We start from the raw sequence: 248778 nt of genomic DNA, 5'->3' as shown, positions 1-248778 counted from the left end.
CAGAAAAAAAATGGAAATGTTTGGAGCTGTCCATGGTAGCTTTATTCTTAAAAGTTGTTATAAAATACAGATCTATACACTCTGTGTAATTGGATTTAACACCGTTTTTTTTTTTTAAGTCGGGATTGAGTTCTTATTTGATAAATTAACCTGGAAGGTGCAACAGTTATTTTTAGGTAGTGTAACAATTTCACTTTTACAACTGAAAATCCAACAAAAGTTTGAACTTTCATAATGTTAGTCAGTGTCTTGATTACAGATTTAAACTATCAGTAAATAAAAATCATGATTATCGAATATGTATGTCTTTAGGCTGATATTAGCCTGTAAGCATAGTGCAAACATTCTCTATGGTTGTAGAGCAATGTGAACAAACATATAAAAAATGTAACTTGCATGACTTTATTGCTCTTGAAATTAATTCTTGTCCTTATGTGACCTCCATGTCTGCTATAGAAATCCAAAAGATCATAATTGTTTGATATGAAATGTAAAAAGAATAGTTAAATTGAAAGTTTAACATCATGAAATTCAAAATCCCAAGCGGTATATAAACATTAAAAGAAACTTTGGACTGCTAATCCTAGGAAATGAGTTTTATGGATTGAATTCAACAAGGCTTCAGAAATGGTTCCATCTGCTGCCTAGCAGCTGGTGAAAGGATAAATTTAATTCATTAATTCATTTGGAAAAAAATGATCCAAGTAGTAAAGACTTCATTGCTCATAATGCACATAGGTGAAAACACAAACTAAAATCTGGCCCTATTGATCATCTTAGATAATGAGCTATATTGTATTCCCCCTTTTTTTGGTAAAGATCTTAGTGATTGAGTCAATATGGTGTTGATTTTCATGACAATATCCAATCCTTTTCAATCATTTCAATGATCAAAACCAGGAAATTTTAAAGTTTCAGATTTGAATCTAAGGAATTACAGTCATTAGTAATTATGCATCTTCTTTATATAAATATGGGCTTCTATCTATGTCACCATGCGTATCTATACTTATAATGTATACATATGCACACAGATGAATTTACTATGTATTTATTATTCATATATTTACTATAAACATTACATGTCTGTACTAGGCAGGCATTCTCTCCCATTTTTGAAATATTCAAAATTACTAGTATATAACATTTATTCAAGTAAGTCATATCATAGTTTCAAAATACAGATACACTCAAGAGTTGTAATGTTAAATAACATTGCTTTTTGTTTTCTTCTCTTCATATTTTTTACCTAATGTCTGTTTTGGGCCACATCCCAGAGTGTCTGGAAAGATGAAAAAGTTGTACCTGGAGTAGTCTTTTCTAACTCCTCAAGCATGTTAATGATTTTGGCAAGAGCAGATAAAATCCATAAGACATGGGAAAGGATTTAATTGGCTAAACTGTACAGGATTTTAAGTATCTTCATATAAGTATAATGGAGGTTTGATGCCAAGATTCTTATATCACTTACATTCAATCAATGTGATGAGGTACTGGAAAATTGATGTTGTTGTGTTCCCTTTGATTTGTAATTATGTTGGTGGATTTTTTTAACTGCTAGCATTTTCATGATAGTGAGGTTTTCCTTAGAAACTGTAACTCACCTTTTCTGGCAAAGTAAATGTTTCCTGGTTGCTAGTTAATTGATCTGTGATGGAGATAAGCATATCCCTGAGAGCAAGAGCAAGCCTGCTTCACTAGTCAGTGTACATTTTATCCCTTTTTGGATGGTGAATTCATGAATGGTGTTTGACTTCTTTCTCTGTGGCCCACAGCTCACTGTGGTGGGTGTGTTGGATTCACTATAAAGGTTCTGTGTGCGCCCTATGGGGTTGGGTTAGGAATCTGGGTTTATGAATTTACTTGTACAGTTGCATTGTTTACACAGCTTTGGTTTAGTTTTGATCTTCTTTTTTTCCTTTTTTTTTTTTTTTTTTTTTTGCCTTTGAGGCTCTTCCACAGTGTCAGCTGCTGACTGATAGTAGAAAAACGGCCTCGTGGTGTGAATGAAAGGGACCTAGCGGTTGGTAAACAGAGATAAGGAATAAATAGAGCACAGGCAAAAGGAGATAGTTCTGTGGGGGCCCAGATTGCTGCCAGTCTGTTCAGGGGAGATGCAGAGCCTGTCCTTTTCCCAGATTAAATTAGTGTGCGAAATCTCCAGTGACCTCCTCCCCTTCTCCCTACACTCTTCAGCCAAACCGAACAGCCTCTGCTGTAAAGTATTCATTTTATCCAGGGACAGGCTGGACAATAGAACTCTCCCTCATACTTATGGACAGCTGTCGTCATTCAGAGAGCTCTCAACATTTCATTTTTCATAGGAGTTAAAAGGTTTTCTTTTGTTGTTGTTTTTTTTAACCTAGGAATTAAAAAGGGGGTTAGAATCGCAACTTTGCCAGTTCTGAGACTGCTTGGGCTAGGGGGTAGGACTGAGGTGGGGGTGGGAAGGGAGCAAGGAGAAACTGCTCCGGAAAGCGCTTCTTTTTTTTGTGCTTAATATGATTAAACTAAGACAGAAATTAAATTTCAAGCCCTTGGTCCTTGTGAAGAGATAATATCTTTGATTCTGAAAGTTTCCTAAAATTAAGGTCACTGGTGCAAAGTAAATGATTCATCTCCACCTGCTCAACCCTTATTTGGGCTAAATATGCATGCATTTTATTACCTGCGAATAACCATGAGTAAATATTAAGCCTGTAAGATACCTCGGCAGTCCCATATTTTTTTTTAGTGATTTACTGCAAATATATTCAGCATTTGACTGATTAAATAGACCTTCGGCAACCTTGAGGGTCACTGTGTGGAGTATGTACATAGAAAATGCATCAGCCCATTGTACCCTGGCAGCTAATGAGATTGGTCGTTAAGTAAATGACACAAAGCCTACAAAAAAAGCTTACAGCTCACTAGAGTATCACAGAGTGTCCCTGCACACCACACAACGACACAACACTGGACTAACCTAGCCCACCCTGCTTTATTCTACATCACTGCTTCCCTGATGTCAGCGTTCCAGGCAGAACAAAGGCTAGGAGGCATCGGTAAGTCAGTCTGGCAATTAAGCCCCAGGGAGAAAGTGGAACAAATTTTAGCCTAACCGTGGGGCTGAAAGTCCGTTTCTCGACAAGTAGGTCACATTGAAGGGATTTTGCTATCACTTCTGGAAATATTGCCTCAGTGATCAATTCTCTGTTTCTGTTGTTGTTGCTGTGTTGTTTTACCATTTCACAAAAGTTTGTAAATTTCAAGTCAAGTGTACCCCAGAAGGCAAGTGAACATGAATTTGAGCAGTTAGCTTTTTACTAGAGAAAGGATGCTTTCATAAATAGCTCCTGTTCAGGTGTGTATTCAGGTTTAAAAACTTTCATGCATGGGACAACTAACTTTAATTTTAGTTTGTCCTACTGCTTGTAAAACATAATGGAAATCTGGGATGTGATTTGCACAGTGCATTTCATTCTTGACTACATAAAATTGTTCCAGCCCCTAGTATATATTTAGGGTAAACATTTCCTTGATCAGTAGCTGAAAAATCAATTAAACAGCAAAATTAGAAAATGAAAGTCCTCTTCCTTGTGTATTTCAGTTTTCTCAAATCTGGAAATAAAATCATTGCTGTGAATATGTACTATTGAATAGGATTAGTGGTTATTTGCTTGCTGTATTTGGGGGGAAATCAAAGCGATCTGACACTGAAGCAGCTTTGGCTTGCTGTTTCCCTTGGAAAGAATGCATTTGCAGTATTGAAGTGTAACATCGCAGGATCCTTTAGAGAAATATGGCAGCAGGAAGTTGACAGAAAGTCTTATTTGCCTTGCTGAAATGTCTGTCTGCCTTAAATGTATGTATTCAGAGGATGTTTAGTTCAAGAGAGGATGATTTTGTTACAAGACATTCAGGTAAATTAAATACTTTATTCTAAGAACTGTCAGCTTAAGCATGTTGCCTTAAGAGTTCAGAAACTCTTAGTACTCTCATTGAAATGCTTAAAAAGTATTAATTTACATAAGTATGGTGTTTTAAAGTAGATGTATCTATAATACCACTGTGAAGATTTAATTTTTCACTATCACTTAATATTAGAATGTAATGTAATAGTCAATTGGTCATTAATTAAAACTATATTGTATAGAAATCTGTTTGGTACCTTGCATTCTGTATACTTTTTATTTATATAAAGACAGAAATACTTTGGTACAGAGTAGCTTATTAATATTCATGAGAGGTTCATATTGTAGGTTCATAATATAGTCTGGGTTATCAGAGGTTACATGCTTTATCATTTTTGTCTTGAAGTACTTTTCCTCTTTCAAATGTGTGTCCATCATTTATTTTATTTATATAGTTTGTTAGAATATATGTATATTTGAGTAGTATTGAGTATATATTATATGCTTAAAACTTTGAAGTATTATTTTCATACTAGCTAGAATTTACAAGGAAATGTATTTTGTGAAGAAGACAGTTTAGAGCTGTCTTACTGATTTCAAGGTAAATATAAGCAGAGAGGATACATTTGTGTTTGACTAAGTTGATTTTTCTAATATGTCATCTCATCATCATGCCTTTCATGTAGTGGGAATCATGGCAAAGCAAGCTATCTGAAAATGGCCACAGTTGCTCCTTAGCAATTTTAGTTCAAGGCAGAGTTATGCAACTAGTTCACTCTCTTGAGTATTAGAAGCGCACTGAGTTATCTTCTTATTCTGAACATGTTTTCATTTGAATCATATGTGTTTTGGTTTGGTTTTCCATAGTTGCTAATGTTCATACAGGAGTGAATGCTTCAGAAGATATAGTCTTTTTGGATAACTATTTCACTCCCATTCTTACTGGTATAGCAAACGGTGGTCAAGTTAACTGAAGTCCATAATTGCATCTCTATGAGTGCTACTGAGTGGACTTTATGGAAATGTAAGTGCCATTCTTCAAAACAGAATAGGGTGGTGTTATAATTAAGATTATAAGTCACAGGTTCATTACTTTTGTTTTATGCAAACTTGAAAGATTTTTTTAACTTAAGAAAATGCTGTTGCCTGTTGTATAATATCCTTCTTTAAAGAAATTTGAAGACCTTGGTTTCTGGAGATGGAAGGAAACTTTATATTACTAAACTTTTATCCCATATCACTTATTTAACAAATACGTATTTAAACGGATTTTAAGGAATTTTATTAGGTGCTGTGGGCTGATCAGTGACTATTCCTCCTTCCAAGTTTCTTCCACTTAAGAAGAGCAATGAAACATTTCTGGGGAATGAAGTAGTTGTAAATGCTGTATGTGTGTGAGAGAGTCTCAGGAGGACTTCCAGCAGTCCCTTTTCAACTTCACACACATGAAACCTCACTCTTCTATTTCAGTTGTGGTCTTGGATAAGTTCTTGTACTTTTGGGGACCTTGGTTTCCCTGTCTCATAGGGGCTAAGAGTGGTAGCCGGAAATAAATTGTATTTTGTAAATTGTGTGAAAATGAAGTAAGATAGACAACATCCCTGACTATACACGTTTGGAGTTTTAAACTTGTACTTGCAGTTGGAGAAAATAAGTGGCTCTGACAGTATTGGACTACATACTTCATTTATGTCCCTTCCACCAGTACAGATATTTTTCCTGTTTCACTTGCAGAGACCCAAATTCTGTGAGATTCTGTGAAGGACTGTGTCAGTTCCATCTTATGTAGCTGTGTGCCCATATCAAATCTCAGGTAATGTGTTAAAACATATATAACATGTATACATACATACCTAAGTGTATAAAACGTATGGCTAAATTGACCTTTATACATAGTTTTTAAATTTACTGTGAAAAAAACATATTAGTATTATCTTGTATTTCAACTTCAATTTTCTATAAAAAAAAAGGAATGTTTATAGTGTTATTTAACTAAAAAGTGAGACTTCTATAATTTAAGTAATTATAGCAAAGTTCTCTACTGAGATTATGAGGTTTGTTACTAATCTTTCATTTTTATTTTTTTTCCCTCTTATTTAATAAGGTTTTAGATTTGGGGCTTAGAGAACTTCTTTTTATTGGAATTTTAAATTAAGTATAAAATTTCCCTCTTGAACAACGATATTATAGAAAATATTGTTGATTCAAATTTATAAGCTTTCAGGCAAGAATTTATTTGTTTTGGTTAACTTTTTGGATTTAGAGTTAAGAATAATTTTCTAATAGACTTTCACCTACACATTTTTAGGTTCTGACTTTTGGAGGACGTTATTGCTAAGAAAAAATTCTGATCTTAACATATTTTGTGTCTACAGGAAAATTTTATTGACTCATACAAAAAATTCCAATGTATTCAAAGTTTTCTTAGTAACTACACTATTATGTGGAGTTTATTGGTATAATAGCTTTTCAGGTTACATCATTTTAATTTATTTGATTTATATAACATAAATTCAAAGTTGCTAGAGATAGCTGCCCTAAATACATATTCTATAACTACTCAATTTTGTTTTCTGGAGTCAGATATATATTAACTGTAGAGTTATACTTGATAATTTTATGAAAAATTATTTATAGTACTATTTCACAGGAAAAAACCCAACTATATGAAATTTTGTGTGTGTGTTACATTTTCTCCACTAATTCCAAAATTTGAAAGTTATGTAGCTTCACTTAATGTCCTAAGTGTTGAACTTTTTTTCTTCATGCAGGAAGCATGGCTGAAGGCTAGTATGTTAAAACTTCCCCTCTTCCTTCTTTTCAAATGTCATATATGTGTCCAGTTTCTGTGTGAGTGAATTCACGCCTGGCCTGAATGAAACTTAGCTCCTATTGCTCATAATGTAATGCACAACCAGACCAAAATGAAATGGTTAATTGTTTAAATAGAATAAACAGTATTTTCATTCCTGGAATGTAAATTAAAGAGAATATGAAAACAAAGAAAGAAAGAAAAATTTTACTATTGAAACTGAATTTGTAAAAGAATGCCATCAGCTAGGAAGATGAAGCTACTTTTGTTTGTATGGTATATTTGGTGTGAATTAAAGTGGTGGTATTTACCTCTTTAAAATTTTCCTCTTTCAAATATCAAACAATGGTAGCGAATTAGTCTTAACATTTCTATTCTGAAGGGTGAAAGTGAGGTGAGGGTGAAATATGCTCATGAAAAAAATGAAATCAGGAAAAGCTTGAGGCTGATAATATGACTATTCTAGAAAGGGCAAAAATTAGAGTACACAACCTATTATACACAGAGCCCTTGATCTATTTTTGTGTGTGTGAAAGATACCAGTGTCTACCAAAAGGGTTAAAGAAAATGCATTCTGTTGCATCTGCTTACTAAATCCCTTACTTTAGTAGAAATTCAAATTTTGTAAAGATTATTCGTTTTATTGATGCATATAATTATAATCACAAGCCATCTGCTGATTTGGCAGGCATGGTTAAAATTCTCTAACTCTCATAACCTTTCAAGTACAGTGCCCTTGGGACTCTATTTCACTTTTATATTTTGGAAAACATGTAGGGACAAATAAGGGCGGTCATCTGCAGAATGTCAGACCTGGGGAAATGAAAGAAGGGGGATCAGAGTTGTGATATTTTCAATGGTAGAAAAAGTTCTTTTTCTTTTCTTTTCTTTCTTTCTTTCTTTTTTTTTTTTTTTTTTTTGCTTCTGACTTCATAATGAGTATTATCCTAGTTTCTATGATGTATTTGGAGATTTCCCCCTAGGAATTAAAGCTTGTCACCGTACTCCCAAATCTAACCAAAATGAGCACGTACACAAGTAGTTCCTGATATTGTTTATGCTGACTTTGTAAGTGAACTCAAAATATTTCACATCAACTCTCTAAACTAATGTAATATTCTACAAGTTTTGTTTTTCTAAAATATATTCAGTTAAATAATCTAGCATTCAATCTCAGTTTGTAAAAGAGTTTGTGTGTTTTGACACAGACTTTTTGGTTTAAAAATCAATTTTCTAAGTATTATTGTGTGTGTGTGTGTGTGTGTGTGTGTGTGTGTGTGTGTGTGTGTGTGAAATTGTGCATTTAACCAGAATTACCACAGCAGGTATCATCATATCGCCCTTCTTGCTACCATAAATATTTGAAGTCTGGTAAAGTTCCATGCCTGAGTCACTTACTTCTTTGACAATGTTTCTTCAACAATCATACTTTATCAGCAACAGTACTTCAAGGGGTCAGGCTTTGCAGAAGACTAAAGTTAATTCATACAACATGTAATAGCCAAGTGCAAATCATCTTAAGGGAAATGGGAGAAGTCATAAGTCATAGGATCATAGAACTTGGTCATATAATGAAACAACACATACACACACACACACTTTCTCTCTCTGTTTCTTAAACACACATATATACATACCACACACACACACACACACACACATACACACACATAAAATATACATATACACCTGTGAACAATCATCAACCAATGAATTATTTCCTGCAGTTTGGCAAATAAAAAAGAACTTCTGTTACCCATGAATAACTACAAATATTTGTCTTTATTTGTAGTAATAGTCATAATCTTTAACATTTACCTAGTGCTTACTCTATGTCCAACTCTGTATTGTCATTTAATACTTATAATCATTGTTTTTTCACCTTTACAGCAAAACAAAAACCCTAGGATGTATCTGTTACGAATCATAGCAGGATGGAAACTTGAGCCTAAGTTTGACTGTACCCCAAATCCATGTTTTTAATCTCTTACTGTGTACATAGTGTTTGGAAGCAAATATACGTTAAAAAAAAAAGCCAGTGCCAGCTGTGTAGTTATCAAATGATGCTAAGTCCCAGGTACATTGAGGTTCGACTGTACTAAAATATCATTAACAAGTGAATGAGCTTGCTGAAGTGAATTGACAAGTTGCCTTATTCTTCTTATCTGTTAAATTAAGAGTGACCCTTCGAACCTTTACATCCCAAAATTCTGTAATTATGAAGTTTCTATATTGAAAACATCATATGAATTTGAAAAGTAACTCAAAAACAGCCTAATTACTCATTATATATTTTCAAGACACATGTATTTAGTATACCAATTAACCTTTATATCAGAAGTAACCTGTTCTGTGAAACACAGGAGCTATAGCTCAGATGCTAAATATCAGATCAAGAGTTAAACATTTGGTCAAATAGCCAGAAATCTTAGCTTCTGAGTGTAAACATAGATGGAAGCATCTGATAATTGAATTCTTCCTCTGAGTATTTCAGTGTCAAGTAGAATACACTTTTTCCTATACTAGTAATAACAATATAACACTAACATAGAGACAACCACATTCCTAAGGGTTTATATCTATAAGATTCCTCTAATCTTTATAAATACCACCATGACATCAACAGCCTATAGCAAAGTTTGCCTTTATCCTCTGCTTAAGATAGCTGTGATATGGAGACTCATGCACTTGCTATGCCTCTTCAGGACTCTACAGCTGAGGAACAGAGCCCCAGGTCCTAGGGTCCCAGGAGAGGAGGTGTAACTACCACACATTTTACTCCCTTGCTTTTTCTCTATGGGCTTGTCATTAAGACTTCACTTGAAAGAAGGCTCTGTTGCTTTAAACAAATGTTTGAAATCATAGATTACAGGTTACAACATGTTTAGACACACTGTAGTATTTGTTTTTGTGCTTTAAATCTTAATTAGGCAGTTACTGTTATAATACTCATATAGTTTCCTTAAATTATCATAGAAGATTAACCTGAAGGCAGTTTGTAATCTTTTGCAAAATCCATGTTGAAAGTATAGTAGGTAAAAAGGAGTCAATTTAAGGAGATTTGACAAAAATCCTTTGCAAGGGAAAGACTGTTTAAAATCAATTTATTTTTTCTCAGTACATAGTTGAGAAATTTTGAGCATAATTGAGAATATTTTGTTTCTTAATAAATAAAAGAATTTAATAATTAAGAGTGCCAAACACATTATTATACGTCCTCCTTGGTGGGTCCACATTGAGTTCACAAGAGGATAAATATTTTATTCCAGATGAATATGATTTAAAATATTCCTATTTTGTATACTACAAAACAAGGGGGAGTAAAGAAAAAAATATAAATATCATAAGCAGAACATTTCAAACGGATCAGTTAGATTTCATAAGGTCAATTGTATTAAGAAATATTTATGTTCCTAGGAGGTTTCCAAAGGGTAAAGGATTACCTAAGCCACAGCAACTTTCCTCAGGGACTTTATGAGTCAATGTAGGCTGAGATCCCACTTTTGTTTGAGTCACTGTTTTCACTGCAGAAGGTTCATACAAAAGTGTCCTGGTGAAGTTTAAGTAGGCTGTGGCCACTTGCAGTTTGACTTTGCTTCTCAGCATTGACAGGTGAGCCCCGAGCATCTCCCCAGGCATACCAACATAATTTTTCCTCAAAAAGGTGAAGCTATGGTCTAAAAAGTAGAATAGTTTTGAGCAGAAATCTCTACCTCTGTTTGGAGTTAATATCAGGGATGATTTTACAGATTTCTGGGCACTTACAGAGTCTTGAATCATTCATTTGACAAAGTCCCTGAGTATCTATAGTGTCCTTTCCGGTGTGTCAAGCTGAAGATAGGACATCAGTACTCAAGGAGCAAGCAGTAGTCATGATAGAGGGGACCTATGCTATTCAAGAGGCAACTACATTCCTAGCCCCCAGCAAAGGGAGCTAGTTCAGTGGTAAAAAGTATGCCTAACTTATATTAGAGTTAAGTCCTCAAAACTCTGTGAATGATAGACATCTGGCTTGAATAACCCATGTGAATGGTTGACCAAGATAGGAGATTCAGAAGAAAGAGTTGGTTAAGAGGTAACAATGTTAGGCCCTTTTACCTATGTTAAGTATTAGACAACTTGGTGGTGATGTTGAATACAGAAAATTCAAAAGCTCCAGAATGGAGAGATGAACATTGGATGTGCTTCCCGAGGAAAATATATGCAGTGATCATAGTTGGACACAGTGCCATGTGACGGTTATCCCAAGTTACATGGGAAGCTGAGATGGGGAGGATCACAGTCCCATATCTGCCCTTGGCAGAAAAGTTCCTAGATTCTCCCTCCATGGAAGGAAAGCTAGATGTGGTAGCATTCACCTTTGACCCTAGCAACAATGGAAAAACCTGTGTAGTAGATAGATGGTCGCTCAGGTGTGTGACCATTCTGGAACTGTGACCTTATCTTAAAAGTTACCCATGAAAATCAGGGGTGGAGGTGTAGTGGTGTCTAGCATGTGCAGTCTTGACTTAAATTTCCAAGTACTAGCAAAATCAAATCCAAAGAGTCAAGAATTGGAAATCAGATTCCCATTAGTTGTTTAAGGAGAGAAAAGTGATTTAACAAAAAGGTCTTTGGGAATTTTAAGAACATTGAGGAACAGAGAAAAGATTTGCATATGTTGAGAAGAAGTAGCAAGACAAGATGAGATTTTGAAAAATTCGAGCAAGATGCTGGAGGGGATGTGGACAGAAAGGAACCTTACTGCATTGTTGGTGGGAGTGTAAACTTGTTCATCCACTTTGGAAAGTAGTATGGAGGTTCCTCAAAAGACTCCACATAGAGCTCCCCTATGACCCAGCAATCCCACTTTTGAGCATTTACCTGAATGATCACAAATAAGACCATACCAAAGGTCCAGCACAACTATGTTTATTGCAGCATTATTTATCATAACTAAGATATGGAACCAACCCAGATGCCCCTCAGTAGATGAATAGATCAAGAAAATGTGGTATATGTACACAATGCTTGATAAGAAATGTACTCATTATCTTGCCCATGTAATTGTAGCCCCCTGTATGATATTTTTTACAATAAAAAAAGAAAAGAAAAGAAAAATTCAAGCATATGGAAAAAAAGAAAAGTAGAGGAAGCAGGAAGCAAATCTAGTGAGAGCATTGTGGAGAACCTACATGTAGAAATAAGGAGGCCTCTTCCACACCAGAGAAACAGAGAAGTGAAAATTTAGAGAGCTGTGTTTATAAGTGTAAGAATGAACTCTTAAGACCAGAGATGGCCTCAAAATATTCTGCAAAAGTAAGTAGTAAAATCCCATATTGACTTGGTATGCAATGGTTTTAAACTGCAATTCTCTTTAACATGTTTTATTATTACATTTAATTATTATATTTACATTATGCTATTAAAAAAGTAAATTTCTATATTACTTCCACATTTCATTTACAATTGGTATTGGCACAGAAAAATCAAAGGACTGCACAGGTGACCAAGAAAGTGTAAATTTTTTTTCTGGATGTGAGCTATATTAAAAGATGCAAGCAGGCCAATGGTGGTGACTCATTCCTATAATCACAGGTATGTGGGAGGTGGAGATAAGAGGATCACAGTTGAAGGTTAGCCCAAGCCCCCCCCAACCCCCAGCCAAAAAAAAAAAAACAATTTAACCAGATCCTGTCACAGAGTAAGCCAGATATATGGCATGTTCTTGTAACTCTAGCTACATAGAAGGCCTAAGTTCAGAAGCCACAGTCCCAGACTAGATCGAAGCAGAAAATTTGAAACCCTGTTTGAAAAATAAAAGAAGCGAAAAGGACTTGGGTGGAGGGCATGACTCAAGTGGAAGAGCATCTGCCTAGCAAGTAAGGTCCTGAGTTCAAACCATAGTGTAGCTTCCCTCTTCCCCACCCTTCCTACCCACTCCCCCCTCAAAACACACACATAAGGAAAACAGACTCAGGCAAGGAGGGTTAAAGTGGAAATGGAGTCTCTTCTTCCCTCATCAAGAAGGAAGAGATTTTTGGGTTTTTCTCCACAGAGGACTAATATCAGAGTAGGGAGTAATTAATTTGAATCCTTGGTGTTGAAGGTAGAACTTTATCTGCTAGCTTTGTCTTCTTTCCCACCTGCAGCCCCGTCTAGGTCCATCTTGTCATGCTCTTGTTTTGTTTTGTGAGTTTTGTTTTTGTCAGTTGTGGGGCTTGAACTCAGGGTTTGGGCACTGTTCCTGAGCTTTATCACTCAAGATTAAGCACTCTATACTACTTTGAGCCACAGATCCACTGCTGGCTCTTTTGGTAACTTATTGGAGATAAGAGTCTCACAAACTTTGGGGGCAAGGGGGTGGCTCAGTGGTAGAGCGCTTGCCTTGCATGCCTGAGGCCCTGGGTTCGATTCGTCAGCACCACATAAGCAGAAAAAAAAGCTGGAAGTGGCATTATGGCTCAAGTGGTAGAGCCCTAGCCTTGAGCTGAAGAGCTGAGGGACAGCGCCCAGGCCCAGAGTTCAGGCTCATGACCGGACCAAAAAAAAAAGAGTCTCACAAACTTTCCTGGCCAGGCTGACTGCAAACTATGATCCTCAGATCTCAGCCTCCTGAGTAGCTAGGATTATAGGTGTGAGCCACCAGCACCTTGCTTGTCATGCTTTTTTGCCTTCTAGAGAAGGGTTTCCATATTTCACACTTCTGTTTAGAACTTTCCAAGGGCTTTCTGCCACAATTCAAATTAAAGCTGTTTACTATGGTCTGTATAGCTCCCACTATTGTTTAAGCAGCCTTATTGAGACATAATTCACATGCTATACAATTTACTTATTTAAAGTTTAGTGATCATTGGTGCATATACAGAATTGTCCTTTCATCAACAATAGTTTATAGCATTTCCCCCTTCCCTTCAAATCCCTCCAGACCTCTTATTCATCATTCTCCCAAACTTCTTTTTCCCAGCTCTAGGTGGCCACTACTTTATGACTGTGCACATACCTATATTCTAAAGTTTCATATCATTGAAATCACCCAGTATGTTGTCTTTTCTGACAGTCTCTTTCATTTCATATGCTTTCAAGGCTTTTATGAGTTTTAATAAGTATCAGTACTTCATTTCTGTTGATGAATAGTATTCCACGGAAGAGATACTGTATCTTTTACATTCATTTGTGGATATTTGCCTTGTTTCTACTTTTTAGTTGTGGACAATGCTGCTATCATCTCTTTATAATTTGTTGTGTAGACTATTCTTTTAGTTTTTCCTAGCTCTGCACTTAGTAGCCAAATAGCTTTATTAGGTTGTAACTCTGTGTTATCATTTGAGAAATGCTGACTGCTTTCTTTTTTAAAAAGTCTTTTTAAAATTTAAATTTTATTGTAAAGGCTATGTACAGAGGGGTTCTAGTTACATAAGTTAGGTATTGAATACAGTTCTTTTTGAACATTGTTTCCCCTCCCTCATTTTCTCCACTTTTTCCCTTCCTGACCCCTCTTCCCACCAAGTTGTAAAGACAAATAACTACACTTGGGCATGATTAATTAAACATCACTCTAAGCATTTGCACAGTGAGAACAAAGGAGGATATTCTTAGGAGAGTATCACAATGGCTTAATAGCTATGTGCATATGATCATATAAAATGATGCTTATCAAAATGAACTCCTAGAAATAGAAACAAGAGGGTTTTTATTTTATGGTTTGCAGTTATTTCTTTTTCTCCTTTTGTTTATTCCCTTTTGTCACTGTTTTTTTTTATTCCTATACTCTTTGTCTTGTATATAAGGTCACTTGATTTGGGGAGGAAGGGAAATCACAGAAAAGGTGGGACAAGGGTGAACCAATTCAGCAGTGATACTCACTAAACATTATATTGGAAATGAGTTGAATGATCTCTGATATGGCTGAACTATTATATTACTACCAACAATGTATGAAAATCTGAATTCTTCATATCCATGTCAATACTTGTTAGGATGTGGAATTGATTATTTCCATCCTAATGTGTATGGATGCTATCTGATTGTGGCTTTCATTTGCATTTCCTTAGTGACCTATATGTTTATTCCTGGACATTTGTATACCTTCTATGGAGAAATATTTTCAAGCTCTTTGTCAGTTTTAAGTAAATTTCTGAATGTATTTAATTTATTTTGAAGTTATAACTCATAACTCATTAATTGTACAAACAAATGGGTTCCACTGCAACCTTTCCATACATGTATATATTATAATTTGGTCATATCCACTCTCGCTTCTACCTTCTCTTGCCCTCATTTTCCTATTTCTAATTGGGTTGGTTTTGTTACTAGGTTACAATCATTTACTGTTTGTTTTAGATTATGGGCTTAAGTGTTATTCCCTGTACATTGTTCTTAGACTCTCTCTCAAATCAACAGAAGTTGTTTGTTCCACAGTCAGCTTCCCTCTTTTAGTGTACATTTGTTTATTGATTCTTTAAACTGCACTGTATACTTATTGACTCATTGGCTTTTGGTTTAGTTCCCAAGAGGAACATACTTTCTGTATTTCTAGAACTCCATCATCCTTCTTGTGATGATAACTGACTGCTTCAATGGAATACATGAGCCTTGGAGCTGGAATCCCATACTCAGGCTCTGTGGGACCTTGTCTAAGAACCTGAGTACTCTTGCATATCAAACTTCTCATGTTAGAAGGAGAAATAAGAAACAGAAATAATAAACTCAATATATATATAATCTCAATATGCATAACTATATTAATCAGGGACTGTTTATTATTTCTTTTTTTTTTTTTTTTGTCAGTCGTGGGGCTTGAACTCTGGGCCTGGGCGCTGTCCCTCAGCTCTTCAGCTCAAGGCGAGCGCTCTACCACTTGAGCTACAGTGCCACTTCCGGTTTTCTGGTGGTTTATTGGAGATAGGAGTCTCGCGGTCTTTCCTGCCCGGGCTGGCTTTGAACCGCGATCCTCAGATCTCAGCCTCCTGAGTAGCTAGGATTACAGGCCTGAGCCACCAGCTCCCGGCTTGTTTATTATTTCTATGTATATATATATATATATCAGAACAAGCTTTAGAAAAAAATAATAAATAAAAACAGTCAGTAAGTACTTCTAGTGAGTATCAGATAATTTCCCTATTACTCTTCATGTTCTCCTCATGAGCAGCTTCAAGAATTTAAGCACCCTTCTCAACACACTCTGTGGAACACATATTACGGGCTTGTATAAGAACTGATCTTTGTTTTAATTGAAGAATTTTACTGAGCATCTACTATTCATGTGTGCCTTGTATTTTATGTACTACATTTCCCATGAATCCTTATGACTCCTGAGAATAGTTCTCTTATTGTCCCTTTTACTAGCTGAGGAGTCTATGGATTGGAGATATTAAATGCAGTTCTGAGATCACCAAGCAATAAATGCCAGAGTTAGGTTTCAAACTTAGGCTTGTGTTAGACACAGAAAGTATACCTCTTCTGACTTTGCCACTTGAAGCCATGGCTTAATGGTCTCCAGTCAACCACAAAGCATTCCTCAGATCATTTATCACTGCCTTCCCCAACATACTACTTCCTAGTGGTTTCCAGTGTCCTATTCAGTCTACATCTAGTCACCGTGCAGCACAGAAGTTCGACTTCCCTGAGTTGTGGGTTTTTCTGTGACTGGCTCAAAGAGACATGTAGAGGTCTTGCTCCTCAGGGTCCTTGCAGCCAGAGCTACACAACAGGACAAGCACTAGCACTAGACATGTTTGGATGTAAACTCTTACTAACAGTGTGACTTGAGTCCCATCACCTAAAACTGGAAATAATAATGTAATCTACTTAGATTACTCTGAGATTTGAGTACATTACCATAACCATAAGATACTTAGCCTGGTACCTGAGTCATTATCAGTGGAAAGTTACTACATGTTTCTGTGTCTGATTTGGAATTATTTCCCTCAGCACATTCATTTATGGTTATGTAAATACCACTATATTTCCTACTTTTTTATTTTATTTTCTATTGTTCTGCAGAAATGTCTAAGTTAGGTATTTTTAGACAGTAGTAATAGGCCGCTCCAAACCGAGACAGTCCTTGAACATGAGTATTGCCTCCAGCAGGGGTCATGTACGTTAAAGATACAGTAGGATTATGTACATTTTTATTCATTTGCTTTTTTTTGATTTGTAAAATGAATCTCATTTCTATAAGTGTTCACAATATTCATTTCTACTTCACTGGTTTTCAGATAAAACACCAATAATTCAATATCATCTACTTTAAGCATTGTATTTATTAGTCTTAATACCAAATCTAAACTTTATTTTAAGTGCATTCATTTGTGCTATGTGCTATATTTACATTTTATCTCAAAACATCACTTTTCTAAAATGTGTGTCATTGAGGGCAGGGCCTTGTTCTGGCTCCTAATTTGCTTAATATAGAATGGTTGGTCCTCATTCAGATGGCAGCACTTGGTCTGGTGCCTGTTTAGGGAAGGAAGCTGAGAGGATGTTCGTGTGTGTAGGAGCTTTTGGTCCTCAGGGATGCTGAACAGGGAAAGAATATCCTCAGGCTGAGATAGGGCAGGCAAGATTTCTCATGAGAACACAGGGACTAGACCAAGCCAGAAGGAGTTAGCAGATGAAAGCAAGGCCACCCACCTTATTCTGGAGCAAGGTTTTCTTTTCATGACTGTTCTTGACATTCACTTTGGAAAATATATAGTGTAAATTAGGTCTTTTAAGGTAGGGATTTCTTAGTTCTTTTGAAACATTCTATTCTTGTATTTTTTAGTAATATGTCACCTAGTTTAAAATCTGTAATCTAACAAGAAGCTTAGAACACAGAGAAACAGAGAGCACAGTGGTGGTTACTGGAATTGGGAAAGGGGTATGGGTAAAAGTTTGCCAAAGTTTCAGTTAGACAAGAGGGATAAATGCTGTGTTTATAGATGATATATTAGATAGCATGATTCAATAAATCCACACTGTATTTATCATGAACCTTTTAGTTTAATGTAATTTAAGGTTTTCTTTAAAAAAAAAAAAACAAGATCAGATTAAAAATAAACTAATCTACTAGTGCTGAGACACTATATGGTAAGGGACCAATTTCATTGGCTGATGAAAGCCAGTGAAAATAATAGACTGCAATTGGATAAACAGAAGCCAAAACCTGAAATGAACTATACTGATGGCTGATTGGTCACTCAAGCAAACAATCTAGATGATCAAATAGCTAGATTTACTATAACTCTCAAAAATCATCCAAGCTGGATATTGGTAGCTCATACCTATAATCCTAGCTACTACCTATAATTCCTAGCTGAAATCTGAGAATCCCAATTCAAAGCCAGTCAGTCCAAGCCAGAAAATCCATGAGACTCATTTTTAAAGAAATTATTTTTATTGAAAAGGTGACGACCAGAGGGTTTACAGTTACATAAGTGAGACAATAAGTACATTTTTAAAATCATTGTTACCCCATCCCTCATTATCTCCCACTTACTCCTCTCTTTTCCCTCCCTGCCAAGTTGTAAAGTTCATATCCAACATAGTGTCAAGTGAGTATCAATGTTTCTTTGGTTCATCTGTTATCTCTAATTAACCACCAAAAGTCTGGAACAGGAGCTGTGGATTAAATAGTGAGCATGAGCCTTGAGTAAAAAAGCTAACGGACAGTACCCAGGCCCTGAGTTCATGTTGCAGATACACACACACACACACACACACACACACACACACACACACACACTCACACTCACACACTCACACTCACACACACACACACACACACCTGACAAAATTATCCCAAAACAGGGATTAGGTAGGGGCCTAACATTCACTTTCAGAAACAGCCCAAGGCATGAGGTATCTTATTCTAAATTTGCAAGGTTGCCCATTCTTTATAAAACTATTCACTCTGATTGTTGTACTGACAGGACTACCACCAGATTATTCTAAATCATCAAGAAGCCCAGTGCTCATATTTCTTTAGGAATTTTGGTTTATTGCATCCTTTTTTGCCAACCTTGAGCTTGAACCTTGAACTCAGGGCCTGGGTGCTTGTTCCTAAGCTTCTTTTTCTCAAGACTATCCCTGTACCACTAGAGCTAAAACTCCACTTCTAGCATTTTTAGTGGTTTATTGGAAATAAGAGTCTCACAGACTTTACTGCCTGGGCTATCTTTGAACCACAGTCCTCAGATCTTAGCCTCCTGAGTAGCTAAGATTACAGGTATAAACTACTAGCAGCTAGATCTTATAATGTCTTTTTATTAAATATTTTTACATAGAAATATGTTTTTCTATTAAGAGTAGCATACCTCTCTACACTTATTGAATACAACTAGTTTGCAGAGTGTCTCTTATTCCCCAGGGGAATAAGTGCTAAATGAAATTCTAATACTTAACGTTCATGAATTAACTAAATATATGCCAAAATGTTGGTTATTCTGATACTGATATTAACTGAAATGTTTTTGTGATATTATTTTTCTCATGTATTTAAATGAGAATGATATTTTAAAAATATCCTTGCAGATCAGCTAAACCTAGTCAATCGGCGAAAGGATTGATTCTCTCTCTCTCTCTCTCTCCCTCTCTCTCTCCCCCTCTCTCTTTCCTCTCTCTTTCTACATATATATATATATTATTGTAAAGATATTGTACAGAGTGGTTACAGTTACATGAGTAAGATAATGAGTACTTTTCTTATCAAGCATTGTTAGCCTCTCCTTTGTTTTTCCCCTACCATCCCTTTCTTCCCCACCTCCCCAACTCCTCCCTTCTCCCCACAAGTTGTAAAGTTCATTTTCAACATAGTGTCTTGTAGGGATTGATTCTTTTAAAATCTTTCTTATATGCTTACTTAGATTGTGAGCATGTAGTCCTATTTTTCCAGCTTTACTGGAATCCAAGTAAATTAGTTAGTGTTAGTATTTCCGGACACAGAATAGTCTTTCCTGGCCTGAGCACATAATTTCTGCAAAGAGAGTAACTTGCTACTTGACAATCAATCTCCACTTCTTTACTAAACCAAACTCAGCAAATGTTGCTTGCTGTAATTCCTCTTATGAGGCATCTTTTTCTAAAATACATTTTCCAGCTATGGAACAATATTGTAAAATGCCTATGAGAATACTGAAATTATTTCTATGAATAGCAAGGTAAATATATTTTTAGTATTAAAGGGTTTTTCATCCTGCAGCAATGTTTAAAACAATGTGTTCTTAAAAATAACAGCAATCAATACAGAAAACTTCGTGTATGAATGTGTACAAGAAACACGTTGCACCATTTGAAAAATAAGTCAGACTTGACTGGGTTTTGTAAACATTGAGTATCTCAAGAAAATTTCTATCATTGTTTGACATTTAAATTTTGTTTTATGATTCAATTTGTAATTAATTTAGTCTCGTATTTTATTTGCTTTTTGCAAGTTTAAATATTGCACAGGATTTAGATTCATAATTTGTGAGCTTATGTTTGATAACGACACCTGTAATGAAGTACATAATTGCTGTTTCTTTCTTGACATGAATGGCTTCATCTGAAGGGAAGATCAAGTTCAATAAGCTATAAAGTGGTTCTCAGAATCTACTTCAGTGATGAGCCAGAACGCTCACATTTTAGCTGTTCCTTTCTATCGTCAAGTATTAAGGCCAGAGCAAATAAATGACTCTAGAATAAAGTGGAAGTACTTCTGTTCCATGTGCTTCTATAGCAGTCACCTTTGGGGTTTTGGTATTCTTCGATATATTTAGTACTGAATTGTTAAACCATTGGTTCTCAATGATCCCCAAACCATTAGTTCTAGTATCATCTGTGCTTGTTAAAAATACAGATTCTCAGACTTACTCCAGAATTATAAAATCGGGCTCATGTGCTATGACAAACCCTCCAGACAGTTCTAAGGCAAGCTAATGCTTGAGACCCCAATCTCTCACTTTGCTTTTTTTTTTTTTTTGGTCGGTTGTGGGATTTGAACTTGAGCTTTTCAGCTCAAGACTAGCGCTTTACCACTTGAGCCACAGAGCCACTTCCTGTTTTCTAGTGGTTTATTGGAGATGAGAGTTTGACGGACTTTCCTGCCAGGTCTGGCTTTGTACCATGATCCTCAGATCTCAGCCTCCTGAGTAGCTAGGATTATAGGCATGAGTGACCAGTGCCTAGCTAATATGTTTTTGGTTTTTTGTTTTAGTTTGTTTGTTTTTTTTGTTTGGTCTTGGGGCTTGAACTCTAGGCCTGGGCACTGTCCCTGAGCTCTTTAGCTCAAGGCTAGTGCTGTGCCACTTGAGCCACAGTGCCACTTCTGGCCTTTTCTGTTTATGTGGTGCTAAGGAATCAAACCCAGGGCCTCATGCATGCGAGGCAAGCACTCTACCATACCACTGAGCCACCTTCCCAGCCCCTCACTTTGCTATTTTCAGTAGGCCCATGGACCAACCTTCTGGACCCTAAGAGAAATACATGATATTGAGCCAGATCTGCCCATTAATATAACATTCAAATGATTCCCATGGGTATTAAAATTTGTCCCCACTATGCGATGGAATGGGCACTATTGTCTGAGTAAAAATAGCTAATCTTTAAGTAATAAATTATCTATATGCATAAGAGTACTTACCATACATATGTAAGGTTATTTATTTATACATATATATTGCTGAGAGCAAATATTATATATATATATATATATATATTCTACATAATCAAGAAATGTCTTAGATTAGGTAACGACATACTTTTTAAGTCAATTTTCATGTATATACTGCTACTTGAGCTTGAATTTAAGGAGCCTTACATTCTTGCTGGGCTTTTCTTGCTCATGGCTGGCATTCTACCAGTTGAACCACACCTTCACCTCCAATCTGGCAATTTGCTGATTAACTGGAGATGGAGTCTCATAAACTTTTTTGCCCAGACTAGCTTTAAGCCAAGATGTTCCAGGTCTTAGCCTCGTGAGTAGCTAGGATTCCAGATGCCATTGGTACCCAGCATGTGATTTTGTTTGTTTGTTTTTTTAACTCCATGTTCAAATTTACTTTTCATGTACCAACAGAGCTCATATTTTGGAGGTCTTTTACTCTTTGGTTGTTTCCTGCCTTTGAGTCTAATTTTCTGTCCTATGAATACTTTGAAGAAGTCTTTTTATCATTGAAGGAAGCTGCAAAGTTCTGAGATTATCTGTCTTTCGTCCCCATGGGGTGGCTGTCACTCACAAAGCTGAGGATCAGGAGACAAAGCCTCCTGTGGAGGTGATGAAGATCACCTCTTTCCAAAGCTTCAGCATTGTTTTACATCTCTTAATGCTGAACCCTGTGGCCCTGCAGAAAAACAGTAGTTGACTAAGTAAAAGTTCTTTTGCCAAAAATATTTTTAGCACAAGCATTACAGGATTTTAAAAAGATCCGCTTGAAATCATTGCCTCCTCCCCGTATGTAAATAGGACTGTCACTCTTGTGTTTGTCCACAGCTAGAGCTCCAGATGAACCAGTGTAGTGTGTGGTGACAGGAACAGCTGACTCATTAGTAGAGAGCAGTGAAAGGTAATTAACCCTGGGAAAAGTACAGCTGCCGTGCGGGCTGTTCCTTTCTGTAGGATCTGATTAGAAATTAGTGTTAAACCACTGATTCTTTTTTTTTTTAAGACCATCATTGATAATTCACTTTCAGGTGTGTCCCTAGAAAAGGTTCTCAAATGTATTTCTATACAAAAGGGCTCAAATCTAAAAAGCATTTTTGATAATAGTAGACACTTGCTTTTCTTGTTGAACAAGAGTTCTTTCAAATATTAATTTGTTTGACTACTGAAGATGCTAGTACCCCAACCCATAGTCTGATAGTTGGCAAATTACTTAAAAGAATTGTTTTATATAATTAATAAGCTGTAGATAATTGCCATTTAATGAAGTTTTCTTTTTTTTCATTCTATGTTTTCTCTGATGATCCCTCCCTTCTGAAGCAATGGAAACTCTCCAGTTCAAATTCAGTTGCTGATAGGGAAGGTAAGTGAAGCCTGTTTAAATTCAGCTCTCCCTCAAGGAAATATTATTCTTAGCTTTGTTTTCTCTCTTTTTAAAGCCCTGACTTTTCAGTGCTCCTCAAAATTCCAAAATTTTGAGGAACTTAATTTTAGAGAACTAGTAAAGATGTTTTAATTTGATATTGATATCTTCATGGTACTTTGGGCCATATTCATCTATTTATTTCTTTATTACCCTATTCATTTTGGTTCATGACTTCCCATGTCTGATACAAAGAGCAGTGATACTTAAAATCATTCAGAATTCTCTTAGGCAATTAAAGAATGTGGTGGATAGAATAATGTCCCTCCTAAGATATGCAGGCTGTGGACTTTGACATCTGTGAGGATGGTGTGCAGCTATATTAAGAACTTTGAGGTAGAAAAAAATATCCTGAATTATCCAGATGAGGACCAGACTAAATCTTGTTGTCTTAAAGAAAGATAGAAGAATGAGTCAGGAAGATGTCATATGTTAAGAATTCAATTCAGTCCAATATTGCCAGCTTTGAAGATGGGGGAACAGGCCATACCCAAGAGTGCATCTAAAATTTGAAATGGCTCTCAGTTTCCAGCCAGCAAAAGAATGGGAGTTCAGTCCTAAATCATCAAGTAACTGGATTCTATTAACCCAATGAGTAATGAAACTAATTCTCCCTTGGAACATCCAGAAAGAAATGCAGCCTGACTTGGTTTTACCCTAGAGATTGGTTTTATCCCAGATCAGGAGGTCTTCAGAATTGTACAGTAACATGTTTGGCTGTTTTAAGTGACTAAATTTTGAAAATGTACTTCAGTAGCAATAGAAAAGAAACAAAATAAGTCAATAAATGAAGTATCTACAAATGACAATATAAATTCTATGAAAAATCTTTTCTTTTTCTTTTTAAGTATTTGTGCAAAGGGGTTTCAGTTCAACATATTAATCTATGAGTGCAATGCCTCTTGATCAGTAGCACTCCTATCATTCTCCCAATCTCAGTCCTCCCCTCAAGTTACCTAGTTCCATTTTTACATATTCACATTGACTATTAAGACTATATTTGCCCACATTTTCTCCCTCCATTTGTGTGCCTCCTCTCCTCCCCCTCTTCCTGACACACATGCTTTAGCTTCCTGGCATTAGCTTCTTGAAAGGCCAATGTTGATAATCTGTAGAAACTGAAATTTGTAAAATCTATTTTGTGAATTGGAATAGTAATAATCACTCGTCAGAGATTTCTATCTTCTACTTTGACACCTTTTACCACTAGAAATTCTTCACAGATTTGTGTAAGCCCAGTACCAATTTCATCACAGGTAAAAATGAGTGTGTTTTGCTGAACCTTGCAGTCTGTGTGTGACTGAGCAAGGATGACTGCAATGGAATATCAAAGATCAAGGGTTAGAAAGAATCCAGGTCTCTGCTGCAAAGATGGAGCTCGGTTCTTGAAAGCACACAGCTGCCCTGTGAATCACAGTTTCCCTTCTTTCGACCTCTCTGACACAGGATAAGGTAGTGATATCACTTAGCTGCTGCTGCTTTCTTCTTCTTTCTTCTTCTTCTTCTTCTTCTTCTTCTTCTTCTTCTTCTTCTTCTTCTTCTTCTTCTTCTTCTTCTTCTTCTTCTTCTTCTTCTCCTTCTTCTCCTTCTTCTCCTTCTTCTCCTTCTTCTCCTTCTTCTCCTTCTTCTCCTTCTTCTCCTTCTTCTCCTTCTTCTCCTTCTTCTTCTTCTTCTTCTTCTTCTTCTTCTTCTTCTTCTTCTTCTTCTTCTTTCTTCTTCCTCTTCCTCCTCTTCCTCTTCCTCTTTTTCCTCCTCCTCCTCCTCCTCTTCCTCCTCCTCCTCTCCCCTACTTCCTCTACTTTCTCTTCCTCCTCCTCTGTTTTCTTCCTTTCCTCCCTCCCCCTCCTCCTCCTCTTCATCTCCTCATTCTCCTTTTCTTTTTCTTCCTCTCCTCCTCCTCTTTTCTTCCTACTCCTTCTGTCCTCCTTTCTTTTTCTTTTTAGTTCATCCTGGGGATTGGGTTAAGGGCCTCACATTTCTACCACTTGGGCCATGCCCCTATTCTCCTTTTCCATAGCCCTATGCTCCTTTGCTTGTAGTTTTTCCAATAGGGCTTAAGCTTTTACCCAGGCTGATGTAAGACCTTGATTGCCTAGCTTGATCACTATGGTGGGAATTCAGTAAAGAAAAGCAAACTTATTTATACATATTCTATTGCTTCATGGTTAATAAAAAAAATAAAATGGTGGTTTTGTGTTGTATTTCCTTATGGCTAGCACCACTTTTCTCTTCAAACTAAAGTCGTCAGTTTGGAGTATATGGCTATAGGCTGTAGGAGGTATAACAACGATGGATAAAATACAGTTCAAATGAATCAGGTGTCTTCCCTTTCAAATCTGGAAAAATATAATTAACAGCATTTCTATTAACATTTGGCCTTTGATCCCACAAAAGAACTAATTTAAGTTGCTGTCTTTTTTTTTTTAAGAAAAAATACAAGAAAAATCTGACCTAAACTCTATTACAACTTCTACTCTGCTTTCCTTTTCATTTTGGAAATGGATATTTTCATCATAGAGAAAGAAAAGCTTGCTGTGTGTGGTGGTACATGCCTGTAATTCCAGCAGTCAGGATGCTGAGGCATCTGAGTTTTAAATCAGCCTAGGCTATATAGTAAGACCTTGTCTCACAAACAAACAAAAGGAAAATCAATAAACAAAAAAAGAGAAAAAATTGTAACTTCTCCATGGCTGGTATTGTAACCAAAACCTATAGATCTTGTCTGAGATGTTTTATATTAAAATCCAATTAGTAGGTATTGGAGGTGTGGCTAAGTGGTAGAGCACTAATGAGCAAAAAAGACAAGCAAGATCACAAGGTCCTGAGTTCAAGTCCCAGTACTGGTTGAAAAAAATCCAACTCGTAAATATAATCTCAAGCATCTGAAATGGATTGTTTCTTGTTTCTTTTGAATCACTTAAACAATAGTAGATAAGCACTTAACCATGATCATGAAATTATATCGCATCTAAATGTCTACATAACAGTGCCTCACTTCCATGGGCCGTACCAATCCAGCAAAATAGAACTGACCTGACTGAGTAGATTTTCATACAGAACCCAGTGACCAAGAAGGACATACCATCCACATGCTGCTGGAATACAGGATGCTGGAAGATCCACAACGGGAATAAGAACTCATATTTCAACAAGCCGTTTATGCCTTCTGATCCATGGGAAGTTACAAATGGACTTTGAAAAATTGAAAGAACTTAATTTTAGCTGCTTAATTTGGTCATCTAGTGTCTTTGACCTTCGTGTAATAGAAAAAACATGGTTTTAATGCATTGTTTAACAAGCCCAGTGGACTACTAGTATCCTTTCAATTGGTCTATAGGGACATTTATTTGTTTTAGTCAAAGTTCTCTGAATGTCTCTAGGGATGAATTTTTCAGAAGTCATCATCTTCTAGAAGCTTTTCTAGGCTGGTCTTAAGTCTGCTCCTATTTCTCTTTTGCCTTCTTTTGTTTCAATACCTTCATACCACAGTCTTCATCTTGCTACTTTGTATGTTTGAGGGCAAGAGTTGTGATAGATACAGATACAGATATAGATACATATATGTACACACACATATATACACATATATACATACATGCATACATGCATACATACACACACATACATACATACATATCTTTATATCCTTTGACTAAACATGAGGCAATATAGATTGCTGCTCAATGTACTTGTACTAAATATTCTGATCTATAGCAAGGATAAAACCCAAAAATTATTCTGCCAAAATCCGATATCCTACTGGCCTAAACAATTGAAAAGCATGCCATTTTCTTTGTTATCCTCAGTAAATTCTCTCTTCCGTATTTCATAGTCACATACTGAAGGTAAACGACTATATTCTTTCACCTTAATTCATTTTATATATTACAATGATGTTAATAAAAAACTAAACAGGTTTTGTTAAGCAAAGCAATAGACTTGAAAACATTCTAAAGAACCTCTTAAAAATAGATAAGGAAAATGGACAGTGTCCAAGGATATCAATGATATTGTCTGACATTCTATATAATAAAATAGCTTAAAGAGAGAAAATTCCCTTTACATAATGAAAAGTGTTGTTTTTGAATCAACAAGTGCTGTTTGAACTCTGTTAAAAGTGTTTTGACATTTTAAGGTTGTTTAGTATAGATTTACTCAAAATAGCACATTTAGTTGCAACACAAGCCTTGAAGTTAAGTGGTTAGTTTAATAAAACAGAGTTTCCATAGTTACGGCAAGAGAAAAGAGAATAACTTTCCCTTCTTTGGAAGCTAGGAAGAGGCTTTAAAGAAAAGATTAAGTAAACAGACCCAGGCAGGTTCATTATAGGTGGCTTCATACCTGATTGGCTTTTTTAAAAGAGAAAAGTCTCAATATTACAGGAAATTAAAGTGTTTCCATTAAAATCTACAGTAGCACATTAAGCAGTCTGAATATTCACATTTGGAATCAGATGAAAAACTAATTTAGCAAGACAGCTCTGTAAGGGACAGGTGTGTGTGTGTGTGTGTGTGTGTGTGTGTGTGTGTGTGTGTGTGTGCGCGCGCGTGTGTGTGTGTGTGTGTTTTGCCCACTGTGGTGTTGTGTTAATAAACCATGCCATAAACAAGTGGTTATAGATACCACATTAAAGAAGGCAACACACAATGCTCTAAATGGGAGCTTTGGTTAACTTCATCATTCATGATCAACACTTTGTTGAAATGCTTGGTGGAAGGAAAACTGAAATTCATGCTAGTGGAGATGTCTTCCTGAGCCAGCTCCATTGTTTTTTCAGTTTAGCATTGAGATGTGCTCCCTCTGAGAGTTAATGGAGGTCACTGTCTCACTGTCCTCTCTTGCATTGAACCCAAGGAGTTCTTTACAGTTGCCTGTTGGGAAACAAAATGATGTGATTTCTACAATCTCACCTTCAGCTCACTAGCCTTTAAAGCAGCAGTGATTAACAGGACTTTTGCAAAGTTTCTATGTAGTTACAAGGACAGTTTCAATCTTCTGTCATTTTTTTGCATTAGCTATGATTATGCTTTTACCACAAAAATGCATTTGTTTTAAAGGTAACAATACAGACTGGGAGAATAGCTTATGTTTCATCTATATTTATCAGCACTCACTGTACATTTGTGTCTTCATTACCAGGAAATATTAAGGGACATTGTGCCATCTATTCCTGTTTACAGTTTATTATGCAGAGATAGGAAACACTTAGCATGTAAAATGAATGTAGAAATTATTCCTGGATAGAAACACGGACATTTCCCACTCGTTGGCTCTTTCTCCTCCATCACCGGATCAGAGTGTAATTGTCAGTAATCAGGCCTGCTTGCTGCTGATAAAACCACTCTGAATGCTAGCAGCCTTCTTTGTGTGATGACTCAATTATTCCAGAAGTGCCTCATCAAATCTGCCCCATCAGCTGGGCTAATAAATAAGGAGAAGAAACTGGCCCCCCAAAGCAAATTATAAATCCATTTGCATTAACCATTTCGCTGGTCCATGATCTAGGCAGAAATAAGCATGGCAGATTGTGTTAAGCTTATTTGAATATGTTTATAATGTTTACAGCATGCAACTTTTTTCCCACAAGGTGTTGGAATTATCAGTCATGAATGGCATCTAAATGCAGTTATGTTAATTACAGCAAGGCTTTAAGTATCTTTGAGGGCTATTTTGTGACTTAAATCAGGTGAAAGTTAAATCATCTTGCAAGGAGAAATATAGGTCTTGCATAAGTTATTGGAATGGCTTCAGAGTTTAAGGAGAAGAGATCTGTGTTTTATTTCCGCAGCAACCGGAAGGATAAATATAAATATAATAATGTTTACTAGTGAAAAACATTTTTTCATTTGTTTTATGTCTGTCACAGTAGAAACCAGAGTTATTTGGATGTTCTGTTTGACTTCGGCATTTTGCAAAACAAAGATTCCCATTTTGGAAGAGGTCAGAGATTCTATAGCACTCCTTTTACTTAAAATTCTTTTAAAGATTCTATAAAGCAGAGATTAGAAAGAGCTGGGCAAACCAATAAAAAATCAAATTCATCAATGGAAATTTGGTACATTGCTTAACAAATTCTACTTTATTCTTTTTTAAAAGTGACCAATTGTTCAGAATCACAAGAAGTTTTGTTTATATTGTAACTTCAGCAATCACTAAGGGAATCAGAAAATTGTTACAAGTGGGTGATGAAAAGCAATTTGAATGTTAATATCAGAGAAGTTGCCTTATTAAATATGTAATGATTTAAAGTCTGCAGCATCCTTCTTGGTATGAAGTAATCTCACTGACCCACTTTGCAATGGTAGCTGGTTTTCCTGCATAGATAGTATTGTCAGTTATGCAGAAGTGTGCTCTCTCTCTCTCTCTCTTTCTCATTCTCTCTCTCCTGTGATCAACAAACAGTATTTTCCTTTGCCTAAAACATCTTAAATGGAACTGAATACTTACCTACATTTGTTCCAGCCAACAAAGCATATCTCTAAAATCAACTAAGAGTGCTAAGCAGAAGAAAGTCATTTCCCAAAACATAAATATTATGTGGAAATTAGCCCACAAGGATTTAATGCATCAAACTTCTAAAAATAGAATCTCCTGTTTTTGTGGTAAACTCAACTCTAACTTATTAAAAAACTTCTTACTAAGACATTTTAATTGTCCATAGAAATTTTGAGGAGCATGATGACAAATGGAAAACTGAAGAATTCCATTGTGTTCCATCAAGATTCAGTCATTAGTATAATGTGCTGAGTGTTGATGGCTTACTTCTGTAATCCTAGCTACTCAAGATGCTAAGATCTGAACTGAAATCCTCAGATTTTAGAGACTCTTATCTCTAATTAACCAGCAAAAAGCTGGAAGTAGAAATGTAGCTCAAGTAGTAGAGAGTCAGCCTTGAGTGGAAAAACTAAGGAACAGTGCTCAGGCCCTGAGTTCAAACCCCAGTCCTCACACACACACACACACACACACACACACACACACACACACACACACACACACACACACACACACACACACACACACACAAGATGATAAATGCACATATTAGGATACATGTAAAATGTAATAGTATAGAATATAGTATATTACATATGTAACAGTGTGTGTTGATAATAATAAAGCATGGTATATGTAATAGTGTATTATTACAAGAAAAATTTGGCTACAACTTAAATGATCATACTGATGAATATAAAATTATATTAAGTGAAGTAAGCCAGACCCAGAGAAACCTGGTTTCCCTCATTTATAATAACTACTATATGTGTAGGATAGTCCTAGAAGAGGATCACAATAACTCAATAGCTATGTACATATGACCATATAAGATGATGTTGAGTGCAAAGAACTCCAAGATACGGAAACAAGAGGTTTCTCTTTATTGTTGTTGTTTTCATTATACTATGTAAAGTTATTTCTTTTTTCTTTTGTTGTTTCTTCCCCCCCACCCCCACGGTTTATCCCTTTTTACTGTATTTGATTTTCGTGCCCTGGGTATTTGTGTGTGTGTGTGTGTGTGTGTGTGTGTGTGTGTGTGTGTGTGTGTGTATTTATCTCATTTAGAGAAGGTAAGGGAAACAACAAAATGGTGAAACAAAGGACAAAGGGTAAGCCAATGCAACAGTGATACAAAACAATATGATGGAAATGAACTTTACAACTTGAGGGGGGGCTTTGGGGAGTGGGAAAGTGGGAGAAAAATGAGTAAGGGGGTAACAATGTTTGACAAGAAATGTATTCACTACCTTACATATGTAACTGTAACCTCTGTACATCACCTTGACAATAAATTTAAATTGAAAAAGATTAAAAGTAAATAGAAATAAATCTGGAAATTTAGAACTATTAAAAATTTGCCTCATCATTTAAAAAAAGTAGACAAGAATAATCTTTTTCATCATTGTAGCCAATGAACAATTGGTGGTGATACTGAAGTTAAAATCATGATTACAAGATTATACCTCTTGAAAGTTGTAGACAGACACAAGGGACAAAGAATCTATCATAAGTATATTGACATTCTTACTTCTACTTGCTAAGGGACCGAATCTAAGGGTAGTCTTTGGAGACGATATTAACATTCCAAGCTTCGGAGTGGCTCTTCCTGAATGAAATATGATGGTCTAGTTTCGTTGGCAGCCAAACCCCAAAAGGACAGTGGTGTTGCTAACATCTCAGGGATTATACTATAAGTTCTAAGTGCTTTGTATATTTCACAATAAATTTATTTGCCCTTTCACTAAATTTTTCACTTTGAGTTTAGTTTGGAAACTAAGTAAATCCATGCTTCTCTGTTTTAGGGATACAACTTAAATATTTATCATATCAGTTTAGGTTATCAATCTCACACAATAAATTTCAGGTTTTTAAAATAGTACAGCATGCCAGGCTCTGGCGGCTCATGCCTATAATCTTACTATTCAGGAGGCTGAGATATGAAATCTGGTTTGGAGTCATCCTTGAAAGACAGATCCTAGACTCTTGCCTCCAGTTAACTAGCAAAAAGCCTGAAGTGCAAGTGTGGCTCAAGTAGTAGAGTGCCATCTGTGAGACAAAAAGCTAAATGAGAGCATGAGGCTCTGAATTCAAGCCCCAGTACTGGGGACAGAGGGAGGATAAATAAAATGGCACAACAGATTTATTACATTGTACCATAGGCTTGGGGAACTGTCTTTTTCAGAGGCAGGTGCTCATCCATGAGCATCTATAAATTATAATCCCTGTTATCCCTAATTACTGCCAGACAGGAAGGCAGGCGAATGGAGTACGTGGTAATGACATCATAGAGACAGCAAGGCCAAGTCATAACTAAGAACTGTTGTAACCTGTTAGGTTACTGACATCTTGGTTGCCATATGGTTTCGTGTTTTAAGATGACTGTTCCAGAAAAGTATAGGTTCCAGTGCAAACATGCACATCCCAGCAGGTGGAAATAAAACTAACTCAGTTGCAGGTTCTGGGAGCTTGGTCAAGTTCTCAAGTCTTAACAACATATATTTCCCATGAATATTTTATTGAGCTCTTAAGTTTTAAGTGGTGTTTAAAGTTATCTCCTTGATATAAAAAAGGGAATGGATTTTAGTGGAAGATTCCTTTTGGTATCTGCCAAGGGTGGGCTTCTGAAGAGCAGGTGGGTGGGGTCATTGGTGAGGGGCACATGGAATGAGCATGCCTGAAGGGTTCCAGTGCCTATTTGTACTTTGGTGAGCCTCCACACCGTATGCCCCTGTGTGTCAAATTATATTCCTAAACTTAGTTTTCCTCAGTGCTCTCTGCACATTTCTCCAAGCCGATCTCAGCTGCGCTGCCTCTACTCTGTCCCCAGGGAGGGGGGCCACAGCAGATGGGGTTAGGGCAGAGGGCTGATGTATCTGACAGCAAACGGCCGGGCTGTTGAGTGGAAGCTGTGAGCGTCAGGAAGCTTCTTTTCCCAGGAGACCCAACTAACCACTGAAGAAAGTTGAAAATGAGCCCTTTGAGAAACGCTATTAAAAGTAGTAAAAAATTGCAATTGTGCAGATGATGTGCTGCTGTGTGTTATTCGGATGCTAATGAGTCTGACATTAGGGAACTCAGAGGCTTTACAGCTACTCCCTTATGTGATTCAGTTCTTTATTGGCAATCTTTGAGAAAATAAATGGAAAATGTATTGCTAATAAATACATAACACGATAGGGTATTAGACAAAAAGCCATTACTTTCAGGATTTAGAAAGAGCTTTGTTCACCAGTGTGACTGCTTTCCAGGATCTTTTGTTTTAGGTTTGTGCGTGGCTAACAAAGAGGAATAGGCAGGTGGAAAGCTCCACAACTCTTTCTAAACCAAGGGTGCAACAGAATGGGCCAAAAACATTTGTAGAAAGAGCCTTTTACTTTCTTTCTTTCTAAGTTGCAATCAAACACAAACTCAGAATTCCCCAGCCTCTGCGCTGCCTTTCACTTCTTCCACCCTGGATAGCAATCTGCTGTGAGTGAGAGTTTCCCCCTGTTTCTCCCCAGGAACTACAGTTGCTGACTGGAGTTGAGGAAGCATCTGCTTCATGTTTGGTCAAAACCCCCAAGTAACGCAGACATCTGTGGCTCAGAGGCCCATGTTTCAATATACTGCAGAGGGTGAAAGGCAGGCAACAGAAATCTGCGAGGAAGGTTGGTGGCTTGTGGTCAGAAATGCCAGAACTGCCAGCTATTAACGTTTTATGTGTGCAATATCTGTATGTCTGGCATTGGAATAAATTGGCCCTCTCTGGTTTGTTGGGTGCACTACACTGAATTTCCAAGTTTCCTCATGAAAACAGATTCTGGTTCCATTCATTGGGCCAAAGAGAGGGACTGTTGTTTTTGTATTGTGACATGACCAAAAAAAAACAAGGGTAGGAGGAAACTTGTTTCTTTGAAAACAAGTTAAAATACTGGCTGAGGGATTAGTAATCTTTTTGAACTCAGGCTTCCAGACACTGTACCATTAAAGCAACATCCCCTCCCCCTTTTTCCTTAGTTATTTTTCAGTTAGATTTTTCACAGTTTTGCTGAGGTCGGGCCCTGAACTTTGATCATTTTCTCTACCTTTGGAGTAGCTGAGATTACAACATGCACTGCTATGCCTGGTTCTAATAGTATTTATGATGGTCTTGTTAGAAAGAACTCCAAGTAACAAGAAATCTTTTACTACCTTACTTATGGAACTGTAACCCCTCTGTACATCACCTTGACAATAAAATTAAAATTGAAAAAAAGAAATCTTTCAATTTTATATATACATTGCAAACCTTGTCTCAACTTTTTCTTTTTGATGGCTGAATGTAAACACAATGATAATAATAGGCTGAGGACTTGGTTCCATTCCCCCACACTATAAAAACTAGAAATAATATTAATAGATATGGGGGTAAAGTTCAGCAGTAGAGCCTTGCTTAGCATGCACAAAACAGAATCCTGGGTCCATCACCACACACATACACACACACACACATACACACACACACACACACACACTTCCATATACACATTAAAAATAGTAATAATAATTGAGTCCTTCATTCACATTTTTCAATGAAATGGAAGACATACTATATATTTTATATATATATATATAGCTTCTTTCTTTCTGTACATACCTATAGAACATACTACATAGTATATATGCTATATATAATGTATCTATATACTGTACATATAGTGTGTATATAGTATAAATACCATATGTAGTATATGTATAATATGCTTTAGTATGCATGATAGTATATAGTATATATATTATAGCATATATACTATATATTATATATATACAGCAAAGATATATAATATATAGTATATATAAATATACTATATGTACTATATACTATATACATATAGTTTGCTAAGAAGGACAAAAATTTGGCTTACTCTTACTATGTAAAATTGTTTTGTCAATTATACATAGTATCAGGGTTTTAAAAAAAATTTTGTGTATAGTATATTCTGTGTGCAGCATATTTTTGTTCATGCCAGCAGTGTTTATTATTCCTCCTCTGTTTATTGTCCAGCCTAATATGCTTTCCATCTTTTATTTTTCTCTCAACAGAATGACTTTCAGGCCTTCTCACTAAATTGGACAAAGGCATTTAGTCGCTCTAACGGAGCAAGCAATCTGAGTTGGCATACAAGTCACCTGGAGAAAGAGAGTGGTATGGCTACATTTTTATTTATTTACATATTTATTAAAAAGTAGACTATATTGACAGGAAATGGAACCTTTTATAAAGGCTCTTCTCAGCAACAGTGCTCCATCTCTGTGGATTTGCTTTGAAATTATTAATGTTAAATTTAGAATTATAATTTGTCTCAGAAGCACAGTCAATATTTTCAACTACTAAACAGGTGAAGCACACTGAAACTACAAACTTTTGCATATTAATTGGTATGTGGCATTTGGTCACATATGTTTGCCCTTAAAGAAAACTTAATTGTTAAAATAGTTTCAAAAATCTAATTTGGATTCATTTGTGTTGGAAATTAGCTTGAGGATTAAGAACAGATAAATAAAATAAAAATGAGTGATTTAAAAGCATCCAAGATGATTCTAGAATTAAGGAATTGGCTTGTCTTTGAGAAAAAATCTGTTTTAAATAATATATGTCTATATGAAGGAGCTTGTTTTCCAATATTTTCATGTTTTGCAACAGATATATCTCAAAATACCAGGAAGGAAAAAATGAAGGTTTAATATCCTAAGTTATCTTTAAGTAGGGAATATTAAAAAATACACACAGAAAGATCCCCTAAAACATAAAGCCTGCAATTGCCCCCTAATGTCACAAAGCTGTGACTCTGAGGCCATGGTACGGCAACTAATAGAAATCCTTGGCACACATTGTCTACCTCAGGGAATAATAGAACTATTTGCTGGAGTCGTTTGGCAAAAGGACACAAACATATGGCTTTGGTTTATATTCAGCATTGCCAATTGTACAAAGTTACAGAATGAAGTCTACAACAGCAGTGACAACTCAGAAATCAAAAGGGGGAATCATAAGAAATCATCCTCATTATGATACTACCCAAGCTTGTCTCAAGGCTGATATCTTCTGTGCTATGCACTTACCAGTGACTTCGGCAAATCCTATAACATGAGAATGATGTACATGAAAGTGGCCCTGGAATAGAGTTATTGCCCAGAGAAATGTGCTTAATCATATAGCAGACTGAATTCTTCCTCCAGGTTTGGTGTTTATGGGAAGGAAGTAAGAGAGGTGAAGGAGATGTGAAAAAAAAAAAAAAAGCATCTTCAGCTTTCTATAAACAAAGACAGTACCATAACAGATATACAGGAACAAAGAGTTAAAATCAAGAATTGTGTTCTCTAAATGAAGAGTGAAAAATCTATTAAGCATACATTTTTTAAAATCTTCCTTTTTAAAATATTCCTATGTTTCCTGAGTAATCAATAAAGGTCAAAAAAGAAAACTAGAAAAGTGTAAGGAGGGTAAGAACAGAAAATACATAATTAAATATCCTCATTTCTCCCCATAAATCAACATTCTCCTTTATTCATTATTGCAGTTCACTTCCTTAGAATTTTCTTTGTGTAACAGGTAAACATCTTGGCTGTCATTTGGACTGATCCAAAGCTATATTTAGAACAATTTGAGTCCAACGTCACCAAAAGAAAGAGTACTTAATGTGAGGTTCTTAGTTCCTCAATCTATACAAATTTCATTCCAGTGCTCTGGCATCAGTCATCTAGTCGTTTCATTTTCTTGGCTTAGCCTTATCCAACTTCCTAGATTTCTGTTTGTTACCTACAAAATTCATTTCTAGAAAGAAAGTGTCCACTGAGGATAAAGAGCTCCCAGTGGAGCGGATCCCACACCTTTCCTTACCAGCCACAGAATATCCTTCTACCGTCTCTGAGAATTCCTCAGTATTAAAAGGATAGTCACAACATAGAGAGAACCCCACTGCCAGTTCAGATGTCAGGAGAGTAGCCTGGTGAAACCTAGTTAAGGAGGGAAATTATTGCAAGCTGGTATGTGAAGGAGTTCTCAAATTAGAACTCCCTGAGTGAAATATTTAAGTAGGCCTTGCTAAGATTCATTGGACAATGTACTCAAAACATAGTCATTAGCAACACTTCACTGATAGTGAGAGACCCTAACTTTTGATAATGTAAGCCTACATTGAGGGTGTTGTGTAACACTCTGTTGGAAAGGAGAAACAAAATTTCAGTAACACCAAGAGATTGGTTTTATCTAATGTTTAAGAAGTGATTACATATTTGTCAGGAGAGTTGGATTTAATTGTCAGCCTATTTATTTATTGCAATTAGGTTAAAATAGGATTTTAAGTTAAAAATTTTCAAAAGGAGCTACATTTCCCTACATACCAGTAAGTGACTTGAGTAAATTCAAATCATGTTGAATTTATGAGATCTCTACATTACTCCTTGTATCACGGAGAAGCAGTACTGGGATTCCCTCGTCAGCTCCAAACAGGCACCAGATCTATATTCTTAGGAGACATTTATGAGGTTTGCTTTTTGCCACTTACATAAACTCCAGGGAGAAGATGGTCAAATACAATTAGCTAGAAAGACACTTTATACCCTATGTAGATTTGTTGGTATATAACCTCTTAAACAAGAGCTTTCAAAACTTAGAAAGTTACATTTGTTTGGTGTCACTTTTTCTGCATTGTATATGAGTTTAGTTCCATTTCTGATTCTTGCCTGTCCTTCCTCCAAATGTTGCTGTTACATCCTTGTTTCAAAGTAACAGTCCCACTTACTGTTTGTCCTCATGTTTACTCCTTTCCCACAGAGAACTAGACATTCACTCTCTTAAAGGTTTCCTTCACAGCTTAACGGTTTCCTTCCTTCCTTATGAATTAGATACTGAGCAAAACCTTCTTTTGTCTCCTGTCAGTATAAATATTATACATAATATCTCCTTGCTTATAGGTTAAACCAGTCTCATCTTGAAGTAGTTTCAGACGAATACCTTTAATACTCTTATCCCTGTGAAAGGTAGATTGTCAAAGCCAGGAAGAATCCACTATCAGAATTTCAGAAAATGTTTTCTGTTATTTTCATCAATGAACTGCAGAATTAGTTACATAAAATCCCTGTGAAATCTGGGGGACAAGTTTGGAAAAAAATAAACAAAAAATTTACAAAGTTAGCTACAGACTCTTCAGTAGAGATAATCAAACATTCTTTTCTAATGGGGGGAAAATTAAATTTCTAACAAAAAGTAAAAGTTTCAAGATTGCATTATATGTTATTTGGTCATTTTCCTCAATTAGAGGATAATCTTGTGTTTCTTCTATCATTCTGGAAGAATTAGGGAGGATGATTCCAATGACTCCCCAGTCCAGGTCTCAGGATAGGCATAGACCTCAGCAAGGTACCCATTTCAATGTGATTTTATGAAAACTGAGTCTATCCATTGGCAATTTATTAAGATCCATGGGAATAATCTAAGTAAAGAATACTTAGAAATTTCTATTCCCATGCACAATGCTCTTGAGAACAAAGACTTGTTATTTGTTTGCTTTGCTGGGAGATGGAACTCCTGCTGGGCAAATGCTCTACCCCTGAATTACATCCCCAGTCCCTAAAGACCTACATTTGAATTGAAGTAGAAGAGAGAAAACTATCTTATGAATGTTAAATTCTCCACTCTTAAAAAGAAAAATGTGTGCTTTACACTTCCAGTGATTTTTATTCCCCAAGAAACCACAAGCCATAACCAGATACTGAACTTAGTAACCATTGTTCTTCCAGGTAAAAGAGAGAAGGAAGGTGAAATACACTGCTTATAAATTGTGGCCTTTGTGCATTTCACTCTCACACGTTGGTCCACAAGGTAAATTTGAAAAGTTAATATAACAAAGAAGTTACCAGTTTATAAAATGTTTGTATAGGATGTATAGAACAATAGCTCAATAAAATGCAATTATGAGACTAGCATTCCAACCACAGTGTAGGGGAAGTCTATGAATATTTATGCATTCCTTCCAATGACTTACTGGTGAGATGGCTGCATGGGGTGGCCACAAGACCCACGCCCTGGGATAACTGAATTGCAAAATAGAATTCAGCTGCAAGCTGAATTTAAGTCTGTATTTAAGTATGTTCCTGAAACTTTTATGTGTGCCTGCTGTCACTCTTGGCAATGTGTATTTCAGTTTTGGTAAAGAAACTCGTGTGTTCAATTTTCCCTTGCCTTTTAGGGTGGGGAGAGTTGATAGCACCCGTGTGGCAGGATAATAGACTTGAGTTGTGTGGATGCCCTCTCCTGGGAATAGTTTCCTTAGAAATATCTGATGGGTTTCATCATTTTAACCCTCACATGCTACTGATCTCTCTTAATCTAGTTATTTGTGTAGCACATGGAGGGCGTTTGTATGAGTTGAGCCACTTTATATGCAACAGGGATACTCCCTGAGGAGGGGGATTTCACAAGGCAGTGCGCACCATCCTGAGTAAACCAAGCCATTTTAATCTTAGGCGGTGTCACATCTGTCATAAAAACTCATGTGCTTTTTAAGGAAGGAAAAATGACAGGAAAAAATCATCTCTGTTTTATTGTTGTTTTCTCTTATTGTGTAGTTTTTAAATATTCATAACAATGAACCATTTTGTTTAGACTAAAGCAACTGCCGTTCAGCCAAAGTAGTGAACACTTTTTGTTTGCTAATTTAAAAAGCAGCTCAATGATTGGTATGGCGTTTATTGTGAAGCCATGACAAAAGAGTTCTGGTGGTTTTAATAGTTTGAGCTTACGAGAGCTGTCGTTAATTTCATCTGTAGTGTTGCAGGTGAAAAAATGCACAATGGATAAATAGTCTATATTGGTTTAACTGAACATAATATATAGTGTGTTCTGGAGTTGTTTGTCTCAATAGACTATAGTAATCAAAAGTAATGAACCTATTATGTGCAGGACCTTGGAGAGCGTCAAATGGCAGTAAAAGTGTGGCACATAAAAGGTTTATTAAAGGAAATTAAAGTCCATCATTGCCACACCTGCTCCCCTATTATAAGTCTATGGCAGGTCAGTGCCTTCAATCACATCCTAGCCTCTGAGAGCAGAGACGTGGTTCCCATTACCATGGCAGTCACACTGCTTCTGTTCTTGTCAGAATTTAAGGATGGGAGCCACGGAGCGCACCTTCTGCCTGCCTCTGATTTTCAGCAAGTGAAACAACTTATTTATATTTAAGAATTCCTCCTGACAATGTGTAGAAGTGAATTAAACAAAGAGATGATTAGTAGATTCTAGAGAAACGAATGGATGTTGTCAAGTTATAGTCTATGAAAACAAAGGCTTGAAAGTCCTTCCACAGCCCTCTGAAAATTATTTGATTACACTTAAAATATTCAATAATGTAGGCAATTTGATACTGGCATTCAGATATCATCTTCTTTATACATTTAGATGATCATAACCAGTAGTTTTTCTGGAATTCTGGGAGTAAATATAAGTCATTGTTGACACTCAAAATTTTCAATATTATTTTCTGGGGGCATTATAAGGGTTTGTCTACATATTGCTATTTTACATGGGTAATTATCTTTCCTAACTTAGGATGTACAAGTAGTAAGGAATTTTAATTAATCATCCAAAAATCTTTTGGTTCAGCATTTGAGATTTTATCCTTTCCACTGCTACTGTTGACAGAAGCTTTGGACTCACCAGCAATACTTGTGGTCAAAGCCATCTGCACTCTTGCTATCTCTCTGAAGTATCTCTAAAACTAGTGGTATGCGAGGACAGTCACAGTTAGATCCCTGTCTTGTTAGAATGTGATTCAAATGTGAAAGGCCTCAGGCACCAGTGGCTCATGTCTGTAATCCTAGCTACTTAGAAAGCTGAAATCTGAGGATCTGGGTTCAAACCTAGAAAAAGTCCACAAGGTTCTTATCTCCAATTAACCACCAAAAAAGCCAGAAGTGGAGTTGTGGCTCAAATGGTAAAGTGCAAGTCTTGTGCACAAAAACTCAAGGACAGTACCTATGCCCTGTACTGGTGTACATGCACATGGGGGCGTGCACACGCACACACACAGACACACATATACACACAAAAGTGTGGGAGGCAAATACTGTTTTTCATAATGGCCTTCATAACTTCAGAACTTTTTACATTTGATCAAAGTCAAAGAATGACTTCAGGACTTTGTGTTCACATTGCAGATGGATGCAGAGCCTGAAGATAAAACACTACATACTCACTGTAAAGGAGCTCAGGGTGAGTTAGCAAGAAGGTTCCCATACACAGTGTCCACTGTACAGTGAAAGATGGCAGTGCCAGTGCCCCTCCCTAGTGGAGCTCAGACTATTAACAACTTGCTCAGAGTTGCTTTGATTCAAATGAGGCCAGGACACTGATTCTTGGCACTGAGGAGTAAAATGTCATAAATCGGGAATTAAAGGACTCAAAAAAGTCCAAATGATGAGTGATACTTTTACAAAATCAATCATGAGTAGATTTGAACATCATTTGAAATATTGTAAGTTTCAGCAAGGGAGGTATGCATCAAAGAGACCTTCTAATTATGGCTGTGACCTGTAGTGACCAAGGGAGAAGACTGGATTGTCAGTTTATTGCCAAAGCTGATTTTGATTTTGATGGTACCCAGTTTAGTGGCTCCCAGTCTATACTTAGTTGGAGTAAAATGATGATGTTGTTTTTTGACTCTCCCTGCTGGGAGTTTCCAGCAGCTCTGCAAAGTAATGTTTGGAAGGTTTAACTTGCCTGTTATTCCTCTCCTTTTGTAACCAACAGATGGTAATGTAATATTGAAATATAAACAGACCCTTGATGATCTAAACAGCTGGAAAACAGGATTGGCTGGCAATAATACCCCTTAAGGAAAATAACTTTTATTATAATTAGCTATATTTCCATGACCCTTAATTCAGTAGAAAAACCATAGGTTTTCTACTGAAAAGGCACTGGGTAGCTATTTCCTCCTAACACCCCTCTCAGTGTCTTCCTTACTCAGGAAGAGCCAGACTGGCTGCCTCCTGCACTTATCTGGAAGATTTTGAAATTCACAGTTGAAAGCAGCTAATCAAGTGAAACCTTTTTTGCTAGTTATATGCTAATGTATATGTTCAAGGTGGTTCATTACTCTTTAAGCAAAATCCAGAATCCTCAAATTTTAACATTGTCAAGAATGCTTTTTCCCCCCCTGAGATTTCATATATGGCCTGACTTTCTTTGAAATTGCAATCCTGCCTTTACCTTCTTCTTTAGTGCTGGGATTACAGGTGAGTGCCACCTTGCCAGGCTCAGGATAATTTTTTCAAGTAAAATTCAATCCAATGTTATTATTAGCCACAGAATCCAAACTATAGAGCAATGCTTTACAGGATATGGGACTTCTCTCTTCCAAAACAAAATTTTTCCCTGTATTATTTTCTAGTTTTAGTTTAAATTGCCTATAAAGAAACTATATTTTACATCTTTATATTTGTAATGTAGTGTTTTAGAGTTTAAAATTTTGTATATAACAGCCTCTCAATAGGATACAAAAAAATTTTTTTTGGTCGGTCGTGGGGCCTGATCCCTGGGTCTGGGTGCTTCCCTCAGCTCCTCAGCTCAAGGCTAGCACTCTACCACTTGAGCCACAGCGCCACTTCTGGCCTTTTCTGCTTATGTGGTGCTGAGGAATCAAACCCAGGGCCTCATGAATGCAAACCAAGCACTCTACCACTGAGCCACCTTCCCAGCCCCAGGATACAAAATTTTAAGAAGAGTTTGTTTCATTATTTAGGATTGATTCACACCTGCTATAAATATCAAGTTTTTAGAGATATTTGGATTGTTTCTTTTATTTTGATGTCTCAAAGCATAATACTGAATTATAGTTTTGAAATGTGTGCCTTTTAATTTGCAATTCTTTTTGGATGTCAAATTCTCTTGGCACACATATATACACCCTTAAATAGAGCCAAACTGTTCTTCTAGAAGTGAAATGACTGTTTCTTGTGAAGCATGAGTAATTTTTAAAACCACCTGTTGTCTTCATCCATATGCTATATATCCATTATGTGGGTAGGTATTTATAAACATGAACTCCTTCCGTTCTCAGCACTCCACTCAGAAAAATCGAAGCTGTTTTGGATTTTTTTTTTACTATATTTTTTGAAAGGTTGTTGATATTAGCTTATCTGACGCTATCTATCTCTCCCTACCTACATATAGGAATTGTATAGAATAAAATTGAAACACATTCATTTAGTAAAGCTTTACCAGATTCATTTGAATGCTTTTTTGTGTATATATGCTTGTCCTGGGGCTTGAACTTAGGGCCTGGTCACTATCCCTGAGCTTTTTGCTCCAAGCCAGTACAGGCCATTTGAACTACATCTCTACTTCTGGCTGCTTGCTGCTTAATTCAAGGTTAAGAGTCCTGTGGACTTTCTGTGTTGGCTAGCTTTTACTGTGATCCTCAGATATCAGCTTCCTGAGTAGCTAGGATTATAGGCATGAGCCACTAGCTCCCATGTTTGAATATTTGTTTTAATGTTTTAATGTGCTGAAATATGTCTCCTTGAGGATGAGGATATAGCACAGTCCTAAAGCACTTGCCTGGAATGAAGAAGGCCCTGTGTTCAATCTGTAGTATCTCTCACACACACACACACACACACACACACACACACACACACACACACACACACACACACACACACACACACACACACACACACACACACACACACACACAAAGAAAAAAAGAAAAAGAAAATAGAAAGCCTTGAAATTATTTTAAATAATTTTATTAAAAATAAATCTTATTGTAAAGATAATTCCAGTCTATCTTGTTCCTGTAATTTTTCAATGACCCTCTAAAGTCAGGTACTTGGAAAGTCTAATGCATAACTACAAGGCCTTGGACTACCCAAGGCCCTCAGCCCCAAGTAAGACTGTTCTGGGTCATGTTCATCGGTTTTTTAGCTAAAGGACCAGACAAAAATAATAATAATAATAATAATAATTCCAAGCAGTTAGAAGCAAAAATGGGGCCTGTACTAACAGCTTATTGGTTATTATCTCTAGGTCAGTGAAAAATTCAGCTGACTTAGTTTTTTTTCTTTTTTCTGATTTTGTGAACAGTGCCAATGGATTCTCTAATCCAGGAGCTCAGGTAAGATGTGTCCTGCATTACTTTCTCATATTGACTGGCCTTGAATTTTAGAATGGTTTGTCTTTTTTAAGTCTCATAATCCATACACCCAGGAAATAACAAGGAGAGCACTGTACTGATAATGAATCCAAAACAACTTGAATTAACAAAACACAATAATATTTTTAATAAGTTTTTATTGTGAAATACTGTACAGAGGGGTTACAGTTACATGAGCAAGGAGCAAGGTAATGAGTACATTTCTTATCAAGCATTGTTGCTTCCTCCTTTGTTTTTCCCCTACCATCCCTTCCCTCCACCTCTATGACTACACTCGCCCCCTCCCCCCTGTTTTAATTGTAAAGTTCGTTTTTCAATATAGAGTATTGTACATCTCATTGTTGCAATGGGCCAACCTGTATCCCTATTTAAACATTTTGTTTTTTCCCTTCCCCTCCCCAAATTATACCGACATCAAATACAGTCACAACAGGGGTTATACTGTGGGGGAGGGACATACAAAGCAACAAAAAAAAAATCACATGTTATGTTAGAAACAATAGCAAGCAAGAAAAAAAAAACCACTTAGATTTGCTGTCTTGGACAGTGACTGTCTCTTTCCATATACCATGCATGTTAAATTTTACACTGAAGGTCAGTGAGCTGAACTATCTATCATCTGTGAACCTGATTAATGAATCACCCTGATTTTAAGTTATTCACATTTTAAGTAATTAGATAAATCCATCAGGTAGTCATATTGTATGTTATAGCTTACACATCAGAAAATAATGTATCTAAAAAGTTTGTGAGTAGGTTTGCATCTTAGGTACTCTTAACACCTCTGACAATACTTTGAAAATCTCACCTTATTAGGTTTTGCATGATAAATTCTAACTAGATTTTCTTTTCATGGAGTTTTTGACAAGGTATAATTTAAAAAAAAAAAAAAAGAAAAGAACAGGGGCTGGGATGTAGCTCAGTGGCAAAGCTCTTGCCTAGCAAGTGCAACATCCTGGGTTCGATCCCTAGTACCAAAAAAGAAAAGCCAAAAAAATACAGTTAAAAAAAAGAAAAGAACATACTTGTTTTTTTAAAAAAAAGATATGGTGATGAAACATTTTCTGTCAGGAACATGATGTTCCCCTGGCCCATTTTGTCTACCTAGAGTCCCATATCCACTACATGTGTTCTTAGGGTAATACTTACAAAATGGAATGTGTGTAACAGTATCTGCATATTAGGAGGCATGAGTAACACTTTACATCATTCTTTTCCTAAGCACCTGACCTTGGATTTCCCTAGCACGGATTATTTTGGTTGTTTATTTCTGTTGCATATGATTCATCCTGTACCACATTAGTCTACCTGTTTAGTGAGCACCTACCTATTTGAATTCATCAGGCTGATGCTCTTGCCTGCTAGGGAATCTGTGGTTCTACCTGCGTTATCAGTACCTTTGTTAAGAATTGTAATTTGTAAACTACTTTGATGAAAGCAGGGCATATAGTACACTTATGCATTTGAATAGCACTAAAGTATTGAACTGCTAGTCTCATTTAAGTTCTTTTTTTTTATTGTGAAAATGCCATACAGAGAAGTTACAATTACATGGGCAAGGCAATGAATGCATTTCTTATCCAGCATTGTTGCCTCCTCCTTTGTTTCCCCTTCCCATCCCTTCCCATCTTCCCCCACCACCCTCCTGTGCCAAAGTTGTAAAGTTCATTTTCGACATAACATCTTGTACATCTCATTGTTGCAATGGGTCCACCTGTATCCCTATTTAAACAATTTGTTTTTTCCCTTCCCCTCCACATATTATACCAACATCAAATACAGTGAAAACAGGGGTTATACCGTGGGGGAGGGACATACAAAGCAGCAAAGAAATATCTTATAAATATGTTAGAAACAATAGCAAGAAAGAAAAAACATTTGAGTCCTTATCTTGGAGTTCATTTCACCTAACATCAACTTATCTCACCATTTCTGCTTGTCTCAGACATAAACTAGTTATTGCAAATAAGGGAAATCATGGGACCTATATTTCTTTGGGCCTGGCTTATTTTACTTAATATAATTTTTTCCAAGTATTTCCATTTCCTAACAAATGGGACAATATCATTCTTTCACATGGAGGCATAGAATTCCATTGTGTATATATACCACATTTTCTTGATCCATTCATCTACTGAGGGGCATCTGGGTTAGTTCCATATCTTAGCTATGGTAAATAATGCTGCAATAAACATGGCTGTGCTGGTAGCTTTAGTATGGTCTTGTTTGTGATCATTCAGGTAAATGCCCAAAAGTGGAATTGCTGGGTCATAGGGGAGCTCTATGTGGAGTCTTTGGAAGAATCTCCATACTGCTTTCCAAAGTGTTTGAACAAGTTTACACTCCCACCAACAATGTAGCAAGGTTCCCTTCTGCCACATCCTCTCCAGCATCTGTTGTTATTAGAGTTCTTGATTCTAGCCATTCTAACTGGGGTGAGGTGGTATCTCAGTGTTGTTTTGATTTGCATTTCTTTTATGGCTAGGGAGGTTGAGCATTTCTCTTTCCTCTTCAGAGAAGTTTCTCTTTATATCTTTAGCCCACTTATTTATTGGGCAGTTGTTTTTTTCAGGATTTACTGTTGGGGGATTTAATTTTTTGAGTTCCAGGTATATTTTAGATATGAGACCCTTGTCTGTTGTATGGCTAGTGAAGATCTTCTCCCCGTCCATGGGCTTTGTATTGATCTTGCTATGTATGTCCTTTGCCATGCAGAAGCTCTGCAATTTCATGCAATCCCATTTGTCCAACCTTTGTTTGATTTGTTGTGTTTCTGAGTCTTTTTTAAGAAAATTTCGGCCTGTGCCAAGGAGACCTAGGGTTTCTCCTATTCTGTCCTGTAATGTTTTCAGAGTGTCTGCTTTGAACTGAGGTCTTTGATCCATTTGGAATTGATTCTGGTGCAGGGTGATATATGAGGATCTATCTTTAGTTTTCTACAAGTAGTTAACCAATTTTGCCAGCACCATTTACTGAAGAAGGCTGTCTTTCTTCCATTCTGGTTTTTTTTTTTAGCTTCCTTATCGAAGATTAGATGGCTATAGGTCTGTGGGTTCATTTCTGGGTTTTCTATTCTATTCCATTGGTCCTGAGGTCTGTTCTTGTGCCAGTACCAAGCTGTTTTGATTACTATGTCTTTGTAGTAGAGTTTGAAATTTGGTATTAATATTCCTCCAGCACTGTTCTTTCTGTTAAGAATTGTTTTTGCTATTCGAGGTCTTTTATTGTTCCATACTCATTTAAATTCTTGCCTTTTAAATGTGCTCTCATTTAAAATTTCTGGAAACTTTTCTTCCTTCTAGAAAGATTGAGAGAAGCTTGAAATTGAATGTCTGAAGTTTGTAAGTGACTTGCAGAACCATGGGTAGGCTTCTAGTGGTTTATTCCAAGAACTATGCTCATGACCATAGAGCTAGCTCCTCTGAGGAGCAAATACGAGTTTGTACAAGAGTCCGGAAACTCCAAAGGGAAAAAGAAACCTTTTTAGTGATGGGTCTTGAAGAATAACTTGAGGGAAAAAAGACAGAATTTTTAATGAATTTATGTGTATTTATTAACCTAAGAAGAAAAATAAAGCTCAAAGCAAAGAAGGAAGTATTTAACAGAAAGAAGCAAATTTATGGGGGGGAATGTTTTCTATTGCCTTTATGGAGAAATATAAATTACTGTTTAGCATATTATTAATAGTAAATCATGACAAAACTAATATTCGTTGAGGTCTTCTGTATCCGATACTATTATACTTATATCTTCATATCATCCAATTACTTCACTTAATACTTCTATTCTTATAAAATAGGAACCTTTAGGACTTCAGTTTTCAGAGAAGTACAGTTAAAACAGTTTATATATGTTGCCCAAGGGTATTCCATTGGCAGGTAACGTCCAGGCCAGCTTCTCCATTGCCCAGCTATGCTTTCTCTCACCCACAATACTGTGTGAAATGTAAACCAGAAAGAAACTAATCATTGTCTATGCCTTCAAGCAGCTGCATTTTCAAAGCACCACATTTTAACCTCTCTATTTTGTTTTCAACAGCCTAGTTTTCTAAAATGTGGGCAAAGGATACATTGTACTTATTAATGATGTTTCTTACTCTTCTACTTCTCTAAAATTCATTTTTGTATCAAGTATTACATTTTACCTAATTCATTAAAGTAATTCAGAAAAGTGGTGACAATTACTAGGATAAATCTTCTATTTTCCTTTAAGATAGGTTTTTAAAAATTACCAACTAATCATCATAAATTTTGCAATTACTTATGTTCAACAGGAGGAGCATGCTTAGGGTGAATAGGTACCAAGCTGTTTCTTAAGTTAACCCAGACATAGATCCTAGTTATGATTTCTCATACACCTTGGGAGAAAAGTAATGAGTTATGTGAAAATTCATATTTTAGCATCTTTTTTACTTTTGTGCCATTTTTATACAGCTTTATCTAAATCCCTACAACTGCTTTTCCAATTTAATCCACAGATTTGTGATCCTGAATCATGACATGTGCCTGAATTCAGAATATCCCTAGGAAATGTGGCTTGTTTTCCTAGCATAAAACTTAGGGCTATTTTGTTGAGAACATTGACAACTTTATTTAGTCTTCCTTTTTAGAATGCATTGGACTATGTTATTGCTTCCAGAGATGCCCTACAAAAATACTAATACAAATGAAGCTAATTTAAATATATTGTATATTGTTCATGGCACTAATAAAAATTGATACTGACATTCTCATCTTCTTATTATACTCTATGTCAGCTACTATCATCGCCATTAAAAAACCAATTTATAACCACAGGCCTACCTTTAATCATATTCCTTATTAGCATTTCCAGTTTTTCTTCTCACACATTCAGGTTACAGGTGGTGTGGAGAAAGCTTTCTTACATCTCTCTAAATCATGACCATTGCATTATCTCTGCCTCTTTCTTTTATTACTATTATCCTTAATCTGAACCTCATGCTATTGCATCTACTAATATTGGTAATTGTCTCATGCATTGGTAAAGTGTTTTACAACAGTCCAGCCCCCTTCCTCTAATTAGGAAAATATATTCTTGCCTCTTTGCTATGTGAATCCTTAAAAACACAAATGAACTCAAGGCTTTTAAGAATATTAGAGTCAAATCCCAGTGTCTTTTTTGTGGCTTATTGTTACTTACAAATTTGTTCGCTTAAGTTTTGTCATGAAAATTTTAATGTTTATATATCTTCTCACTTTATTTTATTTTTGCCTTCCTTTAAAAGCTCACCATTTGGCTTTTCTTATAAGTTTTAAACTGAGAAATACTTATGATCTCTCATCAATAAGTTATAGATTTAATAATAATATTTTATTAGTATGTGAAAATTGTGTAATTGACAAGTTTTGATGACTCCCTTTTCACTTCCATCATATTTCATTCTCCAATTTTTATATCAGTTATTTTATTTTAATCTATTTGACAGTGCTAAGGTTTAATTCAGTGCTTTGTGGTTGCTGTTATTATCCAGGTGCTCTACCACTGAGCTACACTTCTAGCCCTTAATTCTCTGTCTGACTTTCTCTTTTTTCTTTCTTTCTTTCCTTTGTTTCCTTCCTTCTTTTCTTCCTTCCTCCTTCCCTCCCTCCTTCCCTTCCTTCCTTTCTTCCTTGCTTCCTTTCTTTGTCCCTATCTTCCTTCCTTCCTTCCTTTCCCTTTCTCTCTCTTTCCCTCTCCTTCCCTTTTTCCTTTCCTCCTTTTCTTCCCTCCTCTTTTGTGGAGAATACAATTTCCTTTAGAAATCATGCTTCTATTGAAACTTAATGCATTCTTATTTTTGGAAATAACAACTAAAAGAAAAGATAAACTTATTTCCAATAATGAGTAAAATGGATCCAGGTTTATTAAGTCAATAGTTTTAATCACAACTTAGGCTTTTAGAAACACTTTTCTTTTCCCACTCTCATTTCTAGATGCAGTGGGTCATAGCATATTTTAGGTATTTACTCCTACATCTAGTAGTTTAATGTTAGCAATATATCTTTGTAACTATTATGGGCAAGCCTATAAATGAGAATACAGGAAACTGTCACTTACAGAAAACCCATATTCTCTATAAGCCACTGACAACCAAAGTATAGTTGTAGTTTAAAGAATACCAGTGGAAGACCTCTCCTCCATGCCCTGAGTAATATGAGGCTCAGTGTTAACATGGCACTTGAGGTATTGACTCCAACGCAAGCATTCCAGGGATATGAATTTGTTTGCTGATCTGTACTTACTATGGTAGAAAAGCATTGTAAAGTATGTCAGTAAAGCTTTCTGCAGGAATGTAAACAAAAAGAAGCTTGTTATTTAACAAATGAACTTATAGTTCATTGTATCTTTATAACCTCTTGTGACATTTAGCATGGAACATGCTATTGAGTAGACTGTCAATAGGTGCACAATCAAGGAGTTGTTGAAACAATATGCACAATGTCTAATTGGAGCTACACAATGTACTTGTGAGGAGGCAGGACAAATGATACTGTCTCCATTTGGCTCATGAGCTGAGTCTAATCTGAGAGTCAAGGGAGATGAGAAAAGGACTAAGGCTCTGGCTGTGAATCCTGTGTGTTCCACCTCTTCCTCACCTCCCATAGCCATACTATGCTATCTACCACTGTTGCACATATTGAGTGGCATATTAATTTTAATGTTACCAATAAATTATTAAGCCAAATTGAAACATACCCTGATCTGCAAGAAAACTCTGCTACATTTTTTTTTGTGGGAAGAGGGACTCAAAATTGAATTAAGGGTTCTTTTGGATGGTAGACAGGTACTGTACAACTTGAGCCACAAGCCCAGCCCTTTTGTTTGTATTTTGTGCTTTTTTAGATAGGATATCACCAATGTAGTCTGGGCTACCCTTAGATTTGCAGTCCTCAGGCTTTGGATTAGCTAGAATAACAAACAAGTGCCAGCAAAACTGGCTCACATTGTTCCCAGCACTGCCAGATTCAGAGAGGCCACCATCTTTTCCTTCTAACTTACTTTCCACAAACTATGTGATTGGAAGTTTCGATGAAAAGATCTAGAAATGAAGCAAATGCTTTTCGCCTTTATTTATTTAAATCCTCACAAGGTGCTCCTCCTTGGTGACAAACCATCAAGGACTTTCTACTTCTGACTTAGCAGCAAGGATGGTTGAATCCTTGGAAATGTGCTGTCTGTCTAATCCTTGGCCTTCCAGCACTTTGAACTCATAAGACTAAGTGGGCTTGTGTTTCCTAATTTGTATGATATACATATACAGTCGGCCCTCAGTACCCATGGTTATACATTCTCTATTCAACCAACCATGGGTGGGAAATACCATTTTTTAGAAGCTCATGTCTGAACTGAACATATCAGACTTTATTCGTCATGCTTACTAATTAAATCAACTGTTACATAATACTTACATTGACTTACATTCTAGTAGGTGTTCCAAGTAATGTACAGATCATTTAAACTGTACAAGAGGTTATATAGGTTACTTGCAAATACATGTCATTTTTTATAAGGACTTGAACATCAGCAGATTTGAGGGGGCCTAGAAACAATCTCCCAAGTATTCTCTCTTTCTCTTTCTTTCTCTCTGCATATGTATGTATAGAGCAATTACTTGTGAATGCATAGTAATTACAACATTCTCCAGCTTAATTTTATATTTCTATTTTAAATTGTAACATCTTGTTCAAAGAAATACTCTCAGACTAATAAACAGATGCCCATACAGTAAAGAGATTCTCAAATAAAATAAGAACAAGGAAATATACTTTTGTTCTTCATACATTATGATAACTGTGATTACATAATTATGTTAATCTATAATTATATGTTAATATATACAATTATTTGTTCATATATAATTATATAATTATAACTATGTAACTATAAATCTATATAAATATGAATATATGATTATAATATGTAATATATACTTGTAAATTATAAAATAAATGGTATAATTTTTCTACAATTAATAATTATATGTAAGAAATATAATTATAATCCCTTTCTGAGCTGGTTCATATTCTTTCTCTTGTACTAAGAACATGGCTTGAACTCAGGGCTTTGCATTCTCACTTGATTTGCTTATTCATGGGTGGCTTTCTACTACTTGAGCCATGCCTCCAATCTCACACTTTGCTGGTTAATCTGCCAATGGTTTCACAGTCATTTGTATTCTAGCCAGGTTTGAGCCTAGATCCTCTGAGTTTAGCTTCCTGAGAAACTAGGATACAGGCATGAGCCACTGGCACCCAATTTGAGCCAGTTATTTTTCAGATAAGGTCTTGCCCAGGTATGCACCTCGATCAAGATCTGTTTATTTTAGGTTTCCCATTCTAGTTGATATGACAAACATGTGACACCATGCCAGATATCTTTCCATTGAGAATCTGGCAGAGCTGTTGCTGTGTGATCTGGCCTGAAACTGTGATCCTCCCAATTTTAGTCTCTCATATAGCTTAGAATAGCAAGCAGATATCACTGTACTCAGCTATAGTTTAGAAAGGGTCTCATAAACTTTCTTGCTTGAACTGGCTTCCAATTATGGTCTTCCTTTTTTAGCCTCCTAAGTAGGTAGTATTATGGACATGAGCCACTGGTGCCTAGCCTTGCTGCCTTTATACTTGGTTTTTTGTTTTTGTTTTTGTTTTTGTTTTTTTGTGTTCGGTCATGGGGTCTGAACTCTTGGCCTGGGCACTGTCCCTCAGCTCTTCAGCTCAAGGCTAGCGCTCTACCACTTGAGCCACAGCGCCACTTCTGGCTTTTTTTTTCTGCATATGTGGTGCTGAGTAATCGAACCCAGGGCCTCATGCATGCAAGGCAAGTGCTCTTCCACTGAGCCACCTTCCCAGCCCTATACTTGGGTTTTTCCTTGTATAATTTTCTCCTAATTAATTTTCTCCTTGCTATAAGAGGAAATACTTTTTTATATTCCCTTCCCCTAGTTTTTTGTCTTCCAGTCTCATGCTCCCATATTTTCTTTTATTGTGGGAGCAGTACTTGGTTTTGAACTAAGCCTACTTTTAAATTTTCACATTTTAAAATGCTCTTTCCATTTCAACTCTGGTACAGGCTATACCTAACAAAATCCTCTTGTCACTCCACTACTTCAATCAGCCACTTTATGGAGCTTTCCTTCTTAATCAGTTTTTCAGGGACCAGCTCAGTTCCCTAGATTCTTCTTGCCATTAGATTTAAAGAGACTGATTTAGTGCTCAAGCAAAAGGGCCTCCACCAACTTGACATACATAGGCTCATCATAGTTGGCTGCAAGCACACGGAGATGGGCTTTGTGCTTGTCTAACTCTTTAGCAGCTTTATGAATTCCATAGGCTAGGCCATTGTAGATGAGGGCAGTTTCAGCACTTCTTATTATTGTCTGTTACACATCCAGCAGCAATGCTTATCTCAGCATGTAGGGTGAGACTGAGTCTTGGGTGTGCCCAGGCCTTTTCCTCTATGTCATCTGGCAGGTTCTTTCATTCCAGATTCTTAGATTCTTCCTGTCCTGTCATGTCCTTCACTTTTTAAAGAAAATTTTATTATATTGCGATAAAAACAACTAGGAAGAGATCTACCATCTCTTGATCCAAGCTGTCCTTTTAAAGCCAAGACTATTTAGCCAGCAAAGTTTTCACTGGCCCTTTAAGTACAAGTCAGTCTGCTCTACTTTATTTCTAATACATTTTTTGGCTCATCAATGAGAATCTGGTTCTACTGAGATAATTTCTTATCGAGTGTAAAAGTAAGATGCTCTTAATTCTGTTAACTTCTCCTTGGTCTCCTTTGGTCATTTTCAGTCATGCAGAGGAAACAAAACTAGAACAGAAACACATAGTATTTATTGCTGTTTGCTGTGTGAAGGGATCACTGGGTAAATCTGTGGGCAGGAGTGGTCTCAGGCCACAAGGGCACAAAGGGAAATACTCTACTAGGACTTGTGAACATAAAGAAGAGATGGAAGGCTGCGTGGACTAGGTGCAAATGGTACAGGTAAAAAGAATATCATTTGAACATGGTTTTAGGGTTGACACAGGAGCACACCATCATTAGGGGGAAAATCGCGTGGGATGATTCTCAAAGATGAGGTGGAGTTGGTATCTCCAGGGGCTCGTTGGAAAGTCAAGGGCAGGAGCTACCCCTGGGAAACTGTTCTCTGATACCCCATGAGGAAAATACAGGGTAGACTTTTCTTCCAGGTAACTCCTGTGAGAGCAGAATGAACATGGACTTCAGATTCCTCTAAGTGCTCAGGGTAATAGCTGCAGAGCCCTCAAGGTTCCTGAGTTCTTGTGTGTGGAGGCCAAAATGAAGCTGAGGTCTGTCCTTAAGGATCACTAAGCTTAGAGGAAGGGCTTGAAGGCTCTCTCTCCATGACCATTCTCAAGGAAATGTTCTCCCAACACTACAGCCTCCCTGATTTTCTCCTCTCAACTTGTATCTTCTCCTCCCAGCTTGTGGTATCTTCTCAGCTCTGTTTTCCTCAGTCACCCAATCTCTAAAATACAGGACTTCCAAGGTACCTCTTCAATTGTCTTTGCCGATGATAAGTAATCTCATTCAGACTTTCAGCATACTTATATGTAAGTACATCTACATCTTCAGTTCTCTCTTCCCTGAACTTTAGGCTATGTAGTCACTCCAAATTAGTCCCCTAGGAGTATCTCACACTTTGTACATTTGAACTTGAAATAAAACTGTTCTACCATCAATTGGATATCGCACACAGCCTTCTTCTTGTCAGTAAATGGGAAGTACAAAAGACCTAGAGCCTTCCTGACTCCTCTCTTCATACACATCCAAGGTGATGCATAATGCCTCAAATTTCTAGATAAATCTTCAATCTTCTGTCTTTCTTTCTTTCTTTTCTTTTTTTCTTTTTCTTTCTTTCTTTCTTTTTTCTTTTTTGTCAGTCATGGGGCTTAAACTTTGGGCCTGGGCACTGTCCCTCAGCTCTTCAGCTCAAGGCTAGCTCTCTACCACTTGAGCCACAGTGTCACTTCTGGTTTTCTGAGTGGTTTATTGGAGATAAGAGTCTCACAGACTTTCCTGCCCAGGCTGGCTTTGAACCGTGATCCTCAGATCTCAGCCTCCTAAGTAGCTAGGATTGCAGGCGTGAGCCACCAGGGCCTAGCTTGTTACCTGTTTCTTTTCTGTCTGCTTTCCCAATGTATGTTTTGTGGAATTATTGACCTTTATTTCATTGATAATATACACAACATCTAGAATGATACCTGGCACATATTATGTGCCAGTGGAAGAAAATGTACAAATAGGTTCAGAGTACTCTAAAAGGTACTCACTCTGTGAGACACAGGAACTGACAGGTAACAGCTTAACAGTTGTAAGAATACGTTGTGATTTTTTTCCCTATAAAACTTACTTCCATAAGGAACCATGGGATGAGCACTGGAGATTGGACCCAAGATTTTAGGGTCCAATATATCTTACCAGGGTTCATAGTTGCAGACAGGTGCTCTTCAGAGCTGGGTTAGCGTAGACTGAGTGGCAAGACCAAGCAGCCTCATTCTCCAGTTGTCATGGGTTTGCGCTGAAGGAGAGAGGTCAAAAGAGGAGGGACAGATAAAAGAAAGTGTCCCTTTCATCCATCGAAACACAATTCTATCACTTTGACCATAGTTCTACTTACTTATCTTTAACAAAGTACCCCATTTTTTTAGAGCAGCATATGCTCTGAGAGCCAAATTCCTTCAGTTTTTATAATTTCATGCTTTTATGATTTCAGTTTGATGGTCATCTTACTTCCATATCTAAAATATACGTAGAACATTTAAATTTTTCTTATTTGTCTTGGTGTTTGTTTAACCTTGGGCCTGTGCATGGTAGGCAAATATTGCACAATTTGAGTTACTCCTCCAACCCTGAGCAGTTTCTTCATAACATAGTTGATCAAGCCTGCAAACAAGTTTTAATATTATGGTTCTTATTCACCATGAGAACATCCTTTTAATGAGGACTTTCTGAACAGCTTTCACAGTTCTCTCCAACCAGTGTATAGTGACTTGCTATGAGTGTCCTCATCCCTTACCTGTCTCCCAGTGCTGCTGGTCTCAGGAAATGTGCAAACACCTCTGTGTACCCTCTCTCACTGGGTCCTGAGCACCATGAAGCAGGAGCTGTTGCTCACACTGCCTAAACAAGTCTGCATCACTTGCTACTGTGCCACCTATTCCATGCTCTGCAACTATACCTGAATACAACAGAGAGTATAAGTTATTTTTTAAAAAAAGAAGAGTCAAAAACAAGAAGCAAAATAACATAAAACCTCTTATTTCCATTTTTTTGTTTTTGTTTTATACCTTTGTGGCTATTTTGGATTTCTGTACCTTTTGTCTTATATGTAAGGTTATCTGTTTGGGGGAAGGTAACAGGGAGCAAAGAAATGGTGGGACAAAGAGGGAATAATGTAGCAGTGATACTCACTAGACACTATGTTGAAAATGAACTATATAACTTGTGTGGGTCTGGAGGGAAACTCCTGGGAGAAAACAAGGAAAGAGGTGACAGTGTTCATAAAGAAATGTACTCATTGCCTGATTTATTTAACTGCAGCCCCTTATATTACCTTTACAATAAAAACTTTAAAAAATAGAAGAGTATCTGGCTCACAGTTTCAGAGGCTGGGAAGTTCAGGAGATACCAGGGGAGTCCGCTCAGGTTGTGCCATACTACACAGAAGGATCACATGACAACAAAGGGAGAGAGGAAAAGGGGCCAAACTCCTGGGATCTTAACTTAATGAGGGCAGAGCTCCTGTGGCCTAATGACCTTTTAAAGGCCCTGCTTCTCAACACTTCACAATGTCAATTAAATATTAGCATGAGTCAAAATACAGCAGGGAAGAATGGTTGTATAATAACTAAGAAGAAAATCTGTTTTTTAGAAAAGATTATGTGATGCAATATTAAATGAAGTTGTCGATATGTGAAAAATGAATCTACCCATATTGGTGGATACAAATATTGGGTACCCTGTGAGTACCAGCCTGCCTGGGTAGAAAAGTGGCTGACAGTGTTGGGGCACCTACATGCCCCAGAGGAGGAAGGAGGTGACAAGGGAGGGGCCACCGAAGCAGTCTGGTGCAGGATGTGAAGGAAGGCACAAATACGTTTAGAGGAGTTAGGGTTCTAGTAAGTAATATGTGGAATGTACAGGCTTCACTTTTAGTTGTGCCTCTAAAACAGAGAGCCTTTACCAAGCATGTTATTTCAGACTCAGTGGGACATTTGGCTGCTCAACACAGATTTGCATGTGTGCATATGCATGCATATACACACAAACATAGAGATATAGTACACACATTTATATATGACATTATAAAAAGCATCCAAATAGATACCATATTCAGTACTTTCCAACATATGGTTCTCCTTTTAAATATGGCTGTAGTATGTTAAAGAGTTCTATCAAATGACTTGTAATATGTTTTGTTCACACCGCGGTATATGGGAGCATTCCAGCTATATGAGGGTTCTTTCTTGTATTTAGCAAAGACCTGGCACATGCTGATAAAGTTCTAGTTCAGGAACTCAGAAAAGAGCCTAGATTTATGGACCAAATCAGTATACTCAAGTAAATATGAAATCGATATTTGCAGTACTAGTTTCCAACAGTCATATGGCCTTTAAAGAGTCTTTTCCTTAGTTACTTAAAAAGACAGAAAAGAAATTGGTAACAGGGTTTTAAAAGAAATGTACTAATTATCTTACTTATGTAACTGTATTCACTCTGTTCATCACCTTTACAATACACTGTTTTAAAAAAAGAAAGAGGAAAAAAGAAAAAAGTAGTACAAAAATTGAAAAACAAATTTAAAAAATTAAGTTCTCTGGTATTGTGTGTCTATATTTTGTTTTATTTTCCTACAGTGGATCTTTTCTTCACATGTGTATATCCAGATTTCCTAGTCTTTTCTCTGTATCTATCTTTTTGCCAATCTTTAACACATACACACACACACACACACACACACACACACACACACACACACACACACACACACACACACACACACACACACACACACACGTGCTTTATTATCATCCCTCTTTCAGGTCTCCCTATCTTCATTTCTTTCATTTCTTCATTGTGTGTGTGTGTGTGTGTGTGTGTGTGTGTGTGTGTGTGTGTGTGTGTGTGTGCTGTTTGTTGGACTTAAAGTCAGGGTTGATGTCCCTTTCCTAGTTCTGTTCAAGTCTGGCGCTCTACTACTTGAATCACAGCTCTACTTCCAGCTTTTTGGTGGTTAACTGCAGATATGAATGTCACTATCTTTCATGACTGCACTGGCTTTGAACTGCAATCCTCAGATCTCAGCCTCCTTAGTAGATAGGATTACAAACTTGTCTGAGCCACATCACTTAGCATATCATACTCTATTTTACATTTCCTTCTATTTTCTTGTTCCTTCTTCACATTTCTGGTCTTAAGTATTTATTCTAGAGAACAAAAGAACTCTGTTCCTGATGTGTTTCAGTGTTAATTAGACCATTATGCTTGCTCTTCTTCACTAGTCACTCTCCTACCTCTTTACTTCTGTGGTCCTGGTTTCAGAGTTTCTGGTGGTAATTGACCCAAAGAAAACAAAGAGGTTTCTACCTGTCATTAGTTAATGATTTATATTTTGTGAAGAAAGGAGATAATTTTCATTAGGAACAATATGATTGCCTCCCAAACATTAATAGAAACTTTGTCCTTCATTGTATTATGTAGTTTTAAAAATTTTTTTCCACAATATCCTTTCTCCTACCCCGAATTGTCTGGCTATTTCACATGAACCTGACTTTAGATACATGCATGTAACCTTAATTACTTTTGTTTTTGTTCAAGAATAATTTAAGAGAAGGCTTTTTAAAAGTGAATTTTACAGTTACAGTCATTTATACCATTCTGACATGCCCATTGAAAAACATGAGTCGATGGCCAGGTTGAGGTAACTCAACCTGTATTCCTAGCTCCTTGGGAGGTTGAGATTGCATGGATAATGATTCAAGGTCATGCAAGGCAAAAATAATGTCTATTAGACTTCTTCTTAATGAAAAGTTGATACAGTGGCCCATGCCTGTTGTCTTAGCTACAGGAAAGCTCAGGTAGTAGTATGATCCGGGTGTGTGTTCAGACTGGAAACAAGTTTCTGTCTCAAAAAATAGAGCAGAAATACAAATAAAAGTTTGAAATGGAGGATTGCCAGTGCCTGGATATTAAGTCTGCAAAATGTGAAGTTCTTATTTTTTTTGTTTTTGCTTTTGTTACATATAAATTAGCTGTAATTTACCTACAATTATGCATGTTGAAGTCCAACATGTGTAACATAGTTCTTTATTGTCTTTTTTTTTAAAGAAATGTGATACAAGGGTTCTGTTTTTTTTTCTAAATTGCAATGTGTTGACAGAATGTCTAAAGATACATAACTGATGGTTTATGGCCTCTGAGAAGTTTCCAGCACTGTGACAAGGGTTAAGAACAGGGAAAAGATACCTAGATGTAGTCCTCACAAGATTAAGGTAGACATCTGTCAAATACAATAGAATAAAATAAAATGAAATGAAACAAAATAAAACAAGATGGTGATTAACTGGCAGGCAGTAAGAATGAAGCCTTCTACATTATTCAAGGGAGTCATTTGGACTCTTCAACTAATGAAGAATCACATCCTAGTAACCCATCATACGTTAGAAATCTTATATATTGAAAACGTGTTTAAGTCAGTGCATCTTCCAGACCTGCTAGCTTAGCTTGACTGGAGAGTATGGTGGGTCCACCTATGATGTTACTTGGGTGACTGGAGCTACAGCTACCATCCAGCATAGTGAGAGGAGACCATGGTGCATGATGCCAGCCCAGGAAAAGATATAAAATCAAAATTCAAAGTATAGTTCCTACTGAATGAATATGTGTGTGTGTTTGTGTGTGTGTGTGTATGTGTGTGTGTATATCACTTGTACACCATCATAAAGTAAAAAAAGAAAGAAAATTAAGTTGAACCATCATTAGCCTAAAGCTACCAATAACATGAAGATCCTTGTATTTAAGAATTTCTTTCATGGTTGATGTTTAGGGCTTATAGCATGCTCCCTTAAGGAAAATACTGAGCTCACACGGTTGATTCCTACATTGGAAACTGCAGTCTTCTAAACCAAACCAAGCAGATGAGAACCAAGTACACATCTCAGCCCTCCCTCATTCCACCCTCTCCCCAACCTCTGTACTTAAGTATATCCCACTAATTTCTGCTGGTATCATGATTGGTATTTGAAATAAAATAAAATGATATGCAAGAAAGGAATACTTTATTCTAAACCTAATAATTTTGTGAATGTTCAAAAAAGTATGAGTTGTCATGTAGACAAATAAAATATGATAGTTTTAGCCTTATTGTAGAATTTCATAGCTTCTGTTTTATTTTGTGTATTATGAAGAATTCAAACATGAAATGGAAAGAGAATTTAGGATTATTGACCTTATAGTCATCCACAACCTAGGAAAGTGTCACTTTGAACTAAACTCTATGAATTCATTTTATTTTAATTGTTACACTGTTGTTCAGGCATATTAACTCTTGAGCACAAACAATCTGTAATAAAATACTTACAGAAAAATAAATAAATAAAATAAAATACAGAGAAAAACTAAGGTGATTGAATAATCTTAATGTTTTATTTTATGTTTTTTGTCGGTTGTGGGGCTTGAACTCTGGGCCTGGGCGCTGTCCCTCAGCTCTTCAGCTCAAGGCGAGCGCTCTACCACTTGAGCTACAGCACCACTTCCTAATGTTTTATTTTAAAGCATAGTTATTTTAAATCTTTTCCTTAAATACAGTAATTTTAAGTCAGACATTATTAACTGTGAAAATTTCATTTTTATTATTACTCCATGATAAGATTATTTCTTTTAAAAATATTTACTCATTTTTCTGTAGTACTAAGGATTGAACCCAATGTCTTGCACATGCTAGGCAAGTATTCACAGTTCTTTTTTCTGTGTATTTTTATACTTTTAGTTTGTATTGCTGTTGGACAAAATATAAGATAATATATTTCATTATTTTATATATGTAAATAAAAATTAATAAAATAAAAAATTAATAAAATATAGGCTAGGCACTTGTGGCTCACACCTGTAATAATAGCAACATAGGAGGCTGAGATCTGAGGATCACAATTCAAAGCCAGCCAGGGCAGAAAAGTCTGAGTCTAGTATCTCCAGTTAACCATCAAAGAAAAGACAAAAGTACAACTGTGTATTAAGTTGTAGAGCACTAGTCTTGAGCAAAAAGAGCTCAGGAACAGCACTGAAGCCCTACGTTCAAGCCCCAGAACCAGCACCCATCATCATTATTATTATTACTATCATTATTTTATCATTATTATTATTATTGGATTGTACTTTTAAGAGTGTGGATGTACAATCCAATAATAATATTTACTATTACTATTAAATATAAATTATAATTTGATTTTATAGTTATTATAAAAACAAAAATAAACAGTATGAATTTACCAAAGCCAATTTTATCAGTAAACAACATCAATCTCTATTTCTACTCTAATTCTTTATGAATTATTTCTCTATCTTGATCCCATAATCTTTATGATGGGCATACTGTTATTATCTAACTTTACTGTAAAATATTTAACTGCTGTGTCATTATCTTTAAGTAGTTATACAAATGGCTTTTAATTCAGCATGTCAGTTTATGAGGACAGTGAATCTTGATCAGTATCACTCCTTGTCATCCATGATACTATGCTTGTGTAGAAGCCAGAGGATTACTTATATTTTGTATAGCTAAGCTGTAGCTGAGCATTACTGAATGGTTCACTCAATTTGTAGGCAATTAATAAGAATTTGGTAATATCCTTTTATTTGAGCACAATAATTATTTACCTTTGGGTATCCACTGAAGAAATTTATATTTCATATTAGATTGTTTTCCACATTTTGGTATATAAATTGGTGTTTTGGTCAATGACTAAATTCTGTTTCCTTAAAAAAGGAAAACTGTTCATATGAGGACTTACTTATCTTTAAATTTTTATGATAGATCTGCATTCTCAAAACTAGATTTCAAAAGCAATAAGTTCATAATGGCATGATCATTTGACTAACTTTTCTGAAGCTCAAATAGGATTTCTTCACTCATAGGCTACTGCTAACTTACCTTTGTCTCATTCTTGGCTACCTTACAATAACATAACTCAGTAGCAAAGGAAACTGGGCTTAGAAACTCTTATAGATCAGTGAACTCTTGTTTCAGGAGAAGTGGGCTAGTTCCACATGTGCACATTAACCAAATGTTTTTTCATGGGTCTCCTGGAAAAAGTCAATAACCTAGATTCATGCTTTCCCTAAAGTCCATTTCTATATGCTTTGCTCTGAATGAGGCTCAACATCAATGAACATTTACTGTGGTTACTAAAGCATAGGCTTTATCTACAGGAAATGTAAAACTAGGCAAGAAACATTCTTTGATCTTCTGTACACATTTCCAAGTTTCTGAGGAATACAATTTTATTTATAATATATTTAAGTTAATTTACTTGATAATTAAAGCTTTTATCAAGCTTTTATTAAATGCTATGTTGGCATTAGTATGATGCATTGTGACAGCATGGCTAGAATGATATCACAGAAAAAGACACCTCACAATCCAAAGTTTCCTGTTATTCCAATTCTTATTTTTGTTATTGTATGGTTCTTAATGGCTTGCCTATTTCTTATTTTTGTTATTGTGTGGTTATTAATGTCTTGCCAATTTTAATTAAAACTCTGTGGGTGTTATGTAACTAATTTTAAAGCATAAAACTTAATGTCAATTAAATAACAAAAAATCAGCTATTAGCTTTGGCTTTATGAAAAAAATAACTTCCCTCTTACAAACCTGATATTATCAAATAACCTTGCCAATTGAAACAGTGTTCCATAATAACAAACCAACCATTAATAGATAGCAACAACTTATCAGATATTGAATTTGTGACTTGAGTAATAGGAGAAGCTGAAAACACAGGTTTACTGTAGGACACACTATAGCATGACTGAGTATGATCACATACTAAGAAAAAAAACTAGAGTCAGTTCAGGAATTTCAGGGATTATCCTGGCAGCATGAACAATAGTTCTGGGCTGGAAAGGTGGCTCAGTGTTAGAGCGCTTGCCTTGCATGCATGAGGCCCTGGGTTGGATTCCTCAGCACCACATAAGCAGAAAAAGCCAGAAGTGGTGCTATGGCTCAAGTGGTAGAGTGCTAGCCTTGAGCTGAAGAGCTGAGGGACAGGGCCCAGGCCCAGAGTTCAGGTCCCTGGACTGAAGAAAAAAAAAGAAAGAAAGAAGAAGAAACAACAGTTCTATAATCTTTGCTGCATAAAAGCAAATTTGCCATTTCTGGTGGCCCATTAACTCTCAGGGATTGAGAGAGATATTTCAAATGTATGTACGGGACTTTTACTTTTTTCAGGGTCCTATCTACTAGTTTCTTAAAAATACAATCCAAGTAGAAGCGTGCAGATTGTTGTTGTGTACCTTAGCATAGTGTGCCTGGGCAGAGGTTTTAGTATGTGACCTTCTCTTCACATTAAGAAAAGTAATACTGGCCTGGCACCGGTGGCTCACACCCATAATCCTAGCTACTCAGGAGGCTGGTGAGATATTAGGATTGTGGTTCAAAGCCAGCTGTGCAGGAACATCCATGAGACTCTTATCTCCAATAAACCACCAGAAAACTGGAAGTGGCACTGTGGCTCAAGTGGTAGAATGCTTGCCTTGAGCTGAAGAGCTCAGGGCAGCACCCAGGCCCAGATTTCAAGCCCCACGACTGGCAAGAAAGAAAGAAAGGGAAACCATGGGACCTATGTTTCTTTGGGCCTGGCTTACTTCACTTAATATAATTTTTTCCAAACCTTTCCATTTCCTAACAAATGGGGAAATGTCATTCTTTCTGATATATCTAGTATAGGTATGAGTCAAGTGGAAAAGGTCAGATAATGTGATGTTAGGAAAATGAACCCTTAAATATGTATTTTAATGTCTTCGTTTCTTTCATGCATGTGTTTCTAACGCATTTATAAGATTATTTCTTTGTTGCTTTGTATGTCCCTCCCCCACAGTGTAACCCCCGCTTTCACTATATTTGATGTCAGTATAACATGTGGAGGAGATGGGGACAAACAAGTCGTTTAAGGATTCAGGTGGACCTGTTGCAACAATGAGAAGTACAAAATGTCATGTCAAAACCAGCTTTACAATGTCGGTGTGGGGGGGGAGGGGGGTATGACTGGGTGGAGGGGAAGGGGGAGGCTGGGAAGGGAGGTGAAGGGTAAACAAAGGAGGAGGCTGCAATGCTTGGTAAGAAATGTATGCATTGTCCTGCCCATGTAATTGTAACCCCTCTGTACAGTATGTTCTCAAATAAAATAAAATAAAATTTAAAAAAGAAATAAAGAAAGAAAGAAAGAAAGAGAGAAAGAGAGAAAGAGAGAGAGAAAGAGAGGGAGGGAGAGAGGGAGGGAGGGAGGGAGGAAGGGAGGGAGGGAGGAAGGAAGGGAGGGAAAGGAAAGAAGGAAGGAGGGAGGGAGGGAGGGAGGGAGGGAGGGAGGGAAGAAGAAAGAGAAGAGAGAGGGAAAGAGGAAAAAAGAAAGAAGAAAAAAAAGAAAAGTAGTACCAAACATGACATCATATCTGTAGGAAATAACTGTCTAAATATGGCTTGAATTTTTAGTAGAAATGATTTAGCCATTTGGAATAATCTGTCCATCCTATGAGACATATAGTGGGAAAATACTGAAAACTCAACTTCCTAAGGCATATTAAGATTATATTTTATTTTAATAAATGAGGTTCATAGATTTCTGTGCATGACATCTAAGATGAGTGTAGGAAGCTTGCTTATTTGTTAGAACAGAGAGAAAAGTGCCCAGCCTGTTTGCCTCCTCTCCCAGCTCCTATGTTACTTATTGCTTATATCAAGCTTAATTGTGTATTTTCTTCTCAATTACTGTTATTTTGTGTTAAGATGTGACAAATAGAGAGTATCTAATTCTTACATCTTTTTATTACGCTGATCTATTAACAAGTTACTGAATTCTGTCTTTTTAGATTTGAACATTTTTTTATATAATATTAGAGATCCACTACAAATGTATACCCTGGTGGAACAACATGACAACCATATGTCAGTGCCTATGTTGTCATCTGGGCTAACATGTCTTACACCTTGAAGCTCCAATATCTGTTGACTTTCTAAGTGGATTATCATGAAGTCAGAAGAAAATGCTTTCAGTCAAGGCCATGTATGTATCCTGTAGGCTTTACTCCATTCTCATTTAGAGAGAACCACATGTTCAGAACAAAGTCAGAGAAGTATACTTATGCTTCCCAACATTTCCTGGCCTTTACCAATGGATAGAAAGAGCAAGTTCCACACGCAACAGTATATCTGGCTTTTAGCCCACTAGGGCTCATCTCATCATGCTCCTGCCCAGAAGCCTCTGGAGACAAGAATTTGTATACACAATTTATTTTAAAACTGTACTTGTTAAAAGGTGTAAGGGAAACATGACAGCATAAGGAGAAGTTGAACTATACTGCAACTGCAAGAGAAAGCAAAGCCCGTCCTGTGGAAAAATCTGCTTTTAGACTGTTCTTCAGAGCTTTGCCCTAAAGCAAAGGAGAATGTGGGATTTCCTATGGGATGTGCTTTCGAGTTTATTAAATGGCTCTCCACTAAAGACAATTGCCACAAATGGAGTAAGCCAAGGTCTATCAGCTTCCAGTACTCATAGCAGATGGAAGAAGTACTCTAGTTCTGAAGGAGAGGGGAGTAGTAATGTCAGTCTGTGTTTCATAACTCAAATTGATTTACTTTGTGCATTAAGTTCATTGTCTTCTTGCTCTTCCACACATTTCTTCATCCTTGCCAAAGGACCTCTGCTCATCGTGATAGATTACTGGGTGGCATGACTTAGACATTTACCTTTAAGGCAGCAAGTCTCTGAGCGCCAGAGGCTCAGCCACCAACCTTCTGAGTCTCTGTTTGATAACTTATAAGTTTGCTTCAGAATTTGAGACAAACACAGCAAGGAAATTCCTCAGTGAATACTTGGCTGCCAACTATATTCTCCTAATCTTCCATATCTAATAACAGAAGTGCTATCTTGACTGATCAGCTCCTGATAGCATGGCAATTTTTCCTTGCCTGCTCAGCATTAGGAGCCAAGTGAGAAGTAGTTAGAGCTTAGATTTGGAAATGAATTTTATTGTTCTACTTGTTAGAAATCCTCTCCCTTTTGGGAAACAGGATCTGTAGACTCAGAACCTGAATTTGGAGGTGGGAAAAGTAAAGAGCCTTAAGTGAGTCACTGAGATTTATAGTAAACTAAGCCATTTCTTTCTTTTTTTATTTTACTGTAAAGATGCTGTGCAGAGGGGTTACAGTTACATGAGTAAGGCAATGAGTACATTACTTGTCCATTTCTAATCTGACTTTTGGATTCTTGGAGATATGTGTTCAAATAACTGAGGCCATAGCATAATGTAATGATTCTTGAGTACATAGTGCCATTGCCTCCCAAAAAGCCCCTAAACATGAGTATGTGTGTGTGCACATGCACACATACATCTATCTATGATTTTGGCAGTTGAATTCAGGGCTTTCTGGTTGCTAAATAGTCACTCTACCACTGAGCTAAGCCTCCAGGTTTTTTTATTCTGGTTGCTTTTGTGATAGGGTCTCTCTTTCTTCCTGGGCATGTGCTCTGGGATTCAACCTGCCTGTTTTAGGCTTCCTGTCACAGATAACAGGTATATGATATTGCACGCAGATATGAGTTGAGATAGTATGTTGGGAACTTTTCTTCCCTGACTGACTTTGAGCTTCCACCTTCCCAATCTCAGCCTCTCAATTAGCTAGAATTATAGGTGTTAACCAGTGGCACCTGCCTTAACGTATTTGACCTTAACAGCATATTATTTCCAAGTTAGCACCTTAGCCATGCTTTTAAAAGACTGCTTCATCAAAAGACAACAAAAGCTTGCAATTTCCAGACTGTGTTGTATGTGATAGGATCAGTGAACCCCATGATTATGTTCCTACATTATATTCTTTTGTGTAATGAATCATGTGATGACTTCTTTTTAGAGAAAACATTCTGTATGTCTTCCCACAGTGGTACTGATTAAGGTGTTGAAGACAGCAGAAGTAAATGTATGCCTGAGATTTTGTTAGTTACAGTCAACCAGAATTACTGTCCTGGTAATGAGCCCAGAGGCTGGTTGATTTCTTCAATAAATGGTGCCATATTGTGGGACTAAGCATTGGCTTCCTTTTGGTGGCAGATTGAACATTGGTTGTGTGAGTGGGTATATGAGTTTCAGGTGGAGCTTATGGCTTTGGGTCTATCTAGTACCTAAATCCCTGCCACTAACATTTCTCCATTAATAACTATTTACAAACCTTGGGCAGAGGGAAGGCAGAGGCTAGATGATTTCACCTAACTAGGCCACTCTGGTAGGTGGTTTTAATGCCTTTTCAATGGGATATGCTCTGTGCCTGGTGCTACTATGTAGAATTAAGGCCTTTACACTTTATATGAATTCTCATAATTCATTCTCATGCATTTTCCTCAGGCCTCCTTATCTCTGACTTTTTAGCTACATCATTCACCTCTAGCTTAGCTTGGCTAGTCACTTTGCCCATGAGTTCATGTCTTTTCTAACCTTGGTCACTCTTTTCTCCATATGAAGTGAAGAACAAGACATACCCTTCCTGACCTATAGCTCTTCCCATTGGAAAGATTTCTTCTCTTGACTCCTTTCAGAGCTACTCCTAAGCATGGGTCCTTTGCAGACTGCAATCAGATGCTGAAGCAGACTGTTTATGAACTAAACTTTACTAAACTAAACTTTACTTCTTTCTTTGTAGTTGTTAGGCACAAGCCCACATGTGTCTCACTTGTGACAGATTAGGATGTGGTATTACCACCACAATCGTAGATATCATGAAGGACTGGGTAATTTACTAGCTACCTCTCAGCAAATGATAGATTGTCGAGTTAGATTGTGTGGGCTACCCATACTACAACCTTCACTCCCTTTGCAGCCACTCAAAGCTGGCTTCTATGGTCATTGTTTCTCTGTGCTTGTAACTACAGCATTCCTAAGGATAGAAACTGCTGTCCTCAGAATGTTTAAAAATAAAAATAAACACTATGTGGCTGGACGCTGGTGGCTTACACCTATAAGCCTAGCTACTCAAGGGACTGAGATATGAAGATCACAGCTCAAATTCATCTTAGGCAGGAAAGTCTGTGAGACTCTTATCTCCAATTGACCACCAAAAATAAGGCTGAGGTGGAGCTGTGGCTCAAGTGGTAGGGCGCTAGCTTTGAGCATGCACACATGTACACACACACACACACACACACACACACACACACACACACACACACACACACACACACACTACAGTTTGGCCTTGTGTTTTCTTGTCAGTAGTAGGAAATGTGAGATGCAATAATTTGTCCTTTATGGGCACATGTTAGAAGCCCCATAACACCGAACCCCTAAGCATTTCACTGGTACAGTATACCCTATTTGTTAGATTTCTGTTGTCTCTCAGAACAAATGTCTTGCCACCATCTCTGAAATATTTTTCACTTATGGTGTATGTATTCTTATTGGAATGATGTCATCAACATAAGTGACTAACATAATGATTTATGGGAGGTCTGGATTATACAGGTTCCACAAACGATACCTCAACAAAGGACAGCAGAGTTAACACCGCTCCTAGTAAGATAATAAATTTACACACTTTCCCTTGTTGTTGGAATATCTACCATTGTGTTATTAGGTAGATCCCTCAGCCCCTTTGGCATATGGACTCTTTTTGTCCTTGGCAAGCTACATGATTTTGTGTGTTGACCTTGATTTTTATTCAGATATCCATTCCTACACCAGGTTCTGTTTCTGAGAGGAATGGAAAAGGACACATTTGTCATGTCAAGGACTTCAAAATATGCACAAGTTTACTATCTCTTATTCAAATGTTTGAGACCAAAAGAGTTCAGATTGGAGAGTGGGTCATTTTTGTGGGGGAGGGGAAGGTCTTTGAATATGTGCATGTACATAATACAGTATCTTGGGGATAAAACCTATGTTGAAATATAAAACTCATTTCTTTTATATATACCTTATACCTGAAGGTAACTTTATACAAAATTTTAGCACATCTACATTTTGATGGTGATCTGTAACAGGAGATCACATGGAATTTTCCACTTGTAACATTATATTCAAACCCAAAATGTTTCTGAGTTTAGAAACATTTAAGGCTTCAGGTTTTCAGATTTGGTAATCTACTAATGTAAATGCCCTGTATTTGGCATAGTAGTTTGGGTTTGTGATAGTCCACTTTCTACCTCCTGAATCAGTCTTACAGGGTCCACTTTAGTGAACTAAATGGAAAATTATAGGGGCCACTAACCATGAATTCTCTAAATTTTCAGAGTGACACAAATCTTTTCCATTCCCTACACAGTGTCATACTACTTTGATGATGAGAAGGGAGATACTTTAGGGGCCACCACTTATGTTTCTGCTTCATAATTTCTTAGCCCACTAGCCACAAAACCTACATATATGTTCTAAATACATACAGAGACTTAAGTATGCAACTGAGAGGTAGGTTCATGGAGCAAGACACCTTCTGGGACTGGGCTCCACTTAAGACCTGTAACTCACTCTAAAAAGGGAAACAATGCAGTTCAGTCCTGAATATCAGCTGAGACACTGTCCAGCAACCCCTGAAATACTTATGCAGTCTTGTCTCCCAAGCATTATTGTTCTCTACATCCAAGGATGTGGCCACAGATCCTTTTGGGGAAGGACCAGGGTAGGAGAGACCATAGCTATATAGACTTGTAAAGACCTTCCTCAAGGATAAATGTTCTCTCAGACATTGGGATTTGAGTCAGAGAACTGCCTTAGCTCCAAAATCTGGCAAAAAATTATGACTTTTGATCAGAGTGAGTTTCCTGACCTATTTAAGAAACCCATATCTCTGCCCACTTCCTTCTGTATCTTTTGCAGTAGATTTTCTGCAGTTTCTAAATAAAAGTAAACCATTATATTTGAGACTTTTGAGAGCCAATCTAGCAGCATGCAAGTACTATCTCCTAGGGTCCTTGACAGGGTTTTAAATCCTGTAACATGAAAGATGGCTTCCATACCAACTTCCCCTTCTCCATTGATGTTCTATGCCTGTGATCCAGCACCCCTGGGATCTGGCCCATATGTACTTCTCTAGCTCCTGCCATGACTATTAGCTAGATCCTGCAGCTCCCTTGGCATATGGACTCTTTCCACCACTAACAAGCCAGATGATGTTGTATGTTGACCTTGGTTTTTATTCAGGAGACAGTGAAGGGAGTTGAAAGCATGTAAGCCTCTTCATAGTTGTCATTGTAGTGTAAGGAAAAAGGGACTCCTTCTGGGACTCCAAGGGCACAGGAGACTTTTAAGACTCAGTGTTTGTAAATTGCGTCAAACAAAATATCCCATCCTGATTCTGTATGGAGCAGGCATGTCAAAGTATGTCCATGTGAACTCCTCATCTCTAGCCCTCCCAAATCTTGTCTCTTTGAGTTTTTCCATCTCAGCAATAGTAATGACTTAGTTTCAGTTCATAAACCAAATACCTTGACTCTCTCTTTCTCCTATATTCCACATCTATTCACTCCATAACTTTATTAACACTTCTTCCAAATTCAATCAGAAAATGGTTACTTCCCACCTAACTGCCTCAAGATACCCCCATAATCCACATCACCCATTCTCTAAGCACTCCGCTTGTTTCTAATCTTGTAACCCACTGCCTATTCTCAACACAAAAACCAGGATAATCCTCCTAATATGAAAATCAGTACAAGCCTCTATGTTAGAATGCTGTGAACTCTTCACAAGTTCCTTAAACTGTCTGTGATTTTTAGCAAATCAGGATTCATTATTTTGATGGCCTAATTCCTTATTCTCCTATCCCATTCATTATGGTCTCAGGACCTTGGCACTTGAAATTCTTAATGCCTAATATTCTGTTTCTCATCTTTCTGCATGTGTTTCCCTTATTCCTTCATTTAAATACTGGAATTAAGTTTTACCTATGGATCTTTACTTGTCCATACTATCTGCTGCAGTTTGCGTCTGGAATTTTCACCAAAGGGCCATGTGGTCCATGTATAAAAGGTTTGGTGATTAGCTTGGTGCTGTTGGGAGGTGCTGAAACTTTTAGGAAGGATAGCCTAATGGCAGGTCTTAGGCTATTGGAAGCATGCCTTTGAAGGGATTGTGAGAATTCAATCTCTCTGCCGCCACCAACCACCCTCCACCCGCCCTCTCATCCCAGCCATGAATTAAACACTGTGCCATATATTTTGAGCCCAAAGCAATAAGGCCAGTCAAGGACTGAATACTCTAAAATACCAGCCAAAGTAACCCTTTCTTCTTTTTAATTTTATTATCTCAGGAATTTGTTGTAGTAACATGAAGTTGACTAATACATTATCTGAAACTCTTTTCCTTGGCTTCCATGCATTCTCTATTCTCCTTTACTTCTTATTGTTATATCTATCTTCAAACATGCAATTTGAAAATTTTCTGTCTCCTTTTTCTATAATAAAAACTTTCCGAAGAGATACTTTTTTCAGCTTTAATCAGTTCTATGTCTTAAGACTAAATATATATTAAATTAATATTTCCACAGGGATATAAACTAAAAGTATATGCATGGATTGTGCTGAATAATTGCTGAGATTTCTTTCACTGGAAAAGTATGCAAAAAGCAATAAAAAGTCAATTGGACTAATTAATAATCATTATTCCAAGTACAGATTGCCTTTGCTTTTGAATAGGAGTATGGAATACAAATTAACTCAGGCATGACTCCTTAAGATAATTTACATGTTGGATAATTAAGTTCAATGTATACTTGAATATCACTTGAAGACATTTGTAACAAACTCAGTCAAAACAGTCACTTTTGTTTAATCATACTTTGTTCTGTACTTAGTGTATAGAAGATGTTCCTTTACCTAGGTTAAAGAAAATGTTCTCCACCAGTGTCTCAACTACCTTTTAAGGAAAAGTTGTGGGTTGTAATTCTAAACAAGGTATACATCTATTGGCTGCATTCATGGCTTTCGTGAAGTAAGAATGATCTTTTGAAAAGCTTTTAGTCTTCCATGGTTGTCTGTGTTCCTTCACTGGTTTATAGGCTATCTGTTTGTTAAATCATTTTAATAGTGGGATGGAATTAGTGTGAAGGACAGTATTAAGTAATAATTAGTAAGCTAGAATTTAGGTCCAGACTAGCTGAGCCTAAATCTAATCCCTTCCATTAATGGTATTTCCTAAATGACAACAATCTCTCTGAGCTTTAGAGATAGTCCCAAATCTTGGAGTATTAGTATGAGAATTCAGTGAGTTGACACATTCAAATAACTTACAATATACCCGGAGCATTTTAAATTTTGCATGTCTTCTGTAACTGAAGGTTTCATATTTAAGAATTCAACCAATTAAAGATTAAAACTACTTTGAAAACAATTGTAGCTGACCTCTGCAGACTATATTTTCTTTTAATTATTTAATAAGCAATCTACTATATCCACTAGCTACATTGTATAGTATAATTAAAGTAGAAATGATTTCCAATGTTCAAGATGGTGTGTTTAGGTTATATGCAAGTATTACACCACTTCATGTAATAGATTTAAATGCTATGAAGTGTCTATACTCAATAAATCTTAACCTTATCAGAAGCTTTTCTGGGTTACATATCTACATTTGAGGTCCAGACTTTCGTATTTTTTTTATTTTTAATACTTCTTCCAATCAAAGAAATTTGCAGTTCAAATTAGCAAAATATTACACCATGTAACAAATTAATGTATTTTAAGTACTTTGTTGAAGTATAACCCACACACAGAAAATAATGTACAGGTAATATATGCATAGCCTTGTCAAATATTACTAGATAACTACATCTATGAAACTCCTACTCAAAACAAAGAAGCCAAGTGTTTACAGCATCTACAGAGGCCTCCTTCATGGTTCCTCAACTCACAACCTCAGGTTCCCAGATTCCCCTATATAAATTAGCTGTGCTGTTTTTGGACTTCATATATCTATTATTTTGTTGTCTGGTTTCTATCATTCAACAATATGGTTGTGGAATTCACTGGTATTATTTACAGCAATCATTGCCTCCTTGTTACTGGAGAGTCTAAATATTTCACCACATCTTACTCACTGTGAAGTCAGAGGACTGTGTGATGTTTCTGGTTTTGGTTAGTGTGCTGTTGTGGACTTGTGAAACTTTTGGTACATGTGATGACTTGTTTCTCTCAGGAGTATGAATAGGACTAGAATTTCTTGGTCTCTAGTAGGATATATGTTTAGCTTTAGTAGATATCACCAGGTACTTTCCAAAGTAACCACAGCAGCTCAGCTACTTTAGTGATATACGAATGAGCATTTGGTTACTCCAGGTTCTCCGGGACATTTGATGGTGGTTTCATTTTAGTCCCTGTGGTGGGTATGAAATATACCTACCTGTGGGTTCTTATAAGTTCCTAAAGATGAAAGAGATGGTGCTACACTCTACACTATTGGTGTATATTTCATGAAAGCAACTTGTTTGTGTTTGACTATTACTAAAATTTATAGTCTATCTTATTTATTGGTAAGATTTCATTAGTTACTTTCTAGCATCTACTATCTTTTTAGATGTAAGTATTGCAAATATATTCTCCTGCTCTGTGGCTCACTTTTTCAATATAGCAGTTGTTCAGAAGCTTTTTGAAGAGTACAATATGCCAATAGATTAGTGTGAGTATTGAAAGAGCAGAGTTCAGTGAACCTTTTGACATGAGAATGCTTGTAAAATCTGATCAAGAATCAGGGTAATCACAGGAAGCTCCCTTACTAGTTGATACCCTTGGATATATGAAAGTAATTTTAGTGTGTTCTAACTTATTAGTCATTTACTTTAAATTAGTGTTTTCTATAAGCTCCATGGCTAAACTTTGCCTACTTTAAAGCCACAGCTTTGTTGCTGTTGCATTTTTTACAGTATAAATTCTAAATTCTGGAATTGTTTGATACAATACAATACAATAATACAAGAGAGTATTCCAAGACTCTGAGGTATACCTGCAACCTTGGAGAGCATTGAACCCCATACCTGCTATTCTTTTTTCTTACCTGAAGAAAACATTTCATAGCTTTTCTTTGACATAACTTTTTGTGGTTGGGTCATTATTAACTATAATCAAAGTGACTTGAATATCAACACTGTAATAGTTCCATAGTCAGTCTGATAACCTCCCTGTCTGGCCAGTGTCTAATGGCTTAGGTAGTATAGACACCCTAGATAAAGAGATGACTCGCATCCTAGCAGGATGGAGCTAGGGCAGTACCAGATTTCACCCTGCTACTCAGAATGATATACAATTGAGAACTTATTAAGCTATTTTTGTAAATTTTCATTCTATAGTTTTGGATTATAGTTGGTTATAGGCAAAGAAATGGGAAAATAAAACCAAGAATAAGGAAAGATAATTGTGTAAAGGCAAGGTATAAGTTAAGACTTTTTTTTCAGACTTATTAGCACCATTCACTGAAGCGGTAACCTTTTTTCCCATGACACCTTTGTCACAAATTGACCACTCATGTATGATTCTATTTCTGGAGTCAGTAAGAATAAAATCTACTCCATCCAGTCCTTCTATTTATTGCTTACACAATGACACCCCCTCTTAAGTATTGTAGTTTTAGGATAAGCTTTTATAGACAAATTGTCAATTTTCCAACTCTGTTTTTATTCTTCTTCAAGATGGCCTTTACTGTTCTTGATTCTTTTCATTTCTATAGAAACTATAGGGTTAACTTGAAAGTTTCTTTTAAAAAAATTCAAAGTTTGGTAGGATTTTTATTGAATCTATTAGATAACCTTGAAGAGAATTAAAATTTTGAATAATGATTCTTTCACTTCCCATTTTCATCTCTCCATTTATTTATGTCTTCTTTAATATTCTCAATATGTTCTTTGGTTTGAATAAGTTTTGTACCTAAGTTTGTTACACTTATCCCTAGGTATTCTATAGTTGTATACCATTGTAAATGGTATAATTTTTAATTTTTATTTCCTAATTGCTTATTACTGGTTTATGAAAGTACAAGTAATCTTCTGAAAAGCAACCTCACTAGATATTCTTCCTTATTGTAAGATTTTACTGTTGAATATTTTGGGTTATCCTCAAATATGATGTCTCTGCAATTTTTTTTCCTTTTTAATTATCCTACCTTTGATTTTTTTCCCCTCTGTCCATCTTCTTAGTCCTATTTCAGATTCATACTTCTTAGATCCTTTCAGCAAGTCTTTTTTTGATCAGCCTAATAAGAATTCTTGCTACAAATTTTATATGAAAATGTTGAGCATGTAAATGGTTTGCTTGGGTCAAGTGTTTTATAATCTCCATTTGTTTGTGTATTCTCTGTTTTGGGGGGAACAGAAGATATCAATTTCTGGGGATCTATATATTTAAAATAGCCTTTGTATCATCTGGTAACTTGCACTGAGAATTTATTATGCTGACCAGTGTACTTAAAGGACAGATTTAGGGAATACAGGGCTTTTTAATTTGTTTTGTCTTTTCTGAAAGCCCATTGAGTTTGACCTATAATTTTACTTTTTTTTTTAAATTTTATTTTATTTTATTTGAGAACATACCGTACAGAGGGGCTACAATTACATGGTATAATTTTACTTTTAACATGGCATGTTTAACATGATTGTTACCTAATTGTAGTTTGCCACAATTATTTTTTAAAATTCAGTTTTAAGTTGCATAAAAGAGAATAGTATTTCAGATTAAAATTCAGATTTCTAAATGGAAATTGAAAAGTTTCTTTTAGGTTAACACATATCCTTTGAAGGTATTTAAATAAAATAAAAGTCTGAAAATTTATTTTAGAAGTGTTCGGTGTGTTGATAAAAATCCCTGGGGGTCTCTGGATGTTTAAAGCAACAGTTTGATTGAATAGAATAATAAATGCAGAGCTGAGTGTCTTTTTTCCCTCTCTCTTTCTTTCTCATCTACTAGAAAAATATAGATAATAGAGCTCATTTATTTCCTTAACATTTCAGAGCTCCACAGATGGGAAAACACAACCCAGTGGAAATGATTTCTGGCAACCTTGAGAAGATATGTTAGCATTTTGTGGCATTTCTCTCAGTGACATGTAAAGCATGGCTTTCCCTCATTGCGGTGTCACAGTGAAGTGTCACAATAAAGCCAAAATAGTGTGCCCTCGGGGAAAACTAGGTAAAGGGACCATTTTCCATGCACACACAAAGGGTAATATTTATTATAAAGCCTTTCATTTTAGCTCCATATGCTGCCTGGGCTGTGGCTACTTTACAATGGAAAAATGCACAGAATGTGAGATTTGAAGCAAATGCTATATGTCAATGTAATGTAATTCATGTAAACATAAGTAATAAGAAAAAGTGGAATGCACTATGATCATTAGTGCATGCCTACTCTGCACAGGGCACAAGTAAGAGCACAAGGAGCACTGGGTGAGCAGTGAGCAGGTCTGTCTTCGCCTCTTTTTGTCATTGTCAGCATAGATACTACCTACCACTTTCATCTTCAAACTATGTGCTATAGAAATGATCATTTCTGTTTGCTAGATAAGAAATCCAATGCTTCAAAAGACTCAACAGTACATTTCAGATTATGAAGCTAGACTTATTAAAGCTATTTTATATACTCTTACTTTTAAATAGAATGCTTTGTTTTACGCTAAATTTACACTTTGGATAAAACTTTGTGTATTTTCTTTATCCTCCACTTACAACAGATATTTAGACAGAGGTATTTAGTTTGATTTTTATCAACATTAAAAATCATCTCATAGAGATCATTCTTCTGCTCCAGTTGGATGGGTCTTAATGAAGTTTCCCAAGATGTTTTTTTTGTCATGTTCTGTGCCAGTACTGGGGCTTGAACTCAGGGCTTGGGCTTTGTCTCTTAGCTTTTTTGCTGAAGGCTGGTGCACTACCACTTGAGGCACAGCTCCACTTCCAGTGTTTTGCTGACTAACTGGATATAAGAGGCTCATGGGCTTTCCTATCTGGTCTGGCTTCAAACTGAAATTCTCAGGTCTCAGACTCCTGACTAGCTAGGAAGTAGGATTACTACTTCCTAGCTACTTCCACCACCATACCCAGAGTATGTTTTTCATTTTCAGTACCATCTTCATATACAGGATGATTGTCTTATATAACCACCCCCACAGGCAAGGCCTTATGGCAAGCATCTTCCTTGAAGCTATTTTAGCCAGGTCCTATTTCAACAAATTGTTCAGTACAAACAGATTTTACTGTTGCTTTAATTTGGCAGCTTGGGAAAGAGAGCATGACTTTGAGGACCAGTAGATTTAAGTTCAAACATCAGCCTCATCTGTTTATTAGTTACTCAGTTTTGACAATATTTTGTCTTTATAAGTAACCTGGGATGACAGTATTAAGGAGATAAAGTTTATAAGGACCAGGAAGTATTGTGTAATTATCAAAGCAAGAAATGACATTTTCTGATTCATCAATACTTGTTGACCTCATTGATGGATGCTTCCCTGTTAACAAAAATGTTCTCCCTTTCCTTTTCCTCCTTCTCTTGTTGTTTTTTTTTTTGTTATATTTTTTTGAGGGGGGGGGGTCTGGTCATGGAGCTTGAACTCTGGGCCTGGGCGCTGCCCTCAGCTCTTCAGCTCAAGGCTAGCACTCTACCACTCGAGCCACAGAGCCACTTCCAGCTTGTTTTTTTTCTGCTTATGTGGTGCTGAGGAATCGAACCCAGGGCCTCATGCATACAAGGCAAGGGCTCTACCACTGAGCCACCTTCCCAGCCCTCTTGTTAAGTTTTATTAAGGATATTTGACGTGAAATCTATCCTCCTAGCACATTTTAAGTGTATAATATATTATTGTTGACCTTAGCTACAATATACTGAAATCTCTAGATTTCATGTATTTTTTGACTGAAATTTTTTGCCTGTTGGTTACTCACTTCCCTCTTCCTCCTCTTTATCTCCTAGCAACCACTATATCAATGAATTTGAATATCTTATAGTTTTCACATGAGTGGATTCATAGATACTTTTCCTTCTTTTTCTGGCTTATTTCATTTAGTATGTCTTCAAGCTTCCTCTAAGCTGTTGCAGGATTTCCTTCTTTTATAAAAGTTGGGTGGTGTTACACATGTATACCCAATGTATATATATGTTCTCTTTATTTGTTCATCTTTTCATGGGTACAGAGATTGTTTCCCTATCTTGACCAATGTAGAAACATCAATGAAGGCTTTTGTTTTTTATAATTTTTTAAAATTCCGGACTACCTTTGATTCAGCAATCTTACTTATATGTATTTATACAAAAGAATCATCTGATAAAATTATCCTAGCCTTGTAGAATTCCTAGAATTCCATTTTATATATATATATACACACACATATATGTGTGTGTGTGTATATATATATATATATATATATATATATATATATCACATTTTCTTGACCCATTCATCTACTGAGGGACATCTGGGTTGGTTCCATATTTTAATCTTAACTATGGTAAATAATGTTGCGATAAAGTTGTGCTGGTAGCTTTAGTGTGGCCTTGTTTGGGTAAATGTCCAAAAGTGGGATTGCTGGGTCCTAGGGAAGCTCTATGTGGAGCCTTTTCAGGAACCTTCATACTGCTTTCCAAAGTGGTTGAACAAGTTTACCACTCCCACCAACAATGCAGTAGAGTTCCTTTCTGGCCTCATCCCCTCTAGCATCTATTGTTATTAGAATTCTTGATTATAGCCGTTCTAACTGGGTGAGGTAGAATCTCAATGTTATTTTGATTTGCATTGCTTTTATAGCCAGAGAAGTTGAGCATTTCTTCCTGTGTCTATTGGCCATGCTTATTTCTTCTTCAAAGAAGTCTCTCTTTAAGTCAAAAGCTACATACATATGACTCTATAAGATGATGCTAGGTGAAATGAACCCCAAGATATGGACACAAGATATTTTTCTTTGTTTTTTTAATGTACTATGTGATTTTTTTGTTTCTTTGTTATGTTCTTCCCCTTATGGTATATCTCCTGTTGTCACTGTACTTGATTTTGGTACCCTTGCATTTTGTGTATACATTTATCTAATTTGAGGAGAAGCAGAATAACAAAATGCTGAAACAAGCACACAGGATGACCCATTGCAACAATGGACCCACAAGACTTTACAATTTGAGGGTGGAGGGAGGAGTGAGGGAGGTGGGGGAGGGAAGGGATGGGGGAGAACAACAAAGCAGAGGGTAACAATGCTCGACAAGAAATGTACTCATTACCTTACTCGTGCAACTGTAACCCCTCTGTACAGCATCTTTACAATAAAATAAAAATTAAAAAAATGAATCAAATTAAGATATGGGAAAGCCTCCATTCTAATATACTTTTTTAGATTCTTTCCCAGTACCAATGTCAGGAGTAATCACTATGGTTCTTAAAAGCCACTCTCTGTCCCTGCATTTAACATCTGAATGACCTGGGCGCTTCTCCTATTTTCTACAAATCTTGTTTATGATAATAGCTTTGGATTTTAATTGTATATTCTGTGAGAATTTTCTTTATGGAAAGTTATTTGATTTTGAAGATTAAGTAATTTCTCGAACTCTCTTTACATACATAGGAACCTTATCTCTAAGTAAAAATAGACCCTTTTACCACTCCTACTCAGAAGCGAGTCTGTCCTGGAGGGCAATTAAGGGGGAGTTCCCTGGCTATGCTCACTCTCATTGTATCAGAGCTACATGATTGAGCCCTGTGCTCACCTTCTCAAACCAGCAGACTTCCTCCACACAGGTCTCCACTGGTCTGTACAGTTTTCTCATAAAGGCATTTTTTGGCTTTCATTTTCATCTGGTTATAATACTCCATCTTCTAAAGATGCTCAGTTTGAACTTGGATTCATCACAGAAATTTTATGAATGCCTTTCTGATTTTGTTTTCTTTCTTTTGTTCTCCTTTCCCTATGTTTTTTGTATTAGCATCAATTCATTGTATAAGGAGTTTTATTTTGACATGTCCATATATGCATACAGAATATCTTGAAAAGACTTAATCCCTTCATCAATCTCTCAGTTTTCTTAGTAACTTCACTTAGCACAATTTTCCCATCAGTATAATTTTTAATTTTCAGAGTTTTCTAATGCATGAATTTCTGTCTCCCTCAAAAATCTTTTTTATCTTCTAGAAGAAATGAGATTTTTTTCCTCCTTTGGAAGGCTTTTCATCTATTCTATATTCAATAATTTGTGTATGCTTATAAAACCAAATTGTTTTCATGAGCAGACCACCATCTTTGCATTGATGTGTTTGAGAGCAGTTTAAGGACTTTGTCTGGTCAGTAATATTGAATTACTATGAATTTTCAATCATCTCTTAAAGATGGAGCTAATCATATCTTGTTACTTTGAGTCCAAGATCCTCTCTTCTAGAGTTTTTCATCTAAATCTCCCTCATTTCTCTTCAAAGAGCATTCAGTAAATATCTCTTACGGACTCACTGATGGTGAAATCCTCAGGCCTTCATGGATCGTGCCAGGAGAATGTTTGTGTTAACTTCACACATAAAGTGAGCTGTGCTAATTCTGAGTAAGGTGCATTTGGAAAAGCTGTGTTGAAAGGGTCTCCCCAGGAGCATTTCCAAATAAAACCATGTGATAACAGGAATAGGGATAAATGGTTATTTTTTTGAAATTCAATCTTATTTTTCTCCTTTTATTTGTTTGTTCTGTGTGCCAAATGAATGAGAATCAAAAGGCAGAATGCCATGTAGCATCTTCACAGTGATTTTTTATGTGTGTCTAGAGAAGGGTTGATTGAATGTCTCTACTCAATGGCCCTTTCATTCAAGTCAAAGTCCAAGACATGTGGCATCTCAATTTTGAGGTACAACTATAGCAGCAGTAAAAAGTTTCAGTGGCAAACAACTACTTGAAAAATCTTGTGATTTACCTATACTGGTGTATATTGTGTATCTGGTGATATAGTTTTCACATTAGCTGTTTCCTAGGATTAGCAAACCAGTGCAAATCTCATTTCATCCCTCCCTGGGTGTTTAGTATAGTGCCAAGCAAAGCACAGATTAACATATGCTTGCTCAAGATTAAGGATGATTTTTTAAAAAAAACTCTTCTGATATACAATAAAATAGACTGTGTCCAGTTTGCATATTCCATGGATGGTCTGTTTTTTGTTAGTGCCAGTGGCTAACCATAAACCTCCAGTCCCAGATTTCCAAAGGCTCTGGGTTATACTTAGATATGAAAATAAAATGCCATACACCAGTGCATACTGTCTTACAGTGTCCCGAATCTGTCCTGCTCATGCAGTGTTGCCTATAACTGCTCCATGATGAAGAAGAGGAGAGCAGAAGAACAGGCTCTGAGTGTACCAGTCAACAAGAGGAAATCCCTGCTGATGAAGCCTCGGCACTACAGCCCAGACACAGACTGCAAAGGAGACAGAGATGACAGGACTGAGAATGACAGCCTCTTGGAAACAGGGGATCACTCTTCCTCAGGTACAAGGAGGAGTGACCCAAGCTTTATCTTTTCTGGCACTGTAGAATAGATAGAAACGGTCTTAACTTATGAAGAGCCTATGGTTGGTGTGGTTGTGCAAGTATATTTATTTCATTCAGAATTTATTTATGGAGGACCCCCTTTTTATCAAGTTATAGGTCATATTTTAAATGATTACATTCTATATAATTATTAATGATTATGGTATACGTATGTGTATATGCGTGTGTGTCTATTTCTATATATACCTAAAACATTTATATTTTCATTAGTTGGTCAACATATATAATATCATTTTGCCCCAAGTGAAATATAATAATAACATAAACCAGTGCAAATGATTTTGACCTTAATATTTTCCATATTTTTTATAAATATCTATAGCAATGAGCTATAGAGGTGGCCTGAAGTTATTATCTTAGAGGTTTCTTCAGTAGGAAAATGACATGGAAAATCTATCACTGTGCCTATTATTTCTAAAATAAAGGATTTAAAGTACCTTAAGATAAATATTACAATTTGTTAATTCAGTTCTTCACTTGCTCATCAAACTGCCTTTATATACTAACAGAAATGTATTTATTATTTTTAAACTTTAGAATTTGTTCCTTTCTAGTTTGTAGTTACTGCCATTTATTCCTGTGAGTGACCAACCTCTAGGAGTTGGAATATCACTTGTTGCTTTGTTCATGAGGCTAAAGTTGAGGAATAATCAAAAAACTCAAAAAATGCCAAAAAAGTATTTCATGCTTGACTCACTAGAAAATTAAATTAGGTGGAAATGTGTTCTATTAAATATAGACACCATTTTTTTTCTGAATATGACTTTTTAGGAATCAAAATGCCCTTTATGATTTGATATTTGAAAAGAAGGTATCACAAACAAAAGGTACCAATATTGTTAAGTCTAAGTACTTCTTATAAATAGGATTATAGGAATAACCAGGAAATTAATTTAAAATATATAAAAGCATATTGACTCTGCAAACCCAAGTCTCAAATTAGACTCATTGTATCTCAAATAATTTTGGCTTAAATATAGTTAGAGGTTCTGTGATTAAAACAATGTAGTATGCTGATTGGTTCATGTTTAAGTAATGTCTCAAGCATTTCTGTATTTAGCATGTGGCTTAAACATCACAGCTTATCTGTTAATTTTTATCATCTTTGACATGTTTTAGTTTCTTGAGCTGGTCAATTTTACTTTGATCATGGAAATCATGGGTTAAATCTAGTCTTAAAGAAAGTTATTGAGGGGCTGGGAAGGTGGCTCAGTGGTAGAGCGCTTGCCTTGCATGCCTGAGGCCCTGGGTTTGATTCCTCAGCACCACATAAGCAAAAAGCCAGAAGTGGTGCTGTGGCTCAAGTGGTAGAGCACTAGCCTTGAGCTGAAGAGCTGAGGGACAGTGCCCAGGCCCAGAGTTCAGGCCCCATGACTGGACCCAAAAAAAAACAAAAAAAAAGAAAGTTATTGAATCATTGTGGATAGTTATGTATAATTTATCTTGCTATGTTACTTAGTCAAATATTTAAGAAAATGGGCATGTATTTGCCAATACCTTTAGAAAGTCCTTAGGTCAAATACTATATGTGGCTTTCAGACTTTGCACCTTCTATTATACAATCATAAATAGTATTAGCTACAAAAATATATGTTTAGGGGCTGGGAAGGTGGCTCAGTGGTAGAGTGCTTGCCTTGCATGCCTGAGGCCCTGGGTTTGATTCCTCAGCACCACATAAGCAAAAAGAAAAAAGCCGGAAGTGGCACTGTGGCTCAAGTGGTAGAGCGCTAGCCTTGAGCTGAAGAGCTGAGGGACAATGCCCAGACCCAGAGTTCAGGCCCCACGACCGGACCCAAAAAAAAAAAAAAAAGAATATATGTTTAAAGTTATTAAGTTATGCATTCAACATTTATGGAGATTTAGCTGAATGTTTACAGTGGTTATTTTATCTTTAATATTACCACTGATGATAAGGAATATACTGAATTAACAGTGATTATGGTTATTTTCAGCACTTTGTATATTTCAGAAAGATGAATAATATCATTTAGCACTGGAATCATGGCTCAGTGGTAGAGCATGTCCCTAGCAAGAACAAGGTCCCAAGTTCAAACCCCAGTACCACCACATGTATATATGTGTATGCATATACATATATATAATTCAATATAAATCTATTAGAATTATATATTGTAATATTTTATCATAGTATGTATATACATATACACATAAATATTAGTCCAAACTACAGTGCTAAAAGATATGTCTCATTGGTCTTAGTTTTATAGATAGGATTATTGAGGACCAAAGTGATACAATGCTGAATGTAACAGAGCTTGTAGGTATTGAGAGGAAGATGATTAGGAAATAGAAAGGAAAATTAGTTATTATGTCCAAACTAACTGTGCTCTATCTATACTTTATATTTCTCCTGCAAGTCTATCTTATAAAGTACAGCTGGGGCTGGGTTTTGACAAAGTCAATTTCCAGAAATGACCAAAGCACAGATACTTCTCTCAAATGATCAACAGAGGAAAGATTGTAAGTTATCTTGAATCCTCTGAAGAGTTTTACCTCTAACCTCTAAAGTAAACATTGTTGAGCTAGTGCCCAACCCAGCAAAAATACATTTTATCAAGCCATTAATTTACACCAGGGACCTCACAGGACTTTACCTTGTCTGGTTGAGACTAATTGTGTCTCTAAGTGGGGAGTTCAAATGACGGCACAAACTGCACCCAATACCTTCCTCTGACTACTTTTCAAAGAGATGCAGATAGACACCAAGGAGTATAGAAGAGAACAGGACAAACCACACAAAAATTAATTCTCTCACTGCGAAGACAAGCTGGCAAAGCACTACCAGTACACAAGACACACACAGGCTGTCCCTGTGCAAATGGAAACATGCGAATGTCCCCACAAGGTGGACTCACCCAAATCAGTGCGCCCAGTCCTCAGCAGCACAGCCATGTGCTCAGGATTCAGGGAAATCACCAGTCATAGGGTGTGGCTAGCTTGTGACAGGCTAGGATGTTGAAATGTAGAATTGAAGCCAAATGGGTTGGGATCAGCCCTTACCTGTGTATCTGTGTGGTTTTGAGCAAGCCCTTAACTCCTTGGATAACAGTGTTCCTTCTAGAAAGTAGACTAGAAAGGATCTTTTTGTACTGTTGTGAGATAAAAGGATGTAACACCAAGGACTGTAGTTTATTGTCTTAGGAAGAACAGTAGCACATCCAGTCATTGGGTCTCTAGATCTTCCTCATTTTGAAGATGAAGTCCAAGACTCAGAACACTAAGGGCCTGACCAAGGTTATACAGGCCGACAGTTCTGGGCCCACAGCATGTCCTAGTGTCTGGACCTCAGACTGTGGAGACCTGTACACTGAGCAGTTCTCAAAGACAGTTGCTGACTAAGGCCGTAGGAGGCACAGATGTACAGATTGGATTGCTAGAACTTTTCTCCAATGAATCTGGTTCTTCTAAGTGAAATATGGGATGGCCTTATTTATGTTAACAATCCCTCGCTATTATTTTATTTAAAAATAATACCTGGAGAGAGGAAAGGAGAGAGCCATCAATTACTGACTTCCTTTTGTGTTTCTCTGCAGGCATGCTCTCAGGGCAATAGTGTTGTCCTGCAGTACATAGGTTGGATAGGTATAAATAACAGTGCTAGCATCAGAACTCAAGTCTAGATCCCTCTGACTCTTCAGGCCTTAGCTATTTCAGGGGTAAAGGCATAAAGCTTATCCTCATGGTACCAAGAAAAATAAAAACAGGCGGCCCCTTGCAGAGATTGGAGAAATCAGAACATCATCACAGATCTGTCAGGTTCAAAAGCTAGAATTTTTCCTTCTCCCCATGGTAAGGGCCAGAGAGGGGTTTGGGAACACAACAAAGTCGATCTGTAGTTTGCAGAACATCCCTAGAAACTGGCACGTGTGACACACGTAGGCACCTCTGTCTGCAGGGCTCCTCTTTTTCTGAAGAATAATTAATAAATATTTTCTTTTAGCATATAACAAACAGTTGAACCAAACAATTATGTAAACTGGAAGTGACCCAAAATGCAAGCAGTTGGCAGCCACACAGTGAAGTGCATTGTCGTGCACGTGTGCGAGTTTGTCACTCCCGCCTCTCTGGTGATCTGCACTTAATAGGAATATTTTAAACTATGTAGCTAAGCAACAGAGGTAATTGTTGCTTTCTAGAGCTTTTGTTAGCACTCTAACACAGCCCAAATATGCATAATTAGGTATAATGTCTATAAATCATTATTGTACACATGTGGGTAGTTAAGTGGAGTGAGAGAATAGTTCAATGAATTGAGCATATTCACTGAAAATGCTTTTTATTTGTTTTCTGTAGTTCATAATACTTTAAAATTATCATAACCCTTTACACTTTCTCTTAATAGCTAACCGTGATATTGAGAAAAACTTCATTTGCATTTTAGACTATGTTTAATATATTATTTAAACCTGCAGTTCCTCTGATATGAATTCAGAAGAGGATAGGCCCATCCTATCAAATATTGTGTGCTTGTTTATCCAGCCTCTTTTCTAGGAACTGAAATGTTAAATTTTTCAGTTTACGTTGAATAGATCCCAACAAAAGACTGCACCCTATAATCAGCATTATTTACAGGGGCTGGTGTTGTGACTGAATTCTTCCCTGCGTCCAAAAATGCTTTTAGTTACTATGGCAATATTTACTTGATCCTGGCAGTCCAGTGTTGATTTAGGGAGATAATTACCAGAAAGGAAGATGATGGAGATGTATTTTTGAGTGTCCTTGTCAGAGACAATGTTTATAAAAAATTAAATGAGACAAAAAAAGGCACATTGTCTTCAGCATAGACACCCTCTCCTGCAACCTCGAACTGAAGGCTGTGCTTTTCTTCCTTCTAAAGGTGTTTATTAACACAGAATGTACTTCACTTAGTGTCTTTAACTATCTTCAAAGGGGTTTATTATTTTGTGTTTCCCATCCCCCACCTGCCTTTGAGACACAAAAATGGTCCTTCTTTTTGTTTGGGTTTTGTTTGTTTGGGTTTGGTTTGGTTTGAATCAGTCCTAGTGGATGTTGAAGGAGCATTGTTGGGACATTGGGTACCTTTCATAGCCTGGTGTGTGCTAGGCAATACTTCATATGCCTGGGCTACAGCTGATGTCAACAAGGAATCCACACCCTTAGTTGATAGGTTTTGTTGCCAGACTTGGACAAGCTTACTCTATGTGTGTATATACAACCTGTCACTGTGAAGTAAAAAAGTGACACAGTAAGCTGCCCCGAGATGACTACCATCTCACAGTCTTTCCTGTGTAGACTGGTACTTGGAACCTCCTCTCAGTCATTGGGTACCTTGTTCAGGACCCAAGAGAGCCCTATATTTAACTTATAACCAAGTCATATTCAATATCTTCCAACCATCACCACCTCCTGTCTTCTTCCCTTTTTATGTAAACGCTCACAAATAGCAAACCAGAAAGTATGTTACTACTTAAGATTCTCTCTGATCATGCTAACTATTCCATTTATATATCCTCTCAATATGGAATTGTAGTATGACAATTGCAAAAGTAAACAAGAAGTCTTGAGAGCTTCAGAATTCCTTTAGTTATCACCTCTATGTGGACATATTTAGTATCTTAGCATTTCATAAAATCTAAGAATATGTCTGGGAAACTCCAGAGTAGAGAACATAAACCAAATAAGCTATAAAAATATATTGTCATGCTAACAGAAAGCTAATGAATGTTTTTTGTACAATGAATAATTCTGTGTATTCAGCTGCCTGCTGGCTGGCTGAGCTGGGGAAATGTAAGAAGTCCAGTAGCAATTGTGCCACATTCGGAGCTCTGTCATTGTTAAGTATGGACCTCAACCTAGCTCTTCATATGATGAAAATTATAGTAACTAATTTCCACGTGCTTGCTTTTTGTTTGTTTGTTTGCCTTACTTGAAGATTGAACTCAGAGTCTCACAATTGTTGGGAAAGCACTCTACCACTTGAGCTGTACCTTCATTCTCTTTTTAATTTTGTTTTTCAGATAGTCTTATGCTAACTTTCCCTCTGCTACAGTCTTCCTGATTTCTACATCCCAAACAGCCAGGATTATACCTGTGCACCACCATGTCTGGCATACTAGCTCATTTATTTAAAGATAGTTTTGAGACTACTAAGTTCTCTCATTCTATTTTAAGAGCCTATACATTTTCCACTTGTGCTTATAAAATTTAATATAGCTCATACATTATATATTATGTATACATATGTGTGTATATCTGTGCTTATTATACATATAAGTGTACATATATGTGTGTGCGCATATGGTATAATTTCCTTGAATATTGAGGCTTGGGGATTGTTTTTCTTTTGGAAGGAAGGAGATTTGTTTGGTATTGAGACAGGCTCTTGCTAAGCAATGTAATGGGCTCAGAGCTTGCTATATAGTCCAGGCTGACCTCAGGATCCTCCTGCCTCTGCCTCCTAAATTCTGGGATTACAGGCATGGACCTGAAAATACTTTTAATCCTTCCTTTTCAATATCGGTTTTGTTTTCCTATAGAAGGAATCCTAATAAAACCTGCGGATGAGAACCTTAATTCTACTGCTCCAGAAAATGCCCCCCTGAAGGAAGATCCATATGTTTGTTATCAAGAGCTCATGGTCAAGTCTTTAATGCACTTGGGGAAAATTGAAAAGAATGTGTCTGTACAGACTATAAGTGAAAACTTAAATGACAGTGGCATCCAATCTTTAAAAGCAGAGAATGATGAAGCAGATGAGTGCTTTATGATTCATTCAGATGATGGAAGAGATAAACTCAACTGTTCCCAGAGACCATTCTGTTCCTCCGATGACAGTGAAAGTAACTCTGAAAGTGCAGAGAATGGATGGGACAGCGGCTCTAGCCTGTCAGAAGAGGCCAGACCTCACAGCGGCCCAAAATACATGTTAGTGGATAATAAAAAAGACCTACTGGAAGTTCCTGAAATAAAAACTGAAGGTGACGAATTTATCCCTTGTGAGAATAGGTGTGATTCTGACGCAGACAAGAGAGACCTACAGAATGCTCATGTGGAGCCCTTGGACAGCAAAGCCCACTCGTCCTTCCCTGAGATTGAGGAAGAAGATGGTGAGAGCCTAGTCACCACAACTGAAGAACCTCATGACCTGGAAAAGGCCAAGGGGAACCTAAGTTTGCTGGAACAGGCAATTGCTCTGCAAGCCGAGCAAGGCTGTGTTTTCCATAACACCTACAAAGAGCTGGACAAGTTTCTCCTGGACCACCTAGCAGGAGAAAGGAGGCAAACCAAAGTTATTGACATGGGTGGAAGACAAACCTTTAACAACAAACGTAAGATACATTTTTAAATTCATTTAAAAAATAAAATTACATTAGGGCTTGGGGGGGAGTTAGATTTAATTATTCCTTCCAGGGAGCTTTTTGACAAACTAATGTAATTTAAGAATTAATTTATAGGGGCTGGGAAGTTGGCTCAGTGGTAGAGCGCTTGCCTTGCAATGCATGAGGCCCTGGGTTCGATTCCTCAGCACCACATAAGCAAAAAGAAAAAAGCCTGAGGTGGCACGTTGGCTCAAGTGGTAGAGTGCTAGCCTTGAGCTGAAGAGCTGAGGGACAGCGCCCAGGCCCAGAGTTCAGGCCCCACGTCCGGACCCCCCCCCCCAAAAAAAAAAGAAGAATTAATTTATAAGTGGACACCAATGGCTCAGACCTCATAATCCCAGCTGTTCAGGAGACTGAAATCAGAGGATTGCAGTTTGAAATCAGCCCAGTCAGGAAAGTCCTTTAGACTTTTGTCTCTAATCACCAAAATAGCTGGAAGTGGAACTCTGGCTGCAATGGTAGAACACCAACCTTGAGCAAAAATCTAATGGACAGTGTCCAGGCCCTGAGTTCAAGTCCCAGTACCATACAAAAAAAGAGGGAAAAAGAATAAGTTCATAATTATGAAATAAGTCATTTTGATTTCCCCCTACTCTGTGTTATTATCAGGTCCAGCTGGGTCAGCTTTGCAGGGTCTTCCCACATAAGGAAAATATTCATTGGATCTATTTCCTTTAATTGAACTGCTTTGTAAAAGTACATTACACCTTTAAAAGCCACTTTACCAGATATTATTAGAAGTGTGATAGTACTTACTGGGCTTCAAATCATTTTATTAACCAAGTTTATTCTAGAAATGTAAATTCTCTTTCCACTCTTGTTCTAGAACCATATAGCTGCTTTTGAGTTTCAAAATGTGCCAAACCACTTATGAGCCAGGCAGGATTCTCTGATCCTTGTTGGGATAAAACTGTCTTTATAACCATATTCTTTTTTTGTCTCTTGTGTATATGCTGTGTGTGTGTGTGTGTGTGTGTGTGTGTGTGTGTGTGCGTGTGTGTGTGTGCGTGTGTGTGTGTCTGTACGTGCACACGCACGCAAGCACCAGTCCTGAAGCTTGATCTCAAAGCCTGGGCATTGTCCTTTAGCTCTTATGTTCAAGGCTCAAGGTTCGTGCTCTACCACTTAAGCCATAGCTCTATTTCCAGCTTTTTTGCTGGTTAATTGGAGATAAGAGTCTCATGGAGTTTTCAGGCATCAAACTGTGATCCTCGGATCTCAGCCTTGAGAGTAGCTAGGATTATAGGCCACTAACTCCCAGATCACCAGTGGGATTTAAAATTTCACTTTATGCAAGCCTGAAGATAAGCCCCCAGTGTTGCAGTAAGTTGGTAACACTATTGGTACTAAGCATGTCCAGATTTGGAGTATGAGTATAGATAGTGTCATCTTGTAATTTGTTGCCTAGTCTATGACATTTGTCCAGTCAGAAATGTGAACAATGACACAGTTTATCAGGTATGAATGAGGACAGTCACAGGCAAGCTCAGATGTATCGTCACAGTGTTTAAGGTCAGCCTTATTGTGTATACCTCTACAAAGAGAAGAAAAGAAGAGCCAGGCTTGAGAGTTACCTCCAGCCTCTCTCTGGCTTCTTATCATGCCAACAGGTTCTGCCCTCCAGAGCATTTCATCTGAATCTTTGTTTTGCCCAGCTCAGGAGAGACTCACAAACAAAAGTGCATGGTGGACTGTCAGTGGGCTGCACCTGGTCAGGTGCCAGGTTGCGTTATCTCCAACACCCTCTCTTCTTCCCACAGATACACTGTGGCAAGGAGGAGAAATGCTCCACGCCAAACCTTTTCAATGTGTTTTAGAAATGTGGTCTCACCTGGACAAGCTCCAGGAGAAGAAGGGCATCAAAACCCTTGCTCCTCACTTCCCTATGAACAGCATTGCACTGTGTGGTGGAGTCGGCCCCTTAGTTCACTTCAGATTTGAAGGATTTTGACCAAGAGTCTACAGATTTTTACATGCCTAAAGCAACTTAAAATTTGTCACTGTATTTGATTAAACAAAACAGACATACACAAAACCACAGAACACCATACATACTTAATATGCCTTTTTCTGTCGTGCAAAATAGAGTTATCTCAACATCAGTTATCTTACTTAAGTCCTGTCTTAGTTCATACAAACTGCTCACTGTTTATTTGGGTCTCCCTGTTCGGTATCCTGGCCCTTTCCTGGACTGCTACTGCTGACTGTCAATTGAACAGTCTTGGCTCCTCCCCCTTATGCTGAAACCATGCCCCATATAATTGCATTACACACAGCCGGCTGTGTCCCATCTGCCCTGGACTGTATGTAATCCAACACCTGGGGTGACATGGTGTCATAAAGGCATGTCTACTCTCACAGCATAGTGCCCCCAGAGATGTCCATCATATTCCACAACAGAGGCCTGGCCTTGGGTGATTGCTTGGAGCAGAAGATCATGTAGCACAACATCCTGGCAGCAGGAAGGACCCTGTACCCTGACCAAACAGGGCAAGTAGTTTTGTGGGCAAGATTGCATAGATTATTTATGTTTATTCTCTGCCTCAGAGATGCTCAATATTCCTGTTGCTTTGAATTCTGAGTCCCACAGCCTGGCTGAGTCCACCGTGTTCTCCGAGGGCTCACATGTTCCTTCTATTGTCCTGCTAAAATCTGTGAATGCTGAGGGACACAATTCTCCTTCACTAGTTTCATCCCTACATGAGACAGGGACAGTTTGTAGTATAATGCAGCCTTTCTGTTTGATCTAACATCTCAATCACTAATATACACATTTTAACTAAGGCCCAATTTAGTTTGGGCCTAACTTCATTAATGTTCTGTTTTGTACTCATTTATTTATGTTAGATATTTATATAAATAACCCTTTATTGTCTAGGTGCTGGTGGCTCATATCTGTACTCCTAGCTACTTAAGAGGATGGGATCTGAGGATCCTAGTTCTAAGCCAGCACAGGCAGAAAAGTCTCTGTGAGACTCTTATCTCCAATAAACCACTCAAAAACCAGAAGTGGTGCTCAAGTGGTAGAGTGCTAACATTGAGCAAAAAGAGGCTCGGGAGCAGCACCCAGACCCTAAGTTCAAGCCCTACTGACAAAAATAAATAAAGACAACCCTTTATCTAACTCTCAGTACTGTGCATGTCAGAAATTAAAACTCCCCCAGTTGTCATTCGCCCTTCCCTCTCCAGGCTGCTTTGTCCTGTGAGTCTCACTTCCTCCAGGTTTCAGGCTCTCCAGAAGGTTGGGAAGACAGCTGCAACTGCTCTACAGTTCCATCTTCTATCAGTTCCCCATAAAGAACGTTTCCTTTTCAAGACTACTTCCCTTTGCCTCAATTTCTGCAGTCAGTCACATCAACAGTGTCATCACTGTAATCACTGCGCAGTGATACTGACAGCCCATTAGGCTTTCAAGAACTTGGAACTTAGCAGGCGTTGGTTAGGCAGGCTAAAGCCATCCTGACTTCTGTCAGCTGCTCTGCAAGAAACAAGCTCTGCTAGACCATCCCCACTCCCAGGCCACCTGCTGCGAGGGACCAGCCTGCAGGACAAAGTCAAGGAGGCCTTTCTCAGATGAATTCTTTGTTTTGTCATCTTCAATCTGGCCTTCTCTAGACTCTTTGAATAGTAGGAGGTGATTTGAGTTTACACAAATTCATTTTTCTTTCTCACTTTTTTTCTTCTTTCATTCTTTTTTTTTCTTTGCCAGAGTCTGTTTAACCTCTAGTCCAGGGCGATTTTTCATAATGAGGCTTTAACTACACAATACATGACATAGCAACTTAAAACCACCTCTATTTTAACAGACCCTTGCCTTGTGTCAGCCTTTGCTTAACAAACTGAGAAAATTAAAAACATGTTTAATGCTTCCTCAGGTGTTAGTTGAGGGTCTTTTTCAAGGCAATGTGAGAAGAATGTTGATGATGGCAAAAATGAATAAAGTGAAAATGTCATTCTGCAAGGCCACTCTACTGAATGGACAGGATGGAAAAATAACCAAATGAATTTCACAATTTTTCTATAGATTCACCGAGGCCTGAAAAGAGAGAGACCAAGTGCCCCATCCCTGGGTGCGATGGCACAGGGCATGTGACGGGGCTCTACCCCCACCACCGCAGCCTTTCAGGGTGCCCCCATAAAGTGCGAGTTCCCCTGGAAAGTAAGTACTACTTATCCCCCAGAGACAGAGGTGACTTTTTACATGAACCGCAGTATCACAACATTATCTGCATCCTTAGAATTTCAATTTGAAATTAAGAATGGAAACAAGAGTTTTCCCTCTGTACACTGAGCAATTTACACTTAGTTATGCATTTTAAAACAACAGTTTATAATCAAGTGCCAGCGGCTCATGCTTATTCTCGTAGGTACTCAGGAGGCTGAGATCTGAGGATCACAGTTCCAAACTAACTGGCAGGAAAGTCTGGGAGACTCATCTCCAATTAACCACCAAAACACTGGAAGTACAACTGTGGCTCAAGTAGTAGATCAAAAATGTAGACCAAGTAGTCAAGTAGTGAGCAAAAATGCTTAGAGACAATACCCAGGCCCTGAGTTCAAGCCCCAGGACCAGCACACACACACACACACACACACACACACACACACACACACACACACACACACACACACACACACACACACACACACACACACACACACACACACACACACACACACACACACACAGTAGTGTATTAAGAGAAAATCTGAAGGACAGTAAAGTTGGTAGGAGGCAATTGCCATTGAAAACTAAGCTTATTTTCCATTGTTCCTTGAGGAGGGATCTTGTCATACTCGAGTGGTCTCATGAAGAATCCTCAAAGTCAGTTAGGATCAGGTGAAGGAGGAACTGTGAGCAAAAGCCTTAAGTGTGGCTTCTGTGTAGAGTACATGTGAGGCAAGCTGGAGCAGTCTGGTTTAGGGAGCTCTAGTTACCAGATACCTGGCCCTGGATGATTAGGGCAGGAACCAAATCAGGCAGTCGGGGTGTGGGCTCCAGAGTGGTTGACTAATACTTTAAGAATGTGTACAGGGGGAAAATTATGTGATTTGGCAAACTCTGAAAAGGGCTGATCCCCCGACTCCAAGGTCAGCAAAATCCCAGATACCAAAGCTTCAGAGTAGATAATAAGATACTGTTATACTCTGTGTGTCAGTATAGTCTTTTCCCAGCCCGAAGCATGGCTGTCCTAAAGCTCAGAGTTAGTCACAGCTGCAGTGTACTACAGAGAAGGCACTATTATACTCCTGGTTGCCCTCGCTGTGGCAACACATGCTTCCTGGTGCTGTCTCAGTACATCCAGTCACATCTGAGGGCCCCAAGCAAAAGCAACCCACTCCCAAATCCCAGCCTTAGCGTGAGCTGGGCCTAAGAGGTAAAGGGAGGTTCTCCCACCTTCTAAGCTGCAAAGGACTGATAGGCTTCAGCCTTTTTGCATCTATTTATTGAGATACTCTTGGGCCATTCAATCTGGCAGAGATGGGAGAATTACAGCAACACCTTTCTCAGTGTCAAAACTGGCTAGAGACCTAGAGTCCCCAGCTCAGCCCTACCCTGCATGCCGACTTAGCATTTCTTCCCACTGTGTTTCTGATGATACCCAGCTAAAATCTTGCCAGTGGCTGCTTGGCAGCAGAGGGTGGATAAACACACAAGATGAAAATAAATTACAGAAAATTTAAAAAAAAAAACACTACAGGCAGAACCTAGATAGCAGGGAAAGGATGACACGACCTATATGACAAATAGTTTTCTCCATCCATTCTTCCCCCAAGGAAAAGCCTAGATGTGACAGGAAGGATGAGGAACTTTCCAGTTTAAGTAAGACAGCTAGGGTTAGGACCTCAATAAAAATCAGGAAGGTTCCTACATTGAATATAGGCAGAATTATCCCAAGTTTAGGGTTCTATATAACATGACAGTCAGAGCAATTAAAATATATGCAAGCCCAATAAATTTAGTTTCTGAAGTTCTCTGATGAATTTGTTTTTCAGTTTGAATATTATTGGAGAGAGTCTGGTGGGTTATTGAACTAAAGTTACTTGAATGTGGAACTGAGAAATGAATGTTGGTATGTAATATCTTGATGGGAAATTATTCTCCCCTTTAATGTGATTTTTGTGCTTAGTTCTTGCCATGCATGAAAACGTGCTCAAGTGTCCCACCCCAGGATGCACAGGAAGGGGGCATGTGAACAGTAACCGCAACACGCATAGGAGGTAATTCTGACAATTTACTGATCATTTTACATTTTAAAATGTGAGAAAGACTTTCTACCATGGGCTATTTGTTATGAAAGTTACTGTCTATTATTCCCACTTCAAATAAATTAGAAATATTCTAAACCAGTTCACATTTTTCATAGAAAATCACCCATGATTTTCTGTCGTGTCTTAGAAATATTTATATTAGCAGTCAGTTACAATAATGAATCAATTATCTTTGAAGATGCTAGCATTCTGTGTTCATATGGTCAGAGAAAATAGGGTATGTTCTCTTCTGTTCTGGGATCTTACCAGTGCAGTTTGACATTGGAAGGAATTGCTTATGGATTATCTTGGATCACTTTCAGTAGGCATTAAAAAGGTATTGAAAGGCTTTCAGTATTTAGTTGATTTGACTGAAAATCAGACAGAGGAACATGAGGTATGGCTCCAGTGGTGAAACACACCAACCTTGAAAAAAACTGCGAAGAAAGAGCAGAAGACCCTGAGCTCAAGCCTCAGTACCAGCACCAAGAAAAACTCCAAAACAGCTAGATAAGAGGTAGACATCATTTTACTGAAAACTCAACCAGAATAAGGAATAGATGCGTACAGAGGTATATGTGTGTGTATAAATATACATATATATACATATATATATTCTACTGTTTTTTAGTGAACATGCTGATTTTAAGTGTATTTTGTGTGTAGATTATATGATTATGAGGTGCAATTTGTTATAAAAATAACTTTAAATTCCATACTTTCAAGTTAAAACTAAGATATAAAATTGAGTCCCTAAAAGCTTGCTAAAAATTCTCAGGTAAAACTGGGAGCTACCATGATACCTTTTGTAATTGAACACACTGTATTCAGAATGAACGTATTTTACTTTGAATATTAAGAATTTCAGAATCCTTTTGTTAGGTCTCTCGTATATAATATTTTGATTTTTTTTTAAATGAGCCTCTGAGATGAGGCTGCGGAACAAGTATTGATGTTGTAGTCTGCAAAAACCTTTGAGGGTGTGACTGAACTACTAATATGACTTAAAATGTGCTGAGTTGGCTAGGAGGCCTGTGCCAGAGCAAATCACATGATCATTCAATTTCACATTCTCCTATTTTTCTTCTTTGAAACAGTCTTTCTGGCTGTCCAATTGCGGCAGCTGAAAAACTGGCAATGTCCCAGGATAAAAGTCATCTTGATTCTTCCCAAACTGGGCAGTGTCCTGACCAGGTGGCCCACAGGTATGAACTCCCAGAAAAATCTTAATGCTCTGTCCCTACCAGAATCCCATCCAACATGACCTCTGATCCCTTGGGTAGCACTTTACTATGGTCCTACTGTCATTTTTGAAAAAACGAGTGTAGAGAATGATGCCATGACTCCAATGAGCTATGAAACCTAGGCGTTTCACTTGAAGTTTATTCTTTGTAAAAGTAATAGGATACAGATGAACCTAAAAGGAATAAAGTGTACGATAAGGTACATTAATCAAACTTCAGAGACACAAGTACATTCCACAGTCAGGTGAGCTTCCCTATATTAGTGATTTCACCTTTCCTACCTGGAGAAAATAGCATCATACAAAAAAAAATACCATCATGAGCCACCCACCTATTCAGTCCCATGATGAACAGCTAGTAGCCAAATGTCTTCCATTCATATATAAGCTCCCAAGCTGTTTAGTAGTTTGGAGGGTCTTCTGCCTAAATAACATGATTTGCATGTTGTTTAATGTGATGGTATATGTTTACAACAGTCATATTTGTAGGAAAAGTGATTTTCAGGATTAAGAAAGGTGATTGGATAACTTGTTAAAGAGTCACTGAAAAGTAAAACAGCTTTAGGCATGACAGTACTTCCCCAATATGCCTTCCCTTATTGTCAAGTGAAGCTCATGAATTATTGGATAAGTGCCTATAAGAAATGTTAGAATGGGAGAGTTTTTCCCTTAGTGGATTATTTGCAAGTACAAAAATAGCATTGTTTCATTTTGCTCACTTCTTATGAGATAAATGTTGTTTTAGGTTAGAACATTTTTACAACTTTTTTTTTTTTTTTTCCCGTCGTGGGGCCTGAACTCTGGGCCTGGGCGCTGTCCCTCAGCTCTTCAGCTCAAGGCTAGCACTCTACCACTTGAGCCACAGTGCCACTTCTGGCTTTTTTCTTTTTGCTTATGTGGTGCTGAGGAATCAAACCCAGGGCCTCATGCATGCAAGGCAAGCGCTCTACCACTGAGCCACCTTCCCAGCCCTATTTTTACAACTTTAAGACTATAAAATTTTAGATAAACAGATAGATAAATAAATAGATAGATAATGACAGATAATGATCCAGTAGTCTAAAATGGTTTTACCTATTCCCAAAGACTTCATTGGTATTTGGACATTCTGATGGGCACCATCTGTTGGAAAATAATTGGAAGAATTCTTTGATAATTGTTCAATTCTAAAAGGTATACTTGTTTATATTCTCTTATCATTGGACCAGAGGTGGGGGCAAACACATTTCCCCCCTTTGATTAAAACTGGTGATTCACAATTATGGTACCCTGTTTGATGCAATTACAATAGTTCTACAGGAATATTTAATGCACAGTAAATTAACATTGGAATGACTACATTGAGAAATATCACTGATGTTAGAATATAGTGACTTGAATCAGATTTAGATGGTTACAGTTTAATAGATAAAATATTGAAAGGCTAGTTAAAACTTACTCAGCAAAAAAACATTTAGACTGAGAATGAGGGGAAAAAAAGGCAGAAAAGTCTAAGAAGAAAATCCTAATTCAGTAGTGAGTATTCTGGTACCTGTACTACCTCTACTAGGCATCAGACAGGATGGTGACTAGTCATGGCTAATCTGATTAACTTCCAAAAATCAGAATGTGCACATCTTGTCAGTGTCTTAACTGATATTGATAGTTATGTGGCACTTTTCTCTGTGGAGCTCAAAATGCAAACAAATGTCAAATTTTTCTCCTTCTTGACCACTGCATGAGGTAAAGATTAGATTGCCTCTTTCTACCTTATTTTGATAAGGGACAGGGACACAGTATGCAGCAGCTCCATGATAGTATGGTAACCCTAAGCAGAGCCAAAGCATCTCTTCATCTCTCCCAGCTCAGGAGCATCTCTACTTGTGCTGTGATCACACCTTTGATATTGTATAGTAACTGAGGGTATCTACAGGCATAGCACTTCTAACTACTGTAAATTCAGACACTAATACATGTGTCAACAGTTTAATTGCATTTCTTTTAACTCTTTCCTGTCTCTCTCCAGGACAAACTTGATGAAGCAAATTGAACTCAATTTCCGATCCCAAGCCATCACCTCTCCCAGAGCTACCATGTCAAAAGAACAAGAGAAATTTGGAAAAGTTCCATTTGATTATGCCAGCTTTGATGCCCAAGTTTTTGGTAAACGTCCTCTCATCCAAACTGGACAAGGACGAAAAACACCACCATATCCTGAATGTAAGCTATGAATTCTAATTTTAATTTTTACTTCCTTCTAAAATGCTTCTTATATATGTTGAGGAGCAGGGAAGAAATGGACTGAAATGCTTAATAAACTACCTACAGTTCACAGAAGAGAACACATATTGTGCAGTGAAAGCAAATAAGCTGATCAAGGTTATTGATTTTTAACCTGAAGCTACACAGGATATGGTCAATAGTTAAGGGATTAATTGTTCTACACAAACAATATCATTGTTGAATCTAGGTGCAGTACAGTAATTCTAAAGAAATGTTCAGTTTGCATTTATCTAGGATTTGCATTTAGCTAATATTAATATATTGGAAACTATTATTTTATTATTGTTAAACATTACTTTTTATTCATGTTGAAATGATGAAAAACTAATAAATGTAAAAAAAGGTTTAAATTGAAAAATCTTCTTCAGGCTGTAGGTGGGGAAACAAAGGTACACATTTCAGATGAAACTCAATTCAGGAATAAAGATTTTACTTTTTCGGGGGATGGAGGAAGTCCGGTCGTGGGGCCTGAATTCTGGGCCTGGGCACTGTCCCTCAGTTCTTCAGCTCAAGGCTAGTGCTCTACCACTTGAGCCACAGCGCCACTTCTGGCTTTTTGTCTTTTTGCTTATGTGGTGCTGAGGAATCAAACCCAGGGCTTCATGCACGCAAGGCAAGCGCTCTACCACTGAGCCACCTTCCCAGCCCCAATTTTACTTTTTTTAAAAGTGGTTTTGGCCACATTTACCACAAATGTAAGAAATAATATAGTATCATTTACAATGACTAATACTCCTTAGTTCTAACACATCCATAAAAAAGACTATAACTGAAAGAAGGTATAACATGTCATACCGTTTTTGCTGATACATTTCTTTAAGAATCCCAGTTCTCAAGTATTGCAATGTAAAAGCAAGCAGGGGCAAACACAGGAAGTGAATCCTACACTAGGATGACTTGCCTTCCTTAAGAAACAAGCTAAAATTATGCACTTGGAGTCCTCCATGGACCAGCCTCACAGACTAGTAGCCTTCCTTACACCTTGTACTGGTTGGAGATTAAGTATTTAGTTGGAGTACTATTTGCCTCCATTGTGTTAATTGGTCTATACATGCAGAAAACTTGAAGATTACATAAACTCAACAGTAAATCTGGGCTGTAGCTCAGGTTTAGAGACTTGCTTAACTATAAGGCCCTTAATTCCACCCGGTACCAAAAAAATCCAACCAGATCTAAAAGGAGTTTACACATAAGTGATAAGTAAGTTATACTACAGAAGAAATCTACCCTTTTTGTGCCTAAAATAGGTCTTAACCAAGTAACAACTGTTAGATTCAGGAAACACACAAAGTTTTTTAAATCTATCTTATTTTGTATAGATGCATAATTTTATTATATGTAGACATCGTATACATACATATATTCATATATGTTTAATTCAGTTGAAACTAGTAAGATCATTATATTCATATGGTAAATATACTGATTGTAAAACTGCAAAGCATTTGACAACAGTTTATGTTGAGATTGTGGAAATAATATCTGATAGTACTTTAAATTTTGTTTTATGAAAAATAATCAAGTAATTAAAATAAGCAATACTTAATGCAAAATAAATAGCTAAACACTAGATTTTGAACATTTCTTCCCGTGACCTGGAGTGATGTTTACCAGCATTCTACTGAGGAGAACTATGGATCTCTATCCCTCAGTGAAGCCTGTATCCATGACAAATGTGAAGTGGAAAGTCAGCCTTTCAGTTCACCTTGAGCACATTTCCTTCCTGTCCATTGCTTATCTCTCTCTCCTTGGTATGCAAAATGCATCTCATTAAAGACTCCTCCATCTACTTAGTTCTATTTGGATGAAAAACAAATTCTAATGGCTTCAGTGTAGAACCAACCTATATATCAAATGATAAAAATATAATTTTTTGTCTTCACAACAACTGCTATTGTGAAAACAACTATTGTGTTATTTCTGTTCTGTTATTGCAAACACACAGTTTGCCCTACACTTACACACATACCCTAAACCCTCTATAGTCCCTGGTGGGTTTTGACCATGTGTTTTTTAATCCACAATTTTTATACTAACACTGCCAGTGCACCTGTCCCTGTAACATTAGTTCTGGGAGTTTTGTCATAAGAAGGGTAAATGCAAAAAAAAATATTAAGAGAATAGGCATTCTTTCTCAGCAATCATAGCATTTGATCTGTGAGCCTCTGTGAAAACCCATCTGAATAACCTTCATTTAACATAGCAATGATAATGGCTGGAGCTTTAATTTATTCTTCACATATTTTAATGCAAGAAGTTATATCTTTAAAAAAGAAATCTATTTAATGACTAAAACCATATACATAAAATTGCTAATCAAATCTCTCTTCAACAGCAAAGCATTTTTCAAATCCAGTGAAATTTTCTAATCGACTGCCTAGTGCAGGCGCCCACACACAGAGCCCAAGCCGTGCCAGCTCTTATAGCTACGGTCAATGCAGTGAAGACACCCACATAGCAGCAGCTGCTGCCATCCTGAACCTTTCCACCCGCTGCAGGGAAGCCGCAGACATCCTCTCCAACAAACCACAGAGCCTGCATGCCAAGGTAGGCCTGTCCAAGAGCCCAGAGGGTGGGCCAGCGACTGAACCACAGAATAAACTGCCTTTCATGTACCTACCCACATTCACTACCTTTCAGTCCCCCAACCCTGAAGCCAGCTTGTCCCCGTCTCAGGGACAGAGGAACCCAGGCAAGGAAGAGCTTGGTGGGCTGACAGAAAGCAGCCATGCCTGCCTTGGTCCTTGGTGCTCCTTGAAGGACTGCTGAAATTTAGGGTAAGACTGAGCTATAGAAACTGGTTGAGGTGCATTTACAGGTTTCTAAGGTATTTCTTGTCATGGGGAAGTTGGTGAACAGAAAAGGAGAATTGCTGTTAAAATGTATCACTGTGGAAGTTTTCAGTATCTAAAAATCAAAAATAAGCCGGGCACTGATGGCTCATGTCTATAATCCTAGCAGCTTAGGAGGCTGAGATCTGAGGATCGTGGTTCGAAGACAGCCCAGGCAGGAAAGTCCATGAGACTCTTATGTCCAGTTAACCCCCATAAAACCGGAAGTGACACTGTGGATCAAAGTGGTAGAGTACTAGCCTTGAATGATAAAACTCAGGGACAGCACCCAGGCCCTAAGTTCAAGCCCCATGACTGACAACATAATACTAATCAATTAGTAAATATAAAAGATGACAAGAAATATTGATTAGCTAGCACTGGTGGTTCGTGCCTGTAATCCTACTCATGTGGCTGAGATTTGAAGATCACAGTTCAAAGCTAGCCTTGAGTGAAAAAGCTAAGGGACAGCACCCAAGCTCTGAGTTCAAGCCTTAGTACAGTACACACACACACATACACACACACACACACACACACACACACACACACACATACACACACACACACATGCATGCACACATGCACACGTACACACACACAAGAGCGGGAAAAGAGGGTGGAGGAGAAGGGGGAAGGAGGAAAGAAAGGAAAGGAAGGGAAGAGAAAGAAAGGGAAAGGGAAAGGAAAGGAGGCAAATTAAATGGTGCTGGTAAAAATCTGCAAAACTGACACAAGAACATTTGCTACTGCTCATGCTGTTGTCATGTGCCATGATAATCTAGTACTCTGTGTTCTCAGAGGACACAAAGTGAAACTGATACAGTAAATCAACACATGGTTCAGGGGGTATGAGGATAATGAGCATAAACCTCTGTGACCTCTACAAACATACATTTTTCAATATTTTGATGGCCTCTCCTTTCCAATATGAAAAGTGCACATTGACATGGTTGTGACTTAATGAATACACCCACACATTCCAAGGTCTTGCCTTTCACCAGTGAGAGATTAAGTTTGTCTTGCTGGAGACCAAATTGTCCACACTGGACTGAACTCTGAATGAGGTCAACCATTTCCTCCAGCAGGAGTCTGACATTATTTACTTAACTTAAAGGCTTCACTTAAACCATTCCCCTACTTAAATGGTTGAAGCAGTGAAAATAATGTGCCCAGACACATTTGGTCCCTGATTTTACCTTTACTTTAAGGGCAGCATTGCCCGAGTCAAACTGGAACCCTAAAATCCACATGATTAAAGCCCATACGTTTTCCCCTTTAAGAGCTGCCTGTTCTACTGTGGTCAACTGCTCACCTGTTTCGTGCCAGGCCTTTAGGAGAGCAGGTAACATTGTGCCATTGGGCATTAGACAGAAGAATCGGAATTAGCTTCTGGATGAAGCTGAGCCAAGTATACCCCAGGAAGAGTTGGTGGCCAAAAAACACTCAAAAAACAATTTTTCAACAAATGAGGTTCTTCTACAAAGAAAAACATCTCTACAAATATTTATTTTAAAAGTCATAAAGCTATCTGACTCCAAATTAATGACAGGTGAATGATTGGCAGACTTTTTAAATGTAACCTCATTTTTAAATTGATATTTAAAAACCAGAATGAATTTCTTTTTTTAAAAGGAATAATTCTCATAGCCAGCAGGCTACAGCAGGCTGTAGAAACACTAAAATAGCTTTATTTTTGGTTTTGTAGGCTGTCCTGTGAGAAAAAAAAACCACAATTTTGTAATTATTAGTGTGACTTAAAGTACTGTAGTAACAGTCAAAGGAGGAATGGTTCTAACCTGTATTTATAAATTCACCTTAAAATTCTCCATCTTGATTTTTTTTCTTTTCTCTTCTTCCTTCCCTTCTGTCTCTGCATGTCTCCATCTCTTGTGGGCCCGCAGTTTGATCTCCCCCAATAAATTATTTTTCTGCCTGAAAAAAAAAAGACTCTCCACCTTCCATTTAATTGCTGATGTCAAGCAAAGTAATAAAGTTGACTAAAATCTGAAAGTTTTGCCCCCCTTATCAATATATGTTACTTTTCAAAAACGTATTGCTGGCTAGAAACATGGCTAATTGATCAACATGTTTTAAAAATTCAAGTAATTAGTTTCTCTCTTTTCAATGTCCATGCTCTATTGTACATTCCCAGAGACAGGAAGTCCTCTGCAGGTCTGCCTCCAGCTGCCAGCTAAGCCTGACTTGCAGAAGCCAAAGCTCCAATGGCATGAGGAGAGTGGAAGAGATAGAGAGGCACAGATTGACTTCTGAAAGAAGCTGCTCCAACAGGAGATGAAAACCAGTTTCCTGTGAAAATCATCTCCTTAGATATAGTAGCTAGTAAGATAGGATAAAATGGCCCCTACCTGGATCTGTGCAGAAGCCCTCGCCAGCATGCATGCAAACACACATTTACACACCACTCTGTTTGTTAGGATTCTTTCCTTGTTGGGTCTTAAAAGGCATGTTTTGTTGGGGGTTTTGTTCTTGCTTTTATGGTAGTGCTGGGGATAGAACTTGGGGCCTCCCATTTCTTAGATATGCCCTCTACCATTAAGCTGTACCACAACCCCTAGATCTCAAAATTCCTAAAACTTCAAAAACCATTTCTTTTAACAAAAATGGGGAAAAGCTAAGGTAATTAACCCTAAAATCTGGTCTCAGAGAGAACAGTGCCCTGTGCGATCAGTGTACAGATTTCTGTACCTTTCTTCCACACTGAAAGCCAGCCTGGTTCTCTGTGTACTAGATTGGATTTTCCTTTCTTGGTAGGCTGTTAGTAAGTCTGTTTCTGATAGCCCAAATCTATAGGCTTCTTGAGTTTCTTACTTAGCAATACTCAGCTTTTCTTAATTCCATGATTCTGTGGCTGAGCATTAGGTGTATTAGACATCTTCACAGATGTCTTTCAAATATACCAAGTAAAAAGTCTCTAAGTGCTGAACTGCTCTAGTCACAGGCAAGATTCAGCACCAGAGCCTGCTTCAAGGAGCTCATAAACCTATAATCCTAGCTACTCAAGAGGCTGAGATGGAGGAAAACTGGTTCAAAGCCAGCCGAAGCAAGAAGTTCAAGAGGCTCCCTCTCAACCAATAAAAAAGCTGGGCAGGGTGACACGTGCCTGTCATCCCATCTGTTTATAAGAAGCATAAATAGGAAGATCACAGTCCACACCCACATGGACAGAGGATAAGACTATTTAAATGACTAAAGCACAAGGGCTCAAGTGGTGGAGCACCTGCTCAGTAAGCAACACATTCCCAAGTTCAGTTCCCAATATCACCATCAACAACAATGAGAGATACTCAAGGATAAGCCAGATAAAGGAACAGTGTTCCTCTTGGAGCTGCACTTCTCTGCATTGTTTTAGGTGGAGGGCTGAATTCGGAGAGGTCAGGTTGAGGATGGTTATAGCAAGGGTGGCTTTCAAGTAAGTTTTGTTAGATCTTGGGAGATAGCTGATTCCTCCCTTTTCCTTCGCCCCATTGTATCCTTTATACAAGGAGTTTCTCCTCAGTTGCCTAAAGCACCCACTGGAGAATGAAGTAGAAATCATTGTTATCCATGGGCAGAACCATTTTAAAACCAGTCAATAGCACTTAGACTTGGGATTGCCTTCACAACTACTTTGAGTTCATAAGGACATGTTTATGCTATATGCAAGCACACTGCTGACCCCAAGTTTATTGGAACATCTAAATTAGTGATTTTCAAAGTCGGTGCTTTTAAGGAAGTTCAGAGAACAGAGGTTGTGTTCAGTAGGGCAATCTGATTTCCTACACAGTCTAAAAAAGCTCTTTCTCTTCTCTCTCTCTCTCTAATGCACAAGCGCACACGTATGCACACGCGTGCGCGCGCACACACGCACACACACACACACACACACACACACTCCTTAGCTCTTTCCCTCAAGGCTAGTTAGTTGGTCTTATGGACTTTTATGCTTGGGCTAACTTCCAACCACCATCCTTAGAACTGTCAGCCTCCTGAGTATTTAGAATTACAGGTATGGGCCATCACTGTCCTCAGTGCCTAACAAGCTGCCTTATTTTTGTTGTTGTTGTTGATCATGGGGCTTGAACTCTGGGCCTGGACGCTGTCCCTCAGTTCTTCAGCTCAAGGCTAATGCTCTACCACTTGAGACACAGCTCCATGTCTGGTTTTCTGGTGTTTTATTGGAGATAAGAGTGTCACGGAGTTTCCTGCCTGGGCTGGCTTTGAACCACGATCCTCAGATCTCAGCCTCCTGAGTAGCTAGGATTACAGGCGTGAGCACCACAGATTCACGGCACAAACTATCTTTTGAATCTAGTGGTTTCCTCCATTCTAAGATGTGTGTCATAGCCTCTATTTTAATTTGAAATCAATCTGAGCTGTAAAACATAAACAGGTCCCAGCTCCATGTACCTCAGTGCTTTCGTCCAGCCACTGTAGGTCCTGACCAGAGCCCAGCCCAGGCAAGGAGTAAGCACTAGGGTTTTCTTGAGCGATTTTCTTCAGTGGCTCTTGAGAGCTATGTCAGTCCGACTCAAATCCTCTCTGGTATTTCTTCTTTCCTCCCATCTTGATCCACAGAGGTAGGAACATGCTTCACAGTCTATCTTTATCCTCATCCCTGCTGCTTGCCAAGCACTCTGTTGTTTGTTTTGGTGTTTTCCCCACCTGTTCAGACAAAATGACATATGCACAGTGTGCCTTAAAAGAAAACAAAAAAATTGACACTTGCTTGAAATGTTTAAAGTTCAAAGTCTGTTTAGTGCTTGAACAAGGCCTAGAAACAGCATGATGTCCCAGTGACATTATTGCTACCTGCTATCAGGAATAGCCTGGTGACCCTGGGATAGATAGGACTCAAAAGCAGTCTTTTCCAGCTACTAGAACATCAGCAAAGATTGTACCAGCTACTGAAAGTGAGGCATCATGAGGGTATTGTGTCAAGGATCATGAAGAATTGAGTGTATATGTATTCTAAAATTAGATTAATTAATAATTCTGAGCCAGAATCAATAACACACACTTGTAATCTCAGATGTCAAGATGTTGAACAGGAGAATTTCACATTTGAGGCCAGTTTAGGCTACATACCAAGATCCTGTTTGTAGACAGACCAACAAAAAGACAAAGAGAGATACAACCCTAGGTACATAGCTACATTATTATAATCATTGGCTATTATGTATGAAATACCTCCTATGGGCCAGTCATTGCTCATTACTACTTTGCCCACATGAATCCTTCTAATCCTCCTAGAAAGTCTGTAAAGTTGGTGTTGCCCCTTTCTTAGAGGTGGGAGCAGTTTTACAGAGATAGTAAATGACTTTTTCTGACTGGCACCACTCTTAACTGTGGGAATTGAGACTTGAATTCACACATACCTGGCTCCTTAAGGACATGTCAAACATAGACTGTCAGCCTTCCAGCCACTTCATGGATTATGATTTAAGTCTCAAAGATCCAGGGGAAAGGATCTGAAATTTAATTTGAATTGTATACCTTACATTAGTCATCTCTTCTCTGTACTCAACATTCTGATTTAATAACCATTTTAGACAAGTTTATCACCTTAACACCTAAGTACTGTTGAGTAAGAATAAAATACTTCAATTTCATTTGTTTGTTAATGCTCTGTATACTTTGAAAACATATTTAAGTCAGCATTCAGGACAGAAAAGACAGTTCCCAAGCACAAACCCTCAAGGCACAATGAAGGACTAGAGCTGTGAGAGGAAGCCCAGGCAAAGTGCAGCAAAAATCCTGACGCCTGATTTGTACTGCCTATCAGCCACATCAAGAAGAAAGGCTGACAGTGACTATCCTGAACTAGTAGGAAACGTTCCCAACAAGGAAAGAGACAGTGATGTCTTGTTAATATTGTGAACACTAGCCATTTCATAATCATACAGTTATAATCATATAATCCTAAGTATATAATCTTATTACAATTATATATTTATAATAGAACAGTTTACAAATATTTTAAAATTCTGAATATGTATTTATGGAATCACCATCTTTAAATGTACAATTTTTAATTTTTAAAACAAACTAATATTATCATTTGCCTGTAAAATAATGGAAAGAAACAACTTAAGCCTCTAAGTACAAAATTTTATGTGCTTTCCCTTTTGGTCTTCCAAAAACAATTCTACCTCTTTCTCTGATTGTGAACACAGCAAGAATGCCAACCTGTTTCCTGTCTTCAGTTTTGTAAGCATTTTCCATCATGCCTAACGCTCAGTTCTCATAATCACCATTTCACCGACCAGTGGAATTCTATTGAATACATGTGCCATCACTTTGTAAGTCATTTCTCTGGTTTTGGACATCTAATTATATAGTACAGATAAAGATTATAACCAATACTAATGTCAGCTTTCAATTTAACATTCATTTCTATTAATTAAATTATCTAAGCAGATATATACGCACAAAATAAATTCCTTGAAAGCAGGAAAAATCTATTTAATGTGTGTGTGTGTGTGTGTGTGCGCGCGCGCGCGCGCGCATGTATGTGTATGTATGGGGGCTTGAACTCAGGGCCTTGTATTCACTTCTTGCTTATAGCTGACTTTTACCACTTGATCCATGTTTTCAGACAAAGGAACAATCCATTTTTCAATTTCTGTTTTCCCAAAATACATTGTCACAAACATAATAAGTACATTCTCAATAAAGTACAGAACACAGCATGCTGCTACCTACTATTAATAACTAGAAAGCTGCTCAAGTAGATGGTCTGCAGGAAACACACAAAGTAAGAAAGCACACAATACTATTTATCCTACCAGTGCCCAAGAAAACTTAAATTTTAAGTGTAAATAATTTAAATAGATAAAATACATCCCAGTATACTGAGAAGTCAGTATATGAATGGAGATTGGAGGGGGACTAGGCTGGGACAAGTCAGCTGTGCATTGGACAGGTGCCTCCAATGGCCTCTCTGACTGCTTGTATTTTTGCTGCCCTTTGTAGTTAGAGGCACAGAATCTAGATGCCTATTGCTACTGCTCTGAATAAACACGAATACTGTAAATGCACGGTCCCCATCTACAGCAGAAAGGCCCTTCTCTGTTACTGAGTGTCATTGTTGAATGCATCTGTGCGCTTACTTAAAGCCCATCTGCACCCCAGATCTACACATGTACCACGTTCCCTCTCCACAAAGTCAGGTGCTCAGGGAAGCCGGCTGGGGTACAGGAGAGAAAAGCATCTTTTTTAAACATTGGAAGTAATGTTTTTTGTTTTTCAATCAAGCCTTTGTTGCCCAAGATGGATAACCATAACTTCAAGAATCTTTCATTTTTTTATTTACTGTTTGGAATTTTCCTGTAAAAATGAAAATATATGTGAATACAGTCTTGGAATAGTTGGTATCTTTCATAGAGCTCGAATCTGTGCTATTTATGGGTTTTGCTATAAAACTCTGCAGCCCAGTCACATGGCTTCTTTTTCCTAAGCCATCTGTCATAGAGGTCTGGAATTTTATGTGACTATTGGTTGTGCAGTCTTAACCCAAGTTTTTTTAATGGAAAAAAATGTCAGCAACTACAATATTTAGCATTTTACTTTACGTTGGCCATTAAACTTGATTACTATAGCTCTGTTTCATTGCTATAGTTACATATCAGCTATAAAGCCAAAAATTGCCTTGAAGCATGACTGGCAGAACAAATTGTGAGATCATGCAGAGAGACAGCCTGTGGCACCAATAGGGTTAATATTTGGAATTTTTGTAACTAAGGTTTATTAATGCTGGTATAAAAACGTATTTGATATTATACAGATGGCATAAGATGTTGTGGTTACTATGTTATTATCCTGGATAAGCTGTACTGTCAAATTCAGGGCTTAAAACTATCACAGGAGATTAAACTATTTACTAAAAAGGGACAGAAAGATATGACCAAAGCATCTTAGTACAACATATTAGAAGTGTATTTACCTCCCACAAATGTAATGCAGCATATCTAGCTGGTTGACTGGGAGACTGAAAATAGAACTGTGCAGGTACAACAAGCAAATAGAAGTGATACTTTTATTTTTCAATCGGGCACAGGCAGCAAGTTCAGCTAGTGCTGGCCAGAACTCACAGGTGATTGCTGGGAAGAGAGGCATATGGAAGGGGAATTAAGATTCATCACCCAGAAAGTAACTAGTTACCACAGGAGTTATGCAAACATATTTTTAAAAAGACTTCTGCTTTGCTAACCAAAAGGAAAAGAGAAAAGAAATTGTCAAGAAGTGAACAGTGAATTGATGGGTGATATGAAAGATATCAGAAAGGTGTTATTTGACCCAGTTGGAAAAATGGCAGGCATGTTCTTCCAGTTTTAGGGTTTTATAGAGTGGCAGTGTTCAGTGCAGGACTCTGTACAAGCACCCCACAGGGTTAGTCTTGAAGAAGATCCAGGCCACACGATCAATTTATTAGGACTTGAGCCAAACACAGAACGATTAACTGTTCCTTCAAAAACAGTAAATCTGAGTGTTGATGGTACATGTCTGTTATCCCAATACCAGAACAATGCAGGAGGATCACAGGTTTAAGGCCAACCTGGGTCACGTAGTTAGACATTACCAAGAGAGATAGATGGTGGGTGGGGGCGGGGGAGGGGGAGAGAGGAATCATTTGAAAATATTGGCAAAAGGTATCTCAAGGAAGAACATTGTAAGTTAACATTAATCTTAAGCCTTATACTAAACATCTGGAAAATCAACACATTTCTTCTGAAGTTCTTAATCTAAAAGCTGTATCCCAAATATGCAGCTGTCAGCTGCTGTCTTAGGCCCTAGGGTGAAATATGGTTTGTACTGTTTGCCTCTCTCTCCTCTGCCCTCCATAATTGAACAAAGCCTTTCCAGTTCACATAACCTAGGGTGAAATGTTGGTTTTGTATTAATCTAATATTCCAATAAAAATTATCTTCCAGCTGGTTGTGTTTGCATATTTCTCATGTTAGATTAATATTGTGATTTGGGGGTTGGGAAGTTATATGTGCCTTTTGAGAAGCACAAATGTTAATGCTTTAAATGATGAATTTGCAGTGATAATTCTGTAAAGTAGAAAAGAAGATTTAAAGCTAAACTTTAAAAATATATACACATATAAAACAATTTTAGGCAATACATTTAGTATTTGGAACATCTTATTTGTATTAAGCTTACTTTGTTTAAACCCAGAAACACCAAGCTCACTAATGGGGCTGTTCTTAAAAGTGTACCTAAGAATTGAACATTACTCAGTACAAATCAGAAACCTAGCTTTAAAAGCAGATATACTGCCATAAAAGCTTACATTTAAAATGATCCTTTAAAAGCCCCACGTGTCTAGGCTATAATTGCAAACTGCTTAAATGTTTTTCTGTTTCCTGTTATATACCAGGGAGCCGAGATAGAAGTGGATGAAAATGGCACATTGGACTTAAGCATGAAAAAATCTCGAATCCTGGACAAGTCTGCACCTCTAACTTCCTCTAACCCTACCATTCCAACACCTTCCTCTTCCCCATTCAAGACAAGCAGCATTCTGGTCAATGCAGCATTCTATCAGGCTCTCTGTGACCAAGAGGGCTGGGACACTCCTATCAACTATAGCAAAACCCATGGGAAGACAGAGGAGGAAAAAGAGGTATTGTTTAACTATGTGATCAATAAGCTGAAGACAGAGAGCATGATTGCGGCTTGGTCCTTCTGTATCTCACAGTTTTGTTTCCCTAGTACATGAGTCCATATCTTGTCTTAGATTTTTGATAAAGTGATGATTTTAAATTGCAGATAAAATTTATCAGTGAACCCAACTTTTCTTGTCACTCTCCTAAAAGAATATATAATTGTAGCAAATTTTACCCCCCACACAATAATGGGGGGGGGCAATTGTCTGTACTGCACAAGAAATTACAGCAGACTGTAATGGGAAAGGCATTGGTTAGCACTGCATGCCAACTCACTGAGTCAGAAAGTTGAAGGTGAAATCTAATCAGTGATAAGTAAAAATCTTGAAATTCTGTCCAATTGGATTTTTTGTTTTGTTTTGTTTTTACTTTCATGAAGGAGCTCTATTGGCATCCCTAGGTGGCTGTGTGGCTCCATTCACACTCCTACTGGATGGTATGGACATGGACAGTGGAGACACAGAGGTGGTCTCAGATCCAAGGGATGAGGTTTCTTTTGGGTTTTCTTTTTTGACCACCCGACACAGCGTCTGCCAATCCACTGTCCCCACTTTGGGTGTCTGATTCTTTCTTCCCTCCCTCTCTTTTCTTCTCTCCTTTCCTCCCTCCTTTCCTTTCTTTCTTTTTCCTTCCTTGTTTAGATAGGGATGTTCATGAATGCCGGATACCTAAAATTTTCTGATGGCAAAGTCAATGGGACATATTTGTGCATTTGGCTTCCTTAGAGGAGGTTGTGACTATAAAGGAGCCCATCTAGCCTTCATCTTCATAGGCTACAGCCACTTGTCCCGCTGGCTTAGTCCTATACTCCTCAGTGGCAATTAGAAGACATGACCATGGTTCATATGTAATTACAGTTGTGACTCTAATGGTGATAGTGAGTTATCTTGTTTTATTCTTTGTCAGAAAAGTTAATAGGTTTAGCAGTTGATGGGTAAGCGGCTGCTCTCTTCTAAGAGCATTTTCAACTTTTTGAAGTTCAGATACTTGAGGGAGAATTGAATCTGCGTTTTGCTTTAAAATCTCAGAGTATGTTGACTTACATTGTAGTGACCTCCTCCTCCTTCCACACACCTTCCCTGGTATCTCTGAATCCATGAAGTGAGATTAGAAGTCTCTGGAGATGCAGTGACAAACAGGCCATGCTTCCACCATGCAGGTGCACCCTAGCATCGCATGAGCTCAGAGTCTGGCAGGGAGCCTGATCAAAAAATCTGATAAAGAAAGAATAGCCTGTGTGGGCATGGTGTTTCACACCTATAATCCCAGAATTTAGGAGGCTGAGGCAAGATAATTGTGAGTTGAAGACCAACCTGAGATACATAGTGAGACCCTATCTCTCTCTCTCTCTCTCTCTCTCTCTCTCTCTCTCTCTCTCTCTCTCTCTCTCTCTCTCTCTCTCTCTCTCTCTCTCTCTCTCTCTCTCTCTCTCAAGTTTTTAGGGGACTAGTTTTTCTCAGAGTGGCTTATTTATTCAAGTCTGATAGCACAGTCTTTTTCTCTGTGTGTATGAAAATACCGTACAGAGGGGTTACAATTACATGGGCAAAGCCGGGCACCGGCAGCTCACGCCTGTAATCCTAGCTTCTAAGGAGACTGAGATCTGAGAATCACGGTTGGGAGCCAGCCCAAGCAGGAAAGTTCGTGAGACTCTTACCTCCAATAAACCACTAGAAAACGGAAGTGGTGCTGTGGTTCAAGCGGTAGAGCGCTTGCCTTGAGCTGAAGAGCACAGGGACACAGCGCCCAAGCCCAGAGTTCAAGCCCCATGACAAAAACAAACAAACAAACAAAACAATTACATGGGCAAGATAATGAATACATTTCTTATCAAGAATTGTTGCCTCCTCCTTTGTTTCCCCTTCCCATCTCCCCCCCCACATCCCTCCCACCCGCCAAAGGTGTAAAGTTCATCATCCGTCATAACAACTTGTACATCTCATTGTTGCAATGGGTCCACCTGAGATAGCACAGTCTTACTGCTGTGGTTTTTAACTTGAGTAATCAGAGAAACAGAATTTAGAAGCCATGTTGGAACTTAGTACCAGTAAAAAAGACAATGAGGACTTTAGAGATCCTAAATACGTTCTTAGATCAGCATACTTGCTGTAGATTTGAATTAAGGAAATACTTATTGTCACAGCAGTCTGCATAGGGTGACTTAGGGCTTGAAAGAGTTGTAGTTGGTAGGGATACACACAGTACTTCTGAATCATTGCAACTCCCAGTACAGCTTCATAGACTTGATATTTGTTCCTCATCTGTGCCAAGATTACCTATGAACAGAGTATCTTTTACATTCTTTTCTGGATCTTGAAATTGACAAAATGTTTTTTTGCTAGGTATTCGTTTGAAAAACTAAATTATATACAGTGTCCTTGTTGGAAGGTATCAGACAAATATCAATACAGTAAGAATAATGATGACAGAGAATCTTTCTTTCTTCCTTGTCAATTGTGGGGCTTGAATTAGGGTGTGGGCACATCCCTGACCTTTTTCACTCAAGGCTAAAGCTCTACCACTTTGAACCACAGGGACACTCCCAGTTTTCTGATGGTTAACAGGAGGGAGCTAAGAGTCTCAGAGACTTTCTTGCTCAGGCTGGCATTGACTGCAATTCTCAGATTGTATCCTCCTGAGTAGCTAGGATTACAAGCATGAGCCACCAGCACCAGACTGACAAGGAATCTTTGAATTGTCTTACCTCCACAGCCCAGTACAGCAGGACTATTTCCATATTTTAGAGTAGAAAATTGAAAACTCAGATAGATTGAGTTGGTCCCTGACACAAAGAAATTACATCATGGCCCTAGAATACCCTGAAACAAAGACAAAAGGGAAAGGGGGAGAAGTGGAGAAAAGGAAAAGAAAAATATTCAATAAAAACTAGAGACAACATATAGAATATTAGGAAAAGTTAAAAAGGAAAAGAAAGAAGAATAAAGCAATGACATGGGGGAAGATGTAATGGAAGCTGCCATTGTCTCAGGTGTTTCCAAGGATGGAGGCCCAGAGTCCTCTGATACAGACGGGTATCTGTAATGTATCTCATAAAAAAGATACAGAAGTGGCTTGTTCTTGTCACTTTCTAGTGAGCTGTCCTAGAACCTGAGCCCTATAACATGGTAACTGTCAGAATACCCAGATGTGGTGTGTTCTGCTCCCACAACTGCCCTACCTCCTGCCCCTACCATATACAACACTCACATCACCAGAAATCCAGCGATTATTTCTAATTCATTGTTATCTAGCTCATATGCACAACAGTTGCTTAATTTTGGTGGTAATTTTCAGAAAATATTGTCTGTCTCTCTCAGCAAAATAGCCTGTCCAGATGCCCTCTTAAAAAAAAAAAGTCCTGAATCTGGAAAAAACTCAAATTATCTCGAAAGGAAAGTACTTAGAAATAACTAGGGCTGTCAGCTTCATTCAACTGTCAGTTCTCCAAAGATTTCAGGGCTTAAAATGTTAAAAGTGCCAGATGCTATTATCTGTTATTCATGTTACCATTATGTTCTGGTCTTTACTGAAATCAGTATAAAGTTCCATCTGTACATTAAAGACTTGCACTCACACACAGATTCCCTACACACACTTGTATGCCAGTTCTCTACTACATGTCTTACACAGGAGAAAATTGTTATTTTCAAAATGATGCTTTAAGTTTGGGGAAAAGAATACAAATGCTATTGAGTTATTGTACACTGCATATTGTTTAGGAAGTCATCCAATAAGAAATGCTTTTTTTTTCATTGTACTTATCCAGAATCTCTGTTAGTGATGGCCACCTGTATTTTAACACATGTCCCTTTCCCCACAGGATTCCAGAGGTAAAACGGGGGAGATTGGTTTATAAAACAATTGAATACACAGGAGTCTATAATTTTGAAATTTTGTTAAATGTTTCAAAGGTCATCACTCATAAAATTATGCTGTTAAAACATTACTATGTGTTATTATGCCAAATACCATATATCCTGCCAGCAGTATTTTGTATACATTAAGCCAAATAATAATTTAAATGTTTATAACTGATCATTTTTTTCCAAATCCACTATTCTCTTGCCTTCCATAATATGTAGATGCAGCTATCAAATAGCAGCTGGAAATTTTTAATGCTCTCCTGTAAATAAATGTACATGCCTTTTGAGACTTTGTTCTTAACTTTATCATAATGAAAATAGTGAACTGATTCTTTATGTCATACCATTTGTGTGAAAAATTCAGCTTCCAAAAGGATATACAATAGTTGTTCTACACAGAGACAATGCTGGGTTTACCCCTTGTATCTACTCCCAGAAAACTAAGACATTTGTAAATGAAAGTAGAAATTACTATCCCAATTAAATTAATATTACCTCAAATGGAGTGAATGATGAAATGGTCACATTTAGGATTATCTTTAGCCATTTATACACTTTAAAAAATAAGTTAGCCATCTTCCCTGATGAAGTAACATTGAAATAGTTCTTTTTCCACCTAAGGATGTGAGTTTTATGAAGCACATTTCTCTTCACTTTCAGATGAAATTTTATCAGTTATTGTTGTATTTGTCAGAAAAACAATATAAAATATTTAGAATCAAACACAATATGATTCAAAAATATTATCGCTTGAGATATTTTACCAGTGTAATTACAATGGCGTACTCATGTGTAATAATTGATTTAACAAGTGAAAAAATTACATTTGCATTGTTAACAAGATGAATGCTTAAAACTTTTTTCATTGGAGAAATCTTGGGAATTTTTCTCTTTTAAATGGAGGCTCAGAAATGTAAAAATTACATTTGTGCTATAATTACTAAGTATATAATTTCTGTGTTTACTTAACTTAAATGAGATTTACTTTAGATAATTCCAGTTTACTTACTCTAAGCAGATCAGTAATTTAATATTTAGGATGCAGCTTTCTATATTAAATACAGAAAGTATTATACTTATTGGATAAAGGCTTAATGATGAAAGTAAAATAATTATGCAATTTAGGAAAACTATCATTAGTTATCTGTGAGATAATATATCACTTGGCAAACAAATGATTTGCAAAAATTATGTCACTTTTGTGAGTTCAAAATCAGTACCAAGCTTAAAAGAAGGCCATGAAAGTTACAAGAATTCAATAAGAAATTCTGTCTTAGAAATAACTGCATTACAAGAAAACAACTTAGCAAAACAGAAAGCAAAATCAGGAAGTAACAGGAAAATTAGAACAATTATTCAGGAAGTAGAGGTGTGGCTGAAGCAGTAGAGCACCAGCCTTCAGTAGAGAATTGTACTTATAAACTGATATGTTGAATAATAACTCCTTCATACAACTACTTAAACATAATAAAAATATTTAAAAAATGAGCACGAGGCTCTAAGTTCAAGTCCCAGTACTGACATTCACACACAAAAAAAGAGAGAATACTTATCCAAAAAAATGAAATTGAAAAAAAATGAAATTGAATGCCTAATTACAGCAGTCTTTATCACATATTTAAACAAATAATTTAGATGTTAATTACTCATACATTGGAATGAGCCTTCTGTTAACCAACATTTACTTCCTCTTCTGTTTAAAACTGTATGATTCATTTTTGCAATATTCCTTTTATTTTACTGCTGTGACTGCTGGCTGGCACAGAACTATTTCTCTGTTGTCTAGAAAGTATTTATTGTATGATAGAACTTGAAATATGCTGATATACTAACTTAATTACATAGTTTGAGAAATATCTCAGCTAGGCACTCACACCTGTAATCCTAGCTACTCAGGAGACTGAGATCTGAGGACTGCAACTCAAAGCCAGGCTAGGTAGGAAAGCCCATGAGACTTATCGGCAATAAATCACGCAGAAAAGCCAGAGGTGGCTCAAGTAGTAGAGGGCTAGTCTTGAGGAAAAGAAGCTTAAGGACACTGCCCAGGCCCAGATTTCAAGCCCCAAAGACCAGAAAAAAAATTTTTTTTTTAGAATTCAGTTTACTAAGATATAAACTCTTTAGAAATATTCCCCCTTTAATTTCAATTTCTCATTCTTGCCATAGGATAAAGGTGCATAACAGTTAGAATGAAGAGCATGACAGAGGGGGAAAAAAGCCTTTTTAGTGTCTTATTTCTTTTTTCAAATCTTTTATGGTATTTCAGCTAAATCTTTACGTTAAGACCCAAACCTATCTCCAGTGACTTAAAAATGCAGTGGTCTATTCAGGACTCCCTAATGGCTTCTGTTTTTCTCTCTCCTGCTTTTTTTATTTTGCCTTGTTTGTATTTATTTTTGGTTGATATGATTCTGGTTTTCATTTGGATTATTTTGCTTTGTTTTCTGTTTTGTATTTTATCAGAAAGACCCAGTGAACTCTCTAGAAAATTTAGAGGAAAAAAAATTTCCTGGAGAGGCCTCTATACCAAGCCCTAAACCCAAGCTTCATGCAAGAGATCTCAAAAAAGAACTCATCACGTAAGTAGTGTCCAGTGCATGTTCTATAAGATTCTGGAAGTGAGAGTACCAAGTTCACAATTTGGGGTTGTACTTTCCTGGCTTATAAAAATGACTATGGCCATTTTAGCATTTTATTAACTATCAGTAGTTAAATGCAGGAAGCAAGACCCTATCTTAAAAATAACAAGCAGCTGGCTGCTGGTGGCTCACACCAGTAATCCTGGCTACTCAGGAGGCTGAGATCTGAGGATTGCGGTTCATAGCCAGCTGGGGCAGGAAAATCTGTGAGACTCATCTCCAATAAACCACCAGAAAACCAGAAGTGGCGCTGTGGCTCAGGTGGTAGAGCACTAGGCTTGAGCTGAAGAGCTGAGGGACAATGCCCAGGCCCAGAGTTCAAGCCCCATGATAGACAAAATAAAAAAATTAAAAAATTAAAATAACAAGCAAAAATCAGGGCCAAAGGCACTTTCAGCAATAAAAGTACCTGTTTAGCAATCACGAATACAAAGTTCAAACCAGAGTACCTCTGAAAGCACTTTTGTAGCCTGCCATGTTGATGCTTACCTATAATCCCTGCTACACTATAGGCAAGAGGAAGGATTATCACCAGTTTGAGTCCAGCCCTGGAGGAAAGCTGGTTGAGCATGGTATAAGTAATAGAGCACACACCTAAAAAGTGAGGCATCACACTCAATTGCAAGTACTACAAAAAAATTAAAAAACCTCTTCTAAATAACTTCCCTATAGACTAACTCTACTTTTTCTCATAGTTAAACTCAAGGAAGTTGTTGATAGTGTGTGACCTGGATGCTATCAAACACCAGAATACACATTTTCCCAATGTTTATTTCTAAGAAGCCACTTTGGTGAGCCAGGCCCTTATTTCCATGTGGACCCGCTATTCAAACTTGCTACTCAGACTTGTTTATTTACAGACTTCCTTTCCATATGATAGTTTGTAACATCTTAAAAATTGCCGATTTCTATTAGAACTTGCCCAAAGCTAGTGCAACTAAATTGGTTAACTATATTTTGTGTGTGTTGGGGGCAGGCGGAGGTGGGGGGGGGGGGGTCCTTGAGCTTGATCTCAAGAGTGCCTCAGTGCTGTCCCTGAGCTTTTTGCTTAAGGCTAGTGTTCTGTCAGTTGAGCCACAGTTCCACACTTTCAGGGTTTTATTAGGTAGTTACTTGTAAATAAGAGTCTCAAGGACTTCCTGTCCAGGTCTGGCTTCAAACCATAGTTCACAAATCTCAGCCTCTTAAGTAGCTTGGATTGTAAGTATAAGCCACCAGCTCCTGGCTTGGTCAACTGTGTTTAATCAGAAAAGTCAAGTATGATTGCTTGGTTAAGGAGACTACTCTTGAGTACAAACGTAAACAAAAATCAAAAGCTTTCAAAGACCTTGAACATTCTTAGTGTATTTGTTTCATAAAGTCTTACTGTAGTCTTTGTTATATTTCATTTATTGTTTCTGACACATGATTGTACCTTAATTGCTTACCAAAAGTTGGTCAGGATAGAATGTATTCTTTTTGTCTGCTGTTCCCCCATGTGCATAGGATTTGAGTACCCTTTACTGAGAGAATTTACTACTTTCCCTTGCAAACCTTGCCAATATAACCATTGGTATTGACACATAGTGGTCTGTAAGGGGTTTTTTTTCATTGTAGTTTTGAAAATAAAACTGGCTCTCAGAAACCTAAACAGAAGCTCTTTTCACTACAGAGTTGCCAATAAATCTTCCTTTCTTTGCTTCTGACCCTTTCATACCACTAATTTAAAAAAATTATCAACTGAATTATTTGCTATTTTATTTCATTTACGATTTATAGATAAGTGGCTTTAAAAGCATTGTAATTTCTTTTCATCTTTGGGGAAGGTTAACTGGAGTCATTAAAAATAGAAGTAAAATAAAATAAATGCAGTGCTTTGGGGAACAGCAGGTGGCGATGTGTTTCCGGAGTGGGAATTCCCAACCGGTCAACGTTCAGGATAATTCAGCTCAGATATAATCACTGTTACTTTTTCTTTACTTTTAAAAAACATGTTTTAGCGTCTATACTTCCTTTTCTAGTATTTTACCCAGGAATTTTTAAAGGGAAGACTAGATGACCCAGTTTAGATCAAGCCCTGAAAAACAAATATCCCTTATGGACTCTAACTTACAGTTTCTTTAAGTTGCCTGAAAATGAACGCAAAGTGACTTACTAGTGGGAAAAAAAACTTAGAAAATTGCAATTCAGAAAGTATTGGAATATTTTATCCTAAATGTCTCTTGAAAAGGTTAAAATCTGTTCTCTACACATACAGATGACCCTTACCATGGGCAAGATATCTGAGGCAATCAGAGGAGGAAATGATACAACTGATTCTCCCTTTTTCTTGACAGCACCACAAACAGTGCTGAGTATGCCGAAGTCAATGTGCTTACTCAAAATAAGCAACTTGCCACTAGTTTCAAAAAATTAAATGACTAAAACACTAGGGCACCTCTGATTGTGAAAGGAAAATTAATGCCTACCTTCTTAAATTGTTTGTATGACACTGTGTGTGTGTGTGTGTGTGTGTGTGTGTGTGTGTGTGTGTGTGTGTGTGTGTGTGTGTGTGTGTGTGTGTGTGTGTGTGTGTGTGTGTGTGTGTGTGTGCTGGTTCTGGGGTGAGTTCAGGTCCTGGATGGTGTCTCTGAGCTTTGTTGCTCTACTAGATTTTTGTTAATTGGAGATAACAGTCCCACAGACTTTCCTGCCATGGCTGGCTTTGAACCACATACCTCCTATCTCAACCTACTAAGTAGGTAGGATTACAGGCATGAGATACCAGTGCCTGGGGTCTTGTTGTGGATTTTGTTTTTTGTTTTTTGTTTTTTGTTTTTTTTGTCAGTTGTGGGTCCTGAACTCTGGGCCTGGGTGCTGTCCCTCAGCAATTTAGCTCAAGGCTAGCACTTTACCACTTAAGCCACAGCACCACTTCTGGAATTTTTTTTTCTACTTTACATGGTGCTGAAGAATCGAACCCAGGGCCTCATGCATGCAAGGCAAGTACTCTACCACTGAGCCACCTTCCCAGCCCTTGTATTTTTTTTAATGCATGGGAAGCCCAGGACATATGAGAAATTCATAAAGTAAAATGGAGTATAGACAAAGAAGTGGTATGGGAGTCTGTTCCTAGATGGATTGAGTTAGGGATGGCCTTTGTTAGTTTGCAGCTTGGGTGAGACTGCCCCTGAGCTTTACCAACTAAATACACTTCTAACAACTTCTGCACTGCCAGCTATTTTTCCACCTAAAAATATGTTTATATTTCAGTAATATGTACTCTCTCTCTCTCTCTCTCTCTCTCTCTCTCTCTCTCTCTCTCTCTCTCTCTCTCTCTCTCTCTCTCTCTCTCTCTCTCTCTCTCTCTCTCTCTCTCTCTCTCTCTCTCCCCCCCCCCCCTCTGGTTGTGGGACTTGAACTCTGGGTCTGGGCGCTATCCCTCAGCTCTTCAGCTCAAGGCAAGTGCTCTGCCACTTCAGCCACAGCACTGCTTCTGATTTTCTGGTGGTTTATTGGAAATAAGAATCTCAGGGACTTTCCTGCCCGGGCTGGCTTTGAACCTTGATCCTCATATCTCAGTCTCCTCAGTAGCTCGGATTACAGATGTGAGCCACCAGCGCCAGGCTATTCTTCTCTTTTTGTCAGTGATTTTTGAAATATTCATTAAGTTACTAGGTTGCCTTGGTCTTAAGACAAATATTTCTTTCTAGAATATATAATTGGTAGCAATATTTTTAAGATTTACTGTCACAATAAAGTATGAATTTATAATTTTTTAATAAATTGCTTTCAAAAGATAGAATGTCACTAATTGCTGAGTTATAACACTAGGACATACATAGTTGGATCACTTTCCTGTTTCTAATCATTTGTACTAGAGAATTGTTGACTTTGGAAAGAAATAACTGAGGAAAGGAACTCAGCATGCTTTTTATTCTCTTGTACTAGTATACTGGTTCTTTGGCTTTTGCCAAAGTAAAAGTTGAATGCCCTGGTGTCTGCATGCCCCATACAGTGTTAACTTATCTGGAAAGGAGAAACTACTTTATAAGCTACTAGGCAGAACAAATACATCTGCAAAATGCACTTGGCCCTAATGGTTTATACTTCTGTTGTCCTAGTTGTCCAACACCAGGGTGCGATGGAAGTGGCCATGTCACAGGGAACTATGCATCTCACCGAAGGTATTTAACCACCTGTTCGCTCTGTCGTATACATTTATTTTCTAGACTATTTATTAATAAATAAATTTAAAGTGAAGTAAGCCAAGCCCAAAGAAACATAGGTCCCATGGTTTCCCTTATTTGCAATATCTAGTATATGTATGAGTCAAACAGAAAAGGTCAGATAAGGTGATGTTAGGAAAATGAACCCTAAGATATGTATTCAAATGTTTGTTTTTCTTTCATGCATTTGTTTCTAATGCATTTATAAGATAATTTCTTTGTTGCTTTGTATGTCCCTCCCCCACAGTATAACCCCTGCTTTCACTGTATTTGATGTTGGTATAATTTGTGGAGGGGAAGGGGAAAAAACAAGTCATTTAAATAAGGATACAGGTGGACCCGTAGCAACAATGAGAAGTACAAGTTGTCATGTCGAAAACGAACTTTACAACTTTGGGGCGGGGAGCGGGGGAGGATTGGGGGGGCGGGGGGGGGGGAGGCTGGGAAGGGATGGGAAGGGGAAACAAAGGAGGAGGCTACAATGCTTGATAAGAAATGTACTCATTATCTTGCCCATCTAATTGTAACCCCTCTGCACAGTATTTTCACAATAAAAAAAATAAATAAAAATTTAAATAAATAAATAAATAAATTTATTCTAGAACCAGAAAAAACAGTGAAATGGTTAGGTTTGGAAGTTATTCTGTATTTTAGCCATAAAATTATATTAGGCTTTGGTCCTGCCTAGCTTTAACTGAAGATGATAATGTAACTAGAGTAGACCAGTTATCCAGAAGCAGTGGCACCTGTGTTCCTGGGAAAATAACAGGTCAAGTTATAGAGAGATGAAACAGTGCAAAAGTCCATGTTGGATCTCTCAGGTGACCTTCCTGTTGGTATGATTTGCTTTCTCTTTGGACACTAGTTTAAGCCTTTAAACCATCATCACCGGTAATGAACTCTAAGGGTAATCATCATATCATTGAATTCTGGAACTAGAGAGTCTCCTTGGATTAAAGTTTTTCACTAGATAAATAGCACATCTGAGTTTACAAGAAAGAATTAGAGTGCCTATGAGCTCATTCTTGTTAGTAGCAAAACAACATTCAAACTCAGCCATTTTTTTTATAATTCCCAATCACCAGTAGTTTAATATATGTCACAGACTTAGGGTGCTCTCAGAGTTAAATTTGTCCACATTAATATATCTGTTTTTCTTTCTCTTCCCTCGTTAGTGTCTCTGGATGTCCTTTAGCAGATAAGACGCTTAAGTCCCTAATGGCTGCCAATTCTCAGGAGCTAAAGTAAGTGTTGAAGGCATACCTCTCTCCTTACCATTCATCCAGCCTGGTATGGCCCTCCTCCACCAAGAAAAAGTAATTGTACCTATCAAATTGTACCAAGACACTCTTTTTTCACAGCTGAAACTAAGCCACTATAGCTTTCTTGCCTGTGAACTTTGTATTTTATAATATTTTTAAAGAAATGATGAAATTATGAAACAAATCTTTCTTCTGTTAATTTCAGCATTTATTTACTAAATCGGACTTAGGAAGTGTGACAAAGCATTTCCATCATGAATTTTAAGAAACATGGGTTATATTTTACCCTGCAGCATTTAAAATCTTACTTGCTTTTCAGTTTTGGATGTTAAACATAGATTTGGCTCATTCTTACCTTGTTTACAAGATCTCAAAATCATATGTATATTGACATCTACTTCTTGATTTTATTTTCCTTACTCTTGTCTTCTTTAATTCCAGTTTTCTCATTTGCTTGTTTTCATCTTTTTATATTACATACACAGTAAAAATGTTATATTATATACACAAATAAAAATTGATTATCCATCTTATACCCTTCAACGTGTACCAATATAAAAAATTTGGAGTCTTAGTACCAGAAACAATAAAGAGAACTAGGAGTAGGCACTATACAAAGTGTCATGTACAACTTCTAGAAACATTATTCACAGTTATCTTTTGATTGTTGCTTTTCTCCAGCAGAATTCTTGTTTGGGTGGAACTATATGTAAAATAATGAGTGAAGATAAAGCACTTCACATGAAGGCCATCTTGGAGATGGCCTCTCTGTGTTCACCTGTATTGGGTATTTTTTTATGGCAACAAAGAAATTGAAATCTATATAAATTTAGATATCCCAGTATATTTTGAACTTTATTCTTAAATAGCATTCTAAGTAGAAATGGCTTTCTCTTCCTCTTCCGCTGCTTTTACCCCAAGTTTAATGATTGTCAATAATATAATTCTGAGGCATGACTGAGTACACATTAGTTAAGTTCTCTGGTATTAGAATTAATTAATGCCCTTAAGTCTCTGAAGTAGACCTATCTAAAATTAATGGATTATCATGTCTGGACACAGCATAACAAGGAAAAATAATTATTCATAAAAATAATCTGGAAAAATTTTCCTTTTTACACTAAAGGTAAAAACTTTGCGTGACATAGACAGAAGCCAAGCAATAGGTTGGGGACTGTCCAGTTCCTTTCAATGTAAGATTAAAACTAACGAAAAATGAGTAGATAATAAATTATCTACCAATTACCATTCAATATTTTAAAAATGATTCCTAACCAAAAGTTAGGCATATTTAAGGGAAGGGTCCTGTCCAAAGTTTCCACTGTGTTTCACTGTTTGATCATGGCATGATGGTCCTCTCTCCCCTGACCTTGCCCACACGCTGTCCTCTTGTTTTCCAGATGTCCAACCCCAGGTTGTGATGGTTCTGGACATGTGACTGGAAACTATGCTTCCCACAGAAGGTAGGATTGATCCCACTTTTGAAATGGGAGCCAAGAAGTCTGCAGCAGAACCAATAAGATCACATGGTTTTGTGTTGTTTATTGTTGATTATACATTTTAGCTTGTCTGGCTGCCCACGAGCAAGGAAAGGCGGCGTCAAAATGACTCCTACCAAGGAAGAAAAAGAGGACCCAGAGCTTAAGTAAGTGCAACAGTTGAAGCACTAAGGTGAGCTTTATCTTATTAGACAAATGAGAGGAGCCTTGGTTGGGATACAGTAAAGCCTCCAGAGTCAGGAGAGGGTAAACCAGTGAACACTGGCACTCCTGACAGTCCTAAAGCAATGGCAGACTGATTACCTGGGGATGTGATCCAACCCTGCCCGCAAGCTGTAGGCCCTGAATTAAAATCCTGGAAAGAGACAGAGACAGACACAAGCTGACAGAATTCCCAGTCATAGCTGCGTTTCTGCATTTCTTTGATGATGAAAAAATAAAAAGGGGTTGTTGTGAGAGTTCTCCTTTTCCTAATTGTTTTAAAGGAAAGTAGTACTATAAAAGTGACATTTTTCTCTGAGATGTTAAATGTTGCACAAAGTTAAGCTATCTATACTGAATTTCCTCCTCTAAGAAATGGCTGTGGAGTCCTAGATGATAGGTACAGTATACATACAGAAATATAGTTTTTTCTATACCATTTCTAAATACAGTACCTAAACTTTGCAAACTAAAATTCTAGTACCCTGTCCCATGTGCTGTGTAGTATTGATTGAGGCAGTTAACATTGTATACCCTTGGACTTTCTCCAGAAATGATATGATTTAGTGATTAAGTATAGCTGAAAAGTGTAACCATGAACATGGTTTTCTTTGCTTTTTTATTAAATATATTTTTATTGTAAAGATACTATACAGAGGGGTTACAGTTACATGAGCAAGGTCCATTCCCCATCACTCCTTTGTTCCTTTGCTTCTTATAAAATGAGTGTGCTTAAAATATGAGTAGGTAAGTCAGCTCAGTTCTTATTAGAAGCCTCATTTTTACCACTTACATAATTGGATAATAGCATTCTCTATTCAGTAGGTTTGCAGTGCTATCTTACAAAGTAATAGCCAGGCAGTGGTGGTTTATACTTACAATCCTAGCTACTCAGGAGGCTGAGATCTGAGGATTATATGGTTCAAAGCCAACTGGTATAGGAAAGTCTGTGAGACTCTTTATCTCCAGTTAACCATCAAAAAGCCAGAAGTGAAACATGGCTCAAATGGAAGAGCTCCAGCCTTGAGCAAAAAAAGCTGAGAACAGCACCCAGGCCTTGAGTTCAAGGCCTATTAGTAGCATACACACGAACACACACACACACCAACAAACAAAAAAAAACGTAAATACTGCTCAGCTCAAAGCCTGTGAACCATTATTACTACAAATACAATACCATTTTGCTTGTTGTGGTAGCATCTTTTAAAACTCTATAGTTTCATGGTTTGCCCTGGGTAGCACAGGACTGTTACTGCTTCTCTTCATCTGGTAATGTTTCTGCTGTGTCTCTGTAGATGCCCTGTAGTAGGATGTGATGGCCAAGGTCACATATCAGGTAAATACACGTCACATCGAACAGCTTCCGGCTGTCCTCTGGCTGCCAAGAGACAGAAAGAGAATCCTCTCAATGGGACCCCTCTGTCCTGGAAACTGAACAAACAAGAATTACCCCATTGTCCCTTGCCTGGCTGCAATGGGCTAGGACATGTAAATAATGTTTTTGTCACCCACAGAAGGTAATGTTTGTTTTCCATCTTCTTGTCTTGTTGATGTGATTGTCACTGGAGTTGATTTGGGGAGGGGGTAAACCCTCCTAAATGTCATTAATTATATCACTTTGGTCTCATAACACTGAGTTTGCTAAATAGATATTTAACTACTCTGAAGAACAGAAATGTTATTTTCTCTAGTTCTGAAAACTCACTGCACAATTTTCAAGTGCTCTAGAAACTGTGTATTTGCTTTTTGTATTCTAAAATACTGCTTATGCTGCTATTTTTAAATGGTTCAGTCTTTTAATGGTTCACTTCAGTTCCAAGTGGTGATATCTACTCTATTATGTTACATAATTGTAAAGTTTCACTTTACATATTTATATCATTCCCTCCCTCTCATGCCTTGGCTCAGCTTCCGGCCAAAATTGTAGCTATTTTGCTGCTGGGAAGCTGTGACTCGCCCACAGCAGCCAGAAAGAAAGAAGATGGCATAGAACTGTGAGGTGCGGAGGATGAAGGGAGGTTTAGAAAACCCTTTTACAGCTTCACACTGACTTAATTCTTTTATCACTGAGTGTCATGGATTTCAACCAAATCCTTCACTGGGCAAGAGTGATCTCAGTCCAGCTTTCTGGTTCATATTCTACCTGAAAGGAAAAAGCTATAAGATTCATGATGAGTCCACTTCTTGTCCTGTCAGTGATGGGAATGATGCTGATTCAAAACCCAGTGCAGTTTTAAGGAACCTCTGATGATTGTGTACAGATTGAGCAAAGTTGGAACATCTTGATGCTTTGTTGAGTACTAAGGATGCAGATCAACCGTTTCAGAAAATGAAGTGTTCCAGGAATTGCTTGTTTCCAGGTTACCAGTGAGGTCTGCTTATGGAGAAAATGCGAATGTTGCAGGTGGCTTATGTTCTGATGGCTTTCAAACTCAGGTCCATGTCCACCACAGGCACCTTTGTTTGATTCCTATTCCCCCAAAACAGTCACAAATCAAGTGTGCCATGAATTATAAACTGTGTTACCTGCAGTTTGTCTTTAAGAAGGCAAATAAAAATAAAATTTAACATTGCCTTGATATGTGTTTATTAAGTTTCATATCAACAACATGCTTGGTTCTACATTATGTAATTGTGGAACACAATTTATAACTATAAAAATAAATTTATTTGTATTCAAGTAATTATACAAAAGGGTTTCTATTCAAAATGTCAGTTTACATCATAATTCTTGTACACATAAGTTGGCATATTAAATAACTTTTTTGTGGTACTGGGGTTTGAGCTCAGAGTAAGTAGGTAACTCAAATTAAGCAGGTATTCTACTATGTGAGCTGTATCACTAGTCCATTTTTGCTTTATTTCCTCCCTTCCTTCCTTCCTTCCTTCTTTCCTTCCTTTCTTCCTTCCTTCCTTCCTTCTTCTAATAAGCTCTCTTGTTTTGCCCAAGGCCAGCCTTAGAGTGTGATCCTCCTACTTGATCTTCCATGTAGCAGGGATCACACGTGTATGTCACCACACTTAGTTTGTTGGTTGAAGTTTCACTTTTGTCCTGGCTAGATGTGAACCACAATCTTTCTGATCTCTACCTCCTGCATAGTTGTGATTATAGGCATGAGCTACCATACTTAGCCATCATCAACTTGGAAAATTACAAGTTTCTAAACAAATAGATCCTTAGAAAGGTCAGAAAGGCTCTAATGGAATGTTACAAACAGACATATTCCAGAGTCATTGTAAAATCCAGTTTACCAACTAAATATTTATCCCATTCATCACCACTGTCTGGGAGCCCATGTGACCATAAGTCTAGATACAGCTGTGCAGAATCCTCAGGAAGAGAACCAAACCAATCACAGTGAGGCTCATCCTGTCCATGAAGGATAGTGAAAAGCTTCCAAACTACAGGCTCAAGTGTGAGCTTAGTGTACACAGCCTCCTTGTTTTCTTTTCTCTTCAAAACTTCTCATCAAATTTGACCACACAGCTTTATCTTTTCATAGTATTACCAATTATTATCCATTACTATTATGTTTATACTATTTCCATATTTCATAGAATTTTAGCATTGAACAATTTGCTATTCTTTAAGAGAAATGTAATAACTCATATTTATTTATTAAGGTCTTTCCTCCAGAAATACTTTCTTCCACTTTTCACAGTACCACAAACCTCAGGTTGAAAGGATTGTTTTGTAGATGAATTAGAACCGCATTTCTGTGGAGAAAAATATTTTAAGTGGCTGGTTATGATCATTTTTATTATGATCTAAAAATGTTTGTACAAAGATACAACAAAACTGCATGAGAATTAATAGCTGCTTGGAAGAACAGAATTATCTGCACACAAACAATGGAAACTCAATTTTGATCAGTGTTGGAATTATCATATTGGTGTAATTTAAATAAAGCAGGTGACCTTAGGGGAAGGAAGGCTGCTGAAGAGGGTGGCTATTCAATGGGCAGAGTTCCCAACACTGCCAGAACAATGGGCCCTTGCCATGGCCACTTCTCAATACACTCACAGCGGCTCCTTTTATTCTCCTGTTCAAGGGAGAGAGTTGTAAAATGAAGAAGTAACATTTTCACATTCAAATTAAAAAACAGAAACTTCTCCATAACCAGACTGAGTATTATTTAGGGAAAGTGGGAGTTGTTCTTGACTTTTGTTAATCACTTGACTTATTCTGTAAATCTCAGACCATGCTTAGTTAAAAACAGGAAAAACTAGATTCTGTTTCATTTTTCATGGAATTTTGACCAGTTAGAAACAGGTTTCATTCATAATATGCATGGATAATTTCATGTTGATAGAAAAAAAAATAGTTCCAGGCATCAGTAGCTCACACCTGTAATCCTAGCTATACAAGAAGCTGAGATCTGAGGATCAAGGTTAGAAACCAATTATCTTATCTCCAATTAACTACCCAAAATCCAGAAATGGGTTAGAAGCAGAGTTATAACTTGAATGGTAGAGTACCAGCCCCAGTTCTAGTACAGGGTAGAAAGACTAAATGGAAAAATAAATCAAACACAACAAAGGAAGCGAGCAGTGGATCCACAGAACACAAAACATTTTCAACCACCTGAAGACCTTACAGTCTTGATTTAATAAATAATTTTGGTTGCTTTCTACAAAGAGATGATAAAATGTGCAAATTAGTGGACAGGCAAAAACATCAATAGTAGTGAATTTTCTTTAATTTTTATAAGAAACAAGCATATTTCACACATTAGTATAAAATTGTTTTCACAGCTTATCTGGATGTCCTCTCAATGCACAAGCTATCAAAAAGGGCAAAGTCTCTGAGGAACTCATGACGATCAAGCTCAAAGCCGCCGGCGGTAAGTGACCGTCTCCACCGAGACCAGATGGCCCCTAGGGTTCTGTCTATGCTGTGTGCCCCATGTGATTTTAATATTGTGGAAGAAAGGTTTTCTCAGATTTGAGCTAATACTATACCTTTACCTGAGAAACAATCTCTTGATATCTCCCATCTTTGTAATAAAGATTTTAGCACAGACAAGCAGGAAATGTTGTATGTTTCTGGTATTACAATGAGTGTGTGTGTGTGTGTGTGTGTGTGTGTGTGTGTGTGTGTGTGTGTGTGTGTGTGTGTGTGTGTGTGTGTGTGTGTTCCCAGTATGAATCCTGCATCAAATTGTAGGAAGCACAACTATATTTAAATCTTTAAATATTGTCCTATACTCTGTGTTCTCCGGTGACCCCAGGTCACCAACTTTTACAGCTACATTTTCATTTCCCTACACATTTTCCTAGTGTCAAAGGGAGATACAGCATTCTGAGTTCTATTTTGGCACCCTCTCCTTGGCTCTGTCTGTGGTTCTTCGGTGCTTTTCTAAATTTATGGTGGCAATATCTCAGGCCTGTATTGTGTCTTATATGAGATCTCTCTGAGGCATCTGAGAAATGGTGGCAAAGCAACTATCATGCCTGGGAGAGTTTATTGGATGGTTAGGGCTGAGCCATAGTCTTTTCTTTCCTTGTGTCGTAGGCATATGTTCTGCCACTGGGCTTCCCCAGCCCAGACTGAGGACTTTTCCTTGCTGTCACTTTACCTCTCTGAAAGTCTAGCTCATACCTTTTAATGTGACCAAGTTGAGAAAGAGGAAAGAAGAGAGCCCACAGGAGCTTCTCACTGATCCCCGCCCCCCAGGTGACCCCCACCTACTTTTCCTTTAACTACCTCAGGGAGTGCCCCCCTCTGGGTGTCAAAGGCTAAGAACTGCAGGAGGGCATCCATCACTGGAGGAGAAATGAGTTCCCTGGATTTTAATCAGGGACAGGCCTGGGACCTCCTCTCTCAACACCCCAGCTCTGTGAAGGAGCTTTCTCAGGTTGTTGACTGTTGCTCAGACACATTCCTCATTCCTCAAACACCTCAGGACCTCTTAAATGAAATTGGGATGATTTAATGTGCACTTATTTGTATATCACTTTAATTCCAACAGTATGTAATAGGCATTGAGTACAAAGCTGTATAAAAGAAGGGAAAACCAAAGATTAGAAATCAAGAGAGAGCAAGCCTGAGAAAGCAAGACAAATGCCCCCAGGCTGTTTCACACACCACAATAGCTCACATCTAACCCTGCTTTTAGAAGCCACAGCAAAGGAGAATGTAATTACTTGGAGACTCACAGTGTAGTGAGTACATTAGATCACATAGCTGTGAACTGAGCTCATGAAGAAAATACTTTTCTGTGCATTCCCAGTATAGAACACAAGCAACACCTATTACCAAAATATGATGCACAGAGATGCTCATAGTACAGATAAAAGCAAAATACAAGCTAGGACATTCCACCAGATTATGATGGAGCTATAAAAACAGAAAAATAATAATGTGAACTTGTAAACAGATTCTAAGTGCATATGACTTTAACGTTAGTCCACAATGTTAAATTAAGTTAGATGTGAATCAGTCCCACAGCTATCTGAGTTCATGTTTGGAATTAATATTACTTACCAACCAGTCCACACTGATAAGTCTATACCTAAAAATGTTTACATTTATTATACAAGAATTGATCTTCAAGCTGGACGCTGGTGGCTCACACCTATAATCCTAGCTACTCAGGAGACTGAGATCTGAGAATCGTGGTTCAAAGCCAGCCCAGGCAGGAAAAGTCCGTGAGACCAATAAACCACTCAGAAAATGGGAAGTAGTACTGTGGCTCAAGTGGTAGAGCACTAGCCTTGAGCTGAAAAGCGCCCAGACCCAGAGTTCAAGCCCCATGACCGACAAAAATAAAAAAGAAGAATTGATCTTCAGTTCTCCAACTTTGTCATAATTAAATTGCCACACTGATTTCCTTAAAAACTACTATTAGTACTTGGTAATGAAAGTGGTCCAATTTACATTAATTCATTATCCCTTAAACAAAAAGGTAAAATATAAGCCAAATATAAATACTCACCCAGGGAATATAGTTAGGCTTATAAATATAAGTACTTGAGAGGCAGAAATTAGGAAGAATGAGTAGAGACCATCCCAGACAAAAACTTCTCAAGGCTCTATCTCAGATAATGACTGGCATGGTAACTCATGCCTGACATCCCAGCCACTCAGAAGAGTGCAAATAGGATAAGGATCACTGTCTCAAAAATAACCAGTACAAAAGAGGGCTGGGTCAGTCAGTAAAGCACTTGCCTAGCAAGCACAAGGCAAAATAAGTAAACAAAGGAATTTGATTGAAATAACATAGAATTCTTTACTTAGGAAAAGCACTTGTAAAAAGCACTTGTAAGTTGAATATACTCATTATATATCGGTATTTTGATAGTTGTATGGAATGCCAGGAATATGGAATATCAAGAAAATATAAATGACATAATCACTAATTATACAAAGCAGGCACAGATTCATACTAAGTAAAATTAGAATTGTTAAATGAAACAAAAGTAAAGCTTTTTGAATACACAGATTTATAGAAAACAAAGCCAGGATTGAAAGTTAATTGAGTAATGAAGTGGAAGCCTGCACGACTTCCTTGATCAGCAGTGGTGCACAACTAGCAAACAGTCTACCCCAGGTATGTCTACAGCACAACATTGCCCAGTTTCCAAAACACAGTGTTTCCAAAACACATCAAGTATGGGAGTAAAAGTTACCTTACAGTCACCTCCTTCAACTCTTAAGACCCCAGGGGTTGCCTTAAAAGTTGTAGGTAGCACTGAGTTCTATGTATACCATATTCCCTATAAACACCACCTGTGATAAAGACTAATGTATCAATTAGGCAAAGGAGGAGAATAACCACAACAAAACAGTTGTTTTTGTAAACAAGGTGCTTCAATAAATGAATGTTACTTGAAACATATAAAGTTTCCACTTAATTGTTCAGGCTGTAGTTCAGTTAACCGCAGGAAACTGAAATCTACCAAAGCAAAACCATGACTGAGTGAGGAAACACTGTGTAATGGTTAAAGAAGCATAATTGTGAATAACCAGCTCTACTGCTTTCCTTATACCTTGATTGTGCCATCAGGATTTTACCTCATGGATCCAGTAAGTTACTATTTGGAAACAGAGTGAAATAAAAAATCAGAGCCTCCCCTTATCCACTTCCAGTCTTAAAAGGCTCCACTAGGAGCAATTTAGACTGTGTGTATGTGGAAATAGATAAGGTGATGTATTAGCTAGAGTGCTGGGTTCAATTCCTCAGCACCACATAAACAGAAAAAGCCGGAAGTGGCGCTGTGGCTCAAATAGTAGAGTGCTAGCCTTGAGCAAAAGATGCTTATATATATACATATATATATATAAATATACATATATATATATGTACTCACATATATGAAGAGAGTAACTAAACTTGATCCTATACCCAAAATATCCCCTAAATGTCCATAAAACATTGGTCCCCTTGTTGATGGATTTCATGAAAGTTTATGTAAGCCTGTAATGTAATAGCCTATAATGGAGTTTCTTTTGATCCTGTCCTTTGATTGCTACTTCAAGGCACCTTTTGGTAATATACCCCTTCCAAATGGCACTATTTTACGTGGGCATGGTTAGTCAGATTTCCATTGCTATATATAACAAAATGCCTAAGATAATCAATTCATGAAGAGTAAAGATGGGTTTTTTTGGCTTATAGATTTGGACTATATGGCATGGACAGTTCCATCTATGATGTTGCTCCCACAAAGAAAGTCCTAACTATGCAACTCGTGGGTGGAGATGAAAGGGAGGGATTGGGAGAAAATGAAGGAAGAGAAAATATTGTACGAAAGGAAATGTACATATTACCTGACTCATATAAGTACAATCCCTCTGTACATCACCCCTGTAATAATAAGTTAATAAAATTAAAAAGTCCTAAAAAACCACCTGCTCCAGCAAAACATAGTTTCCCTTCCTTTTCTCTTCCCCTACTCCAGGCCTCCACAAGCCTTGCAGATTCTTTCTACAGATTTTATTTTGAGTTCACCTTTTTCTCTTAACCCTAAACTCCCTTGCCCATGGAAAAGGGTTATAAGACACAGTCACAATTTCAGACTGACCTTGTAGCTTCTACTCTCTCTCCTCAATCCCCTCTCTACTAAAGTCAAAACCTACTTAGATTTTTGAAAGTCAGCCAGATCACACCAACTGCCCTTCTTAAAATCTGTACATACTACCTATGGTAAAGTTCCATTTGTAAGTTAAGTTCTCCATAATAAATAAAGCCCACTGGTAGCTTCCCTGTGTCCTGCCCACCTCTGTTCTCCTACCAATACCTGTGTTTTTCCTACTTTCCTCACCTGGGACATTCATCTTGCCTCTCCTCATTCTCCCAGCTCCTTTTTAGCTTTAGTGTCTCAGAGTGGGCATCTTCTGCAGTGAAGGTCCTCACAGCACCCTGCCTGTTTCCTCCAGAGAGCTTCATAGTTACAGGAGCTTTTTTATTTGCCTCACCAGATATTATATAGGAAATACCATCCTGAGGTGGAGTTTTAATCACAGAAGGAAAAAAAAGCAATGTCAAAGAAATACAATAGAAATTCTCATTTGTTCAGATCAGAATAAAAGGCAAATGCAGTAGCACTCCAAATACCCATTTCATTGAGATCCAAATATTTCAAACATCAAAGGAGGAGGCTGCAATGCTTGGTAAGAAATGTATGCATTATCCTGCCCATGTAATTGTAGCCCCTCTGTACAGTATGTTCTCAAATAAAATAAAATACAATTAAAAAAAAAAAACATTTGTTCCCTTGTCTGAGACAAGATCGCTCTCGCAGAAACATCAGCTAGTAGTACTCAGTGCTCAGGAATCCTCTAGATTTCTCTAGCTACATCTGGCCATTGAGAAGAAAAGCAGTCCCATGTCTGGTATACTACAGTTCCCTTACCCATTAGTGTGGTTCTGTATATCTATTTGCTCTTCTTGGCTGGTCAAACCATTGTCTCACATTCAGATTGGTCTATCTTGGTTTTTAGCTGTTGGCTTGTGTTCCTTTTATAATGACTCCCAGAACCCAGAGTGAGATTACTCTTGTGATATCTTCTCTTCATTGGTCCATGCATGGCCCACTATTATTTAGGCAGTTACTCTGTGTGTGTGTGTGTGTGTGTGTGTGTGTGTGTGTGTGTGTGTGTTTGTGTGTGTGTGTGTGTGTGTGTGTGTGTGTGTGTGTGTGTGTGTGTGTGTGCTGCTTCTGAGTTTGAACTCAGGGCCTGGCACTGTTCCTGAGTTTCTGTTGCTCAATGCTAGCACTCTACCAATTGAGCCACAGCTCCACTTCTGGCTTTTCAGCAATTTAATGCAAATAAGAGTCTCAGACTTTCCTGTCCAGGCTGTATTAGAACTGTAATCCTCAGGTCTCAGCTTCCTGAGTAGCTAGGATTTGCTTCCTGAGTATCTAGAATTATAGACAGGAGCCACCAGTGCCTGGCTTAAGCAGTTACCTTTTTTTTTTTTTTTTTTTTTTGCTGGTCATGGGGTAATGAACTCTGGGCCTGGGCACTGTCCCTCAGCTCTTCAGCTCAAGGCAAGTGCTCTACCACTTGAGCCACAGTGCCATTTCTGGTTTTCTGGTGGTTAATTAAAGATAAATCTCATGGACTTTCCTGCCTGATCGCTTAGGACTGCCATCCTCAGATTTTAGCCTCCTGAGTAGCTAGGATTACAGGTATGAGCCACCAGCGCCCAGCTTAGGCAGTTACATCTTAGAAAAACAGTCATTGGGCTGGGAAGTTGGAGCAGTGGTAGAGTGCTTGGCTCGCATGCATGAGACCCTGGGTTCGATTCCCCAACACCACATAAGCAGAAAAAAGCCAGAAGTGGCTCTGTGGCTCGAGTGGTAAGGCACTAGCCTTGAGCTGAAGAACTGAGGGACAGCACTCAGCCCCAGAATTTAGTCCCCACAACTCCCCCCCAAAATCCAGTAAGTACCTACAGAATAGCCATGTTGTAAGTGAACCTTGAGGACATAAATTTTTCCTTCTTTATATATATTTTCTTAAGAGTCACCTATGTTGTTTGGAGGGGCAGATGTGGCTTGTTTCCAGTTTGGTCCTTTGTGAATAGTGTCTCTGTGTATGTCTTGTGCATGAATCCTATTGTATGTATCCACCTATCTGTCTTATGTGTGTATTTAGGAATGAACTTCTGGGTCATAGAGAATGTGAGCATTCATTTACCCTCAGTAGTTGTCTTGCTCCATTTTCTGTTAGTATTACAAAATCCTGGAAACTTGGTATTTTATGAGGAATAGAAGCAGATTTGTCTCATAGTCCTGAGATTTGGAAGTCCAAGAATTTGTCACTGGTAATCTGCTTATTACCTTGAGGAGGAAACATGGCACCTGCTCAGTAATGTCGTGGAATGCATCTCATGGTTAGACAGAGCAGGAGTACAGGCTCATCTCTCATAAAACTGCAAATACAATCTGGGGGCCTCCACCTTCATCACCCCATCTAATGCAATGTCATCAAGGAGGATCTTGTTTAGTCCAAATTATGTTCCAAAAGTCACACCTCTAAATACCATGAAATATGACTTTGAAACTTTAGTATCCAACACATTTGAATTGTAATGCCAGGATGTGGACTCTTTTCCAAGGTAGACATCCCCAGAAAGTATAAAAAATAGACTTTGTTCAAAATAATTGTCAAGCCAAATCTCCCTCAATCTTAGTCTCCTGAAATTGATCTTATTATAACGCACATACTGAAATGTCCAGTGGGGTTTTTTTCCCCTCTTTGGCTAGCTTAGACTCATTCTTCTGTACTGTTCTGTTTCTCACATTGTGAATACCTTTTCCAGCTTCTTCAAGTGTTGAAAATGTCTTCATACACTCTTTACAAAAAAAAATCTTTGAGATCCTACCATGGGTTCCATACTCTGCCCTTCAACTGCATTCACTGCCACAGAACAGGTATAGTCTCCTGTTCAGGAGAGAACACTGAAGCCTTGAAGAATCTTGATAAGGTGCCCAAATTCAAGAGCACTGTCAAGGCTATGTTCTTTCTTATAACTTCCATGTGCTTCTCACCCAAATCCACTTAGAGAGCCCTATTGTGTGTCTCTGCCCGCGGTGTGCCTGCAGCCCCGTCTCTTGGCACAGTGTTAAGATACCTACTTGCTGTGTGTCCGTCATGTCTTCACTGTTCCTATAGGAGGTATATAAGAGAACACACAGGCTTTGCAGTTTGCATCCAGCTTGCTTTCTAACTTGGAACTTAAACAGGTTATTTAACCTGCATCATCCACCTGTCTCAGCCCAGTGTCCTTACATGTGAAGCAGTGTACTGAGATTTGCCCAATGGGTGCAGGGCTGTAAGTGTGCCTAGCAGATTCATGTTAATGTAGCTGAGCCACTTCAAACACTGGTGCTTTCCTACTCCCTCTTTTCTTATAAAGAATTAAATCTGGTAACTCTTTTAACTTACTTTTTCTGAATTCTGCATATGTGTGGTTTGGGTAAAAAAAAAAAATACTTCGAACTGAAGTCTCACAAGTTAAATATAAAACGAGTCACAGTTGTCCCTGTCTCATGTATTCAGTATCAACTAAGACTGTCGACTCTCCACAGGTATAGAAGGTGATGAAGAAATCAGGCATTTGGATGAAGAAATAAAGGAATTAAATGAATCCAACCTTAAAATCGAAGCAGATATGATGAAACTTCAAACTCAGGTAAATACACACAAAGTTCATTTTTAAATAATCAGTTTTTAGTAGAAACAAAACACTAAACTTTCTAAGCCTTGCATATGAAAGCATCCTGATGTCTTGAAACACACCAGCATTTCTCTGTTATACTATGTGTGTACACCTTGAGTTGGAGCGTCACCATCCGGGGCATCACTGGGTGGGCAGCTCTAGGAAGAGCTGATCTCATTTCTGCCCTGCATGCATGGAAGCCTTCCTAAACAAATAAAGCAGATTGGCCTACAGAGCATGTAGAAAGAATGCCATTAAGAAAATTAACAGTGCTTAGTCTTTGTTTGTTTGTTTGTTTGGTTTTTTTTGTGGATCGTGGGGCTTGAACTCTGGGCCTGGGCACTGTCTTTGCACTCTTCAGCTCAAGGTGAGCACTCTACCTCTTGAGCCACTGTGCCACTTCCAGTTTTCTGAGTGGCTCATTGGAGATAAGAGTCTCATGGACTTTCCTGCCTGAGCTGGCTTTGAACTGCGATGCTCAGATCTCAGCCTCCTGAGTAGCTAGATTACAGGCGTGAGCCACCAGCGCTCAGCTCAGTGCTTAGTCTTATTCAAAACTTAAATAAATCACTTTTTAATTTCTCTAGAACACTTCTTCCTGTGTCCATATGTAACAGTAACAAATCTTACTGAACAATTTCTTATATAAGATTTTTTGGTATGTGTACTGGAGCTTAAACTCTGGGCCTAGATCTCTTGCTTAGCTTTTTTGCTCAAGGCTGATGTTCTTCCACTTTATCCACACCTCCACGTTTTTCTTGTAGAAATTGTTATCCAAATAAAAATTAAGCAATTTCCCAATGCAACATTATCCAGAATGCCTTTACCATCCCTAACTAAATCAGGTTCAGGCCAGGCCAGGGATACGGCTCAGGGGTTATACACCTGCAAGTGTGAGACCCTGAGTTTGTACTCCAGTGTTGCCATAATTTAAAAATGAAATAAAATTGCTCCACAATTTTGAAAATACTAATAAAAACTATTGCAACAAACCAGAAGGAAAAGAAAAAGAGAAAGCAAAACATGGAGGGCCCTTTCCTTCCTACTCTCCTATCCCTCCCTCTCCCCTCTCCCTGTTCTCCCCTCTTCTAAATAATAAGGCTTTAGCCCATCGCTGTCTTAGCAGTCTTGGTTCCTGCAAATGAGGGAGCTGGGCCAGGGGCATGCCACAGGGGAAGGGGACCAGAGGTGTCCAGGATCATTCACACATGGGACCTCTTACCCCATGTTAATGACCACGACCTTGGATTTAATTGTCAAAAAGTACAGAATCATGGTGTGGATTTGAGTTCAGGAATTACACCAGATTTCCTCACATTTGAAGAGATTCTTTCAGTCAGCCACGCTGAGGGAAGACAGCCAAGACCTAGGGGGCAAAGGTAGCACTACCCCCTGCAGGAAGGAGGTACAGCAGGTGGTTCCATCATGCAAAATTTAAAGGAGGTTTCTAGTGGATTTGAAGTGTGAGAGCAAAGAGAGGCAGGGCAACCTTGAAGTCTTAAGCATTATTCAGGCTCTATAGTTGTGAAGGAGCTGCTGTGGTGGAGAGGATTGTAGGAATTAACAAATTCCCTGTTTGGCACCATGATCCAGGATAGCCAAATACAGATAGCCTTTGGTCCTGCAATTCACAGAGAAGTCTGGGCAAAGATACAAACCCAAATGGGACACCAAGACACAGTATGATACTCAGGGTTGCAAACTGGGGCAGATAAATGTCGGTGTCTGCATCCGTTGTTTATATTCATGCATTTTCCTCAGAGATCTTTTGTGTGCCTCAACCTCTACTTACAGTCCCAAGTTATTTCCTCTTCAGATCACCTCTATGGAGAGCAACTTGAAGACGATTGAAGAGGAGAACAAACTCATCGAGCAGAACAATGAAAGTTTGCTGAAGGAGCTGGCGGGGCTGAGCCAGGCTCTCATTTCAAGTCTCGCTGACATCCAGCTGCCACAGATGGTAAGTCAGGGCCCAAAACTTTGCTGCCAACATCAAAAGTGTATCATCATCATGCCATTACCCAGAGGGCTGCAAGGTAGCAGGACATGCCTGTAAGACCCACCAAGAGCCACAACCACCCAGCTTCAGCCCATTCTCACCTAAAGTGACTCCTTAGCTGGGAACATGGTAGATACATGCATTTAAATTCTATGAAAGCCAAGAATAGTCAGGCTAGCATGCATGCAGGCAGGCAGACAGACAGACAGACAGACAGACTGACTGACAGGCAGACAGACAGACAGACAGACAGACAGATAATAAGCAGTACTGGGGTTTGAACTTAGGACACTCTACCACTTGGGACTTAAGCCACACCCTCAGCTTTTTTCGTCTTCAGTTATTTTCAGATAGGGCCTCAAGATTTTTTCTTAAGCCAGCCTCCATTAGGAAGACTTGATCTTCCTACCTATGCCTCCCACATAGCTGAGATTACAAGTGTGCTACCATACCACTGTGCTTGGTTTATGTGTTGAGATTGGGGTCTTGCTAATAACATTTTTCCCAAGTAACCTGCACATCACCATATTCTGGATCTCTACCTTCTAAGTAGCTGGGATGATAGGCAGGAGAAAGCACACCTGGCCTTAGGCAGGTAGAATCTTAAAAACTGGAGTCATTAAAATTCAAGGTTTATTTGAAGCTGGTTTTACATGAAGGGTGACTGTATTACAAAATTCTCACTGGAAATGTATTTCTAAGTACAGGATTTTATGGCTTCTAAACATGAGAGTTGGTCATCTACCCAACTCAAGATCTATTCTTTTAATTCCCAGTAAATTCTCTATAATATTGTTTATCTCATCTAGAATAAGAAGCACAAAAGCGTGCAGAGCATCTTTATTTCCAAAACCTTAACATGTCATTTAGGTTTGCAGCTTTTTAGAAGGTTTAAAACTTGTTTCTTTTGCATTTTCATGAGTGTGGATAACTCTTTAGAGAAGGGGTTACACCAACAAGTACTACTTCTCCTCCGGACTTCTTCATTTGTACAGCCAAGCTGCCAGGTGTGTGGGGAAAATGCCTTCATGAAGCAGAATTAAATCAATAAATATAAATTAAAATAACATCTGGGAGTGTGCTTGTTATCCACGCTGTGTGAGTAGTGTGAATAGGAAGACCGAAGTCCACGATGGCCTGGGCCTAAGTGTTAGAGTCTGGTTTGCAAGGTGCTGGTGGCTCACACCCTTAATCCTAGATAGCCAGAAGGCTGAGATCTGAGCATTGCAGTTTGAAGGCAGAAACATCTGTAACTTTCTAATCTCCAGTTAACCAACAAAAACTAGAAGTGGAACTTAATGATAGAGCTCAAATGATAGAGCGTCAGCTCGAGGCAGGGGGCTCTAATTCCCGCACCAAACAAAGAAAAACAAGAAGGAAAGGAAAAGCAGCAGCAGCATAAACAAATGCTGCTAACTTTGCTTTGAACAATGAGTTCCCCAACTTCCTAGCACAAAGCCTTATTTTACTTCTTCCAAATGTGTTTTTTGACAAAAAAATCAATAATATAAAAATGACACAAAAGAAAATTAATGCTTGCTTTATAGCTTGAATTAAGGTAACTTGATTAGGATTGTAATATTTCTATCAACATTTGTCTAAGTCTACTTCAAATGTGCATTCCTTACTGTTTTTTTTCCTCACTGGGGTACAAAGCGATAGAGACGTGGACAGTTACGGTTTGAGGCCCTCTCATGGTAACTTTCAAGGCACATAGCAAAAACTGTTCTCTGAGCACCAGAGATGAGCAGCAACATCCTGTTCTCCAATAGGGGAACCCAGGGCTTAGTCCCCTCACTGGATCTCCATTCCAGAGCTAGTACAGTCAGGCAAACCCTGACTGTGGCCTTTACCCACTCTGCCACCCAGAACCCTGTCCAGTTACATGAGTGTCCAAGAACTAGATGGCACAGTAAAGGCAAAAACTAAAAACAAAGGGAAAATCATAATGCTATTAATCTTAAGACTTGGAAACGTTGTTTTTTAAGTAGCAACAATGATAACTATATCCTGTGTACCTGATGTAGTTAGATTGCTTTTAAAGTCCTTTCATCCCAACACTTTGTAAGAGAAGTAAGGATATGTTATAGGTTTTCCAGGAGGTGGTAAATAGAGACACCAGCAGTGACTGGTTACATGTGCTTTGTGTCAAGCATTGCCTATAACACATGCCCACATGTTTTTTTTGTATATATCTGGGGTTATTCTCTTTAAAGTATCACTTTAGGCAGAGGAAGCTCCTAAATGGCAAATATGTGAGCAAATCTTGACCTTGTAAAGCTCATATTCTATCTGAAGAGATGTAAAATTAAAACCAACACTGCAAGCTCTGTGCTGGTAGCTCACAGCTATGATCCTAGCTGCTCAGGAGGCTGAGATTTGAGGATTGAAGTTTGAAGCCAGCCTGGGTAGGAAAGTGTGTGAGACCCTTATTTCCAAATAACCACAAAAAAAGCTAGAAGTGAAGGTAAGGCTCAAGTGCTAGAGTGCTTTCCTTGAGTGGCAAAAGCTAACAGACAGCACCCTGCCCCTGAGTTCAAGCCCCAGTTCCATCATAAATAAATAAATAAATACATGCATTCATACACTGCAGTAATGTTACGGAAGAAAAAGGGACAGTAAATGTCTGAGGAGATAGCAGAATAACCCTGCAGTACAATGGTTTAGTGAGCAATTTGCCCACATCTTAAGTTCTTTCAGTCCCAACCCCATACTGTTAAAGGAACCTCTTAGCAGGGCAAAGTTTCCTCCCAAGGCCACAACACTGATCATCTCCAGGCAGACCTTCTTTTGAGCCCAGCATGTGTAACGGAGGCCCAAGACTCCCCCTAAGAGAACATACAGTTGGGTGAGGTCTACTCAACCTGGTATGTCTCCAGATTGGCCCTGGGACTGCACAATCAAGTGTGATTCATCCTGTGAATTAATAGTGGCCAGATGAATTCCAGCACACTCAAATTTCATTCTTCATCTCTCCAAACTCCTGCAGCAGTGTGAACCCAAGCCTTCCCTCCCACACTCCTGTCACAGTCATGCCTTTCCTTGTCACCTGATTCTTGAACAGTTGCGATTGCTTTTAATGTTTTTTGTCTCCATTTAGGGACCTATCAGTGAGCAGAATTTTGAAGCATATGTAAATACGCTCACAGACATGTACAGCAATCTGGAACGGGACTATTCCCCGGAATGCAAAGCCCTTCTGGAAAGTATCAAGCAGGCAGTGAAGGGTATCCATGTGTAGGACCACCACACTGTGGGCAAGCGAGATTCTAACCGCAGTGAACTCCACGTGGTGTGCAAGGGGCTCACTACTGCCAAGCATGGAGTTGTCCTCCTGCATTTCCAGCTGCAACATTGCACTAATTTCCCCCCAGCTGACATAAAAAGGAAAGAAAAACTATGATAAACTCTTTGGATTAAAAGCAATGCAGTCAATTATTAGATCTTATTTATTTTCATATGTTTTTCTTTTATTTCTTCATTGCACTCTTTCTTTTGTAAAGTATATGTAAAAATAAATGTGACATTTTTATATTTTATTTATTACTAATCAAAGAGTTTTTTATCTTTTAACTGCATTTTGAGGTCTGCCATATTTTTACAAGTGTGTTAATTTATTTTCTAATAGGACCTAAATAGAAATGCTATTGTCAAATCTCCTATATTGCTGGGTTTAAATGAGAAACAAGTGTGTGAAGGAAATCCTGTGTAAGGACTGCACTATGGTCGTTTCGTTTTTATTGCACACTTCTTTTCCCCTTCCCTTGGTTTTGTATTTACAAATGAATTTGTGGTCAGGTGAGCTGCGGAAGGACGTGAAGACAATTAGCGCCCTCTAGTGGGGACATCGCACTCACAAGAGCGCAAGACCTAGAAAACAGCCTGCTCAGAATTTGTTAGCAATAATTAAACCTAGCAACCAGCGAAGTATTCAACTTGGCTGTACAGTTTTAGTTAACATGAAATATTTATCTGAAGTGTTTTAAAGAAACATAAGCTTTTTGTGATGCAGATTTGTTGGTTTGTTTTTCAAGTCATATCAGATAGTTGGAAACTCTCATCCCAAGATGAGAAAGAAGTTGATGTGACAAGCCAGGCTTTCCTGCCATATGTTGGTACAATATACAAGTGACAATATTGGTGTAGATTTGTACTTAGAAAATACAAACATCCAAATGTAAATTTTTTTGATACCATATCCCCTGAAATAGCATTTATCTTACTGGGTTAACTGGAAAGAAATGGAAAATAGAGTGACAAATGAGAAAACTCTATTCCAATCTAAGTAAATGTGTTCAACACGGGTAACACTGGTGGCTTTCTCCTTGGGAATACAACACCACTCAATTTGATTTTTTCAAAAAAGCTTGCCATTGAACTACAAGGGGTACACAAAGTCCACATATATGAATGAATACACATCCAGTTGAACCTTCAATTTGAATTTCTGAATGGATCTGAGCTTAGTTGTTGCTGTAGTCAAGGCAATGACTATTTCAGGGATTGTAAAGTAGTGAAGCATTGTTTGAAAAGTTTTTTTATATTTATTTTTATTAAGGAAAAGGTATAGACAACCAGCTAAACTGCCTTTGTGGTGAGCACACACATTTCCATGTGCAGACGTGCCTCAGTGTAAATGTACACATGAACCTGGTATAGGCTTAGTGTTCTGTGCTATAACAAAGTGTTTATTTTTGATTAGCCTCATGGATATTTGATTGAATGTGATGGCACTCCCAGGCTTGAAGTATTCCGCTGTTCTCACTGCTAACTGCACAAGCACCCACAGAGTACTTCCCACAGTGATCCCTCCCGTGAACCCGTGCCACTGTTAGGCATTATATGAGGCTTATCCTTGGTTTGGGGTTCATTTGAACTCTTAACTCTTAGTTTAGTGAAAATGAGATGTCTGTTCTTAGGTAGGAACGGTGTTTATTTAAAAATCAATTTAAAAGAAAAGGCTACCATATGTGCTGTCTACTATTAGTGGGACACCAAACAAAATTTTCTATTAAAGTTATGTACTTGCGAACATTTTTGCTATACAGTACATCATAGATGCATACAAATGAGTTCACCTATTGCAAAGATGGAAGTTTAATTTGATAAATATTTTAACAAGTTTGTTATATATTTTATTTAATTTTAAAAGAAATCTCTTACCCACCTATGTATTTATTACATTATTTACAATGACTTCAGGTTAATTTATTTGTGTTGGCATAGTTTGAGTGAAATGTTGTGTGAACTATGTTTGTATTTATTTGCTTTGTATTTGATGTGTTTTGTAATGTGCACTGAAGGTTATTTTTTCTTTTCAACTATGTTAATGATTGATACTGTAAATTGGGTCTTTTGTAAACAAAAAACAATGATGTATGCATTTTTTTAATTTGAAGTAGTTTGTTTGTATACTGTTTCTCCAAACAATTAATATTTCTTACATCAAAGCAACAAAATTGTGATCAGTGCTGTACATTTGGTGTATGGTAGGAAATAAACATTGATAATGAGTTTTGCTGTGATCTTTCTGAAGCTATGACTTAGGAGGCTGGGCTCACCATCCCATAGAACCCACAGTTCTGGAAGTGGCCCTGACAAGGTGGAGCACCCTTAAGCCTCTTGTAGTTCTGGTGCATTTTTGTTTCCATAGTTAGATTATTTTCTCATCTTAAGTGGAGAAGGTAGAGTTGGCTTTGGGCCAATTAATGACTTGTCATACCTTGGTATAGTGTCCACCTTCCACACAAGGAATGTCACCCAGCAATACTGAGCATCAGAGGAAACCCCACCTCCATTCCCAGTTAGGCCCTGAGTAGGTCTCAGTCTGTACAGCTGTCTGTACAGCTACTTGAATGCTTGAAAGAATAATCAGGGGGACTTCTAGGCATGTAAACTTGTTCATCTACTCTGGAAAATAGTATGGAGGTTCTTTAAAAGACTAAACTTAGAGCTTCCCTATAACCAAATTATTCCATTCTTGGGCATTTGCCCAATGAACCACAAACCAAGCCACACTAAAGCCACCAGCACAACCATGTTTATTGCAGCATTGTTTACCATAGCCAAAGTATATGTGTATATATATATATATATGCATATATATATATATATGCATTCTACTCATCCATCAGAAAGAATGATATTGTAGCATATTTAAGGAGAGACTTGGAAAAAATTATATTAAGTAAAGTAAGCCAGAGTCAAAAGAAACATGGACTGCATGGTGTCCCTCCTTTGTGGTAACTAGAATGAGCTTACAAATCTTCAAATAAACACACTGAATGACTAAAATAAATAACACTGGGACATGATAAATTATATAGGAATCTACTCATTAACATATAGAGGCCAAAGGAGGCTATGCATAGGAGTGGAGGACAAAGGCCCAATAGCTATGTACAAATGATGATATAAAATATTCTATGAAATGCACTCCAAGAAAAGGAAACAAGATACTCTTTTGTTGCCATTGTTGTTTTGTCTTTTTGTCTTGTATTGTTTGTTACTTTGTATTTTGGAGGGCACATAAAAGGTGGAACAAGGATGAACAAACACAGCAGTGATACTAGATACTATTTGGAAAATGAACTGGATATCCTTTTCTTATTGTAAAGATACTGTACAGAGGGGTTAGAGTTACATGAGTAAAGCAATGAGTACATTTCTTGTCGAACATTGTTACCCACTCCTTTGTTGTTCTCCTACCACCCCTTCCCTCTCTCACTCCTTCCCCAGACCTTCCCCACTTCCCCCCCCCCCCCATCCCCCAGACATGGAAACAACATGTCTTTTTTTTTTTTTTGGTTTTGACCTTGTTGTGGCCAATGTACTGTATCTAGTTCTTTCTTCTTATTTTATGTCATTTTTCTTTTTCCATTGGTTTATCCCTAGCAATCACTGTCTTTGATCCTGATACCCTCTGCTTTGTATATGCATTTATATGATTCGGGGGAAGGAAGAGGGATAACAAAATATCAAAAGAAGGACAAAGAATGACCCATTGCAACAACAATACTCACAAGACACTATGTTGGAAATGAACTGGCTATCTTATAGGTGGGGACAGGAGGAAAAGACTAGGAGACAGCAATGGAAGGGGAGACATGATTCAAAAGAACTGTACTCTATACCCATTTCCTGATTCGTATAACCGTAACCCACTGAATATCAACTCTACAGTAAAAATTTTAAAACCTTTTGCAAAAAAAAAAAGTAATCAGGACCAGCAGATTCTTCCCAATGATGATTATGCTGGGGGTTTTCTTTGCTAATGTCAAATTGCTTGTTTTTTATTTTTTTCCAGTTTCTACTCAGACTTACCCATTTCTTATATATAATATGGTAAAAATCCATGTAATCTATGTAGTGAAGTCAAATTGTCTGGGTCCCCAGAGGGAAGCCAGGGTTGAACAGGTTGTCTAATTGGGGTTCATTTGCAACAGTTAATGCACAATATGCCTTCTAATAGCCTTTGAGTTATTTGCACATGTGGGCATAATACAGGCTAGAAAGATGAGGATGAGATGCCCCGTGGCTCAGCCAGGTCCCTAGTTTTTCCTTCACTGAGTGTTTTACAGCTTACGTGCACTGGAATTGAGTGTCAGTGACAGTGCAATTGTGTCACCAATTTGTCCTGAGAGTACCAGTCCTACTGGAAATAAAGGAAAGGGACTCTTCTTTGGGGCCCCTCTCTTCTGAGAGTCTCACTACATTCTTTCACGGCTTCCTTTTCACTCTCAAATAAACTTGATTTTAAAAAGAGAGGAAAGATTAGGAAGAAACATCCAGCCACACAAGCAACATCATGGAATCAGAGCATGGTGAGGCTCAGCTCTCTGCCTGACTCCACACATGTTCAGGGGGCAGGTGGCTTAAGTGACAGGCAGTGCCCTGGATCTTCCTGGGTCCCTGTGGAAGTGTTACCTGATGAGCTTCAATTTCCTGGGAAATGTAGGGGATCCAGACTAGTTGGGACAGTTTGAGAAAAAAGCACTGCAGGAAGTGACAACGACGTGTGCAGAGGCACATGGGTGAGACAAATCATCAAAGCAGCAGCCGAATGTGTTTTAGACAGCAAAGGCTTGGTGAGAAAAACCAGGCGCCGGTGGCTCACGCCTGTAATCCTAGCTACTCAGGAGGCTGAGATCTGAGGATCGCGGTTCAAAGCCAGCCCGGGCAGGAAAGTCTGTGAGACTCTTATCTCCAATAAACCACTTGAAAACCAGAAGTGGCACTGTGGCTCAAGCAGTAGAGTGCTCTTCTTGAGCTGAGGAATGTAGGGACAGCGCCCAGGCCCAGAGTGCAAGCCCCACGACCGACCAAAAAAAAAAAAAAGATTGGTGAGAAGTGAGAAAACAGAAGAATCAGAAGCCCAGAGGAGGCCAGGAGGCAGGAGAGAAGGCCATAGAAGAAACTGCCATGCTTCATAGTTCTCATTTATACAAAGCCCCCTCAGTATGCCAACAAAAGACTTCAGGCCAGAGCTGGAGCCTTACCCAGCTCATGGTAGGGCACTTATATCACGTAAGGCCTTGGTTTCAATCCCCAGATTGCATACTCCAAAAACTTAAGAGAATGACACAATCTGATTTCCATTGGAAATTTGTTCCAACAATGTAAACAGTAGTATTTCTTATATCAAGATAACAAAATGAAAAAAAGGTAACAAAATGTGTTCATTGCTGTACATCTGAGACAGGATAAAATCAGTGACAACATTCATCACATGAAAAGTCCTAGAATCTTTAGACACCAGTCTAAAGTTCTATATCAACTGAAGTCTTAAATAAAATGGAAGAGGTAGATGGCTCTCTGACTTTCCTCATTAGAAAGTTTTGAAAGTTAACTTTTTCTGATACATAAATATGAATATTCATTAAACAGTAATGTTTTCTACGTCTCTTTCCACACATCACATCCATTTTATTATGATCTGGGAGCTATACCCTACTATTTCCCCTCATTATTCAGCAGATAATTATGAAGTATGCACATTTAATTGGCTAATAACTATCTATATTATCAGATTCAATAAAAGGTTTTATGTACTTCATTTCACAAAATCCTCACATTTATGGAGTCAGTAACAGTGGACCTAGTGAAACTGGTAAAGCAACCAGCTCAGATAAAACTGGTAACTTAACCAAATTCAAAAAACTAGAGAAAAGTGAAGCCAAGGTTTGACCACAGATGCATTAGATTGAAAAGCAAACCATACATCTTTCCAATGCTTTTAAGAAAACACTATTAACCAGGAGCCAGTGGCTCAAGCCTGTAATCCTAGCAACTAAGTATGCTGAGATCTGTGAACTATGGTTCAAAGCCACCCCAGGTAGGAAAGTCTATGAGACTCTTTTCTCCACTTAGCCACCAAGAAACCAGAAGTGGAGTTGTCTCTCAAGTGGAGGAGCACTAGCCTTGAGCAAAAGAAGCTCAGGGATAGCACCCAGGCCCTGAGTTCAAGCTCCAGGACTGGCACACAAAAAAAAGAAAATTTGAAAAGGAGGGAGGGAGGGAAGGAGGAAGGAAGGAGAAAGGAAGGAAGGAAAGAAGGAAGGAAGGAAGAAAGGAAGGAAGGAACCAAGGAAGGAAGGAAGCAAGGAAGGAAGGAAGGAGATTGAGATCCAGAGAATCACTGCTTAGAGTTAACCAGGACAGAGAAGCCTATGAATTACCATCTCAAAAATATCTTGCTAAAAGCCTGGCTGGAAGCCTGGCTTCATTGGTAGACTGTCAATGGAGCAAGCAAGCCAAGCAAGCAAGCATGAAGTCCCGAGTTCAAACCTAGTACCATGGGTCAAATAAATTACATTATTATATGGAGTTTTATGACTACAGGATTCACTGGCCTGCAGTTGTAGAAATAAGCAAGTCTAGAGTAGACTTCTAGTCAGTGTTCAGAGTTAGCCTCAGACATCCCATCTCAAGGTGAGAAAACAAGAATTAGGCGAGGAAACAATACATGCTAGGACTCTGCTAGAGCCAAGGTGACAAAGCTTACCAACCTTTACTAAGTACTTCCCTGATTCTCTCAAAAAGCTTCAATGACAGACCACAATAGGGCTATTGTGATCGTCTTTGTACTGGTTCTTATTAGAAAGAATAGAAGTATACTGATGCTGAAGAGATGAGTCCTTGTCAGGCTTCAGCCAGCTCTGACCCATACCCTGTCCCTGTCCTTCAAACCATCAGTCTTACCTTCCACTGACCATCTCTACCTGGCCAGCATTCTAATCCACCTGGGTTCACGCAGTCATTGGGCAAGGAGCTATCGGAATGCCAGTTCAGGAAATACTGTCCAAAGAAACATTTTCACATTTAGAGCAACTATTAGTGGGCATTTTTCTCATAGTGGCATTGTCATAAAAATGTTATCCTTTAATAATTTCCTTCATGAATTGAGATTGAAATTCTGAATATGGGCTGGGTAACATCCACGGAATAAGGAAAATGTAAATAATGATTTTTTTCTCATTCTAGAGCAAAACAACATAATTATTTTGTTTTGTCATTCGCTGCTTTGTGTGTGTTTGACAGTTTGAGATTGCCCCTTGGCAAATTAAAGGACATTTCCTACTGACCTTTATCAGCTTGTAAATGTTTGAAAACATGAAGAGAATATAAAGTTCCCTGCTATTAAGAAATAACTGCTATTTTACTAGAATTTTTTGCTCATATATATATTATCCTATATATGGCAGTCATTTTCCTGCTCTCACTGATGCCTTGTTCAGCAGTCAGTGAAATGAGTTGGATTTACGGAGTAGCTATTTTAAACTATAAATGGCATTTGAGGATGTGCTACTCTAATAATGCCTGTAAAGAATCAAACTTAATTCTCAGAAATGTTTGTAAACATTGATCCCCAAAATTGACATACTTTGAATTTCAAAAATATAAGCGAGAACTTTTCAGGTATGTACCTCATCAAAAACCCAAGAGCCAGAAATTCACATCTACGCTGCTGCTGTAGGCATAGCCCATCCCCATGGGTCATCTCCATTAACATGAACTCCCTGTCCATTAACATGAGCTCCCTGGTCCAGGAAATTCTGGCCCAAGAGGAAAAATGGAAAATATCTTTATTATTTTTTCCAGGAACTATTTTTAAAAATTCATTTATTTGAACTAGGTAAAACTAGAAGTAAGCTAGCATAGTCTCCAATAAATAGCTCTTGGTAAAACAACAGAGCCTAGGTTGATTGTTTGTTCTTGGAGCCACAGCTCTCTGGATTCACTGTTGTCTCTCTTCTAAATCATTAGGTTATGAACTTTCTCAATTCTAATTATGTACTCTTGTTTAAAGGCCTCCCTGAAGCAAACACCTTCAAGCCACAGAAATACCCTGGGTTGCTCCTTACCTGATATGCTTCTAAGACTCTGTCAAGGTAAATTCTGTTTTATCAAGCCACTATTTTGTTTGTATTCTGTGGGAGTTACCATGTGACAAATTCAAGGAATGTATAGACTCATCAGCAAATCTATCCCCAATCTATATATTAGTTTTGGATACACAGGTTACTTAGATGTTGAATTTTTTCCTATCAAAATCCTCAAAAACAGAATTGTGAACTGGGTACAAATAACTCACACTTATAATCCTACCTAATGCAGGAAGCTGAGATCTGAAGATCACAGATGGAAGCCAGCCCAGACAGAAAAGTCCATGTACCTCTTATTTCCAATTAACCATCAAAAAACGAGAAGTAGAACTCTGGCTCAAGTGATAGAATGCTAGCCTGAACTAAAAAGCTAAAGTACAGCACACAGGCCCGTAGGTCAAGCCCTGTATTAACACACACACACACACACACACACACACACACACACACACACACACACACACACACACACACACACATACACACCATATTTGTGAATGTTTTCAACAATGGTCTTGGATACTTCTAACAGAAAAAAAAATGGGATGGGTTTACTTTCTCACATATGTTCCTTTTGATCTCCAGAGAATCAGTTAGATCTCAGTAAAACTCTAAACAAACAACAAAAGGAAGAAAAAAAGGCAGGAGAGAAGAAAAAGAACAACAGAAAACTTATCAGTCTTGGTAATATAAGGTTGTTGTTTGGTTTTGTTGTGGTGGTGGTGGTTTTTAAACTAAATCAAAGAAAATACAAAATCCTGGGAAACAACAGCAGAAGCAAATTAATGGTTTGGAAATGGCAAAGCACAAAGTCTCAACAGGTACTGCAAAGGACTCCAGGATTTGTTTAAATAATGTTTTGTGTGTGTGTGTGTGTGTGTGTGTGTGTGTGTGTGTGTGTGTACATGCATGTGTGCATGTTTATCATGCAGATTATACTGGGCATTTTGCAAGTGCATTTCACATTAATCCTTGCAACAATTTTATAGTTGATGAATTATGATAATCATGACACATATGTTTTAAAAGGGCTTTCAAGAAGTCAGTGACGAGTACAACTAAGAATGTAGACACTGGCTCCTCTTCTCTACTCTGCACAGAGGTCCCTCCTTATAGAAACAAGCCTCTTGATCCATCCCCTCCCCAAACTCTTCCTGACACTTTGCCTCTTCCTCCCTAGTCTTCACCACATGGTTGCTAGCAGTTATGGGACACCTAATGATGTCTTGTGCCTCACATTGAAATACAACATATCAAATGCATTGGATTGAACATACTGTCATTTTTTTGTTCATTTGTTTTTGGTTTTGTTGGTTGTGGGTCTTGAACTCTGGGCCTAGGCACTGTCTCTGAGCTCTTCAGCTCAAGGCGAGCACCACTTCTGGTTTTCTAGTGGTTAATTGTAGATAAGAGAATCACTGACCTTTCTGCCGGGGTTGGCTTTGAACCGTGATCCTCATATCTCAGCCTCCTCAGTAGCTAGGATTATAGGCGTGAATCGCCGGTGCCCTGCTACACACTTGTAATTTTAACTACTCAAGAGGCTGAGTTATAAGGATCACAGTTTGAAACTAGCTAGGGCAGGAAAGTTAGTGAGACTCTTACCTCTAATTAACCACCAGTGTGGGGGGAAAAGTGGAGCTGAGGCTCAAGTGGTAGAGTGTCACCTTTGAGTGAAAAAGCTAAAGGCCAGTTCCCTGGCCCTGAATTCAAGCCCTAATACCAGCACAAGATGGGGGGGGACAGATGGGGGGAGGGACCGAGGGAGGGAGGAAGTGAGGGACAGAAGGAGAGGGAGAGAGAGAGAGAGAGAGAGTCTACATTTTTCCCTTTTCTAAAGCTCAGAAATCACAATGCTTTTTTCCTGTTTGGCTTTTAAAAAAAAAAATCCAAAATAGTTTTTTTTTCCTTTTTCTTTCTCACTTTTTTGTTTACAAGTATTTATCTATAAAACCCAATTCTGTCTGTTTTCTTTATTTTAGCTGTATGCAATGCTGAGTTATAAGTTTAGAAAACCTGTTCAAAATTAGAAAACCAGGCTGAGTGTGGTGGCACATATCTATAATCCCAGCATTTGGGAGGGGCATGCAGGAGGACTGAGAGTAAGAGGCTAGCCTGGACTACATCATGAGACTCTGTCTAAAAAAGAAAAAGGAGGGGTAGGGAAGGAGTATGATAGCATAATCAAACAAATACCAGGAGATTATTTTCCTTTATGTAAAAGTGATCTTTCATGACAAGAAAGCTGAGTTTATTGCTGCCTCATAAAGAACACACAACCTTGACAGTTTTGGAAGCTCCTAGAAGAGAAAGAGAATTATGGCTTCTTTGTAGTTGGGTCTCTAGTTTCAGACAAGCATTTCCATGACAAGCTTAGGTAATGGTCCACAACTGGTTGTCACAGGTTCAGAGGTACATTTTAAAGTCAGTCTTAGAAAATATACAAATGTTAGATTTTCTCTATCAACAGCTAACTGGTCAGGTATTCATGTCAGTAGATTTTCTTGAAGCTCCTAAAATGAGCAATAAAGTCACTTTCCTGAGCAGAGTTTGCTAGGATAGTAGAGCCTTAGTGAAGTCATCAGAAGTTGTGCAGTGAGCTGGGTAGAGTAGGCTGTTTCTGGGCTCTGGAGTAAATGGGCAGAGTCTGTGAACCAACATAGATGATCTTGGAAAATGTGTGGGGACTAAGAAAGCTAGGGGCCAGCAGGAGGGAGTTCGTGGACCTGAGGCACGGCATGGCAAGAGCAAGCCCACTATCTATTAATGACAACCTGGACACCTTGGTCCAGCACCTGTTTACTGCCAATCTCTGGAAAGGTAACTAGAAAACACACATTATCTTGTCTCTAAGAAGATGAGACTGTGCGCCTTGAGTGGATGTAGTAAGATCAAAGAACAAAGGATTGTGGGAGAGACAAAGGAAAAATGGCTCATGTAATCCAAACTTGGTCAAACACAACACACCTGGGACTTCAAAAAGTCTCCCCAGGAGGCAAATGTTTATAGTTTCCTTCTGGACTACTTGAGATCCAAACACTGTCCGTAACTTTTCTACCTTGGAAAATGGAAGAATGAGAATTCAAACTCAGATCTGTGTGGCTCTGAGATCATAGCTCCCATGACATTAGGTGGAACCTGATCCTTGGTGCAAGAAACAGCAGTTCACAGTTGGAATTGTCCCAATACCCAGAGCTTTTGAGCACTGATCAGACACTCAGTGGAAATGCCACATGATTAAACTTAGTTTCATAAAGAAACTTAGTTTCATGCATGAAATCATTAAAAATGGCATAAACATATTGTGGGTTATGTGTATAAGGTGTACATGAATCAAAAATGAGTTTGTGTTTAGAGTTGAGTATTATTCCCAAGATATTGTGTATATGTAAATATACACGAATATTCCAAAACCCCAAAGCTCCCCAAACCCAAACACTGCTGGTCCCAGCTCCTTGGATAAAGAAGGCTGAGACTTCACCCAGTGTGAAAATGAGGTAGGTGGTAGAGAGGGGTTTGGGAAGATTGTCAGGAAGAGTGTCAGCTACAAAAGCTGAAAATGGAAGACCTGACAAAAAAAGAGTGCACTGAAAAGGAGGAAAGGACAAATGCAAGGAAATATTTCCAAAAGTGTAATATTTATATTTTTTCATCAGCTAAATAAACTGACCTTAATGTTACACCTGTACATTTATTACCCAGGAATTTTTGTCTTTTTGGTTAGGTGGGGAAAAAGATACTAAAACTTAGCTCATTTTCTAATGCTGGGACTTCCAAAGTAAGGAAAGGCCCAGACACCCAGGGGTAGCAGTGTTTGCTTAAGAGGGATAAAATAGGTATATTTGACAAAATGGAAATGGAACTAAGTTACTATTCTCACAGAAATCCCATTTATCATGTGCTGGAGAAAATTGGCTCCCACAGAAAGTACATCCCAACACATCACGCCATTCATAGGAAGTTTACTTCTATGTCATCTATGTCATCTTTGTTTCATTTTGTTATATATGCTGCATTTGCATAAAAATGGGAAAGCAGTGGTATCCATTTCAACATAGATATTTCAGCTTAGAAAAGCACACTCCCATGAGGCACATAGTAACATTCTCCCTAATGAGAGACAGGGAAATGGAGGCACTGTCTGGAGTCCATTCAGAGGCTGCTGACACAAACTACCACAGACTAAGTGACTTGTCAGTGACAGAAATGTATTCTCACCAACTGAAGGCTGGGAATGGCAGGATGATAGCACAGCAGGACCAGCATGGCGGGGGGGTGTGTGTGGGCGTCCATTTCTTACTACCTGTTTGCTTTGTTTTCAAATGGCCCCTGAGGATGAGGCATTCCTCTGGGCTTCTTTCACAAGAACACTAATCCCATTTTTGAGGGTCCCCTCCACATCACCTAATAGACTTGTTAAGATCTCTCCTTCTAATACCATCATTACCTTGGGGATTAAGACAATAGATGAATTTGAAGGATCATTAACAACCTATAGCTGGCACATTGAGATTTCTCTGTGTTTGAACATGGTACATGTCACCTTGATAGTATGGAGCAAGATATACCCATTATTTCCCAATCCAGATTCAAATATCCAGGGCTTTCTGCCAGATCTGTGGAAGAGTTGCTATCATCTTAATGATATGTAATTATCGTAGGCTCTCCTAATTTAATAGAAATAAAAGTAGTGTGCTTAATTGTATTAGATAAATTTTGCTAATCTGAGCATAGCAGAAAAGCTCCACAAGATAGTTACCTTTCCCCCTCTTTTCCCTATCACATAGTTGGATATTAGACAATCCAATGTAAATCTAGTTTCATCTGTCATTCTAATGCATCATCTTGTCACAAGATTGTATCTGTGAAGTTATCATGTCTTCCAATATGGCTGCTAAATCTCCACCCTTTTCATCTGTATCCAATACTATGAGAAGGAGAAAGGCTAAAGAGCAAGACTAAAGAGCAAATAGGGATCTGTGGATCTTGGCCAAGTCCTTGTCATCAGACACCACCTATAACACTTGTTGTCCTTTTCCATTGGCTAGAATTAGTCACATGGCTTTACCAACATGGCTGGGACTTTTTCTGAGGGTAATAATATGCACAGATAAGAACTCAGTGTGGAGTTCTTTTCTTCAGAAGGAGGCAGGCACTGCTCAGTGTCTTCACCTGAGCTGAGTTGAGGTAGAGCAAGAACCTGTGGGCTATCATCCTGGGTAGAACGCAGGACAAAAGATGGTATTGCTTTCACAACAATTTTTAAAAATCATTAATTTTTAAATTAAAATTTAAAAGAGGTCACCTCATTCTTGCTGAATGTGGGTGGACACAGCTGAGCAGCTGAGCACATGCTGAGGTGGACTGATGGGGAGGGGCAGTCTGAGATGCACCTAACTAGAGGGCTGTGTCTGTCATCAGACCAATCCGGTTCAAGTTCTTTTTTTTCCCCGGGTTAAAGAATCAAAGGGTAGGGCTGGGAATGTGGCTTAGTGGTAGAATGGTTGCCTAGCATGCATGAAACCCTGGTTCAATTCCTTAGTACCACATACACAGAAAAGACTGGAAGTGGTGCTATGGCTCAAGTGGTAGAGTGCTAGCCTTGAGCAAAAGAAGTTCAGGGACATTGTCCAGGTCCTGAGTTCAAGCCCCTGGACTGGCAAAATAATAATAATGATAATAATAATAATAATAATAATAATAGGGCAAAAAAGTTTTTAAAGCCAAAATAAATTTATTTAAAGCAAAATAAATAGCCAGAAGGACTCTTTGTGCAAGGAGGGGGTCTTGGAACCAATGGTCCACAGTTATCACTCTCATAAGGGAGCATCTTGATCTCTCCCTCTTAAGTGCTTGTCCTGGTCCATTTGATAAAAGGGTGGACATAAGGTGCGAGGAGTCTCATGATTGCCCCACCCCCAATCTCAAGTTAGCACCAGAAGTTTCCCTATGATTGGAGCCACCATCTCTGATCAGTGTAAGGGTTTAGGTTAGGAAAGAACACACAGGAGGAGGTATAGGTGAAGAAAGAAAAGTTTATTGGGGTATGCTCCTGGGCGAACTCCCTAGTCGGGATCAGAGAGGTCACCAGAGTCTGGTTGTAGCAGGTTTATATGACCGAGGTCAGCAGGAACGTTTAGCTAGTAACTTGTTTTGCAAGTTTGAGTGGTTTCAGGCTAATGCCCCTAAAAAATGACTGGGACAGGTGGTATAAGGAAGTAGCTTTTCTCGGCTGCCTCTGTCCTCCAGTGGCCTGACAGTCAGAAGTACAGAAGAAGGAACGCGTGGGCCCTGGTGGCTCACGCCTGTAATCCTAGCTACTCAGGAGGCTGAGATCTGAGGATCGCAGTTCAAAGCCAGCCCGGGCAGGAGAGACCGTGAGACTCCTATCTCCAATAAACCACCAGAAAACCAGAAGTGGCGCTGTAGCTCAAGTGGTAGAGCATTCGCCTTGAGCTGAAGAGCTGAGGGACAGCGCCCAGGCCCAGAGTTCAAGCCCCACGACCGACAAAAAAAAAAAAAAAAAAAGAAGGAACACGTACTTGGCCATGGTCTCCAAGGGCACATGCATTTGGGACCCCAAGCACACGAGGTATTTCTTGCTGCATTATCCCCTCCCCCATCTTGGAGCCGGTCCAGCCACAGTCTTCTTTTAATCCTGTAGTCTTCTTTCCCTGACTAACTAATGGGAACCTAATTTCCTCTCTAGCCACAGGAGGAAATCAGTGTATGCCTTCGTTGGCTGAAGAACGTGCTACTGGCTGCTACATCTGCACCGGCCTAAGCCCCAAATACCAAGTGGCCAAAACATTTCAATCACTACGTGCATGAAGCAGCCCTGAGCGAATAGCATCCCAAATGTCTCCCAAGAGGCTGAAAATGGAGCTTGCAAGAAGAATGGTCCAGGCCCTGGATTCCTCGCCAGCAGGGAAACACAAACTTCTAGCAAATGTGGCGACCAAGGCCTATAGGAAGAGAATTGCAAAAAGCTTGTATTTGAGCCCCATGTCTTCACTCATTGGTGATTCACAGCTGGTTGCACTATGGTCACACAGGACCGGGGCCTCTTCTGATAGACTGCTCCAGCCAGGAAACCTGAAACCACATTCCACCCCCAGCCTCTCCAGGCCAAACCCCACCTCTTCAGCAAAATGCACATCCCTACCCAAGTCCCACCGATTTCCTAAGTCCCGTTCTTTCCCAAGCCACGCCCCTCTCCAAGGCCCCTCCCCTATCCAAAGCCCCACCTCTTCCTCAAGATCCCTCTTCCCCAAGCCCCGCCCAGCTCTCAAGTGAGACTCTTCCCAGGCCTGAGGCCCTGCCATCTACTCCCACAGGTGCCCCTTCCCAGCCCACCCCGTCCTGTCTGCTCTACTACTAGATAACATAACTTGAGCTCAGATGCTCAATGTGACACATAGTTGCCAGACACTTTGAAATGCCTAGTCCTTCCTTTCTATGTACAGGTAGTGATTGAGGCCAGCTTGTTTTGTAGTTGTTTGCTTATTTCCAGATCTTTCTAAATCTACCTGGGTGGTCAGGAAAGGAAGTCTGATAGGATGGAGGCTCAGGTGACAGACAGCATCAAGGATCAGAGAAGTGAGAGGCCCCGAGGGCTGCAGTGGGTTCTGGAGAGCCTGTGGCTCGGGCTTGACAGGAAGGAAGCACAGGGAGCCTGGGTCCTGGCTATGGGACACTTCAAGAGTTCTTTGCACACACCTGTTGCCTCAGGGCCATTCTAGAAAATAAATGGAAGATCACACCTGAAAACTAAAGCAAAAAGGACCAAGGTTGGAGTTCAAGTGGTGGGGCACCTGCTGCATAGGGCCCTGAATTAAAAACCCCAATATGGCCACAAAATAATAAGAACTGTACATCCTTTTTGGAGTGGTTTTTCAGCTCTCAACATACCTCTGGCCAAGGTAACGGGTTTTCTGTCAGGTGGTGCAGCCATCTTGGACTGTTGCAAACATGCTGTCTGGCCTTGCCCTACCTAGGCGGCCCTCTGTGGAACTAACCCAAATTGCCCTCCGTAGGTTTTCCCTTTATCCTCCTTTCCCAATTTGAACTTCTGCATGCCTCTATCAGCCTTCTTATACCCTGGGAACACTTCCTACTATCATATTCACAGGAATCCTGATCACATGGAATTTTGGAGACACAGTGAATAATTGTCGGGGTCAAGGGGTGCAGCAGAGAAAGTAGAGAGGGGCTATGGCCAAACATTGCTGCAGATGAATCTACTTCCTGGCAACCTCTGAATTTATGTGGCCAGAGAGAACAGGTATGCACAGGCCATCCAATAGCAGGCTCATTAACACTCCACAAAACCTTACAAATCACTGGGTGGGCTTCCTCACCCAAAACTTGGGTAAAACAATGATTCACATTAGCAAGAGCTATAACACAGTTCAGTAAAATATTTGGTGTCTCATAGCAAAGGAACATCTGTATAAATATATGTTTTACTTTTCAGCTAAAGGATTTTGGCACAAAGTAGGCCGAGTCTGAAAAAAATATTACAGCCTGACTCATGATAGCTAACTGTTATATAGATTTAGAAAAACAAATTGGCCAAGACACAATTTTTCAAAAATTGCAATGCAATAATCTAATGCTAATTTCTCTGCTGCAATCACATTTAGATCTGGCACTAAACAATGAGTAAATCAACTTTACAATAGCCTTTTTTAGCCTATTCCTATGACTGAATTAAGCACATTTCCCAGGATGCTCTTAATATCCAGACTCATTTCCTACCAGAGTGGATATCATTTTTCTAAATGTCTCTCCATAGTTGAGGTATTTTTTTCTGTGTTTGATTCCTTAAATGCCTGATTTTGTTAGGAGACATGGGATGGAGAAGACTTGTGTCAACACAACCCTTGATTTACCCTTTAGTGATCAGAACTTATTTAAATGGGGAGGGGAGCTACATGGCAATTTCATTTGTCTACACTCTTGCTCCAACAATTCTCTAGTCCAGCCTACAGAATACAGTTAGTTTTTGTTTTTAAGTTTAATATAGTATTTTTAAACTTTCTTCTCTTTCCTCTCTCTTTCTTCTTTCTCTTTCTTTCTTTCTTTCTTTCTTTCTTTCTTTCTTTCTTTCTTTCTTTCTTTCTTTTCATTCTTTCATGTTGGTCCTGGAGCTTGAACTCAAGGCCTATGTTCCTTAGCTTAGATTTTACTCAAAGCTGATGCTCTACCACTTAATTCACAGCTCCACTTCCAGCTTTGTGTAGTTAATTGGAGGTAAGAGTCTCCAAAGACTTTCCTGCTCTGGCTGACTTCAAACTGCAGTCCTCAGATCTCAGCCTTGCAAGTAGATAAGATGAGAGATAGAGAGCCACCAATGGCACTGGGCACAATATAATTTTCTAGTTTTACTTATTCTCTTTTTTTTTTTTAAAGCAGGTTCACTATGTAGTTCATGTTGGCTTCAAACTCAAAATTCTTCTTCCTCAGTAAGAGCTGAGATTACACCTGTGTACAATCACACCTAGCTGTATTTTGCTTTTGTTACCTGAGCTTATTGTATCTAAGAAATCATTGCCCAGACCAAGGGAATAAATCAGTTCACCTCAGTTTTCTTCTGGTGGCTTAAGCCTTTTATCCATTTTAAACTAGTTTTTGTATATAAGTGAAATAAGTGCCCAATTACCTTCTTGTCCATGTGATAGACTGTGTTCCGAACACTGTTTACTAAAGAGCATAGCTCTTTGATACAGTATAGCTTTATAATACACAGAGAGAGAGAGAGAGAGAGAGAGAGAGAGAGAGAGAGAGAGAGAGAGACAGACAGACAGACAGACAGACAGAGAGAGAGAGAGAAAGAGAGAGAGAGAACTGGATGTTAATGAGCTTTAACAATCTTTCTATAGTGTATACATCAATCAAGACTTCACAATGACCCCACAAATATACACAATTATTATTTGTCAATAAAAACTAAAATTTAAAAATTACTTTTTATAATGATTTAATTGGCCCCTTAGGAGCTACATAACAAGTACTCCTGCAATGAATATTAGTTATTACTTTCTTTTTTGTTGTTGGTGGTGGTCATGGAGCTGGAACTCTTGGCCTGGATGCTGCCCCTCAGCTCTTCAGCTCAAGGCTAGCACTCTATCACTTGAGCCACAGCATCATTTCCAGCTTTTTCTGCTTATGTGGTGCTGAGGAATCGAACACAGGGCCTCATGAATGCAAGGCAAGCACTCTACCACTGAGCCACCTTCCCAGCCCTAGTTATTACTTTCTCATGTGACCTTAGAGGACTATGCAAACTCAGTGTCCCCAGTATATAAGGTGCAGGATTAACTGAACTCAGTAGTGGCTGCATTTCCATCGTGAACAGACTCAATCTTTAAGCATCTCAAATCTACTGCATCGAGTGCCTTTCCATTAAAAAAGCCAGACTTGTGTTGTTAAATCCAATTTTCACAGAGCCAAATGTCAATTCTTTTTATTTTATTTTATTGAAGTAGTTGTACAAAAAGGTTTTAATTCAACATGTCAGTTTATGAGTATAATGAATCTTATTCAGTCATCCCTTTTATCATTCTCCATCTCTCCCAACCCCACCCATGCCCTCAATTTTCCTAGTTCCATTTTTACATATATACATTGAATATTATGATTGCATCTGCCACTCTACCTCCCTTCATTCATCTAAACCTCTTCCATGACCTTACCCTCCTTGACACCTCAAGTTATAGCTTCCTGGTATTCATTTTGTTAGACTGTAGGTTACTTGTTCAAAGGAGTTACACCATTAGAATTTTCCCCTGCATATACCATGCTTTAGTGAATATGTTTGGGTAGATGTGCATATGATTCTCTTTATGATTATATGTATATATATATATATATATATATAATAAATTAGATTTAACTTCCATATGTAAGAGAAAATATGTGACTTTTGTCTCTCTGGGCCTGACCTAATCTTTGTAAGGTAAATTTTCCCAGTTCATCTATTTCTTTGCAAATGGCATATTATTCTTCTTGATGAAATAAGTAAAATTCTACTCTGTGTGTGTGTGTGTGTGTGTGTGTGTGTGTGTGTGTGTGCCTGCATGCTTGTGAGCATATGCACACACACCACCAAACATCAGTTCTTTTATCCTTGGGATGAGAAGGGAAAAGAGCCAGTAACTATACCAGAGCTCTATGATCTGAGGCAGGACTTGATATAGGGCCAGTAGAGTGGAGTGGGAGTCCAGCCCAAATTAGCCCCACCCACATGCCTGCACAAAGAAAGGCTAGGGGTTTCATTAATATGAGAATGGTCCACAGGTGAACAGAATATTCCAGACCTATCCTGGTCTCCAAGTCTTGTCTCTCCACCTCCTTGTACGACTTTATTTGGTTATTTCCCAACGTTGCCATAGAAATCGTAAATTGCCAGAGCTTAATAGGCAGGAGCTTCACTATGGAAACATATTAAAATGAATTTGGAGGGCAAACAAGCCATCTCAGACCGGTTTGGGTTTACTGAGTCCCGCATCCTGTTTTGACCTTGGGTTCCAAGATAATTGTGACCTCCCATTTTTCACAGAAACTCACCTGTGATGGAGTAAATCGCATGTTTGTGCATCGCATGCCCATCACGCAGAAATTCCATTTTCTGGCCAGGGTCCAGAAAGAGAAGCAAAGGAGGCAAAAGGGAGAATGAAAATAAGAAAGAACAGGGAGGGCATGGGACACAGATGGGCATGAATGGTAGGTAGGGCCTGTCCATTCCCAGGTGGAGCTCCACAGTGAGATGCTCCTCAGGGTTAGATTCCATTTTAGTGCTGGGCCTGTCTTAAAAGGCAGGCAGAGGACCCTGTGCTATGTTCCAGTCAACTCTCACTCCCAGGATTTCATTCATTTAGAGACAGACCAGATCCCAGGAAAGTCTGGAGTCCCTGGGGTGCACTATGGATTAATGGAGCTGCCCTTGAGATCCAGTCCTGTGTGGTAAGACAAGGTGACATGCAGGGTGGGGCAGAAGAGCCCAAGAGAGCTCAAGAAAGCTCGTAGGTCCAGCTTGAGAAAAGGGATGTGGCACCTGCCCACTCTAGATTCATACTTACTCAGATCCCAGCATCCCTGTGATTGCAGGCCAAGGCCACCCAGCTCACTATGCCAGAGGCGTCAGTGCCAGCTGTGGCCTCACACACTCTACTCTGCTGGAGGTGTAGAGGAGGGGGTGCCAGTCTTTCATTTTGGGAATTAAGTGCCTGAGTGACCCTCATTTAACTGCACCCCAGGCACCCAGGTTGCTCTCTTTCTCAATCCTATATTGCAAAGCAAAATATATCAAGTGTCATGGAGAAGAGAAAAAAAATAAGAAAATTGCATGCTCTAAGCACAAACAGGAATGACACTACTGACACCCAAGAAGGCCTCATGGAGTAATATAGTTTGAGCTGGCACTTAGAAGGAATAGGACTTTGGAAAAGGATGGTAAAGAGAAGGGAAAGGTCTGAAGGCTGGTACTAAGGGGCGCAAGTGGACAGAGTCAGAGGTCAAGGAAAGGAATTAGAGAAGGGAACTGACAGCAGAAACTGACCCAAAGAGGAGGAAAAAGGACTAGGTGCTGAAAACTTCAGAAAACCAGTACCAGAGATATAGCAAGACTCAGGGTTAGTTTACTCATTGGCTAGATGAATTTAGTCAGGACTCAGGTTCCCCCCATGTCTGTATACTACCTTTAAATATCTTCATTTCCAACAGTTCCAAGCTGATAGTGTCTAGAGGATAGATAGGACCAATTTCTCCCTATAATATTCATTCCCTCATCAACGGGAATGCATTTCCTAGGATAGCCAGTCCACACCTCTCCTCCTTGGTCCTTCCTGGAGCCAGTTGTTGGTAAGGAAATGAAATAAGTTGGATCCCTGTGATAGCTTTCAGCTCCCTATCACAGTGGATGTCTTGTGCAAAGCAGACCATTGTCATCCTCCTGGTACTCCTAGTGCCCAAGATTTTTGCTCTTTAATTTCCCTGGAACCATACAGCCCCAAAGATCCACATTATCCATTAGTCTTATCACACTAGCTGCTTGTGGTCTTTTCCAGAGCCATAAATCCCTCTTTTCAGGATCCTCCCCATGCCTCTTGCCCTCCAGTCCCATTGATACTGAAAACCCACAACACTTGGATCAAACCCTGTGTCTCTATGGTCTTGAAGAATGAGTCCATAGACACAGGAGGAGAAGCAAAATGACAAAGATTTATTGAAGAAAAAAGTAGGCAAAGATCTCACTATGCAGGAGGGCACAGCCTGGGGTTCCTTGTGCAGAAGTGAATAATGTGCCCCTAGGAGAAAACCAAGTCACTCTCAAGATCTTTCAACAGCCTGTGAGCCATAGCAGTCCACAGACCCAATCAGAGGCTCCACGCAGACTGTAACTCTTCTATATCATTTAGCCCCTCTGACAGGATGCTCATTTTGACACACATACCTGGGGTCTGATCAGTCCATTGTTCAACGAAGCCTTTTAGGGACAATGGGCCACTACACAGTACCCAGGGGTCTGCATTTTTGGCCGCTAAAGGCTATGCTGGTATGATGTGTAGGGTCTTACATTGGAGACTGTTCAAAGCCACACAGAGAGAGACCCAAAACCTTTATGGGAGGAGCCTTTGCCCTGATTGCCTAGCTGGTTTTTTTTTTTATTATCTGTCTATCATTAAAGCTGCAGAGTTGTTTATTGCCTAGCTGCCACCATCCAGGGACATTCAGTAAGAACAAAGGAGCTCATTGAAACCTCAAGCTGTGCTGGTTGTACCAACCACATATTTGAAGAGATGATGTACAAGTCAGTGGTAGATAGAGGCAAAAGAAACATCAGAGCACCATGTTCCCAGAGTCTTCCCCTGGCCAACTGATTACCACTCACTCTTGAATACTTTTAAGTTGAGATGTTCTCATTTCAACTGAACTTCCCTTTGTCGCTGCTTGAATTTGCCACCTTGCAGGAACTACTAGAGCTGACTTGCTAGATTACACAAAGACTGGATTAAGAATTACGTGAGGCCAAATTAAAAGGCACACAGAGTCTTTAGGCAAACCAGAGTGATAAAACACCAAGTCCCTAGGGCTTAAGGGTAGGGTTTATCAAAGGTAAACAGAGGCACAACCAAGAAATAAGGTCAGAAGGTGTGTGGAGACTGGTCACAATGGTTTACATCTATAATCCCAGATAGGTGGAGGCAGAGATTTGGAGGACTGCTGTTAGAGCCAGTCCAGGCAAATGTTAGTGAGACCTCAATCTCAATTAGTAAGCTAGGCATGGGGGTACACATTTTAGATCCCAGGTACACTGGAGGCTGTAGATAGGCAAATTTTAGTCTTAGGCTAGCCCAAATAAAGAGTGAGTGTACCTGAAAAATAAAGAATTTTATGAAAAGGCTGGAATTGTGATTCAAGTGGCAGCGCATCTGCTTAGCAAACATAAAGCCCTGAATTCAAAACTGTAAAACTCCAGTACTTACAAAAAAGCCCAAAGGATGGTGAAATAATGGAGCAAGGATGGGCTGAGAAAGTGGCTTATTGGTAGAGTGCTTGCCTAGCATGCACGAAGCCCTGGGTTTGATTCCTCAGTACCACATAAACAGAAAAAGCCAGAAGTGATGCTGTGGCTCAAGTGATAAGAGTGCTAGCTTTGAGCAAAAGAAGTTCAGGCTCTGAGTTCAAGCCCCAGGACTAGCAAAAAAAAATGGAGTAAGGAAAGCTCAGTCAGAAGTTATAGGAACAGGACAGACTCTGAGCATAAGACTGTCTTCTTAAAACAGAACAATATAGCATGGAACTCTCAAGGTAGCTATGATACAGCTCTTGTGCAGAGTGCTGAGGATACTGTCTAGGGAAGTAGGGAAACTTCCTCCTTGGCCTTTGAGAGAAAGAGATAATGATATGCAAGTTGCATAGAAGCAGCAAGTACTACACTGTGAATTGATCAACATGCCTCCTCTCATCTGCCCTTGTTCAGCATGGAAACAGATGCTCGGCATTGTCAGTGATCAGAATCCTGCCAGCAACATGGCCTCCTCCATCACTCTCTTCTCACCTTTCTCAATGTCTTGGCTTTGAGTCAGAATCGTAAAAGCAACATAGGCTCTATTATTCTTAAATAAATTGATTGTGTAATTAAAATAGTGCTTTGCACATTGCCTATTCCTATTTTATTATAATTATAATCCTTGTCATTAGAAATTAAATCTAGAACTAAATAAGTAAATTTCTTATCTACAACTTATAAACTAAAACTACACTAACAGATTTTCCTTAGGCCAGGAGAGACATATGGGCCAACAGAGGTTTGTTAATCTATAATTAGCTGACTGAAATCCAAATATTTTACATGCCATACTTTAAAGCATTATTTTCCACAAGTAGTTTATTTGGTCAGATTTTGCTGCAATGTATTATATTAATAGTAAGTAAATGATGACATCTCTCAGTGCTAAATATATTTAAATGGATAATACATACTTTACCAATTTATAATGACTCAATTAAATTCTTTAGTGAGCTACATTCACATTGTTTCAAATTCTTGATTTCAAGGATCATAGTCATTAGTCCAGATAATCTTGTTTTATATCCTTTTCTGAATTTAAGTACTTTCAGGGAAAGTACTTTGGAAACTTTGCTCCAAAATATGCCCACCCTTACACACACACACACACACACACACACACACACACACACACACACACACACACACACACACACACACACACACACACACACACGGAAAGCCATACTCACATAGATATTGGTAAAAAAAAAAAAAAGGTGATGAATGGGTAGCTGGGTGGATGGATGGGTGAATGGGTGAGTGAATGGATGGATGGATGAACGGACAGACAGACAGATGGATAGGTGGATGGATCAGAGGATACATTGATGGATGGGGAAAGAACACTGAATTGACTTCCCATGGTATATATTCTACTTATTCCCTTACAATTGATGTTGGACACATTATTTACATGCTCTGGCTAATAATAGGAGGTTAGATTATGTGACATCTTGGGTACTTTTTCTCTTCTAAAGATATCATTAAAAATATTTCTAGGAAAGTTTCAGCCCTGCAGTTGTCACATTAGCACACTGTCTTTTCCTGGCTCTCTTCATAAGCGACTCCTTTTGAACACCAACACTGGTGGAAGAACTAATGTTTGTTAAGAAAATAAATCTGGTCAAGGCTACAGTTTATAATGGATAAGTCAGAAAAAAACAAAATGAAGTCAGAGTTTGCTTTAAAAAATATAAAAAAATGGCTGAGTGCTGTGGCTCACTCCTGTAATACTAGCTACTCAGGAGGCTGAGAGTTGAGGATCATTGTTCGAAACCAGCCTGGGCAAGAAAGTCCAGAAGTGGAGCTGTGGCTCAAGTGGTAGAGTGCTAGCCTTGAGCTAAAGAGCACCAAGGGAATTAGCCTAGAACTAGTAAACTCATGTAATAATTCTACATTAATTTTCTATGTGAGGTTGAGCCACATAGTAGCTCATTTATGCATGACAGATCAAATGAACATTTTCATTCTAGACTCTTCTGCCACTTCTCCAAAATGAGCCAAGAAAAGTCATTCTGAGGATGATGGATTATACTGGAATATTGAATTCTCAGAAGAAAAAAATTATAATGGAGGTTGAAACTTGTTAAAGGGGTGTATTTTCTAATGTTAGAAAGGATTTAATATGCATTAATTTTCTTTTCACTTATACCATGAGTAAGAAGTTGGGTTTTATGACATTTTTTCATGGACACAAAAATATATTTGTATTTTAATTAGACCATCCTAACGTTAAGTCCTGCAAGTACATAGATTTAGTGCTGATCAGAATTAACACATCTTGATTCTCAACTCAGCTACCTTCAGTTTCTTGGGAAATAAATGAGAAGGACAGACTGACAACAAGAAGTGGAGGGCAGAGGTGGAGCCCGAGGCAAAGACCAGAGTTGGAGGCTGGACAAGCTTACCCATTCATCGTGTGCAAAACATTTAGATATTATTAACTTGTTTCAATCTTCTGCTGGGGTCATTTAAACCATCTGCTAGAGAAATTTCTTCTTCCCAACCCCCCAAAAATGTCGGAACCAGCCAGGAACCTCTTCATTTTGAGAGGCTGATATAGAGGGTTTCCATGTGCATGTAACCGCTGGACATTTGGAGTGTTCCCAACTCCTCATCCCACCTCTCCCAGCCAGAGGAGATGAGCCACATGCAACTAATCACTCTGTCACTGAGGAAACATCAAGAGGGCAGATGTCTTTGGTTTGGGATTTTGCTTTACCTAAAAAGGAAACTATGCATTGTTGTGATATACACTATGAATGTTTCTGAGGAAAGTGTTCACACAGCTTAATGGGGTTAATTTCAGAACTGTCATCAGGTAGCAGTCACAACCTGCCAACTTCATGAGACTGTCTGCAGAAAGAAGGGGAAACTGCTGTGCCTATGAAGGGGCCTGAAATACTTGGTGCCACTCTTGAGGCAGTGCTGTTGATGGAGATGGGGTTGGTGATAGAATCACGGGGTATAGGAGAAGCTATGTCCACTCTTGGCGAGGTATCTTTCTTTCTCACTTGTAAATCTGTGAAACCCATCACTGTCTTTGTTGACTTTGCTTTGTCACAGGTTGGGAGTAGGTAAGAAGTGTCCCCAGAGAACAGTTGAGCCTTCTCCTCCAAAAGAGAGGCTGGCTTAGGCTGGTGGAGCGATCCCTGTCAGGCTGAACGCCCTACCTCATAATCAGCCTCATACTGCTGCCTGGTATGGAGGAGGCCTGAGTGAAATTAGCTAATGAGGAGGATCACTGTTACCCACCCTTGTTACTCAGCTTTCAGCCATCCTGTCTCAGAAGGGGCAGCCAGTATGGCTAGAGACCATTGGACATGTTCATTTTAGGGACATTGTGTACATGATGCTTATATGTTAGCTTTTGTGTGTGTGTGTGATGCTAGGAATTTAAACTCAGGTCCATATACCAGCTAGACAAGCTGTAAGGTATATTAAATAGGTAGCTTTCATTAGGTAGCTAATGAAGAGAATACCACATGTTATTCAGGCAGGAAAAGAAGTTTATTTACCAAACATTACCATTTAACTACAACTCCAACTCATATAAGAGCATTTTTTAAAGTAAGTAAAGACTAACAAGGCTTCCATGAGCCCTTCAATCCTATATGCCTGGGTTGCCTTTTGGAGGGAGACTGGAAGCCAGTGGTTAGGGTTATAAAGGGCTCAAATTGTAGACTCATCTACTTTTTTCTTTTTTACTCTGGGAGTTGTTAATACAACTTTTGTGATAACTTCTCAGTGTTTCTACATTACTCAGGTCATATCTCTTTAAGGAAATGTGAAATAATCCAAAGTAGGGTTTTTTTGGTGAGTGAAGTATAGCCAGAAGAATCAAACATGACCCCAACTGCCCCACCGGTTATGCATATAGTATAGACTTATCGATTGTATCAAAATTGGCTATCAAAAGAGACTAAGGGAGGAATTTTGCTTGGGCTAATCCTACAATAGGTTAAGGATGAGGTGTATTTCCTGTCAATATTTTCCATGCTGCATTTTACCTTCATAAATACTGTATCTAGCTCCTGTTAGATTTCAATTCTCCCTTCTGTGTCCCTTCACATGCCTGATCTAATTACCCCTGTATATGTGTGTGTGTGTGTGTGCCAATACTGGAGCTTGAACTCAGGTCCTCATGCTCTTGCATTTTTACTCAAGGCTGAAGCTCTACCCCCTGAGTCACACCTCCACTTCCATCTTTCTGGTGATTAACTGGAGATAAGAGTCTCATGGACTGCTCTTCCCAGGCTGGCTTGGAACTGCAATCCTCATATCTTCACCTCCTGAACAGCTATAATTACTAGTGTGAGCCACTGGTGCTTGGCTTTGCATAGTATTTGTTAAATGAACAAAATCAATGAACACTGAGTGCCTTATTGATGCTCTTACACACCAAAGTATACTCTAAAACCTGCAGTTTCATAGCTCTCAAAAGCCAGACCTGGGTGGGATCAGCTGAACCACAGGAACCACAGAAGTTTGCTTCCTTCTATCCTCCCTCAGCTCAGCCTCTGTGTCCTCATCCAATAACAGTGACTCCATCTGTGACAGGAGCTGCCAAGTTCTAAACCTAGAGCACCCTTAGCCTGAGTAAATGCTGCTTCATTTTATTCTATCCAAGTAGACAGCAAACCACCATGGTGGACAATCTTATTTTTAGCAAAAAAGACAACACAGTTTGTTTTTTCAGTGTTTTAATTCAGTTTCTCACATTTCTTACTCCAAGAATGTCTCAAATGAGAGAACTGGTCTGCAAGGCTTCTGTTGGAAATTGCCACTTGGTGCCTGGATGATGATGAACACCAATCAAATAGTGGGAAGACATTTTATTTGTAGATATTTTCCTGGGAGCAATTCGATGGTTTTAATCTACTTTGAATTGAGTTTTTTTGTGTGTTTTTTTAAAGGAAGAAGAGAAGGAAGATGAGGAAAGGGAAGAAGAGGAAGAGAAGAGTTCATCAAGCTGCTAATTTTTATAGTTAAGACTTTTGGGGCTGAGATGTAATCCAATGATGGAGTATACATGTATACCCTAGGTTTGATCTCTAGATGACAAAAAGTAAACTAATAAACAAAACTAACAAACAGGGGCTGGGAAGATGGCTCAGTGGTAGTATGCTTGCCTTCCATGCATGAGGCCCTGGGTTCTATTCCTCAGCACCACATAAACAGAAAAAGCCAGAAGTGGTGCTGTGGCTCAAGTGGTTGAGTGCTAGCCTTGAGCTGAAGAGCTGAGGGACAGCGCCCAGGCCCAGAGTTCACACCACATGACCGACAAAACAAAACAAAACAAAACAAAAAACCTAACAAACAGAGCTTTCAATTTCACAATGGTAAAGACTTTGAGATATTGTTTCTACTTTCATGCATTTTTTTCAAGTTATTCCAAATTTTTCTCTAGTAAGAAAATATATGTTTATTCATCAATTCTACATGTTTTTTTTTCCTCTCTGGGGCTTTCCCCAGCATATTTTCAACTCTTTAGTTAACACTAAAATTAAAATCATTTTTTTCTGGTTTCAGCATTGATACATGAATTTCTCTTCTTTCTACATTTCATCTACTATGAAATGAATAACAAGTCTGACATGATACATTAGCAATAAATTACAAAGGTATGTGTGTGTATGTTTTGTGTATGTGTATGTGTGTGTGAGAGAGAGAGACAGAGAGAGAGTATGAGTACTAGGCCTTGAACTCAGGGCCTGGGTGCTGTCCCATAGATTTTTACCTCAAAGCTGGCACTCTACTTGAGCCACACCTCTACTTTCAATTTTTTAATGGTTAATTGGAGATAAGAGTCTCATGGACTTCTTTGGTGCTGGGGGCTGGCTTTGAACCATAATCCTAAAATATTAGCCTCCTGAGTAGCTAGGAGTATAGGCATGAGCCACTACCACCCAGCAACATAAATCTTTTGTTTTTTAAATCCAACACAGAGCCTTGTGCATACTAGGCACCCGTTATACCACTGTGCCCCAGCTCCAGTATGAAACAAGTCATTTAAAGTCAGAAGTCAGTCCAGAATGTGGCTCTTCCCCTTGGTCCCTTGATTAAAGTAACCTTCCTAAAGCCCTCAAGCTATAGGCTTTGTTTCTTGCCTGACTGCCTTAGCTTAGTGAACAATGAAAAGTTGATATAGCAAAAGCTTCTACGGTCCCCTGGCTTCCCCACAACCCCAAGGCATACCCTCAGTCCTGATGTACCTAACCCTGACCTTGAGCCTCAGATTCAGGACACACCCACATCTGTCCTTGACCAATAGGCATTTACCAATCCCATACTTCTTATATATTCTCTTATAATTTCCCATCCTTCCCTTCATCCTAACTTGTAAGCCCTTTACTAAGGCCAAAACCCCAGTGAACAGGCGAACCCTCCCCATTGCCCACCACATACACCCAGTCTCAGCCCATCTCAAGATAGCCCCTCTGTGCCCTCTCATCTGCAATGCTAAGGAGCTTCTGTCTTTGATGGCTGCACTCTATTCTAGTGTTAGAAGCCAAGGTGATCTCTGTAGAGAGCAAATCAGATCCTGTCACCCCAAACCACAACATAAAACCCTTCAAATTTTTCCACTGAAGTTGAAAAGAAACCAAGATACTAAATTGTGGGTTTTTTTGTCTTTTCCTGGGATGACCTAAATAATATCTGTGTCCTCTCAGACACAGGAGACAGTCTCACAGATGGGGCTGCTGCCCCTTCAACCTGCCTTGCAAATTCTGCAATCCTGAAGACTCCAGCCCAGAAGGGTTTCATGACTGAGCACTGTGTGCAGAGTGCAGACCTAACAGCACCCTCCATAGGCAGGCAGATCTCCCACCAAGAAACCAGTCTGTCTTCCAGCTCCACAGTGAGGTGATCTCAGAGGGTTTTCCTAGGATAGAAAGTAGCCAAAACCCTTCTAATTGAGCTCTCCCTCCATGGGACACAGCACTTAGCCACATGTCCCATGGCTATAACCCTCCATTGTGGGCTGCCTGCAGCTCTTCACCCCCACAAGACTTTCAGGAATCTCTTCTTTGTCCTCACATCTGTCAAGTTCTTTCCTATGTCTGCATTGTTCTTTCTGCAGAATTAGCAAATGGCACATCCAAGACTACAGGCTTTTCACCCCTATCATCTTAGATCAAATGGTATGTCTAGTAAACAAGACACAAACCAAGATTATCATGGTGTCAAAGACATATGCATTCTGAACATACTTTGAGTTGGAGATTTTGATCTTTCTGTAGGCTAGTGATATGGGGTCTGTCCCTAACTTCTGCACGCTTTCATTTTACCACTCAGTTCTTTCTTCTCAGAATCAAGGTCCAGTGCTATCCATTCACTTGATTGGTAAAAAGAGTCTAGGATGTGGAAGCTGAGAACCTGAGTTAAAACCAATACTGTACACTTGCTCTAGACCTGAATTGCTTGTCTAGGTTTCATGTTGCTTCACTGCCCAGTGAGGAGGGCTAAGTAAAACCACAATAGTGAGATGATGCTTAAACAACCAAGCCTCTTCTTCAGTTCTTCCTCTTGGGAATAAGATGCTAATTTCTAGATACAGGGTTTCCCCTTTTCAGTGTCTGCAGGAATGGGCATGGAGGTGGGGGAGCATGTGGATGTGTGCTACAGGTGCAGTCCCGGTTGTCTGTTCCATGGGATGAAAAGTGTCCAGGACACATTTTAGTCAGGCATGGGTAGCTGAAGTTTGTAATCCTAGTTACTTCGGAGGCTAAGATCTGAGGCTCGAGGTTCAAAGCCACCCCATGCAGGAAAGTTTGTGACAGACTCTTATCTCCAGTTAACTAACAAAAAGCTGGAAGTGGAATAGTGGCTCAAGTGGTAGAGAACCAACCTTTAGCAAAAGAAAACAGCACCCAGGCCTAGCATTCAAGCCCCAGTACTCATGTGCACACATGCACACACACACACACACACACACAGAGGATACATTTTACACTAATAAGGAGACCTTTGAAACAGCTGCTTTTTCTTTTGCTATCAGCAGGGAATGTGCAATTAGACAAGTTTGAAATCCTGCTTATGCTCGTTACACTATTGTAGACTATGGATATTGCATCTCTGAATCTACTTCCTCTTTTTTGTGGAACAATGATACACATGTCACCACCGTGCTCCCATTTTTGATAACAAGATGTAATTTTATGGCATTTATCACACTTCCCCTCAATTCTTTTTTTTTTTTTTTTTGGTTCCGGTCGTGGGGCCTGAACTCGGCCTGGGCGCTGTCCCTCAGCTCTTCAGCTCAAGGCTAGTGCTCTACCACTTGAGCCACAGCACCACTTCCGGCTTTTTTCTTTTTGCTTATGTGGTGCTGAGGAATCGAACCCAGGGCCTCATGCATGCAAGGCAAGTGCTCTACCACTGAGCCACCTTCCCAGCCCACACTTCCCCTCAATTCTTATTAACTGTTACACACAACTCCATGAAAAAATTTGAGTCTTTATTAGCCCTTTTTTGGTTACAATAATGAAACATCTGAGTCAGGCTAACCTTTATCAGGGAAAGAAATTATTTCACTCACAGTGGTGAAGGCATGGTGCAGGCTCTGGCCAGGGCTTCATGGAGGACAGCACTAGTAGAAGTGTGTGGGAGAGGAAGCAACCACATCACTAGGAGGCAAGACAGAGATACCTGATTTGGGCTTGGGCTCAGGATTTTGGAACAACTCACTGAAAACCATGAAGAGATCTCATACAGGATTTAGGCCAATGGGCACATGCCTAAAAGGGAATGTGGGAATGCCAGTCTCTTCCTCTGTGTTTGCTTTCTAGAAAGTTGTACTGTACTTGCATAAGCCATAACATGCTGCCTCACCCCCCAGCCCCTAAAACAGGGACAACTCCTTCTCCCTTCTCCCTCTCCTTCTCCCTCTCCCTTTTTCTCCCCTCCCTTTCCCTCTGCCTTTCCCCTTTTGTCCACTTTTGTGCAGGTCCTCCTCAGGGCCTGGGCACTGACCCTGAGCTTTTGTGGTCTAGAGTTCTACCACTTTAGCCATAGCTCCATTTCCCGGTTGTATGTGGAGGGCGGGGGTGGGGGGGAGAGAAGTTTAATTAGAAATAAGAGTTTCACAGACTTTCCTGCCGAGGTTGGCTTTGAATCATGATCCTCAGACCTTAGCCTCCTGAGTAGCTCGGATTACATGCATGAGACACCAGCTCCTGGTTAACCTTTTCTCTTTTTAAAACTTTCTAGAATATTTGGTTATGGTAATAGAAAGCTGACTAATAGATTCTACCTCTCAAAAGTCCTCAACTCCCAACCCCCACCATAAAGGAAGCAAGCTTCCAGATCACAGGTGCTTGGGAGCTAAACTCACCCAAACTGTAACAATGCCCAGCAAAAGTGATTTACTGATTACTGGCACTAATACCACATTTAAAGCTTCATCATGGAGACTACGTGTCTCCAAATTTCACATAATTCTACGCATAATATGGTTGTTTCCCATTCCAAGAACAGGAAAGCTTCTTTGTGGTACTTCTTTTAAAATTAATGTTAGAAGGAATTCTTATTGTGTGAATTAACAAACAGATGGCAGGACTTCAGAGAAAACTGATATTCTGCTTTCCACTGCATAAATCAAAAGATAATTAACCAAGGTACAATAGCTCTAATTCACCGTTTTAAATTCAAGCTTTATTTATAATTTAAATTCTATGCTACTTTCTTTCAGTCTAATAATAATTTGAAATTTGTGTATTATTTTAATATAAAAACATTACCTAAGCGTGAAATAGAATTATATATATATATATATATATATATATATATATATATATATATTATTCAGGAAAGATGCATCATGTATTTTAGAAAAAAAATAGCTCTTAGCTTAGGAAAATAGAATTTTTAGGGAAAAATAAGGGTATAATCTGGTAGAAGATGGAAAAAACAAAGAAAGCTGATTTTTGTAGTTTCATAGAATAGTAGAGATCAGGAGAGAGAAATTAGGATAGTCAGGGAGCAAGAGTAAAGCCATGATGTGGGAAGAGTCTATGGGTGTCTCTCTAGGCAACAACCTCCCCAGCCAAGGCCAAGGGACTGCTCTAGGCACCACCTGCCGTCTGCAGCCCCATCCCCTTCCTGGTGGATCACATGATGATGTCCTTTAGGATCATGTGATTTCATGGGCATTATTGTGCTCCAAGCCTAGGGTTTCATTCTAATGTATATTTGCAGAGTTTTATGAATGCTCAATTCCCTTTGCCAAATCTGTCCTCAAATGGAATTCTACAAACAGCAGCTTGAATTAGGTTCTGTAAATTAAAATAATTTTCAGGCACCCTGGGACATTCATAGCCCGTGTTCTCCTGGCATTCTTGGCAGGAGCTCAGCAGTAATTGTACATGGCATTAATATTAAATAAGCCTTTTAAACAATTTTCTGAAGGTGGCATGCAATTTCAGTAACTTTTTTCTCCACAAGTTGTGTAAATAGCAAAGCGGTTTGGTAGGGAGATAGTGTTAGAAGCTTGATCATAAGCCTCACCTCCTACAAGTATCCTTGGACATGCTATGTTGGAGTCCCCTAAAACATGGTACTGAAACAAATGGCTCTCTTATGCTGTTTAACATCAGTGCCAACCTCACACTGTTAATTCCAATCAGAAAACTTAAGGCAGACAAGGTCATGTCCTCATGGCTTGTCAGAAGTGTATCTTCAAAAGGTACATTTCTTGATTCCGTGTTACAAAGTGAGATGGAGAGACCTCTGACCCCAGTACACAGACCACTGTCAGAGACACAGAGGCTTAATTTTAGCACATGCTGGATTTGCCAGAACATATTATCAAATCCTCCTAGGAGAGTTCTCAAGAAATAGATGGACAGAACCCCAAATTTATACCATCTTCTCTATATTTGAGAGGTTCCTCTGAAACAAAATGACCAAGTAAAACAACAAGCTAATTGCAGAATGAACCAAAAGTCAAGATCTTGCTTTTGAAAACTAAGTTAAAAAATAATGAAGTATAAAAGTAACTTAAACTGTGTAAGAACCCATGCAAAGTAGCTTAAATGATGAAGTGCCTGACTGGTAAGCATAAGACCCAAGTCAGTGCCTAGTACCATCATTAAAAAAACAATAGCTTCATGGTGTTTGTTATCATTTAAAATAGAATAGAAGATGAACAAAGAGAAGATACTAGAGATTTGAAGAGTATATCCTTTGTCCCTCAATCCTCAGAAATACAACATATAATACTATGGAGACAGCTAACAAAACCTCCAAAAGTTCAATGCTTCAATTTTGCAGAAAACTGAGCTAATGAATATAACATATTTCAGGTTGTGCCCAATAATAAATAATTAAAGCCCCTCTACCCTTTGGAAATGAGAATGAATTTAGACCTTTACTTTTGTATACCATATACAAAATTAATTGATGAAAAAAACTAAATTATAACTCCAGATTATAAAACTCTTAGGAGAGAACACAGAGATAAAAAAGAAAACTTTATAACCTTGAATTTGGCAATGAATTCCTAGCTATGATACCAGAGGTTAATAACAATAAAATATTTTTAAATTGTTAAATTGGGCCTTATCAAAATTTAAATGTGTTCTGCATCAAATAACACTATTGCCATAGTGGGAAAACAAAATACAAATGGGAAAAAATGTAAATCATATATAAAAAGAAATCATATGTCAAAAATCTAAAGAATGTCATAACTCATCCAGGTACTTGTGGCTCCCACCAATAATCCTACCTACTCAGGAAGCTGAGATCCACAAGATTGTGTTCTAAGCCAGTCTGGGCAGAAACATCAGTGAGACTTCCTCCCCAAAATAACCTGCAAAAAGCTGGCCTGGAGGCATGACTCAAACCTGCTTAGCAAGCATGCCAAGTTAGTGCAATGTTCTGAGTACCAGCAAAATAAAAAAATTTATTTTAAAAAGATAATTTAAACAGAAGACACATTAAAATATAGAAAGATGGTATACATAGAAGTTTCTCCAAAACATACAAATATCCAATAAATACTTTAAAAAGTTGATGTTATTCATCACCAGCTATGAGTGAGCAAGCTGAGCAAGAGCTTGAGGCCCTGAGTACAAGGTATGATAAAAAAAAAAAGAAGCTAAACATAGAATTCCACATTACTCAGTAGTTCCTAGCTACATACTGAAAGAACTAAAAATAGGTACAGTATATATATATATATATATATATATTACATATATATAATATATATATAATAGGTACAGTATATATATACTGTATGGGATGCCAATCCTAGCATTGTACAAAACAGCAAAACTGCAGAAGCAACTCTAATGCCATAGACAGAGGAATAGACAAGCACACTATTGTATCTTGACACAATGAAAATGAATGAAGTGGGCTGGGAAGGTGGCTCAGTGGTAGAGTGCTTGCCTTGCATGCATGAGGCCCTGGGTTCGATTCCTCAGCACCACATAAGCAGAAAAAAAAGCTGGAAGTGGCTCTGTGGCTCAAGTGGTAGAGCACTAGCCTTGAGGTGAAGAGCTGAGGGACAGCGCCCAGGCCCAGAGTCCAGGCCCACGACTGGACCCCCCCAAAAAAAGAAAATGAATGAAGTATTAATACATATTATAGTATGGATGAACCTTGATAACTAAATAAAGAAGCCAGACACAAAAGACCCTGTGATTCCATGTCTATGAAGTGCCTTGAATCCACAGAAGTACATTGCTGATGTTAGATTTTGAGCCATTCATTGCCCACAGCCTAGATGAATTCCTTCACCTCTGAGGAGTGGGCAATAATAAAAATTCTCAACTAAATCCAAAGACCTGCAGATAACAGAGACGATAGTAACAATTCACTGACACTACGTAAAAGTAATGATAGAGTGGCATACAATTGCCCATGGTAAACATCTGCAGAAGAGAAAAATAGAATATGAAAAAAATGAGTGTAAGATGCAAATACATGAGAAAATCATGTTAGTTATTCTAATTTCCTATGCTAGACTATATAGAACAAAGATAATGAAAATATCCTGGACTTTGGAGAATTAGTTATTTCCGTATCTATATTCTATGATCCTGAGTCACAGATTTAGATATAGATTAGTGATTCTAGGATTACTTAATGGCCCTGGGTCCTAGTTGTTCACTTGCCAAATGAGAGTACTGTCATAGACTTTGCAGAGACTAGTATGAAGATTTAATATGGTAACTTATTGAAAGCAAGGACTTTCATGTACTTGATCAATGATAGCTATCAGTCTAAATTCCACAGCAAGAATTAACAGAAATGTGTAGGTGATAGGTGAAATTTACATAGATTTTGGAGAACAGAAAGAATACAGAAACTGGTCAGACGAGACCTATACATGCATGTGATGCATGCCAGATGGCTCCCAGCATTGCCCAGCACAAAGAAAACAGCAACCACCTTTTCTGAGATCTTACCCAGCACTTAGGTGTGTTACAGGTACTGCTTTATCTATCCACACCCCCAAGATTTGTGACATATATAGAATTACCACTGATCCACATGAAGAAGTATAGTCTTAAAAAAACTCTTCTGCAAAGTCATGTGACTAGGGGAACTAATATTAGCCAACCCTGATAAAGCACTTTCTCTAAACTATTAAGTTGCTTATACTAATGTATCCTTCCCTGTACGTCTGTGAGTAGGTGCCATTATTCTCCCCATTATATATATATGTATGTGTGTATATATATATATATATATATATATATATATATATATATATATATATATATATTACTGAAACCATTGAGGCACAGAGAAGGACAGCCCAGGTTGGCACAAATCTGCAGTGTGAATAATACTGGGCTATAATAACAGCCTCCACCTTTTACCTTTGTGATGACTCAAGTAAGAGTATTTGGGCTTAGGAGAAAGACCTGCAGCAGGCGGGTCTGCCTGCAGGCAGGCAGAGTTTATGCTTTTTACTCTCTAGGGCATGGCACGTGCAAATCAAGACCACATGTCAGGTTGAGAATGTATGCTTTTTCTCATGCTGAAATTAATATATGTTTCAAAATGATACATGTTTTTATTGAAGTTGTGCTATCTTTGCTCAAACTGCTACCATGAAATCAATGTACTATGATAAATTTTCCTGAATCCAGGTGCTTATCTTAATAATGTATTATCCCAGAGATTCTGGAATATAATAATTTCTTTAAAAACTTAATGAGTTTTAAGTATTTTTTTCATGGACAGGACATAACTTCTTATATAAATGTTTCTCATTTCTCTTGTTTACTAAGCAACAACTTACTTCCCACCCTAGCATTCATTTTCAATATCTTTAACCAAAATAATCACTATTTGCCAATGATTGGAGATGTGTACAACTGACAGTGGATTTTCCTCCTTTCTTTATCTGAGTATCAAAGGATTCCATCTCTAAATTCCCACATGTGAGTCCTGAAGCACTACTAGACTCCCAATCACCAAAACATACATTTTCTAGCAGTAAGGAAGCTAAGAAAGAAGAATCTTGGGTTGGGGCCAACTTGAGCTTCTTACTGAGAAAAATCCAAGGTGTGTGGCTCAGTAGTAGAATGCTTGCCTACCATGAGCAAAGCCCTAGCTTCTATTCCCAGAACCACAGAAAGAATGTTCTACAATGGGCAAAGATTATAGATGTGTCGTGGTCATCTGCGATATGCAGGGTCTTTCTAGATTTGTTGTGTGTATACATGGGTGAGTATGTGTGTACATGTACACATGAGTGTGTGTGTGAGTGTATGTGTGCTAGTATGAGGCAGCTTGAACTCAGAGCTCCATGTTCTTGCTTAGCTTTTTCAATCAAGACTGGTGTTCTGGGGCTGGGAAGGTGGCTCAGTGGTAGAGCGCTTGCCTCGCATGCATGAGGCCCTGGGTTCAATTCCTCAGTACCACGTAAGCAAAAAGGAAAAAAAGCCGGAAGTGGTGCAGTGGCTCAAGTGGTAGAGTGCTAGCCTTGAGCTAAAGAGCTGAGGGACACCTCCTCACTAGCCAAGATTACAAATGTGTCACCAGTGCCCAACAGATTGATCTATAAAATGTGAAAATCATGTAAATTTGGGAGTACCACATAATGTTTCAGTAAAATGTATCTATTATGTGATATTCTAATTGTGGTAAACCTATTTTCTCCAACATTTATCATTTCTGGCAAAAAACATTCAAAATTCTTTATTCTACCTTTAATATTTAATGCAAAATTGCTATCTGTAGTTGCCCTACTGTGCAACAGAACACTAGACCATCTTCCTTTTATCTCACCATAAGCTAATGCTATTAACCCTTTCCTGTCCTTCCTTCTTCCTAATTGCTCACAATCCTCCAGCCCCAGGGACCCCAGTCCTGCTAACACACCCACAGACGTAGCTAAGAGGCATCAGGAGACCTATAAAAGAGGGAATAAACGAATAAATGCCAAAAGAACTGTTGTTGTATTTGTGATATTATGAGATATTTTAGACACATTAACAAGTCTGAAAGATAACATAAAAAACACTAATGCATCCTGAATTTCATTGAGGAACTCACAATATAGATGCCTTTGTCCTTACATGTTTTAGCATTCACTTTGTTCTGTGCCCTTTACTTTAATTACATGACGGAAAGTCTAAAATAGCAGCTGGGCAAGAGGAAGGAAAAAAGTGTTCACTTCACATCCTTAGGCTGAAATGTGGATCCACTAAATTTTCTCTGCTAATTGCTACAACTATGACAGGCTTTTATTTTTATGTGCTCAAAAGCAAGTAAACAAAATGATGCAAATAAAAGCTACAAAATCAATATGCAAAAACTTCAAAAAGCCTCTGACATTTACTGATGAATGTCCATTGGAGGAAGAGTTTAGGACATCATTGTTAATTACCTTCTTCATTTTTTAGGATTTTTGTCATTTATTTAAAGATAGACAATTAATGATTGTGACATCTACTCATTTTTATGAACATTTGGAACCTAAGTATAAACTGCAGCTACTGCTTCTTTGAAAGTGTTCTTAGGTTTCTGTACTGGGGCATGAACTCAAGGCCTCACAGTTACTCAACTTTCTCGATCATGCCTGACACTCTACCACTTAAATATCACCTCAAGCCCTGCATTTTGCTGATTAATTGCCATAGATGTTTCTGTGTGGGCTGCCTTCAAAACGAGATCTTTCAGATCTCAGTCTCCTGAGTAGCTAGAATTATAGGTGTGAGCTGGCAGTGCCTAACTTTGAGTTTTGTTGGGTTTTTTTTGGGGGGGGGGTTATGATTTTTGTTTGTTTGTTCATTTGTTTTTTTTAATATGTATTGGTCATAATGACTTTTCTTTTTTCTTTTATTTATTTATTTATTTATTTTATTTGTGAACATACTGTACAGAGGGGTTACAATTACATGGGCAGGATAATGTGTACATTTCTTACCAAGCATTGCAGCCTTTTCTTTTTTCTTTTGGCTGTTGTGGGTCTTGAACTCAGGACCTGGTTTCTGTCCCTGAGCTCTTTAACTCAAGGCTAGACTCTACCACTTTGAGCCACACCTCCACTTCCCGTTTTCTGGTGGTTAATTGGAGATAACAGTCTCATAAACTTTCCTGAGTACAATGCATATTGATCAATGGCATCCCTTCCATCATTTTCCCCTATCTCTCCCAACCTCTTCTCATCCCTCCAAATTACCTAGTTCCATTTTCACATATTCACATTGACTAGTATGACTGTTATGACTGTATTTTCCCACTCTTCCTTTTTCCAGTTGTCTGCCCCTTTCCCTTTGATCTTCCCCCACTGACAACACATGTTCCAGCTTCCTGGTACTCCTTTGTTAAACTTTGTTAGTTGTTTGGAGGAAATAAGTCATTGGAGTCCTTCCCTGCATATACTATACTTCAGTTAATATGTTTATGTATATATTCATGTGACCCTGACAAATTCTCCTTCTCCATCACTATTTCCCTCTTCACTGCAGTACAAATGGCTTTTCTTCTATGAACTCCAGAGCTCTCCATACTGGTATAATGATGCTTGCCCCATCCTAACACATCAGAGAGGTCTTGGCAAGTCTGCTGCTCTACTCTAAGCCACATGAGGGCAGAGAATCAACCTGCTCACTGCTTCTCTTAGGATAGTGTCTTGCAAAGAGTAGTTGGTTCAAGTTTGTTCAAAGGTAGGTGTTTTACCTCCTGTCAAAGGTATTTAAAGAGCTTAGCTCTACAGCTCCATGCAGTTATCCTACGGGGAGATATTCTTTACCACCCAGAAACTGTGAATTGCATTTCAGATGAAAGCTTTTGATTAAAACAGGCCTTGCTGGCAACAGTGCCTCATGGCACTGGCTGCAAAATGTTGCCAGGATATGAAAATGAGCCAGGTCCCATCCGGCTTTCGGATTTCAATAAACATCAATACTCATATGTTTAAAACGGAAGCAAAATCCCTCAAAAGATCTTAAACTGTGTGGAAGTGAAGATGAAAGATGCTGCTGATCTGAGAGCTGGCAGGACCACCAGGGTTCCTGAGCTCTTTGATCAAGGCTGAGATGGGCTGCATCTCCCTGGGGAGAATAATCATGCTGGGGATGTGGTTAGGATCATTTGCATCGATGAGGAAACTGAGACCAGGACGGAGAGGTGCTGGGATTCAGGGCGGCACAGCTGGCCAGGGGCTGAATCGAGTCAGAGCTTAGCTTTCCCTGGCTCTTAATGGGAATAGGCTGTGATAGCAGAAAACTCAAAGGTCATGAACTCTAGCTGCTGAGAGTCACAAATGGTTGTGAGCATGGATTCCATGACAACAACGACGGACAGGAAGAACAGTTTGGATGAAGAGGATGCTTAAGTCAAGGCCATGGTTAGAAAAGAAGAGAACCAGGGGGCCACTGCAGAAACTCTGGACCAGCAGGCGAATTGCAATGATGCAGAGTTCATCAAGCAAGTAAAAATGGCAGGGGATGCTCAGGATGGATAGCAGAGAGAGACAGAGAGAGAGAGACAGACACAGACAGAGAGAGACAGAGAGACAGAGACAGAGAGAGACACAGAGAGAGACACAGAGATAGACACAGAGAGCAGGTTATTTTATTGGAATCATTTGTTTGATTGATTGCTTTCCAAGTAAATTACAGATTGTTAATCCTCGTTCTGCTTTGTTTCACTTATTTTCCAGGGGATTCTGCCAGATTTCCTTGCTGGGAAAGCTCTAACGGCATAGTGGAGTTAGAGTTGTTGTCCACAGAAATGACCCCTCACCTTATGTCTACCGTAGAGAAAGAGAGAAAAAGCTTTAAATGCACACAGTGGGATGCACTCACACTTAGAATACTATGCAGCTGTTAAAAGACCAAGGTAGAGCTTAGGTAGTGGCATAGTACTGCACTAAGATCTCTTGATTGTGCTATGAATACAAGAGAACAAGCATTATAACATCAGACTACTTAGAAAACAAATCAGATGACTTTTGCATAAATAATTCATGCTTTTTTTTCTGATCCTAGGGCTTGAACTCAGCTACTGCTCAAGGCTAGCACTCTACCACTTGAGCCACAACACCACTTCCAGCGTTTTCTGTTTATGTGGTACTGAGGAATCAAACCCAGGGCTTCATGTACGCTAGGCAAGCATTCCACCACTAAGCCACATTCTCAGCCCAAATAATTCATTCTTAATTGTAATTTCAGTTACCTACAAACAACTGCAGCCTGAAAATATGGTCTTGATGCTTTCAAGAGATATCACACTTACATAATTCTTAATGTACTATTGTAACTGCTATAATGGTGTGTGTGTGTGTGTGTGTGTGTGTGTGTGTGTGTGTGTGTGTGTCTGTCTGTCTGTCTGTCTGTCTGTCTGTCTGTCTGTGCTGGTTCTGGGACCTGAACTCAGGGCCTGGGCACTATCCCTGAGCTTCTGTGCTCAAATTTGGCACCATTTAAGTCACATCTCCACTTTCAGCTTTTTGGTGGTTAATTAGAGACAAAAATCTCTCAGGCTTTCCTTCCCCAGGCTAGATTGGAACTGTATCCTCAGTTCTCAGCCTTCTGAGTAGCTAAGGTTATAGGTAGGCATTAGCCACTGGCTCTTGGCTTAGTTGTTGTTTTTTAATATAATTTAAAATTACTGCTGTTTTGATCTCTTTACTGTGACTAACTTATAAACTGAGTTTTAGGTATTAATTAAATTTTATAAACACTATGTACTTACAGTACATACAAAAGCCAGTACAGTGTTCTCAGTAGTCTCATGTATCCACTGGGGATATTAAAACATATTCTCCAAGGGCAAAAAGGAATATGAAAGTGACCACTGTGCTCATACATAGCCCTGTGTTCATGACAAATAGACACATTCTGTAATGTTAAAAACAAGAAAAGAAAGTGAAGCCACATTGGTCTATATCCATCTACACAGGTCAACTTTTTGCCAACCAGTTTGCATGTATTTGCTGTGGGCCTGTGACTCACACTTGTAATCCAAGCTACTCAAGAGGTAGAGATTTCAGTATCACAGTTCGTGGTCAATTTGGGCAGCAAAGTTCTTGAGACTCTTATCTACAATTAACCACCAAAAAGAAATCAGCAGTGGAGCTGTGGCTCAAGTCTTGAGCAAAAAAATAGTTTAGGAACATGGTCCAGGCTCTGAGTCCAAGCCCCAGTACCACTACACACACATACACACACACACACACACACACACACACACACACACACACACACACACACACACACACACATACCACAATTGTATATATTGAATCAAAAATAAATTTAAGAGTGTGGTTATTAAGCCAATTCTGTATCTGCAAACCCAAATGAAATCTCTATCATATTTTCAAGCTCTATGGAGACAAGTGAAACTAAAATGGTAAATGGTAAAGCTTTGTGAGGATATGACTTTGAAAAGGTGGAAATGAGGTTAGCTGAGTAGGTGATGGATGGGGAAGTGTTTGTCTCTCTAAAAAAAACCTATAATTTGAGCCAAGGGCCCTAGCTGGCAGGTGTCAGAAAGAGGTGGAGTCAAAGGGAAAAGGGTAGCCAATGAAGAGAAGAGAAGAATGCAATCGAGAATTCATAACGGGTGAACTAATTCAGCAGTGATACTCACTAGACACTATGTTGGAAATGAAATGTACAACTTCTGAGGAGGGGAGTTGTGGGAGAAAAAACTAGTAGAAAGTGAGTGAGAGGATGACAAGCTTAAAAAATAAATGTACTTAATACTTAAGTTACATAACTGTGGCCCCTCTGTTACCCCTTTATTTTTTACAATAAATTTTTAAAGGAGTTCAAAGTATATCCTACAAAATTTTAAAAAGCAAGGGAAGAGGTAGGGGAAGGATAGGTGAGAATGATCAGTGTCATACATGACACTGATCAAGATGCATTGTATTTATAAACTGCTTTGTTAATGGCAACTCCTTTTTACAATTACTTATAGATAATAATAATAAACAAACATACAAACAAGCAAATAAGACATGTTTCCGCCTGACACTGGGAACCAGAAATGTGTGAGGGAGTCTAAGTACAGGCTAACAGAATTTACTGTACAATGCATCCCCATGGTTTGAGAAACAATGTCTGTATGTCCTCCTTTCTCCTTTTGTTTTCTGTGTGTGTGTGTGTGTGTGTGTGTGTGTGTGTGTGTGTGTGTGTGTGTGTGTGTGTGTGTGTGTGTGTGTGTGTGTTGGTACTGGGTCTTAACCTTTAGGCTTCATGCTTTTGCTTAGCTTCACACTCAAGACTGGTACTCTACCACCTGAGCCACAGCTCCACTTCAAGGTTTTTCTGGTTCTTTGGAGATAATAGTATCACTGGACTTTTCTGCCCAGTTTGGCTTCGAACAGTAATCCAAATCTCAGGTTTCTGAGTATCGAGTCACAGGCATGTTCTTTTCTCTTTTTCTTAGTAAGACATTTCTTAGTGTTCTGATTTCATTTTTTGTTTTGAAAATTACTTGGGCTCCAAACAAAAAGTGATCTAGAAATTGAGTAGTTGATGATGTCTAAGATTAATTGATGATTACCTGGGGGACCATAATTTTATGACAAATGCATTATCTTTAAACTACAGAATGATCACTGACTTACTTGATGCAGTGGGAATATTGTTAAGATAGATCCAAACTGATGCTGACTGTGCCCCCTTTTAAAATGCCAAAATAACCTTCAGCTCCTCTAAAATGTAGAGTTTGGCATTTTACTAAATTTCATAGGGAGAAAATGTAATGAGTCAATAAACTCAATTTGGAGGCTGGTTATTGTCACATAAATTAATTTGCCTGCTAAATGATGGGTTCACATCCACCTTTTCCCCCACCATCTGTCTCCCAACAAAGTTGGCATTGGACCCCTTTGAGGACGGATTGTAAAAATGTCATTATTTAAAGGCTTATTATCCACCAAGTCATGTTAAATTCCAATTTCCACTTGCTTACAGGCTGACCAGGTAAACGGCATAGTTTGAAATTTCTAAAAGAGGTTCCTGTACCAGTGGGTGACCTCCAGGCCATTCCTTTCACTGGGCCCTGGTCCAGAGGAGCGGCAATGTCTGGGTGACCTTGGAGTCCAGCTAGCAGGCCACTCCCACTCTGAGGAGCCACCGTAGCCGTTTTTCCATGGCTGGGTTTTGACGTGTCTCTCCAAACACTTGTGATCTATGAAATCTATCCTGACTGTCACACTGAGTGATCCCAGCCCATTTCTCTGCACAATCAGGCACCTGGCAGCTTTGCCAAACAGAATGCTGGTTAGGGAGTAGTGGGCAGCAGCCAGCTTTCAGTGCTGGCCAAGTCCTAAATGTGACCCTAATGGAATCCAAAGGCCAAGATCACCCTAACCATGATCGTCCCACAGTCCTGCTGGCTGAGAGGAGGAAAAAAAAGTGTGGAATAGGAAAAAGGCATGACAAAAAATGACTAATGTTTAAAGATTTTTTAAAGTCAGAGATTACATGCAAAGCCATAGCCTTAAACAACTCAGCTACAAGCAAAGCACCACTGGCTCAAGCCTATAATCCTAGCTACTCAGAAAGCTGAGATCTGAGTATTAAGGTTCTCTGGCAATTAAGTCCAACAGACTCTTATCTCCAATTAACCACCAGAAAGCTAGACATGGAGGTATAACTCAGAGAAAGACTGCCAGCCTTGCGTGGAAAAGGCTAAGGGACTGGACCCAGGCCCTTTTTTCAAGCACCAGTACTGTATGGGCAAAACAAAAATAAACAACAACAACCAAAAAGAAAAACTAATAGTTCAGGTAGATGGTAATTATATGGTCAAGAAAAAGGATACTGGGAAATACAGAGCGACTTTAGATTTCCAGTCCAACCAAAGTTCTGAGGGCTTACTACCTAAAGAGAAAAAAGTCCTTTCCCACACCACTCCTTGTCTAGACCCTAGAAAGAAAAGTAATCATCAAGATAACTAGCCAAATTTGTGGAGGGGAAGGGAAAAAACAAATTGTTTAAATAGGGATACAGGTGGACCCACTGCAACAACGAGATGTTATGTCAAAAAAAGAACTTTACAACTTTGGCAGGGTGGGGGGAGTTGGAGGGGGAAGATGGGAAGGGATGGGAAACAAAGGAAGAGGCAACAATGCTTGATAAGAAATGTACTCATTAGGAAGTGGTGCTGTGGCAAAAGTGGTAGAGCGCTCGCCTTGAGCTGAAGAGCACAGGGACAGGGCCCAAGCCTAGAGTTCAAGCCCCACGACCCACCAAAAAAAAGAAAAAAGAAAAAAAAAAAGAAATGTACTCATTACCTTACCCATGTAATTATAACCCCTCTGTATGGTATTTTCACAATTATATATATATATATATATATATATATATATATATATATATATATATATATATATATACACAAAAAAAGATAACTAGCCAAAGGCCAGCCTGGCTCGAGTGATAAAGTACCAGCTAAGCAGGCAAGCTGAACAAGCATTAGGCCCTGAGCTCAAACTTCATGCCACCCCAAAAGAAAAAGCAAATGTAAAAAACAATCAACTTCACCTGTTGCAACAATGAGAAGTACAAAATGTCATGTCAAAACCAGCTTTACAATGTCGGTGTGGGGGGGGAGGGGGGTATGATTGGGTGGGGGGGAAGGGGGAGGCTGGGAAGGGAGGTGAAGGGTAAACAAAGGAGGAGGCTGCAATGCTTGGTAAGAAATGTATGCATTATCCTGCCCATGTAATTGTAACCCCTCTGTACAGTATGTTCTCAAATAAAATAAAATAAAAACAAAAAAAAACCAAAACAAAAATTATCAACTTCAATACGTAATATAAGAAAATACAATGTTAGGTTCACTAGAGAGACAGAGGTCAAGGAAAGCCTCTGGGTGACCAGGTTGTGATCCTTAGCAAGAAGGAGCTACGTAAGGAGTAGATGACAACACTGATGCTGTAACCAGGCCCCAGGTACTGCCAGTGGCATGTGCCTATGTGGGTTGAGACTGGGAAGCATGCAAGAAATACACAAGAAGTCAATTTTTTGATGTTTTAACAGCTCCATTTATTTAATAAATAAGTAACATACACTGGTTATTGCAAATAAGGGAAACCATGGGACCTATGTTTCTTTGGGCCTGGCTTACTTCACTTAATATAATTTTTCCCAAGTCTTTCCATTTCCTAACAAATGGGGCAATGCCATTCTTTCTGATGGAGGCATTGTGTATATGTACCACATTTTCTTGATCTATTCATCTACTGAGGGGCATCTGGGTTGGTTTCATATCTTAGCTATATTTATTTGTTAATTTATATTTATACAGATAATGGGTCTCGAACTTAGAACCTCTCACTCTCACTTAGCTGGCACTCTGCCACTTGAGCCATACCTCCACTTCTAGGAATTTCCTTGTTAAATGTTTCAAAGTATTTTAGATGTTTTTCCACTGGGAATCATTGAAAGATGTTTAGCAGAAGACCAGAAATATTTTTTTTTAATTTTATTTTATTTTATTTGAGAACATACTGTACAGAGGGGTTACAATTACATGGGCAGGATAATGCATACATTTCTTACCAAGCATTGCAGCCTCCTCCTTTGTTTACCCTTCACCTCCCTTCCCAGCCTCCCCCCTCCCCCCACCCAATTATAGCCCCCTCCCCCCCCACACACCGACATTGTAAAGCTGGTTTTGACATGACATTTTGTACTTCTCATTGTTGCAACAGGTCCACCTGAATCCTTAAACGACTTGTTTGTCCCCATCTCCTCCACATGTTATACTAACATCAAATATAGTGAAAGCGGGGGTTACACTGTGGGGGAGGGACATACAAAGCAACAAAGACAGAAATATTATTTTAGAAAGCTTATTGTCTCCTAGTGTTGTAGCATATGTACTGTGGTAGAAGTGGTAGTTGAAATGTGGGCCTCAGAGACCAAACTGGTAGATATTGTGGCTAAATTGAAACAGGAGAGTAGGAGGCTGGAGCTAGGCACTGAAGTGAGAATGAAAAGAAGGGATGGGATGAAGATATTGGGTAGATGGAAACCGGAGCAATCAGTGAAACACTAAATACTGAGGTGAAGGGATTGTAGGAGATGATTCTGAGGTAACTGTAGATGACAATTCAACACAATAATGCACAGAGAGTTTCCATTTCCAATACAAGTTGTAGAAATTCAAAGCAATAACAGGTGTGCAATCCATACTTTCCTCGAAGGATAACTGGCTCTATGGATGGGATACAATGATATTATATTCTTCCAGCATCATGAAGATGAAGCAGAAGGAAAATGAAAAAAAATCCTCTAAGCATCCAATATTATTTATTGCTCAGCCATCTGGAGAAGTATTTAGAAAAGTGGAACCACAACAGAAATGTCTAAAGGTAATGAGGATACTGAACAAGTGTGTTTGGGGTTTTAATTTCTGAACGCGCATTAGATAGCAACCAAAGGGCAAATAAAACATTGAAATATGCTGTGTAGTCAGCTTTCCATTACTGTAACAAAATGCCTGAGATGATCAACTTAAGAGGAAAGGTTTATTTGGGCTCATGGTTTCAGACATTTCAGTCCGTGGTCCTTCAGCCCTGCTCTTTGGACCTCTGATGAGGCAGCACGTGATGGCAGGAGCCCATAGTAGAGGAAAAGCTGGCCTTGTGGTGGTCAGGATGCAAAAAAACAGAAAGAGAAAAAAGCTAGGGTCCCAATAGCCAATTCAAGGCATACCCCCTGGTAACCTATCCTCCTCACATTAGGCCCCCTCCTGAAGGTTCCAACACTTCCCAGTGGTGCCACAGGTTCATGCCCAAGCCTTCAATACAAGGGCCTTGGGGTCACATTTCAGATCCAAATGATAACACACACTAGGTTTTGCCTGAATGTCAAAAGGAAGGATCTTAGGGCCAGTTAGGAAAAGAAGATATTGATACTAGCTCAGAAGATTAAGGCCACCTATCTGCCTATGAGACAGCCTAGCACGGGGAGAGAGACAGGAGAGAGAGGGAGAATAAGAGGGAGAGGGGAGGGAAAGGGAGAGGGAGGTCTAGTTCCAATTGAGTGTGATGGCTGGCTGACAAGGTCTAAGAGGGTGCCTGCCACCCCCTGAGTCCCAAGTTGTTTTTTTCTGAGCTTCCTATGTCCAATTCCAGTCCCTGAGTCATAGAGAGTTTGAGTCTCCATGAAATAGTTGTTGATATAATTTTTTTCTCTAACATCCTGAAACACCTCGATGCTCAGCACTGGGATGCTTTTTTTTGGGGGGGGGAAGGGGTTTGGTCATGGGGCCTGAACTCTGGGCCTGGGTGCTGGCCCTCAGCTCTTCAGCTCAAGGCTAGCACTTTATCACTTGAGCCACAGCACTACTTCCGGCTTTTTTCTTTTTGCTTATGTGGTGCTAAGGAATCGAACCCAGGGCCTCATGCATGCAAGGCAAGCGCTGTACCACGGAGCCACCTTCCCAGCCCCAAGCACTGGGATTCTTAATAGAAACTGAGAACATTTTAAATAATGAGCTCATAAATACCAAGCCAAGTACAAGTGCTGAGACTCTAGGCTGACAGGAAATTTGTTGTGTTAATTCAACTTGTGGAAATGTGTGTTTACTTGTGTCCCCTTAAATACTTACGTGCCTAGGGCCCTTAAAGAAGTGGTTAAGTTATGAGCCCTGTCCTTACAAGAAAAGTTAGGGCACAGAGACCCATAGAGGACAGACCAGAAGAATCCAAGGAGAGACCAAAATGAACCTTGGCCTTGATTTCCAGACTCCAGAAATGAAGAAATGTTTGTGTTAGTTAAGCTGCCCTGACTGTAGTATTTTTTTCTGACAGCCCTAGAAGTAGTATGCTAAATACATAAACTGTCCAGCAGATCTTCACATGGAGACTTTTTCATCTGAGCCCACAATCTTTTTCTCTCCAAACTGGACAGTTTCCAGATAGTCTTGTCAGTTAATGCTGCAGAGACCCAGCTCTGGTTATTCATCACCAAAAGAAACAGTAGTAAGATTCCCTTATGACTTCACTGAGACAGGATAGAGGAAGCCCCTCCCAGGTGTTCAGGTGTAGTATCAAGCAAAGCTCACTCTGTGCTGAGCATTTATAGAAATAATCCCAAGCTTTCAAACAGTTTGAGTAGATGAAGTGCCACTGGAAATGAAAAATATTGTAGAAAGCAGAGGAATTACATATATCAAGTTTGCATCCAAGAAAAATAGATCTATCATTAAGACACTCCATAAATAAATTATTTACAAGATTTGAGTCAACTTACCTATAAAAGTCACTGTAGTACTAATTCTAGTACTATATGGCAGCTTTACAAAAAAGTGACCCACTGGTACTGTACTTGGCTTTAATTGCTCAATCTTTTTTTAAGGTGGAATATACTTGATTTGAAATAATCATGCCAATAAAACTAGAACATTTTCAAAAAATTAGTATTATGTTATACATTGGATTCATTTGAATTTGATTCAATTTTAGATGGGTTAAAAAAATAGGTATAGGAAGTGGCGCTGTAGCTCAAGTGGTTGGTAGAGCGCTTGCCTTGAGCTGAAGAGCTCAGGGACAGCGCCCAGGCCCAGAGTTCAAGCCCTATGACCAACATAAATAAATAAATAAACAAATAAGAAAAGAGAGGCAAATATCAAAACACCTTTTAGGAATATTGACTCCTTTTTAATTTGGGGAGAAGTTTAATTGTGGCTATTTCAGAAATCACAGAAAATGAATGCCCAGAGTTTTTCCTAGGTCTTTTATGTCTCTGTGGGTTATATTTAGCATATAGGGTCACTCATTTTTATGTTTAATTTTTAATATTATGTTCATTTAACTTCATCATTTTTATTCTTTCTTATTTTTTCTATAGTCAAAAACTGCAGTGGGGGAGGAGTGAAAGAGGTAGAGGGGAGGAGTGAGGGAGGTGGGGGAGGGATAGTGGGAGAACAAGGGAGGAGGTAACAATGCTCGACAAAAATGTACTCATTGCCTTACTCATATAACTGTAACCCCTCTGTACAGCATCTTTACAATTAAATATGTCCAATAAAATATGCATGCTTAATATGTCCTTATATTTGTACATTTATTCTAACATAATAATACAAATGTTTACCACAAAGATGCTGATAAAAAAATCAGTACCAAAATCTGTGAACATGTATATTTCTTTTTAAAAAATATGAATACTAGTCAACAAAGAACTTTCTTTTTTAATTTATTTTTTTATTGTGAAAATACTGTACAGAGGGGTTACAGTTACATGAGCAAGATAATGAGTACATTTCTTATCAAGCATTGTAGCCTCCTCCTTCAACAAAGAACTTTCTATTGAAATAATATTTGCATTCTTCTTTTCAACCAAGATGAAGAACTAGTTAAGTGTCCATGATATACTTAATACTGAATGGACATACACATACATGCATACACATACATACATACACACCTCATACACATACTTGCCATATACCTACATGTACAAAGACACTGTAAATACAGTATGTATACACACTACATACACACTGAACACTACATGCAAATATGCATACAACACACATAGACTATACACAGCATATGCTTCACACATACCATATACAATCCATACATATACAGCTCAGTTTAACAGAAATATACTAGAAAGATTAAAACAGCCAGGGATTTGTCATGAAGTCAGACATGTCAGATGTTTGTCACACACCCATTATTCAGATCTGTACTGAAATTCTAAAGTAGTAATATTTTAACTGAATTCCCTAAATCAGTTTAAACTGAAGTAAGTGGTCAAATATTGTCACTCTAAAAAAAAATTTCACTTTGTATTCTCAGCTATTCAATCTTGAAAAATACACAGAGTTTCTAAAACCTCATTTATCTTAAAGGCTGTGGAAATACTTAGTCTATTATTTAAAAATTAAAGAGTTGTCTCTTAACATATGCATAAAGCATAAAAAGAGCATCTAACTAAAACCAGTAGCTTCAGCAGGACACTGGTGGCTCACTCCCATGATCTAAGCTACTCAGGAGGCTGAGATCTGAGGACCACAGTTTGAAGCAAGCCTGGGTAGAAAAGTCCAGCTAACCAGCAAAAACTGTGAAGTAGAGTTGTGGCTCAAGTGGTAGAGAGCCAGCCTTGAGTGAAAAAAAGAAAGGAGTACAAGGCCATGAGTTCAAGGTCCAGTACTGGCACACACACATTTTTTAAAAACTCAACAATGGCTTGATTTTTTTTTGGGGGGGGGGGGGGTCCAGTCGTGGGGCCTGAACTCTGAGCCTGGGCGCTGTCCCTCAGCTCTTCAGCTCAAGGCTAGCGCTCTACCACTTGAGCCACAGCACCACTTCCGGCTTTTTTCTTTTTGCTTATGTGGTGCTGAGGAATCGAACCCAGGGCCTCAGGCATGCAAAGCAAGCACTCTACCACTGAGCCACCTTCCCAGCCCCTTGATTTTTTTTTTTGAGAATAATTTTTTTTGTTCTGAATATACCATACAGAGGGGTTACAATTACATGGGCAAAGTAATGAGTGCATTTCGTATCAAGAATTGTTGCCTCCTCCTTTGTTTCCAAATTATATTAAGTGAAGCAAGCCAGGCTCAAAGAAACATAGGTCCCATGGTTTCCCTTATTTGCAATAACTAGTATATGTCTGAGGCAAGCAGAAATGGTCAGATAAGTTTATGTTAAGCGAAATGAATCCCAAGTTAAGGACTGAAATGGTTTTTCTTTCTTGCTATTGTTTCTAACATATTTATAAGATGATTTCTTTGTTGCTTTGTATGTCCCTCCCCTATGGTATAACCCCTGTTTTCACTGTATTTGATGTTGGCATAATTTGTGGAGGGGAAAGGAAAAAACAAATTGTTTAAATAGGGATACAGGTGGACCCATTGTAACCATGAGATGTACAAGTCGTTATGTCGAAAACCGAACTTTACAACTTTGGCATGGGGGGTGAGGGAAGACGGGAAGCAATGGCTTGATTTTTAAGAGACTCTAGACTCTGCTTTGAAAAACTCAAAAAGCCAAAACTAATGATCACCTCAATGTAATTTTTGTTTCTTTGTACTCTACCACTAAGTTACACCTTCAGCCCAAAATAAACACTTTTAAGAAAGCATGTTTTTAGCTGTTCCTCACAAAATTAATCTGGACTTTTTTGTAACACATTAACAATGAATGTTTAAAGAGCACAAACAAGCCCGTGATAAGTGCAGTCCCCACGCTTAGTTCCGTCCATGCGGGCTCTTGAGGACATAGCTTAGTGCCTTGCTAGCTGGAAGGCTGCCATTTTTACTTTGGGGTGCTCAGATGGGCAACCATTTTAATAAATATGACAATATGCCCCTTACCAGTTGGCCCCCTACAAGCTAAAAATTAAGCCCACTATAGAGTTCAAGTGGTAGAGACTAGCCTTGAGCCAAAAAGCTCAGGGACAGTACCCAGGCCATAAGCCTGAATTTAAAACCCAAGACTAGCACACACACACACACACACACACACACACACACACACACACACACACACACACACACACACACACACACACACACACACACATACACACACACACACACATTAAGCTCACTAACTGTTCTGGTAGCTCACACTTGTAATCCTAACTACTTAGAAGGCTGAAATCTAACACTCATGGTTTGAACCCAACCCTGTCATTAAAGTCTGTGAGACTTTTTTCTCCAATTAACTACTAAAAAGCCAGAAGTGAAAGTGTGGCCCTGAGTTCAAGGCCTCCCCCATAAATTAAAGTGACTTTCTTTCTCCTGCTCAGACCTTGCCACAGGTTTCCTTGGCCAAAGGTCGTCTGTCTGTGGAGCCCTTTTTACCAGCTGCATTCCTCTCTACTATCTCAGAAAAGAGAAATGCAATTTATGTTGCCTTTTATTTTTACCAAGAGGCAACAAGCAATCTGGAAAGTGGTGAATAATGAGGAAAGTTTCAAAGGCTCAGGAATCCTACCTAAAATCACTTTAAATTTCTGGTTCTAGAGTTCAGTCAGTTATGATGTCGTGTCTTTGTAGATGGGCTGTTTTTGGTCAAGTGCTCTGTCCAGAGAATCTCATCAGAATTGTAGTCTTACAGAATGTTAAAGATCAATTTTGTTACAGAATTCTGTGCATATGCACAAAGCAGATGGTGCAGGTAGAATGAGACATTTCTTTGGGACCTTTAGAAAGTCTTTGAAAAGTATTGTCACAAACAGGCAGCCATATCATCTTCATACATCCTACTGATTTTTGTCAGGATCTGATAAGAATGATTTCATCCTAATACTAGCAACTTTCTGCTGCTTCTGCATTATGTGTGTGTGTGTGTGTGAGAGAGAGAGAGAGAGAGAGAGAGAGAGAGAGACAGACAGACAGACAGACAGACAGACAGACAGACAGACAGACAGACAGACAGACAGAGACAGAGACAGAGAGACAGAGAGAAACAGAGAGAGAGACACAGAGAGAGGGAGAGAGAGCTGGGGCTTAACCTCAGGGCCTGGGAGCTGGCCCAGAGCTTTTTTGCTGTAAGCTGCTGCTCTATCATTTGCGGCACAGTTCCACTTCCGGATTTTTGTTGGTTAATTTGAAATGAGTCTCATAAACTTTCCTGCCCAGACTGGCTTCAAACCTCAATCCTCAGATCTCAGTCTCGTGAGTAGCTAGACTCATATTATATCAATATATATGAATGTATATCAATCTCTATATATCATATATGTAATATAAATTCTTTTAACTGTCATAATATATCGGATCACTTTCACAGAAGAGGAAAATGAGTCCCTGCGACCTGGAGCTGCTCTGTTAACTACCTAAACTACCTAACTGCCTTTTCACATGTGTCGTTGCACGCTGGCCTTCCAGGCACCAAGTGCATGATGAATGATGCTGGTGGCGACAGAAGATCCATAGAGGTGAGTAAGGCAAACAGCCCCTATAAATTCCAAAAGCGAAGCCAGTTGTACAGGGGCCAATGTGTAGAGGCTTGGGCTGGGCAAGAAGAGAAATAGGGTCCAGGTGTGCGCACAGATGTCAGCCTGATTCCCACAGAGCTGGGAGGAGGCTGCCTCCTGTTTACAGGCACAGAACAGAGCTTAATAGGTGGTAGTGCATGCCTCTCTTTGCTCTGCTGCCCATCTCCAGGTAGACTCCTGGGCCCTGCTGTTGCATCTTCCTGAGCCTTGGCAGCAGGCTTTCTTCCTAGCTGATGGCTATATAAAAGTTTCCCCCTGGGCATTGGTGACTCAGGCCTGTAATCCTAGCTATTCAGGAGGCTGATATCTGAAGATCATAATCAAAAGCCAGCCCAGGCAGGACAGTCTAAGAGTCTTATCTCCAATTAACCTCAAAAAAAAAGCTGGAAGTATAGTTGTGGCTCAAGTGGTAGAGCACTAGCTTTGAGCAAAATAGCTCAGGCACAGCACCCAGGCCTGGCACCAAAAAATAGTTTCCATTTCTGTGCTTGGTAGGTAGTTTCCTCTACTTTGAAAAGAACCTTTAGGGCTGGGAATTTGGCTTAGTAGTAGAATGCTTCCCTAACATGCATGAAGCTCTGGGATCGATTCCTCAGTACCACATAAACAGAAAAGGCTGGAACTGACACTGGTTCAAGTGGTAGAGTACTAGCCTTGAGCAAAAGAAGCTTAGGGACAGTGCCCAGGCCTTGAGTTCAAGTCCCAGGACTGGCAAAAAAAAAATGAAAAGAGCCCTTTATGAAATCTTCCTATAATGATGATCTGCTGATCCCCACTGATCCCTGACTCTCTTTCTCTCTCTCTTTCCACCGTCCTACTCTTTCTCTCACTGTCTACCTTTCACACACATACACACATTCTCACACACACACATTCACACACACACTCACACACACACACAGCCACAACTGAGATCTGTGATGGAATCCAACCAGGGCTCCCTGTGCAAACCATGTGAACTAAATCTCAGCCCTTGATTCATAGATTCCTGACTTCAGAAAATGTGGAAACTGTAAGAAAGAATGTGAAACATAGGAAAACCATAGGACAAACACAATTATTTGTCTATAATGATAGTCAAACCTCTATCTATTTAAAATGAATGTGGGGAGTGGGTTGGAGTACAGCTCAGTGGTAGAGAAGAAGGAATGCTTAATATGAACAAGGCTTTGGATTTGATCCCTAGCACTAAAAAGAAATGAATAGATAAACTTCTTTTAATTAACTCTTGAACTAATGCTTTGGCTGGGCTTGCTGACTTTGAGTTTGGGTACTGCATGGGTCACTTTTAGGAAGGAAGTTGTCTCTAGTGTAAATGCGAGAAAGGGATGCTCATGGAACAAGGAGAGAGAAGAGTCAAGGACCCAGCTTTTGTTGTTCTTGCCATAGCTCCAACCTTGTTTCTCACCTGTTAGCTCCCCTTCTGAGTTCTTTCTAGAGACACAACTGGCACTGGCCACCCCTCAGCATGCTCTTGCCTCCTTCCCAGCTACTGTCTGTTCTACAAACGCCCATCCAGCAACCTCTGCCCCGTGGGATCACAAATACCTTGTGACAGCACCCATGGCTAACCCTTCTGATGGACAGAAGACAGACTTCACCCTCCATTCACTTGACGAGAGACTTCCACCTTTCTTCTGTTTTGTTTTTGTATAGGAGAAACTTGAGAGTACCTTCCTGTGACAGCAGGTGATCCACACGGACGCTGTGGTGAGCATTATTCCCCCCTCAAAAGCTTTGTGCCTCCATTGCAAACTTCTTTTATTTCCATGAAGAGAGAAAGAACCTGCTGAATTGTGTCTTCAATTCAAATGAAAATATTAGGATTTTAATGTGATTCACATGGAGGGGTACGTTGTACACACAAGCTTTTTAAAAATAATTCTCAGGGGTTAAATAATTATCTTTCCTTTTTTGTTTTGTGAAAACAGTTTTTGCATTGAGCCATTCTTCAAGATAGTGGGAGAAAAGCATCCAGAGAGGAAGCTGTGCTTAGCTGAAGGCTAATGCTCACGATTTGGATGGGATGCACAGAAGAGCCTCCGTTGAGCTGTCACAAAGGAGAGCCAAAAGCTGGCGGTGCTGGTAAATAAAACTTTTGTATTTATATCTGAATATGAATAGCACTGCCACTTTCTTCACTAAGGATTTCCCCAGGCCCTGAGCTGTTAGACATTTGAGGAAAGCTATTCACCAAGACGCATGGCTTCACTGACACAATTCTTATTAACTTGCTTGAGTGACAGAAAGCTGGAGTTCCCTAAAAGACACTGAAAATGTACCAAAGACTTATTCATCTTTACCTTTCAAGCCAGTTGAAAATAAAAGCACTGAAACAAACAAGCAACTAAACAAAAAATAATAATAAAACCTTGTTTGTTAACTACTTAACTTTCCTTTGTATGCTTTCTTTTAGAAAAGGCCTGAGCATGTTGCATGTAACTGGAGTTTAGATGGGGCTTGGATTAGGTCATCTGTGCTGTGTTCCATCAAGACAGGTGCCTTGGCATTAAGGCTCAATTCTTTTCTGGGGAAATGAAAGAAAAAAAGAGTTCTAGATAAAAGCAAGGCATTGAGATGATAGAATTAAAACCACCCTAGAAACAACCAGCTCAGTGATAACATGCCATGTAATGCTTCATTTTATGTGTCAACTTGACTGGGCCACTAGGTGCCCAGATAGTCATGTTTGTGAATAAAGCTAACCTTTAAATAAATACACTGAATAAAGCATATTGTCCTGTCTAATGAAGGTAGGCTCCAACCAATCAGGTGAATGTCTGACTAGAACAAAAGCTTGACCATCCCCCTAGTAAGACAGAACATTGTTTCTTATAGGCTCTACAATAGTGTCTAGCCTTTGGACTCAAACTGAAATGTTGACTCCAGAATTTTGTCCTTGTCAGCCTCCATGGTGACATAAGCCAATTCCTTATCCTGAATATCTTTGCCTGTATCTGCACATCCTATGGGTTCTTCTGTGGTTGGTAGTATTGTCCACCTCTCCTCTTTGCATATTGACACTGAGTTTTCTACCACATAAGCAGTGTGTTTGAGAACACACCCCAACATTGTAGTTACCAAGGAAGTTTTACAAAGTGCACATATTTCAATCTCCAGAATATACCCAGACATTAGAGGTTGAGAACCCTGAGTTAGACGCTACCAGTTGCAAAGCTTTATGGGATGGTATAACCTAGGGACTCTTCATGGGATGACATAATGTGAAGAGACTTACTCTTCCAGGATACCTGGACCCCAGGAGGACCTTCTCCTTCATTTAACCCAGATAGATTAGACCCTTGTTTGAGGCTGACTCTGCCCTAGGGTCTGGGTTTGCACCATAAGAGAGGATGGCAGGATGTGGAGAAAAAATGTGTCAGATGGTGAACATTGAGAAATATTGAAGATATGATTATATTGAGCCATTTATAAGAAGTAAGAAGTGAGAGCCAGTGAGACAAAAATGTAGAAGGAAACAGAACAAGTACTTGCCTTGGGGTGAGAAGGAATGATGGACAGCCAAGGAATATGGAGCAGACATTGAAAGCAAAAGTAGGGGCAGAAGCTCTGCAGGCAGCCATAGGGTCAGCCTGAGATGACCTGGTCACAGAGGTCAGTTACAGATGCTCTGGATTGTCTCTAAGTAAGAACAGAAAGCCTCTGGGGAGTTTTGAGCAAAAGTCACTATTCTATGTTTTAAGTCACCCAGGTTCCTGATAAATATTAATCTAAAAAGGGAGGTGACAGAAATAATTATATTGCTTATTGTACTAGCATATGGCATGTTGTTATTAATATTATAAGGAATGCTGTTCTCATTAACTGACATGTTGAAGTAAAACCCCTTTGTACAACTTAATTATACATAATAAGTAAAATAGCTGGGTGCCCGTTGCTCACACATATAATCCTAGCTTCTCAGGAGGTTGAAATCTGAGGATTGTGGTTCAAAGCCAGCCTGGGCAATAAAGTCTGGAAGACTCTTCTCTCTAAAAAGTCAGAAGTGGAGCTGTCACTCAAATGATAGAGAGCCAGGCTTGAATGAAAATGCTAAGAGACAGTGCTCAGGTGCTGAATTCAAACATAAATTAATAAATAAATAGAAATTTTAAATATTACAAAGAAGATATACTTTTGACATATAGATGACTAACTGGAATGGAAAAGCCTAAGCCAGGGCTCTCCCTGGAAGACATGGAAATACCCTGAGGCCCTGTTAAAACACCAATTCCTGAGCTCAGGGCAGGAATCATGATAGTCCTGCTAGTCAGACAGGATGATTGCTCGCTCCTAGGAGATTGAGAGGCCAGATTGAGCATACAGAGAAACATGTCTCAAAACACTCAAGAATCTCCATCAGCAACCCGAGCCCTGCCTATAGGGTTTCTAATCCAGTCTAGAGTGGAGCCTGGAATGAGAATTTGACAACTCTGAGAGGCTACTAATGGCCTATGACCACAAGGTAGTATTAGCTAGATGACATTAATCTCTATGTTATAGTTTCTTAGCATCACTCATAGGAACAGAAAGATACAGGTGGCAGGGTGGGGGAGGGGGAAGAAAGAGAGAGAAGGGGAGAAAGAGAAAGATGGAGGGAGGGAAGGAAAAGCTGAGATCTCTAGAACCTGAAATCTATAAAAAGCAAGAAAGCTGGTTTAGCTGACAGTAGAGAGGAAGTGGTTGAAATGTGAGCAGTGTTAAGTAAATATTTGATCCTATGTAAACAATAGTTACTGGCAGATAAATATTAACTTGTATTTTGATAGTGCTTTGCAATTCAGAATGATCCATGATCTCATTTGGTTCTTACAGCATTGAGCAGATGAGGAGATAGTGTGGAGAGGTAAACTAAGTGTCCCAAAGTAGATTGTAGAGCGTTGATGAAAGCACCTGGATCCAGGACCAGCTGCTGCCTTTCACAAACAAGGGTGTTTCCCACTAGCCATTTCAGCCCCTCAACAATGAAGACTGAGCTCACATTTTAGCCTAGAAAAGTAAAGACCACATGAAATCATTGACAGAAGTAATGAATTAAAATTCCATTTTTCTTTTTTTCCTTTTTTTTTTTTTGGTCGGTTGTGGGGCTTGAACTCTGTGCCTGGGTACTGTCCCTCAGCTCTTCAGCTGAAGGTGAGCACTCTACCTCTTAAGCCACAGCCCCACTTCCAGTTTTCTGGTGGTTAATTGGAGATAAGAGTCTCATGGACTTTCCTTCCCAGACTGGCTCTGAACCAAGATCCTCAGATCTCAGCCTCCTGAGTAGCTAGGATTACAGACATGACCCACTGGCATCCAGCTAAAATTCCATTTTTCTATATAACCCCTTTATATTTCCAACAAGTAATAACCCTTAAAAAATATCTCTTAATGATGCATTTTCTTTTTTATTTCTATTGAAACAAAGTGATTGCAAGACCATGGATGACTGGTAAACAAAGTAAAACAAAAGGCATTGTAACTGCTTAGAATATCATCAATGTTCAGGCAAGTGAATTCCTATTTTTCAGAGTTGACTCTTCAAGATATACATATAAACACTAAAACATCTCCAGGGACAGGGGATGTAGAACCTAGTTGAAATGAGATGTATTTACTACAAGAATAAATAAGCCAGGTATGGTAGTTCACACCTGTAATCCCAGCACTGGGAAAGCTGAGGCAGGAAGATCATGAGTCTTGGGCCAGCCTGGGCAAGCCTTGGCCAGAAGGGAACTCTACTGCATTGTGGGTAGGAGTGTAAACTTGTTCAACCACTTTGGAAAGTAGTATGGAGGTTCCTCAGAAGACTCCACATAGAGCTCCTCTATGACCCAGCAATCCCACTTTTGGGCATTTACCCAAATAATCACAAACAAGAAAGACCATACTAAAGCTACCAGCACAACTATGTTTATTGCAGCATTATTTACCATAGCTAAGATATGGAACCAACCCAGATGCCCCTCAGTAGATGAATGGATCGAGAAAATGTGGCATACACACACACACACACACACACACACACACACACACACACACACACACACACATTCAATGGAATTCTATGCTTCCATAAGAAAGAATGACGTTGCCCTATTTGTTAGGAAATGGAAAGACTTGGAAAAAATTATATTAAGTGAAGTAAGCCAGGCCCAAAGAAACATAGGTCCCATGGTTTCCCTTATTTGCAATAACTAGCATATGTCTGGGACAACCAGAAAAAGTCAGATAAGATGAAGTTAAGGGAAATTAACCCCAAGATAGGAACACAAGTGGGTTTTTTTCTTGCTATTGTTTTTAATGTATTTATAAGGTACCATGTGATTTTTTTGTTGCTTTATATGTCCCTCCCCCATGGTATAACTCCTGTTTTCACTGTATTTGATGTTGGTATAATTTGTAGAGGGGAAGGGAAAAAACAAATGGTTTAAATAGGGATACAGGTTGACTCATTGCAACAATGGGATGTATAAGACATTATGTCGAAAAACAAACTTTATAATTTAGGGCAAGGGTGGGGTGTTGAGGGGAGCATGGAGTGTAGTTGAGGAGGTGGGAGGGAAGGGATGGTAGGGGAAAATCAAAGGAGGAGGCAACAATGCTTGATAAGAAATGTACTCTTTACCTTGCTCATGTAACTGTAACCTCTCTGTACAGTATTTTCACAATAAAAAACTTATTTTAAAAATAAAAAACAGCCAGTCTTAGGACAAAGGGGAGAAAAAAAAGAAAAGGGGAAAAAAGGGAAGTATAAAACAAACAAAACCAAAAAGAGTACTTTATGATTTGAAAAACACTTTTACTCTTCTTTTCCAACTTTCTGTCACCGCAAGCTTGTAAAAAAAGAATATCTAGTAGTAGTTTTATAGACATTGTTGTACAGATGAGAATGCTGAGCTCGGGAGCTCTGGCAGCCTGTCCTGGTCACGCAAGAGCCATCTGTTGTCAGATATTCGCGATTGTGCAGCAGATTCAGTAAAACTACTTGGCATTGCTTAAGATATTGATGAAATGAAAATAATATCCAGTAGAAAACAAATTTCCCTGAATGTGTGTGTGTTAGGATTCTCTAGCTATAAACAATAGACCAAGCTTTATCGGGTAGTTGACAGAATTTAAGAGAACCTGTAGAACTACACTTTGGTGAGACTGGACCCAAAGGCAGCTCTGAAACAGTAACAGTCATGAGAAGACACTGCACCTCTGACCTAAGTAGATTACAATGGCTTGTGCAGGAAAGAACCTCGGTTTGCAGCTCTAACAAGACTGAGATGGCAGAGGGTAGTTAAATCTCAAAACAAAATGGAGATGATATAATCAGAAGGTGAAGTAGACATTGGGCTGACGAAATGACACTTATTCCTGGGTCACAAACCTGGCTGTTCTTGGGATGCTAACTGCAAAGTAGCCCCAGCTTATCTGTGCAATTTCCCAATGCACCTTACTCTTTAAAAGTGGGAAAATATGGTTTCATAAATGTAGAGCTGGGTAAAATCCTGAACAAGTTGAAATCTCCAAGCCAACAGGAATAACTGTTTTATAATTGTTGCAGTTTTCTTCCAGAGAATATGGCTATCACAGCTGAATAGATCATCAGAGGCTCTGCAATTAATGGTCTGAATTAGGTTTGATTTTGTATTTAACCAAATTTCAAATGATTGAGCACTTCTGAGTCATAAATTCTGAGTTTGGAGGATAGAAGCCAGTTGTTTTGTCCTGCAAATTATTTTGTACAAGTAAATCAAGGAGTTGAATTTGGGTTTTCTGGTTTCTCATCCTAAGCAGAAGCCAAATGGAAAATACACTATTGCACAATGACAAGCTATATAGCCTAAATCCAGTTAGAGTTTTTGTATTTAGTTGTAACTCAAGTCCTAGTAGTTTGTGTAATAGTAATATATTCACTGATTGGCATGTTCACATTATTGGAGAAATATATTATCATATTTTATAATGTAATATTTAGTATATACATATTTCAGTGAATTACTCTGTCAATAACTATATTTAATCTGTGCTTGCATATATTATCATTCATTCTAAAATTTAAGAAAGTTTGTTGTATCCTAGATTCTGGTAGGTACAAAAAAATGTGTGTGGGGTTGACTAGAACCTATAGATCATAATAAAGGGAAGAGGTAACACTGTTCAAAAAGAAATGTACTCATTGCCTGACATGTAACTATAAGCCTTCTGTACAGCACACAATATAATTTAAAAATAAAAATAATTTATGAAAGAGATTATAATGAAGCCAGCATGGAGAATGACAGAATATTCATTGATGGTCTCTTTCATAGTTGCACCCCAAAATAAACATAATAATTCCCATCAGGTAGGAGGTTGTTCCTAAATCTGAAGGTGCTGCTGTTAGAATTTAAACCCTGTGTGCTAAAGCTCGTGCTTTTGTTCTTTGGGGAGGGGCAGGAAGAGGAGGGGAGATTGAACTGAGGGATTCACATTCTTACTTAGCTTTTGGCTCAAGGCCAGCACTTTATTACTTGAACCATACCTTCACTTCTGGGTTTGTTTGTTTGTTTGTTTTGATGGTTAGTTGGAGTTAAGAGCCTCTCTGATTTGTCTACCCAGGCTGACTTTGAATCTCGATCTTCAGTTCTCAGCCTCATGAGTAGCTAAGGCTACAGGGTTGAGCCAGCCATTGGCACTTGTCTAGCTTGTGCTAATTTGATAAGACAAGGTGTTCTTGGAGAAGTTGGCTTTCCACATGAGTGCAAGGAGCTTTGGTAAATGATTCAAGGGTGAAACACAGAGCAATGGGGCCATGGAGCCGTATGTGAGCCATTCTTCCTGGAGGGAGAGTGATATTTGACTTGAGTCTTAAAGAATAAGGATATTGAACTTGAGGGGAAAAGGTGAAACAGTGCAGCAGTAGAGCACACTGGACAATGATGAAAGTGAACTATATAATTCGTGGGTAGAAATGGGAGGGAGGGACAGGGAGAGAATGAGGGAACAGATGACACTGAGTGAAAAGAAATGTACTCATTACCTGACGCATGTAATTGTAATCCCTCTGTATGTCACCTCTATAATGACAATAATGTAAATTAATTTTTAAAAAAGAATATGGACATTGTAAAGAATAGAGTACATTGAAAATGGAAGAAAAAAGTTAAGAAGAAAAAGAAAAAGGCACAGAGACATGTAATGTAGTGTTTTCATGGAAGGACAAACAGCTGCAGAATGGTATACATGCTGTAAGGTAGCACATGAACATGAAGATGAGAAGACAGGTTCCCAAAGGTTAAAAAGCTATCAGAACTAGTTTTGCCATCCTGACTTTCCGGTTGAAATACGATGGAAATGTCTTGACAGTGCATGACCATGTGGATGTAGCTAGGAAACATACAAGATTCAGAAGTTTCAGTCAGTAATGACCTTGACCCCATTGTTTCTGAGCCCAATACCACAAAGTATTCCAATTCATTGAATAACCTAGAAGCAACAGATAAATTCCTAGAAACATATAACCTACCTAAACTAAATCATGAGTAAATAGAAATCCTAAAAAGACCTTTAACTACTATAGAGATTGAATCCATAATCAAAACTCTCTCCACAAGAAAAGCCTGGGACCAGATGGCTTCACTGGTGAATTCCACCAGATGGTTCAAAATAATTAATGCTGATCCTTTTCAAATTCTTCTAAATATTAAAAGATAATAGAGTACTTCTGGACTGGGGATACAACTAAATTATAAGGCACTTTCTTAGCACATAAGAGGGCCTTCTTTCAATCCTCAATACCACAAATAGATGAATATTAAAAATAGATAAGCAGGCCAAAGACAGCTTATGCCTGTGGTCCTAGCTATCCAGGAGGTTGAGATCTGAGGATTGTGGTTCAAAATCAGCCAAGGAAGGAAATATTTTTATCTCTAATTAATCACCAAGAGGCTGGGAAGGTGGCTTAGTGGTAGAGTGCTTGCCTTGTATGTCTGAGGCCCTGGGTTCGATTTCTCAGCACCACATAAGCAAAAAGAAAAAAGCCAGAAGTGGCACTGTGACTCAAGTGGTAGAGCGCTAGCCTTGAGCTGAAGAGCTGAGGGACAGCGCCCAGGCCCAAAGTTCAGACCCCACAACCGGACCCAAAAAGAATGAATGAATGAATAAATAAATAAATACCAAAAAAAAAAAAAGCGCCAGAAGTGGAGCTGTGCTTCATGTTGTAGAGTACTAGCTTTGAGCAAAAAAACTCAGGGAGAGCCTCCAGGCCCTGAGTTCAATACTCAGGGTCAGCACAAGAAAGAATAAGCCTGAAGTATGACTTAAATGGTAAAGCACCAGGCCTAGCAAACATGAGGCCCTGAGTTTGTCACAAACAAATAAATAATAAAATAAATAAAAAAGGGGGCTGGGAAGGTGGCTCAGTGGTAGAGTGCTTGCCTTGCATGCCTGAGGCCCTGGGTTCGATTCCTCAGCACCACATAAGCAAAAAGAAAAAAGCCGGAAGTGGTGCTGTGGCTCAAGTGGTAGAGTGCTAGCCTTGAGCTGAAGAGCTGAGGGACAGCGCCCAGGCCCAGAGTTCAGTCCCCACAACCGGACCCAAAAAAATAAATAAATAAATAAATAAATAAATAAATAAATAAATAAATAAATAAATAAATAAATAAATAAAAAAGAAAGGACATATATCATGAGGCCAATATTACTCTGACACCAAAGCTAGATACAGACAACACAAAAAGAAAAAAGAAAAAGTAAAACTCCAGGCTAATATTTCTGATGGATGTAGGTGCAAATGTCCTCCACAAAATACTAGCAAACCAATCCAAAAGCAAAACTAAAAATAATGGTATATCATTACCAAGTGGGATTTATTTCTGGGTACCAGAATGCTTCTATATCTGAAAATCAATTAATTATTATCCCTCGTTAATGGAATTAAAGATTAAAAACAATCATTGTCTCAATAAATTCATGCAGAGATGGTATTTGACAAACCAATAGCCTCTTATGGAACAATCTCCAAAAACTAAGAAGGAAAAATAACAACATAATGGAAGCCAATAATGTAAAAGCCATAGCCAATGTCATATTCAATGGTTAAAAACAAAAACAAATTATTTTGTGATATTTCATGAAATATCAGGAACAAGAAAAGGGTGCTAACTTTCACCACTTTTGCCTAAGATGGCACTGGAATTTCTAGCCAGAGAAATTAGACAAGAAAAAGATGTAAAAGGACGTGGTGTGGTAGTCCATAGTTAATATTCCTAGCACTCAAGGTAAGCATGAGTTTTAGGCCAACCTAGGCTATATAATGAGATCTTCTCTCAAAAGAACAGAACAGAACAAGCAAAAAATAAAATAAAATACATTTAAATTGGAAAGAAAGACATAAGCCCACCGAGACTCCTTTTATTTAAAAAAAAAACCTTAGAACTAAGAAATCATTCAATACTTATAAGATTAAAATATCAAAATATAAAAACAGTTATGTTAATTATGTTTCTATATACTACCAAGAAATCACACAAAATGGAAATTAAACTATTTATATATGTATGTCTCTCTCTCTCTCTCTATATATATATATATGTATGTATGTATGTATGTATATATGTATGTATATGCCCAGTCATGACAACATCAAAAAGAAGAATCTCACTTTGGGATATATATGTATAATATAACCAAAAGAATTGAAATCATGATTTCAAAGAGATAGGTGACCTGCCATGCTCCTTACAACAATATTAACAATAGTCAAGACTTGGAAATAATCTGAAATGTCAATAAATGAATAAATAAAGAAAATATGGCATACACAATGGAGTACTATTCAGCCTCTAAAAAGAAATTCTATGATGTTCAACATGAATTACCTTGGATATGTTATGCTATGAAAAAGTTACCAGATACAGAAAGAGAAGTACTTCAAGATATCACTTACCTGATAGTCAGGATCAGAATAGTCAGATTCATAAAATCAAGCCCTGGAGAGGCAATTACTGAGGGCTGAGGACAGCAGACAGTTTCTGTTAAGTAAGATTCATCTTACTTACCTGCTGCACAGGATTGTACTTATAACCAACAATCGTGTATTTTGCACTTGAATTTGTTAAAAGGATAGATTTATATGAAGTGCGGTAAAATTATTTTTAAAAATTAACATCTTTTTCAAATCACAAAATGACCAAACATCTCCCTCTCCTGGCTAGTACAAGTAACTACTATTTTTAAAATAAATTCATAGCCCCAGCCTTGTGTCTCATTTACTATAGTGGTCCAATTATGAAATTGCCCCTGCTTCCTGAAGATGCCACTGTTTAACAAATGCCCACTTCTTTAAGCCCACCCAAATCACCAACCTCAATCCAAACTCTGTAATAGTTTTCTTTTCTTTTTCTTTTGTTGTTGTCATTCCAATAACCTCATGTTAAGATACAAGTTTCCCATGGTTGTCCCTCCTCCCCATCTGGACACTGTCCTCATCTACAGGTGTCTTCCTGGGGTGTCTGGTGCTCCCCAATTGAATGCGGCATTTTGTTTTCTGGTTCCCACTCACATTTTTATAATCAATGATATGCTTTAAGGTAACATTGAATACCTGTGAAATAATGAATATTATTGGAGATGCACCTCAGATACCATATTTAAATCTGCTCTGTTGTAACTCAGAGCTGCATTATGGGAAGAAACAATATTCATCGACAGGAAATTAGTGATTGTGACTTCTGGCCCTTTAAATGAGAACTGTAAAGCCAGGGCTAGGAGTTCATGTTTGTAATCCTAGCTTCTCAAGAGGTTGAGATCAGAGCTGGGAAGGTAGCTCAGTGGTAGAGTGCTTGCCTTGCATGCCTAAGGCCCTGGGTTCAAATCCTCAGCACCACATAAGCAAAAAGAAAAAAGCCGGAAGTCACACTGTGGCTCAAGTGGTAGAGCGCTAGCCTTGAGTTAAAGAGCTAAGGGACAGCACCCAGGCCCAGAGTTCAGGCCCCACGACCGGACCCCCCCCACCACCAAAAAAAAGAGGTTGAGATCTACTGATCACAGTTCAAGCCAACCCAGGCAGAAAAGTCCATGAGACTTTATTTTTGGACTGTGATCAATATTACCTTAAAGCATTTCAGTAGATCTCAGCCTCCGGAGTAGCTAGGTTACAAGTGTGCGCCACCAAGGACCAGCAGTCCATGAGCCTTTTATCTCAATTAACCAACAAAAAGCCACAGAGGAAGTGTGGCTCAAGTAGTAGAACACCAGCCTTAAGCAAAAAATTAAAGGGACAGCTTGTAGGTCCTGAATTCAAGTCCCATTAGAGGCACAAAAATAGATAGATAGATAGATAGATAGATAGATAGATAGATAGATAGATAGATAGATAGATAATACAATGGGACTGTAGAACACATCTGAGAGTTGCAAGAGCCCCATGCTAACAGTAGGAAAATGTTCCTGCTAAACAACACCTCAAATAGGCTGCTTGGGGGGGAAATCACCATGTCTGTGTAGAAATCATATTCATAACACTTATTATTTTGTTGCAACTTTTTCTTTTTTAAAAAAAGCAACATGTAGTACTGGGAGATTACCATCAAATGGTTATTTCAAACCTCTCAAGGACAACCTACATTCTCTGTTCAAGACATCTGTATCACCTCAGTCTCTCCAGGAAAGAACCATCCACCCAGTCTTGATATAAAAGTGAAGATAGCCCACCAGTGGTGACTATGAAAGTCCTCTTTCTGTACTTCTGTACCTTCAAGATTACACATCAGCCAGGCACCAGAAGCTCATACCTGTACTCCTAGCAACTCCAGAAGCTGAGGTCTGAGGATTGCAGTTTGAAGCTATCCTAGGCAGGAAAGTTTGTGAGACTCATATTTCTAATTAACCAACAAAAAGCTGGAAGAAGAGCTGTGGTTCAAGTGGTAGAGTGGCAGCTTTGAAGGAAACAGCACCCAGGTCCGGAGTTCAAGCCCCAGCTCTGACACACACACACACACACACACACACACACACACAAACACACACACACACACACACACACACACACACACACACACACACACACACACAATCATTGACTTAGCATTTGTGAGACCCTGGGTTTGATTCCTTAGCACTACATATAATAGTACTAATAGGAATAATAATAACAACAATAAAAAATTATCTTTCTAGGTACCTTAGGTCTGTGTATTTCTTTTTATCAATTTATTAAGAGGACCAAAGAAAATCTTTTTTTTTTAATTTTTTTTGGGGGGTCCGGTCGTGGGGCCTGAACTCTGGGCCTGGGCGCTGTCCCTCAGCTCTTCAGCTCAAGGCTAGCGCTCTACAACTTGAGCCACAGCACCACTTCTGGCTTTTTTCTTTTTGCTTATGTGGTGCTGAAGAATCGAACCCAGGGCCTTATGCATGCAAGGCAAGCGCTCTACCACTGAGCCACCTTCCCAGCCCCAACAAACATTTTTTTTGGTCCGGTCGTGGGACTTGAACTCTGGGCCTGGGCACTGTCCCTCAGCTCTTCAGCTCAAGGCAGGCGCTCTACCACTGAGCCACCTTCCCAGCCCCAAAAGAAAATCTTAAAGCATTTGTATAAAATTGGAAGTTTACCTTAGTAATTTCTGAGTTTTGTAATCTTAATATTCTTTTTTGGGGGGGGGTCTGGTCGTGGGGCCTTGAACACTGGGCCTGGGCACTGTCCCTCAGCTCTTCAGCTCAAGGCTAGCGCTCTATCACTTGAGCCACAGCGCCACTTCCGGCTTTTTCCTTTTTGCTTATGTGGTGCTTGAGGAATTGAACCCAGGGCCTCATGCACGCAAGGCAAGCACTCTACCACTGAGCCTCCTTCCCAGCCCGTAATCTTACTATTCTTGTATCATAAAAAACTATATTTTAAGAATATTAGTTATAGAAAATTGGTGTTGGAGGTATGATTCAGTTAACAAAGCATTAGTCAATGAGAAAAAGTGTCAGGTACCAAGTTCGAGTCCTAGACTCAGACCAAAAAAAAAAAAAGAAAAGAAAAAGTTATAGAAAACTGTATTTGTTTTCTCAAAGCTAAAAACAGGGATTTTCCTACATAGAAGATTGATTTTAGTCAGGAACTGTACCATGACAAACTACTAAAAGTTTGTGAACTTCATTATAATTAATTAGATCATTACTTATGGAGCAGGCATTCTTCTACAACTTAGAAACATCTGAAAGCTCTAGTTCAAGTATGCAAAAGTTAATATTCAAGTAAAGTATGTTACTCCTTAAATCATTATGCAACATATAGAAGAACACAATATCAATATTCTAAATCTAAAGTCATTTGACACTGCCTTAATCTGCTCTGACTGTAACAAATAGTACAGACTGGGAGACTTGTAAACAACGGATGTTTATTCCTCACCATCCTACAGCTGGAAATCTAAGATCATGGAACCAGCAGATCATGAGTATGGGGGGCTATTCCCTGGTTCAGGGTCTTGTAAGGTCTCTCGGATGTGAATACAGTCGATGAGATACAGAGAAGCCACATTGTGAAAGGTCAAACTGGGAGTCTTTATTGGAGACTCATGTCTGCAGTTGGACTCTGGTCTTAAAGATCTTCAGCCCAGAACACAAAAAGCTTACACAAGCTTTTAAAGACAAAAACCACATGCTTGAGGTGGAGGCCCTTAAGCCCAACAAAAGTAGACCTTCTATGGACATACTCAGGTACAAACTCAGATACCAGCATAACTTTTCTTACACCCTCAGAAGATATACCTAAACCTTCCATATAGTGGAAATCTTAGAGGCTACTCTGAGGTGGGTGATTCAAGACATTTAGGGAGGTAATCAAGACAGCATTTTCTATGCAAAGTTTCTTTTTTAATTGTTGTTTTAGAGGTGTTATAAAGCAGGGTTACCTTTACATATATTGGGTGCTAAGTACATTTCTTTCCTTCTGCTTAGAATCAGCTGTTTCCTCCTTTTTTGTCATTCCCTCCCTCCCATTTCCATCTATGACTTGCTTGGTTCACTTTCCTCAATGTCTGGTATCTGGTGCAACTGATGGGCTTGCTGCTGCACTTTTTCACCAATACAAAGCTTTCTTTCTTTTAAATTTTTTTTTATTGTAAAGATACCGTATAAAGGGGTTACAGTTACATGAGCAGGTAATGAGTCCATTTCCTATCAAGCATCATTACCCCCTCCTTTGCTTTTCCCCTATCATCCCTTTCCTCCCCACTTCTCCAACTCCTCCTTAACACCCCTCGCCCCCCCCCCCCCCGCCAAAGTTGTAAAGTTTGTTTTCAACATAGTATCTTATACATCCCATTGTTGCAATGGGTCATCTTGTATCCTTATTTCAGCATTTGTTAGGAAATGGAAAGACTTGAAAAAATTATATTAAGCCAGGTCCAAAGAAACATAGGTCCCATGTGATCTGCAATAACTAGCATATGTCTAGGACAAGCAGAAAAGGTCAAAAGCTATGTACATATGACCACATAACCTGATTTGAAGTGAAATGAATCCCAAGATAGGGACACAGAGATTTTATCTTTCTTGTTGTTCTATTTTATGTACTTATAATGTACTATGTGACTTTTTTTGTTTCTTTGTATGTTCTTCCCCTGTGGTACAACCCCTGTTCTCTGTATTTGATTCCAGTGTCCTGCATCTTGTATATACATTTTTCTAATTTGGGGAGGGGAAGGGAAATAACAAAATGCATGCAAAGCTTTTTTTTTTCCTTTTTCTTTTTTTTTTTTTCAGCTGTGGGGCTTGAACTCTGGGCCTGGGCGCTGTCCCTCAGCTCTTCAGCTCAAGTCAAGTGCTCTACCACTTGAGCCACAGAACCACTTTGGGTTTTCTGAGTGGTTTATGGAGACAAGAGTCTCACGGACTTTCCTGCCAGACTGGTCCTCAGATCTCAGCCTTCTAAGTAGCTAGGATTACAGGTGTGAGCCACCGGCACCTGACTGGAAATGTCATTCTTGATTTCCATATCTTCCTTGTTATTAAGTATCCTTTAAGGTCAAATTGGTGAAAATGCTCCTCATTAGGGATGTTTCACCTTCTCCCTCAATTTTGTTTTGTTATTGCCTATTTACTCACCTATCCCTTACAGTTAGACAAATTAGTAAACAAAAATAAGCCTTAACCCTTAAGCCTTTGTACATAATGGCTCAGGTAAGGGAGCCAAAAACACCAGATGGAAGAAAGACGGCCTCTTCAACAAATGGTGCTGGCAGAATTGTCTATACATGTAGAAAACTGAAGGTAGATAGATCCTTATACACCATATGCACCAGAATCAATTCCAAATGAATCAAAGACCTCAATGTAAGATAAGAAGCCCTGAAAATATTAGAAGAAGGGATAGAAGGAAACACTAGGGCTCTTTGGCACAGGCCAAAACATCTTAAATTCAGAAACACAACAGATCAAAGAAAAGCTGGTAAATGGGATTGTGCTAAGCTGTGGAGCTTCTGAATGGCAAACCACATAGCTAGCAAGAAAAATAGAAAGCACACAGATTGGGAGCAGATATTCATTAGCTCTATGACAGACAAGGGCTGCATAACTAAAATATACTTAGAGCTGAAAAAAGTAAGCCTCCCCCAAAACAAATCCTCAAAGAAACAACCACCTCATTAATAAATGGGCTAAAGAATTAAAAAGAGACTTCTCTGGAGAGGAAATTAGAATGGTGAATAGACACATGAGGAAATGTTCAACTTCTCTGGCCATAAAAGAAATGCAAATAAAACTGCATTGATTTTCCACCTCTCCCTCACCTTAGTTATAATGGCCATAATCGAGAAAAAAATAACAGATGTGGCCAAAAGGAAACACTACTACACTGTTGGTGGGAATGTAAACTGGTTCAACCACTCTGGAAAGCAGTATGGAGTTTCCTCAAAAGAGTAAACATAGAGCTCCCCTATGATCCAGCAATCCCACACATGGGCATTTACCTAAGTGATCACAAACAAGGCCATACTAAAAGCTACCAGCATGACCATGTACATTGCAGCATTGTTTACCATAACCAAGAAATGGAATAACCCCAGATGTACCTCAGTGGCAAATGGATCAAGAAAATGTGGTATACTTTACGATAGAATTCTATGCTTCCATTAAAAAGAATGACATTGCCCCATTCATAAGAACTGGAAAGACTTGGAAAAAATTATATTGAGTGGTGTAAGCCAGACCCAAAGAAACATAGGCTACATGGTTTCCCTCATTTGTAATAATTAGTATATGTCTAGGATAGTCCTAGCAGACGATCCCAAAAGCCCAGTAGCTATGTACATATGACCATATGAAATGATGCTAATCGAAATGAACTCCATGATATGGAAACAAGAGATTTGTTTTATTTTCTTTTTTTCCATGTAATGTTTGCAGTAATTTCTTTTTCTTTCTTTTTTCCCTCTGGTTCATTTACTGTGGTCACTGTTTTTTACTTCTGTACCCTTTGTCTAATATATAATTTTATCTGATTTGGGGAAAGGAAGGAGAATCACAGAAAACATGGACAAAGGGTAAACCAGTGCAACAGCAATATTCACTAGACACTATGTTGGAAATGAACTTTACAACTTGGGGGAGGGGGTGACAGGAGGTAGGGGAAGTGGGAGAAAACAAAAAAGAGGGGGTAACACTGTTCAGGAAAAAAATATAGTCATTACCTTACTTATGTAACTGTAACCCCTCTGTACAACACCTTTATAATAAAATAAAATACAAATAAGTAAAACTTTAAAAATTAAAAAAGAAGGCTGATAAATGGGATTAGTATGCCAATGATTGACACAAGATCATCATGGAGACACTGTAAAAAAAAAACACAAGACCATGTGATGCACAACTGAGAGCTGAAAGATCAGCTGGCCAGCTGCAGGATGCCTTTCTTAGGCTGAGTGGTAGGAAGGAAAGCTCACCCGTGCTCTACACTCAAAGCAGCAGGTTAAGAGACATCTTCAGAAGAAGCTGGACCTGCTAGGGAATATGTCAGTTAGAAGAATGGAAAGAGATGGCTGAGTTCAGGAGCCAAGTGGCTCAGAATCTGCAGGAGCAAGCAGTATGATCAGTACCTAGCCCAGCTGCAGGAGCTCAGAGTCACCTGGGAACAGCACATAGCCTCCAACTAGCAGCTGACCTTAGAGAAGGAGGTCCTGCAGCAGCACCTGCTCAGGAAGACCCAGCTGCTGGAGGAGTTGAAGCAGCAACAGATACAGAGCAAGTTGGAGGGCCAGACAGTGCCTCAAAAGTTACAGGATACACTGAAAGACCTGGAAACAAGACATGAAAATGAGCAGCTGGAGGCCCAGCTGAGCTTCCTGGATTTCCCTAGGGAAGGTGAAGGCCTGAGTATAGAAGAAAAGAATGAGGTAGCAATTCTCCTTGATGTGACTGTCCAGAGGATGTAAACAACCCACAAATCCTGTGGGAATTGAAGTGCTGTCCTTTGCTGAATCAAAGAAGGTGAGCTAGGATGGCAGCTGCAGGAGCAGCAGGCCCGCTGCAAGTGCCTGAGGCAGTCCAGTGCCAGGAGCACCAGGCCCTCTTCCCCAAGAGCTGGAGCCAGGGTGTGTATGGGGACAGGAAGCAGGACACATAGGTGCCAAAGAAGCTGCAAATCTACTTCATCCATGACCTGCTAGACAAGGTAGACTCCCAGAATCAAATGGATGACTCCAACATCGATGAAGACAGCTGTCAGAACACACCACAGTTTTCTTTCTTTTTTTTTTTTTTTTTTGCCAGTCATGGTGCCTGAACTGTGGGCCTGGGCACTGTCCCTCAGCTCTTCAGCTCAAGGCTAGCGCTCTACCACTTGAGCCACAGCGCCACTTCTGGCTTTTTTCTTATGTGGTGCTGAGGAATCGAACCCAGGGCCTCATGCATGCAAGGCAAGCACTCTACCACTGAGCCACCTTCCCAGCCCCACACACCACAGTTTTCTATAAAGAACAGATGGAAGTCCTGGATGAGCTGTATCAGGAAAAAGAAAGGTGTACCAGCTGGCTATCCCAGGAGGATAAGAAGGAGCCTCAAGAGCTGCTGTTGCATCTTTCAAGTGAAGGCACAAAGTGCCAGGACAAGATGCAGGCAGCACTCAGACCCTTGCTACTGAGACTACCTCAGACCTATCAGGCCCCACCAAGATGGAAGTTATGGAGAAGCAGCAAAGTTTTGAAAAAGTGCAATGAAGATAATGTGGATCCTGTCCAAGGAGAGGCTGGGCTGCTTGCTCCTTGGAGAACACCACCACAGAGCAGATTGTGCTGCTGCTGCCCAATAACCAGCACCATTAAGAGGTTGTAGGCTTGGGAAACATGTCCCCCCTTTTCTTTCTTCTCCAGACTGATGAAAATGATGAGTTTGGGATAATTACTACATAAAGACCTGGCAGCCATCTCCTAGAGAAATGGGCTTCTTTCCTCTTGCATATTTGGGATATGGCAGCTAAGTGGCATTCTCTCACGCCTTGTTATAGTGGGTGCTGGGAAGGGGAACTGCAGTCAGGACAGGGCAGAGGCTCCAGGGAGGTGGCCCAAATTCTAGGGACATCTAAGGGTCCATTGGTTGCCAGGGAAGCACCCATGTGATCGTTATTACATAGTAAATTATTTCTAAAGGAAGATAGGGAGTGATGGCAAAATTTTCTCTTATTGTATTAGTGCTGCTATTTTATAAATTACTTCCTTATTAGCATACTCATATTATTTTCTGATATATTCTTATGCTGATTTATGGAGTTGTTTTCCTAATTTTTTAGCTTTTTTTTGGGGGGGGGTCTGGTCGTAGGGCCTGAACTCTGGGCCTGGACGCTGTCCCTCAGCTCTTCAGCTCAAGGCTAGCTCTCTACCACTTGAGCCACAGTGCCACTTCTGGCTTTTTTCTTTTTGCTTATGTGGTACTGAGGAATTGAACCCAGGGCCTCATGCATGCAAGGCAAGCGCTCTACCACTGAGCCACCTTCCCAGCCCCATTTTTTTAGCTTTTTTAAGGAAAATTTTATATTATTTTCTCAAATGAGTTATTTCACCATTTAACATTATATGTTGGTATATTCATGCACTTAAAAATGTATTCGATACCAGTAGCAATGCATTTTTTGTTTGTGTTTCAATATATACTATGATGGCACTACACTGAGGTGAAAAAACAGTACAAACTGTGAAAAAGAAGAAAAGATGATTAAAACTAACAGTTTGAAAAAGAAATAATAGAACAAATGGAGGTGTCCTATAGTGGAAAAACCCACATCAAAGAAGGGCAGAAATGATATGCAGAATAATATGGTATACAATTATAGAATATCTATAGTTAGAATGTCAAGCATCTCAATTTTCATTTATGAATTGTTCAAATGATAAATGTGGCGTGTCATTCATTGATTCAAATAAAATATTAAAATTCAAAAAAAAAATCTTATGGTCATGTTAGGGTATTGCCTATTGTATTCATGGTCCCTGGTTTGATCTCCAGCATCACATGCTTACACATAAAGAATTGCAGTGCATAGACAAGCAAATGGAAAGCATTCATAACTTCAACTTTATTGACTTCAAATGGAACTTCCATAAAAATTTCAAGAAAATGTCTTTCTTTTACTTTATGCTTTCTTTTTATATTTACAGTCCTTTTTTTGTATTTACAGAGCTTTGCACAAGTTAAGTAAAAGTTCTGCCACTGTTGTATCTGAAGCTGCAGGCAAATCTATTTTTACAAAACACAAAATAAGGCCCAATACCATTTTAAAATGCTTGAGCTCATGGCTCAAACAGTGTGAGGTCCTGAGTTCAAACCCTTATACTGCCAAATGAATAAGTAAATAAATAATTTATAAGCTTTAAATAAGGCCAAATATGGACTTAAACACCTATAATAATATAGCACTAAGGAGGCTAAAGTGGGAGGATCAAAAGTTAGAGGCCAGCCTGGCTACACAGGGATACCTGATCTCAAAACAAAGAATACACACACACACACACACACACACACACACACACACACACACACACACACACACACACACACTCAGAAACTTCCAATAGTTTTTCAAGATAGCTATCTTAAAAGTAAAATTTTCAGTAATATTTTCATGGAATCTGGCCTTACATTGAGGTCTTTGATCGATTTGGAGTTGATTCTGGTGCAGGGTGATATATAAGGATCTATCTTCAGTTTTCTGCACATGTATAACCAATTCTGCAGCTCCCTTTGTTGAAGAGGTTATCTTTCTTCCATCTATGTTTTTGGCTCCCTTATCAAATATTAGAGCCTATAGATCTGTGGGTTTATTTCTGGATCTTCTGTTCTTTTGGTCCTCAGGCCTATTCTTGTGCCAGTACCAAGTACTATGGCTTTGTAATAGAGTTTGAAGTTTGGTGTTGATGTTCCTCAAACACTGTTCTTCCTGCTAAGGATTGTTTTTGCTATTCAGGGTTTTTATTATTATTATTTCATGTGAATTGTTTTTATTGCTTTCTCTATATCATTGAAGAATTTTGTTGGGATTTTGATGGGTATTGCATTGAATTTGTAGATAGCTTTAGGTAGTATTTTCACGATGTTAATCCTTCCAATCCAGGAGCATGGAAAGTTTTTCCATTTCCTTAAATATGCTTTAATTTCTTTTTTTTCAGATTTTTAAAAAATCATTTGTGGGGTTTGAACTCAGGAATTTGGCACTCTCTTTGAGCATTTTTGCCCAAGGCTAGTGCTCTACCACTTTGAACCACAGCTCCACTTCTGTTTTTCTATAGTGGTTAATTAGAGATAAGAATCTCATGGACTTTCCTGCCTGGGCTAGCTTTGAACCATAATCCTAAGATCTAAGCCTCCTGAGTACAAGAGTAAGCCACCAGCACCCAGATCTTCTTTCAGACTTTTAAAGTCTTCATAATAGAGGTCCTTCACATCTTCGGTTAAGTTAATTCTTAGGTGTCTTGTTTTGTTTTGTTTTCAAGGATATTGCAAACGGAGTTGCTTTTTTTATTTCAGTCTTGCTCTTCTCATTACTGGTATACAGAAAAGCTATTGATTTTTGTGGGTTAACTTTATGCCCTGCTACTTTGCCAAAGTTTCAGATCAGCTCAAATGACTGGGAAAGAATCTGTAGGGTTCTTTAAATACAGAATCATGTCATCTGCAAAGAGGCATAGTTTTACTTCTTTCCCTATTTTGATACCCTTTATGTTTTTGTCTTGCTTTATTGCTCGTTCTAGGAATTCCAGTACTATATTGAAGAGACTTAGAGAGAGTGTACATCTTTGTCTCATTCCTGATTTTAGAAGAAATGGTTTTAACTTTTTGTCATTAAGTACAATGGTGGCTGTAGGTTTGTTATATATAGCCTTTATTATATTGAGGAATCTTCCATGGATTCCAACTTCTCCAGAGCTTTTATTATAAAAGGGTAAAGGGGTAAGGGAAACACTAGGGTTCCTTGACACATGTCAAAACTTCCAAAGTAAAGATCCAGAATCACAACAAATCAAAGACTGGATAAATGGGATGGGATTGCATCAAACTGAAGTTTCTACATGGCAAAGGACAAAGTTAGCAAGACAAACAGAAAACCTATAGAATGGAAAAAAGATCTTTACTAGCTATCTTCAGACAATGGCCTCTATCTAAAATATACTTAGAGTTCAAAAATTAAAACCTCCTGAAAACAAATCCTCAAAGAAACAACTACCCAATTAATAAAGGTACTAAAGACTTAAGGAGAGACTTCTCAGAAAAAGTAAGAATGGCCAATAGACATGTGAAGAAATATTCAATATCTCTGGTCATAAAGCAAATGCAAATCAAAACTACATTGAAATTCCATCTCACCCCAGTTAGAATACTCATTATCAAGAAAACTAACAAAAACAGATGCTGGTGGGGTTGTGGCCAAAAAGGAGCCCTACTACACTGTTGGAGGGAATGTAAACATGTTCAACCACTCTAGAAAGCAGTATGGAAGCTCCTTAAAAGACTAAACATAGAATAATCCTATGCCAGCTGTTCTACTCCTGGGCATTTATCCAAGAAACCACAAACAAGTCCACACTAAAGCTACTAGCACAACCATGTTCATTACAGCATAGTTTACCATAGCCAAGATACAAAATCAAGCCAGATGCTCCTTAGTGGATGAATGGACCAAGAAAATATGTATATAAACAATGGAATTCTATGTTTCCATGAGAAAAACATTATATTAAGTGAACTAAACCAAACCCAAAGAAACATAGTTTGCATGGTTTTCCTCATTTGTGGTAATTAGAATGTGTCTATGAAACTACAAGCAAACACACTGGATGGCAAAAGACAAAAAAGTACATTTGGACGTGATAAATTTTACAAGACTCTAGACATCTATTCAGTGAGGTCAAAGGAGGATATGCTTAGGAGAGAATCACAAAGACTCAATAGCTATTTACATATGATCATATAAAATGATCTGTATCAAAATAAACTCCAAGTGCTGGGAATGTGGCTTAGTGCTAGAGTGCTTGCTTAGCATGCAAGAACCCCTGGGTTCCATTCTCCAGTACCACATAAGCTGTGGCTCGAGTGATAGAGTGACAGCCTTGAGCAAAAGAAGCTTAGGGATAGGGGGGAGGATTGGGTGGGGGGGTGGGGGGAGAAAAAAAAAAAGAAGCTTAGGGACAGTGCCCAGCACTGAGTTCAAGCCCCAGGACTAGCAAAAAAAAAAAAAAAAAAAAAAAAAAAAAAAAGAACTCCAATAAATGGAAACAAAATGTTTTAGTTATTTTGCTTTTTTTTCTCCTTTGTTGCTGTTTTTGTTTTCTGTACCTTTAGTTTTAAATGTAAGTTTATTTGTTTTGGGAAAGGTAAAGGGAAGCTCAGAAATGTTGTGAGAAAGGTGAAAAATGCAGCAGTGACTCTCACTAGACACTATGTTGAAAATGAATTATACAACTTGTGGGGGGGAGGTCAGGAAGGAAACACTGGGAAAAAAGGGAGGGAAAGGGTGACACTGTTATAAGAAATATACTTATTACCTGACTTATGTAACTGTAAACCCCTCTGTACATCACCTATAAAATAATAATAAAATAAATAATTTCAGAAAATTTCCAGTGCCATGATATTTTTCAAATGTCAAAAACATTGATTCACACAAAATAAAATAAAATAAAAACATTGATTCAAAACCAGGTGCTGGTGGTTCATTCCTGTAATACTAGCTCAGGAGGCTCAGCTCTGAGGATTATGGTTCAAAGACAACCCAGACAGGAAAGTCCATAAGATTCTTTTTTGGGGGCGGGGGATGGGGGGAGTGGGTCCGGGTCCGGTCGTGAGGCCTGAACTCTGGGCCAGGGCCCTGTCCCTCAGCTCTTCAGCTCAAGGCTAGCACTCTATCATTTGAGCCACAGTGCCACTTCCGGCTTTTTTTCTTTTTGCTTATGTGGTGCTGAGGAATCGAACCCAGGGCCTCATTCATGCATGCAAGGCAAGTGTTCTACCACTGAGCCACCTTCCCAACCCCCCCCCCATAAGATTCTTATATCTAATTAACCACAAAAGAAATTGGAAGTAGAACTTCAGGCTCAGTGGTAGAGTGCTAAACTTGAGCAAAAAGGCTCAGAGACAGTGCCCAGACCCTGAGTTCAAACCCCAGGACACCCCCCCACCTCCACACACACACAGTATTTTTTCAAGCATTTGAATCAACAGTAAAACACTCATCACCATGGCTTTCCCACCTAGTTTTAGCCAACTATGCATCAGTATGACCCCTGGCCCTTTAAAAGAGAAACTTAAAACTAGGTGCTAGGAGGTCATGTTTGTAATCCTAGACACTCAAGAGGTTAAGATCTGCTGATCACAGTTCAAGCCAACCCATGCAGAAACGTCCATGAGACTTTTTTTTCTTTTGGTAGGTTCTGGGGCTAGAATTCTGGGCCTGGGTGCTGTCCCTTAGCTCTTCAGCTAAAGGTGAATGCTCTACCATTCTAGCCACAGTGCCACTTCCAGTTTTCTGGTGGTTTATTGGAGATAAGAGTCTCACAGACCTTCCTGCCAGGGCTGGCTTTAAACTGTGATCCTCAGGTCTCATCCTCCTGAGTAGTTAGATTACAGGTGTGAGCCTCTGGTGCCCAGCATCAAATACATTTTAAAATTATGTCTGAACTAAATCATTTTTCTTGTGATTATGCCCTGGACAGTGCAGTAAGCAATTCCTTAAAGCCTATTCTTATATTAGGTACTAAAAAAATTAGAGATATGTATCATTTTTTAGGAGACTTGAGCAGCCACAGAGTCTAATATCCACAGACAGTCTATGTATGTGGGAGGAGTAGTCTGGACACTAAAGCCTGACTTTATACAAAGAACAATAATTCTACACTGGGGCCCGTGGCTCATGCCTGTAATCCTAGCTTCTCGGGATCACAGTTCAAAGGCAGCCTGGGAAGAAAAGTCTTTAAGACTCCAATTAAACAGCAAAATGCCAGGCTGGAGACATGACCCAAGTGGTAGATCACCAGCTATGAGTGAGCAGTCCAAGTAAAATGTTAAGACACTGAGTTCAAGTCCCAGTACATAATGATCCTGCTCACATTATTTTAATAATTTTTAATGATTAGATAATTGCTGAAAGATAATTTCCTTTTTTCTTCCTTGCAGTCTGGGAATCAAATCAGGTCCTTGAGGATGCTAAGCAAACACTGTGCCACTGTGCTCTATCCATAGCCCTTAGTTTACATTTTTTTCTTTAATACTTACCACTGTATAGCATTTTTATTTGTTTTAGAAAGAATTGCTATGTGAAAACCACTTAAATGCAGTCACAAGTCTTATATTATTATATTACTGCGTTAACCAGTGAATTGGTATTTCAAAAACTGTAAAATTTGTGGTTTGAACTCATGTTTCCTTGTTTATTACACAGGTATTCTACCACTAAGCCTCATCCCCAACATTTTTAGTGTTAGCAATCTTTGTGATATGATCCCACTTGCTATTTTTGGTTTCCTGTCACATCTAGAATGACAGATACACATCATTACACAGAGCTGCTTCTGATGTGGACTTTTAATCTCAAAGCTAGTCTAGAACCAAGTCATCATGCCCAGCTGTGGATTGAGAAGTGAGTCTTGAAAACTATTCTTCCCTGGGCTGGCCTCCAATGTCAATCCTATAACTTTCAGCATACCAAGTAGCTAAGATTATAGGCATAAGCCACAGGTGCAATTTTTGAGCCAGGCATGGTGATGTACACCTGTAATTCTCGCAGTTAGAAGGCTGAGGTAAAAGGAGAGCCTGTTGCTACATAGTGAGACTCTGTCTTAATACTAATTATACATATATACAATTAGTATGTAATATATTATTTCATATAACATATAGTATACTGTATATTATAATTAAATTATAATTATAAACTATAAATTATAAACTAAATTATAATTAAATTATAATTTAGTATATGTAATATACCATATATTAACTATGATGTATACAATACATGTAATATATGTATATTATATATGTGTATATATGTATATTTATATGTGTGTGTGTGTGTGTGTGTGTGTGTGTGTATAGGTCTTTTCAATGTATAGGTCTTTTTCCATGTTCAAAGTGTCCCAGGATACTTGATCTGCCATTTGGGCACCCAACCCCAGGGACAAATCTTTTCCAGACTGTGATAATCTAAGTATGGACAGGTCCTGAGTGTGCTGTTGCTATTAGGAGCTTCCCACTGTGCTGACCATATTCATTTCTATTTCCTTCCTCTTCAACGGTTTCAACAGTAAACCAGGAATTGTTACCTTTTATGACTATGTTAAAATAATCTATAACTAAATACCCCCATCCTTTCAAATGACTCTTTTTTATTTTCTTTTCTCTTCTTTTTTTTTCTTTTATAAAAATTTGACAGCTCTCCTTTTAGGGCCTTCTTAATATGATATGGGACCAAAGGAAGTCTCCTTTAATCTAAATTTCCTAAATGATTTCAATTTATAATTATTACCTAACAATTGTACCTTTCAAGTCAGGAGAATACCAATTAGATCAAAGTCCTAATGGTACAATTTTTAATCATTACTTGACTTCACCAATACATTTTTGAGTGTTAAACAAAACACAAAATTTAATTTACTAGGTTTATAATTATGTTAATTATACAAATTCACTAAATTAGCTATGACATCCCAAATACCTAGGCGTTTTAAAAGCAAGCACATGAATGAAAAAATGACAATAAAATTGAGGAAGTTGCAGCCTCTGACTACATCAGGGCAGCAGAAGCTCTTTAACCAGCCCTCCAGTCAGCATCAGGGCCCAAGCAAGCACAGAGGTCCCCAGCAGCTCAGCCCTGGACCAGCAACATATCTGCAAAGGCTCAGAATTTCAGGGCATTTCTACAACTGTATTCTTTTTTTAAGTTTTTTTAATCACAATACAGAGCAAAATTTACTTAAGTTTTATCCATTCTACCCCATGCACCTGACGCCTTCATTAATCTTGTTTCTCTTACTCATTTAAGGTGCTGAGAATGGGCACCTAAAACAGAGCTGCTTCGCTGCTTCGTCACTGGCCCCATCACAACTAGTTTCTCTCTGTCTCCCTTTCCCTGTCTGTTCCTCCCCCACCCTTTTTCCTCTTCTCCTCCTCCTCCTCTTCCTCTTCCACCCCATCTTCTACCTCCTCCTCCTCTATCCTCCTTCCTCCTCTTCCTCCTCCTCCTTTATGCCTCCTCCTTCTCTCCACCCCTTTTTTTCTTCCTCCTTCCTCCTTCCTCTTCTTCTTCCTTCTCCTTCTTCCTCCCTCCCCTTTCCTCCTCCCTTTCTTTCTCTCTCCCTCCCCCTCTCTCATGTTCATTTAGGGCTTCAACTCAGTAGCTCATGCTCTGGCTTGGCTTTTTTGCTCACAATTGACACTCTACTACTTGAGCCACTCCTCTCATCTTCTTCTTCTTTTTTGTATTTTTTGTCCATCGTGGGGCTAGAACTCTAGGCCTGGGCGCTGTCCCTCAGCTCTTCAGCTCAAGGCCAGTGCTGTACCTCTTGAGCCGAGGTACCACTTCTGGTTTTCTGAGTAGTTTATTGGAGATAAGAGGCTCATGGTCTTTCCTGCCCAGGCTGGCTTTAAACCACAATCCTCAGATCTCAGCCTCCTGAGTAGCTAGGATTTACAGGCATGAGTCACCAGCACCTGGCCCATCTTCTTTTTTTTTATTAATAAGTTTTTTTATTGTGAAAATCTAGTACAGAGGGGTCACAATTACATGAGCAAGGTAATGAGTACATTTCTTATCAAGCATTGTTGCCTCCTCCTTGGTTTTTTCCCTTACCGTCCCTGCCCTTCCATCTCCACAACTCCCTACCCCAACTCCCTACCTCCTCTACCCCTCCCACCCACCCCCACCAAAGTTGTAAAGTTCAGTTTTCGACATAGCATCTTGTACATTTAATTGTTGCAATGGGTCCACCTGTATCCCTATTTAAACAATTTGTTTTTTCCCTTCCCCTCCACAAATTTTACCAACATCAAATACAGTGAAAACAGGGGTTATACCATGGGGGAGGGACATATAAAGCAACAAAAAATCACCTTATGAATATGTTAGAAACAATAGCAAGAAAGAAAAACCGCTTGAGTCCTTATCTTGGGGTTCATTTTGCCTAACATCAACTTATCTGACCTTTTTTGCTTGTCTCAAACATATACTAGTTATTGCAAATAAGGGAAACTATGGGACCTATGTTTCTTTGGGCATGGCTTACTTCATTTAATATAATTTTTTCCAAGTCTTTCTATTTCCTAACAAATGGGGCAATGTCATTCTTTCTGATGGATGCATAGAATTCCATTGTATATATATGCCACATTTTCTTGATCCATTCATCTACTGAGGGGCATCTGGGTTGGTTCTATATCTTAGCTATGGTAAATATTGCTGCGATAAACATAGTTGTTCTGATACCTTTTGTGATCATTTGGGTAAATGCCCAAAAGTGGGATTGCTGGGTCATAGGGGAGCTCTGTAGAAAACTAAAGCTAGATCCGTATATATCCTTTCATGAATCATGTTCAGAGAAAGCTGTAGATCAAGCTCACTAGTGAAATTAAAACAGAGGACCTGTGGGCTAGCGTTTAGTTCAAAGGTAAAACATATGTCTGGCATGTTCATGGCTGTGTGTTCAAATGCCAACACCACTAAAACAAAGAAACATAAGTAAGAGATCCTATGGAGTTAATTGGGAAATGTGGGAGAATAATGGAAGGCATGGTATTGATCAAATGCATTGTACTCACAAATTGATAGAATGGTGAACTGAAACAGCTTTGTACAACTACTTAAAAATAATGAATGAGGGGCTGGGAATGTAGCTTAGCATGAAGCCCTGGGTTCAATTCCTCAGTACCACATAAACAGAAAAAGCCAGAAGTGGTGCTGTGGTTCAAGTGGTAGAGTGCTAGCCTTGAGCAAAAGAAACTCAGGAACAGAGCCCAGGTCCTGAGTTTAAGCCCCAGTCCTGGCACATACACACCAAAAAGATAATGAATTAATAAATAATAAGATCCTAGTTTAAAAAACTAGAACCTTTAAAGCAATCTGTGGCTTGGAACTTGTCTTATCTTGTTTGAACATTTATTTTTCTTTTAATTTTTTATTGTGAAAATACCGTACAGAGGGGTTACAATTACATGGGCAAGGTAATGAGTACATTTCTTATCAAGCATTGTTGCCTCCTCCTTTGTTTCCCCTTCCCATCCCTTCCCATCTCCTCCCTCCCCCCTCCCCCTCCCCTCTCCCTGCTGAGTCAAAGTTGTAAAGTTCGTTTTCAACATTACGACTGTACATCTCATTGTTGCAATGAGTCCACCTGTATCCCTATTTACACGGTTTCTTTTTTCCCTTCCCCTCTACAAATTATACCAATATCAAATACAATGAAAGCAGGGGTTATACTGTGGGGGAGGGACATACAAAGCAACAAAGAAATCATAAATATGTTAGAAACAATCACAAGAAAGAAAAAAACATTTGAGTACTTATCTTGGGGTTCATTTTACCTAACATCAACTTATCTGACCTTTTCTGCTTGACTCAGACATACACTAGTTATTGCAAATAAGGGAAACCATGGGAACTATGTTTCTTATATGAAATAACATTATTTCTTTATGAGCTCACTTACATAAATTGCAAATGGAGTTTTTGCAAGTAAACTAAATCATTTAAATCACATGCCACCCCTAATTCAGTTCTTTGGAAGCCAAAACAGAAGGTTCTGGAACTTAAGTTCAGCCAGGCTATACAGAGAGACCCTATTTAAGAAAGGTAAAAGAAAGAGAATGGAACGAAGGAAGGAAAGAAGGAAGGAAGGAAGGAAGGAAAGAAGGAAGGAAGAAAGGAAGGAAGGAAGGAGGGAGGGAGGGAGGAAGGGAGGGAGGGAGGGAGGGAGGGAAGAAGGGAAGGAAGGAAGGAAGGAAGGAAGGAAGGAAGGAAGGAAGGAAGGAAGGAAGGAAGGAAGGAAGGAAGGAATTTGTTTTTTTATTTAAATCCTGGCTCTGCTGCTTAGGAATGATGGAACCTGAGATAATTTATGTAGTCTTTCTAGAATCTTTTTTTTTTTGGGGGGGGGGGGGAGTCCAGTCGTGGGGCCTGAACTTTGGGCCTGGGCGCTGTCACTCAGCTTTTCAGCTCAAGGCTAGCACTCTACCACTTGAGCCACAGCGCCACTTCTGGCTTTTTTCTTTTTGCTTATGTGGTGCTGAGGAATAGTATCCAGGGCCTCAGGCATGCAAGGCAAGAGCTCTACTACTGAGCCACCTTCCCAGCCCCTCTTTCTAGAATCTTATATCACTTAGAATCATTATACAGATGCTCCATGACTTATGCTGGGATTATAGCCTGAAAACTAAATTTTGAGTTGAGAATATCCATGCAGTATACCAAGCATCCTAGTTTCCAACCCACTGTGTTATAGTACCAGCTCTTCCATCATAATGGGGTAGTAGGGAAGGCTGATGGGGACCTGTGTCTCATAGTTGCCACCTGCCTCAGGAAAGAGTGAACCTCACTACTACTAAGCAAGGAAAAAACTATGGTTCAAAATTCTAAACACTTTCTCCAGAATGTGTATTGTTTCTGTACCATCATAAAGTCAAAGCATCACAAGTGGAACCACTGTATATAACAGATTCCTCGATTTGGAAATGGATGACATCATGTAGGATTCATCACTTCATCTATTTGTTTTCTGCTTTTAGTTTTTTGCTTTGGCAGTAATGAAATTGAACTCAGGGCCTCACGCTTGTGAGGCAGGTGCTCTGTCAATTCGGTTTCCCTTTTACCTTGGTTATTTTCAAGGTAAGGTCTTGCTGTATGCCTGGGCCAACCTGAGCTGCTATCTTCTGACTTGTCCTTTGTCCTTAGGGATGACAGGCATATGCTACTGCACCCAGCTACTGATTGAAATCTTTCAGACTTCTTTTTACCTGGGCTGGCCTTGAACCATATTTTCCTAATGTCTGTATCCCAAGTACCTAGCCACCAAGCCAGGCTAAAATGCTTTGGGGGTTAGGAGGATTGTTTGTTAGTTTTACTTATATTCATCTATTTATTTTTGTTTCTTCTTTTTGATACTAGGGATTAAACTTGGGGCCTTCCACTTGCTAGGCAAGAGTTACTGTCCTGAACTGCAGGCCAGAGGATTACTTTAATGTACTGAGAGTCATTTTGAGAATCAAAAATATACATCAGGGCTGGGGATATGGTTCAGAGGTAGAGCATTGGCCAAGTATATGCAAGACCCTAGGCTCCATCCCCAGCACCACAAACACAAAACAATGATTGTCTACCTGATATTCTTTCTCTAAATGTTTAACCTGGATTTAATCATGAAAAACAATCAGGCAAATTCAGAAATTGAAACTTTTAATGAAAAAAACCTCATCTAGACTTTTCAAAGTATGGACTTTTTAGAAGTGTAAATTACTTCAAAAAGTCATATCTGAGTTGCTATTCACTGGCAGAAAGTCCGTCCTAAGGGCTGGGAAGGTGGCTCAGTGGTAGAGCGCTTGCCTTGCATGCATGAAGCCCTGGGCTCGATTCCTCAGCACCACATAAGCAGAAAAAAAAGAGCTAGAAGTGGCACTGTGGCTCAAGTGGTAGAGTGCTAGCCTTGAGCTGAAGAGCTGAGGGACAGCGCCCAGGCCCAGAGTTCAGGCCCCATGACAAGAACCCCTCCCTCCCCCCCAAAAAAGAAAGCCCCTCCTATTGTTTGGCATCCGTTCCTTGTTGTTAGAAATTTAATCTCCTCACTGAGACCCTTTTTCCTTGGAAAAGAAGGATATCCATGAGAACAATAATGTGAAATCAGAAAACAGAACAAAATTGTTGCTAAAGGGCAAAACTTCCTGGTAAAGTAAAACACCAGCTAAAGGCTGACCAGCAGTCAGCCTTAGCCTCTTTCCATCCTTGCTAAAAAGCAAAAAAAAAATCTCTCCCTCACTCAAGTTTACCAAGCTGGCAGCTTTGCAGAAGTCACTGACAGCCTTGAGGCTCATCACCAGCTGCACTGAGCTGCTGTGTTAGTCAGGAGCTTATAATAAAAATCATTTCTGTAATAAAGTCAATAACATTGATACTATCATCATGCTGGCCAAGTCAAGATTATGTTTTGCCAGTGCTCTTGTGAGTCAAGGCCATGTTTTGCTTCTGTAACCTTGCTTGCTTGCCCCAGTAGCAAGGCATTAAGCCCACAGGTGACACCACCACTGTCCTCCAATTGCAGACCACCATTGAGTGGTCCCACTATAGGTAGTCTATTGCAAATTATTACTTATGATATTTACCATAAAGAACTAATGAATTTAAAGGTCATATAACCATAACCAACAAAAATGTGCCAAACCTGCCTTGCATACCTCAGCTATGTAACTCTATGTAACCTACCTCTATAAAAACCCATCCTATCCTGAGCTCAAGGCCATTCTACTTTCCTGGTAGTAGGAAGTGGAACCCACATGGCTGTAATAAAGTTCCTAGCTCCTTTAACTGGGTGTCTTGGAGTATCTTTTGGATCCAGGATATTGTAATAACCTGGTACCAATGACTCATGCCTGTAATCTTAACTACTCAGGAAGCTGAGATCTGAGAGTTGAGGTTCAAAGCCAGGCCAGTAAGGAAAATCCTTAATACTCATCTCCAATGAACCACCAGAAAGCTGGAAGTAGAGCAATGGCTTAAGTGGTAGAACACTACCCTTAAGCACAAAAGTTCAGGGACAGCACCCAGGCTGAGTTCAAGCCCCAGGACTCTCTCTCTCTCTCTCTCTCTCTCTCTCTCTCTCTCTCTCTCTCTCTCTCTCTCTCTCTCTCTCTCTCTCTCTCTCTCTCTCTCTCACACACACACACACACACACACACACACACACACTTAAAGCCAGTGTCATAAAAGACAAAGGCAGAGGGTAGGGAAAGTGACTCAGTGGTACAGTGCTTGCCTTGCATGCATGAGGCCCTGCGTTCAATTCCTCATCACCACATAAGAAGAAAAAGCCAGAAGTGGTGCTGTGGCTCAAGTGGTAGAGCAGTAGCCTTGAGTTGAAAAGCTGAGGGACAGCACACAGGCCCAGAGTTCAGGACCCATGACCAAAAAAAAAAAAAAAAAGACAAAGGCAGAAATGAAAAATGGAATGGAGGGAGAAAGGGAAGAAGCAAACAGGTAAAGACACAGTTCTAGATTAATACAGAAAACAACCAAATCCGAGATGTGAGACTCAATTCAGAAAAGAAGTATGAAGGACTTTGGTAGAATCATGAATAATTTGAACATGGTCTGGATATTAAATACTATTGAATTTATACATAAAATTTGACATCGGAGAAATATAGTGAAAATGAATTGGAGACATGTGAAGTATTTAGGGGTATCATTATATCTCAAATCATTTTGAAGTGGTTCAGGAAAATATGACTAAAATATATTATAGACACTTAAACAGCAATACTACCAGCCTCTGGTGCCCTATCAGAACACTGCATCCCCACTCCATCTCCAAAATAACCAATGAGAAGCTAGGCTGGACCTATGACTCAAGTAGTAAAGCATCAGCTGTGAGCAAGAAAGTTGAAGGAGAACACAACGTCCTGAACTCAAGCTCCACCTACACACACACATACACACACACACACACACACACACACACACACACACACACACACACCTGCCGAAATTGCTTTAAGAAGGGGAATTGGAGAGACAAGCAGAAAGGTCAGATAAGTTGATGTTAGGTGAAATGAACCCCAAGATAAATATTCAAATGTTTTTTTTTGTTTTTGTTTTTTGGGTTTTTGGGGGGTCCGGTCGTAGGGGCTGAACTCTGGGCCTGGGCGCTGTCCCTCAGCTCTTCAGCTCAAGGCTAGCGCTCTACCACTTGAGCCACAGTGCCACTTCCGGCTTTTTTCTTTTTGCTTATGTGGTACTGAGGAATCGAACCCAGGGCCTCAGGCATGCAAGGCAAGTGCTCTACCACTGAACCACCTTCCCAGCTCCGTATTCAAATGTTTTTTCTTTCATGTGATTGTTTCTAACAAATTTATAAGATGATTTCTTTGTTGTTTTGTATGTCCCTCCCCCACGATATAACCCAGCTTTCACTGTATTTGATGTTGGTAAATTTGTGGAGGGGAAGGGCAAAAACAAATTGTTTAAATAGGGATACAGGTGGACCATTGCAACAACAAGATGTACAAGTCGTCATGTTGAAAAAAAGGAACTTTACAACTTTGGCGGTGGAGGGGGAGTCTGGGGGGGGGATATGGGAAGGGATGGGAAGGGGAAACAAAGGAGGAGGCAACAATGCTTGATAAGAAATGTACTCATTATCTTGCCTATGTAGTTGTAACTCCTCTGTACAGTATTTTCACAATAAAAAAAAAGAAGGGGAATTGGAATAGAGGACGAGAGTGACTAAGGGGCATGAGGTTGATGAGGTTCATTTTCCATATGTGTGGAAATGTCAGAACAAAATACACTTGTAGAACTAATAAATGCTAATTTTTTAAAAAGTGAGCTCTCCCTGTCTCTCTGTCTCTTTGTCTCTGTTTATGTTTCTATCACTCCTCCCCTTCCATTCTCTTCCCATCTTCTCTTCTATCACAAGACAGTGTAGCAAGAAGGTTAATACCATGCACTTCTCAGCCTCCAAAACCATGGAAAATAAATCCTCTGTTCTTTATAGACCACCCAGCCTTAGGGATTCTCTATTCTTCAATAGTACAAAGCAGTTCAGGGGATCCAAACCAAAACCCACAGTGCAGTACTTGCTAGAGGTAAAATTAGTCAATTGTCTTAGTTTCCTCATCTGTAATACTGTCAGGATGGCCTGATAAAATTCAAGTAATTAATGGATTGGACATTGATGGCTCATGCCTGTAATTCTAGCTACTCAAGTAGGAAACTGAGACTAGGAAGATCAAAGTTGAGGCTAGCCAAAGTAGAAAAATCCACAGCACTCCATCTCCACAGAGGGAAGCTGCATTCAATGGGATACCCCTATGATCACTGGCAATTACTTCAGATAACAACAGGTAAAATTGTCCAAAAAGAAATGCACTTATTACCTGACTTATGTAACTGTAATCCCTCTGTAACTGTAATCCCTCTGTAATCACCTAATAATAATTTTTAAAAATAAGTTAAATGTTTTGAAAGTGTGGCTCTTCTCAAGTGTTTCAGCCAGCATCTCCAGACATTTGACTCTGTCCCTACTGCAAGATTTTGAACAGACTGTCCAGTACTGACTGTCACTAGACTGAGCCCCTCCTTTTACCTCCAGACAATCCTTTACACAGTTCTCTCTCTCTCTCTCTCTCTCTCTCTCTCTCTCTCTCTCTCTCTCTCTCTCTCTCTCTCTCTCTCTCCCCTCTTCTCTCTCTCCCTCCCTCCAATACCCCTTGTCATACTCAACTTCAGTCTCAGGCTTCCTGGAGCCCTCTGCATCCTCAGCTCAGAACTTGGGAAGCCATAGGGTTTATACACATTGCCCTTGGACCCCCGAGTCTCCCAGGAACTTTCCTTCCACACAGGAAAACCATGAAGAAAATTCTCCTAGAAGGACCTCCAGACATGGTGACATTACAGAAACGAGTTCAAGGATTTACTTTTCCCAAGTTACTCTGTAAGATATAGACATTCTACTATTCATAAATTGCTATATTTTATTTTTAAATGACACTGAACTTATCTGGACTGTGAGATTATGAGTCATCATGTTTTATAGTTTATAAGGTTTTTTCAACTAAAAATGAGTGTATGCTTGACTAATAAGTGACAAAGTAGAACTTGTAATAGTGTTTATAGACATTGAAGGAAAGAGAGAGACAGAGCAGAGAGACAGAGAGCAAACCATACTGGGGCCTAGTCTCCTTTAGGCTTGTAGCTAGATGCTGTCACTCTACCACTAGAGTCACAGCTCCAGCTTTTTGGTGGTTAATTAGAGAAAGAGTCTCACAGACTTTTTCTTCCCAGGCTGGCTTCAAACCTTGATTCTCACATCCCAACCTCTTGGCACCAAGCCTCATGAAGGATTTTGTGACAGGTCTTCTGAGTCGGATTCTACAACAACCAGGCCCAGCTTAGCCAGGTAGCCTGGGCACCAGGAGGAAAGGCACATAGTTGGGGAAGAACAGGGCAATTCAGTGCTCCATTCATTGTGGCTTCTAGTCACACAAAGAACATTGCAGGTTTGGGCTAGATGAGGCTTACTTGCAATTTAGCATACATTATTCCATGAAGCATTCTTCATCATTCCACATTTGTGTGAATGATGATGTCTTTAGTGAGCAGGAAGCAGACTGTGGCTAGGGACTTTACCAAAAACAATTGACTTGAACCCTGCTTCCTGATGATTGTCCTCATTGGAGCAGGGATAAGAAAAGAACTGGTTATGTATTAGAAAAATCAAATAGTGATTTAAAGGCATTAATTTAGTTACCAAAATATATGCATGTGATTAAAATGCAATATTGCTGTGATTATAATGCAATCAACAAATTAGTAAATTGCAATCAAAATGTAAACAAGGCTGACGCATCTGCCAGCAGTCCCCTCATCTCATTATTTTAACTCAATCTTGTAAACTAGTTTGAGTAAATAGACTCGTTTGTATTTCTCAGCTGTCAAATTTCATTCTTTTTCCTGTAATTTGTTAACTGAAAGAAAATAGCAGAAGAACCTTATTAAGGAATGAAGCACATCTTTCCAAATGGAATTTTAAAAGGTACTCAAATCAGGCTTTCTCTGTTATTGTATAAAGTTTGATGTGTTAAAAGGATGAAAAAATGAAGTCAAGCATCTTGTTCACAGGTTTCAAGCACAAAGCTCATGCAATCCATGAATGTCTGCTGCTTAGCTTATTCCATTCAAGCTGGAGCTTTACCATGTGAGTACACCTACACTTTGGGCCTTTTGTTGGTTGATTGTAAATAGAGTCTCACAGACTTTTCTGTCCAGGTTGGCTTCAAACAGCAATTCTTAGATCTCCTCTTCCTGAGTAGCTAGGATTACAGGAGTGAGCCACCAATGCCTGGCTGGTATATTTTATTTGAATCATAGGTGCAAACCATATTCCTAGCTCTTTTTATTTTGTACACCTTTATAAGTGTATCTTGCTATTTTTCTCATCCGAAATCATACACAAAGGAAACAAAAATTCTAAAATAGCCAGGCACCCTTGGCTCATGTCTGTAATCTTAGCTATTCAGGAGGCTGAGATCCGAAGATCACAATTCGAAGCCACCCCTGGGCAGAAAAGGCTGTGAAACTCTTATCTCCCATAAACTACTCAGAAAAAGCCAGAATAGGTGCTCTGGCTCAATTGGTAGAGTGCTACCCTTAAGCACAAAGAGGCTCAGGGACAGCACCCAGGCCCTGAATTCAAGCCTTAGGACTGGCAAACCAAACAAAACAAAATTTCTATAGTATTTCACTCCACCTATTCCAGGACATGCCCTAAAAGAAAAACAAATATTTTCTGACAACATCCTAATTTCTGTTTGTGTTGAACATTGTAGTGTAGTGTCTAGTATTTAATCAGAACCATCTACTTCAGGCTTCTTTGAAGTCTTGGCATCTAAGCTCCTATAAAGCTTTGCTCTTCACTGGCAAAATTTCGTTAGACAATGATTCTAACTTGTGTGATAATATAGGCAAGTTGGCTATTTTCAAAAGGCTGACACAAGTCTATTTCATTTAAGCAAAATAGATGTCTTGGAGTTGGTTTCTTGGACATGGTACAGCCCCAGTGCCAATTATGGTATTTGAGACTTCCTTTCCAGATGGTCAACTTAAGAGAGAAAGCGTTGCCTCTCTGCATGTCTGCTGCAGCTCTGAGATACCTTCAAACTGACTGGTTGTTAAGGAAATTATGATTCCTCCTTTCTGTGTCTTAGTCCTTCAAGTAAGTATCCAGGGCTGGGAAGGTGGCTCAGTGGTAGAGTGCTTGCCTTGCATGCATGAGGCCCTGGGCTTGATTCCTCAGCACCACATAAGCAGAAAAAATAAAAAAGCCAGAAGTAGGGGCTAGGAAGGTGGCTCAGTGGTAGAGCGCTTGCCTTGCATGCATGAGGCCCTGGGTTCAATTCCTCAGCACCACATAAGCAAAAAGAAAAAAGCCGGAAGTGGCGCTGTGGCTCAAGAGGTAGAGCACTAGCCTTGAGCTGAAGAGCTGAGGGACAGCGCCCAGGCCCAGAGTTCAGGCCCCATGACCGGACCCAAAAAAAAAAAAAAAAGCCAGAAGTGGTGCTGTGATTCAAGTGGTAGAGTGCTAGCGAAGAGCTGAGGGACAGTACCCAGGCCCAGAGTTCAGGCCCCATGACCGGACCCCCCCCAAAAAAAGAAACCCTCCAAAAAAAAAAAAGTAAGTATCCAGTTAGTTGAAAAATGATAAAAGCTAGGTATGATGGTTCATGCCTATTATCCCAGCACTTGGAAGGCAGATGTAGGATGATAGAGTTCAAAGAAAGGTTTTGGCTATATATGGAGATACTGCTTTAAAAAATATTTAAAGAAAAAAATGAAAAAAAATATTGAAAGTAGAGCTGTGACTTAAGTGGTTAGAATGCCAGCTTTGAACAACAAAGCTAAGGGAAGTGCCTAGGCCCTGAGTTCAAGCTCTACTACTTACACAACTTTTACTTTATTTTATTTTTTGCCAGTCCTGGGGCTTGAATTCAGGGTCCAAGTACTGTTCCTGAGCTTCTTTTGCTCAAGGTTAGCACTCTACCACTTGAGTCACAGTGCCACTTCTGGCTTTTTCTGTTTATGTGTTACTGAAGAATCAAACCCAGGACTTTATGCATGCTAGGCAAGCACTGTACTACTAAGCCACATTCCCAGCCCCTAACACAATTTTTAAAAAGGTAAAGTATAACATTTTCTGTATAATCTTTTAAATGCTACAACACTGTTGTAAACTTGTTCAACCACTCTGGAAAGCAGTATGGAGGTTCCTCAAAAGACTAAACATAGAGCAACCCTATGACCCAGCATTTATCGTGGGCATTTATCCAAGAGACAACAAACAAGTCCAGACTAAAACTAACACAACCATGTTCATTGCAGCATTGTTTAACATAGCCAAGATATGAAATCAACCCAGATATTCCTCAGTGGATGAATGGACCAAGAAAATATGGTATGTATGCACAATGGAACTCCATGTTTCCACCAGAAAGAATGACATTGTGCTATTCATAAGGAAATGGAAAGACTTGGAAAACAATCTATTAAGCAAAGTAAGGGCTGGGAATGTGGCTTAGTGGTAGAGTGCTTGCCTAGCAAAGTAAGCCAGACCCAAAGAAACATAGTTTTCTTCATTTGTGGTCATTAGAATGTGCCTATAAATCTAGAAGTAAACACAATGGCTACATTGGACATGATAGATTATACAAGACTCTAAACATTCACACAGTGAGACCAAAAGAGGACATTCTTAGGAGATGATCACAAAGATTCAATAACTATATGATCATATAAAATGATGTTTATTGAAATGAACTCCAAGAAATGGAAACAAGAAGTTTTTTATTATTTTGATATTGTTTCTCTCCTCTGATGCTGTTTTTGATTTCTGTACCTTTTGTCTTACATATATGTTTATCTGTTTTGGGGAGAGTAAGGGGGAGCACAGAAATGTTGGGACCAAGAGTGAGAAAATGCAGCATTGATACTCACTAGGCACTATGTTGAAAATGAACTATACAATTTATATGGGTTGGAGACTGGGAAGGTAAAACTGAGATAAAATGAGGGGAGAGGTGACACTGTTCAAAAAGAATGTACTCATTACCTGACTTATGTAACTGTACCCTCTCTGTACATTAGCCTTACAATTAAAAAAAACACTGAAAGTTTTATTTATATATACACTAAATATACAAGTATATATGAAATATAAATAAAATATAAAAATATATAAATAGGTTATTCGCTATTTTTATTATATTTATACCAAAGTTTTATATCTTCCTTTTAATTTGCCATAACATATTCTGTATTCACTCTATAATTATTATCCACTATTTCCCTTGTTAATAATACATTATGCAAAAATGTCATATTATATCTCATATATACATAATATTTTTCCAACTTTAGAGTAAATGAAATTAATACAATATGTAATGGAATGCTCAAATCAAAAAGTTCAAAAATTACAATACTGATGGGAAGCTGAGATCAGGAGGATTGCATTATCAGGCCAACTCTAAGCAAAAAACCCATGGGTCTCATCTCAAAGGAAGAAGCTGAGCATGGTGGCATGTACCTGACATTGCAACTGGTACAGGAAGTCTAAAGAAAGGTGGTCCAGATGTGTACCTTTACAGGAAGCCAGATCCTATCCCAAATATAGCCAACTCAACCATGCACTGGTTGGTCCCTGACTGTAATCCTAACTACCCAGGAAGCTTGGATTTGACAATCCCAATTCAAAGTGAGCCCAGGAAGTAATGTCCATGAGACTTTTAACTCCACTTAACCATCAAAAAATCCAGAAGTAGAGCAGTGGTTCAGGTGGTAGTGCATGAAACCTTAAGCAAAATAAGCAACCAGGCCTTAAATTCAAGCCCTGGTACTGGCACACACACACAAAAAATTGTTTTAATGTCTTAAGCCTGATTCCTGACAACCAAAAATGGATTAATAGTTATTCCTTTCAGTTTCTGTACTTTTGTTCTTTTTTGTGTATGTGTATACCTATCCTGGGCTTGAACTTAGGGCCTAAGTCCTGTCCTTGAGCTTTGTCACTCAAGGCTCATGCTCTGCTGCATTAGCCACAGACCCACTTCCTGTACTTTTATTCTTTAAAATACCAACTTTCATTATTTAGCTTCCTTGCTACTATTATGAACTGATCTGCCATGCTCTCTCCACCATGATGGACAGACACCTCTGAAGCGGTGACCCTAAAGTGCCAGGCACCATGATGGGAATCTGCTTTGTTTTCATAACTCCATTTTACTCCCAAGGCCCACTGACCACCCTTCCACTGGGATCCCTCTTGGTTCTCAGGAAGACTTCACCCCTGAGCTTATCTGAAAGTACAGGACTGTTGGCATCAGAAGCATACCACTACCATAAAACCCCAAACATCATAATTCCCAAACATGACATTTTGAGCAACAAATCCCCAACTGGTCAGGACAAAGACATTGCAAAGAAGATCTCACATTTGAATGTATAAAATCCCTAAACCTCCGTGCTCCCCTGCCCCCCATTCCCTGCTCCTATTTCTCTGACCCTACTTGGTGTTACATGGAGTGCCTCTGCAGCAATGATTAAAGCCGCTTCTGGTCTACTGACGTGTCTGCCTTCTTTCTCTCCTTTTGTCTCCTTGATCTTTCCCTAACACACCAGAAATTAATGCTTGTAATACTAGCAACATAGAAGGCTTAGAATTGAAAGGTGGAGATTCAAAGCCAATCCATGCAGAATAGTACACAAGATTCCATCTCCAATTGATCAACAAAAAGCTGGGCTAAAAGCATGGCACCAGACATGAGCAAGCACCAGGCAGAGGTCAAGCTCCAGTACTAGAGAACAAAAACAAACAGGAGGTGTGACTCAAGCTTAAAGCAAGTGTTTTGCACAGATGCCTGAGGCCCTGGGTTCTATCCTTAGCACTGAGGGGAAAATGAATGAATAAGTGCACCTGGCAGAGTGAAATAATTGGTAAATCTAAAGATGGGTTTACAGAAATTTTACAAGAATTCTCAAAAAAATAAAAATAAAAACCAACTTCTGTATATTCCATAATCTAAAAAATGCACTTTTAAAACATATGGTGCTGTAGCTCAAGCAGTAGAGTGCTTGCCTTGAACTGAAGGGCTGACGGACAGCACCCTAGGCCAGAGTTCAAGCCCCACAACCAACAAAAAAAAAAGAAAAACATACCAAAAACCAAGAGAACAAGAGATAGAGTGGTATTGCCAAAAAATTGTACTCTTTACCTAACTTATGTAACTGTAACCCCTCTGTACATCACCTTTATAATAACAATAAAAAGTAAAATAAAAAATATATTTAAGAATAAACACATCTGGGGCTGGGAAAGTGGCTTAGTGGTAGAGTGCTTGCCTTGCATGCATGAGGCTTTGGGTTCGATTCCCCAGCACCACATAAACAAAAAGAAAAAAAGCCAGGGGCTGGGAAGGTGGCTCAGTGGTAGAGCGCTTGCCTTGCATGCATGAGGCCCTGGGTTCGATTCCCCAGCACCACATAAGCAAAAAGAAAAAAGCCAGAAGTGGCGTTGTGGTTCAAGTGATAGAGCGCTAGCCTTGAGCTGAAGAGCTGAGGGACAACGCCTAGGCCCAGAATTCAGGCCCCACGACCAGACACCCCCCCCCCCAAAAAAAAAAGAAAAGAAAAGAATAAACACATCTTACTCAACATGTTTTGTTGAGGAGAAAAGAGAGGCACACAAATGGAGGAAAAAAGAGTGAGCAAATGCAATCATTAGACTCAATGTACAATATGGAAAAGCTGAACCATGTAACTTGAGGGTAAGGATGGGAGAGGGAGAAGGGGAAGAAAATGGGAGGGATGACATTAATCAAGATGCATTTTATTCATAATGTGATATATGAAATGTGTTGATACACATTGCATAGAATATCAAATTCCAAATTAAGAGAATTTTCTCTAAATTCAGTGACGGAGAAAATTAGCTTCATAAAAACGATTTAGGATGAAATGGAAATGTTTTGGTTGCATGTTTCAAGAAAGAAAATAATGAGTCTCTCAGATCATTAAACTCTAAATTACAAGTTCCTCCACTGAAACACAATTATTATTAAAGAAGGAAACTATCTTTAAGTACAATAACATGCTATGTAGGTTTGGAAGGAAACAACTAATTTGAGGAGTGTGGATATTACTCAAGTACTGAGTGGGCCTTGCTTGTGGTTTAGGAATCTTGGGATTTACTGTCTGATTTCTACAGAATATCTTCATTTATATATTACACTTTTTTTTTTTTTTGTCAGTCATGGGGCTTGGGTGCTATCCCTCAGCTCTTCAGCTCAAGGCTAGCACTCTACCACTTGAGCCACAGCAGCACTTCATGAGTAGGTAGATTCACAGGTATAAGCCACTGGTAACCAATTCATTTTTTGTATATTTCACAAAGACTCTAGCAAAAGGGAAATCAGTCAGACAAGTCCTCCGCCAGTGTAAATGAGCAGCAGGAGGGGAGTGCATTGCAATCAGTACTTTTGGCATCATGTACAGTAGTACTGGGGGCATCATGCACAGTAGTACTTTGGGTATCTTGTACACAATCCTAAGTCATTTCAAAATAAACCAATTTTTTTGTTTTCTTTTAATTTTCTAAATTATCTTTAAGTAGCTGTTCAAAGGTTTCAATTCACCATATCAGTTGCTGAATACAGTGTATCTTGATCAATGTCAGCTCTTCCATCATTCACTCTAATCTTTCCAAACTCCACCCATCACCAAGTTCCATGTTTACATATGTGCACTAAATATTACAAGTGCATTCTCCCACCCATCCTCTCTCCATTCCTCTGTCACCCCTCCCACACAGACACACACACCCCTCACCTACCCTGCCTACAACAAGTTCCAGTTTCCCAGTATTCATTTTGTTAAACCATTTTTTTTTTGTCGGTTGTGGGGCTTGAACTCTGGGCCTGGGTGCTGTCCCTCAGCTCTTCACTCAAGACAAGGGCTCTACCACTTGAGCCATAGCGCCACTTCCAGTTTTCTGGTGGTTTATCGGAGATAAGAGTCTCACGGCTTGCCTGCCAGGGCTAGCTTTGAACCGTGATCCTCTGATCTCAGCCTCCTGAGTAGCTAGAATTACAGGCATGAGCCACCAGTGCCTAGCCTTGTTAAACTATTAGTTGTTCAAAGTAGCTATACCTTTGGAATCCCCTCCTGCATATACCATACTTAAGTCAATTTGTTTATGTGTATATGCAACCCTGTATATGTTTATATTTAGATCTAGCTTCCACATAGGAAAGAAAACATGGATCCTTTGTCTTTCTAATTCTAACTTACTTCACTTAACATAATATTTTCCATGTCCATCTACTTCCCTGAAAATGACATAATACTATTCTTCCTTAAGGATGAATAAAGTTCCATTAATATATATAACATATATTATACATACCCCCCACATACACACGCATTTTCTTTTGTCTGTGTGTGTGTGTAGTACTAGGGCTTGAATTCAGGACCTGGTTGCTGTTAATTAACTTTTTCACTCATTGCCAGCACTCTACCACTTATGGTACAATTCTACTTTTGGCTTTTTGCCAGTTAATTGGAGATAAGAGTCTCACAGACTTGCCTAGTAGGGCTGGCTTCATATCATTATCCTTAGATCTTAATCTCATTTGGCTATACCACGTTTTCTTGATCCACTCATCCTTTGTAGGGCACCTACAATGGTCAAGTCAAGTCTAAAACTTGACTTCTGTGAGTAGTGAATAATAAAATTGGGTGTACTGGGTCTTTCTTTGTCTTTCTTTCCTTTTTTCTTTTTTTTGGGGGGTCTGGTCATGGGGCCTGAACTCAGCCTGGGCGCAGTCCCTCAGCTCTTCGGCTCAAGGCTAGTGCTCTACCACTTGAGCCACAGCGCCACTTCTGGCTTTTTTCTTTTTGCTTATGTGGTGCTGAGGAATCGATCCCAGGGCGTCAGGCATGCAAGGTAAGCGCTCTACCACTAAGCCACCTTCCCAGCCCTCTTTCCTTTTTTCTTTCTTTCTTTCTTTCTTTCTTTCTTTCTTTCTTTCTTTCTTTCTTTCTTTCTTTCTTTCCTTTCTTTCTTTCCTTTCTTTCTTTCTTTTCATTTTCTCTCTTTTTTTCTCACTCTCATTTTTTCTTTTCGCTCTCTCTTTCCTTCTTTCTTTCACAGGTTCACAGGTTCTGGCTATGTAGCCCAAGCTGGTTTGGAACTCTAGCTGCTCCAATCTCCATCTCCCAGATTCTAGGCTTGCAGGAATGAACACACCTAGTCACTAATCCTTTCTTTCAGCATCTGGTTCAAAAGCTGGAAAAGGGAGTGATACATTAAATGGTATGGGAATGCTTCCTGTAAATCACCAAAGGAGAGTAGGGAAATGGAAAAGGAAGGAAAAGAATCTGAAAGGGCTTGTTAGGACATGGGTCCTGCTGGGGGCTCCTGGAAGTAAACCCCAAGGCGATTTCTGGGAACATAGGTGGGCTAGAGCACCAGTAATGCTTTCAAGTGGTCTTCTCAAACTGTATGAACATAGAGACCCTAGGAATATTGCTTGTGTATAGTAAGAAATTATATGGCGGGCTGGGAAGGTGGCTCAGTGGTAGAGCGCTTGCCTTGCATGCTCGAGGCCCTGGGTTCGATTCCTCAGCACCACATAAGCAAACAGAAAAAAAAAAGCCGGAAGTGGCACTGTGGCTCATAGTGGTAGAGCGCTAGCCTTGAGCTGAAGAGCTGAGGGACAGCGCCCAGGCCCAGAGTTCAGGCCCCACGACCGGACCCAAAAAAAAAGAAAAAAAAAAAAGAAATTATATGGCACATATGAGGCCCTGAGTTTAATTTCAGCTTTTAGTGCCATCTCTGGTTTGGAAATAGAGGGAAGGATGGAAACAATGTTAACTAATCCATTTTGCCTCTGATTTGATAGAAGCTCATCATTGCTATGGTACAGGGTCTAGGATGTGTCCTGAGAACATAGGCACAGTGGGAGTCTCTGTGGGACAGGTGAGGGAAGTTCCTGAAGAGGTGGGAAACTGAGAACAGTCTGAGCATAGGGGAGGGGGGCGCTCTTCCTAAGGGAACAGACAGGACATATGGAGGGATTTGCTTTATGGAACTTTGAAAACGACTCCACAATTATTCTGGATTGGTAATTTTGTAAGTATAAGGTTCACTTCACTCCCGGTCTTTGACACCAACCATCTCACAAAAAAATGGACAACTTTTAAACTCAAGTATGATAGATATATGCTGATACACAAGCATGGCGATTCTTATTCTTTGACAATACAGAAATAAAGACCAAGAACAGCAAGCACAGTTATAAAGCATTCATTTAACAAGGAGAAACTAAAAGCCACTCTGAATGAGCAGCAGGACCCAGAAACTGGGTCCACCAGTCTCCTGGTCCTGTGCTGTTGTTTTATCTTGCCTCAACCTCCCCCCTCCCCTCCCCCCCCCCCCAAGCCCCATTTCTCTCCTCCCTTCAGGCAATCTGTCAGATTATGAATGATGTGTTTAAGCAGGCCAGACCCTCTCTAGAGCAGTGGTGGATGAGCTGGCCTGGGCTCATGATTGGTTTGTTTGAAACAGGGCAGTCTCTCTCCTGGATGGTGGCCTAAGAATCCTGTTAGGCCTGAGATAGTGTGACCCCTTTTATTCCTTCCTTTAGTCAATTTGTCAGATTGTGGTTGGCTAGCTAAAACAGAAAAGATTCTCTCCAGGGCAGTAGCTGAAAGATGACGGGCTGGCCTGGCTATGTGTGCCTTCTTTTCCCTCAATGCCACTGATCATGGTAATTTTAGCAAAGGACCTTTTTTCTTTTAGGCACTATCCCTGAAATTTGCAGTCTTTGCCACAAGGTGGCAATGGTCTCTTGTTGCAGGTCATACAATGTGGGATGTTTTGTTTTGTTTTGTTGTCTGTGGGTCCTGGAACTTGAACTCAGAGCCTGGGCAGTGTCTGTTAGAGTAAATTAGACTCTGCCAGAAAACCATGCAGATATCCAGGTACAAAGGAAAAGTTTATTTAAAAAAAAAAAAAAAAAAAGGAAAGGTGAGAGGAAGTGAGAAGTGCTGGCTATTGTCTCAGACGACCTTTTATAACCTCCAGGATTTGGGGAATCTTGCAGCCTTATATGGACGTAGCTATCTGGGCGCTCTCTCAGGAGCAGGAGGTAGGGGCTAATCATTTTCTGCCTTTACTACATGGGCCTAGTGTTGCCTAGGGAAATAGCATGTCCCCAAGCTTTTTTGTACCCAAGGCTAGCGCTCTATCACTTGAACCACAGCTCACTTTCAGCTTTTTGTGGTTCATTAGAGATAAGATTCTCATGGACTTTCCTGCCTAGGCTGGCTTTGAACCACGATTCTCAGATCTCAGCCTTCTGAGTAGTTAGAATTACAGGTGTGAGCCACTGGCACCCTGCAGCTACTGTGGTTTCTTGATATGAAAACTTGATACAGAATTTTCAGTCTATATGGATTTGAAACTAATGAAGTATTCTCTAAATTAAAAAAAATAATGAATTTTCAAGAAATTCTGTCTGGAAATCCTGCATATACGACCATCAAAGCAGCTAAGCACAGTACTCACCTAGCATGGGCACAGGAAAGGATTTGCTATGCCTGGATCCTGAAGAAGATTTAACACTAAGCAGTTGCTCAACAAATATTTGGAGAATAAATGAAGAATGTAGAGACTTTTCTGGAATTCTTATCAATAAGCACATGTTTATAAACCTCAACAATAAATCAGTCTTTCCTGTTTATATACTTTTTCTCTTGCAGTTAAATCCCTCAAACTTTCATTCTGTGAACATTTAGTTCTGATGTACATTCCAGAACCTTAAAGAGAAATTTTGTCATCATTTTTTTGATATTGTTATTGGACGGAGAGTGCAAGCCTAAGGTCTCATGCATACACTCTACCATTGAACTACCGAGTTAAATACAATAAAAAATACTCTGAACCCCAGCCCAAAGATTTACTTGTATTAACTTTTACATTTGCTTGATACTTTTCCTTTATGATACATGCTAGGATCAAACAGGGCTTCCTACATGCCACAAACATTACAAACCTCAAGTTCCCTCTGAGAAAGGACATCAGTTATGTTACTTATATTTACTCCTTCACTCCTTCGAAGGTATTATGGTAGATTAAAATAAACGTATTTGTTTGTATTTCTAGCAATTGTGAGCACATTAGGAGGTAAAGCAAACAGAAATGGCATGTGGGAATAACTTATATTTCAATGTGTACAAATGAGTAATTTCAATTTTCCTCTTTCAAGACCATCTACCAAGTATTTATTACTTTATGTAGTACTGAGAAATACTCAGCCAGCTTTAATCTAGACTTACAGACTCAATAATACAGACTGGGAATGTTGCTATACCAAAAATACTTTGGACTGCATAATTTGTGAACTATAGAATTTGTGCGTAAGTGTATGTGTGTACTGTGTATGTGCACATGTGCGTATTGGTACTAGGGCTGGATCTCAGGGCTTCCAGCTCTTTCTTAGCATTTTTGTTAAAGTTGGTTGCCCTACCACTTGAGCCACACATCCACTTCTAACTTTCTTCTAGTTAGCTAGAGTCTCCAGAATTTGTCTGCTCTTGCCCAGATTAGCTATAGAAATGTATTGCACATAGTTCTGAAGACTGGAGAGCCAAAGCTCAAGGTGCCAGAATATTCAAGGTTAGGTAAGGGCTATCTGCTCCTGGGAGAATGCTCTGAGACCACCAGCTCCCTCTGGTCTGTTATTAGGGCTAATCCATTCCTGAGGGCTTGTCTCAGAGTTCAGTCCATTCCCTAAACACCTCATCTCTATTATGATCACATTAGAGATTAACTATCAATGTATGAACTTTCAGACTGTAAGAGAGAGGCTGGATAATTTTGTGCACATCACAATTCTAAAGTAATGGACTTTGAACCCAGGCCTATCATTTCAAGGCCCAAACTTTTCAGCTTTCCTGTAATGCTGGCTGTTTTATATAGACAAACTCCTTTATGACTTTTTTTCTTATCAAAATATTACTCTTCCATCTATGCTTATTGGTTTATCAGTTGTGTTTCATATAAATTTGGAAGTTCTCATACCCTTTGAATTCAATACTCTTTTCACCTCCAATATACAGACATAAATAAGCTCACACATGATTTCAAGGTGGTTCTATGCCCCTAGATGGAGATTTTGAATGGAAGGGAGGCTCCAAAAGTCTTTTCTAGATCCTCTTTGTGTATGTATGTGTGTGTGTGTATGCATGCTTGTGTGTGTGTATGTGTGACAGACAGACAGACAGACAGAGAGTACTGGTGCTTGAATTCAGGACATGGACAATGTCTCTGAGATTATTTTGCTCAAGGCTAACAGTCTACCACTTGAGCTACAGCTCCACATTCAGCTTTTTGATGGTTAATGGGAGATAAGAATCTCGTAGACGGGCTGGGAAGGTGGCTCAGTGGTAGAGCGCTTGCCTTGCATGCACGAGGCCCTGGGTTCGATTCCTCAGCACCACATAAGCAAAAAGAAAAAAGCCAGAAGTGGCGCTGTGGCTCAAGTGGTAGAGAGCTAGCCTTGACCTGAAGAGCTGAGGGACAGCTCCCAGGCCCAGAGTTCAGGCCCCACTACCGGACCAAAAACAAAAACAAAAACAAAAACAACAAAAAAAAGAGTCTCGTAGACTTTCCTGCTCAAGCTGGCTTTGAATTGTGATCCTTATATCTCAGTCTCATGAATAGCTAATATTACAGACACAAGTCACCATCACCCAGCTAGATTCTCATTTTTTAAATGCCATATTTTTTAAATACTGCTTTTCAGTTTTTAGTTAGCGCCTATTAAAAACTGTGATAAGCTCACACTAGTTACTAATTCACTTTTAGGTAAATAATAGTTGTTTTAATGTTTGTTTAAAAAACAAAACAACCCAGCTTGGCACGGGTACCTTACATCTATAATCCTTACTAATCAGGAGGCTGAGATCTAAGGATCACAGTTTGAAGCCAGCCAGGGCAGAAAGTCCATGAGACTCTCAATTAATCACCAAAAAGCCAGAGTGGCTCTACTTGACTTTGGCAGACTGGTTTAAGTTGAACGACTGAGAGTGACCTGGATCTTCAGTACCCTGTGTGCCACCCCAGAAGTACCTCTGTAAAGGAGTCACATCTGTGGATCCCTTAAAAATTAAGAGAACAGAACCAGAAGGACCATATATGAGCTACCTTCCATTCTGGATCTGCTCAGTGCTGATGACTGAGTTTTTCTTTTATGGATTTTCAGCATCTGGCAACCTCCTTCATGTCTTTGTGTGAAGATATGCTGCTTTGTAATTATCAAAAGTGTTGCAGTAAATGCTCCAGGTATGCATGGGTTACTGTAGCCTGCTTTCACATCTTCTGTGATCAGTGTGGCAGTGGTAAGTTCAGTCATTCATCAGCTATCTGCCCTGCCTGCAACAGTACCTTTTCTGGAATGCTAGGTATGTCTGCACAGAACTCAATCCATCAGAGGAATATAAAGCTATGGTATTAGCAGGGCTGAGCCCAGAGATTGCATTGGACATTAGCTCCCAAGCACTGGCTTTCTGGACCTCTATCAGGAATACAATTTCAGCAAGGCTGAGATCCATCTGAAACACATGGAGAAGATATATACTCAGCAAATGCAGAGCAAGGAGGTAGAATTGACCCTTTCATAAAAGGGGAGGTCATCTCCACAAAGAAAGTGCTAGATGACATGCCGGGTGCTACTCAGGAGGCTGAGATCTGAGGATCACAGTTCAAAGCCAGCCTGCAAAGGCAAGTCCATGAGACTCATCTCCAATAAACCACTAGAAAACCAGAAGTGCCGCTGTGGCTCAAACAGTAGAGCACTTGCCTTGAGCTGAAGAGCGCAGGGACAGCACCCAAGCCCAGAGTTCAAGCCCCACGACCAACCAAAAGAAAGGAAGAAAGGAAGGAAGAAAGGAAGAAAGGAAGGAAGGAAGGAAGGAAGGCAGGCAGGCAGGCAGGCAGGCAGGAAGGAAAGAAAGAAAGAAAGAAAGAAAGAAAGAAAGAAAGAAAGAAAGAAAGAAAGA

General features: G+C 38.9%; 1 protein-coding gene and 1 pseudogene across 2 annotated transcripts; both read left to right on the top strand.

Moving 5' to 3' along the window:
- Positions 1-5654: 5654 nt before the first annotated feature.
- On the top strand, positions 5655-142618 carry St18 (ST18 C2H2C-type zinc finger transcription factor). Of its 2 annotated transcripts, XM_069990704.1 has the most exons (22): positions 5655-5706; positions 22625-22667; positions 34287-34389; positions 43333-43363; positions 80919-81109; positions 87691-88482; positions 92558-92692; positions 94665-94755; positions 95883-95990; positions 98034-98227; positions 100626-100837; positions 110507-110752; positions 117122-117237; positions 121380-121442; positions 122660-122728; positions 124147-124209; positions 124311-124391; positions 125742-125963; positions 129202-129290; positions 136990-137093; positions 138937-139080; positions 142220-142618. In XM_069990704.1, exons 4-22 carry the CDS (start codon positions 43338-43340, stop codon positions 142358-142360), a joined length of 3087 nt encoding a protein of 1028 aa, XP_069846805.1. In that variant the 5' UTR covers positions 5655-5706; positions 22625-22667; positions 34287-34389; positions 43333-43337; the 3' UTR covers positions 142361-142618. The 2 variants fall into 2 exon arrangements, with proteins under 2 accessions (XP_069846805.1, XP_069846806.1); XM_069990705.1 differs by lacking the exons at positions 5655-5706; positions 22625-22667 and adding an exon at positions 32793-32872.
- A 105382-nt stretch (positions 142619-248000) lies between these two features.
- The window catches only part of LOC138806125 (E3 ubiquitin-protein ligase CCNB1IP1 pseudogene), a 1195-nt pseudogene continuing 417 nt past the window's right edge, over positions 248001-248778 (top strand).

The sequence above is a fragment of the Dipodomys merriami genome, unplaced genomic scaffold (assembly GCF_024711535.1).
Source record: "Dipodomys merriami isolate MVZ:Mamm:240054 unplaced genomic scaffold, mDipMer1.0.p SCAF_4, whole genome shotgun sequence".
NCBI lineage: Eukaryota > Metazoa > Chordata > Mammalia > Rodentia > Heteromyidae > Dipodomys > Dipodomys merriami.
This window is presented reverse-complemented; position numbering and strand designations above follow the sequence as displayed.

Excerpts from the sequence above, each read along its gene's own strand:
- St18 (XM_069990704.1), top strand. The coding sequence starts at position 43,338 with ATGGATTCTCTAATCCAGGAGCTCAG. Across the intron at positions 110,753-117,121 it reads AGACAGAGGAGGAAAAAGAG|AAAGACCCAGTGAACTCTCT; the intron begins GTATTGTTTAAC and ends GTATTTTATCAG. Across the intron at positions 129,291-136,989 it reads CAAGCTCAAAGCCGCCGGCG|GTATAGAAGGTGATGAAGAA; the intron begins GTAAGTGACCGT and ends GACTCTCCACAG.